This window comes from Lepidochelys olivacea, assembly GCF_965140295.1.
Source record: "Lepidochelys olivacea isolate rLepOli2 genome assembly, chromosome: 1".
Classification (NCBI taxonomy): domain Eukaryota; kingdom Metazoa; phylum Chordata; order Testudines; family Cheloniidae; genus Lepidochelys; species Lepidochelys olivacea.
Window position 1 is genome coordinate 55,859,902 of NC_140411.1, and position 263,678 is coordinate 56,123,579.

The following is a 263,678-nucleotide window of genomic DNA, read 5'->3' on the forward strand; positions in this document are numbered from 1 at the left end:
CCGGGACTCGGGGATCCCGGATGCCTCTCCGTGCCGGGCCAAGGGGCAGTCCCTCCGGACATGCCCCATCGCCCGGCAGAGGTAGCACCGGGCCTCCCCTGTGGAATAGTGCACCCGGTAATGGGCCCCCTGGTAGGGGATCAAAAATGATCTCTCAAGCGCCTCTCCGTCCTACGCTGTGGCGGCAGTTGCAGCTGCACTTGCCGGCGGAATGAGAGGACGTGACGGAGGGCGGGGTCCTTGCAGCCCAGTGAGAGGGGGCTCAGGACAGAGATGGGCTTCCCCAGGGTCGAAAGGGCAGGTAATAGGGTGGCATTGGGAAGGAAGGGAGGGACGGAAGTTAGGACCAGGCGGATGCCCAGGTCATCCAGCGGCTCCAGGGGGACGAACACGCCCCCCACCGCCAGGCCCTTCTCCACCGCCTCTTGGGCGGCGGCCTCCGATGCCAGGAAGAAGATCACCTTCCCGTACATTTTGGAGGCCGCCACAATGGCTGTGGGCCCCACCGCCCTCGCCAATGCCCGCACATACATCTCCACGTGGGGCGAGGCAGGCACCAGGAGGCAACGGACGCCATGCTTCCTGGTCATGGCTATAGCTGGTAGCGGAGGCGGTGGGCGGGAGAGATGATGTAGCAGCAGGCGGGGGGGCTGCCGCCACCTGGGCGTACGCCCTGGGGGCCAGGGGAGGGACACCTGCAGAGCTGGTGGAAGGAGCAGTGGGGAGGGATGCCGCAGCCGGCGGCAGAGCCGCGGCAGTGGGGGCAGCCCCTTCCATGGACGGCCTGGTCTTTTTGGTGGGGCCCTTCCCCTTATTCCTACCCTGGCCCTTCCCGCCGGCTGGGGGGGCTCCCCCAGAATCTGAGGGGGGGAGGGACATGGCAGCAGTGGAGGTCACCCAGTGTCCGCCGCTGCCGGTGCCCCAGAGGGGGCAGTGACAGGTGGTTTGGCAGCGGCGGTTGAGGTACAGGTTTGGGGGGGTGATGGAGTGGAAGGCGGGGGAGGGGTATCTAGGGCTGCTGGAGGGACCCCACCCGTCATGTCCCCCGCCATAATGAGCAGGGAGGGAGGGGAAAACACCAGAGAGAGGAGGGGAAAGGGGCAGCAGGTCAACCACTCCTCCCCGCTAGGCTGCAGGCAGGGGAGGAGGGCACCAAAAGGGATGGGCTGGACAGGGGGGGCTATCAAGGGCTTGTGGGGGACAGTCACCGACTCAGGGTAGGAATCCGGCTCCTCTAGCTGCACTAGGGGAAGGGGATCATAACAACGTTCGGGAAGTGCAGTGAGATGGGGCAAACTCAAACAGGGGAAGGGCACAAGCGCATGGGAGGGGGCCTGGGCACACTGAGTAAGGGGCCAATCAGGGCAGGGGTACCACGTGGGGAGGGGGGAGAACCAGGCTGGAGGCAGGACAGGGAACCAAGGGGCTAGCTTCAGAGACGGGGGGGGGCAAACAAACAAAGGCTGCAGAGGGAAAAGGGCGGGGCAGGCAGGCAAACACACTGAAGCCAGCGAGGTGCTGGGGTAAAGGGGAGAGCAAAAAGGCTGCAAGGGGCAAAATGGGGCAGGGAGCCAGGGACAAAGCTTGGGGCTTGCTGAAGGGGGTCAGTCCAGGATGGGGCACATGTGCCCACGTGCGCTTGTAAAGAGTCAGTATAGGCTGGCTGCTGCTTCAGGCCCAAAAGGTGGTGAAAGGGGGAGGCAGGCCAAGCAAGCAGCAGAGTCCCAGAGGCAGGAGCTCGAGGCAGATGGTAAGTGTCCATTGGGGGGTGGTGGAGGGGGCAGCGCCGACGGTGGTGGTGGGGGTTGGGGGGGACACACAGATGGATTTGGAGGCAGGCTCCACGCCACACCCCCCTGTCCCCCCCCCCACATACACACAGTCAAAACCCCCATCACAAGAGCACAGTTCAAAAGTTACTCAGCCTTCAGGCCCCCTCCACAGTGGTCTGCAGAGTCCTTGTGCGCTCCCCCAGCAGCAGATGGCCTCGTCCTCTCCTCCGTCGGGGTCCAGCAGCTCCCAGGCAGCAAAGGCAGCAGCAGCCCCAGGCAACAACCTGGTGGCCAGGTAGGCAGAGAGGACCCCTCACAGGTGGTGGTGGTGGTGGTGTCCACAGCAGTAGTAGCAACGGCTGAGGTAGGGGTCCCTCACTCCCCCCCTCTGGGGAGCGGGCCAGCAGCCCCCCTGCAAGGGCTGTAGTTGGAGCAGCAGCTAGCCAGCAACCAGGTAGCAGAGAAGGGAGGGGGGGTGGGTGGTGTCTGGCCCAGCCAAGGGAGCAGTTGGGGCGGCAGCAGCAGCAGCAAGAGCCCAAGGCCCAGGAGCAGCAGTTGCCCTCCTCCCTCCAGGCCAGTTGGGTTCAGCAGAGGAGCCGAAGGCCATTGGATGGGAGGAATGGGCAGATTTGAACTGGGTATGGGGTACTAGAAAATGGTTTCAGGGGAGAACCAGAGACTAGATATTGCCTGGTTCAGTTTGCACCTACCGAATTGTGTCATGGCCATCCTGCAAAAGTTCCCATTACAGATGCGTGCCTACAACCTGAGATTATGCAAGTTGATCATCATATAACTACTCAGTTTATTTTTCAGGAACAAGGTTTGTCAGTATTTCTAGCTAAGTGCACTTAAAATAAATGTATTTGCCAAGTGGTGTTGACTCCCTCTTTATTATGGGAAGTGTTTTTGTTTAAATGGGAAACCATAAAAATAGCGTCTCACTTCTCTGCAGTACAAGCAACTTTGGCAGCTGGGATGTGTCACAAGCTGAGGTGGGAATTTTTTGTAAGGGCCCCTTTTTAAACTATTGGCAGTACATCACTGTTTTAATTACCATGATTTCAAATGAAAGGAGATGAAGTGAAGAGAAAATTAAAAGAATAAAACAAGTGCATTAATTTTCCAGAGAATAATATATATTCAATAGTTGTGTTTGTGGAGGATTGTCAGAACCAGCCACACCTGCCATAGCAAATGCACTTAGGCAGTCAACTGGTATCAGACACCATCTGAAAGGCAATTTCCAAACCCAGACAAACTGTCTAGAATAAAAAGTTTTCAATAATTTGGCCGAGGACTCGCTTAGTTAAAGTTGGTGGATACAACTAATAGGAAGCTCTGCTTACAGAAAGGTAGTATGGTCTACCAAGTACAGCACTAGACTCAAACTCAGGAGACCTAAGTTCTATTCCCACCTCTGCCACACAGACCTGTGGGGTGACTGTGGCTAAATCACTTCACTGCTCTGTGCCTCAGTTTCCCACTCTACAAAATAACTGTGAGCTCATTTGTAAAGCACTTTGAGATTTACTGCTGAGTTAGGTATTATAGGACAAAGGGTCTCAACCTTTTTGTACAATTCTGCCTTTCTAGAAAACTCAGGTCTCTGTTTAATCTATCTAAGGTATTTATAGAGCCCCAAAATGCAGTAGTTCCTAGGTGCTACTGATATGGGCTGCTACTGATTAAGGCTGAATCAGCATGTGCCTGCAGACTCCTAGTTTACTCTGCATGCTCTGACCTGCAATGAAGGCAGGACTGGACTTTGGAAAGACTAGTCTATTGCCAGTCAGAGTATGCACAAGAGAGGGAGAGACAGGTAGCAGTAATACACTAGATACAGAGATCCATCATAAGAAGGGGAGGAGGGGAAACCTAGAGTACTGATTACAAAAGAGTGAAGGACGATTACTGGTATACATTACAAGGCTGGGAGCCACTGTTCTAAGATATCTGGGTATTGTTTGTTTTACACCTTTATTTTAATTAATCAAGACTTACATGATGTCAGTACTCAGTGTGGCATCTTCTTGTTGCCCTTTCAGAAACTCTTTCCAGATCCCACACTGATCATACAGTCACAATGTTGACTACAAAGAAGTTAAGTATCAGAGGGGTAGCCGTGTTAGTCTGTATCCACAAAAAACAACGAGGAGTCCGGTGGCACCTTAAGGACTAACAGTAAAATAAATCTGTTAGTCCTTAAGGTGCCACCGGCCTCCTCGTTACTAAGAAGTTGAGACTGTGGCGGCATTTTGTCACTAATATGAATAACATGGAAAGCAGTGAAATAATTCAATTCTCTTGTTGTCTCCCTGAGATTGCCTGTGCATCCCAAGAGATCTCCAGTGTGTCCCTTCAGAACACTTTGCTATTTTTGAATGCTGCTTCGCCAGAGGCAGCTGATCCACCATAAAGCCAGTCTAACAAAGTTGTAGAATCTCATAGCATTATAGAGCTTATTGTGGGGGGGGGGGATAGGTCTGAACTAAGATCAAATGACAGTTGAAAATTCTTTGACTTTTCCTCATTAGACATAGAAGGCAAGAGGGAACCCATGCTGTGCCTGTAATCCGATGCATTCTAAGGAAGGCTCAAGTTCTGTCAGGTCCCAGAAAAGAATCCCTCTAGACACTGTGGAATAATAATGCAGCAATGTTTGTCATCCTAAAGATGGTTCAGTTATTCCATGCAAAATTTATGGGCTTCTGCCCGATTCTTGGCAGTCATAATCCTGGAAAAGTCAACAGCTAAATCACTAAAATTCATGCACACAAAGAGAAAAACAATTTGTTTAACAGATGCTCAGCAATTCTCTGATTTCATTCCATTAACTCTTCCCCGTAACGGTGTGATAATAAGACGCCAACAGGATTGCCAAGCAATACAACAGAACTCTGACAACGGGATAAAGCCATTAATGATATCCTTCGGGTAATGGAGGTGACATTGTTTTCCCACAGAAAGGATTTCTGATCACAGGTTCCATTACTTAAGAGACAGTAAAATGGTATAAACAATAGCTTCATGCACTGCAGGCATTAGAAGGATCTTTGTGGCAGTGGGCATCGTTCCTTGGTTTTGTGGGAGAAGAGGGTATACAATGAAGTCTATCTGTAGGCATGCAGCATGACGCATCTGTTTCACTTTCATTTTATTTAAAACACATGAAGAACATACATGGACAGATTCTGCCTTCAATCCATCCTAGGAACTTGAAGCATGACATCCAATGGCAAAGGGTATGGCTCATATCATTAACCTGACATAAGCTTTACTCTTGAGAAATGCTGGAATTTCACTTCTCTTTAATGAGCTGTTACTTTCTCATTCACATTGGCAGGCACTCGGATTGCAGCCAACAAACTGATCTCTACAGTCAGCGCCTCCCCGAGTGGTGGTTTTTCTAAGCCTTGATCTAAAGGTTGTCCTTATGTGTAAACTGGTGATTTTTGAGTGTATCCTATAGACTAACTCTGGTTTGAATGTGGGTCTTTGAACATGTTGCTCAAGACTACAGTGCTAATACATCAGTTGACAGCACAGATTGTGTTCTGGGACAGCAGGCTGTGGGTTCAAGTTTGAAGACTGCAGTTTCCCAAACCTCTCTTAGCCAAGTACCTCAACTCATCTCTATGGGTGTAAGTGTAGCTCAGCCTCAAGGTCAGTGGAGTACAGTAGTTCCAAAACTTTTTGGACAGCTGTAGCAGACTAAAAAGTTGACAGCAGTAACCAGGACCTACTGCCTCTCCAGCACAGGTAATGGCAGAGCAAGCTTCCCAAACCTCTCTTACCCAAGTACCTCAACTCATCTCTATGGGTGTAAGTGTAGCTCAGCCTCAAGGCCCATTCCCTTTTTGGCTCACCTGCTGAGATGATCAAAGGTGCCCAATTATTTCTTTGTAATGTGGACATTTATCCACAAGGATCATGACTGAGATCACTAGCTCATTTTGTATAGGCCACTGAACAACTGGCAGATTGCAATGACTTTCATAAGTCAGATTGCTGAGCTGGTGTCATGGACGAGTAAGCCTCACTGTGCTATTACCATTCCTGAGGGTATCCACTGGCCCCCAGGTTCCTACATGAGCAGCCAGCAGCAATGGGCAGAAAGGACTTCCCTGAAATGTCCCTTCCAAAAGATATCCGGTGAAATCCTGGCCCCCACTGAAATCAATGGCAAAACTCTCACTGACTTCAGTGGGGCCAGGATTTCACCCAGCTCCTCCAGCAATGCTGCATCTGCCTAAACCACTACTGCAAAGTCAGCACTGGGTGTTAGTAGCTATTTTGCCTGCAGTCTTCAAACTTGAACCCACAGCCTGCTGTCCCAGAACACAATCTGTGCTGTCAACTGATGTATTAGCACTGTAGTCTTGAGCAACATGTTCAAAGACCACAGTGCTTTGCACTGCAACCACGTGTAAGCAGTGCATTGCTAATGGCAAAGATCAATTATTCACATGGCATAACATAGCGCAAAGTAGGATTTAAAACATTCAAAAACGATGAAGCTGCATGGTTCTGTTGTTTTAGGAATGTAAAAGTAGTGCTCGTTTGAAAAGCATAGTACCACTTAGCCCATCACTGTTCAAATCGCCCATCTGCATTGTGCCAGCTCTGGTGCTTCCCAGCAATGAAGGTCAGTGGATTTCTCAACCATGAGGGCCACATTCATCTTCGATTTACTGTAGTTCACAAAGGCAAGGGCCTGTTGATTGGATGCAGAGTCCACTGTGTCCTTTATAGAAAGCATTTGTATTGAAATAATCCAGCCCTGAAATTAGGCCCTTTTCCGTCACCGTGCAAGAGGATAGAGTATTTCTTTCAGTGGATAAAGTTCATTCTGACAGGAATAGCAATATTTGCAGTGCAGTTAGGAACAAAAAGAGCTTAGTAACCAGTTATTTAAGGGCTCAATCTTGCTTCCATTGAGTGAATTAAAGCAGGGGGGTTAGGGAGAATTTGAATTCCAAGGGTCTTTATTTAATGGTGAAAATGGCCTTCTTTCAAAAAATGTGTTAATTTGTCTAAACTCATTCCTCAGCCAAACCCCAATAATTTTCCAACACTTTCAGTTGTCATTATATTTTCTCTCTGATCTTTCCAACCCCTGCCTCTATGACTTGCTTAATGGTTGTAAGTTGTGCACAGCTATCCTACTGGCTAGAGGCAGAACAAAAACATGTTACTGAACATTTCTGCCTCAGTGATCTGAAACTATTAGCTAAAATTCCACCAGAATTCCCCTGGAGAGACTAATTGTGCCAGAGAACAGCCTCATAATGTACAGTAGCAGATACTGACAATACCCAGAGGCATAACATTTTATAGTCTGAGGTGCCATGACACCATTCTCCAGTACATTGAGAAAAAGAATTCCCTAGTGAGAGAGAGGGAGAATGAAGTGCTTCTTCTAGGCAATGGCACACGGAGCTGATTGTTTACTAGTCATCTGGCATAGCTCTAAAACATCAGTGCATGTTTTTTAAAAATGTCACTGCACATCTGTGTATCACAGAATTAGTTTTATACACACACTCAGATATTGTCCCATTCACTGGAAACCCTGCTGGTAAATTATAACTTACGGGGCATGAAATCAGACCGTTCATAGTAACTAGCACTGTATCAATGGCTTTGAATAGGCTACAAGGTAATTTGATGTAGCAACCACATCAGCAGTGACGGGAGTTGATTTTATAGCTATTATTAACCACTGGACTTATAGCAAGGTACTGCTGGAACCTTTCTCGTGCAATAAAGAGGCATAATAACCTGAGGGAAAAAGCTCGAACTGGTAAGTGAGAGTTCAGCTTAAAACTCTGCCTAAGCATGAGATGGTCTGAAATACTTTACAGTGGCACTAACAGCCAGAGAGGCAGTGAGCATGGTGGGAAATACCCTACTCCAGTTGAGATAATGCTCTATGAAAAGAAATAGAAAAGGGGAGTCCCTGGCATATCTGTAAGAAATGCAACCTTGCGATTCAACAAATAGGGCACGGGATGTCACAAGTTCTTTGCAAAAATACAGCTGATTTTTAGAAAGAGGAAAGCAAATATTCTAAACTGCACTGTTGTTGTAAAACTCCCGCTTGCACCATGGTTGGATATTAATCCCAGAGTCATAGAGGACAAACGATGTGTTGACAGCTATTTGAAAACAAATAAGCCTGTTAATGTCTGATGTTCAAAATTCTTTGGCTGGTCACTTATCTCCTGGCAATTGCAAAGATTTTACCCTTTCAACTATGCCGTCCTAATTATATCTTGCTTTTAAACTCCGATTTCCTTTTCATATCTCCTTACTTACTGAGGTTATTTTACATTGCTTACAAAGATCCTTTAAACCTCACTTCATTCCTGTGTGGTAAATATTATTATTATTTATTCTTTTGTATTGTGGTAGAACTTAGGAGCCCCAGTCGTGGACCGTGACCCCATTGTACAGACACAGAATAAAAAGACTGTTTATCGTTAGATACATTTTCCAGAAGACTAATCTGTGGTGCAGAGAATTTAAACGACCTACACAGTAAGTTAGGGACAGACCTAGGAATAGAATCTAGAACCCAGTTCTTATTCTCAGCCACTAGAATACAGTGTCATTCCCCCCAAACCCCCCATTATAGTAGCATGCCCACTTACTGCATCTCTAGTCCTGCTGTTAATTTCTGTTCTTTGTCTTTTTCATTTGCAAGCAAAAAAACCAAAAAACAAAAAAACACCCATCCCAAATCCGACTGCACTTTCTCTATCCCAGTGACACTTATTTAGAAATGAAGCCTTTCATCACACTGCACATTCTACTTTATCTTTTGTACAATTGCTCATTATTTTAATTAACGCATGTTTCACATTTTCCCTCTGGAATGAGCAAGATAAGGATATGTTATTGACTCACCAACTGGCCTGCACTGTAAAAAGTGTACTCTGTTACCAAACTCCACCTGCTTGTACTGATTATAAAATGAATACAAAATATTTTAAAGTGGTTTATAACAATACACTCTTAATCTACATTAATAAATGAAAATGTGATCCCCAAATTAATACCTGTTTGCAATATTATGTCATGTCTTTTGACTTTGACATCTTTTAATGTTCATTTTCAGATGACGTATTGTTTATAGAGAATATGGATGGATACATAGACCAAAAGAGATATTTTGAGATACTTTATAGATGTATGTATATTTAATATATTTTTCCTATAGAAACGATTAGTGGAAGATTAACCATGATACAGCACAATGTAGGATATGAGATATTTATAGCATTTCTCTTGTTGAATTAAGGCCTGATCCAACTTCAGTTTAGGTCACTGGGAGTTTTGCCATTTGCTCCAACAGGAACTGGATTAGGTGCTTAAGATCTTATCCAAAACCCACTGAAGTCCATGGGAATCTTAATGCACAACACAGAACTTATGTGAACAGCTTACTTTCCATTAACGAGCTACTGTATTTGCAATGGGCCCATCACATATGAGTGGTTCATCTGGGATCCCTGATTGAGATTTTGTAACCAGAGTAAAAGTCTGGGATTGAAGGGGTTGGAAGGATATTTAAATAGACTAGCCTACAATTCTGAGACTGTTGTGCCATACACTTCAGACAATTTTTTAAAGCAAGAGCCATCTTATGTTGCTAAGTGGATTTCTTTAATGATTGGTTGGACCAAAATTCTTCCCTGGTGTGACCCCATCTACCCAGGACAACAAGCTGTTTCACAACATTCTTAAGCATAATTAAACACTTGGGTGGCTACACAGTGTTACTAAAATGGTTTTGTTGGCCAGTGTGGATGGGTCAAATTGAGCTCTATCACCTGTAGATCAGATTTTTAAAGGTATTGAGGCGCCAAAGGATGTAGATAGGTGCCTAGTGAGATTTTCAAAAGTGCCTAAGCCCCAGATCCTCAAAGGTATTTAGGGATCTAACATCCATTGATTTCAATGGATCTGGGCCTAAAACACTCATGTAGATGGCACATCTTTTAACTCCTAATCAGCTGCATGTGCCCCACACTAGAATGATCATTTCCCTTATAATTACTTGCTTTAAAGTACGCAGTGTTGATGTAGCCGTGTCGGTCCCAGGATATTAGAGAGCCTTGAGATAACTATCCCATTTTACTAAAACAAGGATAGTTATCTACCTCACAGATATGTAAGGCTAAATTCATCAATGCTTCCAAAGGGCTTTGAGATCCTTGGATGGAATGTATGCTAGGAGCACTGATTGTTCTAATATAACATTAGTTCCAGAAGTGAAAAATCCAAGTTCTCATTTGTTAGTGAGTTTGCTCTGTGATTGAGTTAATATATTTTATTGGACCAACTTTGTTGGTGAGAAAGAGAAACTTTTGAGCTACACAGAACTCTCCTTCAGGTTCTGGAAAAGGTACTGAAAGTAGCACCTTTCCCAGAACCTGAAGAAGAGCTCTGTGCCTCTCACCCACAAAAGCTGGTCCAATAAATGATATTACCTCACCCATCTTGTTGCTATAAAGTGTTAGATTGGATGTGTAAACTTGATGTTGGGGGGTGTTCTTAACATAGCTATATCCCCAGTAGGTACCCTCCAGTGGCATGAAATGTCCTGAAAAGTTTTCTCTGAAAAGGGGTCTGATCCTGCAGTCTTTACACTTCTAAAACTCCCTATTGATTTTAAAGGGATACTCTTCCTCAGTAAGGAATGTGGGACTGGGACCCTGTATTTGGGGTTAATGTATTAACCATCCCACCAGATACTCAAATGGTTGAATCTTTAAACTAATTGTCTCAAACTCTTCCTTGTTCTCCCTGATCCATCATCATTTGAATAATATAATAATAATAATAAAAATGCATAATACCTACTAGAAATTATATCTTTTATATCCTCTCTGCTGAAAGCATAACATTAAAATGTCATAGGCTTTTTGCATTTATATCTAATTTCACCATTGTGACTCTTAGAGGTTAAGTATGTGCAGGAGAGTCAACGATTATGTTGACACATAGATTGTCTGTCTGTCATTCAATTTGGTATTTACAATGGAGCATTTTCAGCTCTAGAATGATATGTAAATTGTAGTGGCCAGTGACTTCTGTGCAGTACCTAGGGAAGAAAAAAAGAAATTGAGGATTAAGCGTTGTAAAGAACTCTTTACCCTTCTTTGATAGTCCAAGATTTTAAAAGGTTTTTCTATGGATTTACGTCTTCAGGGTTTTTTTTTAGGGAGCAATCTACATAATGTTTATTCATATTTTCATTTAACAAATACATACAAACAATGTAAAAGCTATGTTTTAGTCAATAGTAGGTCCCTGAATAATTAGCATGCCAGAATGGAGACTGGAGACTTACAGTAGATGACAATTATCGTGAAACCATAAAAATTACAGGTTTCAGAGTAGCAGCCATGACCAGTCCTTGCTTACAGACAGCCCCTCAACCTGAAGTAAATACTCTCCAGCGACCACATGCCACACAACAAAAACACTAACCCAGGAACCTATCCTTGCAACAAAACCCGATGCCAACTCTGTCCACATATTTATTCAAGTGACACCATCATAGGACCTAATCACATTAGCCACGCCATCAGGGGCTCGTTTACCTGCACATCTACCAATGTGATATATGCCATCATGTGCCAGCAATGCCCCTCTGCCATGTACATTGGCCAAACCAGACAGTCTCTATGCAAAAGAATAAATGGACACAAATCTGACATCAGGAATCATAACATTCAAAAACTGGTAGGAGAACACTTCAACCTCTCTGGTCACTCAGTAACAGACTTAAAGGTGGCAATTTTGCAACATAAAAGCTTCAAAAACAGACTCCAATGAGAAACTGCTGAGCTTGAATTAATATGCAAACTAGATACCATTAACTTGGGTTTGACTAGAGACTGGATCATTACACATATTGAATCTATTTCCCCATGTTAAGTATCCTCACACGTTCTTGTCAACTGTCTAAATGGGCCATCTTGATTATCACTACAAAAGTTTCTTTTTCTCCTGCTGATAATAGCTCATCTTAATTAATTAGCCTCTTACAGTGGTATGGCTACTTCCACCTTTTCATGTTCTCTCTATGTGTATATATATGTGTGTGTGTGTAATATATATGTAATCTTCTTACTATATGTTCCATTCTATGCATCCGATGAAGTGGGCTGTAGCCCACGAAAGCTTATGCTCAAATAAATTTGTTAGTCTCTAAGGTGCCACAAGTACTCCTGTTCTTTTCATAAAAATTACAGGTAGCTAATTGTGACAGTTTCCTTAGAAGGGCAGGATTTGTTCCAGACAGCATAGTGCTTTGTCCAGTCCATCTTTAAATGTCTAAGGGATGGAGCTTCCACTGCTTTCCTCAGGAGACAATTCTTAAAGTCTAACAAAGGCTTAAGTGTTCCTTTTCCTCATCCATGTAGCCCCCAAATCATGTTCTTTTTCTCTCTCATGTTTGTTAAGATTGTGCAAGTATAACAGGCTCACTTCATGAAGCAGCTCGTGACTGAACCCTGGATTGTGGTTTCCCAGGGAGAGAATCAACATCATGAATCAACATCTGAAGGCTGGAGGTTATTGAACTTGAATCTCCAAGGAAAACCTTCATGATTGAGCCTTCCCTAAACCATTAAGTCTCTGTCTTATCAGCCCAACAAACTCTATGATTCCTCCTTCTTACCTTTGATAAGGTTCAATGAGGGGCCAGGTGCTAGGATCTTCTGGATAGGAGATGGATAGCAAGGAAAATGTGGAGAGAAGGGATTCTCAGACAAGCACTGAGGGTGGGATTCACAAAAATATTTAGGTGCCTTACTCCCATTGATTTCAGTGGGAGTTAGGTATCTAAATACCTTTGTGAATCCCACCCTGAGTTCTTAGTCAAGAGGGTTAAAACTTTTTGTGAGAAATGGTCACTTATTTCACCATCTCTAGTTCTCAGTCTTCCCAGATGGATGAGCAATCAAGTCCCAGGTTTGTCAAACTTTTGCTGGTCTGGGCTGAGGGTCACCAAAACCACAATGAGCTAAGCTATTCATATTTAGCTCCTTTGTTGATTTTGGCACTCATAGAGTTCAAGGGCAGATGGGACCACCAGATCATCTAGTCTGACTCCTGTACATCACAAGCCACCAACGCCATCCAGCATCCACAGGCTAAACCCAACCACAGAAATTAGACCAAAGTATTACAGACTTTGGTTTATCTTGTTGGTGTCCTTCTGTTACGGAGGTGCTGTGAACCACAGACAGTGTTACGGTCTCAGGACTCAATGTGGCACATAATCAAAATGGACTTTCCTAAAACAGATGTTTCGTATGTAGATTCTTCTGTAATAAACTTTCAAAACATAAAAATAGGGGCTGATCTGTCAATCCTGACTCAAGTCAATGGAAATTTTGCTTGAGTAATGGCTGCAAGATTGAGCCTATAATAGCAACCAAAAAAAAAAGAAAAAAAGAAAAAAACTAAATAGGAAATTCACCAGGATAAATATTATAACCATTTACACAAATGCCTTTCAAGTATGTTTTCCATAAATATCTAATTTACATTTTAAACTGTTAAATTCAAAGCAACATTTGTTACGCTGAGTTCTCAGACTACGAACTCAGATGAGCTGGTTAGCAGGACCTCAGTTTGTAACAATGTGATAGGAATGCAGGCACCTCAACCCCACCTTCCCTTAGCATGAGGAAACCTTGTCTGTGCTTGCTGTGGGTCAGCTCTCCAACACCACCAGTCTCTGTCAACACAAGAAATGCCTTCCAGGCCTCTGCAAGCCCTGCTGTCTCTTTACAGGTTAATGGCAGATACACTCCAATCTCTCAGTCCTCTGAGCATCTCCCTAGATTGCCCAGCCCCTGGTCCACTGGACACTCACAGAATTCCCAGATCCTTTGTTCCTGAAGGAATAGCACACTACAGCTTACCGGTCACACCATAGGACACAGCTCTGGTTAATGCACGGCACTTAGATTTGCTTATAGAGAAAGCAAGTATCAGTTTATTTAACAAAGAACAGAAATTCAAATCATGGCAAGTAGAAATATTGGAATCAAAGGGTTGCATATAAAATACACTCATAACATGCATACTAAACTTATCTGCCAAGACACTGTCATGTCATATAGAGCAAAAGTTCACCCAAAATCCTTCCAGAGTATTACACCCAGGCTTGGCTGTGATCTTACATTCACAAGACAAGTCACGCTGTCTTCTTGCCTCTTCAGTGGAAAGATCCAGAGTTTGTCTGTGTCCCTACAGTTATAGTCCAAAAATCCATTGTCTTCTCTTGCAAACATGATGATCCTTGCTGCTTGTGCTTTCCTGTTCTAGAATCTCCTCTGGAGAATCACGCTGTCTGGAGTGGTTCGCAACCATGAGTGCCAACCTGTCAAGAAACAGGGAAGAGACTCCAAACTGATTGTGTGTTTTATAATTAGATGTCACCGACCCAGAAACAAATGTGAACTCCTGAAGCAGTGTAACAGTCTTACCATAGATTCACAGTCGCCTTGTGCATTCCAGTCTATCTTGCCACCCAGGAAAGCTGGATTTAGTGATAGTTGGTTGCTATACACCAAAGATCACAAAATATTCAGGTTGCTCCCAGCCCCAAGAGACTAGTCACTTACCTCATGTCAACTTGCATCTTGGATCTCTCATCAAAAACAGTTTATTACAGGACTGGCTATAAGCATTAACTAATGATGTATTAGCTAGGAAAAATAAATGAAAGAGTTATGATATGGTTAAAGCAGGCAAGAACATATACACAACTGAGTCAGTCTATGGTTTTAAAATATGGTAGAGTTGCAGTAATTTGTCAGCTCTGAATGTCTTTTTGAGGGCTACACCAGGGTTGTCTCTGGGGATTTCTGCTTCTGTTTCATAGCTCCAGCCCTGTGAGGGTGCAAACAACAAAAAAGAGGTGACAAATTTTCTTGTCAGCTATTTTTATTTCCTTCTTCTAGAATTCAAGCTGATGGGATGAGCCCTTTTGTACGTAGCCTCTTCATGGGTGGGAAAGGAAAATTAATAAAGTCTTTGTATTGTGATGTCCCACAATGGCCCATTTAGTTTTGTTAGCCTTCTTGACAGTTAGGCAACGATCCCTCCTGACTAGGTTCATAGTTTCAGAGCAAACATTTTTTACAGTCATAAAGCAAAAACTTACATTTTGCCTTATAGCTTGTGATAAAGATACTATAAGTGAGATTAATGCATGCAGCAATTTACAAGCATTTCATAAAGTCTAAAAATTAAATGCTCTAAGTCCAATACCATTGTAACCTTACTAACACACAGGTAAACCAGACTGGTTTCCAGCAATGAATTTGTCAATGCTTGGCTGAGTCCAAAAGCTTTGGCAAGAGCAGTCAGCTGGTCTTGATTTGCATTTTGCTCAGACTGTAAATAGGCATTCATGTAAAGGATGCATTACTCAATTTATATGGAAACAGACCGATAGATAAACATTTTCTGCCTGAAAGAAACTGGTTTTTCAACTTCTGGTGATGGGTCCCAATTCACAGACCATAAGAATATAATTTTCAGTATACATACGTAACTCCTTACATGTTATCCGTACATACATTTCACAATGATTATGATGATCCGTGTGACACAGGCTTCCGGTAGAGACCTTATATAACATGCTTTGCTGAACTAGTATGTAGATACCAGATGCAATGGATCCTTGTAACCCTATGTTGCCCTCTTCCTCTCAGCATCGAGGAGTCCCTTGGTTACAAACAACAAACAGCATTTATATTATAATACATAATGGATGTCAAAACCAAAACATATGAATACAGGCAAACCTAATTAAACTGGGATTGGTTTATTCATGTCTCAGCAGCTGAAAGTTATATGCTAACCAGTGACAGAGCAGGTGCAGCCTGCATCATTGACTAGATTATTTAAAACTGCTGTTTTATTCAACTCCAAATAAAACACAAATTGCAAGCTAATTCGGATGAACTCAGTCATACCGTAATTAGAGTCCAAGAGTATGGGGGTGTGCAAGGTTCCTTACATTTAGAAGAAGAGTACTTACATTTTCATAATCAAGTCTCTGGAACGTTGTAAATCACTCTGCTGTTTAAGAGGAAGCCCCACAACATTGTTTCGGTGGCGGAGTGATGTGCAGAGGCAGGCAATTTCGAGTGAGCGCTTTGTGGAGCAAAGGACCCAGGGAGCCACCACCACATAGGGAGATGTGACTATTTAGCTTTAATGTTAAAAAGGCTGCACTCAACCCCTCTATTAGGCAAATTCAGCCTTAGTGTGAATCGGTGGAACTCCGCTGAAGTCAATTGTGTTTCACAGGTACGCTAGGTCTGAATTTGGTGCTATGTTGTAGTGAGAATGTAATGCTCTGAAAACCCAAAAACAGAAATATGAAGGGCCCTAGCATTCTGTGCACAACTCTCATTAATACCAATGGAAGAGCATGTGAGGATCTAGGCCAGTATATGGAGCTAAGTCTCCACAATATAGCTGATGTGGTTCTTAATGGAAACTCGAGGTCAAACATGATATGGCTATTATGGGCTAATCTGGAAAGTACAGGGTACAATATACTTCTCAGCACATGGTACTGTAAAGTGGATAAACACTACTCATCCTAGAGTAAAACCCAATACAAATCTGTTTAGGAAGATCGGAATTAATCATTCAAAACTGACATAACTCTTCCCACAGCAACCACACCTCTGGAACTCTGTCCAATTTATTTGGCCAGCCCCACTGTACAATTTTCCGAGGTTATTAAGCCACAAAGTGGTAACTAGAACAAACATCATAACCGTGGCATACATAATTGTATATAAAAAAACAATTGGAAATATACAAACAGAAAAATATGTTTTGAAATGTAATATCAGTTAATTTTATGATTAATAAACGTGCAAGTTCATCAGTTGGGAAATGCTGAATTACATTCTACGATCATGCTGCTTTCCTTGAAATAAATGAGAGATTTTTGCTTGTCTTGTCTATTGGAGATTGGGAAAGGACTGTTTTTTACTAGGTTATTTGTTCGGTACCTAGCACAGATGAGGCCCAAATCTCAGATGGGGTCTCTAGGCACTATTGCAAAATGAATAATTATAGTTTAGAAAGCAACCATATATTTCTAAAGAGAGTATTAAAATTATGGGATCTCTTCTACACTCGGGGTAAAATCCTAGCCCATTGAAGTTAATGGCAAAACATCCAAGATGTGATCATTCCCTTCTATTCAGCATTGGTGAGGCCTCATCTGGAGTACTGTGTCCAGTTTTGGGCCCCACACTACAAGAAGGATGTGGAAAAATTTGGAAAGAGTCCAGCAGAGGGCAACAAAAATGATTAGGGGGCTGGACAACATGACTTATGAGGAGAGGCTGAGGGAACTGGGATTGTTTAGTCTGCAGAAGAGAAGAATGAGGGGGGATTTGATAGCTGCTTTCAACTATCTGAAAGGGGGTTCCAAAGAGGATGGATCTAGACCGTTCTCAGTGATATCAGATGACAGAACAAGGAGTAATGGTCTCAAGTTGCCGTGGGGGAGATTTAGGTTGGATATTAGGAAAAACTTTTTCACTAGGAGGGTGGTGAAGCACTGGAATGGGTTACCTAGGGAGGTGGTGGAATCTCCTTCCTTAGAGGTTTTAAAGGTCAGGCTTGACAAAGCCCTCGCTGGGATAATTTAAATTGCGGATTGGTCCTGCTTTGAGCAGGGGGTTGGACTAGATGATCTCCCGAGGTCCCTTCCAACCCTGATATTCTGTGATTCAATGGAGCTAGGATTTCCACCCTGATGTCTGCATAACTCACATTAGACCAACATGGTGTTAGGGGGACACTGCTGTTGGAGGCGCTTGGCTAAATTCTGCTCAGTTACACTAGTATACAGCTGAAGTAACTCGACTGATGTCAGTGGAGTCAAATCAAAGTAAATCTGGAATAAATGAGGAAAGAATTTGACTCTTTGTCTTTCAGATGACATGCAAAACCAAGATCCTTACCCCACTGGTGATCATTACAGATCCCGCAGCATTTTTCATATCTGCAAGGCATTAGCTCTGGTATCCTGGCCAAAATCCAGCTTGGGTAATCATTTGTAATAAATAAAATAATATTTCACATGTACACATCATGGGTATTATTCTCCCCATGTCATAGATAGGCCCAGAGAGGATAAGTGACAGGCCCACAGTCACAATGCAAGTCAGTGGCAAAGCCAGATATTAGAATCCAGGTGTTCAGACACTCAGTCTTTAGATTTATTCACATGACCATGACTTTCCAAAATGGCATACTGCCTAGCTGAGACTGGCAACTTCATTTTTGGTTGGATCAACTATCCTTCACTTCCTGACCTAAAATGTGTAGGGTGGCCATGTCTGTCAATTGTTGCTATGTTTCAGCCCAAAGACTGATGAAGTCACTTGTGAATAGTTTGTATATCAGTCTGCGAGGTTAATGATCCTTTTGAAGGAAAGGTGTTCTATAACTGTGACAGGTTCTTATGGGAGTTAAATTGTGTACACGTTAGGGGCAGAATGTACCCAAAAGGAGTATGAAGGATGTGATTATTTGCAAAAAATTTTTATGGAGATCTAAGAAATGAACCGATTCATCCGATGACACTATAATGCATTTCCAGTACTGATCAGAGAGAAATTTATTTACAGAGATTTTCAAATACAAACATAATAGCACATTTATATACTTTTTTTACAAAAATGAATATTGAAATGATAAACATGGTACAGCACAATACAACAACAATGAGCTAAACGTAACGATGACAAAATCTATATCTGGAAGACGTTTCCCATTAGTCTTACGTAACCAACAATATCCTACAGTGCCATGAGTGGAATTCTCCATGGACTGAAAGATGTCCATTTACTGCCCTTCATAATAGTACTATAGGCAAAGCCCCTATATATGCTGAGTAAAATGTCGCATTTTTGTAATAATGCTGAAAACACAGAAGCTAAATAAAAATTCTATAGGGCTGAATAAGCAGTGAATAAAAGTTTTGGGAAAAAGAGTAGAGAGAATATACAAAATACTGTTAAAGTGGCTTATTGGTCCATTTATTAGGTTTCACGTGTAGTTTAAAAAGTGGTATAACATTGAATTTTAAACCATCCAATGAATTAAAAAAAAGAAAAAATGCACCAGTAAGTTTGCATTTTATTTGTTCTGTGCCATGGTCTATACGTGTGTGTGTGTGTTGTGCTGAAGGGGAACTTTGGAAGATTATACCCTACCCAAAATATTATTTTCACTAGTCTTTCAATTCATTGGTACACCCATACCTTCACAATTTACCAAAGGGGAGCATTCCTAGCTCGTAAAATTGAATTCTTCCAGAACAGATCAGAAATATACTCTGTCAAGCAAGAACTGCCCATGCCTTCCAAGATTCGCAGTGTTTGGTCCAGCTTTCCAGACTCCCCACCCTCCCCGCAATTCAGTGTCACCTCATGTCCTTGACCAGGTGCATTCTCATTTCACACTGACTGTTCTGCAGTTAGGAGCTAAAGCACTTTTTTCAGAAGAAGTCTGCAAGTCACTTCGGCCTCTTGAAGCTCATTCATTCTCTAAACTGGACTCTCAGGCCGCCAGCCTCAGTAAGGGTACTGTTTCTGTTTCTTGCCAGAGAAGCAGGCCAACCAAGTGCAGATTAACATAGCGGCAGCTGCTCCTCCTCCGGTGCAGTAGTAAGCCCAGCCAATTTCACAAGTACCTAAGATGAACAAACAAACCAAGGAAACCATGTTTTATTCAAGAAGAAAGGTTTGCTTTCACCATAACTTTATAAGCTCTTTCCTTTTGGAGGCAAATGAAAACAGAAGTAACCAAATACAGCTTATGGTGCTGTGCATTTTATCTTCTGTATCAGCTTATTGGTTTCATTCTCCTTGTAAGCAACTTATATTTATACACCTCCATCCAAAGCCTTCCTATTATGGTAGAAGGCAGCCAGATATCGGTGCTATCTAATCTATCTAGGTGCTCATGAATTTGGTGTCTGAGCTTACAGGAACTTTCTTGCTCTTTTTTTTTTTGGTATTAAATGTAATGCTAATGCGAGGTACTGGAAGGCTGTAAATATCTCAGGGCAGTGACTGCGTCATCTTATGCATTTATGTAGTGCTTAACACACTTGTCTTGACTGGTGCTTCTCAGCACTACTGTAATGAGTGAAACACTGAACATGGCCACCTGAAAAAGGTACAAGTCATTAAATGATACAGATCCACAGAATCCTGTCTATAGTATGGCTAATTAGAAAATTGGCATAAGCACTTCAGGATCTCAGAGATATTTACAATATGGATTTATTACATAGTGTTTATATGGACAGAAAGTCTGTGTTGGAATGTACACTTGAGCCAAATAGGTTCTCTAGGGTCCTTTTACCAATCTAAACAGCATCAAATCCAACAGGGAATCTGGGCTATTGCCAAGGGAATATTAAATTCTGAAACTTTTTTTTCCTCCTGAGTAGTTGTGAATGGATGGTCCAGAGGTCCCAGATTCAATCCTGCCCGCCAGCGACCGGGGTCTGTTGGTGTTACAGTTGCACATGTGTAAAGGGATTGCCTGCATGCATTTCTTGCAGAATTGTAGCCTACATTTCCAAACCTCAATGAATAAAGATATTTAGACTTCACTGTACACTACTCCTCTTTCCTCAGACTGATGCCAATCTGCTGGAAGGGACAGAGCTGTGGAGTCTGCCTGTCAGAAATTTTCACACCTGAAGCAAAACTGGTGAATCTATGAAGATACAGAACCCCGCCCCTTTCTCTAGTGTAGTTATACAAGTCTGTCATAACAAAAAGCAGGGCTTCTGGGCCTTTCTTTAAAAAAATGCTTCTAAAATAACATTTATAAAACTGTGAAATTTACACTGCAAAAATGTCCTGTCTACTTCACCATTTCCCCAAAGAAGGAAACTCAACAAGTTTTGGACAGTTCCACTAAAATAGAGAGGACATTGCCTTAAACTGCATAAAACAAGCAGCTGCGAATGACTGGGCCTTTATTACCTTTTTGCATAATGAAAGAGCAGGAGTGTTTTAGGCTGCTGGTGAAGAGAGACTTTAAAAAGTGAAAAATATCATCCGAGCGGATTCCTCTGGGTTTCAGAGGAGTTCCAAATACAACTAAGAGGCTGGCTGCTCGTTACTGACCTGAGGTCCAGTGCTCCTTCTAGAGTTCTCAAAAAGAAAAGGAGGACTTGTGGCACCTTAGAGACTAACAAATTTATTTGAGCACAAGCTTTCGTGAGCTACAGCTCACTTCATCGGATGCATTCAGTGGAAAATACAGTGGGGAGATTTATATACACAGAGAACATGAAACACACCATAACCAGAGTGATCAGGTAAGGTGAGCTATCATCAGTGGCGGGGGACGGGACTTTTGTAGTGATAATCAAGTTGGGGCATATCCAGCAGTTGACAGGAACGTGTGAGGAACAGTTGGGGGGGGGGGGGCTAATAAACATGGGGAAATAGTTTTACTTTGTGTAATGACCCATCCACTCCCAGTCTTTATTCAAGCCTAAGTTAATTGTATCCTGTTTGCAAATTAATTCCAATTCAGCAGTCTCTCATTGGAGTCTGTTTTTGAAGTTTTTTTATTGAAGAATTGCCACTTTTAGGTCTGTAATCGAGAGACGAAAGAGACTGAAGTGTTCTCCGACTGGTTTTTGAATGTTATAATTCTTGACGTCTGATTTCTGTTCTGTCTACCTATATTTAATTCACCTAAATTGGGAACACTCAGAGGATTTAGTTTGCCTACAACCCTTTCAAGAAACGAAAGAAGCAAAACTATTTAAATTGTTCCCCTGCTGTCTATAATGGTTCGTCAGACAAGCCTCCGAGCTTACTTGGTTGGCAGATAGCTGTTTTCAATGCAGGGGAAAACTACACTTGACAGTTAAAGTAGAGGTTGCTGGCATTGAAAATAGGTTAGCAGTGGAGCGGACAGCCCCACTCCCTGCCAAGTCCAGCGAGAGAGAGAGAGAGAGAGAGAGAGGCTGTGGGGCTGGTTTCCACAGCGACCGCAAATCAGAAGGGTCGATGTTTTTTATTTTGTTTTGTTTTCTTTCTTTGTCAAGCCTGACCTTAAAAATTTCTCAGGAGGGAGATTCCACCACCTCCCTAGGTAACCCATTCTAGTGCTTCACCACCCTCCTAGTGAGAGAGTTTTTCCTAATATCCAACCTAAACCTCCCCCACTGTAACTTGAGACCATTACTCCTTGTTCTGTCATCTGGTACCACTGAGAACAGTCTAGATTCATCCTCTTTGGAACCCCCTTTCAGATAGTTGAAAGCAGCTATCAAATCCCCCCTTATTCTTCTCTTCTGCAGACTAAATAATCTCAGTTCCCGCAGTCTCTCCTCATAAGTCATGTGCTCCAGCTCCCTAATCATTTTTGTTGCCCTCCGCTGGACTCTCCAATTTTTCCACATCCCTCGATCTGATGGCAATGCTCCTGTTTATACAGTCCAAAATGCCGTTAGCCTTCTCGGCAACAAGGGCACACTGTTGAATCGTATCCAGCTTCTCGTCCACTATCACCCCAGGTCCTTTTCTGCAGAACTGCTGCTTAGCCATTCGGTCCCTAGTCTGTAGCAGTGCATGGGATTCTTCCGTCCTAAGTGCAGGACTCTGCGCTTGTCCTTGTTGAACCTCATCAGATTTCTTTTGGCCCAGTCCTCTAATTTGTCTAGGTCCTGCTGTATCCTATCCCTACCCTCCAGCATATCTACCACTCTTCCCAGAGTAGTGTCATCTGCAAACTTGCTGAGGGTGCAAGCCACGCCATCCTCCAGATCATTAATAAACAAAAACTGTCCCCAGGACCGACCCTTGGGGCACTCCGCTTGATACCGGCTGCCAGCTAGACATGGAACCATTGATCACTACCCATTGAGCCTGATGATCTAGCCAGGTTTCTATCCACATAACAGTCCATTCATCCAGCCCATAGTTCTTTAACTTGCTGGCAAGAATACTGTGGGAGACCGTATCAAAAGCTTTGCTAAAGTCAAGGAATAACACGTCCACTGCTTTCCCCAGACCTCTCCCCCTGTTCAGGGGATAGAGCCCAGGAGCCCACTCCCTTATGCCCTTGGGGATAGGAGGCACTGCAGGCACAGAGCCATCACATCTCTGTTGCAGGGGTTGGGAAGAGGGGTGGGGGCAGATTCCCAGTATTGTGTATAGGAATTTAAAGGAGACCACGCAGCCTGAGATCACCACCAGCTCAGAAATGGAATAGTCAATGGGAGAAGGTGCAGCCTCTATCTGGGAAAAACTGCCCTATTGGAGAAAAAGGAGACATCTGCTCTCCCACCTCAAGACACCTACCCATCCCACAGGTCATTTTTATTTGGGCCAGATTGAGGCAATCCTGGGTCCTAAGCACACCATGACACAGCGGCCCCTGTGGCTCAGTTTTCGTGGCACATTTTGAATGGGGTTGGCAGAGGACTCCCTTCCCTCCCATAGAGGCAAGAGCAGCAGCATGAGGCCCTCTTCCTCCCTCCAGGAGCAGCAGCAGGGGCCATCCTTCCCTCTGGAGCAGCAGGGGTGACAGCAAGTGTCCCCTGTGCCCTCTAGAAAGGCAGAGTTGGAAGCTGCTTACCCCCAGGCACTGGGGTATAGCGGAGGCGGGGAGGTGGGGTGGGGTGTCAAGCCACAGGCCTGCCATATGCGTTTTGGGCACACCTCATTCTCTGTTGGGTGGTGTTGGCAGCATTCCCACTGCAGCAGATATTGGAGTTCAGAACCTGTGAAGATGAATGGGAAGCTCTCACCTCTGAGAGCAATTATGTCAGGCTGTCTGCAGGACCACAGCACTGTTAAACTTGTTGCATGTTTTCGGGGTTTTCTTCACAATCCTGAGGCCTGGAAACTGTTTTCAAAAAAAGAAAGAGAGCTGCGACTCTGACACAATCAAATGACTTGAGGAGCTGGGCTCTATGAATGGGCCTATATAGCCTACGCCTTAGTCCAGCCCTGGGAGGGCAGCCAGACTTAGCGACTTGCTAGGTCCCACTTTTGTGGCTACTCCATAAGGATTAATACCACCTTTGGTGGTGGCCTCTGTGGCTCCTGTGCAGGACCAGAATCCTTCAAGTGTTGCCAAAGGGTGGGAAGCTTGGCTGAAGGAGGACCTTCAGGACCTTATGTCATTAGCCACCCAATCCTAGAAAAGGTCTGAGTCCCACTGTGGAGCAGGTGTGGAGATCCTTCAACTCCCCTACAGCATGGCAAGTCTGGCTGGTGCAGAGCCAAAAGTAAGAGTTTAGCCTGCCGGTGCTCTAATGTATAGGACATATTCCAGTATGTGTTCCTGACTATGGACAGCAATTTATAACACCGATATACCCCCTTTCTTCCTAAAGGATCCCACATTCCTTTCCAATCTACCTTCCCACCAGAATAAGCTTATTTGCCACGTCGGAGGGAGAATCTACTGCTTGATAATCATCCACAGCAACATCACAAAACAGTTAGTGAAGAAGAATCCTTTAACCAATGGAAAGCTCAGGTGGAATTCAGGCAAGCAGAATGCAGTCACTAAGGTCAGGCTATGTTCTCAGGCTATTGAGGAAGTGGGAAGCTTTTTTATATATATTATATTCTGCTGTAGTACTTTATGTTTTTAAGCTCTGGGATACATGCCCAGAGATGATGATTGGTGCAGATAGCTGGATTTTACAACAGAGAACTCTTATCTAATAAATATTTCTTGTACATGGAAAAATCCATTCTTTTTGCCTCTACACAAGCATAACAACAATTTCAGCTGGGATTTTCAAAAGAAGCTGGCAAACCAGGTGTCAAGTCATGCCAAGGGCCCCAGGCCTCACTGAACACTGACAAATGCATATCTGGAAACTAATTGGGCTCACCTGTGTGTTAGTACTGTTAAAATAGGTATTAGATTTATAGAGACATTTAGTGTGTGGACTGTATGAAATGCTTGTGAATTGCTATATGCAATAATCTCACTTACAATATTTGTACCCCATGCTGTAAGGTAATATTTAAGTGTTTGCTTTGTAACTATAGTAGTGTTTTCTATGAAACTGGAAACACCCCCGAGTCAGGAGAGAAGCATTACCAAGTGTGAAATACTAGTTTACCACAACGGGTGTCATCTCCTGCCCAACAAAAGAAGGCCCACAGAAGGCCAGTGGACAAAAGACTATTGATTGCTCTCCCCACACCCAGGAAGAGAGGATGTGTACAAACCCTCATCCCATTACTGTTTGAATGCTGGGCGAAAGGAATAAAAATCCCTGACCAGAAGGCTCTGTATCACTATGCTGCTTGGAATTTGGAGAGGGCAATATTTCTAAGCATAAGCAAGGGATCCCCAAGCTGTTTAGCTTGGATTAGCCCTAAAGGACATACAGAGCTTGCACATTACAGCAGCTTCTATTACTTTTTGAAACCTACAACTGTGACTCATTTGTGTGTTTATGTTTACCTGCTTTAACCCTGTAAATAACTCTTACTACTTTTTCCTAGTTAATAAATCTTTATTTTCTTTCTTACAGGGTTGGTTACAAGCGTTATCTTTGGTGAGGTATCTAAGGTACCATTGATCTGGGGTCAGTGACTGGTCCTTTGGGACTGGGAGTAACCTGAATATTGTGAGTTTTGGTGTAGGGGACCATCTGTCACAAAGCCAGGCTTGCCTGGAAGTGCCCAAGGGGACTGTCTGACTCCATCTCAAGGCTGTTATAGTACTTAAGAAGTCACACTTGACACCTGGTTGGTGGTATCTAATTATAGAACAACCAACCAATTTGGGGGGTTGTGCCCTGGTTTGTAACAGTCTGCCCTGAGGTTGGCACTCACATTCACGAGCCACTCCAGACATCTTCACAAAGCCTCAGGAAGATGGGTGGCTAAATCTCTGAAGCTGGTTTGAAAATCCCTGTATTCATAACACATCTTTCAGGGGGCTTCTGTCTGTCTTGGAAGGGTGATGGACTCCATCTAACAGTTCCTTTTGGTCACTAGCTACTCCCAGGATGTGTCTTCTAAAACAACAAAATAAGAATTCTACCACTGCCTTGAGATATGTCACTTTTTCTTGTGATGATCCCGAATACAGAAAGTTCTGGCTGAAATGCTACTTTAAAAGAACCAGGACCAAAAATTCACCTGCTGGGATCATTCAGAATGTCTCAATCATGCCCTTAGGGAAACAGGAAGGAATAAGGAGACTTGACTTCTGCATGGGGTGAACTCAACTTTTGTATCTTGGCAGAGGACAAGGGAGAGATGTATAGTGAGGAATGTGTTTATGGATGATGAGCCAGCTGCTAGATCAGTGTCACAGCGTTGCTTGAGAAATACAGGATGCACATTCAACCTTGGACTTGGCAAGCCAAGGTTTCCCCCCTCACTGTGCTCCATTTTCCCCAAGGAACACCGTCACCCCCTTTGATCATATAAGGAATGGCAGGCAGTCTGTTGCTCTTTCAAGCTTGCCAGAGGGAGCAAGGTCAAGAGGAACAAGTAAAGGGACAGGGAAGTACAGCAGGGTGGTTGAAAGAACACTGGGACACTGACCTTAGAGCAACAGTGACACAAAAGTCAACCTGCTCATTAGTTCCATTGAGTGCCAGAAGCAGTGGGAATCTCTTGCTAAAATAGCTTGATGTATACGTGGAGGCTGCAGAATGGGGCAGCATTCAGAGCTGTAACACTGAAGAGGAGCCTGCTGTTGGAAAGGGTGAAGTGTTCTCTGCAGTGTTCTAATTACAGTTCTCAAGCCAACAATAAAATGTTTCAAATTTACCTGCTGAAATTAACGATCATCTACCACAAATGGCCAAGTGTTACACTGAAACAATGGTACTCCCCTTGTAATCTTGTATTTCATGGTGGAGGGGATGCTCTAGTTTATGTTTTAGCTCCAGTGTTTTCATTTTGCTGCATGTACCAGCTATTTTAGTCCATTGCACCCTAAGGAAAGATTGTTGGTTGTTAATAATTGGGCAATTTAGCTGCAGTTTAACCTGTGAAATGACTTTTGCATTAAATTCTCTCATTTAGAAAGGTGGTAAAGTTTTGTAAAGGGCAGGATAGAGAATATTCAAATGATTAGGCTAGAGGCCAAATCAAATGGCAATACACAAGCAGAAATTATACACTTGAGAGCAAAAACATTTAGTTCTCCTGATTTATATTTGTATAGCAGTTATAACAGCAGCTAGCACAGCAGGGCCCTGATCCAGCAAAGCTCTTAAACAAATACTTCATTTTTATCGCAGTGACTTCAATGAGACTACTCACCTGCTGAAAGTTAAGCATGTGCTTAAGTGCTTTGCTGGATTGGGGCCTAAATTCATCCATCGGGTACAGTATTTTGCCTTGAGGGACTCTGACTTGCTAAGCATGATAAATATTGCTTTTTTATTTGATGCTCTGTTGTTGAAATCAAAGCTCTAAAAGGCACAGCAAAGTCCACGATTACATAACTAGGCAGTGCTCAAAATCCTGTGTGCGTGTGTGAGAGAGAGTGAATGTGTGAGAGTGGGGGAGAGAGAGAAAAAAATCCACGTGGGGATGGCATGGTTTAAGTTTCATGATAATGGAATTTCTCCAAGGATCTAAAAATACCTAAAATACTTTCCTATCTAAGTAAGTTGTCATGCATCATAGTTGCATGTTCTGGAATGATACTGTGCTCAGGGCCTACACTAGTTTTTATACACCAGTATTTACCTTCCAGTGCAGGACAGAGGAAGGGACTCTGGCTATTTTAGTCTGGCAGTAACAGGAGCTGGGGACTCATCGTTCTGCTGGTGTTGCATGCTCACTGGCCATTTGAAAGCTTTTGGTTTCGTTGGTGTTTTCTTGGCAAGGAAGTTGATAGGCAGCATAAATAATTGGAACTACGGGCCTTCTGATTGGTCAGTGGGGCAGCAGCATCCACCGACAGCCCAGGCAAGATTGGAGACAGCCAGCGAGACATTTTTTAAAATGGGGTTTAACGCTGCTGATATTTGGGTGGGGGGCGGCTAGAAATCAGTTTGGGGATTAACTCTCAAGTCACAGCCCTTAAATATATACTGCAGGTGAACAAAGTGGGGTGGGGGGCAGAGTGGGTGCATGGAACATTTCCCTCCATACCACCTGTCCCCAGTACAGGACGTAAAAACAATTACAGCCCAAGCTCCATTAGAAGCAAAGGCTGCTAGGACTAGGATCCTTGTAGGGAGCAGGGAGGGGTAAGAAGGAGTCAGGGTCACATCCAGTCAGTGAAGCTGGCTGGCTATAGAGGGAGCACACACTGTCCCCTCCTTAGGGGTGGACTTGGAGCTGCAGTAACCAGGATCTCTGAGTGACATGGTGTATAGTGCCTCCTGGTGGTTGCCCTGGGGCAGTCTTTCTCTCTGCACTGCTCCTTACTCAGAGCTATGCCTCAGCAGTATAATTTGGCCCACAATAGGAAAAGCAACCACAACACAAAGCTGTGGGTGTGTCCCAGCTGTCGTGAGAGTTACGGAGTGCATCACTTTAACAGCTTTCTGAAATAAATCTCCATGCTTTTTGCATGAGTGAATACATGGTCAGTCAAGTGAATGAATCCACAAGTGACGGAGTGAATGGCTGAGTCAATGGGGGTACAGACATCATTTGCTTAATTTCTGCTATGATTTCCATGGGCATGATATTGTTCCCATAATGCCATGGATTTCCCCAAAATTTAGCATGACAAATATGAAGCAGAGTTAATTTAGGCAGCTGGAGGAGTGGCTAATCCTTGATCTACCACAGGGCTCCACATGGGATCTGTTTACATAGATCCTGGGGCTTTAGTAGTATACTTTCAACTCATACCATCCTATAAAAAAATCACAAGTACTTAAAGCATTTCTGGAAATACATGTGATTTTTATCTAAAATATCCAATAAATGAAATGTATGAAAACTCCAGAATATAGGAGTGTCTGGGATATGAACCTATTACATTAATTGCAAGACCTAAAATAAGATTACTGTTGAAATCAATAAAACTTGCACTGGGCTAGAAGCCTGGAGAACCTGGCAAATGCTAATAACTTAGCTTTAAGTAGGATCCATTTTCTAAGACCAAGAAAAAAAGGGTTGAGAATTATTCCAACTGAGAAATACAGTGCTAAAAAGCATATGGCAAACATCACTGATTAATCCACACATCTAAAAACCCCTCCTACTTAGAAACCTTGTGCAGCAACTCTAGTAACCAGCTTTGCATGAGAGTCCAATACTAGGAGGGAATGTGAAATAATTTAATGAACCAGGGTATTTTTTTTTAAATCAGAGACTAAAAATGAAGAGAGAGATAAGTACAGGAATTGCAGGTCTGAATGCCACAAAGCTAATGGAAAAGATAATCAGCTAATAAAGAAGAGCTCAGCAGTTTGAGCATTGGCCTGCTAAACCCAGGGTTGTGAGTTCAATCCTTGAGGAGGCCATTTAGGGATCTGGGGCAAAAATTGGGGATTGGTCCTGCTTTGAGCAGGGGGTTGGACTAGATGATCTCCTGAGGTCCCTTCCAACCCTGATATTCTATGATTCTATGATAAGAGGATCTGATTATTTTGAAAGGAAACCAAGAAGAGTTCAAGAACTGAAGATTCTTTTTCTTTACACAGTGCGATTCTGACATGTAAAATAAGCTACAAAAGGCAGCAGTAGAAGTTACATCCTGAAATGCATACAGAAAGGAGTTAGGTACATGGAAGAAGTCAACGACAGAGAAGGTACAAACTACAGCTGAGTGAGTAATTTGGAACCAATGATGTATTTGGTGAAGTGTGCTCCTCTCTGTCCAGAGAACGTTGATGATTTTCTCAAAATTATCTGAACATTTTCCCCTTATTTTTAACAAGATGACACCCTATTTAATATTTGAAATTTGAGCTATGATGCTTTGTTGCTCAAAGAAAGCAATAGCAAATGGGAAGGGAGATGGTTCTTGAGACACACTCTCTGTTAGTGTGTGGTCTGGTGTGATGGGGTGTACCAGGCCCATTGAGGCCCTCCAGAAGGCCCTGCGGTCCTACCACACCCCAGGAAAAAAATCTCCATCTGTTTGTAGATAACTTGTGAACAGAAGTCAGATTTCTGACTGTTCATGACAAATAGTTTAAAAATCTTTTATAGTTAATAGTGTTCTAAAAAACATCCTGGTTTCTAAATCTCTTCTCCACAGTCTTATCCTTTGGATGTCGATGCTCAGCCAGGATGCTGAAATGCCACCTAGCTGTTTGACAAAGCTGTTCTATATTTGCAGTTTTCCCAAAGAGATGACTTTTGTGTTCTTTAGTAACTGTACTGTTTATAAAGGCAATTTATTATAATAATTATTTTAAGGCAATAGTGCCTATCAGTTAAATAGTTCTCTTGTGATCCTCTCTTCCAACCCTCTGGAAGCAGCAAAGGGAAATTATAATAAAGCTTTTAGACAAACATATCCCTTGACAGAAAGAAATTCTGAGATATTTAGAATGAAGTTTAGATGTATGCCTAGCACAGAACATGATGGAGAGGGGTGAGATATGACTATCAAATTCTGAAGTCTGTATTATACCTGTGTTGAAATATTGGCAGTGTGACCACATTCGTTTGGACTTGCAGCCTCCAGATAACTGCCCTGCTTAGGAAAGGTGTATGGCACATTGTGGAAAGGCCATCACAGAGAGCCATCAAGCTGCAATCTGGGGCTATCCACTTTGACTGACTCAACTACTGGCCCACCCCCATGGTACCAGACTCTTTCTAGACAGTGGCCTGCAAGTGAGCAAGCAACAATGACTGGCGGTGACAGTTTGAGCACGTGACCTGGAGATGGAGGCCCTATTTGGGAATAGGTTTCTGCTCTGTGCAGGGGGCAGACCATCACCACATGTAAGGAGGACTTTGGGGACAGAGAGGGAAGGAGAGACTCTGCCCAGCCTGAAACACTGATGACAGATAGACTCACAAGAGGGGTGAGACCAGACTGGGGAAGGGGGCACCTCAGGACTTATCTTGTTTTCAAAGATCTGTAACTCACGTTAAGAAATTCCTTTGCTAAGCCTGTGTTCCTTGCTTTCCTACATGTTGTCCTCAAAGGGTGTAGTGGGGTGGCTGCCCCAATCCTGCAGAAAAAGGGTTAAAAGCAGCCCTGGAGAGGGCTGCAGCAGGGGAAGGAATTAAGAACAGCTGGGGGAAGCTGACTGAGTTGCTGACTGCAGCTGTGGCCAGCTCAATCAGGGTCCAGCTGGCCCTATAAGAGGGCTGAGGGCCAGAAGCTAAGGTGTCTCACTCTAGTCCTGGAGTGGGAAGGGCTAGCTGCCTGAGAGTAAGGTACCTGAAACAGAGCAGTGCTGGGGAAGGGCAAAAGGGAGCTCCTGCCTGGTAAACCCCCAGGCTGCAGGTATTGTTGAAGGCCTATGAAAGGTACTGGGGCTGCAGAGGGGCAGCCTGGGAGTAGGCAGAGGCAGAGGCAGCTGGTCCTAACCCCTTGCCTATGATGAGTGGTCATTAGACTGACATCTGTCCCAATGAGTGGGGGCTAGTTGATGACTGGCAGTAGCCACTGAGGTGAGGCGGGTCTAGCGGGTTGGGGGCTCCCTGGGAAGGGAGACCCAGAGTGGGGGTCCTGCTGGGGCAGAACCCTGAGGGAAAGGGGGTCTGGGAGGGACACGGGGCCAGCAGCAGGCAAGACACCGGCCTGCAGAGGGTGCTCCAACACTTGAGGGAAAAAAGCAAATTCCCAGGATAACCAGCAGGAGGTGCTGCACTGGTGAGTCTTGTCCTGCTACAAAGGGGTTAAACTGGTAAGTCCAGAGAACCCACAACCTAGGTAGAACACAGGGGGAGAATCTGTCAGTGACTAGGGGCTCAGGAGGTCTGACTACAGTTTCAGGGTCTAGGAAAGCTTGATGGCAACATCCCACATCAGAAGGAAGAGGTTAGATAAGCTGTCTGAGCCCAGGAGTATGCCTTAAGAGTCCCAGATCTAGAAACAGTGACTAGCTTCTATCCCACACCCAACTTGCTTGGAAGCATGTGGTACCCAGTGACTGGGTCCAGTCACAACAAACTCTGCGGGGGTGGGGAAGGGGACTGGGTCATATTGTAACACTCTCCATTGAAAGCCCGTCAAGCCTTTGCAGCAGCATGCAACTTCCAGAATATGGCTCGCAAAAAGGAAATGCCTGTGTCTGAAGAGTTCAATCTGCCAAAGCAAAGTGAGCAAAAAGTAGAGGCTCTGAGATATCTCAGAGTACTAATAGAGAGAGAAGATGCTAAGAACATCTCCTCAAGATCTGTTTCTTTTAGTTAAATCTCTGAATGCTCAAAGCAATGGAGCACAGCTGGTTTGAGATCACTGTTGCCTTTATATGTAAAGGCTAAACCTCACACATTTAAAAACAAAAAGTTACACTAGAGTCCATGGTGTAGTAAAATACAAGCAAACCTCAATGAATGGGAGAAGAGTGTCTGCAGGATGCTCTAATATCTATGATCACAGACCAGAAAAAAGTTGAGCAGAGGAAGAAACCATGAAATTGAGCCAATTGTACAGTAATCTTCCAAGGAAAGTGGTGAGAGCCCCATGTCTGGAAAAAATGAAAACTACAGTGGACTAAGCCTTTGATAACATACTGACCTGTAGAAATATACTTTCTAGGTGTCACCCTATCATTTCAGGACTATCCCACTAAATGCCAGCTAAGGCTCAGTTTTGTAAGTCAAACTTAATATGTGATGTTTATTTTAAAGTCATTTAGAACTGATGTAAAAAACATTTTGGTGGCATCTCTGGATTTGTATAAATAATTATAGATATTTCCCTGGAGATTCAGTTCAGAAATGGTCTTGAAGGTGATTGTCAAACACAAAAGGCCATTAATAATGATAATACCTAGCACTTTTCATCAGTAGATCTCAAAGTGCTTTACAAAGGAGGGTCAGAATTACCACCACCATTTTACAGATGGGGAAACTGCACGGAGACAAGGTGATCCAGCAGGGAGGTGGTAGAATTGGGAACAGAACCCACATCTCTTAAGTCACCATTCAGTGTGCTATTCAAGGGGCCCAACTCTCCTTGAACAGCAAAAGAAGTTGGGCGTCTTACTCCTATTTTTGTCTCTGAAAGTCTCCTCTGACCCACACAGATTCCCCCGGCTTTTAAGTAAAGCGGCAGCATTTCAGAAACTTTTCATAATGGTGGCTCAGATTTTGCAAAATCTAAAAGCTGTCGCAAGTCTTTTGCACAGTCCTAATTCTGATGCAAATTCCTTTTGGTTCTTGACAAGCTCTCACCAACCTGTCAAACCTTTCTCTGCTGGGAACTTCACTTTTCAGCTGTTACTTCTGCGTGATGTGGTGGTGTGTTTTTGAAGTACTGCATCTAGCCCAGACCAAATTAAATGTGTTCTACAACTGTTTGGATGAGATCCATTTAGAGAAAATGACTTGCTAATTACTCTTGCTGTAAATATGATCCTGTATATCTGAATCAACTTAACTTCTTTCAACTAGCAGCTCAGAACCACAATGGAGCTCTGATCTTGATTGGGGCCTTTGGGCAGCTCCACAATATAAATAATGAATAAATAACAGCATATGCTGTAACAGGAGATGGGAATGACTTTGATCCTTCCCTATATATTTGTGGAAGAATAAGAATCCCTTGGTACTTATGCTCCTTGCTTATGACTGGCATATCATCTGTGCCAACTGCGTTAGCCTGCAACCAAATGCTAATTTAGATAATTTATTATTGTAGCTTTCTTTCTGACAGGCAAAAAAAAGCATTAGTGCATGAGTCTAGTATATTGCAGGGTCTTCTACCGATATGGATGTTTGATCCGTGATAGGACTACATGAATTCTACTTGGCCGTATATATTCAGCTAAAACACAACTCCATTTGTGTATGCCTTGATCTGTACCAATATTTTCTTTTGATTAAAAATGTAGATGTTGTACATTGTGTTACCAGTCAAACCCAACTGAATAAAATGCACAGTTCACTTTTAAATAAATTTCAAGGAAAGCATCAAACTATGGGGCATGCTAAATAGTGCCAAGTCAGGGTTTCTGGAAAAGTATACAAAAATCCACTTGTATGTAGATTAAAAGCATGAATAGTTTTCCTGCAGCCACATTAAATGCCACTTTGAAATGTACATATAAGTGGGGTTTTGTTGTCCCTTCACAATATGGCCTATCTTGGCTGTAGTTGGAGTGTCTAATTAGCCTGATGCCTTTGTCAATGTTCCTGCAGACATGGAGAAGCACTTCTCAAATGTACCTGTAACGCTGACAGACCCCAGGCATTGTCGGGCAGGATCGAACCGGGGACCTCTGGAGCTTAGTGCATGAGCCTCTACTGCATGAGCTAAAAGCCAACGCACTGTTAGCTAAGGCTATTGAGCAGACTCATTTGATCTCTCTTTCTGTGGTCTCGGTGTCACTAGATAGGCCAGAACACCACACCCAGGAGGCGTGTGGGTTACACACCCACTAAGGATCATACACTGTTACTATTTTCCCTATCTGTCTTCAAAGTACATCTATATCATTTTGTAATTGGGGCGTTGCGTTTCTTTTTTTAAGCCCACTACATTCAACTGTTAATTCCTGAAGATTTCTGGCTAGCCTTGTCTTATATGATGCAAAATTCAGCCACTTTTTTTAATCTCATTACTTGAAATCCCAGACTCACCAGCCCATTCTTCTCATACACCCATCCTAAAGATCCAGCACCAGGACAGTTGTCATCTTTCTCCAAACTGCCCCAGTCCTTCTTCCACCATGTAGTTCCCAGCTCCCTTTCCAGTTAACCCATTTGCTGTCCTGGCTTTGACTGAAACTGGGGCTCCCTAAGGTCACAACAGATCCTTCTTGGCCTTTGCTGCTTCCTGCAGCTCATCTCCTGGCCCATGCTTCTTGCAGCAGCTCCATGTCAATTCTGTCAGTCCTAGCAGGTTCTCTGGAGAGTCTAGAGTGCTCCAGTTGTTTTCTGCCACCATTGGGTGTTGACTCAATTCCTTGTTCGTTTCTCTATTTGGTTTCTCATATACTGTCCCTGTCACCACCTTTCTCTTCACCGTCCTCAAAGGTATACAGATAGCCTCCTCCCTGGCTAGTTAATTTGTTACAGACTAATGGGTCAGTGGCAGAAAATTTACTCAAAACCCATTCAAATGTAGCACAGAGAAGTTTACATTCCTAACATGTTACTGTAGTGGAGGCCAAAAATAGCTTATTCTTGGCCCCGTCAGACCAGCAGAACTGGCCTGTTAGCCATTTTGTAAGTGGTGGTTATGCCTAAGAAATCATCACTTGGTGTAACTAAGACAAGTTTGCCAAATACCATTTTGCCTCTAGCTTTCTCTTTTGGGGGAAGGTAACCCAGAAGATTGTGCTGGGGTAATGCTGGGTTCATCTAGAACTATCTGACTTCCTGAATCCCTGTCAGTCTAGTTCCAGTCCTAGAAATGAAGTTAACCACCTTAGCTGATGGCTACTAGTGAAGGATGAATGCCAGGTGTCTGTCCATTTTATTGGAGCTATCAGTAGTCTTTGCTATGATGTTGCTGATTTGTCTGTGTGATTTGTTGTGGGTGGATGATTTTGTTGCCCAGTTCCACGCTTTCCTTTCTGAAGGGTCTCCAAGTTCTCTTGGCTCATCTTATACAGAGTCCAGTGGGGTTCCATTCTGCCACCCCTTTGGACCATCCATCTGTCTTTCAGGTGCTCCTAGGGTGCCCATACTAGAGCAGCATGCTTGAAGACGATGCAGCATGCTCTCCTGCTCAGTGCCTGGCCAGCTTTCTGCCCTTGCAGACAGCTAGCACCTGTGAGAGTATGAGCCTGGAGCAGGAGTTATGCTCCAACGTGATTCTAGCTAGCTCCTGCACAAGGGTGAAGAGGTGACAGCAGGAACTGCATACACACCCACTGGGAGAGGCTGATAAGCCTCTGTCCCACCGCACTCACCGCTCCTCTTTCTGTGCATAGCGTTTAAATGCAATTTGTGTGCAATTCTGAAGGCAACTGGTCCCACTGATTCAAAAGGAAAAATCAAATGAATGCTGATTGATCCAATTAAGTATTCAAATGAAAGCAATGATTACTCAAATGCATCTTGAGACTTAGTGAGACGGATTCTGTGAAACGCTGGCTTTGGCCCTAAAGCTATCATGAGAACACCAGTCTCTAATGATTAACTAAAGCCTAGGCTTGGGTTACCGGTAATTGTAAAGCTTAAATGAAAAGAAATGAGCAACCTAGCTAATCTGCAGGTCCAGTACTCCACCTCTCCCCTGCCAATGTCCTGGGTAACTCCGCACCACCGCTGGCCAATTTAAATATAAAACCAAGCATTTAAATTCAGGCAAGGTATACTGACGAGAGACTTTTAGCAGATTTCTGGTCTCGTTATAATCTGTTAATTACTATGGTAACATAAGATTCTAACAGTCAGCACAACCAGGACCTTAGTCAAACTTAGGTATGCATAATAGGTGCCTAATAGCCTTGAAATCCAGAAAATATGGTCAGAGTATCAAGCATCACAATTATTATTATGTCCCCCGTTCATATTCCTTATGCATTCCTGGAAGAAAAAGCTGACAGTCGAATTTTCAGAAGGGTTCTTTTATTGAATGTATTGTTACAATAGCTTGACTTATTCGCATGCCAGGCTCATGAGTCATGATCAAGGGGACAAGAAAGGGCAGAGGGTGCTTCTAAACTCGCTGAATTCACAGCTCTCCCACCAAGGAATTATTTAAACATAAAATTATTCTAGGAACTTCTTGTAGCCACTGCCATCAAAAAGAACTCAAGTTACCACACAACAGTCTATATAGTCTTTTCCCAAGAAAGAGCATAGACATGTAGCTGTTTGCTGTACTTTGGCAAGAAGTACTTGGTGGTACTTAGAATGAAATAATTGAAATCAGAGGTGCACAAGACCTGTTAGGATTGTTCCCTGCAATCTACTTTCTAGTGTTCTGTCTCATCTTAACCTGCAATGGAGTTCCTCTACTTCCTTTGAGAGACCATTCCACAGTATGATTGATTTCGCTCTCAGGAACTTTGCCCTCATTGTTAACCTACGTATTCCTTTTTTTTAATTCCTCTCCGTCCTTAATGTTTGCATACAGCAAATATTCGTAGAATAATTGAAGGAATTTTTATATTTCATTGGAAGAAAATATGTACTAAGCATAGTAATAGCCAAGAATATTTGAATTAAGAAATTCATTTCAAGACAGGATAATGTTTTTAGAGGGTAGACTGAGGTATCCAGGCCAAAAATAGTCTCTTGGCCTGGATACCTCAGTCTACCCTCTGAAAACATTATCCTGTCTTGAAATGAATTTCTTAATTCAAATATTCTTGGCTATTACTATGTTTAGTGCATATTTTCTTCCATCTATGACATTAAGGGCAATCTGTTGCATCCCAAGGTCAAAACTTTGCAGAGGTTCCTAAGTAAGCTTTATGAGCCAAGGACAAACATCTCTCGGGTAGGGATGGTTTGGCTGTAGACCTGGTTAAAATATTTGTGCAAAATTAAGAAACATTCTAGTTTTGTCCTTACCCCCACGGGCAAGAAGAGATTGATAAGTATGCCAGAGTCCTTTAGAGAGGAACTATTGTCAGGGAATTACGAGCTCCACCAAGTGCAGGTCATGAAAGAATTTACAGAGTGACCCCGCTGATTTGCTTAAAGGAGTTGGAAGTGAAGAAGTTCCTGCACATTTATTTAGACATTTGAGTTCAATGTACTTGAGCAGCCAATGGCATCTCTCCACGATTGGCCCCTTTATACCTCTCAGATGTAAACCATGGATTCCCCCGTCCACACACACATGCAGCTAAAACTTCCACTGATGTTTTTGCTGCCATATGCCAAATTCACATCTAATCTGCTGTCTCCTGTCATCCCTCAGTCTCTTTTGATGTAACTGCTTCTAATTTCTCTTCAGAAATTCTGCTTTCAAAAAGAGGTTTTCCTTTTGATGATATCTGTGATTTTCCATGGGGAAAATATCAATAGTAAAGATTTAAGGAGTCCCATGCCCTAGCACACTACATTAAGCAATAGAATAATATACACAGTAGCAGCCGGCAAATATGCAAGGATTGCTCTCAGTAAGCATGTTCTCCAGGCCCCTCTCTACATTTAGAGACAATAAATGAGCTCGAATTTAAAGGAACTCCAATTCATTGACAATTACTTACCCAATTCAAACTGGTTGGAAAGGTTACCACAGGTCTGTCTAACTTCTTCACTGTCCCAACCCAAAGGATAGAGAGCACAGCCAGAGCCAATCAACAAGCCTATGGAGAGAAAGGAAAACAAGACTTAATACAATCCATGACCATTACCGTAACTAAGGCCTGCAGGTAAAATCAATACTTGGAATTACATGAAAGGGTCACATTAACTTCTTATCATGAGGCTACCTATGCTGGGACCACTGGCAAAGCATGTATCGCTTTCTCTACCACACCTTCTACTGTGGATATGTCTACACAGCAATGTAAGCCTAGGGTTAGTGGGACCTAAGTCAGCTAACCTGTGTCTGGGAACCTTGAGCGTCTACACTGCCTTTTAACCCTAGGTAAGGATTTTTGGACCCATGCTTGAACCTTGGGCTCTGAGGTCCACACTACAGTGCACAGACCTGAGTCAAAGTAACTGTCAGAGTGCCTAATGCCCTTCCTCCCCTGGTGTGGACACTCTAGTCCTATGAATGTGTTGCATTGTGGGAAAACTCTACTGCCCTAACTGTGACGGTGCTATTGATGGGACTCCAGTACCCATACAGAGCATGGGTACGTAAACTGCATCATTAGCTCCTTTGGTGGCTGTTTCAGTAGGCTGACTGCAGTTTGAGAAGGCTTTATGCTAGGGTGGGTAAACTTTTTGGCCTGAGGGCCACATCTGGGTATGGAAATTGTCTGGTGGGCCATGAATGTTTATGAAATTGGGAGTTGGGGTGCAGGAAGGGGTGAGGGCTCCGGCTGGGGGTGCGGGCTTTGGGGTGGGGCCAGAAATTAGGAGTTCAGAGTGTGGGAGGGGGATCAGGGCTGGGGCAGGGGGTTAGGGCGCTGGACGGGGTCAGGGGAGCAGGCTCCCGGTGGCACTTACCTCAAGCACCTCCCGGAAGCAGTGGCATGTCCTACCTCTGACTCCTATACGGAAGCATAGCCAGGCGGCTCTGCGCACTGCCCCATCAACGGGAGCTGCAGGGGCAGCATCTATGGGCCATGGTTGCCAGCCAATGGGAGATGTGGGGGCGATGCTTCGGGCAGGAGCAGCATGTGGAGCCCCCTGGCTGCCCTTGCATGTAGACGCCAGAGGCAGGCCCCTGCTGCTGCTTCCGGGAGCCGAGCAGAGACACAGCATGCATGGAGCGGGGCAAACCCCAGACCCTGCTCCCTGGCAGGAGCTCGAGGGCCAGATTAAAACATCTGAAGGGCCAGATGCTGCCCCTGCGCCGTAGTTTGCCCACCCCTGTTTTATACTAAACTACCATCTAATCTGAGAAGTGGGCACTCTGCCTCTAGGCTGAGTCACATGGGCAGGAAAATGCCCATGTGCACCTGTTCTGAGGCTCACCAGGACATCAGTCTCTAGGGCTGTCAAACTATTAAAGTGAAATTTTGCAATTCTTCATTTTTAAAATGGGACGTTCAATTAAGGTATTTGTGTTTGGTTGGGTTTTTTATTTATTTTTGTCTGTTTGTTTTGAACTTTGACATAAAATGTAGCTTTCAGAGGAAAATCACACTCTCTCTCTTTCTCTAGCACCCCTTGGGGATCCCTGCTCCCTGCCCCCTTTTCAGCCCTGGAGCCAGAGATAAGGCTCCCTTGGAGGCTGGGGAAGTTTTGGGGCCGGCTCCCATTCATGGCCCTCACAGGGCGTGGGTGCCCCTGCACGTGCAGCCCCAGGGAGGGCAGGGAGACCTGGGAGCAAGCGACAGAGTGGAGCAGGACCAAGTGGCTGCCCTGCAGGGCTGGGAAGCGGCAGAGCCTCCATCTCAGCTTGGCATGGGGAGAGATGACCTCCAACATCCTGGCAGCCGCCTCCTGCCTGTCAGCTTTGCTCCCTGTTGCAGGCAAACTCTGTGCAGCAGCGAGGAGGAGCTGGAGCTGCAGGAGGCTGTGGGGAAGTTTCAGGCTGGCTCTCGCTTGCTGCCCTGACTCTGCATTGCTGCCCGTGCGTCCCTGCACACACAGAACCCAGGGAGGGCCTGAGAGCAGAGCAGGGACTCAGCGGCTCCCTGCAGGGAGGGGGAGCAGCCAGGATGTCGGGGGTCTTCCCTCCCCCAACCATGCTGAGCCGGGAACTCTGCTGCTCCCCATCCCTGCAGGGCACCACTTAGTGCCTGCTCCACTCTTGGCCCCACACCGTGCTCCCTGGGTCTGCATGTTCAGGGGTGCCCAGGCAGCATGCACCAAAATCTGGCTGTGCTCTTCTGACCAGGAAGTAGCTCTCTTTGCAAAACGCTTCTTCTGATCTGTCTCCACTGAAAACCCTGCAGGCTCTCTGATAGTGCCCTTGCAGACTGGTGCTCAGCAGACAATGGGTTAACGCTGACCTGAGCTGCTGCCCTTAATAGACTGCACCACAGATTGTTGCATAGAGAAGACTAAGAAAGTTGCCCCAGGGAACTCTGGGATACATCCATAGAATTTACAGGACCCAAGTCAATCCAGGGCTGTGTGCAGGCAGGAAAGCAATAGGGCTCAGACCCTAGGTCCCATCTTAACATGGGCTCACACCCTCCAGCTCTTCATGGTCCTGGAACCCTAGGTTCAAGCCTCAGATTAACACAATTGGTGTGTGGATGCAAGGCGGATTAGGCTAGAGCCCAGGCTCTCGCCTGTGCTTACATTGCTCTGTAGACATACGCTGTCAGTCCAGTGGAAAAGAAACTCTGTAGCTAGCTTGGATTTAACTTTTCCTTTTTATGCTTCAAAACTGCTACATATTTTGTTTGGAAAATTCAGCATACGGTTAAACAGGTGCCACGTTAATCACAGCATTTAAAAGATGACTGCTTCTGATTAATTAATGCAACAATCAGTCATGCTCTATAATTGTTCCAACATGAAAAAGTAAACCAACCATCAAGCCTAACCATTCTAATCCTTCATTGCTTTTCTCGCTTTCACGTAGTCTAGGGCCAAAATAGACTGATTTAAAGTCTATGAATTCGTATCTCCGGAACCTAGAACATACGATTTTCCATGAACCATTTCGGCAAAAGCAAGTGAACTTTTGAACCTATGCTGGAAGCTTAACATTCACCTGTGCTGATTTGTCAGCCCCTCATGCCACCCAGAATGGATGTGTATTTTGTAATCGTCACAAGGCCATGATCATTGCAAAGATGTAACATTTTTATCAAACTTTCTTCTCCGCTGTTGCTGCCCCTGCTGCTGAAAGGGCAGCGTCTAACTCAGAGGTGGGCAGCCTGTGGGCCGCATCCAGCCCGGGGGACTGTCCTACCCGGCCCCTGAGTTCCTGGCCCGGGAGGCTAGCCCCCAGCCCCTCCCCTGCTGTTCCCCGTCCCCTGCAGCCTCAGCTCACTGTGCCGCCAACGCAATGCTCTGGGCTGCGAGCTCCTGGGGCAGCACAACTGCAGAGCCGGGCCTGACCCGGTGGTGCTCTGTGCTGCACGGTGAGGCTGCCTGTCCTGGTGCAGCCGTGCTGCCAGCCACCGGTACTCCAGGCAGTGCGGTAAGCGGGGAGGGGTTGGATAGAGGGCAGGGGAGGCCGGGGGTGTGGATAGGGGTCGGGGTGGTCAGAGGGTGGGGAATAGGGAGGTTGGATGGGGCAGGAGGTCCAGGGGGTGGTCAGGGGATGTGTGTGGGGTGTTGGTGGATGGGGCGGGGGTCCCAGGGTGGCCAGAAGTAGGGGTCGGATAGGGGGCGGGGGCCAGGTCATGCCTGGCTGTTTGGGGAGGCACAGCCTCCCCTAACCAGCCCTCTATGCAATTTCAGAAACACGATGCGGCCCTCAGGCCAAAAAGTTTGCCTGCCCCTGGTCTAGCTAGTGATGGTGAACTTTTGGTTGCAGCTTTACAAGGGGAGACTCTACAGGGCATTTAAAAATATACTGCATAGTTTTATTTTTTAACTTCATTTTGATAATGGCCTTGTAGAAGCTTGATAATTATTACGACTTACATAAACCCAGGGGCACATGGCACTTTGCAGATTTATAGGTCAACAAGATCATTACAGAGCTTGCAATCTAGAGGTGTAATCATGTCTTTTACCTAGCGCATGGAGCACTGGGCCAAGATTAAGAAGACCTGGGTTCTATTCCCAGCTCTGCCACTGGCTTGCTGGGTGACCGTGGGCAAGTCACTCGCCCTTCCGCTGCCTCAGTTTCCTCATCTGTGAAGTGAAGATACTGATACTGATCCCCTTTAGAAAGCACTTTGAGATCTACCGATGAAAAGTGCTATATAAGTGCTAGGTATTATTAATATATAGGCATTGGCTCCTGTTGGGGCAGTGCAGAGCTATACTAATTCACGGGAAGCTCTGGGAGGAACTCTCACTCAGGATCCCCTTGGAGTTATTTGTCTATCTAGGAGGTACTTGTTTCATCACATAACCCTAGCATCTGAGCTCCTCGGAATGTAGCCTTACAACACCCCTGGGAGATAAGGAAAGAGTGTTATCCTCATTTTACAGCTGGGGAACTGAGGTATGAAGTGACTTGCCCAAGAACGCACAGGAAGTTTGGGATAGAACCAGGATCTCCTGAATCCCAGTTTCATGCCTTAGCTCCAAGACCCTCTTTCCTCCCCTTAGGGCAAATGATCAGAAAAGCAGTCAGGTTTGCTAATCAGGTTACTTTGTCTCAGCTAACTCCTGAGACTACGTCACATCCATGAGCCCAGAGCTCCATTACTTCCTGTGAGGTGGGTACAGAGGGACACAGCTGCTGTAGCCTTCCTAGCTTGCCCTCTGTGAAGTGCCATGATACTTCCTGTGGCACACGAGGAGTGAAATCCTGGCCCCACTGAAGTCAGTGGAAATTTTACTTTGGACATCACCTGGGCCAGGATTTCACACTAGGAGGGAGCAGTACCTGTGCTGAAAAAAACACATAAGCTGCAGTTGTACCTGGCCACTGCTCAGGGCACAAAGTTTCTTGAGTCTTTCCATCCTCTTGCATAAACCTGGGGCAGCCAGGCACAAAGGCCCTAAATAAGGCACATCGTCATAAACAAAGGACGACAATAGATGATGGAGGTGGGGTAGAGGAGGCAATAGACAATAAAGGGGGAGGACAGTCCGCACTGTTGGAACATAAGCATTCAGATCACGTGTGACCCACGGTTATGGGCCAAATTCAGCTCTGGTGCATGCAGGCACAGTTTTACTGGTATCAATGGAGATGCATCTGTTTACAACAGGGCTGAATTTGGCCCTTTGTGTTTTTCTTTCTTTCACTGTCGTTCCAGATTTTTATTTGTAAGTTTTGTGCTGTTGTTTTTAAACAATTATATCAGGTGTGAGAGAGGGAGTGGTTAGCATGGGCAGGAGATTAACAAAGGAAGGGGAGGGGTGTTCTAAGGTAAGATCTGAAGGAAAAAAAGGTGGTTCTTTGGTACCTAGGAGAAGGGAGGCTGTTCTGGGGATATGGGACAGTCTGGAAAAAAAAAGTCACAGAATGATGAGCGGAAGAAGGAAACAAAGGACTAGAACATCAGTCATGTTCTGGTGCTGTTGAAGCAATGACTAAAACATCATCAGGGGTATGTGATGGGGGAGAGCTGGGCAGAACCTGGAATAAGGAGTTTGAACAGAAAGCGCTAGGGAGCAAGTGAAGGGCCTAGAAGAGGGGAAGACATAGTTGGGGGAACAAGAGAAGCAATTTTCTCTTCCTGACCATTTTTTTTTTTTTAAAAACTTCAACTTTAATAGTGGGAGCATAAAATTAACCTAGTTTTGTTTGCTTCCTCCAACATATAGTAGCGGATAAGCTCAGCATATCACATGAGCCTGCCCCCGCTGCCCCAGGCAGCCTGCTCTAGGGATATTGTTTGATATTTATCCAAGGCTGCAGAGCTAGCAGGAGCAGGTAGACTGACATAAACAATAGCCACTTTGAATTATGTTCTCAGTCAATTTTAAACATGTAGTGAGTAGAGGTTGTTCCCCAAGCAGTCACAGTCGTAATGTAGGCCCAAACAGGGCCTCTCAGACTAGGACTGAATATTTACAACATATATAAAAGTTTAGAGACAAAGGTCTTCCAATCATTTTGTAACATTTATGGCCTGATTGCCAAAGGTTCTGAGCAGCCATAGCTGTGAGTGAGGTCAATGAAAGCACCTCACCTCTCAAAAAACAGATAGCTACAAGAGACTGGGAAAGCACCAAGATACTAAAGAAAGCCCTAAGCAGCAAAATGGGTCCTGGGAATTTCTCCTCCTTCAAAACTCCTTCCATTCAAAGCCAGCTCAGCATCCTGGCATTCAAGTGAAAGGAATATTAACATAACAATGTTATTCCTGCCAAGAATGCATAACAAACTGTTAGACAGCCCTTGCCAGTTACTCTCATCAGGTGCTAAAAACGTACAGGCTGCCTGTTAAACTCATAAAGGGCTGTTTGTTTCCAGTTCAATTTAGGTTTTGTTTCGTTGACAGTGTTTTTTCCACAAATACTGCTCCAAACATTTCCCACCCACCCCCTTTTATAGGCCAACCTTTTCCGAACGTCCTGTTCTGAGTATTCTCTCCAACCGCACATTTGGATACTGTGACTCTGTGCCTTTGGGGAGCTAATGTTTTTTCCTCACCCAGATTTCCCCACATAACTTAACTGCAACACGGAGGGTGGGGGAATGGCTTTCTCTGGAGGGTCACCTAGATATCATTCTCTACTGGCCAGATGGGAATACTATATAAGCGGTGCTGCCAGCTTTCTGTATCAACAGCATTCACAAATATTTTATATTTGCAAAATTCTCACGGACCAGTGACCTAGAAAACGACACTCCTAGCTCAGCTACAGAAAGCTGACTATTGAAGTGTCCGCTCTGGAACATACTATCATTTTATATATTACATATTTTTATATATTACAATTGAGAGACAAAACAAAGTTAACCAGTATATATATATTAATAAATATATGCATATATATATATATATAAATTAATTTCTTAACTTTATTTTGTCTCTCAATTGTAGTAGCTTCCTAGAAGGAAGAATATTGCCTATTAATTTTGAGCTTATGCCGTTCCTAATGAAGTCGATGGCAAAAGACCCAGGATTGGGTCTTTTTGTCCTTGAGTTGACAAGGATTATGTTTTGCTGGATGCCTAATACAGCAAAAGCCCAAATGGGCTTCTTTTTGTCTGTTTTTTGTCTCTGCACAACATGTTGGACATCATGTGCATGGCTATAAGACAGGTATTGCAGAGCACCAGGCAGAACTCATTTATTGACTTTGGTGTGATGGCTTTTAATTCCTCTGACAGAGCAGTGGATTTAAATAAACCTTACATCTGTAGCCTAAGGGACATTCCAGGGCAAGCAAGCGGCATTTCTGAGCCTACACAAGTCCACAGCAACCTTTTAAAATATTCCCAGGCTATCTGTATTCTACTCCTGGGTCTGTCACAGACCCCTTTGTGACACTAATTTCTTCACTTCAGCCTCCTTACCTGTAAAATGAGGATAATAATTCTAGTTTATATTACAGGCATGTTGTGAATCTAAAATAATGATGTTTGTAAAATATTTTGGGATCCTCAGATAGATAGGGCTATACAAGTTCAAAGTTTTATTTGTTTATTATTATTATTATAAATGTGTCAAAACACCTCCCATATATTCATTAGAAAAAAGGGACATATTCTGTTCTCAGATACTGCATGTATCTCTCACTAAAGTATTTAACGTCCCCATTTGTATATCTGAGGGCCCAGTGTGGCTCATAGTATGCGGATATCTCTCTCCTCAGTTTTCCTGGTATAAGTTTTTTGAGTCAGCTACTGTCATTTACTATGTGTTTGTAAATTACCTACACAAAAGTACACTGACCTAGATGAGACCACTAGCAATATAAATGAATAATATAATTAATACCGCTTCTGTGTTTCAGCTTCCTTTTTGGTTCTTTCAACAAACTAGAAAATTCTGGGGCCTGGCAGAGTCAAAACATCACAAATCAAAAGAAGCATCTTGCCATGGCGAAGGACTACACAGTCAAAGGCATTGGGTCTGGTTCTGTTCTCAGTTACTTATGTAAATCTGGAGGAATTCTATTGAACTTAATGGGAAGAAAACACCATGAAGCCAGTGTGAGATCAGAAACAAAGCCCATCATGTACACGCAGTACTTGTAATCTGGTACTAATTGATAAAAAATCTAAGGTATGGCTGGCATGACCCTTGAAATGTTAAGCTGCTCCAAAGGACGTGCAGTAGGAGCAAGCAGTGCTCTTGCAAATGATTGCACCGTGTTAAATAGTTCACATTTTCCAATAACTAACCCGTTGCACTGATTTCTGATTCTTACTATTTTTGTCACCCAGGAACTAATAAGCCAAAATGAAAATGGCAAATAATTGTGTGAAGACCAGATCAACTCCCCATTCCAAAGAGACACAGCTCTCCCCCACTCCCAGTGAGCTGTTATATTTTCAGCAACAAGCAAACAATCAGTTTCTTTTGTGGAGTATAAGCAAGCCACTGTGGTTTCCCTTATCTATAAATCTGCACTGATTTCTGACTCCAGGCAGTGACAATGAGATCAGTCAGGAAGCTGCCACCTAACTTCATGGCTTCCCTAGTGAAAAACTGATGTAGCTAAATTGGCCCCTCTCAGCCAAGAACTGATTTTTTTATTCATCCAGAACAACCAATATTGCAGAGCTTTCCACATTTCCTGACAGACTCTGTAAAATCAAAATAGCTTTTCTGAGACATCAAGCTTACGATGAGACCCAGAAGCACAGACAGCAACTGCTTGAGTGCAGAGAGCGAGGAAGATATAACAGCCAGAGATGTATGTGCCAGCTTGGTGCACAGAGGTTCTTTGTGCACTCTTTTCAGTGAAGACTGAAACAACCCGAGCCCAAATGGACTGGTCAGTGCATGGAGCCACATGACAGTAAGATGAAGGGGGTTTAATTACAAACATACATACAGATGGTGTCTTCTTGACATTTTCAAAGTAGTCAAGAAGAGTTAGACTCAGAGCCCATTATTTTTAATGGGAGGTAGGTGTCTAAATCCTCTAGATTCCTTTGAAAATCTCTGTCTCTCCTTTTAATGTAACACTTCCAAGAAGATTACGGGTCTGATTCAAAGCCCACTGAAGTCAATGGAAAGACTCTCATTGAGTTCAATAGATTTTGGATCAGCCCTATGGCGCCTGTCCTGTAATCTGACTGGCACCAGTGAAGCCCCATTGACTTCAGTGGGACTCTGCATAGTTGTAAGCATTCACCTGGATCAGGAGCTGTATGAGCATCAAGCCTGTTTACTATAATCTCCAGTTATTTTCAACCCTGATATTTTAACATAAAAGTTTGCAGATAATTCAGCTAGTCACAAGGAATATTGGTTGTGCTGAAAGGCTTCAGCCTCCACTTAAGAGCTAAGTTAAATCAAACTGCCCTGAAAGCAATGAAAAACCCTAACCTAATTTGGAAAGTTCAGTGGCGAGCCAACACTGATTTAATTCCAGCATGCACATCCTGGTCTGCCCAATAGTTAGAGTATTTAGCCTGCAATGCTTTCCAACTCTCCACACCCAGCCATGCAGCTGCTTAACATGCTTAGAATGCCTGTGGCATTCTTTAGAAAAAAGCATCCAGTTGTAATTACCATCATCTTTCATCTTTTGTACCCATTACAATCATCAAAAGAAAATTTAAAAAAGGAACAGGAAGCGTGCAGATGTGTCCATAAAATGCAGATTGATAAAAGGAGAGTCACAGCTTTCAGATGTGATGGGATCAGTCAGTAGAGAGGTCTAGCTTGTCACTGCAAAACCCGTGGAGTAATGAGCATATCTAAATCCATTTTGGATGACATGCTGGGTCATGGAGGATGAGCTGGCAGTATAAGCAGCCCTCTGGAGTGATTTCACAACTGGAAGTGAAGGGCTTCTTACTCTGTGCACAGGCCGGGAATCTGTGAATCACTTCTTTCATTCTGATAGTCACCGCTAGCTTTAAACACAAGCAAAGCAAGCAGCCACCTAGGCCCTCCTCTTTTGGTGGCCACACTCACCATGTGAGCTCTGCAGTTCCCGGCTTGACACACTCTCTCATGCCAGAAGCAGGACTGTAGAGAGGCCTAGCCTGATTGCTTTCCTTCCTTCACCTGCAAATCAGAAGGCAGGGCCTCTTGATAGCATTTGTACTTGAGTTTGCTAGGATGGTTAACCAGCCTCTCCAGCTGCACATCAATGAGTCAATCAGGTCATCTGGTTCCTAGAATATAATCTATGCATTGTTTGGTGCAGAACCTAATACAGTTAAATTGGCCTTAAGGAACCAGAGAAGAGATTGGGGCCCCAGGGTCTTCTAGGCATCCCTTCTCCTGCCATAGGATGCGAGTACCTCAGTGGGAGTTCCTTGTTTGCTATGGTAGAAACTAGAATCCTGGGGTGAAATCCTGTCCCCACTGACATCAATAGGAATTTTTTCAATGACTTCTTAATTAAAGGTAGAATACAATTGTACTGGACTTTGGGGATACTTTAAGTGGTTGCTTAAGGCTAGGCTGTTTCATAGCAGTGCTCCTTAGCACAGGATTCAGTGTATTACCAAATTCTCAGACTGGAATGGAGAAGGGAAGGTGGGTCAGACAGATGAGCCCGGAATGTGAATCTTTCCCACTTAGGCCCTTCCTGGGGGAATGCACCTTGATGGGGTGGGAAGGCTTGTGTGTTCCAATGACCCTGTGAGCTATGTCATTTTTAGTTCTTTGTAGGGTCACCTAAGCTAGACAGGTCAAAGGGTAGGGACCAGACATAAAGCAACCCACTCGTCCTCCAGGTTGGGGTTAAGCGATAGGCCAACAACCTATCGCTATAAAAAAAATCTAATTCTAGAAACACATGATGCTCCCTGTTAAGCTTTAGAAAGCTCCTAATCCATTTCCATCACCACTCCAACAGTTACCCATTTTATTCAACCTAAACAAGCCTCACTACCCTGGTGTGATCTCCAAACCCAATAGCTCCTTGTGGTTTGCCCTTTCGTTGGTCTTTAAGCTGGCAAGTTCCTCATTTGCTTTTTCTTGTAAAACTACATAAAAAATACACAAGTAAAATTTGAGATGAATGGACTGGCAGACCCCTGGATCACAATCAAGGGTCCTACAATTGACATGGCAGTAAACCGAGTTATCAGGGTGATAGGTGGTAGAATGATGAGTGACAGTGAGTGAGCTTCATCCACCCCCATTATAGACACATTGCTACAAAACAGACAATAAGCATTACTATTGCTCATGTTGTAGGCATGACTAGCACTTGTCTTTAACTCCCACTTTGAACTTTAAAAGTGCTTTATGTTCGTATGGACTGGAGTTTGTGACTCAAAACCAATTAACTTACAAATAGTTGCTGCTTATGGCTGATACTGCTAAGCAGGGAAAAGGCAGACAGGAATTACACTAGCATCTTTACACAGAACTAAGTTTCATCACGAAATTATAAAGTGATGATTTGTGGCATTAAGCAACCAGACCGCCACTAAGAGGTAAAATATTAACATCTATTAAAATCGTGGAGAATTGTCTGGGTCTGGACAAGCCTGAAACAATACATAGAGTGGATTAATAAGCCGAGAGACATTAACTAGCTCTGACTATGTTATAAACTCAGATCCATCATCATACTCCTTGAAGCCCCCTCTTATTATGTTGCACACACGTGGCAGGATGTCGGTCCATTTGATTGTTGTCTTATTTAAGGCCTGTAAAGAAAAGCCAAATCTTTAACTACTTTATCCCATCTCTTTAAAAGGAGAAGCCTAAACACAGTACAGGATTCAATGGAGTATAATGGAAAAACTAATGGTGATCACTGGGGAAAGAAAGTGGTACTGATAGCAGAGAGAGTGCTTAACTTCAGACTTATCCTTTTACTCTGTCTTCTTGAAACAGGCTTTGCTTTCCAAACGGGATACACAGCCAATGGTGCTATACCACTTGTGGTCATTGAAGAGCATAACACCTTTCACAGCGGTGTTAGGGGATTTTATTCCTTTTGTGCATCCTACGTTGAATTGTTTCCTAAATTCCAATCAGTTACACACCACAAACCCACTGATAGCAATGGGACTGCACAGGTGTCACTAAGGGCATACTCTGAAGGCAACAGCAAACAGATTGCACAGATGTAACTGAGGGCCCAAAAAACCTTTATCAGTGACAGTGAAGCATGAGATGAAAGGAACCCACCTTGACTTTTAAGATCCCAGGTTGAACTTGCAGGGTAAAGAGAAAAAAACATCTTGACTTGAGCAAATTTGATGTGCAAGTCACTGAGAGAAAATAAAAACTGAACTGCATGATACCATTTTTATAGTAATTTTTTCAGAGAATAACCCCCCTTTAAATATGTCCTTGTCTTTTTTCTATCTCCTGCTTTTTTTCCCTTAAGTCATAGTTTGGGACATTATCAAAAAGAAATCCTTTAAGTTTTTTTGTTTTTTTTTCTGGGCAATTCTAACAAACATTGCTCCATTGACAAATATTCAGGTCATCTACTGTACCTGAAAGAAACTCATTCCTTTCAAGACCATTTTAATTATGATTGTTCCCTTGCACATATTTTGTCTGTAAGCCATTCTGAAACTTCAAGGATGACAAAGTTTTCACATTCCCATCTGTCACTTTGAGCTACAGTACTTTCCAAAACAAGGTTCAAATGCAACACAGAGTTTGACTCTCGGTTTCATGCAGTTTGAAAAATCTCCTTGACATAATGTTTCCAAAGCATTTATCCATTATAAAAGGAAGCTTACAGCATGAAAGTGAGATTGAGCTAAAGGATGTGGATTGTTGTGTCATTGGCTTAGAGATGTGCTCTTGCAACTAAACTGGATTTAAAGTGAAATCCTATATGACAGAGTAGCCAAATTCTGCTCAGGCAAATTCTTTACTCAGGCAAAACTCCCATTGACTTCAGTGGGAGGAGTGCCTGAATAATGATTTTAGAGTAGGGCTCAACTACATACAATAAATTTAAAATACTTCAGACAAATGCTATTTTAATCAAAGTGGATTTGAGGATAACTGCTGATCACTTGATGTTATAAATCGTATGCACTGTCCCTGAATTCAAGGGATGCATAAAAATAAGGACAGATCACCAAACTATGTTATTCTTCCATTGCTGTTCTTGGCATAACTAGTCATGCAGGCTCATTCGAAACAGTTCTCCTATAAATATGGATCTGCAGGCACTCATAGAATTCTCCTTTTATGGTGTTACAGTTAGAACTCCTATTCTCCCTCCTCTTGTATGTAGTTCCCCAGGGACTCCTCTTCAGGCAGAAGTTCTAACATCCAGTTTTGCCTGTGATCTCCCACACAGAAATTCAACCACTTCTCCTTAACTGTGAATCGGGAGGTTTTTTTCCACCAGATAAGAAAAGGGTAAGGTTTGCAAGTGTGATCTCTGGTATCTGCCTTGTTGGACAACAGATAAAACTGTGCCTCAGGATAGAAAGTTTTCAAACTTTTTGATCAAGAGCTCTAACTTTTCTAATTATTTGGAGGGGGGGGAACTGGAGGGAGGATCAGAGCAGCCCCCAACAGTGCACTTGTGATCTCCATTCTTGTGTACATTCACAAACCATTACAAGGACAATTTAGCAGCCCCCTCCCATTTCCCCAGAGAGTCTGCAGACCCCCATTAAGGGACTATGGGTTAAAATCTGTGTTTGAGAACCTCAGAGAAGATTGCACTGACACATAGTTCAGTGGTTTCTATTGCAGACTCCGACAGGTCTGGCCACTAAAGGGCCAAGTGTGCTGTGCTACTCCAACAAGGGGCGGTGAGGACACGAGACACCCCAGCACCACCCTTGTGTTCCCCTGAGCACAGCAACTGTTCCCTCCTAGCAAAACACCCTACATAGGGAGGGGATGTTAACGGGTAGAGTTATGGCACAGGAGCCAGACACACACACTGGGGAATATGCAGCACTCCCTCAAGAGATGTCGCAATCGTCACAAATTCCAGAGTTCCTCCCAGCCCTCCTCATAAGGTGGGGCAGCTCCACGCCACTCAGTGCCTGCCTGGTGCCACTGAAACCCTTGAAATAAAAACAACATGCCTGGTCAGGATTTTTCTTCCAAACAGTCAAGCAGAATGTTGGAAGGATCCTCAACTTAAACACGCAGATAGTGCGGGGGGGGGGGGGCAAAATTTAAAAAGCTGTTAGTTTCTGCAGGGATCTTGCCTCCAACATTCTGCTCTCTCTTTTGGCCCATTAGTCCCCAGGTTTTCAAAGAGAGCACAAACTGCCCATGTTTTCACTCAAAGCCCAGATCCCCAGGTTCCAAACAAATACATGCAGGCCTCCAGCTTTGTTAGCTTTCCTCCTTTTGTTTCATCAGTGTCCTGCCTGCAAAGGACACTTTCCCTCTTGTTCTGAGCCATTTTCACATTGTGAGCCCAAGTTTCCTTTTGCAGCAGATGCGAGAAAATCTCAGAGAATGATTACTGATGGAAGAGTAGCTCCCTCTTCCCTCCCTCCCCCTTTTCAGAAAGTATATGAAAGAAGGCCACTGGCAGCAAAAATAAAGAGGTGCAGACAGGAAAGGCATTATAAATGCCTCTTAGATGCAAGCATCCCGCACAGCAAAAAGCTGCGATCCTCGCCAGCAGCTTTAGCTGTAGCCTGAGTGTATCAAAAGAGAATCAAATGTAGTTTTCAAAATCCTAACCATAACTTTTGAACTGCCTGTGGGAAACAAATGCACAGTCTGTGACATAGGATGTGGAAGAATCTTCACTTCACTTTGATTTTCACTTGATCAAAGGTGGCATGTTCATTACTGCAGAGGAGCTCCAGGCTCCTGGAGGGAATTCCCTCATAAGGCTATCTTGTTACCTATGGGATAGCAGCCCCCTTTGCTCTAATTGTTCCTGACAGCTTCTAAAATAATATTAAATACTTCAGATATTGTGACGGGGGAGGGGAATTAAAGCCCAGTTATGCTAATACATGGAATAGGAGTTAGTAAACGGCTGGACTGCTACTTAATAAAAGTAAAACTCACGGGGTAGAGGCAGCTGCTGATGCAGAAAGGTGATTAAAAAAGCCAGCATAATTTTCAAAACGCTGTGCATTAGGGGCCTGACTTTCAGAGGTTCTGAGAACCTGCACCTCCCATAGCCTCCACCCAGGTGTCCCGCACCTTTGAAAATCAGGCCCTATAACTACAAATCAGCAGTAAACAGATTCCAGGTACTACAAAGCATCACCTTAAGCACCAGAATAGAACCCTAGTAGGAGACGTTATGCGATCTTTAAATAAAATGACATCATCGTATATTATCCATTACATGACAGAATTATTTGTTATACAGCACAATAGGTGCCTGTGGGTTTTATAGAAATCTCCCAAGACAGATCTCTGCCCATGTGATTTGCTTTGTTTTGTTGTACATACACCCTGTTAGTTACCAATTTGGGAATGTGAGGTGGGGGTTAGGTCGGGCACAAGCACAGGAACCAGGTGGAGCTGGAGTGCAAGTCAGCAAAGCTACGTCAAAGCAGGTTCTGAGGAGGGACTTGGAGAGTGAGGTTGCTCGGTGCCTGGGTCCAGGGAGGCTTTACCAGGCCTAGGGGCAGCATGAAAAAAGGCCTTACTGGGAGAAGGAGACAAATGAAATCGCAGGGTGAGAGCAGTGGGTAGGACATAGGGGGCGAGAGATGGGAGTGAACTGATCTGTGTTGTATGTGGGGCTTTGGGTTTCTCTTTGGAAAAACCAACAGACTATTTACTCAGAAAAATTACTCAATAAACCATGCGGCCTTAGAAGAAAATACAGTATTAACGCTGAGCTTTCCCTCACCAGTTCCATTATATTGCTGTCCCTTCTTCCAACGCCCAGATTTTTAAACAAAATAAACTTTATTTTGTGCTTTATCTTTTATAGTAAGGAGATACTGCCATTATGCCCAAATGCTGCAGCTGCCCCAGCATCTCCCAGGAATCTTACCCATTCTCACACAGGAGGATGTGACTGTTGGGGGATGAGAGCAGATCAAATCAGCTTCAGTCAGAGTCCTGTGTGCCACTTTGGATCTGTATATCAAATCTGAGGAGGGCGTCATTGCTGAGGAAACAAGATCGCATTGCCTTCTCAAAGCAGCCTCTGCCGTGGCCCTAGGGATCCATGCCAAACTGTCTCTCTGGCTAGTTCCCAGCAAAGGTTTCCTCTGCTACAAAATGAACATGCAATTGTGTCCGACTGGCAGGGTTTGCTTTAAAAAGGGCTAGGATGGGAACAACAAGGTGAGTTGCAGATTGGAACCAAAATTCATGAAGAATGCTCAGATGGAATCTGGAATTTGACTGGGGAGTTCATTTTGTACAGCGAGCCATGCTCACCACTTGTACAATCTTAGCCTTGTGAAAAAATACAGCAAGTTTTCACATGGCATCAGACTTCTTTATGTGACAACCCATCTGTGTGCTTTCCCCAACATTCTGTGGCTCAAACCCAGATTGCTGACAGTTCAAACAGGCTTAGAGCTGCATAAGGCATGTGGCATAGTGTATTTACATTAATGGAGGGGTTTTAATTCACGAGGATAATTATGAACACTGATATAACAGAAGTTTCACAGCTAACTTCATGGAGCCAAACTATAAGATATTTTCCCTTATATAAAAAACATAATCCTTAAAAAAACCATGTTCTACTTTTTAAAGTAAAAAAGGCAGATTTATTATTATTATTTATTTGAATTGCAATGGCAAATAGAGGCCACAATTGAGGTTGGGGTGCCCATGTGCTTATACATAGTATGACACAGACTCTCCTCCAAAGATGCTCCAATTTAAGGCCCTGATCCTGAAAAGAGGACCATGAGGGCAGACCCCTACATCTGTATGGAGCCTGATTGAAGTCAATAAGGGGCCTAAGTAGAAAAGGCAGACTAAAGGAAGGATTATTATCCCCATTTTAGAGACAGGCTCATGTTTGAGTATCCACACCGCCTTGTAAACCTGGGTTTACAATTCCTGGATCCAGGTCCGAAAGCTGTGCTAATGTGTCCATCCTGCACTACATAGACCAGAGGTGGCCAACCTGAGCCTGAGAAGGAGCCAGAATTTACCAATGTACATTGCCAAAGAGCCACAGTAATATGTCAGCAGCCCCCCATCAGCTCCCCGCCCCTCCGCTCCCATCGCCTCCCACTCACTGGCAGCCCTGCCAATCAGTGCCTCCCCTTCCCTCCCGATCAGCTGTTTCGTGGCATGCAGGAGGCTCGGGGCGGGGGAGGAGCAAGGTCATGGCAGGCTCAGGGGAGGGGGCGGGAAGGGGTGGAGTGGGGACAGGGCCTGTGGCAGAGCCAGGGGCTGAGCAGGGAGCCCCCCTGGCACATTGGAAAGTTGGCGCCTGTAGCTCCAGCCCCGGAGCCGGTGCCTCTACAAGGAGCCGCATGTTAACTTCTGAAGAGCCGCATGTGGCTCCGGAGCCAAAGGTTGGCCACCCCTGACATAGACCTTCTAATTTGGGTCTGTGGCTTCAGCTGTATCCACACTGCAAAATGACAGGGCTTGGACCTGAGTCTAGTGGGACTTGGGCTCTCCACCATCCCCCTAGCTGGGTCCTAGGACCCAGGTCTTGGGTGCTTACAGACCTGAGTCAGAGCCCAGGATTAGTGAGCAGTGTAGACATACTCTTAGTGACTTCTCCAGTGACACAAAGGAAAAGTCTGTTACAGAGCCATAAATTTAACACAGATCTCCTGAATCCCAGTCCAGTTCCTTAACTACTAGAGAGCATCCTGATTCTTCAAGTTTTCAGACACTGATTAAGACTGTCCCTTGGAATTACCTTGCCATACCACATATTTAACCTAAAGATGTTCCAAGGTATTTCACAGTGACAACTGCATGAGACTATCCAAAATGATTTATGAGCAACAATAGTCTGAGATGCCTGCTACAGCAGGTCCCTGCCAATCTGACCCGGGGGGAAATTCCTTCTTGGCCCCAAATATGGTGATTAGTTAGACTCTGAGCATGTGGGCAAGACCCACCAGGCAGATACCTGGCAAAGAATTCTCTGTAGTAACTAAGAGCCCTCCCCATCCAGTGTCCCGCCTCTGGCTGTTGAAGATTTTTGCTCCTAGAAGTCGCCGACGGGCCACATGCCATTGTAGGCAGTCCCAGTCATCACTTAGGTTCCTTTATCTGTCATACACCAAAGCTACACTAAGGTGATCAGACGGAAGAGTAGGGGGTGGGTATAAGGCACATTACACATCTGAAGTTACACAGCAGAACTTTTCCTTATTTACGTCCTTCACTTTGATGTGACGGTCAGCTCATTTTCATGATGGTGGAACTGGAACTCTGGTCCAAATTATATAACCAATGGGGAACATTACCCAGAACCTGCTCTGTCTGACTGGCATTGGTTTATTTTGTGTCAGGATGGAGCTATCCAGAAACTAAAGACAGGTACAAACAGACAATGGTGCATGTCTGTCTATAGTCCAGGAATATGTCTAAGACTCGGGAGGAAGTTATAATGGGCTAGATCCTCACCTGTTGTAAATTGCCGTGTAACTCCATGGAAGTCAATGAAGTTGTGCCAATTTACAGTGTTTGAGGTTCTAGCCCACCTTTCCTATTCCCACTATTTCAGATTACGTTCCACTGCAGGCCCTGCAATGTCTTCAGCACATGCTTAACTTCACTCACAGAGAGTTATCTCATTGACTTCCAAAAAAGCACATAGCAGCAGTGGCAGTGATGCGGCCCCTGAAGCTGAACGTTGGGATATTTTGTAGACCTATTAGTGCAACCTCCAACATCTACGCTGGTGACTAATCTAGCTGGTTGACAGTATGCTCCTGTGTGGGGCTCCAACAGCTCATTGTTATTCTCGCTTCCTACGAGCCTCTCAGAAATGATGCTTTATGAACAATGAATAAACCCTTCACTATACAAATCATTGTCTTAATTAGTTAATATTTGTAGATTATTTGAACAAGCAAGTGTTAAAAAGTAGTAGTAGTAGCTAGTCCTTCAAAAAGGACATGCAGAGAAGACAGATTGATTCCTGAAAATAATAAGCCGTAAAATGAAACTAAGCGGAGGGAGGGATGGCTCAGTGGTTTGAGCTTTGGCCTGCTAAACCCAGGGTTGTGAGTTCAATCCCTGAGGGGGCCATTTAGAGATCTGGGGCAAAAATTGGGGATTGGTCCTGCCTTGAGCAGGGGGTTGGACTAGATGACCTCCTGAGGTCCCTTCCAACCCTGATAGTCTATGATTCTAAGATCAGCTTAGAGGCCCCTAGTAATGGAGTTCTAAGTGTTGGTAAGTGCCTTGGGCCCAGATCTACAAAGGTACGTAGGTGCCAAACTCCCATTGAGTTCAGTAGCAATTAGGAGCCTAAATACCTTTTGATGATCTGGGCCTTGAAACCTCCAGAGGAAAAACTAGGCTTTTATCTCCTCTTATTTAGTAAACATTATCTGTAGTGTTATAAAACCTCTCCACTCAAAAAACCCCACAGATTTCTCTGCTATGTACCAGCTGCTCACTGGCTGCTTGTGCTGTTGATCTCTGCTCGAATATGAATCCCGTCATTTTTATACTTAAAATCTGAAATGGGTGCTTTTGTGCATGGCACTGTGTTTACTGTGATGCAAATGCATACCATCTGCAAATGGTCTCATGTCAGTGACATTTGAGAAAATCATGCATTGTGCAGCTAGCCCAGGCCCAGCAGTGGAACAAGGCTTTCAGTGAGCAGGCTGTGCTGACTCTCCTTGATTTACTTCCAGAAGTTCAGACACAAAGCCTCCATTTATCTTCATCAGTGCATTTGGCTCCCACTTCCTAGGCTTTTCACAATTCTGGCTGAGTAGAAATGCTTCTGAGATTTTTCTCCTCAGTCTTTTCTGATCCTCTCAATGTGTGCCAAATATTTACCTGCCACTTGATCCTAGAGTACTGCAAATATAAATTGATTCTACCCCAGTTGCAACAATTATTATTAATGCACCTCAAAATATGAACTAAGCACACTGAATTCATCCTGTGCGTGTGTACAGCAGCTAGCACAATGGGGCCCCACCGTGAGTGGGGCCTCTAAACTGTACTGTAATAGGAATGTTTAATGATAACAATAATGAAAAGATGAATTGCACTGGAAATACTGAGGGTACAATGCCACCTATACCTTGTTTCAAAGCTATTATATGCATTTCTATGGAAGTAGCAATCTAGAAAATCCATCAACAGAACCACTAACCCAGGAACCTATCCTTGCAACAAAGCCCGTTGCCAACTGTGCCCACATATCTATTCAGGGGACACCATCATAGGGCCTAATCACATCAGCCACACTATCAGAGGCTCGTTCACCTGCACATCTACCAATGTGATATATGCCATCATGTGCCAGCAATGCCCCTCTGCCATGTACATTGGCCAAACTGGACAGTCTCTACGTAAAAGAATCAATGGACACAAATCAGACGTCAAGAATTATAACATTCATAAACCAGTCGGAGAACACTTCAGTCTCCCTGGTCACTCAATTACAAACCTAAAAGTGGCAATTCTTCAACAAAAATACTTCAAAAACAGACTCCAACGAGAGCCTGCTGAATTGGAATTAATTTGCAAACTGGATACAATTAACTTAGGTTGAATAGAGACTGGGAGTGGATGGGTCATTACACAAAGTAAAACTATTTCCCTGTGTTTATTCCCCCCCCCACTGTTCCTCAGACGTTCTTGTCAACTGCTGGAAATGGCCCACCTTGATTATCACTACAAAAGGTTTCCCCCATGCCCCGCTCTCCTGCTGCAATAGCTCACCTTACGTGATTGCTCTCCTTACAGTGTGTATGGTAACACCCATTGTTTCATGTTCTCTATGTATATAAATCTCCCCACTGTATTTTCCACTGAATGCATCCAATGAAGTGAGCTGGAGCTCACGAAAGCTTATGCTCAAATAAATTGGTTAGTCTCTAAGGTGCCAGAAGTACTCCTTTTCTTTTTGCGAATATAGACGAACACGGCTGCTACTCTGAAACCTGTCATTATGCAAGGCACTGAATTTAGCCGTATGGAGTGGAAATCTATCAACTTCATGAAAAAACTCGTACAGACACAGACAGACATCATCTTCCTTTCCAAATGCAAACAGATGGACATCATACCAAAAGGACTGAAGGTAAAAAATCCATTACAATCTACATACCACACAGACTATGCTGACAGCTTGTGCCACATGATCTCAAAGAAACTGCGGAACCACCTGATCAACATCCTATACAGCAAACAGGGAAAGATTAAGAATGAGCTCTCAAAACTGGATACTCTCATAAAAAAACAACCTTCCACACAAACTTCCTCGTGGCTGGACTTTACAAAAACTAGACAAGCCATTTACAACACATACTTTGCTTCTCTACAAAAGAAAAAGGACACTAAACTATCTAAACTACTACATGCCACAAGGGGCCACAACAGTGGTTCCCTTAACCCACTCAGCAATATTGTTAAAATATCCAACTATACTCTTAGCCCAGCAGAAGAATCTGTCCTATCTCGGCGCCTCTCCTTCTGCCCCTCCACCCCTACGAACATGATACAGTTCTGTGGTGACCCAGAATCCTATTTTTGGACTCAAGGAATATTTCCAACATACTGACCCACAGAGACCTTCCTACCAACACTACAAAAAGAAGGATTCTGGGTGGACTCCTCCTGAAGGTCGAAACAACAGACTGGACTTCTGCATAGAGTGCTTCCGCCGACGTGCACGGGCTGAAATTGTGGAAAAGCAGCATCACTTGCCCCATAACCTCAGCTGTGCAGAATACAATGCCATCCACAGCCTCAGAAACAACTCTGACATCATAATCAAAAAGGCTGACAAAGGAGGTGCTGTCATCATCATGAATAGATCGGAATATGAACAAGAGGCTGCTAGGCAGCTCTCCAACACCACTTTCTACAAGCCATTACCCTCTGATCCCACTGAGGGCTACCAAAAGAAACTACACCATTTGCTCAAAAAACTCCCTGAAAAAGCACAAGAACAAATCCGCACAGACACACGCCTGGAACCCCGACCTGGGGTATTCTATCTACTACCCAAGATCCATAAACCTGGAAATCCTGGATGCCCCATCATCTCAGGCATTGGCACCCTGACAGCAGGATTGTCTGGCTATGTAGATTCCCTCCTCAGGCCCTACGCTACCAGCACTCCCAGCTATCTTCGAGACACCACTGACTTCCTGAGGAAACTACAATCCATCGGTGATCTTCCTGAAAACACCATCCTAGCCACTATGGAGGTAGAAGCCCTCTACACCAACATTCCACACAAAGATGGACTACAAGCCGTCAGGAACAGTATCCCCGATAATGTCATGGCAAACCTGGTGGCTGAACTTTGTGACTTTGTCCTCACCCATAACTATTTCACATTTGGGGACAATGTATACCTTCAAATCAGCGGCACTGCTATGGGTACCCGTATGGCCCCACAGTATGCCAACATTTTTATGGCTGACTTAGAACAACGCTACCTCAGCTCTCGTCCCCTAATGCCCCTACTCTACTTGAGCTACATTGATGACATCTTTGTCATCTGGACCCATGGAAAAGAAGCCCTTGAGGAATTCTACCATGAGTTCAACAATTTCCATCCCACCATCAACCTCAGCCTGGACCAGTCCATACAAGAGATCCACTTCCTGGACACTATGGTGCTAATAAGCGATGGTCACATAAACACCACCCTATACCGGAAACCTACTGACCGCTATTCCTATCTACATGCCTCCAGCTTTCACCCAGACCACACCACACGATCCATCATCTACAGCCAAGCTCTATGATACAACCGCATTTGCTCCAACCCCTCAGACAGAGACAAACACCTACAAGATCTCTATCAAGCATTCTTACAACTACAATACCCACCTGCTGAAGTGAAGAAACAGATAGACAGAGCCAGAAGAGTACCCAGAAGTCACCTACTACAGGACAGGCCCAACAAAGAAAATAACAGAACGCCACTAGCCATCACCTTCAGCCCCCAACTAAAACCTCTCCAACGTATCATCAAGGATCTACAACCTATCCTGAAGGACGACCCATTACTCTCACAGATCTTGGGAGACAGGCCAGTCCTTGCTTACAGACAGCCCCCCAACCTGAAGCAAATACTCACCAGCAACCACACACCACACAACAGAACCACTAACCCAGGAACCTATCCTTGCAACAAAGCCCGTTGCCAACTGTGTCCACATATCTATTCAGGGGACACCATCATAGGGCCTAATCACATCAGCCACACTATCAGAGGCTTGTTCACCTGCACATCTACCAATGTGATATATGCCATCATGTGCCAGCAATGCCCCTCTGCCATGTACATTGGTCAAAGTGAACAGTCTCTACATAAAAGAATCAATGGACACAAATCAGATGTCAAGAATTATAATATTCAAAAACCAGTCGGAGAACACTTTGATCTCCCTGGTCACTCGATTACAGACCTAAAAGTGGTAATTCTTCAACAAAAAAACTTCAAAAACAGACTCCAACGAGAGCCTGCTGAATTGGAATTAATTTGCAATCTTGATACAATTAACTTAGGCTTGAATAGAGACTGGGAGTGGATGGGTCATTACACAAAGTAAAACTATTTCCCCCGTGTTTATTTCCCCCCCGACACACACTGTTCCTCAGACGTTCTTGTCAATTGCCTGAAATGGCCCACCTTGATTATCACTACAAAAGGTTCCCGTTCCTCCCCCCGCTCTCCTGCTGGTACTAGCTCACCTTACGTGATCACTCTCCTTACAGTGTGTATGGTAACGCTCATTGTTTCATGTTTTCTATGTATATAAATCTCCCCACTGTATTTTCCACTGAATGCATCCGATGAAGTGAGCTGTAGCTCACGAAAGCGTATGCTCAAATAAATTTGTTAGTCTCTAAGGTGCCACAAGTACTCCTTTTCTTTTTATCAATAGGAGAAAATACCAGAAAACATATGACATATTTCTAGTCTTCCTAAAATCTGGAAATTAGTGTACAATGTGTGCAAGTGATGAGCCTGATCTTGCAGCCCTTACTCATGAGAGCAGATGTGATGAGGTCTATCAGGCCTTCTCTGCCCCCTGCTGGAGTCATCAGCACATTGAATCTCCTTTGTTCAAGCCAGGCTACCTACAAGACTAAGTCCTCCAGGAGCCTATGGAGTTGCTGCAACTGTGACAGTAGTCGTCAAAATGGGTGAAATCCTGTCCCCAGTGACTTCAATGGAGCTAGGACTTCACCCAATGACTTCAGTGGGGCGTCTTGCGTACATAAGGAGCCAGATCCAATCCTATTCAAATCAAAGTGCCCGCCTCACACACTGGGAGACACTGACCTAGTTTGACTTCCTGCATGACACAGACTGTAGAATGAGTCCAATAATTCCTCCCGACTGCGTGTTCTGATAGGTCTTTTCCACCTGCGCCTTATGTGACTCAGAGAGTTGTCCTATGGACTGCACACTGGGCACCTTTGTTGTAGCACAAATTATGCACAGAAGCATCAGGAGAGCAAGTCAGGAGCATAGAGCTCATCCTGATGAAGGCTTTTCTGGAACATACATGTTCATTTTAAAGTGATCCCAGCTCAGCTTTTAGGTCCAGCATTCATTGTTTTCGTTACATTTTATCATCACTGAATCCTTAGCAGACCAGTAATTTGATTCAGGGGGAAATGGCTTTGTATCCCCCAAGAAGAAAAACTAAAGGTTTTATTTTTGAAAGTTGAGGCATCAATGGTGGAGAGTGAAGCTCTGGGATCCCCACTTAAAAGCAAAATGACATAGGATGGAAGGGTTCTAGCAAAGCTGATTAATAAAGCAATTTAGATAAACTCCATTTATGCTTCTATTTGTATAAGTATCTTGGTAACGGCTTACTTTGCAACTTGAACAAGTCTGGAATCTTAAGCGGGGCAGCAGAAATCTTGCTGAAAACTGTAAAATCTGTGGCAGAAGAAAGTGTGGTAATGAGGGTTTCCTTTCTTCTTCCAACCAAAAGCAATCTTCTAATATTCCTGGCATAACCACTTTCATTAAACATAATTTATTTGATCCTTACACAGGCCCCATGGGATTACTTCTTTCAGTTAGTCAATTAAAAACTCTTACATACTTTATAGCCCTTATTATGTGCACCAGAGACACTGTAATAAATAATGCAAACCCCCTTTTATACCCATTCTACCTTTAGAAAGAAAGAGGGGGTGGAGTTTTAACATGTTCATATTTCCAAGTGGGCTGAAAACCATTCAGCTTTAGTTTCCTTCCTTGAAATGATTTTTATTCTCAGACTGGTCTCCTGTGGCTTGATTCATTGCTAGGCAAAAATCGAGTTCAAATAAGCATGGACCATGACAGACAAACCTGTCACTTCCTTATGACATCCTGTCAGCTTCAGAAAAGAGGGAAGGCCTGGAAGCAGGACTAACAGGTTGAATGCAAATAGACAGACAGGCAGTGGCCTACTTTTAAGGGGTAATGAAGCAGAAATGGCCTAGCCCCAAACAGCATTTTTCACCCTCCCTCCTCTGGGTTCCTGTTTCTGAGTTTTCAGACAGTGCTGTTGCACTAGCCAAGGTGATCTGGAAAAAAGCAACGTTGCTTTAACTCAAAAGGCGCAGGGAATGCCTTGGAGAAAACACAGAATAAAGAATAACATATTGCTTCACAGTGAACTATTTAAATACAGTATTTTCTTTTGAGCAGTATGCTACACCAGGGATAACATTTCACAAAAGATAAGGCCCAGCTGCAAGGGGGGTGAGGGTGTTCTTGCAGCCAATCCCCAGGGCTTGGGAATCAAGAGGCCTGGGATTTACTCCTGGGTCTGCCTGTACTCTGTCTTTCTGTGTAACCATATGTGAGTCATTTAGTCTCTCTGGGCCTTTACTTCCCCATCTGAGGAATAGGGATAATATTTCTGAAAGTCATGGGGGTGTATCAGGCTTAATACAGGTCTGAAAGATGCTTTGAGATCTTTTGGTGCAAGGTGCTAATTAAGCAAAATATGAATTGTTGCTTCACCGGACTAGGGCACAACAACAGAACAGAACAATTCACTGGAGACTGGGCTTTTATTGCAGGTTGAACCCAAATTCCCATTGACTTGACAAAATATCTAGGACTCCATTTCCTTCCATCCAGTTTTAAAAGCAAAATATATATATGAGAGAGTGAGCAACCCATTAAAGTACAAAACATGCTGTAATCCAACACAGGAGTGCACCACTTTGGCCTGGACTTCATCCATGAGGAGCAAGCACTGTTTTTTCACCAATTCAGAGGCAGAAAAGGACATTCTGGAGCTCTAACACAACCTGAGTATATAGGATGAGAGACCCGAGTTCAGTATGACTCTCAGACTACACATCTGCCTGACAACTGGTGCCTGAATGTCCTCAGATAAGTGAGTGGTGATAGATTCTGCTAGGTCTTTGAAATACTTCTCCTTGCCTAGCAGGGCTCTCTCCATTTTGCTCAGGTTAAGACTCAGCCAGCTGTTAATCATCCAGGTGTTTATCCTTAGCATATAGTTGTCAGTTGGCCTTGTTGCGTTCTACTAAAACCACCAGGGGATAAATATATATGTTGAACAGGAGAGGAGAAAGGACCGAGCCCTGTCAGGCTGACTCATCAGATGAGGATCAAGGAGAGGAGAAACAAACCTCTGAGTTCTGTTTGAGTGGACACTGTACCATTGAGTCCTGCAAGGTTCTACAGACAGGCCAGTGATCATTCATGTGTGACATGCTGCAAATAGATCAAATAGGAAAATCAAATATGACTTGCCACTGTCCATAGCTATGGAAAGATCATCTGCCATTGTAACTAAAACTGCATCTGTGCCACAACTGTGTCTGAAGCATGGCAGAGATGAGGGTAAAAGTTAGCTACGACTGAAAATGCTTTGCACTAGCTTCATATCAGATACTGGCCCCTGCCAGCAGGATATTGGACTTGACCAACCAATGAGCTGGTCCAATGTGACAATCCAACATTCTTTTAAAAAAACAATAAACACGGACAAAAATAGGGAAATATGTTTTTTGTTTTCTGTAACCACTTCTGTTACAGTAATCTTAAACTCTATCTGTAACAGTAGCAGGTAACAAATTTCTAGGTAGAAGTGTGATGGTATGTATCCTTTAAGGATCTGATAACCCAACTCAGAGCATACCCTCCAAGTCTATGTGCACATTTGTGTTTTTTATTGAAGGAAAAACCCATCTGAAACCACAAGTACCATGGGAGGTGCTTTTTGCAACTCTCAGGCAACAGCAACCAAAAAAAGCCAATAAAACCAATCAAAATACAAATGGAAAAACATTTATTTGTAACCAGTCCACTCCACCACCAGGGGAATCTTGTATCCCAGCACTTTACAGTACGCTGTCCCCTGCAATAGATTGTTCCTATCTGTACTAAACATTATGCTTTGTACAGTCTAATTTTAAAAGTTTCCAAGCAAACAGGTTTTACCACCTCTGGGATCATTCACCCTGGGCCCAGTTCAGGAAAACAGTTAAGCACTTGCTTAAATCCATCCCTATACAGGGATGCACTTAAGCACATGCTTAACTTTAAGAAGGTGCATAAGTGGTTTCCTCAAAAGGGTTTCTTTTCTGAATCAAGGCCCCAGCCAAGAGGTGTTTCATTATACTTAGCCTAAACTTTTCTTAATATCTTCCAATTCCTAATCTCATTGTGCAAAGCTAAAACAAAGGGCTAGGTTATAAATACCTTACTCAAATTGACGAGCAGTTTGTCTAATTTAATCTGTCCCAAAGCCACAACATTTTGAATAGGTCTATATGCAGAACAAGAATAATCCTTGGAGCGTCTCACTGAGTCCCTTCAATTTTTCAAAATCATTTTGAAAGTGTGGACACCTAAACTGGACTGAGTCCCAGTCCTCCAGAGTCAGTCTCACTAATGTTGCAGATAGAGATAATATCACGTCCCTATTCCTACGTGATATCTCTATGTTCGACCCCTGTTAGCCCTTTATTCCTGAACTGGCTGCATTTTAACCAGTCATATGGACCAGCATCTAAATGAAACGGCTCTGGCTGTGAGTCAAAACAGAGATGTGACGCTATCTGGATTCTTATATCAAGCCCATCATCCCGGTGTCAGAGCATCAAGCAATGATGCATTAAGTGATATGACTAACATCAGCACAGAGTAATCTGACCTGATTATACAGCTGATTTACAGCTTTATCTTCGGAGGTACTTCCTGAGAGGTCAGGTCCCACTGGCCTCAAGCACCTGTTCACCCTTGGCTTCAGGAGACACTCAGCACCTTGCAAGAGCTCTATTTGCAACACATGTGCTGGCAGCTAGGAATGCCCACTTTCTCTGGCCATGCCCCAGCACATCCCCTGAATCAGTGTAGGGAAACAACTCTGGGTCACCTAGGCATTCTCCTGTGCCAGGGGAACGAACAGGTAGCTGGTTAAGCCAACTTTTAAGACTGCTTTATACCACCAGAGCAGCAGAAAACTGCCTTAATGGCACATGAGCCCAGTTTTGGACATGCCAAGTTTAAGCTGATGGAGAAACAACCATGATGTGATGACAGAATGGTGGTCAGAGATTTGGATTAGATGGTGGGAAACAGGTTTAGAGGTGGGGAAACAGATTCTGAATCATCAACACAGAGATGGTAGGCTCCCAGCTCCTTAGTCATCACCTCTCTTGAGTGGAAACCCATGTCTCTCTCCCTCCTGACCAGGGTTTTCCAGGCTACATGGTTTCCTGGCTACACTGCAATATTCCCAGCAAGCCAGACTGCCTAAACGGCCCAGTGCCAGTGCTTTGCTTTCTTTCTGAAGGCTATGAACAGCTGTAATTGCCAGCAGTTGTACGTTACCACACAGCCCTTTATAAGTAAGCACATTTATTCTTAAGGTGAAAGTGCTACAGAAAACATACTAAAAACAATGAAAGAATCTACATGTGTGCTAAAGAAGCATACCAGAGAGCTCTTGCCCCCCGCAACTTCAACATGGGCTCTATTAGAAGTCAGTCCTTCAAACCCCACAAAGGGGTTTTTCTGTGGTTACAAGTTCACAGCAGCCTTAGCTCAGAACCAGAGCAACCATGAATAGTTCAGTCTTTCCTTTATGCACCTTGCACCTTTAATCCTGGCCTCAAGTAACAGCTGACCAGCAGTTGCAGGCCCACTCCTCAGGGTGTAGCTTTAAAAGGCTGGGTTTTTGAATATCCAGGGGCAGGGAATTAACATTCATCTCTCTCTAGATAATTCCCAGGAAATCCACTTTACATGTATTGTCCCAAAAGACCATTCTTGTCTGCCACATTGTTCAATATAGTCCTTTGATTATCCAGGCCCACGATACGACACAACCTTTGCATTTAATACAATGGACTCCAAAGATAATTAAACTTAATTCAATAAGGTTTTTCAAGGTTACTGAAGGAAATTGCCATATCTGTCACAGGGACAATGATGAAAAGTGGTAGGGGAAAGGATAAACCCTCCAAAAGCAATGCTGAAGGCCTGGCCAAAGAGGCAGGAAACCAGGAGAGGATGAAAAGGAGGGAAAGAATTCAAGAAGAATGGTGTGACTGGCTGTGTTAAAGGCAGCCAAAAGGTCAAGGAGGAAAAGGGTGGGATAGAGACCAAAGTTGCATAACCAAGGAAGAATAAACTGTTTTGTATTATGAGGAGGCTCTCCAGTCAAAAGGCAATTGGTGTTGAAAGATATTTCTTAAGAGATAATTCTTTCTCAGTTCTCTCATGTACAGGGTAGCTATTGTACTTCTCACATACATTTATTATAATTGCCTGCTTCACTGCCTAATACAAATCATTACATCTGTCATCAGAAAAGAAGTTCATGATTTTGATAAAAAACTTGCATGCAATTCAACAGTCCAAAATGCCTTTGCTTTAATTTATTCATTCATTTAGATTTCAGTGACACAATGACATTGTCCACAATAATATTACATGAATATTGGTATACATATTGCTTGCTCAGGAAGGAAAGGCAGGGGGAAAGGGGGGGAGTTGTTGCATTATATATTAAAAATGTATACACTTGGACTGAGGTTGAGATGGAAATAGGAGACAGACTTGTTGAAAGTTTCTGGGTAAGGATAAAAGGGGTAAAAACAAGGGTGATGTCATGGTAGGGGTCTACTACAGACCAACTAATCAGGAAGAAGAGAAGGACGAGGCTTTTGTTAAACAACTAACAAAATCGTCCAAAGCACAGGACTTGGTAGTGATGGAGGACTTCAACTACCCAGACATCCACTGGGAAAATAACACAGCAGGGCATAGATTACCCAACAAGTTCTTGGAAGGTATTGGAGACAATTTTTTTAATTTCAGAATGTGGAGAAAGTTACTAGGGGAAAGGCTGTCCTAGATCTGATTTTGACAAATAGGGAGGAACTGGTTGAGAATTTGAACGTGGAAGACAGCTTAGATTAAAGTGATCATGAAATGGTGGAGTTCATGATTCAAACAAATGATAAGAGGGAAAATGGCACAATAAAGACAATGGATTTCAAGAAGGCAGACTTTCGCAAACTTTGGGAATTGGTAGGTAAGATCCTAGGGGAAGCACATCTAAGGGGAAAATAGTTCAAGAGTTGGCAGTTTTTCAGAGAGGTTTTATTGAGGGCACAAAAACAAACTAGTCCACTAAGGAGTAAAGATAGGAAGTGTGGCAAGAGACCACCCTGGCTTAACCAGGAGATCTTCAATGATCTGAAACTCAAAAAAGAGTCTTACAAAAAGTGGAAACTAGGTCAAATTACAAAGACTAAAGAGGATCTTAGGGATAATGGTAGCATGACAAATGGGAATGAGGATATGGAGGTAGACATTACCATATTTGAGGTAGAAGCGAAACTCAAACAGCTTAATGGGACTAAATCGGGGGGCCCAGATAATCTTCATCCAAGAATATTAAAGGAATTGGCACATGAAATTGCAAACCCATTAGCAAGAATTTTTAATGAATCTGTAAACTCAGGGGTTGTACCGTATGATTGGAGAATTGCTAACATAGTTCCTATTTTTAAGAAAGGGAAAAAAAGTGATCCGGGTAATTATAGGCCTGTTAGTTTGACATCTGTAGTATGCAAGGTCTTGGAAAAAATTTTGAAGGAGAACGTAGTTAAGGACATTGAAGTCAATGGTAAATGGGACAAAATACAACATGGTTTTACAAAAGGTAGATCATGCCAAACCAACCTGATCTCCTTTTTTGAGAAAGTAACAGATTTTTTAGACAAAAGAAATGCAGTGGATCTAATTTACCTAGATTTTAGTAAGGCATTTGATACCGTGCCACATGGGGAATTATTAGTTAAATTGGATAAGATGGGGATCAATAGGAAAATTGAAAGGTGGATAAGGAATTGGTTAAAGGGGACACTACAACGGGTCCTACTGAAAGGTGAACTGTCAGGCTGGAGGGAGGTTACCAGTGGAGTTCCTGAAGGATCGGTTTTGGGACCAATCTTATTTAATTTTTTTATTACTGACCTTGGCACAAAAAGTGGGAGTGTGCTAATAAAGTTTGCGGATGATACAAAGCTGGGAGGTATTGCCAATTTAGAGAAGGATAGGGATACTCTACAGAAGGATCTGGATGACCTTATAAACTGGAGTAATAGTAATGGGATGAAATTTAATAGTGAGAAGGGTAAGGTCATGTATTTAGGGATTAATAACAAGAATTTTAGTTATAAGCTAGGGACGCATCAATTAGAAGTAACGGAGGAGGAAAAGGACCTTGGAGTATTGGTTGATCATAGGATGACTATGTGCCGCCAATGTGATATGGCTGTGAGAAAAGCTAATGCGGCCTTGGGATGCATCAGGAGAGTTATTTCCAGTAGGGATAAGGAGGTTTTAGTACCGTTATACAAGGCAGTGGTGAGACCTCACCTGGAATACTGTGTGCAGTTCTGGTCTCCCATGTTTAAGAAGGATGAATTCAAACTGGAACAGGTACAGAGAAGGGCTACTAGGATGATCTGAGGAATGGAAAACTTGTCTTATGAAAGGAGACTCAGGGAGCTTGGCTTGTTTAGCCTAACTAAAAGAAGGTTGAGGGGAGATATGATTGCTCTCTATAAATATATCAGACGGATAAATACCGGAGAGGGAGAGGAATTATTTAAGCTCAGTACCAATGTGGACACAAAAACAAATGGATATAAACTGGCCACTAGGAAATTTAGACTAGAAATTAGACGAAGGTTTTTAACCATTAGAGGAGTGAAGTTTTGGAATAGCCTTCGAAGGGAAGCAGTGGGGGCAAAAGATCTATCTGGCTTTAAGATTAAACTCGATAAGTTTATGGAGGAGATGGTATGATGGGATAACATGGTTCTGGTAATTAAATATTCATGGTAAATAGGCCCAATGGCCTGTGATGGGCTACTAGATGGGGTGAGATCTGAGTTACCCAGGAAAGAATTTTCTGTAGTATCTGGCTGGTGAATCTTGCCCATATGCTCAGAGTTTAGCTGATCGCTATATTTGGGGTCGGGAAGGAATTTTCCTCCAGGGCAAATTGGAAGAGGCCCTGGAGGTTTTTCACCTTCCTCTGTAGCATGGGGCACGGGTCACTTGCTGGAGGATTCTCTGCTCCTTGAAGTCTTTAAACTATGATTTGAGGACTTCAATAGCATAGATACAGGTGTGAGGGGTTTTTTTTGTAGGAGTGGTGGATGAAATTCTGTGGCCTGAGTTGTGCAGCAGGTCAGACTAGATGATCATAATGGTCCCTTCTGACCTAAATATCTATGAATTATGAATCTATAAGGATGAATAACACAAGTATGTAGGGAAAATATTAGAAAGGCCAAGGCACAAAATGAGATTAAACTAGCTAGAGACATAAAGGGTAACAAGAAAACATTCTACAAATACATTAGAAGCAAGAGGAAGACGAAGGACAGGGTGAAGAGGGGGAAACAATAGAAAATGTTGAAATGGCAGAAGTGCTAAATTACTTTTTTGTTTTAGTTTTCACCAAAAAGGTTGGTGGCGATTGGACATCTAACATAGTGAATGCCACTGAAAATGAGGTAGGATCGGAGGCTAAAATAAGGAAAAAACAAGTAAAAATTACTTAGACAAGTTAGATGTCTTCAACTCAGGGCTTGATGAGATATATTCTAGAATACTCAAGGAGCTCACTGAGGAGATATCTGAGCCATTAGCGATTATCTTTGAAAAGTCATGGAAGACGAGAGAGATTCCAGAGGGTTGGAAAAGGGCAAATATAATGCCCATCTATAAAAAGGGAAGTAAGGACAACCTGGGGAATTACAGACTAGACAGCTTAACTTCAGTGCCCAGAAAGATAATGGAGCAAATAATTAAGCAATCAATTTTCAAACACCTAGAAGATAATAAGGTAAGTAACAGTCAGCATGGATTTGTCAAGAACAAATTGTGTCAAACTAACCTAATAAGTTTCTTTGACAGGGTAACAAGTCTTGTGGATGGGGGAAGCAGTATATGTGGTATACGTTGACTTTAGTAAGGCTTTTCATACTGTCTCACATGACCTTCTCATAAACAAACTAGGGAAATACAACCTAGATGGAGCTACTATAAGGTGGGCGCACAATTGGTTGGAAAACCATTCCCAGAGAGTAGTTATCAGTGGTTCACAGTCAAGCTGGAAGGGCATATCAAGTAGGATCCCACAGTGATCAGTTCTGGGTCTGGTTCTGTTCAATATCTTCATCAGTAATTTAGATAATGGCATAGAGAGTACACTTATAAAGTCTGTGGACAAACCAAGCTAGGAGGGGTTGCAAGTGCTTTGGAGGATAGGATTAAAATTCAAAATGATCTGGACAAATGGGAGAAATGGTCTGAAATAAATAGGATGAAATTCAGTAAGGACAAATGCAAAGCCCTCCACTTAACAAGGAACAATCAGTTGCACAAATGGGAAATGACTGCCTAGGAAGGAGTACTACAGAAAGTAAATCACAAGCTAAATATAAGTCAACAGTGTAACACTGTTTCAAAAAAAGCAAACATCATTCTGGGATGTATCAGCAGGAGTGTTGTAAGCAAGATACGAGAAGTAATTCTTCTGCTCTACTCCACACTGATTAGATTTCAACTGGAGTATTGTGTCCAGTTCTGGACACCACATTTCAGGAAAAATGTGGACAAATTGGAGAAAGTCCACACGAGAGCAACAAAAATGATTAAAGGTCTAGAAAACATGACCTATGAGGGAAGATTGAAAAAATTAGGTTTGTTTTAGTCTGGAGAAGAGAAGACTGAGGGGGGGACATGATAACAGTTTTCAAGTACATAAAAGGTTGTTACAAGGAGGGGAGAAAAATTCCTCCCTTAACCTCTGATGATAGGACAAGAAGCAATGGGCTTAATTTGCAGCAAGGAAGGTTTAGGTTGGACATTAGGAAAAACTTCCTAACTGTCCGAGTGGTTAAGCACTGGAATAAATTGCCTCAGGAGGTTGTGGAATCTCCACCTTTGGAAATTTTTAAGAGCAGGTTAGACAAACACCTGTCAGGTATGGTCTAGATAATACTTAGTCCTGCCATGAGTGCAGGGGTCTGGACTAGATGACCTCTCAAGGTCCCTTCAAATGCTACAGTTCTATGAGGCTGGCTTAGGTAACCAGAAGAGCTCAGGAAGCAGAAAATTCAATTCCCATTGCCATGATGAGTGATGTATACTACTGAAGAGAGCTTAACTCTCTTCATGCAGCTGGTCTTCATACAATAGTCCTTTTGAACACAAGCACTGCACTCACAAAGAACATCTTCACAACACAGAACTCGTTACTCTGATCAAGAGTTAAGAATCCCTCCAAATCCCGTTTTTGTGGAGGCTCTTCCAACTATCAGTATTATCTGAAAACGGGCTGCTGGCAATCATGAAATGGATTCATTGCATCTTAGTGCCTAAAAAAAGTGTCATAAAAAAGGTCCTCTGCTAAGTTATGCCAATGGGAACATGTCTAATGGTTTATGAACTAGAAGGAGACAGGCCTTTTAAGGACTCTCCCATCACTACTGTGCCCTTTAGCTGACACAAATACAGTGACTTTTGGACATTTTCCAAAGCCAGAACTACTTAGGAACAACAACAATACTCTTTACAAGTTTTTCATATCAGAAAGTAAATGCACAATATAAATTTGCCACCATAAAGATGAATTTTATCCCTCCTCCCCAGTACTATCAAGGAGCACCATGAGGAACTGTCTCTCTATGGCGTGTATTTGAGTCTCAGTGCTTCCCAGTGCTCTGTTTGGAATGATGTACCTATGCAGTGTGTACAAATAGCACAATGTAACCCATAGGTTTTAAATTCTTTGCAACAGGGAGTCTTTTACCCTGTCTGTATCCTGCTAACACAATGTGACTCCAAATCTGGTTTAGGCCTAAGGCACTAGTGAATACAAATAATAAACGATAATAATCATTGTAGCTTATAAAGGTTGTCAGGTTGGATTTTTATCTGTGTGGGCCAGTCACTGCATCTGACTGTCTCTTTTTGTGTTTCTCTAGATTCCAGTATAGAACCATAGTGTTAACATGCCTCCCAGAGTAATAATGTTATTATTATAAAGTAATGGTAAAGATATAGTTCCCTCTCTGTGCTCCAGTAAGTACGGACTGGGAATGGTAGGTGGGCTTTGTGTTTTGTTCTATAATCACCCTGAAATTGATTTGTGCCCTTAGTTTCTCTCTTTCTTGATTAGCAAATGTTGTACAAGACAGGTCTTTTTCAGCCTTTTGAGCACAGGGAGCCCTTCATTTTGCTTGGGTGCCATAAACATTGAAAGAAAATCCTATCCCTAACTTCATCATCCAAAAAGATGGTGGCTGTTTGGTGGTGGGGAGGAGAACCTTTGTGAAAATCCAAGTCTGTTAGCAGATCATTTGGATACAGAAGAAAGAGCTGAACTGATAAATTGTTCACCATGAATAGTTCACACAGTTCTAATGTAGAGGGATCTGTCTGTCTGTCCTGGGTTTTTCTAAAGAGTCCATCATTGCATTATCAAGGTGCTGAGATAGCCCATTAGAAAGATTTTAACACATACTGATCAAACAGAAAACAAGAACAGTTTCTATGTCCCTGCGGTTCTAACTGTGGGGCTATCTGCTCTGCTTTCACAGACACTCATCAGCTTTTAAAGGTGAGACAGAACTAGATGAACCCTTTCCCATGATGACATCTGATGAGATTTCCAGAAACAGTCTGAACCAGTCTTTGCCTTTCACAGGATCAGATACAACATTTGCCTCTGAAAGCCTGGAAGAAAAAATGGAACAGTTACCCCTCTGAGTAACAGAGTTGCAGGAAGTAGACTGGATTTTTGATCATTGTAAGAAAAAATTATCACAGGGTTCTTGTCAAATTCCGGGGTGCAAACCAGACCAATGAGAGATTGTCTTCCCACCAGTCTTGTGCCTCACAATTCTTTGCGGTTGTAGCTCCCAACCAGGGCCGCTCACAAACAGCCTAACAGCATGCAGGTCACACCCTGAGTGTCTGTGTATAGCTGCAGCCCTGCCCCAGCAGCTCTAACCCCAGCAGTCTGTCAGCAACACTCCAGTCACTCTGGCTTCCATCATCCTTGGTTACCACTTGCAGGGTGACCCAAACACACTCCCACTCCTGGATTTTCCGCAAAATGTGTGTTCTGCACTGTCCAGCCCTCTCCTGGGCCGGTCTGATATTAGAGGTTCATTGCCCTTGTAAAGGGTCAATATACTCTTGGGGTGTTTTTGCCCCTCACTTCTATAGTCCAGTCACCTCTGAAATAGATTTTTCTGAGGTTTATCCCTAGATAAAGTTCATTCCAAGTGCAAGGATGGAGACATGGAGTCTTGTGGTGAAAGAGGTTCCATGCTGCTGTTTGCTAAAATGCAGACCGATTTGCTCCTGCCCCCCTTCGTTGCCAAAGAATGGCCATTTGACAGGTGATTGCCAATCAACTTTGATGATACCTGGCCAGAGGTGTCAGTTTGTCCTTTGTCTTTGAGAAACAGCTTACCCGCTCCCCAGACTTGTCTCGTAAACACACCGTAGTCATAATTTCAGCTTATGTTCATAACTCTTAATATGCATTTCGAACAGACAGGACACGAGAATATTAATGATCAGTGTGTTAATAGTTTTAAAATGATCCCTCACAAGGCTTATTTTCCACAAGATTATTACATTCATGTATAGGGTGTTAATACAGGGATGCTTTTGGTCACAGTTCTCTCTCCCTCCCCCCATTTATTTATTTTAACCAGGTCAGCATCTTCTGGATCTCAGAGCAGGGGGACCTTGTTTGACGTTTTTTATTTGATACAGATGGAAGAGGCTGCAGGCAAACAATAATACATTAATATACAGGATATATTATCTCAGTCTTTGCTGTAAACGTTATTCCGGAAAAAAATTCAAAACCATTTAACAATTATTTTTACTGGGGTCCCTTCCCCGGCCCTCAGGAAAAAAGAATTAACGCTACTGCTTTCCATGCCATCCAGTTCATAGGCAGGGAGATTAGTGTGATCCTCTTATGAATGTGGGAGCACTGAAGCACCTTTCCTAAAGGGCACAGGTCTGCCGGCAGTCATGGCTATGGAAAAGAAACTGGGTAACTTAACCATACAGTTCTCTGCCTTGTTAACTAGTGTGGAGCTGTTTGAGTGACAGAGCTAAATTAGGTCATGAAAGCTACATAAAACCAGGCAAAGGCTGGACAGGGAAAATGCTGTTAATGAGATGCAGTAAATTTTGGAAAGATTTTATTGGAAGGTAAAAGGCGTTTTTACTTCACTAACTGTCTAACCTCTGAAAAATGCTACTTATTAATTTGAGATCTTGATATACTTTAATCAAGATGTCCAACATGCTGAGAAGTGGAAGAGGAAGAACTTTCCTTGTTTTAAACCAGCACAGCAAAGCTTGTTAGTCCTTCTGCAGAAGTTCATTAGTTGAATGAGTTGTTCTAAACAGTCCTCATCTTCATTCTTTTTCTTCCCTCCCCCACTTTTTTCAACACAGAATCACGTCTTTGTTATTACTGAGTACGTCAATGAACTATAACTCTGCCAAGCAGCCTAGAGAACTGGTGCAGAGGAGCTCTCATGTGGACTGCATTCCAATTCTGAAGACACTTCCCCCTCCTCCACCCCACCCACAGAGTGCCAAATCTTGCAATCCTTTATTATGCCAGAAATCCTACTAAAGACAGTGGGATGCTGAAAGATTGTGGGATCAGGCCCCGATGCTGTAAAATAGGTCTCATATTTGAATATGATTGATAGCGCTACAGCATTAAAAAAAGGGTTAGAAATTTGGAGTCATTGCGATGGTATCGTTCGAAGATTGAAAGCATTACCAGAAGAGAGAGCGTGAGTAACTGGTGTTCCTTTGCATGTAGGGCACCTCTGTATCATACACAGATAATGCCATTCGATACTTTGGCTCCACAGCTGTGGGAAGAAGCATGAATTCCCTTATTTATGTGACACTGAAGAGTCTTATTAATGTGGTTTATTTTTTCCCCTCTGAACATTTAAAGGTCATTAATTAATTGAACCAGATGCTAATTTCCTTTTATAGAATTTTAAAATGCTGTGAGGGGTACTTAAAATTCAACAAAATTAAATTACAAACTCATTTATGTAGCCTAATTTACACATGCAATTTCAGATACAAACCAATGGTATCAAAATCCAGATTATTACAGGGGAAAGAGAAAGGATGGGCCTTATTCCCAGTGGTTAGGTTGCTCATTTGGGGATCAGGAGATGTGGGTTCCATTTCCTATTCTGACACAGACTTCATGTGAGACTTGGGTGAGTCATTTAGTTTCTTTGCCTCAGTCTCCCATCTGTAAAATGGGAATAATAGAATTTACCTCCTGGGGATGTTGTGAAGAGAAGTACATTAATAGAGTAGAAGTAGAGAGGTTATTTTATCTCTGTATTTGACACTGGTCTGCCTGGTTCTGGTGCCCACAATTCAAGAAGGATGTTGGTAAATTGGAGAAGGTTCAGAGAAGAGCCATGAGAATGATTAAAAGATTATAAAACATGCCTTTGAGTGACAGACTCAAGGAGCTCAGTCTATTTAGCTTAACAAAGAGATGGTTAAAGGGGGACTTGATTACAGTCTATAAGGATCTATGTGGGGAACAATTATTTAATAATGGGCTCTTCAGTGTAGCAAAGGAAGGCATAACTCAATCCAATGACTGGAAGTTGAAGCTAGACAAATTCAGACTGAAAATAAGGTCGAGATTTGAAAGATGAGAATAATTAACTATTGGAACAATTTGCCAAGGGTTGTGGTGGATTCTCCATGATTGACAATTTTTAAATCAAGATGGTATGTTTTTCTAAAAGATATGCTCTAGGAATTATTTTGGGGAAGTTCTATGGCCTGTGTTATACAGGAGATCAGACTTGATGATCACAATGGTTTCTTCTGGCCTTAGAATCTATGAATGCTTGTGAAGCACTCAGATATACAGCTGCCCACCAGTGTGGTAAGTACCTGAGATACAGAGATACATTTAAGATGGAATACTTCCATTGGTTTCAATAACCTAGAACTTGTCTATAAGAATGGAGAATCTTTAAAGATTGGACTCTCTCCCCACAAAAACTGAAAAAGGGAGACATGTTTGGATGTTTAAAGGCAAGGATATGATCCAAAGTCCACTGAAATCAGTGCAAGTCTTTCTGTTGATTTCAGTGAACTCTGAATGAAGCCCTAAGTGATCACCTATAGAAGTAAGAGGACTTGTGGTCTCACTTTCCCCGGCTCTGGAAACTGATTGCTGATGTTTTTTCTCAGACAGCATGTAAATCTCTTCTTTTATCAAAGCATCTCCTCTTTGTAATGCAAGTGGCAGATGGGGTAAGTGGAAATTGCATATTAAAAACAGCAGAAGCTAATATCAGTTTGAATTTGTCAAGACACTGATTATTATCCAATGCTTTGAATGACAGACATCTGCAAATCTTTTGTTAATGCAGGAGTTTTTGAAGCGCCAAATAACAGCTGTGAATTTTCTTGAGTTATCTAAATCAAATATCTCATTTAGCCACAGAAACCTCACAATATTGTCTTAGCTAAGTAAAAATTAAACAGCTTTGGCTTTTCAGTGCTCACTGATTCCTTGGCATTAACATCAAAATCCCACAATGGCAAAACCCACTGTGGGGATTACAGCATGTAAACAGTCCAGTTAATCCGGAGCTCTGTGGGAGATTAACATGAATGAGCAAAAAGGTGCAAAATATGATTTAATTAGATCATGATATTCCACAATCACCAGCACATAGATTCAGCTTTATTACGGGGATGTGATGTGCTTATTTTGATAGGAAGTTGATTTGCCCATGAAATATCAAATTCCATCAATAATAACTACATTATTATTATTGTAAAGGTCTGACTGGGGTTATGGCCCATCTGGTTGATAGTCAATAAAATAGATCTTAGGGGGAATGGGTTTCAGAGCCATCTTCACCGTAACAGAAATACTCCACTTGAGAACACATTTCCTGTCTTTCCAAAATTGGCAGGTTTTGTGGAACACTGTAGTTCTAAAATGCATTTTATTTTAGATTTTTCTACATTTGTTTCAGTAAACAGTCTCAGAAAGGACAGATAGAGCCTGACCAAGCCTCATTGAAGTCAGTGGAAAGGCATCTACTAACTTCAATAGGATTTGGAGCAGGCCCTTAATGAGCTGGACAAAACATATCGGTAGTACAGCCAACCTCAAGTTGAATCATAAATCATGAGTGAGGCCGTCATGATTCATGAGATTAGCTTGCAAAATGATGAGTTTATCACATAATAAATGCAGGGGGAGTAGGGGTATCTGTTCTCTGGATTTTGAGCCTTTAAGATCCAGGTTTTCAAGGTTTTCTCCACAACTGTAAGGGATGGAACCCTTACGTGATAATCTCAACTTTATTATCTGACTTCAGGAGCTAGAACTTTAACAGAAACACCAAGTTTCCTGAGAAAATTGTGGGAATTGACAACACTGTAATATGGAGCTAACTATGCCCTCATTTATACTGGTAGAAATCAGGAAAAACTCCCCAGAAGCAAATGATGTTTGGGCACAAGCAGTGTGAGATCAGAATCAGGCCCATAACAGCTATGAATGAAATTCTCCCATCCATTCCGGGGCCATAGAAGGCCCTGTCACAGGGCAGCTCACCTGGAGTGCCCTCCAGTGGCAGGCTGCAGCAGAACAGGCATGCCGGCCTCATTCCCTCTGTCAGAGTCTCCAGTAACTCCAAGACAGCTCTCTTGCCTAACAGTTCCCCTCCTTGATGCTGGTTTATTACCCAAAACATAGTGCAAATAGTCCTAACAAAACACCCCCCCCCTCAAACACAGACCATTTATCACCCCCTGTGTATGTAGTTCCTAAACTGAGACATCCTCTTCTCCACTGATACAGCACGTCACACTCCAACATTTGCTTCCACACCTAGGCTCCTCGTCAGTCCTTTTCTGTCAGAACAGCCACCCAGACCTTCCAGCTGGAGTACAGCCCCGCTCTTCCCAGCAGGAAACCTGCCCCACGCTGCCAGCCTCTCTGCAGGGAGATCACCCTCACCAAGGGAGCAGCCCTCATTCCCCAGCCCTCTCAATGTTCCCCTGAGCCCAGCTCTCACTGTTTCCCTACTTTCAGCCCTCTCTGGCCTTTGGCTCTGGCTCTTCAGCTTGAAGTCAGCAGGCAGTTCCCTCTGCTGCTCTCCATCCTCCAGCACCGGCTGTCCGGCTCGAGGAGTCAGCCAGGAACCCCCTCTTCCTGCTCTCCTGCCTTCAGCCTTCCCTCGCAACCATCTTCAGGGACCTCCTCCATCCTCCTGGTCTCTGGCAGCTCTCACCTGCCAATCTGACACTCTCACTCCCAGGGAACCCTCACCTGTTCTTTCCTGACTGGCCCAGGCAGCTGTGACTCACCTGGTCTCTCTTCCTTCTAGGGCCCAGAAGCCCTCTTTTAAGCCCAACTGAGGTCAACTACAAGTCACAGTCCGCTGGTCTCTTCCCTCTTACAGGGCCAGTGCCACCCAGTGACAGGCCCTCAATGCAGTGGAAGTTGGGCAGTTCCACTGTGCAAGGAATGATGACCATAGTGGTCACACAGAACTTCTTACCCACCCTGAGTGCCAGAGCAAGGCTCCAGACCAGCTCCATAGGGGCTGACACAGAGGGTTCATTTAAGGTAGGGCTGGTGCACTGGATTCAACAGTTACATGGATGCAGTAGTTACAACTCCATAACTGCCACTGTAGGAGATGAACAGAGGCTGAAATTGCCACTCCAGCACAGGGGCTGAAACAGCAATTATGAAACCAGATTGGCAGAGCTGTCCTATCTCCTGCACATAGATGTAGGATGGATTCTATCTCTCAGCCCTGGATTGTTTCCTATACCTGTTTCTGTTACCTGTTAATTTGTTTGAGGGTGCAGAGGTGGTGCATGTGACATTCACCCTATTAGAATAGCAGCCAGAGAATATATTTGCACAAATCTTCATTCATGTTTAATTCCTGATGAAGGAAAAAACAAACATTTTGGGGTGTCCACTTTATGTTAATATCTGGGCTTGCCAAAGCAGAGGAATACCTATGGAAAATCTAGTCTGCTATTTAGTAATGTGTAACCATCATTATCTTTTCATTTTCACAGGCCCCTGATGTTCTTGGTTCTTGTCTGTTGTGGAAGAGTCTGTGGAAGGTTCAGTGTCAAAAACACCATGAGAAGAGGACTTATTAGTGCATTTGTGGCCTGACTGAAGCAGGAGGTACAGGAAATCTCACATGAAAGCCTGCCCCCTCTGTCCCAGAATTGCCATCCCAATTCTGAAAATTGAAGTGGTTCAGATAAACATGTGAATATTTTAGGGCTTTATCTCCATTCGTCATAGATGTCTAGCCCCCATTATTCCTAATTGCGCACAACTCTAGGAGGTGTATAGACCCATAGGTCTGTTACACTAAAACCACTTTACTCTGTGGTGCAAAATGGTCTTAATGTAAACAAGAATCAGGTTCAGAGTTTCCTCAGAGAACAACATTACGAATTCCTTTATAAAGTCCTTATAGAATGTCTTTAGTTTATCCAAGAACAATCAAAACCTTTGTCAATAGGATTCTCTTTGTGTAAGGTCAGTTGGCATCTTGAGCAGTTTCATATTGTGAAAGTAATTAATGTCGTTTGGAGAGCACATTTTTTGTAACATTATCTTAACTGTGCATGCACGGTACCAATGTATATTATTTTCCTGCATGGCTTTTGTTTCCTACCATATTTCCAGGATGAAAAAACACAAAGAAGCAGATTCTTAAAATAATTTTAAGACCCAATAAGTCATACAATGAAAGAATGCCCTGCAAGAAAAGCCCCAGAGTGCTTCACTCATTCCCTCAGGCTGTCTGCTCATGTCATATAAAACACATGCTTATTCTAATAAAATGTATTAAGATTTGATGGCATAGTATCTTGAAATAATTAGGAAACAACCCAGAAATTTCATTACAGGATGACTCTGCTAGGTGAATTATAGCTTTTGTTCAGTATTTTATTTCATATTCCAAGAAATTTGATCCACAAAAATCATAATTATTTTCATTTCCATCAGAACATTAACCTTGCTCCATCCGTGGGTGAATGACTGAACAGGCTCGAAGTTCATTTACATCAGTGAACAGAGAATGAGCCAGCTGGTCTGGAAAACACAGAGATAGCCTCTGTTTCTGATTAAACTGAAAAAGTCCAGTCAGATATTTTTGGTACAGTACACCCTGATCAGGTGTCTGAAAAACAGCAGTGCAAACATTAGTATTTCAGACAAAGGAAGGTATTAATGTGTCATTTTCTCACTTGGCAGACGAGACACTAAACAAATCATAGGTTTCAGAGTAGCAGCCGTGTTAGTCTGTATTCGCAAAAAGAAAAGGAGTACTTGTGGCACCTTAGAGACTAACAAATTTATCTGAGCGTAAGCTTTTGTGAGCTTCATGCATCCGATGAAGTGAGCTGTAGCTCACGAAAGCCTATGCTCAAATAAATTTGTTAGTCTCTAAGGTGCCACAAGTATTCCTTTTTTAAACAAATCATATGACTATTCAGTGCTGAAGGAGACATTACATTTTCTATTTCAGCTCTTTGCTCAGCCTTTAATAGGCAGATAAACCATGAAAGAATTGCCATTTTTAATCTCTGGAATGTAGTCTCTTCTAATGCTCTTCTTCTCACAGATTTTCTCATAACAAATCAAGGATTTCCAATGTTTCAATCAACACTGGGCAGCTGAAATGATAACTAGGAAAGAAAATGACAACAAAAGGCTAAAATCATTGGTCATTCTCCATATGCTCCTTTGAAAACTGAGTTATCCAGGGGCAGCCATTGTTTTTCATAATTCTAATTTCTGCATAGATAGGAATGGTATATTGAGATGTACGTTTGTTTTATCAACTTTCTTTTTTAGTGTACTAATTTCATCTAGTTTCTTTTGAGGACGTTGTTATTCAAACAATGGCCTGAATGTACAAAGGGAGATAGTAGCCTAGAAGATCACAGCAATGCACAAAGTCTGAGTTAGGCACCTAAGCTCCTATACAATGAATGGGGAGAGAATGAACATTAAGGGAACAGAGGACTTGATGTTCAATAAATCTTTCTTTGCAGCCACTTTAAATTTCGGATTATGATACCCTGGAGGTAAGTTATGTAGAAGAAAATCTTAAGAACATGATTGAATTTGTAGTACATACAGTAAACTACAGTTTGTGCTTGTGTAGCGGATGTGATAGGAATCTATAAAGTTAATCATCATCATCATTAAACGTAACTGGAATGAGTGTAACGTGTGGAAAATGGCTGTAATAAACAGGGCCAGGGCTTCCTCTCTGTTGCCTTTGGGATGTCAGACACCCTCCGGAGCAGGAACTGTAACTGCGACAGAGCCTTGTGTGGGCCGTACAAGGCGAGCGGGGGCTGGTCTCTTGCTTGTTACCCTGCCCATACTTGTCCTCAACACTGGGTCCAGTTCTGTAATTCCTACTCATGAAATGCAGCACCTCCGTGTGCAATCCCATTGGAGTCCAGGGGAACATTCAAACAGGTAAGGGCTGCTCGGTGTGAGTGAGGATTTCAGAACGTAGCCCTCGCTGAGCGGAAAGATAGCAGTCTGAACACAGGCACTAACTGTGGGCCAGGTTCAAGTAATAAAGTACTACTCTACGTCAGGCTGACAGAATCTGGCCTCTATCTTTTTTTAAACACATCAGTTCTGAAGAAGGCTGACCTAGTGATCCAAATGCTAATAAGTGATAGTCACATAAACACCACCTTATACCGGAAACCTACTGACCGCTATTCCTACCTACATGCCTCCAGCTTTCACCCAGACCACACCACACGATCCATCGTCTACAGCCAAGCTCTGCGATACAACCGCATTTGCTCCAACCCCTCAGACAGAGACAAATACCTACAAGATCTCTGTCAAGCCATTCTTACAACTACAATACCCACCTGCTGAAGTGAAGAAACAGATTGACAGAGCCAGAAGAGTACCCAGATGTCACCTACTACAGGACAGGCCCAACAAAGATAATAACAGAACACCACTAGCCATCACCTTCAGCCCCCAACTAAAACCTCTCCAACGCATCATTAAGGATCTACAACCTATCCTGAAGGATGACCTATCACTCTCACAGATCTTGGGAGACAGGCCAGTCCTTACCTACAGACAGCCCCCCACCCTGAAGCAAATACTCACCAGCAACCACACACCACACAACAGAACCCCTAACCCCGGAACCTATCCTTGCAACAAAGCCCGTTGCCAACTGTGTCCACATATCTATTCAGGGGACACCATCATAGGGCCTAATCACATCAGCCACACTATCAGAGGCTTGTTCACCTGCACATCTACCAATGTGATATATGCCATCATGTGCCAGCAATGCCCCTCTGCCATTACATTGGTCAAACCGGACAGTCTCTACATAAAGGAATCAATGGACACAAATCAGATGTCAAGAATTATAACATTCAAAAACCAATTGGAGAACACTTCGATCTCTCTGGTCACTCGATTACAGACCTAAAAGTGGCAATTCTTCAATAAAAAATCTTTAAAAACAGACTCCAACGAGAGCCTGCTGAATTGGAATTAATTTGCAAACTGGATACGATTAACTTAGGCTTGAATAGAGACTGAGAGTGGATGTGTCATTACACAAAGTAAAACTACTTCCCCGTGTTTATTCCCCCCCATTGCTCCTCAGACATTCCTGTTAACTGCAGGAAATGGCCCACCTTGATTATCACTACAAAAAGTTTTCTTCCTCCCCTCCCCCCGCTCTCCTGCTTGTAATAGCTCATCTTAAGTGATCACTCTCCTTACAGTGTGTATGGTAACACCCATTGTTTCATGTTCTGTGTGTATATAAATCTCCTCACTGTATTTTCCACTGAATGCATCCAATGAAGTGAGCTGTAGCTCACGAAAGCTTATGCTCAAATAAATTGGTTAGTCTCTAAGGTGCCACTAGTACTCCTTTCCTTTTTGCAAATGTCATTAGGAAGTCTATTTTCTATTTCCACTGGCCTTTTGCGCCACTTGTATCCCAGACACTGATGAAGCATTGCCCCTAAAAAACAAACACACACACACTCTTTATTAAAAGTCTCAACGTCTTTAAAAGTTAGATCCTTCTCTTATATGCACCATATGGTGTTCAGTGGATGCTGCCTTGAAGTGAACAAAATGTAAGGCTGTACTACAAACTCTGCATTCAGCAGGAAGATGCAGGCCTTTCAAATGGACCAGGTACATGTGACATTGGTTAAGTGGATAATATCACATTGATGGTAACCACAAATCAGCGTTTTCTTAATATTTTAGTGGAAGTAATTCCTTAGTGAGACTGTTATAATACAATTAAAATATATTGTAGATTCAGAAGGATATCTTGCCTTTCTAAGGGACTAGTTATAGTAGCAGCCACATTAATAGTTCCTCTTGAAATCGGATTTATAAAGAATTAAAAAATTCAGCAGTAAGACCATAGCACAATGGAGGCTTGCATAATGGATCAAGATATAGCTAGATTTCATGCTCATACCATTCACGCATAAATTATGAGTTTGAATTTCTGAGATACCAAGTAAGTAGAGCACACTACCTAGTCAATTGTTCGAAGCCAGAAAGCCTGCATAGTGCATTTCGGCATTTTTTCAGTGTATTAATTTTCAGATTACAATACAATGAATTCATGCAGTATATTGCCTTCCTTAGACACACCATCAGAGAGCATTTTAGAAAAAGTCTCTCATACGCTAAATGGGAAAGGAGGGGTGTAAGAGCAAGTGACTCAAAGACATGGGTGGAGGAAAGAAGAACTCCAAACAGATGTGGCAAGTCACATGAAAAAAGAAAGTAATCTCAAATACTAAGATAATGGGGCTGTATTAAGTTAGATAGAACATATGGGCTAAAGATATAACATGACCCAGTCACCATCCAATAATAAGCAGTATTAAACAAAATCAGGGATTGGGACACAGAGACCTCAGCTTGCTTAGTACCATGGCAAACATATAATTAAAAATAATTTTAACCTTTTATTAAAGATAAAGAAAAGAAGGCAAAACAATGAAAACATTTGAAATGTAAAGTACTAAGTAAGGCTTTCATGTTAACAGCATCCCTTGTTCCCTTTCCCTTTTGCTGGAGAAGGTTTTTAGATGGAAAAAACTTCTTGTTTGACAGTCTCTTAGATGGTATCAATGATGGTTATATCTGTCCTTTTGGGGGAAAGAGTAGATAATTGAGATAGGCTAGAGCTGCTGCTGTTACTGTTGTTAAAATCTGATCCCATTTCATTCCAGATGCTGTTTGGAGTTCAGCTGGAGCCAGCCAGCTGAGGTGGATATGTCATCTGAGTTCCTCTCTCTGGCGCGGTCTGGTCAGGACATCTCTCAGAATCAGGATAACGAAAGCTTGGGGACACAGGAGTTGGTGAAGCTTGATTCAGTTTTTCTCCTGAAAGTCTCCTTTACTAGGACAAACAGAGGGAACGGTGGGTGAAATAGACCATCCCCTCATTATTTTGTCCACCAGGTGGGCCTACTTTACAACATACCAATTTTGGCTCACTAATTTCTGGTTCCACACTTTTCTTGTTTATCAAGCATGAATTCTAACACAGTCCTTGAGCTACATCAGTAGGCATTTTTACTTGGACTAATTCAGTCTGTCTCCCTTTCATACCTTTCCCCAACAATACCTGGCTTTATCGGTTACTGTGACATCTTATGAACTTTCACGTACTTCTTACAGTGGAGCCCACAGTTAGGGTAAATTTGTAAGCCCAATTATCACAACAGGCCATAGATAGATAAAGTGGGCTCACTAAAATGTTTCTTCCACTTGGAAAGATTCTATCACCTGCATGTACTTAAAATGGGGAAAACTGGTTCTATTACTGATATCTCTCAAAGGAGAAGCAACTCTTAAATGTGATCACCTTAGGTGGATAGGTAGAACTTTGAAAAATGGAGCTTAAGACTAGAGGAGCAGAGTTAGTGATGTTACTTCAGTAATAACAAAAGTACATATTGTTTTTTGACCTAGGAAGACAATCATTATATCTTAGGTGATTATGACAAAGTTGTTGCCAGAACAAGATGTGGGACTGTCATAAATATAAAGGGAAGGGTAAACCCCTTTAAAATCCCTCCTGGCCAGAGGAAAAATCCTCTCACCTGTAAAGGGTTTAGAAGCTAAAGGTAACCTCGCTGGCACCTGACCAAAATGACCAATGAGGAGACAAGATACTTTCAAAAGCTGGGAGGAGGGAGAAAAACAAAGGGTCTGTGTCTGTCGGTATGCTGCTTTTGCTGGGGATAGAACAGGAATGGAGTCTTAGAACTTTTAGTAAGTAATCTAGCTAGGTATGTGTTAGATTATGATTTCTTTAAATGGCTGAGAAAAGAACTGTGCTGAATAGAATGACTATTTCTGTCTGTGTCTTTTTTGTAACTTAAGGTTTTGTCTAGAGGGATTCTCTATGTTTTGAATCTAATTACCCTGTAAGGTATCTACCATCCTGATTTTACAGAGGTGATTCCTTTACTTCTATTTACTTCTATTTCTATTAAAAGTCTTCTTGTAAGAAAACTGAATACTTTTTCATTGTTCTCAGATCCAAGGGTTTGGGTCTGTGGTCACCTATGCAAATTGGTGAGGATTTTTACCAAACCTTTCCCAGGAAGTGGGGTGCAAGGGTTGGGAGGATTTTGGGGGGAAAGACGTGTCCAAACTACGTTTCCCAGTAAACCCAGTTAGAGTTTGGTGGTGGCAGTGGATATTCCAAGGACAAAGGATAAAATTAATTTGTACCTTGGGGAAGTTTTAACCTAAGCTGGTAAAAGTAAGCTTAGGAGGTTTTCATGCAGGTCCCCACATCTGTACCCTAGAGTTCAGAGTGGGGGAGGAACCTTGACATAGTGGCAGAGTGGTGGGATTAACCTAAAATCATTTTGAGATCAATTTGAGATTTTTTGAACTAGAAATACAGATTTTAAAAAGGAAATTTTTTTTCCTTTGGAGCTGCTGGAAAGCAGCTTGTTTTTTCTCTGCTTTGGGGCCAGAGCAGAGACAAAAGGGGATTATCAATTGTGAATTATCAATCAATTGTGAATTGCAGGTTTTCTTTGCCTGGAGGCAGGGTACTTAACCTCCTGCAGGAAAATTCACACTCTTGGTAAACCAGAAGTTTTTTTTCCCCTAAAAGTAAATGGCGGGGGGGTGTTCTACCCATTTGCCTGGAGACAAAAGTGGCAGGGGCTTTTCTTTAGGATTTTGATTTTTTTTTACAAGGAGCACATGTTTGAAAGGAATGTTTTTTTTCCCTTTGGTCTGCTGGTAAGCAGGTTTCCAAGTAGTTGGAGGTTTTTTGCTTTGATTTGGGGCCAGAGCAGAGACAAAGGGAATTGTCTTTTTCTGTAGGCTGACAATCACTATCAGAGAATAGGTATTCTATTCCAGCACAGCAAAATTTTACAGCCAAGTTTTGTTTGTTTATTTCTAAACCTGGGGTGTAAAGTTAGTTAAAAACAGAGAGGTTAGGATGACAAAATCCATGGTTCGACAAAAGCTGGAATTAGCCAGATTTCAGGCTGAGGAAAAACAAAGGGAACATGAAAGACAGATAGAATTCATGCGGCTGAAGAAGGAGGAGAAGGAAAAAGAGAGGAAGCATGTGGAGGAGGAGAGGGAAAAAGAGAGGAAGCATGCACTGGATATGGAGAAGGTAAAGGCTCAGCAGAATATACCAACAAACCCTAGCAATCCTTCTCCAGGTACCACTCCCCATCCCAGAAAGTTCCCCACTTACAAGGCAGGCGATGATACTGAGGCCTTCTTAGAAAACTTCGAAAGGGCCTGCCTTGGGTACAACATCTCTACTGACCAATACATGGTAGAGCTTAGGCCACAGCTCAGTGGACCCTTAGCTGAGGTGGCAGCTGAAATGCCTAAAGAACACATGAACAAGTATGAACTGTTTAAATCCAAGGTGAGAGTAAGAATGGGGATAACACCCGAGCAATCTCGTCGGACGTTCAGAGCCCTAAGGTGGAAACCAGACGTGTCATTTACCCGACATGCCTACCACATTGTGAAACATTGGGATGCCTGGATATCAGGAGCAAGTGTTGAATCTCCAGTAAATTTGCCCTTCCTAATGCAAATGGAACAATTCTTAGAGGGGCTTCCTGAGGAAATAGAAAGATACATCCTAGATGGGAAGCCCAAAACTGTAATCGAGGCAGGAGAGATTGGAGCCAGATGGGTGGAGGTGGCAGAGAAGAAGAAAACTGGTCGCAGTTGGAGCGGAGACCAGAAGGGACAACCCCAGACCACATCCTATTACCGTGGGCCACCCAAGGCCCCACCTACCTCCCAAAGAACCCTCCACACCCCGTTCTCCAGCAACCCACCTCGCCCCAGTGACCCGTCAGCTGGACGATGTTTTAAATGTAACGAGCTGGGGCATGTAAAGGCCAACTGCCCCAAGAAACCCAACAGATTACAGTTCATTGCACCGGAATCACACCAGAGGTCTGCAGGCCCAGATACCTCCCAGATACCCTTGGAGCGGAGGGAAACTGTGAGTGTGGGCAGGAAGAAGGTTACCGCATGGAGGGACACCGGAGCACAAGTGTCAGCTATCCATGCTTCCTTAGTGGACTCCAATTTAATCAACCCAGAGATCCAAGTGACAATTCAACCCTTCAAGTCCAACTCTTTCAATTTGCCTACACCCAAGTTGCCTGTCCAGTACCAGGGCTGGTCAGGAATGTGGACTTTTGCAGTCTATGATGATTATCCCATCCCCATGCTGTTGGGGAAGACTTGGCCAATCATGTGAAGCGGGCCAAGAGGGTGGGAATGGTCACCCGCAGCCAGGCTAAACAAGCCGTGACGCCTAGCTCTGTTCCAGAAACTTTTATCAGGACCTGGTCAGAGGTGATGGACCCGGACCCCAGGCCAATGTCTGCAACAGCAGTAGTGGATCCAGTCCCAGAGACCCAGATGGAACCAATCCCAGAACTGGAACCAGCCGAACAACCAACACCAGACCTATTGCCAGCACTGAATCCAGTACTTGCAACTTCAACACCAGAAGGACCCACTGAACCTGAACCGGCAGCAGCCCATAACCCTACACAAGAGGCTCAGCCGGAGCCTGAACCCCAACATAGTGTCCCAGCGGAGAGCGGTTCACAGTCAACGGAAACAGCCCCATCCCCTACATCGCTTCCAGAGGGACCAAGCATAGGTCCACAATCCAATGAGGAACTGATGTCTCCAGCATCAAGGGAACAGTTCCAGACCAAACAGGAAGCAGATGAAAGCCTCCAGAGAGCTTGGACGGCGGCACGAAGCAACCCACCGCCTCTCAGCTCTTCTAATCGATCCAGGTTTGTTGTAGAAAGAGGAATTTTATACAAGGAAACTCTTTCTGGTGGACACCAGGAAGACTGGCATCCTCAGAGACAGTTGGTAGTTCCAACTAAATACCGGGCCAAGCTCTTGAGCTTAGCCCACGATCACCCTAGTGGCCATGCTGGGGTGAACAGGACCAAAGACCGTTTCAGGGGGGTCATTCCACTGGGAGGGAATGGGCAAGGATGTTTCTACCTATGTCCGGTCTTGTGAGGTGTGCCAAAGAGTGGGAAAACCCCAAGACCAGGTCAAAGCCCCTCTCCAGCTACTCCCCATCATTGAAGTTCCATTTCAGCGAGTAACTGTGGATATTCTGGGTCCTTTTCCAAAAAAGACACCCAGAGGAAAGCAGTACATACTGACTTTCATGGATTTTGCCACCTGATGGCCGGAAGCAGTAGCTCTAAGCAACACCAGGGCTAAACGTGTGTGCCAGGCACTAGCAGACATTTTTGCCAGGGTAGGTTGGCCCTCCATCATCCTCACAGATGCAGGGACTAATTTCCTGGCAGAAACTATGGAAAACCTTTGGGAAAATCATGGGGTAAATCACTTGGTTGCCACTCCTTACCACCATCAGACAAATGGCCTAGTGGAGAAGTTTAATGGAACTTTGGGGGCCATGAAACGTAAATTCGTAAATGAGCACTCCAATGATTGGGACCTAGTGTTGCAGCAGTTGCTCTTTGCCTACAGAGCTGTACCACACCCCAGTTTAGGGTTTTCACCATTTGAACTTATATATGGCCGTGAGGTTAAGGGGCCATTACAGTTGGTGAAGCAGCAATGGGAGGGATTTACACCTTCTCCAGAAACTAACATTCTGGACTTTGTAACCAACCTACAAAACACCCTCCGAATCTTTTTAGCCCTTGCTAAAGAAAACTTACAGGATGCTCAAAAAGAGCAAAAAACCTGGTATGATAAACATGCCAGAGAGCGTTCCTTCAAAGTAGGGGACCAGGTCATAGTCTTAAAGGCGCTCCAGGCCCATAAAATGGAAGCATCGTGGGAAGGGCCATTCACAGTCCAGGAGCGCCTAGGAGCTGTTAATTATCTCATAGCATTCCCCACCTCCAACCGAAAGCCTAAGGTGTACCGTATTAATTCTCTAAAGCCCTTTTATTCCAGAGAATTAAAGCTTTGTCTGTTTACAGCCCAGGGAGGAGACGACACTGAGTGGCCTGAAGGTGTCTACTATGAAGGGAAAAGTGCTGGTGGTGTGGAAGAGGTGAACCTCTCCATGACCGTTGGGCATATGCAGCGACAGCAGATCCAGGAGCTGTGCACTAGCTACGCGCCAACGTTCTCAGCCACCCCAGGACTGACTGAATGGGCATACCACTCCATTGACACAGGTAATGGTCGCCCAATTAGAGTCCAACCTTACCAGGTGTTTCCTCAAGCTAAAACTGCTATAGAACGGGAGATCCAGGATATGTTACAGATGGTTGTAATCCGCCCCTCTGGAAGAGCATGGGCATCTCCAGTGGTTCTAGTTCCCAAACCAGATGGGGAAACTCGTTTTTGCATGGACTACCGTAAGCTAAATGCTGTAACTCACCCAGACAACTATCCAATGCCACGCACAGATGAACAATTAGAGAAACTGGGATGGGCCCAGTTCATCTCTACCTTGGACTTAACCAAGGGGTACTGGCAGGTACCGCTAGATGAATCTGCCAAGGAAAGGTCAGCCTTCACCACACATCTCGGGCTGTATGAATTTAATGTACTCCCTTTCGGGCTGCGAAATGCACCTTCCAAAGACTTGTAGATGGTCTCCTAGAGGGTTTAGGAGAATATGCAGTCACCTACCTTGACGATGTGGCCATATTTTTGGATTCCTGGGCAGAACACCTGGAACATCTACAAAAAGTCCTTGAGCGCATAAGGGAGGCAGGACTAGCTGTTTAAGGCTAAGAAGTGTCAAATACGCCTAAACAGATTGACTTACCTTGGACACCAGGTGGTTCAACGAACTATCAGCCCCCTACAGGCCAAAGTAGATGCTATCCAAAAGTGGCCTGTCCCAAAGTCAAAGAAACAGGTTCAATCCTTCTTAGGCTTGGCCAGTTATTACAGACGATTTGTACCGCAATACAGCCAAATCGCCGCCCCACTGACAGACCTAACCAAAAAGAAACAGCCAAATGCTGTTCAGTGGACCAAAAAGTGTCAGAAGGCCTTTAACAAGCTTAAAGCGACACTCATGTCTGACCCCGTACTAAGGGCCCCAGACTTTGACAAACCATTCCTAGTAACCACAGATGCATCTGAGTGTGGTCTGGGAGCAGTTTTAATGCAGAAAGGACCTGATCAAGAATTCCACCCTGTAGTGTTTCTCAGCAAAAAACTGTCTGAGAGGGAAAGCAACTGGTCAGTCAGTGAAAAAGAATGTTACGCCATTGTCTACGCTCTGGAAAAGCTACTCCCATATGTTTGGGGACGGCGTTTCCACCTGCAAACCGACCATGCTGCACTGAAGTGGCTTCACACCATCAAAGAAAATAACAAAAAAACTTCTTCGGTGGAGTTTAGCTCTCCAACATTTTGATTTCGACATCCAACACATCTCAGGAGTTTCTAACAAAGTGGCTGATGCACTCTCCCGTGAAAGTTTCCCAGAATCAACTGGTTAAAATCGTCCTTGAGATGTGGAAAATATTATTAGTCTTTATGTACTTGGTAGTATATTTAGAGATGCATGTGTCTTATTAACTCTGTTTTTCCTAGAGCTCCAGGAAGAAATCCCAGCCAGTGTTTCACCCTAGCTGAGATTCGGGGGGCATGTCATAAATATACAGGGAAGGGTAAACCCCTTTAAAATCCCTCCTGGCCAGAGGAAAAATCCTCTCACCTGTAAAGGGTTAAGAAGCTAAAGGTAACCTCGCTGGCACCTGACCAAAATGACCAATGAGGAGACAAGATACTTTCAAAAGCTGGGAGGAGGGAGAAAAACAAAGGGTCTGTGTCTGTCGGTATGTTGCTTTTGCCGGGTACAGAACAGGAATGGAGTCTTAGAACTTTTAGTAAGTAATCTAGCTAGGTATGTGTTAGATTATGATTTCTTTAAATGGCTGAGAAAAGAACTGTGCTGAATAGAATGACTATTTCTGTCTGTGTCTTTTTTGTAACTTAAGGTTTTGTCTAGAGGGATTCTCTATGTTTTGAATCTAATTACCCTGTAAGGTATCTACCATCCTGATTTTACAGAGGTGATTCCTTTACTTCTATTTACTTCTATTTCTATTAAAAGTCTTCTTGTAAGAAAACTGAATACTTTTTCATTGTTCTCAGATCCAAGGGTTTGGGTCTGTGGTCACCTATGCAAATTGGTGAGGATTTTTACCAAATCTTTCCCAGGAAGTGGGGTGCAAGGATTGGGAGGATTTTGGGGGGAAAGACGTGTCCAAACTACGTTTCCCAGTAAACCCAGTTAGAGTTTGGTGGTGGCAGTGGATATTCCAAGGACAAAGGATAAAATTAATTTGTACCTTGGGGAAGTTTTAACCTAAGCTGGTAAAAGTAAGCTTAGGAGGTTTTCATGCAGGTCCCCACATCTGTACCCTAGAGTTCAGAGTGGGGGAGAAACCTTGACAGGGACTCTAAACTAGCCTCTACAGACTGATTTGAATAAAGGCTTCCTAATGAGGACATCACTGAGTTTTTCCTTCCAAGCCAAAGAGAAGTAGGCAAATTGGAAACTCTTGGGGGTCAGGGACTGTCTGTGCTTGTAGAGTGCTCAGCACAACATGGTCCTAGCCTGTGACTGAGGCTCAGAGGTGCTGCATGATGAATGAAGGGGTCAATCATCTGAAATATTCTTCACTACTAAAAAGGGGAATGTAAAATTATTTTTTCTTTGTCAAATTATCTATATAAAAGGCAGCAGGACACATTTATGCATTTAGTAATCTATAGTCAAATGCACAGGGAAAAACAGTTGCAGAGAGTTTTATAGAGGAGTTTTGAATATCCTTGAATAAATGAAATCTTAATACATGAAAATTCAACTCTCAGAAATGCACATCTGCTCAAACTGTCATGCAAAAGCTTAAGCCTTGAACCTCTGTTATGTCAAAGGTTCCACTTATATTTAGAGCTACAAAGTCACAGGCTGATTGTGAATGTTCTAAATGAGTCCTTAAAAAGCTTTTTTCTCCTTTGGAATCTTTTTTATGCAGACTTCAAAGCAATAACATCAGAGATATTAACAGCCCCAAAGGTTTTATTTTAAAGACAGAATAGAAAAGAGGAAATATTTTAATATTAAAAAAAATTCTTCTATATAAAATCCCAGTCTGGAGGAGGAAAAAATCTCTGATAAACCTTTCAGAATATGTGAGCCAGCCTTTGCTACAAATCCAGTACTTCATCTATCAGAAGAGGATCTGAAGGTCTTACCACTGATGGAATATAGATTGTGACAGCATCAATACTGAAAGGTACATCTTGGAAAATGTGGCAGCCAATATGCAAATACAAATTGATTGCATTCCTTCAAGTCTGTAATAGCTGTTGCCTAACAAAGTGAAGCTGTTCAGACCTGGTTATACATTCTTGAGAGCACTAGGATGCAGTAGGGCAGGCAGAGGAGGGTCCTTCTGGTAGGCCTACCCTGTATCACATCTTCACCCACCACTCTAACCTGGCTCTGAGTTGTTTATATGACAGATTTGCGTATACGCTGTCTCAGGTGTTGCCAGCCTCCACTGAGAACTATAGAACCTTGTTGCATGCTGACCTCCAACAGGAAATATTTCTCAAGGATTAAGAATTTGGGACGTACCCACCAGCTCATGAAACAACAGCAAAGAATAAGAAAAGAACTGGGGAACTCCCCTTGCATCTCACTTGTGCATAATGGGTCAGCGGATGGGTGAGTTTTCTTGAAGTTTGTGCAGCAGAAGATAACATTCAAGGGTCAAATCCTGAATTTTAACTAAGTCCTTGTCTACACAGTGATTTGGTGAGTGGCAAGCCAGGGTGTGACTCTACAGTGCACTAGCCTGCCATGCACTAACTGGCCATGTGGACCCTGATACTACCTATTAAAAATTATGTAGTGCTAAGTTCCGATAAGCTCTGTGTTTTAACTTAGTCAACATTCCCTTCAATGTCAGGGTTTGGCCCAAATATTGAACTCTGACAAGTTCACTGAAAGGAAGATGGAAGTAGCAGTGGCATTCAAAAAATATCTTAGGAATAGTGAATTCATGAGAAACAACCCAACCAGCATTACTTAGCTTTTCAACTGGCTAGAAGAAATTATAAGGATGGTAAAAACTACTCTGATTTGCAGTCCAAATCCTGTTTTATTGTTCCTATTTGTTACATATACATTTCTAAAGATTTATATCTTCCCTCTTTGAGTAGTATTGACTGTCCAGGATCCTTCTCCACGTCAGGCTCCTTTTTTCCATGTCAGGAATTCAGGCTCAAAATATGAAAAAAATTTCCTACTGTATCATGGCTTAATCTAACCTCTCACTCCATCTAAGTCCAGATGTACAGGAAAGACTTCCAGAGAGATCGCCTTACTTCCAGGTTGGAATATGATCCCTTTCAAACTATGTTCCTTTCCTTTTCCCCACCTTTCAAAAGTGCCAGAGAATGTCACAAAATACTCTGTAAATCACTTGTGGCAAATAAATCTGTAGAAACGCTCAGAGTGAGTGGTTACCAGACCACTTGCTATAATTTACTTGGGAGAGGGAAAGCAGGACCTATCAATGTCCAATGAATGTACATTCCATATGCTTGTAGCAGATGTCAAAGAATGCTAGTATTTGTGGCAAAAGTGGGTGAAATTCTTTGTCACAGATTCTCAAAAGAGAGAAAAGATCTGGTTCAAACCATATGACAGGAAACCCGTAGACTTCACTGGATTCCTGAACTTTGTTCTGAACACAAACACAAGACCTACTCAGAAAAGTAGGTCTTGAAAAATAAACTTCTACAGAACAGCTTTGAACCTGAATTCTTTAAATACAACAGATGGCTCTATATAATTAGCATTTCATTTACAGATAGCCAAAGATAAGAAAAGCAAGAATCATCTTAATGAGTAAATGTGGAACCTGTAGTTCCACAATGTTAGTGAGTCTTAAGACTATGCACTGCCCTTGCTCCATATGCAAAAATTCACACTGACATCACTGGGACTAGTGCACGTGGAGAGAAAGTGATATATGGCTCTTCATACTTCAAAACAGATATAAACTTTGGCCCTGCCGTTATTTTTCCACCGAGAAATTTGAAAGGAATGGCAAGATCATCATTAGAGAGAAGATTTTACATGTCTTCAAATAACGTATGTAACCTTCTCACAGCTGTTTAAACACTCTATTTACTTTACTCAGCCTTGCTGAATTTCTGCTGTGAAACACACATGTTCCTTTCTATTGTAGCCAGCCAAAGGTCCCATTTTTAGATGAGTGAAACCATCATGCTAATATGCCATGATTGATCCTTTTTGAATGATCAGGATACAAGAAATAATGAATTACAGATAATTGTCTTTCTCCCACATTTGAAAAGTAACCACTAACCCCTCCTGAGGTCAGAATTAGGCTTATCAAAAATGAAAAGGAGCCAAACTTACAAGATCAACTTACAAGATATGTGTTAGTGAAAAGGGTATAACATAGAAGTTCCCGTTTATTATTGAACACCCAAAGTGTGACTGGGGCTTTCCAGAAACAAATAAAGACATGGGGCAAAACTCTTCAGCTGGTATAAATTGGCATCAATCCACTGATTGTAAATGGAGCTACAGCGTAGATTCATTGATTTCAATTGGTTTATTTTGATTTACACCAGCTGAGATGATTCCATGGTCCAGAAGAATTTACTGTTTACTTTATTGAACAATTGAGGGCTATCAACAAACAAAAGGCAAGGAAGAGGAGAAGGAAGAGAACTGTTACAATAATCAGATCTCACACTCACTATATCCACTTTGATGGCCTGTTATTTATGACTAAGTGAGTTCGCTCCCTGTAGGCAGCATGGGAGAAGTGACTGTTTAGGAGCTCTTGGAACAAGAAGGAGGACAATGAATGGCCTGATGTACAAGTTTTGGGGTGGGGGTGGGGGGTAACCATGAATGGGGGAGCTCTATAGAAGGAAGAAGAGGATATGAAAGGGGTAGCATGGCTAGCATCACTCGCACAGCTCAGAGGTGGGGGGAAGCATGGAAGGAGATGTAATGGTGGTCAAAAAAATGGGATGTAATGTTCAAGGTTACGTTCGCAAAAATGTCTCTTTCCTGGGTGAAATTTAATTGAAATTTTGAATTTTGGGGTTGTTTGGTTTTTTTGACAAATCCTGTATCTAGCCAGAAAAAACAGGCTGAAATCGTGGAAATTTTTGGTGAAAATTTCAAACGTTTTTTTAAAATTGAAATTTATATTAAAAAAAAAACGACTTGCAATTGTGAATTCTAAATTTTTTTCACTAGCTCTGGAGAGACTGTCATCTGTAAAGGTCAGGCTTGAGCAATGTAGGGCCTTAAAAGCATGAACAAGAAGTATGGACCCAATATACAGAAGATTACTAAAGTCTGAAAGATGTAGCTGCAGTTTTAGCTCAGAAATTGTATTGCCAATTTTGTGTGGGAATTCAGTGTTCTAGTTAGAGAAAATAAAGATAACCATCGTATTGGCAGAGCAATAGGGCTATGTTTAAAACACAGCAAAGTTGTTCTCTTTTTCTTTTTTGTTAAGCCCCAGTACATTATGAAGGAAATGCTTTGTTAAAGCAGGAGGACCAATTAAATGAAAGAAATTTCCTGGGCCACAAAAATGTTGATATCAAGTTCTAAAACTGTAGGGTTAAAAAGAAGGAGGCACCAAAGACTGAGTTTTATCTCAGTGTTTTTATTCCTGATTTTATTTCGAGGCATAGATCAAGAAGATTATCTTTTGGATCCTAATTATTTTATTTTATACAAGGACTTAGGATACAACAATGACGCATCTTTTCCGTGGCCAAGGAACAAGGAAAAATGGCAGCCAATCAGCCATTACTAAGCTTAACAGGGGAAATTAGCTGAGTATTGTGATATTTTTTCCCTCCATCTGTCGCTTTTAAAATGAATTCAGCTATTTTGAATGAGAACTTTTTGAAGGAGGAATGTGCACTCGTGAGGGTGTTCCACAAATCTTTCATATAAGTGCTTGGAAAAGATATGAGATAATAAGGAGGTACTGTCAATTGAATGAACATTAGCAAAGAATAGACAATATATCTCAGAACTTTTCAAGACAGAGTACAGTAGAACCTCAGAGTTACGAACACCAGAGTTATGAACTGACAGGTCAACCACACACCTCATTTGGAACCAGAAGTATGCAGTTAGGCAGCAGAGACCAAAAAAAAAAAAAAAAAAGCAAAGACAGTATTGTAACAGTACTGTGTTAAACATAAACTACTAAAAAATGAAGGGAAAGTTTAAAAAGAGATTTGACAAGGTAAGAAAACTGTTTCTGTGCTTGTTTCATTTAGATTAAGATGGTTAAAAGCAGCATTTTTCTTTTACATAGTAAAGTTTCAAAGCTGTATTAAGTCAATGTTTAGTTGTAAACTTTTGAAAGAACAACCATAACGTTTTGTTCAGAGTTACGAACAACCTCCATTCCTGAGGTGTTCGTAATGCTGAGGTTCTACTGTAATACATCTCCTGAAGTAGAAAACATAGCCATAGTCAATTACATTATGTCCTCACTGTGATATAGGGAAGCTGGATCATGCCTTTAAGACACACTCCTGAACAAAATATATAGCACTAACCCAGACTTCCCTATGAGGGGCTCCCTGAGCAGCATGCTCTGGTCTACTCCGCGCTGGGGCTGGAGTGTAGGTGAGTGAACCTGGCCTCATGCCCTCCCCCCCTCATTTGTGTCGCTGTGAGCCCCCAAATGCACACAGAAGGAGAAAAGGCAGTCAGGCCTGGCCCTCACTCAGTCTATGCAAAGGCAAGAAGGCTTCTCGTGCCATTCGCTGCCCCTTGCTCTGTCCACACGCCTGAATGAGGGACTGCCACAATCTGTCTCCAATGAGATCAATACCATCTATCCTTCTTTCTCATTCTCTCTTTCCTTTGCCTCTACCTTCCCCTAACCACTCACAGTTGGATGGAGATAGCAAAAAGGAGCCAATACACAGCTGGACTTTGAGAGGCAACAACAAAGTACCTGGGGTGAAATCCTGGCTCCATCAAAGTCAGTGGCAAAACTCCCATGGTCTTTGGTGGGTCCAGGATTTCACCCCCACAGCAAACCTGTATAAATATTTGGATATGAATGGAACAGTGAAATTAAAATGCTTCTTCTGACGTTCTCCCTTTGTAACCTCCAAGAAGCTTACCTTGCGGGTTCCTGGGTCTCTGTGTGCTAGTAACACTCGGATGGTTTGACTTGCAGCTAATGAAATGCCCCAGATTTACTAACCACATGTCATCCAATGCTCTAAAGTTCAACCAACTTTTTTTTGACATTTTACAGCCAATTGACAAACTACACTGGACACTGCATTTAAACAAACTGAATTGAAAGTGCTCTGTTTTGGAAACATGGCACAGATCTGGCTGCAATACAGGAAAACAGATGCTTGCTTGCTGCTGATTTTCCTTTTGGCTTTCTCTCCGGAAGGGCAAGTTAAAATCTTTTAGGAGGATCAATGAAACTAAAATAATTGTTTGAGGAAGGAAGTGATTCTGTGCATTATTTTGTTTGGGTAATAAGAGTGGGACACTCTCCAATGACAGCAAGACATTTATTAGCCATGGAAACACGTCAGACTCTGCAACTCTTCCAGATGTGCTACATAAATCAGTATCCTTTGCAAGCCAAATGTGTTGTTTTTAAGGTTTCAAAGGTACTGAGGTGGTGGCCAGATTTCATAGGGCCTGACTGTGAGAATTTACACACTCGAGTAATCCTGCTGAAGTCAATGGGACTACTTGGGTGAGTAAGTGTTCACTGGTATAAGTAAAGGTTTTCCAATCTGGCCCACAAAGCCTATGCTAAGGTCAGAAATAAACCAACCTCAACATGTCAAGAAAAATAAAGAGGATGAATAAACGTGTGATGAACAACCATACAATGGCATCATTAATGATCTACATACTACTGTACTCTAGGCTAAATTAATTCCTTCCTAAATCTCGTTGGAGTGTACATGAACAGCTCATTCTGGGGAGTACTAGGAAGTCTGTTTACTTGTACCGTGACTCTTTCTGCTGATGGTTGTTCAAATAAGAACCTGGAACATATATTCCAAAGTCACAGCACATGTTGGCATGCGGCAGTTGTGACTTCCATCTTTTGTACTCTGGCCTTCCATTGTGTATCCCCATTCTCTTGGACAATTACGTGAAATACAGCGGGATGTAAATAACACCTGACGAACTTCTCATCTGTGAAGTCAGCTACTTAAACCATATAATGATAATAATTAATAACACCAGCATTTGTGACTATACTTAGTTCTAGATCAGAGGTGGGCAAACTACAGCCTGCGGGCCACGTCCGGCCCATGGGACTGTCCTGCTTGGCCCCTGAGATCCCCCGCAGGCATGCTTGCACTCGCCCACCTCCCAGGCTTTCCAATTAAGCCTATCCTGACGCTCTGAGTGGCATGGTAAGAGGGCGGGGGTAGGGAGGGTTGGATAAGGGGCAGGAGGTCCCGGGGGGGCAGACGGGGTTGTTGGATGGGGCGGAGGTTCGGGGGTGGTGATGGTCAGGAGACAGGGAGCGGGGGGGTTGGATAAGGGGTGGGGTCCTGGGGAGGCAGTTAGGGACGGGGGTCCTGGAAAGGGTGGTGAGGGGACAAGGAGCGTATGGGTTGGATGGGTCGGGCGGGCCTGTCAGGGGGCAGGGGTGTGGATAGGGGTCAGGGCAGTCAGGGGACAGGGAGCAGGGGAGGCTGGATGGGGGCAGGGTCCCGGGGGGCGGTTGGGGCGGAGGGCCCCGGAAAGGGGCTGTCATAAATATAAAGGGAAGGGTAAACCCCTTTGAAATCCTTCCTGGCCAGGGGAAAGCTCCTCTCACCTGTAAAGGGTTAAGAAGCTAAAGGTAACCTCGCTGGCACCTGACCAAAATGACCAATGAGGAGACAAGATACTTTCAAAAGCTGGGAGGAGGGAGAGAAACAAAGGGTCTGTGTGTCTGTCTATATGCTGGTCTTTACCGGGGATAGACCAGGAATGGAGTCTTAGAACTTTTAGTAAGTAATCTAGCTAGGTATGTGTTAGATTATGATTTCTTTAAATGGCTGAGAAAAGAATTGTGCTGAATAGAATAACTATTTCTGTCTGTGTATCTTTTTTGTAACTTAAGGTTTTGCCTAGAGGGGTTCTCTATGTTTTTGAATCTAATTACCCTGCAAGATATCTACCATCCTGATTTTACAGGGGGGATTTCTTTATTTCTATTTACTTCTATTTTTATTAAAAGTCTTCTTGTAAGAAAACTGAATGCTTTTTCATTGTTCTCAGATCCAAGGATTTGGGTCTGTGGTCACCTATGCAAATTGGTGAGGCTTTTTATCCAACATTTCCCAGGAAAGGGGGGGTGCAAGAGTTGGGAGGATTGTTCATTGTTCTTAAGATCCAAGGGTCTGGGTCTGTAGTCACCTAGGCAAATTGGTGAGGCTTTTTACCAAACCTTGTCCAGGAAGTGGGGTGCAAGGTTTTGGGAAGTATTTTGGGGGGAAGGACGCGTCCAAACAGTTCTTCCCCAGTAACCAGTATTAGTTTGGTGGTGGTAGCGGCCAGTCCAAGGACAACGGGTGGAATATTTTGTACCTTGGGGAAGTTTTGACCTAGGCTGGTAAAGATAAGCTTAGGAGATTTTTCACGCAGGTCCCCACATCTGTACCCTAGAGTTCAGAGTGGGGGAGGAACCTTGACAGGGGCGGTCAGGAGACAAGGAGCAGGGGGCAGGGGTTGGATGGGTTGGGGATTCTGAGGGGGGCAGTCAAGGGGCGGGAATTGGGATAGGCCCTCCATACCATTTCGCAACCCCGATGTGGCCCTCGGGCCAAAATGTTTGCCCACCCCTGTTCTACATCCTGGTACACATTCAGTGAAGCCGTGGAGACAGGGGGAGTGAAAATAACTCTCGGTTACTCTGTTACACCTGGCTGCTCATTGGCCCCAAAGGCTGGTCCAGTACCTGAGGATCATTGGAGTATAGGGATCATAGAATCACAGAATATCAGGGCTGGAAGGGACCTCAGGAGGTCATCTAGTCCAACCCCCTGCTCAAAGCTGGACCAATCCCCAACTAAATCAACTAAATCTAAAACGGGGGTATTCCGAGGACCCCTTTGTCCTCAGGCCAGGAGGAGGGGCTACCACACAGCACCCACAGTCCTTCCCCCTTTGTTCCTTTTAAATAAGAGGATTCTTCAGGGGATCAGTTAAATCTTTCCAGGTGCTTTGTGCTGCCAGAGAAGATCTAAAGCCTACAAGCCTGAGCTCCTGTCCTAAGGCTAATAAATGAATCTACCATGCTAAAATGAGTTAGTTGTTTCAGGTTAGCTTCAGCAAAGTATATAGTGGGGACCCAGCCCAGCAACTCTCCAGTGTTGAGTGCATGCCATTCCTCACAGGAGGTGTTCCTTCTAGGTTCAGGCCTTGCAACGCCACTGAGTGAATTTAAGAAGAGACAATTAAACAGACCAAAATCTTCTACCCTGATATTTAATACAAAGCCCCCTCTTCACTTTAGTGACACTACGGGTCCATCTGCGTAGCAGCTGGGAGGTGCAATTCCGAGACCAAGTAGACGTACACACGCTAGCTCTAAAAATAGCACAGGTGGCAGCTCAGACTAGCTGCCCGAGTACAATCCCACCTGACTGCCTAGGTACATCCACAGGTGGCTAGCCCAAGCCGAAACCTATGCTGCTGAAGCCACACTTCTATTTTTAGGCACTAACTAGAGCAGAGCCAGCACATTTCCATCCACCCGAGCTGGGAATTACACCTCCTCGTTGTTTTATAAATGCGCTTCAAGTCAAACCTCTATTCCTAGTCCTTCCAGTTGCAACCAGGAACACGTCAAAGCACACTCTGATACCTTCACTGCCCTGTAACAGTGTCCACATGGTATGATAGTTCCGGGCACACTGGTGCACTGTAGAGTCACACCCTGGCTTGCTGCACAGTATCATCCTGTGTAGACAATCCCTTAGCTAGTCAGTGGCTTCCTCACTACAAGGGTCTTTATTAAGGGGTTTTGTCTTCTACATGGTTCTCAGCTTTTTTGGAGTCCTCTATAAGTCATTTCTTTATATCACACAAAGACTTTGGCTTCCATGAAGAGTCATATACAGAAGGTCTTGTAGTTACAACAATAGAGTGGTTAGCATCACCTGGAGTTTCATGTAAGAGGCAGATTTCTCTCTCATGTAACGCCTCTGCCCAGCAGAACTCAGCTGAGAGATAGCATACAGTTTTCAGCATTCCTGTGCTTCATTCAATTTTCCATCTGGGCTGACTGAGGCACCAAGAGGTGTCAATGACTTGTTAAAAGGGACCAGACACATACTAAATCAGTGGCCCTGACAAGGTTAGGAATCAGCTCGCACAGACTCCCCCAATAGTTTGCTATGAGTAGTAAGCCACATGACCTAGTTAATGAGGTTTAGGAATGGAATCCATGGAAAGAGTAACGTCACAGTCAGATGCAGATGAGGAAAATTGTCCAGTACATCTAAAAATGTAGTTTTACATTTTTTTTAAATGTAAAATTTTAAAAACCGAGGTAATCTTTAGATGATAATTTGCTACTAATACAGAAAGGACTACATTAGCACTTGCTCTCTAATTGATATACCATTCTTTTAGCATTCAGTTTCAGCACAAGCTGGAGAGTTGTTAAACATCTAAAGATCACCTTTTGGAAATGAAGAAGTCTGAGTAGGTGTATTATTAAATTATCTCCATCCATCAAATGACTCACTGTTTGAAGGACCCACAGCTAATATTTTGGTTCAAATGTTGCTTAATCTAATTGTAGCTATAATTTTAACCCTCCAAAAAGATCTGCAAAAAGGGAACGAATGTTATTTGTCTTTATACTGAATGAGACATTTTTACATCCCTTCTGTTCCTTGCCTGTCTCTCTTGGATGTGTCATCAGGATTAAGCAGTACAGCACAGACAGCAGGCTTTATGACATCCTAAAACATAGCTTTTAGTATCTCCAGTTATTACTGGAAAACTATTTATCTTTAGCTGGAAGCTGATTTAGCAATTTGTGAAAATGCACAAAGTAGAGAGAAAAAAGAATTTTCAATAAAGAGAATGAAATGGCCTATGTAACTATAGGTCAACATTTTCTAAAGTGACTAGTCATTTTGGTGCAACAGTTTTTGGGGCATAACTTAAGACCTATACGAGGTTGGCTTGCCCTTAAGGGCCGAAGCTAGCCAACCCTGATTACAGTATGAGCTACATCTGGGAGACATCAGGATGACTGCTCTATGAAAAGCAGCAGGAGGATGAAATGAAGGGATGAAGTGTAGAGAGACTGCAGGTAGTTGGAAGGACTCCTGCAGGGAAGACCCTGAGACTAAGGGAGCCCAGGGAACAGAAGTCTCCTGTGGAGAAATCTGGATGGCATTTGGGCCTAGAAATTTGGGGCCTACAGGCCTTCGCCAGAAGGCTCCGCTCCACCTAGGAAGAGCTGGGAAGATGGGCTGTGAGACCAGACTGGGATGGAAGAAGCACTCTGGCTTGGGAGAGAAATCACTAGTGCTAAGTACAGACTGTTGTCTGGTGATGGACTTTGTTAAGCATTGTTTCTGTTGTAAGATGAGCCCTATGCAGGGTGTGTGGTTAGTCACATGAAAGGCTGTGTGGTTAGTCACATGAAAGGCTGTGTGCAGTTCTTAAGAGCTAAATGAATCAGGGTGTCTGCAAAGTGATACCTGGCCATGAACATTATAAACAGCCACCCCTCTACACGACCTCTTAAAGGTGCCCGATTATTGGAAAGTGTTGAGTATCCACCGTCTGAAAATCAGAACCTAAAATCACTGGCCCCTTTTGAAAATGTGTAAGCCATTGTTCAAGACTTCCAGATTTTGGGAATAAAACTGCAGTTGCTATTTTTACAACATAGTGAACAAAATGATATGGAAGAAAAGGATTGACATATTGTTGTGTGAAAGGCAATTTCAGGTTTGTCACGCACCACACTTCCCTTTTTTTGATGATGAGGAGAGTCCCTCGCTGAAAACAGCAGTGCTTTTGGTTTTGTTTTCATCTTTATGAGTGCAAATTATGGTTAAAGTAGGCTTATAAACCATAAAACACAGTTTGGAAAGACTCTATGCATCACGGAGCCTTGGGCCAAATTACTCCTTTAAGTTACAGCATGGTGCTGGAATCACAAGCAGGCTCAGTGTGTGTGTGATCCTCACCCCTGGTCTAGCCCCTTTACATCAGGTAAAAGGGATGGGCAAAGGGGCTGTAGAAGCTGTATACCCAACTGGGGGAGGTTTTCCTCCCCTGTTCCCCCCGGCTCAAGCACTGTGGAGGATAGCTGTAAGATTGCCTTTGCAGTCCACAGGACATACCCAGGATGCTGCCATAATTTAGGCCCCCAGGGCCATCTAAGTTATGTCCGAGGCCTCTCCATCTGCAACAGCAGCATAGCATTGGGGATGGTGCAAAGGTAGCTTAAAATCACCTTGGCCTGCTCCCACTGTCTGCGAGTTCTCTTAGAGGTACCACAAGGAATCCCACCCAATGACTCCAAGCGCTTGACAAGTGCGGCCACACAGTTCCACTGTCTGACAGCGTACAGCAGTCCTGCAGCCCGCAGGTTGCCCACCACTGACGTACGGAGTGTACTTCCTCCCTTTGTGGGGTGAGCTCTCATCTCCCTACTCCTCTGGGCCAGCAGCATTGCTACTGCTGTGTAGTCTTTACTCTCCCAGTGAAAGGACTGTGACTGTCCCCAGCTCCTGAGCAGGTATGCCTATCTCACACCCCACAAACAAGACCAGGCTCAACTGAATTCTTCTTTCACTTACACCAGTGTAAATCTGAAGTAGTTTATTGCTATACATGGTGTTAATCCAGATTTACACAGAGTGGAACTTAGCCTACTGTGTACAAATAGTGGGTGGAAAGAATGTAGCACCACAGACAGCAACAGCTCAAAAGTAATAAAGCAAACACATTATGAAAACAGTTATAATTTCTTTCCTCCCGAGAGCGAGGCTGTCAAATATTGTATTACCTTTCTTCTAGCAAACCCAGTGGTATTTATTGTATGTTATGAAGTGTGTACATTATCTGCATGAGTTATTAGTGGCAAACAGCATTACAAAATGAGAAAGCAGATGAAAGTATTTTTACTGGTGTTGAGTTATGAAATGAAAGCTTCTATCAAATGAGCAAAACACAGTTGAAAAGTGCAGAAATCAAGGAAATTAAATACAAAGTGAAATATATTATTAAACAACTTGGCTACTGTATTTACAGGGAAGAAGGACTTTGCGTTTCCCTCTCTTGTTTTTAGCAGACACTTTTATACATTCAGCAAAGAGAGAAGGAGTGTGAGCATGTTATTCAATGTGGTGGCTAGCATGAATTTAATGTTCTTATTCACACATGTTTTTTGACCCTGGGTTGGTTTTTAGCTCTGGGACAAAATTGTTCTCAACTCACTTTGGCCTTGGAGAAATTGATCTTTTCTAAAGTTTGCATGAGTAGAAAGGGCCCTTGCTGGAGAATTCAGAATGACTAAAGTGAATCAGAATAATAAGCTCTCCGAAGGTACCTGCAAATGAGATGCCAAACACTAAGGGAGTTCCTTGTTAATATATTTAAGTGAAAACTTTTACAAAAGTAAACATCATTGTATTCTATTGCATTTTATTCTGTTCTGATTCTCTCCCAGTCTCCATCACTATTGCTTCTTTGTCACTTTCCTGACATTTTTTCTAGCTAGCCAAAAAAGAGGACTCCTATGTGCTGTTTTCCCAGCAGTCGCTTCTCCTATGGCCACAGAGCATCCGTTAAACATTCCTCAGAACATACAGATCTTGCTGAACCACAAAGCACAGACTGAGTACCTCCAGTTCAGAGAAATTCATGTGGTGGATGGGTCTCCAAGGCTGTTGGGAATGTAGATTGGTTTGGAATGATCTGGTGATGTCACTTGAAGGAGTGGACGCACTTTGTGGATGTTGCTGTGTACTGACTGGCAGGTGAAGTGATGTCAGAGGAAAGGAAAAGATGGAAGAGAAATGGAGAGAAATACTGTGCAGAGACAAGTTTTGGCATCTAAAATTAGGAACAGAGAGGTTAAGGGGACCTCCTGGGTCACTGCGTCCAGTCCCTTGCTATTGCAGGCAATAATATAATCCCATTCATATACTTATCAAGATCCATCTTAAAGTCAGTTTGGTAGCCCCACTACTCCTATTGTAAGGCTGTTCCAGACCCTCACTCCTCTAATAGTTAGATACCTTCTACGTTAGATCCCCAGATCTTAAAATGAGGGATTTTGGTATGACTTGATCTTGCTTTAAAATATGCTGTGTCCAGTTCGGTACCATTTTCATTATTTTGGAGTTTATTTTATCACTGTGGGAACAGCTGTTCTTGTAGTATTTACACTGAAATATTGCAGGAACAGTTTATACCTGTAATGTATTTCCAATCACAGCTATCTAGCAGGAAACCCTCAGAGGGGAGAGAGCAGATGGTGAGGCAGACAGGGAAACTGTTTCTTTTTTTAAAAAAAGAACAAGTTTAAAGAAACAAGCAGAGAAGGCAAGGGAAAGGCAGCTGCAGAAATATGAAGAAAGAGAAAAATAAACAGAGAAAACAGGAAGAAAGGAAGTGAAAGGATAGTATTAGAATATGAAATAACATGTAAGAAAATCTTCCCTGATCATCTACCTGATCTGCACACAAATTAAAATATTCTACATGAACAACATGGGCCCCCCAAGCACACCCCAGTTTATTTCCTTTCACATGCATTTGTTACCCAATCCTTTTCATTTGATGTCACTTCACTATTCTGACCATTCAGATGAAATCCCTAGCTTCACTACTGTCCATCTAAAATGGCAGTCTGGGCAAGATCACTGCACCTTGCTAATATTTTCCCTTTCTGAGGGGATTGATTTCTCCTACTCCACTGAGTCCTCCCACCCGACTTTCCTTTTCACATAGGTTTCATGCACATAAGTTCCTATTGCACTGGGGCTGCCAGGAAGTGATGTAAAGGCCTCCCTTTGTTCCCCAGAGCTGAGTATTTTGCCCCCACAATATCCATGATACTTTCTTACCCCAGAATCTGTCACAATTGCTCTCAGGCCAAAGAGCAGGACTGCGAGTCAAACACAAACTACCTCTAAAATATGATTTAGTATGAACAAATGGTAACCTGTCTTGTACATCTTTCTGGTTCACTCTTATTTGTACAAAGACTACCAAAGCCCATGTCTTTCTGTTTTTATAGTTACTTTTCAAATGCTGCCAGGACTGCCTAAGGGCCACATGGAGCCCCTACTACTTCAACCAAAGTCACGTTGCAACTGTTAATGGTGTTAGTACACCAAGGATCACTTGCAGCAGTTAATCTCTTGGAAACTGGCATGCTGCTGTAATGATTTGTCTTATTTTCTTATTTTCACAAAGGGTTTGATGTGTGCCTGTCTGCAACAGCATCAAATTGGACAACAAGACAAGATTTAAAGTCCCCATGCTGGTGCCAACCTGTGCCAAAGCTATTTTTGAACTCTGAAATTCCTGCTATCAGCTTAAACACTACAGAATATGGAAGTAAAAAATCAGACACATCCCAATCCCCCACCTCATTTATTTTACATTAAGCAATACATTCCTTGAGTTGCTATTGAAATTCTCTCGCTGAGCATCATGACTAATTAATCCCTCTGAAAATTGGCAGTGACGTTCAGTCGAACTTCAGATATGGAGCTTGTCAACTCCTTTGATAGCCCTCCATGCACGTGGCAAAGGCTCAACATCATGATCAAAGCTCCCATCATTTACCCAAATGAAAACCCTATTAGTGCTAGAGTGGAAATAGGTTCAAGGATCTAAGTAAGAATATGAAAATCACTCAGATCTAATTGATTCTCTTAGCTGCAACTCAATCCCTTGTTCTTCACAGATGGGCTGCCATTTTAAATTATCAAGATGCCTGTCCCCCTAGGTCACCTCCCCCTTGACAATTGCCTTGTTGGCACTGAATGAGGAATGTAAAATGAGGATTGTATCTCGCAGACTATGCATAGACTTTCATTTAAGAAGCTGAAAAGGACAATCTCAGCTTGCCATTGTGTAGCAAAAGTGAATGTCTTGAGGAGTCCCAGTGAAAGCAGCATTTTGAGGCCGAGAACATTAAAGGATTTAAATGTGACCATACGTGACATGCAGCAGCCGCAGCCCCCTTGGAGAATGCAAGAAGGTTACTCTCTGAAAATGCTAATCAAAAGAAAAATGAAAAGGAGTACTTGTGGCACCTTAGAGACTAACCAATTTATTTGAGCATGAGCTTTCGTGAGCTACAGCTCACTTCATCGGATGCATACTGTGGAAACTGCAGAAGACATTATATACACAGAGACCATGAAACAATACCTCCTCCCACCCCACTCTCCTGCTGGTAGTGGGGTGGGAGGAGGTATTGTTTCATGGTCTCTGTGTATATAATGTCTTCTGCAGTTTCCACAGTATGCATCCGATGAAGTGAGCTGTAGCTCACGAAAGCTCATGCTCAAATAAATTGGTTAGTCTCTAAGGTGCCACAAGTACTCCTTTTCTTTTTGCGAATACAGACTAACACGGCTGTTACTCTGAAACCTGTCAAAAGAAAAATGATTCACTTTGGTACCAGCAGCTCCTTAAAATAACTGAGTGTGTTCTCATTTGCATTGCAAGTCTGTTTGTGTAAAGCCATGAAGAACATGGATTTAGCATAATTATGAAGTCATGTCACCATCTAGCTCAGAAGAACATATCCCTAAGGCCATCATAGCAGGCAACAACAAAGATCAACATGTTGAACTGCAGGGAATTTTTTTAAACCACCAAGTGCCTTCACTGATAGAGTCCTAGAATTTAAGGCCAGAAGGGACCCCCAGATCATCTAGTCTGACCTCCTGTATAGCACAGGCCACCAGCAGCACCCTGCACTAAACCCAGCAATGGAAATGAGACCAAAGTATTACAGTCCACAGGAGACTAGACTATTATGTGCCACAGGCAGAGAGTAGGAGGGTCTGAGGTGCACCAGGACCTGAGGCCCTGGTAGTGGGAAGGAAATGATTAAGTGAGATATACCCACATAATCCTGGCAAGTGACCCGCACCCACACACTGTAAAGGAAGGCAAAAAACCCCAAGGTCACTGGCACTCTGACCTGGGGGAAAATTCCTCCCCAACCCCACATATGGCAATCAGGAGTGGGTCTCAACCAATGGCCCAATCAGCACACAGCTGTGGCCCATGTGACATCCTCAAGGACATACAGGTAGTATATATTTTGTGTGGATGTGGCCCACATAACACCTAGAAAGCTGCATATGTGGCCCACAATGGTAAATAGGTTCAGAACCACTGAGTTAGACCTTGAACATGTTAGCAAGAACCGGCCAGCCAAGAAGCTGAGAGAGTAAATGCTCTGTGCCTCCTCAGAGCCATGGCCCACCCTATTCAGTGTCCCATCTCCAATGCTTCAGTCCTATTATTTATTCTCAAAAGGCACACTTCCCTTTGCCCCAGTGCAAGAAGTCAGTGGGGCTCTTTCAGAAATCAGTATCTATGTCTTAGCATTACATTAAGGTACCATATTCTTGTAGGGCCTGATCCAAAGTCTATTTAAGTCAATAAGCATGACAGGAAAGAGAAAATACACTGTATCAATTAAATATGGTGGCAGCATTTGAGATCCAGAATTTTGGAAAATGAGAACAGGAAAAACAGCAACATATTAGCCAAGGTTCAGATTCTCAAAGGTATTTAGGCTCCTACCTTCCACTGATTTCAAATTGAGCGCAAATATCTTTGAAGACCTTGGCCCAAGTTACAAAATTCTGTGGAACTGTATTTTGCCTTTTGGCAGTTCATCGGGATGTTTCCACCCCTATGCCAAACTTGTCATTGTTAGGGATATCAACATCAACTGTGGCAGAAGAAAGAAGAATACTAATCACAAGTCTTAGCTCTAAAAAGATTTGGAATGTACTTTAATATATTGCTATTTCAGTAGAAGGGACGACTCCAAGTCTTTAATTTGTTAGTTTATAGAGAAAAAGAACTAGAGAAGAAGACGAATTACTTGTCATTTTAAATAATTAGAACAAACATTAACTAATTAGCCCTCCAACACTACAGGAAGGTAGGTATTCCTATCCACACTTTACGAAGGGGAAACTGAGGCACATAGAAGTGAATTATTTTATCCAAGCCCATAGAGTAAATCTGTGGCCTGGCGGGATTAGATCTTAAAGTATCCTGGATATTGGCCCTGTCCCCAACCCATTATCTCACACTGCTTTTCAGAGGAAGAGAGTGGATCAAGAGAACATGCCTATTAGGCACAAAATGGTTCATATTTTGATTTCATTTAAAATAGCTCTTTTAAGTGCATAATTTGTTCGTGCATGTTAATCTAATTTGCCATAGGCTGGCAGTTCAAAGGTGGAGCATCTTCCTCTTTTCTTAAAGTAATTAGGGAACATCAGGGCCAGCTCCAGGCACCAGCTTTCCAAGCAGGCGCTTGGGGCGGCATTCAGAATGGGGCGGCAGCTGTGTCCCGCAGCGGCAATTCAGCGGCAGCTCCGCTGCTCTTCCCACCATGGCGGCTTTTGCGGTGGTGGCAATTCTGTGGCGACTGCTTAGGGCGGCGAAATTGGTAGAGCCGCCCCTGGGGAACACGCTCTTTGCCGTTAAATGATGCACCCCCTCCCTGCACCCTGAGGCTGAAAACCAGAATAAAGACTGAGTGTAGGAAAAAGAAACATGGCCATAGTAGTTATTCAAGCTAATTAGCCCTGCATGAGATGTTAGGTTTACACGACGAATGAATTCTTCTATCAGATAGTTTTATTCAATTTATCTCCAGGAATACCCTCCTGTAATAGAGGCATATATTAGTCAAGAAAGAACAATGAGTCAGTAGTTTTCAGAGATGGCGGCTGCCAACTACCGTGAATCAGGCACCACAATTGATTAACTAATTTAAACACTAAAGATAGATTTGGTTGCTATGGCAATAAAAGAAAGGTCAAACCCCTGATCACCTTGAGGCTCACGATCCTCTGGAGATTTCATCAGCTGAAGTCCAGAAATATATTAAAAGATGCCCAGATTGCCTTGTAATGGCTTAACTATTATATCAGCTGGAAGAAATACCTACTATGTATCACCCTAGCCTCCAGAGTGCAGCTAGTTCTGACTATATACTATTTTTACAGGGTGTCATAAATAGAAAGGGAAGGGTAACCACCTTTCTGCATACAGTGCTATAAAATCCCTCCTGGCCAGAGGCAAAACCCTTTCACCTGTAAAGGGTTACGAAGCTAAGGTAACCTCGCTGGCACCTGACCCAAAATGACCAATGAGGGGAAAAGATACTTTCAAATCTGGAGGCGGGGGGGGGGGGGGGGAACAAAGGGTTCTGTCTGTCTGTGTGATGCTTTTGCCGGGAACAGATCAGAAATGCAAGCCTTCCAACTCAGCAGAAAGTCTTGCTTCTTATGCTGATCAATGCAAGCAGTCCCAGACCACCAGAGAGGCGGGGCAAACCAGAACAAAACAGGTAGAGGGAGGAGAGAGAAACAACCCTGGTCGCAGTTGGAGCAGATACCACAAGGGACAACCTCAGACCACACCTTACTACTGGGGGCAGCCCAAGGCCCCAACTACACCCCAAGGAACACTCCAGACACCTTATCGTCCCGCCACACCGTTCTCCAGCAACCTACCTCGCCCCAGTAACCTGTCAGCTGGGCGACGTTTTAAATGTAACGAACCAGGGCATGTAAAGGCCAACTGCCCCAAGAACCCCAACAGACTACAGATCATTGCACCGGAATCACCCCAGATGCCTCCCAGATACCCTCATAGTGGAGGGAAACTGTGAGTGTGGGCGGGAAGAAGGTCACAGCGTGGAGGGACACCGGAGCACAAGTGTCGGCTATCCATGCTTCCTTAGTGGACCCCAATTTAATCTACCCAGAGATCCAAGTGACAATTCAACCCATCAAGTCCAACTCTTTCAATTTGCCTACAGCCAAGTTGCCTGTCCAGTACAAGGGCTGGTCAGGAACATGGACTTTTGCAGTCTATGATGATTATCCCATCCCCATGCTGTTGGGGGAAGACTTGGCCAATCATATGAAGCTAGCCAAGATGGTGGGAATGGTCACCCGCAGCCAGGCTAAGCAAGCTGTCACACCTAGCTCTGTTTCGGAAACTTCTACCAGGACCCAGTCAAAGGTGATGGAACCGGACCCCATGCCAACATCTGCAACAGCAGTAGTGGATCCAGTCACAGAGACCCAGAACCGGAACCAGAGGAACAACCAGCACCAGAACCATTGCCAGCATTGAATCCAGTACTTGCAACCCCAACATCAGAGGGCCCCACCGAACCAGCACTGGCAGCAGCCGATAACCCTACACAAGAGGCTCAGCATGAACCCTAACATAGTACACCAGTGGAGAGCGGTTTACAGTCAATGGAAACAGCCCCGTCACCTGCATCACTTCCAGAGGGACCAAGCCCAGGTCCACAATCCAATGAGGAACTGATTCTCTAGCATCAAGGGAACAGTTCCAGACCGAACAGGAAGCAGATGAAAGCCTCCAGAGAGCTTGGACGGTGGCACGGAGCAACCCACCGCCTCTCAGCTCTTCCAATTGATCCAAGTTTGTTGTAAAAAGAGGACTTTTATACACGGAAACTCTTTCTGGTGGACACCAGAAAGACTGGCATCCTCAGAGACAGTTGGTAGTTCCAACTAAGTACCGGGTAAAGCTATTAAGCTTAGCCCACGATCATCCTAGTGGCCATGCTGGGGTGAACAGAACCAAAGACCATTTGGGAAAGTTGTTCCACTGGGAGGGAATGGGCAAGGATGTTTCTACCTATGTCCGGTCTTGTGAGGTGTGCCAAAGAGTGGGAAAACCCCAAGACCAGGTCAAAGCCCCTCTCCAGCCACTCCCCATCATTGAAGTTCCATTTCAGTGAGTAGCTGTGGATATTCTGGGTCCTTTTCCAAAAAAGACACCCAGAGGAAAGCAGTACATACTGACTTTCATGGATTTTGCCACCTGATGGCCGGAAGCAGTAGCTCTAAGCAACACCAGGGCTAAAAATGTGTGCCAGGCACTAACAGACATTTTTGCCAGGGTAGGTTGGCCCTCCGACATCCTCACAGATGCAGGGACTAATTTCCTGGCAGGAACTATGGAAAGCCTTTGGGAAGCTCATGGGGTAAATCACTTGGTTGCCACTTCTTACCACCATGAAACAAATGGCATGGTGGAGAAGTTTAATGGAACTTTGGGGGCCATGAAACGTAAATTCATAAATGAGCACTCCAATGATTGGGGCCTAGTGTTGCAGCAGTTGCTCTTTGCCTACAGAGCTGTACCACATCCCAGTTTAGGGTTTTCACCATTTGAACTTGTATATGGCCGCAAGGTTAAGGAGCCATTACAGTTGGTGAAGCAGCGATGGGAGGGGTTTACACCTTCTCCAGGAACTTACATTCTGGACTTTATAACCAACCTACAAAACACCCTCCGAACCTCTTTAGCCCTTGCTAAAGAAAACCTACAGGATGTTCAAAAAGAGCAAAAAGCCTGGTATGATAAATATGCCAGAGAGCGTTCCTTCAAATTCGGGGACCAGGTCATGGTCTTAAAGGTGCTCCAGGCCCATAAAATGGAAGCGTCGTGGGAAGGACCATTCATGGTCCAAGAGCGCCTGGGAGCTGTTAATTATCTCATAGCATTCCCCACCTCCAACCGAAAGCCTAAGGTGTACCATATTGATTCTCTAAAGCCCTTTTATTCCAGAGAATTAAAGGTTTGTCAGTTTACAGCCCAGGGAGGTGACGACGCTGAGTGGCCTGAAGGTGTCTACTATGAAGGGAAAAGTGCTGGTGGTGTGGAAGAGGTGAACCTCTCCATGACCCTTGGGCGTATGCAGCGACAGCAGATCAAGGAGCTGTGCACTAGCTACACGCCGACGTTCTCAGCCACCCCAGGACTGACTGAATGGGCATACCACTCCATTGACACAGGTAATGCTCACCCAATTAGAGCCCAACCTTACCGGGTGTCTCCTCAAGCTAAAACTGCTATATAACGGGAGATCCAGGATATGCTACAGGTGGGTGTAATCTGCCCCTCTGGCAGTGCATGGCCATCTCCAGTGGTTCTAGTTCCCAAACCAGACGGGAAAATACGTTTTTGCGTGCACTACCATAAGCTAAAAGCTGTAACTCGCCCAGACAACTATCCAATGCCACGCACAGATGAACTATTGGAGAAATGGGGACGGGCCCAGTTCATCTCTACCTTGGACTTAACCAAGGGGTACTGGCAGGTACTGCTAGATAAATCCGCCAAGGAAAGATAAGCCTTCACCACACATCTTGGGCTGTATGAATTTAATGTGCTCCCTTTCAGGCTGCGGAATGCACCCGCCACCTTTCAAAAACTTGTAGATGGTCTCCTAGTGGGATTGGGAGAATATGCAGTCACCTACCTTGACGATGAGGCCATATTTTTGGATTCCTGGGCAGAACACCTGGAACATCTACAAAAAGTCTTTGAGCGCACAAGGGAGGCAGGACTAACTGTTAAAGCTAAAAAGTGTCAAATAGGCCTAAACAGATTGACTTACCTTGGACACCAGGTGGGTCAAGGAACTATCAACCCCGTACAGGCCAAAGTGGATGCTATCCAAAAGTGGCCTGTCCCGAGTCAAAGAAATAGGTCCAATCCTTCTTAGGCTTGGCTGGATATTACAGGCGATTTGTACCGCACTACGGCCAAATCGCCGCCCCATTGACAGACCTAACCAAAAAGAAACAGCCAAATGCAGTTCAGTGGACCAAAAAGTGTCAGACGGCCTTTAACCAGCTTAAAGCAACACTCATGTCTGACCCTGCGCTAAGGGCCCCAGACTTTGACAAACCGATCCTAGTAACCACAGATGCGTCCGAGCGTGGTGTGGGAGCAGTCTTAATGCAGCAAGGACCGAATCAAGAATTCCATACTTTCGTGTTTCTCAGCAAGAAGCTGTCTGAGAGGGAAAGCCACTGGTCAATCAGTGAAAAGGAATGTTACACCATTGTCTATGCTCTGGAAAAGCTACGCCCATACATTTAGGGACGCTGTTTCCACCTGCAAATCGACCATGCTGCGCTACAGTGGCTTCATACCGCCAAGGGAAATAACAAAACACTTATTCGGTGGAGTTTAGCTCTCCAAAATTTTGATTTCAACATACAACAAGTTTCAGGAACTTCTAACAAAGTGACTAATGCACTCTCCCATGAAAGTTTCCTAAAATCAACTGGTTAAAATTGTCCTTGAGATGTGGAAAATATTGTTAGTCTTTATACAGTTAGTAGTATATTTAGAGGTGCATATGTCTTATTAACTCTGTTTTCTCCCAGAGCTCCAGGAAGAAATCACAGCCAGTGTTTCACCCTATCTGTGATTTGGGGGGTGAGACATAAATATTAAGGGAAGGGTAACCCCACCTTTCTGCATACAATGCTATAAAATCCCTCCTGGCCAGAACCCTTTCATTTGTAAATGGTTAAGAAGCTAAGGTAACCTCACTGGCACCTGACCCAAAATGACCAATGAGGAGACAAGATACTTTCACATCTGGAGGGAAGGAGGAAGAAAGGGTTCTGTCTGTCTGTGTGATGCTTTTGCCGGGAACAGATCAGAAATGCAAGCCTTCCAACTCCTGTTAAGTTAGTAAGTAATCTAGCTAGAAATTGCGTTAGATTTTCTTTTGTTTAATGGCTGGTAAAATAAGCTGTGCTGAAGGGAATATATATTCCTGTTTTTGTGTCTTTTTGTAACTTAAGGTTTTGCCTAGAGGGATTCCCTATGTTTTGAATCTGATTACCCTGTCAGGTATTTACCATCCTAATTTTACAAAGGTGATTCTTTTACCTTTTCTTTAATTAAAATTCTTCTTTTAAGAACCTTATTGATTTTTCACTGCTCTTAAGATCCAAGGGTTTGGGTCTGTGTTCACCTGTACCAATTGGTGAGAATTATTATCAAGCCTTCCCCAGGAAAGGGGGTGTAGGGCTTGGGGGGATATTTTGGGAGAAGACGTCTCCAAGTCGTCTCTTTCCCTGTTCTTTGTTTAAAACGTTTGGTGGTGGCAGCATACTGGTCAAGGACAAGGCAAAGTTTGTACTTTGGGGAAGTTTCTAACCTCAGCTGGTCGGAATAAGCTTAGGGGGTCTTTCATGCAGGTCCCCACATCTGTGCCCTAGAGTTCAGAGTGGGGAAGGAACCTTAACACAGGGTATGTCTACACAGCCAAAAAAACCAAAACCCCATGGCAGCAAGACTTAGGCTCGCATGGCAAGGCTAAGAATATCATTTGGGTAAACATTTGGGTCCAGGCTCTGAGATAACGGTGAAGGGGGACACTAACATCAGTGAGGACATTTCATATCCCAAACCCTTTTTTTGAGCTCCATTGTTGTCCTACAACCCCAACATATCAATCACTTTATTTCCAGCTTCAGATGAGTGGGTATCTATCACACAGGTTTTTTTGCTTGCTGCCATCTTCATTCATTTTATGTATTTCTGAAAGGAATTTGATGCGTGCATTTTACTCCATCAAAAGCCACTTCAGAATCTGGCAGAAAAACAGGGCCAGATCCTTCTCTGGTGTAAATCAGAGTCGCTCCACTGAGCCATGATGATTTCCACCAGCTGAGGATGTGGCCCATAATGTTTGAGCTACTGAGCCATTTTACTCCCAATTTCTGCTCAGTTTCAATTGACTTCAATGGAAAATCAGTGAAGTTATTCCAGTTTTACACAACCAACACTGGAAGCAAAATAAGATCCAGATGATTTCTTTACCCATTACCAGGTTGGAACTCAGCTGATGCATTTTATTAACATATTTTTGTGAAGAGTAAGGGCAAATATTACAGCTGTTTGAAAGCAGCAAATGTTTTTGGAAAAAATTTCACCAGAAATGGCTTCAATTTCAGTCCAGTTCTCTTCATCAGCCAGTAAATTTGACTTTGTGAAACAGTGGTTTTCACACTGGAACATCTGAAATGTGAAAATTTCTTGTGTTTCTATGCAAAAACTGATCTTTTTCAAAACAATAAAGGGTTGGTGTGAAAACAGGGTTGTGGTTGTGTAAAAGTGGATACGTTTTAGTCAAAACTGATATTGCTCCCAAACAAAAAGCATCAGATATTCTGCACAGACCTAACAAAGAGCTAGATCAAAACCAGCCTTACTTTCTGAAAAATATTGAAGAACGGCTTTCTTCAGTTTTTAATTAAGATTTTATCTTAATTACATTAGTAATCATATTGTATGAAGACTAAGGAAGCCTGCACATATGTTCTGGGACAAAACCATTGCCACGTATGTTACGACCATAACTGTGGAGTAACAAAAAGTGAAATAATAAATTATGGATCACTTTCATCTAAATGTAGTTTACCCATCTGGGGTTTGTTTGGCTATTTGTGGATTCAGTCTTAAAATATTATATTAAAATTGTATTTAAATGTTGCTTGTCCACTGTGGCAAAAATCACAACATGGTTAAAGATCTTGATTAAGTTTTATAGAGAAAAATCGAATGAGGGGAAATGGTTCAGATCCTTGGCTACAGATGAATTGAACTCAGAAGAAGCTGGGATGGGTGGGAGAAGCTTAAAGCTCACCTTTGCATTGCTATGATCCTGCTTACACCTCTGTGCAAGGCTGGTCCCTCTGCACCATGTTAGAGCAGCTTGAGTAATGCTCTCGCTTGCACCAGGCTGCAATAGCCCCAGAATCCTGAAAAATGCAGCTGTGGGTCACTAGGGTGCAGGGGAGGCCCAACCACACCCTGTTCTTCCAGCCAGACCGCCTTTCCTCTGCTACTCCATCAACAAGAGGGGTGGTGGCATAGGAGCACATACACTGGTTCTGTACCACTGAAGGGTCACCGCAGCACTAGGGTGAGCTTCCTTGGGCCACTTACACTGGATTTAGGGTCTGATCACTCCAGTGGTGTGGTGCAAAGCAGCCACATTGCCCCAGCGAATGTAGCCCTATAGCTCTACAATCAATTCATAGCGCCATATCCACTAGTGGAGTCATTTTTCATTGCCAGAGAAAAAGTCCCCAATGTGCTTACTCAGTTTTTTTAAGTACAACAGATCTAAGACAGAGCTACAGAACAGCAACTTCATTTTAATAATAAGCATCTTTATTGTAAAAAATCTTTGTCTGCTCTATTTCTTTTCCTACCCTAATCAAAGCATTGGGCGTAAATATATTTGTTTATATGAGGTTAGGTAATTCCCAACTTGAGGTGGTGGCAGGGGGACATTTTGGAACAGAAAGCTGAGTTTCAACTTGCAGAGTTTCTTCTGAATTGTTGTAATGAGGTTAGGGGGAGTTTTCCTCCCTCTAAGGAACAGGCAGCGAATTTGGCCCCAAGCCTACAGATCTCAGGACATCCACAGAGGCGCATCACTGCCAGTGGCACTCATTGCTGCCCAGCTCCTGTAGGTCTTCTGTGCAGTTCTTGCCTGCCAATATCTGTAAACCCCCTGCAGGGAGACCTAATGTCTCTGAAGGGGTCAGTCCTTCCAACCCACACAGCTAGGCCCCTGGAGCACAGTGAAGAATAGTCAACACTATCCCACTCCCTTCTTCTCCAGACCATATCCACTTGATCTAGATCTCCCCCATGTTGCAGAGTAGAGGGGATGAGTTGGCCCACAGTAATTGAGGGTGAGATTTTCAAAGAAACCCAAGACAGTTAGGTGCAAAACTCCCATTGAAAGTCACTGAGAGTGGGGCCTTTAACTCCCTCGGGCCTTCTTGAAGATCCCAGCCTAAACTCCCCATAGAACTCAAGACACCCAGCAAAAGACGATCCTACAGTTCTCTTTGAACCTACTTCAGTAGTTTAGTTTTTCCTTCTCACCAGTAGTGATATGAAATAGTAAATGGTAGATTCATCAGCAAGGACAGCGAAGCATCCAACTTCTCATAACACCAGCAATTCAAGCAGCTACCTCATCATTTCCCTTCTCTGAATACGGGAGGATTCACTGCATAACTCCAGTGTAATACTTCAGCAGCTTCAGTTCTCTCTCTTCCTAAGGTCTAGGACAAGATGCAGCAACTTGGCCACCCCACATCATCCACTGCACCTGTATCCCTATAGGACTCAATACTTTGTTTTAAGCCCCAGTCTTCTCTCATCAGAGCCGTCTTAATGACTTTGGAGTTCTCACTACTACATTAGGATGTGGTAATAGTAATCATAGAAATGGGGTGGAAGGGACCTCGACAAGTCATCAAGTCCATCCCCTTGAGCTGACGCAGAATCAAGTAAACCTAGACCATCTCTGGCTGGTGTTTGTCCAACTTGTTCTTTAAAACCTCCAGTGACAGGGATTCCACAACCTCCCTTGGGAAGCCTATTCCAGAGCTTAACTACCCTATAGTTAGAAAGTTTTTCCTAATATCTAACCAAAATATTCCTTGTTGCAGATTAAGCCAGTTACTTCTTGTCCTACCTTCAGTGGACATGGAGAACAATGGAGAACAACAGGCTTCTTTGTAACAACACTTAGCAACTGTTATGAGGTCCCCTCTCAGTCGTCTTTTCTCAAGATTAAACATGCCCAGTATTTTTAACCTTTCTTTATAGCTCAAGTTTTCTAAACCTTTTCTCATTTTTGTCGCTCTCCTCTGGACTTTCCAATTTGTCCACATCTTTCCTGAAGTGTGAAGCCCAGAACTGGACAGTTCTCCAGCTGAGGCCTCACCAGTGCCGGGTAGAGTGGGACAATTACCTTCTGTGTCTCACATACAACATTCCTGTCCCTACTGACTTTCAAATGGTGAGTAGTTCTACTAGAATCACTATGTTTCCTGGTGTAAATGAGCTGTGAACTGGCCCTCTTATCTCTGCCTCCTCTTAATATTTTGCATTCCCCTTGTCTGTCTTTTCCCATCCCACACTCTTCTTTCTCTCTTTCCCTGTTGTTCTTCCTCTGCTCATCTCCCTACTACCCAACAGTTGATCTATCCTTATGATGGCATGGCCCAGCATGCTGAAAATATCACCACCATCACAGATCAGGGCTGGAGAATGCATTCTGCTTATGGAGATAATGTGAGTCTGTTCCTCTCTCCTACACCCCCACTGGATATGTACCACTTCCTTAAGGTTTCCAGTGAAAGAATGTTAAAAAGAAAACCTTATTGAACTAGACAGACATTTAGCAGCTTTTCTGTTCTGGGCTGCTGGCAGCGTTGGAACATGGAGCTGGTGGAATGCAGATTGTCAGTATGGACTCATTGATTGGGAGTGGACAGTCTAAATGTTGGATGTTTTATCGACTTGTATAAAAGCACAATAGCATGAAGCAATTGCTGTCACAAAGCCTGTGCTTGCTGATGTTTTATGTACACTCAATGCTTTTTTATGACTCTGCTATTGTGCACTCTTCATCTTGTGGGCTGTGGAAATGCTATAAAAAGTTTAAATAATATAGTTTTTAAAGGTAAAGGATGTGATTGTGAACCTCTTTTATAGCCTTAGAGGCTTTCTTTTCTTTTTCTAAACACATTTGGTCAATATAACTATTCAGCTGTAAATTCTTCTTCAGTTTTTTAGAGAGACTTCAGTTGTCATTCAATTCTTTTCACTTGGTTTCAGAAACCCTCGGGCCTTGACTCAGACCAAACTCACATTCACTTGTATGAGAGATTTACCTGAGTAGTAAGGCCAAAGTAAAAAAAGGGCCCCCACTATACAAATTGTTCCTGCGCCCCTGGTCCCAGCCCCAACCTTTCAGAACCACAACAGATCAGGGGCCATCATTATGGAAGACCCAAAGCCTCTACACCAGATTTGCCCCTCAGAGCACCATTGCCCCCTAGGAGTCCCAACAGGGGCTGAGAGGGCCTTTGGGAAAGAAACTACGGCCTGGGACTCTCTTCCTGACTAGTTTTTGCAGAGCCAAAGTGGGATGATGCACATTCCTATCCACTCCTCCCCACTCAGTCAGTCTTAATTCCCTGTTCTAACCCCGGACTGTAGGGAGAGCCCTCCACAGGGCTATGTGGATCGGGTCATGAAAGCAACTGAAGCCATCCCTTGCATATAAGTGGGAGATCTACATGTGAAGGGTCCCTTCCTTGAGCATGTTTTGGAGGGTGAAGGATCATCTGGGCCTGAAGACTTGGCCCTTAAATCCTTTGTCCAAGGTCCAGTCTTAAAGAGATGAAGGCTTTTTCTTAACAGTTCCCACTGATTGTTTTTTCTCCATTGCTTTCCTTTCCTTTATATAAAGGTTAAAAACAGCATTTATTAATGTTCCAGCCTGAGCTTTTTTCACTTGGCCAACACTGAGTTTTGAAAGGGTCGGTCCCAGGAGAGAAGCCTCAATTGGTTCTTCACAAAGTGTTTAGAAATAGCTTCTATTTTGACAGAGAAAATACTAGCCCCACAAACCAGCTTTTGTTTGATGCATTCCCTCACTCCCACTAGCAGAACTGGCTCATGCATTAGTACCCTTTTCTGGATCACTCTCTGACATGATTCAGTAACCCTAAACAAGGGAAATGTGTTATAATCCATTACTAACCGACTCTCCCATCGCTGCCAAATTGTTATTATCTACGACTAGCCCCTAGCAGCTCAAGTTCACCCTGTTTCATAAACTAACCCCCATTCCGAATCCTGGAACATTTTGACATTTTTGCTTAAGCATTCCATCCAGTGGATATATATATATTTTTTTTTGAGGTGACAAAATAACCTATAGTAAGACAAGTTTCAGAGTAACAGCCGTGTTAGTCTGTATTCGCAAAAAGAAAAGGAGTACTTGTGGCACCTTAGAGACTAACCAATTTATTTGAGCATGAGCTTTCGCGAGCTACAGCTCACTTCATCGGATGCATACCGTGGAAACTGCAGCAGACTTTATATACACACAGAGAATATGAAACAATACCTCCTCCCACCCCACTGTCCTGCTGGTAATAGCTTATCTAAAGTGATCATCAGGTTGGGCCATTTCCAGCACAAATCCAGGTTTTCTCACCCTCCACCCCCCCCACACAAATTCACTCTCCTGCTGGTGATAGCCCATCCAAAGTGACAACTCTTTACACAATGTGCATGATAATCAAGTTGGGCCATTTCCTGCACAAATCCAGGTTCTCTCACCCCCTCACCCCCCTCCCAAAAACCACACACACAAACTCACTATCCTGCTGGTAATAGCTCATCCAAAGTGACCATTCTCCCTACAATGTGCATGATAATCAAGGTGGGCCATTTCCAGCACAAATCCAGGTTTTCTCACACACACCCCACCCCCATACACACACAGACTCACTCTCCTGCTGGTAATAGCTCATCCAAACTGACCACTCTCCAAGTTTAAATCCAAGTTAAACCAGAACATCTGGGTGGGGGGGTAGGAAAAAACAAGAGGAAATAGGCTACCTTGCATAATGACTTAGCCACTCCCAGGCTCTATTTAAGCCTAAATTAATAGTATCCAATTTGCAAATGAATTCCAATTCAGCAGTTTCTCACTGGAGCCTGGATTTGAAGTTTTTTTGTTTTAAGATAGCGACCTTCATGTCTGTGATTGCGTGACCAGAGAGATTGAAGTGTTCTCCGACTGGTTTATGAATGTTATAATTCTTGACATCTTATTTGTGTCCATTTATTCTTTTACGTAGAGACTGTCCAGTTTGACCAATGTACATGGCAGAGGGGCATTGCTGGCGCATGATGGCATATATCACATTGGTAGATGTGCAGGTGAACGAGCCTCTGATAGTGTGGCTGATGTTATTAGGCCCTGTGATGGTGTCCCCTGAATAGATATGTGGGCACAATTGGCAACGGGCTTTGTTGCAAGGATAAGTTCCTGGGTTAGTGGTTCTGTTGTGTGGTATGTGGAACACACAATGTGGTATGTGGTATGTAGACCCAAAGCCTCTACACCAGATTTGCCCCTCAGAGCACCATTGCCCCCTAGGAGTCCCAACAGGGGTTGAGAGGGCCTTTGGGAAAGAAACTACGGCCTGGGACTCTCTTCCTGACTAGTTTTTGCTCAATCCATCGGTGATCTTCCTGATAACACCATCCTGGCCACTATGGATGTAGAAGCCCTCTACACCAACATTCCACACAAAGATGGACTACAAGCCGTCAGGAACACTATCCCCGATAATGTCACAGCTAACCTGGTGGCTGAACTTTGTGACTTTGTCCTTACCCATAACTATTTCACATTTGGGGACAATGTATACCTTCAGATCAGCGGCACTGCTATGGGTACCCGCATGGCCCCACAGTATGCCAACATTTTTATGGCTGATTTAGAACAACGCTTCCTCAGCTCTCGTCCCCTAAAGCCCCTACTCTACTTGCGCTATATTGATGACATCTTCATCATCTGGACCCATGGAAAAGAAGCCCTTGAGGAATTCCACCATGATTTCAACAATTTCCATCCCACCACCAACCTCAGCCTGGTCCAGTCCACACAAGAGATCCACTTCCTGGACACTACAGTGCTAATAAACAATGGTCACATAAACACCACCCTATACCGGAAACCTACTGACCGCTATTCCTACCTGCATGCCTCCAGCTTTCACCCTGACCACACCACACGATCCATCGTCTACAGCCAAGCTCTGCGATACAACCACATTTGCTCCAACCCCTCAGACAGAGACAAACACCTACAAGATCTCTGTCAAGCTTTCTTACAACTACAATACCCACCTGCAGAAGTAAAGAAACAGATTGATAGAGCCAGAAGAGTTCCCAGAAGTTACCTACTACAGGACAGGCCTAACAAAGAAAATAACAGAACGCCACTAGCCGTCACCTTCAGCCCCAAACTAAAACCCCTCCAATGCATTATTAAGGATCTACAACCTATCCTAAAGGATGACCCAACACTCTCACAAATCTTGGGAGACAGGCCAGTCCTTGCCTACAGACAGCCCCGCAACCTGAAGCAAATACTCACCAACAACCACATACCACACAACAGAACCACTAACCCAGGAACTTATCCTTGCAACAAAGCCCGTTGCCAATTGTGCCCACATATCTATTCAGGGGACACCATCACAGGGCCTAATAACATCAGCCACACTATCAGAGGCTTGTTCACCTGCACATCCACCAATGTGATATATGCCATCATGTGCCAGCAATGCCCCTCTGCCATGTACATTGGTCAAACTGGACAGTCTCTACGTAAAAGAATAAATGGACACAAATAAGATGTCAAGAATTATAACATTCATAAACCAGTCGGAGAACACTTCAATCTCTCTGGTCACGCAATCACAGACATGAAGGTCGCTATCTTAAAACAAAAAAACTTCAAATCCAGACTCCAGCGAGAAACTGCTGAATTGGAATTCATTTGCAAATTGGATACTATTAATTTAGGCTTAAATAGAGACTGGGAGTGGCTAAGTCATTATGTAAGGTAGCCTATTTCCTCTTGTTTTTTCCTACCCCCCCCCCACCCAGATGTTCTGGTTTAACTTGGATTTAAACTTGGAGAGTGGTCAGTTTGGATGAGCTATTACCAGCAGGAGAGTGAGTTTGTGTGTGTATGGGGGTGGGGTGTGTGTGAGAAAACCTGGATTTGTGCTGGAAATGGCCCACCTTGATTATCATGCACATTGTAGGGAGAATGGTCACTTTGGATGAGCTATTACCAGCAGGATAGTGAGTTTGTGTGTGTGGTTTTTGGGAGGGGGGTGAGGGGGTGAGAGAACCTGGATTTGTGCAGGAAATGGCCCAACTTGATTATCATGCACATTGTGTAAAGAGTTGTCACTTTGGATGGGCTATCACCAGCAGGAGAGTGAATTTGTGTGGGGGGGTGGAGGGTGAGAAAACCTGGATTTGTGCTGGAAGTGGCCCAACCTGATGATCACTTTAGATAAGCTATTACCAGCAGGACAGTGGGGTGGGAGGAGGTATTGTTTCATATTCTCTGTGTGTATATAAAGTCTGCTGCAGTTTCCACGGTATGCATCCGATGAAATGAGCTGTAGCTCACGAAAGCTCATGCTCAAATAAATTGGTTAGTCTCTAAGGTGCCACAAGTACTCCTTTTCTTTTTATAGTAAGACAAAAGTCCTTTCATGCTGTTTGGACAAAGGCCAGTTTTTACAACAGGATCCCACAAGCCAAAGAGTTGACTGATGCTTGCTATATAAATATCGTGGTATTTAACCTGGAGTAACGATTCCCAACTGTGCTAAGGAGACCACCCCTTTGCCCTCCCTGACTTACAGACTAATCATTTAAAGACAGAGCACTTAATGCCTTCTCCCTGCACCCTGGCTCAGAATGAAGGAGAACTATATTTCTGAAAGAAAAACAACCCCACACCCACTACATTGTGTTCCCCTGTTTTTATTCTGTTTGGGGAGGACACACCATACCAGCTAATCAGTTAGCAAAGTCCACGCTGGATATAACGGTGAGGATGAGGATCATGGATGATGATAAAGAGGAGATGGGGAGGAGGCAGCAGCAGCAGTGGTGGTGGAGGAGGAATTCTAAGAGTCTGGGAAGTCCTAAACAAGAGGCTTGATTTGCTTTCAGGAATCTAGTGGGTCTGAGTCTCATTTACACCAAGGATTTTTATTCCATTCAGGCTGCATTAAGGGGCCTTAAAGTGAGCAGAAAGGGTCCCCTGAAAATGCCACCTGTGCAGAGCTGTCCCCCCAGGTGAAGCAGAGATAGCATAAGGGTGTAATGGCCCTGCTTCTATCCTCCAGCATAGGGAATGGGTCCGGGGCATAACTGAAGTGCACTACATGATGGCTCTTCTGTTTCACAGAGCTCCTAGGGGGGCATGGGAAGCTGAGCATAAATTAGAGCAGCCTTGAGGCTGCCTAACTTACACGAGGAGCCAGCAGGCCCCTGCACAGCCACAGAATTTGCAAGGTGGCTTAAACGTACCTTTACTTCCCTCCTACTGCACCCCTGCCCCAAGCACAGGAACAGAGTAGATGAGATGCTCAGTATGCTTAGCTCACCAAGTGCCAGCAGCGAGTTGATAGTATTTTTCATGGAAAGGGGAAGTTAAAAGAGAAGAAAGAAAAGTTCCCAACATTTATTTACAAGAATTAGCACAGAATTTTGTTCCATTCTGCAAGTCAACTTTTCAGGCATTCCCTGGACTGTGGCGATGCTTGTGTGCACCATGGGGGGATACATCATTAACCAGCAATATTCCATGTGGGGGACCAACAAAATTACCTCCGAGCTGCCCTTCACAACATGTCCATGAAGTATCCCCTCAAATAGCAGAGACTGGAGAGGCTTCCAGATTGTGAAAGGGAGAAGTCTGGATCCTTGGACTTCTGAAGAAGGGCAATCCCAGGTCTGCAGAGGCACAATCCTTCTCCAAGGATGTCTCCTGGCACAAACAGGCTGCACAGGCCCCCTTCCTCATAATTATATGGCTCCTCCGCTGGCTGGAGGCCCTGCTCGATAGCAGCTCTGGGAGGGACCCAGGAAGAATTAATACAGCTGCATGTTGCCTTAACTCCTACTAAGCTATCTGCATGGTCCACTTCTTCCTTCCTTTGCCTTAGACCTTCAACACCCTTGGAGTCTCTTCCATACAGACCACTGGGCAGGGGCATTTGAAGTGTCCTGAGCTGGTGCTGGGAGACAGAAATGGAGCCCACTGAGATCTGTCCATCATAGCAAAGTTCTGGCCCATTATAGTTATTTACAAGAGGAGATAAAAATTTAAATTCTTACTGTATTTTGTTTAGTTTAAAGTCACTGATATTTAGCAGTGAGAAATGATTTAGCTAAAGATACAAAATTTCTCTTAACACAGCATTAAAGTAAAAACAAAAATCTTAAAAGTGTTTCATGCCACATCCATGCCTGAACTTACCATCCGTCAGTTTAATGTACACCATACCTCATCCATTTCACATTAGAGGAGTGGGCAGAGACGCTGGCTCAGAGTGCCCTGATCAGAAGCAGCCAGGAAAACATCTGGCACGCAATGCTACAGAACATTCCAAACTAACCCTCAGAGTCATGGGCCCCCCTTAATATTTCAACACTCCAAAAAATGAGAAGCAGCCAAAAGTATATTTGGTCCAGACACAAATATATGGAAATTTGTAGAAGGAGCTTCATGCCATTATGGAAAATTGTGGACTAATCAATGCACAGTGACCAAAAAAGCAGAATAAGCTGAAAATGAAAAGTGGGTATTGACTGAGGACTCTGAGGTGGCTAAAATATTTAACAACTATTTTCTTTCTGTACCTGTGCTTGACCATCACTTGATCTGGAACAAGGCTTCTGCTGAATACTTCAATTTAACTTTCCTGTTAATGTTTATAATGAGTTATTTAAGCATAAGATAGCTAAAACTCCTGCTTTCTATAATGGGCATAATGACTGATCAAAGCAACAAGTAGTGTCAGTTATCTTCCTGGCTGCATAATGAGGTATTCTTTTCAGTTTAATGATGTTCATTTAGAAGAGGACAATTAAACAAGCATTCCACAGTCATTCCACTTTTATGAGCTAGAGATTCCTCACTTGTGAGCAGCTATAGGCTTATTTCTGGGACTGCTGTTATATAAAACCTATTGGAAAAAAAACACATCATAGGATCAAATAACTGACTTAATTATGAAAGTGGATTCTCTAAGCCCTTTGGATTTTGCTGAGATAAAACAACTACCTCCTTTTTAATTGATTTAATGTTTTCTTTTAAAAAATGGACTTTTCTCTTTTAGCATACTGCAATGATTTTCTCTCCTTTTCTTATTGTTTTCACACATTGGCTGCTATGTATATTTCATAAGCCCCATGATTTTGGCTCATCAATTTCAATAGGAAGGACAACATGTCCCTTAGCTGGCAGAAGGCATTCTAGCTGTGAAGTAGCCATCACCTGGCCTCCCCACTTGGAGGACAGGTTTGTCACCCATGTGGAAGACAGGGTGCTCAGTGAGGGAAGCAGGAATCTCAGTGCCCTATTCACAGCAGCAGCAGACCAGCACTATCATATCGCTGAGGGAAACTCTTATTGCAGCAGGAGTAAAAATCAGAGAGGTTTCCAGGAGGAACCTAGATTTTGCCAAAAAACAACCTTCCACCATCGGGAGTTAATGTGAAGCTGCTACTAAGGCACTAAGTGGTTACTAGTTATCACAGTGATGTGGGCACTGGAAAATCATAGAGACAGATAACTGCAAAAGTGTTTGACTGCTTCAGGTAGTTAGCTGAATGTTCCTTTCCTCATTAGGCTGCTGGTGTAGTGTGACCACCGCCTATCACCAATACTGTCTCATTGTTTCCTTGTACTCCACCATCAGTTTGTCTGTCTCATCTGTTGTCTTTTGTCTTATACTTCGATGATAAACTTCTTGGGTCAAGGACTGTCTGTTCTGTGTTTGTACAGTGCCTAGCACGGTGGGGTCATAGTCCATGACTAGAGCTCAGTGTGACTGCAATATCGGTAATAAAATAATAACCATACTAAGAGTTTGATACAGCACCACTGAAGTCAATAGTGAATTTCCTTTTGATTTCAATGGTGCAGAATTGGGTCTAAAATGCCAATCAGACTCCATTCTTTCAGCTAGCTTTTCATTGCTACCTCCTGATTGGGTCTCCGCACTGCCACTCTCAGGCCTGGCTATTAGGGACTCTCCGCTGGACTCTCTTTTTAACCATCTAACATAAGAACTCAGCCATAGCATCGCACCGGACAAAGCAGAATAAATGCTCACCCTGGCTCACCTCTCTTTTTTCATTAATTCTACTCCTTTCCCTCTCTTCTCCCTGCTTTCTCCCTTTGGGGTAAACCAGATTATTTTTTAGAAGTGGGGGCCTGAGATCAGGCATTGAAATCCATATTTAGGCACCAAAATTAAAGAGCCCTGATTTGCAGCGGTGCTGTGGAGCTGAGGATGCTCTGCAGCTCTGATATATAGCGCAATAGCTTTATATAAAATATAAAAGCTCAATAGCTTTTATTTGGGTGTCTAAATACAGATTTGGATTCCAAAGTGTAGGTACGAGATACGAAAAATTTGGCATCAGCCTGCAAGCTCTGCAGACATATGCTTCCCACTGACAACCAGGATAGATCCAATAGCAGAGGCGTTGCCATTTCAGCTCCTTGGGATAAGGACCTTGTTTTCCTTTGTATGTCAAGCCTGATGCACCTTTATGCTATTAGAAAATAAGTAAAGAATAACAGTAACATATGAAGATCATATGGTTCAAATGGCAAGTGCAATATGTGTTTCTGTGCAAAGGAGAGATGCTTTTAGCTGTCCAATGACTGGGTATGGAATTGTTTTTCACACACTGGGTTTATAATCTTGAAAACAAGTTAATCTCACAGAGAAAAGAAGAGGCTATTGGAATGCAGTTCATCCCAAAGCTGTTAATAGTGATAAATGTATGTGCCATCCACCTTGGGAATACAATGAATTCCCCAAAACTGAGTAATGTGCTCAGCCAAATTAGATCCAAATACCAAAAATGAGATAATTTATTTCCTGTCTTTATTTAATTGTTGGTAAATAGCACATTTTAATTATGGCTGGTCCCATCTTCCATGGCTTGTGCTGAGGTTTCTGTTACACAGCCTCCCATTGATACACAAAAGAAAGTTGAACAATCACAGAAATAATAGGCTAAAAACAGTCTAGAAACTAACACGGAATTTGGAAACAGGTGGCCTAGATCCTTAACCAAGTTCATTAGCAAATTCCAGCGTTAAAACTCAATTAAAATGTATTTACATAGGGTTTGATTGTGACCGGACCACACACTCAAGCATGGAGGTCAGAGCAACAACCTCCCACTTATGCCTCTCCCTGGGTTTACCTGGAGCTTGGTCTAGGGCCTAGGGCTACATATCCTCAAACTCCCTCCTCAGATCAGGTGGGTGGAGAGGGGCTGGGACTGGAGCCTTGAATCCACCCCCACTAGTGGCCAGCAGAATAGGGTAAGTATTTACTGCTGGTTCAACAACACTGCAAACTACTGTCCCCTAGGAGCAAAGGGGGAAAGTCACAGTCCCTTGCTCCTGAGGTGCCATAGCTGCCTGCCATCTCATACTATGGCCTCTGTCCTTGGGGCAAATCTCGCCTTTATTTAATTATTTAGATTTGTACTATCTGGCAATAAAGGAGCTGCCAACCGCAGCTCTGGGCACACTTGATCATCTCTGAAAAATACTCAAATAAATGAATGGCTGTAACCTTATCCAACAAGCCCTCACTAGATTTCCACAGTCGCTGTTCCCAGCCCTTCTCACTGCCCACCTTGTTATTCAGGGAGGGAGAAATGACTGGCCTTGCAGTCTAAGCTGAAGGGTTAACAAACTCTGTCTATTGCAGGCCAATATTTATTCAGTAGGAAGAAAATGATTCCTTCCAAATCCTCCTTAAGCTTCAACAACTATAAAATAAACGTACAGAGGACAACTTTGTAGCAAAAGACAAAAGACAACACCACAATCTCAAGGTTGTAAAGCAAGTTCAGTTATAGAAACACAAAACACACATTATTTGAGAGCAATAAAGCAGACTTTGGCATACACATGACATTTTCCTGTACTAGGAGAATAAACAGCAATACTTATAGAACCATCCAGCTGATGGCAAGTATTTCTTAGAGTGGGTTCTCTATCAGGCCAGCTCATTCTTCTCTCAAAGGCATGGCTTGTCTGCTTCAGTGTTCAGCAAGGCAACACACATATAATCATTGAAAGCCTGTCTTAGAAGTATTAGTGCTAAAGCTGTCTCAATGTACCTGGAAACCTTAGCATCCTACACCAATTATTAATATGTGAATGCTTAAAACAAGACCATGCAATGTTGTTGAGGAAACTTTTGTGATTTATGTTACAAATGAAGCATCGACTTGCTAAGACAGCTAAAGCTCGACATGGGCTGGGTTGCAGAGTTTATTATTAATTATTATTATTATTTATTTGTTTTATCATAGTGCCTAGGATCCCCAGTCATGGACCAGGACCCCGTTGTGCTAGGCACCGTATGAACATAGAACAAAAAAGACAGTCCGTGCCCCAGAGAGCTTACAATCTTGGGCCATGTCCACAGGACCATTTATGTCGGCAAAATGTATGTCGCTCAGGGGTGTGAAAAAACACACCCCAGAGCGACATACGTTTTGCCAACGTAAGTGTTAGTGTGCACAGCACGATGTCGGCAGGAAAGCCTCTCCTGCCAACGTAACTACCGCCACTCGTTCGAGGTGGTTTTATGATGTCAACAGGAGAGCTCTCTCCTACCGTCGGCACAGAGCAGCTGCATGAGAGATTTTACAGCAGCGCAGCTGCATTGCCACCGCTGTGCCACTGTAAGGTCTCTAATGTAGATCTACTACGTATAAAGCAAGAAAAATAGGCGGCTAGAGACTGACAGGCAGAGGAGTACAAGCAAACAATAAGACACTTATTCTGAGATGGGTTGGCTGCTGGTTTGGGTGGTGACACAGAAAAGTTTCAGTTTATACTCCTCCAGTTAAATCAAGAATGCCACAAAGACAATCTTCATCCACCTCCTGAATCTGTTTCCTTCCCAGGACACCATACTACTAGCCATGGTGCAGTAATGCACATTGTGTGGTCCTTGGACAAACATCCTGGGAATCAATGCTTTATGCCTTTCAGGTTGGAAACAATCCATGTGGGATTATCTTGGTTTGTTGTCCAAGTTTGGAATGGCTGTGCAATGCAATTTTGCCATTTGCAATGCAATATTGTGGAGCATCACACTCCACTGAATCACTTGGGACGCCCGCAGTCATAACCTCCGAAAGCCTGATGCAGCCGTGATTAGCTTCCAGATTAGCAAGTTCACACCACTTTGCCTTGGAATCTACTCTGTTTCCACTGGTTCTTATTAATAAACACTTCCCTTTCCACCTCCTAGGGGGTCACTGCAATGCACTATTTAAGCCCTAATTACATGAGCAGGCAATGACAGGCCTGGAACGTCTTTTAAAAGCGATTTCACTGACCCGCTGTACCACAGTTCAGGATGCTTGAGGGTCTTTTTCCTACAAAGATTAATGAGGGAGGAAATGAGAGTTATCACATTAGAAACATTCATAGCAAGTTAATCCAGCAAAACTACAATGCCAATAACAAGAATATGGAGAAAATCTTGGTTCCACTGAATGAAGTAAATAGAAGTTTTGCCATTGACTTTGATGGGCCCAGGATTTTGCCATACATTCCGGGGGCCTGGAGGAGGCAGAAAAGTCTAGAAAGTAGAACTGGCTGGAAAAATTCCAACTAAACATTTTTTCCATAGGAACGTGCTGCTTCATCAACGCCAAAACATTTCATGGAGAGACAAGATGGTTAAGATAATATCTTTTATTGGGCCAACTTCCGGTGGTGATACAAGCTTTCAGCCTTACACAGAGCTCTTCTTCAGGTCTGGGAAACTCACTCAGGGCAGGCCTACACTAGAGGCAATACATCAGTACAGCTGCATCTCACCCAGCTGTAGTGTGTCTGGTGAAGACACTCTGCTGACGGAAGATGTTTAGCATAAATAGTTACATATTTCAAGGGACCATTCAAGGTGAACATTTGTACCAGCTCAAAGCAACACCAGACCCTGCAGAACAACAGATGCAAAACCTGAAGACATATCTTCACTGCTACAGTGATGAATACGCCCCCCCTCCCCACCGCACACACACCACACTTTTCAAGATCCATGGGTCTGATACATGCCTGTCACAACATGTGATGTAACTCATCCAGTGCACTAAACGTCCCAGTAGCGACTATGTGAATGTAACAGAAAATCACTACACCCTCAAATGAACTCATACAGGAAAATGATAAAAGACAAAGCGATCGCTCTGTATCTGACCTCGCAGTCCTCATTCTCAAAGGTAACTTGCACAACACCTTCAAAAGATGAGCCTGGGCGCTTAAATTCACAACTTTTCTAGATACTAAAAATCATGGGACTGAATAGAGACACAGGATGTATGGCTTATTACAACCATCTATAACCCACTCACCATCCCCTTGCAGCTGCTTTCATACACCCACATTCCTTTCCTCCCTATGACTAGAGGGGTGTTATTGGATCACTTCACCTTGAAAAGTCCCTTGAAATACATTAACTACTTATTCAAAACAATCTGTTCCATCTTGTATTTAGCTGTGACACTCTGAATAAGTTTCCCAGCCCTGAAGAAGAGCTCTGTGTAGCCTGAAAGCTTGTGTTTCTCACCAACAGAAATTGGCCCAATAAAAGATATTATCTCACCCACCTTGTCTCTCTAATATCCTGGGACTGACATGGCTACAACAACACTCCACACAACATTTCATGGAGACATTTCAATTCTGATGAAGTTCCAATGGAACACTGCCTGGCTGCCTCCCAGCTCACCTGCTGAGCTCTGTGGCAGCCAGATATGCAGATTGCCTGGGAGTCAGGGATCCCAGCACTTCCAGGGACAGGAAAAAAATAAAAAAGGAAAGAAAAGAAAAGAGATGGGGAGAAAGGTAATTATTTTTTTCCTTTTTATATTATTAAAGATGGACCCAAACTAAGAATTCTCCTTTGGAAAGACCCACACTTTGGGGAAGTAAAGGCTCGGCTTTAAACGTCACGATTCAGGCCCATCTCTGGTTATAATATTCTCATAGCTCTTCATTCATTGGCTATTTTTTTTGGAAAAGAGAAAGTGATTTATTAGGTACATATTTTTTTCATGCTTACCAAGTTTGGGTACCACCTCTTATCTGGCCATAAGATCATTCTTTCAGTGAAATGCTCCTAGGAATAACAGATGGTTCCTATTTTCTAGGAGCCTCGACCAAAGCCCAGCTGTTTTAAGTTTGGCTAGGTGCTTTTAAAGCAATAAAATGTCCCCTTTCTGTTCTTCCTCCAACCACATACTAATTCTCTCATTTCCTGTCAGGCAGCTGAGTTCAAATATTTATTGCACTTGTTGGGTTGGAGTTGGAGCAGTCAGATTGCTACAACAGAGCCTGACTTTCCCCTCACAGAAAAGCAGTATACTTGCAAAATACTACTGTACCACAGCTAGAGTATGCTTAACATCCTAATATACCAGCCACAAGATCTGACTGGTTATACTGTACCGAGCACTGTCTATGTCCAGAGTTTGAGCCCCCTCTTATAACACATGGTACACTCCACCTCCTCTTGACATTAGCTACATGGAGTATAAGAAAGAAACCCTGGAAGTTGGGTTATGTCATCACAGCACAAATCATGGGCCAAATTCTGGTGTTCTTTGGGTTTGGCAAGAAAACAGGTGCTTAATAAAGGCTAGATTGTGGCTAGCGCCTATGGGGATCTTCAGGGGGAAGGCACAAGAAATTCCACTTCTTGGATCTTCCCCAGATAGTGATCTGCCACATCTGCAGCCCCTGACTGTCTGTGTAGAGGGACTGTTTTGTGGGAGAGCTTCTGGGGGAGCTAGGCATACCCATGGTAGTACAGAGAAGTGGGGCCATGGGCCGTGCTGGGTCAGGATGAGTATGCACAAAACCCCCTGGGCCATATTGGCTGGCCCTGTCCTAAAACTCTAGTATTATAGTATTGGCTATATTCTGGCCATTCCCATCCCATATTAGAAGCAATATGCCCAGAATGAGTATGTATGGGCCCTGCGTCCACATCGTCACACATAAAGCTTGCAGCTTGGTCCCACCCTAGAGCAGCCATCGGCAGCAACACTGGAAGCACTTGCAAAGCAGCCTCTCTGCAAGCATTGGCGCACCCAGAACTGAAACAGGAAACTTGCCCTGTCCTTCCTTTTCTGGGCACAACCTTTTGAAAGTTTCACCTACTGAGTTTAATTCCACAGTCGTGTGAGATGGCCACAAGTGCTTTGCAAGAGTATTTACTATAGCATACGCCTTCTTAAGTGCTACTAATAAATAATGGATAGCTCTCTCTGGCTACCTGCATTATTTTAAAATAAGTGGCTAAGCATATGAGCATACCAAACTACCATGTTATTTATTATACCCTCATTGACTCACTGCTTAAATGAACTAGAAGCAGGAAATTAGAGTAATTGGCTGATATTTCCAAGCATAGCATCATTGCAGATGCTTGGCTGGAGCTATGGACTGAGGTAACTAAGTCAGATATATTGTGGGAAATACCTAATGAGCCCTCAGAACTCGTAAGGGCAGCCTCTTATAATTGCCATACTCTGGGTCTCAAATACATTTGGGCCAATTGTACAGTGCATTCGGACCGTATCTCATTGCCAGCAAAGGAAACACTGCCACAGGGTGCGTATTGTATATGGCCCTTAGTTTCTAATACATCTTCTTTCAGCCCTTAGCTGTCTCATCGACTTCATAAATCCACTTGGAGGGAATAAAGAAGGCGGTGGAGAGATTGCTGGATATGGTTCCCTGTTCCTTGCTGCTTTATGTGCATTACATAAGGCCTCCCAAATAAAAACAAAGCTATTTCAACAATATAGGCACAATCTTCCCTGTGCTAGTATAGCCACGAGGTGTTTTGTCTGTGCCTCCCCTGTTTGGGGGCTAGCAGGTCAGCCCCTGACGTATGATAGGGCAGCCCTCAGAGCTAGCCTAACTTGCATCCCTGCTTCCATGGCTCCTTTGTGCCACGTCACCCATCCCAACCCCAACCACCTCCTGCTCCCTTCCTCCTTTAACCTACCCCTACCCCAGATTGTCACAAGCATCTGTGGAGGCAGTTCAAAGCTGCCAGAACCAGCTTTGTGCATGGCATACAGGCTCCCTGGGTTGGGGGTATTCCCCAGTGAGTCTTAGGCCTACCCTACAGCCCCTTTGCAGCAACCTAGCTAGCACAAGCAGGCTGTCGGGCACAATGTTTCAAGGAAGACCATAGTTATTCATTTTGTGTCCTTTTGTAGCTACTCTTGCACCACAATGTTGGATTCAGAACCCAAGTTCCTAACACTTTGGGGTATTTGGATCCCCTTTTTGGGGTGGGGGGCTATAGGCCCGTCTCTAAATAGAACAAACATGTTTGGGGAAAATTTGGTGGGAAAGTATATCCACTATAAAACTGGGCTTCAAATATGAAACATACAGTCTCCAAGTGCTTCACATGACTCAAGCCAGACCAGCATTGTGAACTGGAAACACACTGGCCCACAGTAACTGGTAGAGATACTTGTATACACTTTCAAAAAGCCTTTGACACAGTCGCTCACAAGAAACTGCTATGGAGACTAAGTAGCTAAGGGGTGAACGGTAAAATTCTGTTATGCATTAGGAAGAGGCTGAGGCTGAAACCACAGAGTGGGCAGATGGTGTATTTTTAGTATGACAAAAGGCTAATACTGGGGGTGCCCCATAGTTTTGTGTTAAAATTGGTGTTGTTTAATAGATTTATTAATGATTTTGAAAAGAGGGTGAGCAGCAAGGTGGTAACATTTTCAAATGACTAAATTATTTAAGATGAACTTTAAAGCAGCAGCCAGAATTTGGAAGGTTAAACATATATATAAGGGCCACAAACTCTCAGGCTTCATCATGGTATAAATCTAGTACTAACTACTAGGGGCTAGGAAGAGCTTTCCCCTCTGGCTAGGTCATTACATCATTCTTCATTACAGGGATTCTAGCGCCTCTTCTCTGAAGCCTCTGGCATTGGCCACCATTGGTGACAGGACACTGGACTAGACTGACGGGTCCTATCCACCATGGTAATTCATGTGCTTTGATGTAACCATTTAAATGCCACACTGGGTCAGTAAAAGAAGAAATGTGTTAGGACCCAGTGCTTCAGAGATTTAAAATGTTAAAAATAGGTGGGGCCTGAAGATAGAGAGTAGATAATGGAGTAATGGGGTCGGGAGAGGGAGAACAAAATCAAAAGAGGTAAATATTATTTTCTCACATCCACTCTTTACTGTACCGTGTCCCAGCTTTTATCCTGAAAGGAGAGAGGGTGGTGAGGAAGAATACCACAGGTGGTAAAATCCTCCAGTGTGCACCCCCCTGAACTGAGAGGCAATCCAGTGGTCAGGGTGCCAGCCTGGGATGTGGGAGACACAGGTTCAGTTCCTTGCTTGGCCTTAGACTTCCTGTATGACCTTGGGCAACTTTTTAGCCTCTCTTAGCCTCAGATCCCGGTCTCTAAAATGGGGACAACCATAGTTCCCTACCTCACAGGGTTGTTATGAAGATCAATACATTAAAGACTGTGAAGTGCTCAGATACTATGGTGATGGGGTCATGGATCGTACATAAAATCTCCTGTTATGGGCTTGAAGCAGAAATTATTCAGTGAGTTTCATTGGCCTGTGTTATGCAGGTCAGACTAGATGATCATAATGGTCCCTTGTGGCCTTAAAATCTATGACCCCCACCATAAATATCCTGTACGCCCCAGCACTATGATGGCAGGCGGCAACAGACATTTGCACAAAGTGCTGCACTTTGAAAATCTGGTCAGCTTTGTTCCTTTTATAGGCCTAACTCACTATTTCTTTGTTTGCCAACTGGTCGGGAAATAGAGGTGTGGAAAGAGAGAATCAGGAGTCTGTTGTCCACGGCACTCATTACAACCAGTATCTTCTCTGTTATAATGTTTATGTATTGTAAATAAAATAACACATGACATGCTGCGACATTTGTATGTCTTATTCTCTAAAATTCATAATGTGCTTGAGAACCCATGAAAATAATTTTTACAAATAAAATAGACCTTTCCTATGAGAAATTTACATGCAGCTTCCAAAGCTGCAAAATCTTTAGGGGATAGTGATGATTAACCTATTGCTGAAAAGTAGTAAACTAATAACAATGTAGATAATGGTTTCCCTCTCAGTGCCTTGGACACCTATAGGTATTTATTTGGCAGGTAATGGAGAAATATGTGGTGCAGCCTATAAATTATGATTAATACTCTAGAATATTAAACCACAGGTACTACAAAGTTGTCGAGAGACACAGTACAAAAAATTGCCAGTCTCTTTAATATACAGTCCGCAGGTGGGTTACGTGAAACCCTCACACTAAAATCACAGGGTTTTGCCATCTAAAATGTATAAGCCTATACAAAATCTAACTACCGGCTATAAATTGAAGTACCATAAAAATAAAATTGAACAATCACCTTTCGTGGGAAGTGTAGATTGAGCCATATATCAGTTTGAACGTCACACCACAGAAGTAAATTGCCACCAAATACGCCTAAAAGTGCTTTCAGTCAATGCCCTATTTAAACTTTGGGCTGGGATATAGGTAGAGGTCAGGATAAATAACTTTCATTCAGTGGTTATGGAGGTAAGGGGAGACAGAGAAAATACAGGTGCCTTCATCCGATGAAGTGAGCTGTAGCTCACGAAAGCTTATGCTCAAATAAATTTGTTAGTCTCTAAGGTGCCACAAGTACTCCTTTTCTTTTTGAGAATACAGACTAACATGGCTGCTACTCTATTACCTAACATTGTGAGACCAGCTTCGTTCAAAAGCTGAAATGACTAGAAGAGTTCAAAATGAAAAAAGACACAAAGGTGACAAATGATAAGACCCAATTCTCCCATCAAATATGTGTGCATGGCTCCATGGATTTCAGTGGGTTGCATGAAGAGAAGGGATGCTGTTCATGCTGATAATGGTTTCTTTTCTTTCTTTTGCTCCTCCCTTTGAAATCTTTTCTTTGGCAAAGCCAGGATTGGGCAAACTAATTCTTTTTGGGAACAATGATATAACTTTTTTTAAGTGGTTCCCCATTGTTGGCCGGATCCCCACTATTTCATGTGAAGATACAGCAGTGAACTACTTTGGTGAGAGTAAGACCTATTCACCAGTTAACATACACTTGTTCTTACCAATTTTGAATAATATCAACCATGTAACTAATGGGGCAGCGATTCCAGGAAAAAATAACTTCTACTGTTATATTTAGGTTTCTTCCCTTGAAAAGTACTTTGACTAACGGTATTTTGCTATTGGATTTGAATGCCAATCTTGTAGGTTAATAACTCTGAGTCTGGTCCTGAAAAACCTTCCTCCAGTGAGTAATCCTCACTCTTTCACTGAAATCCCATGGGACTATTTGCATGAGGAAAGATTACTCAGAGCAATAAGGATAAGACCTTTTATGTCACCTTGGCAACTTCCCTGTCACGTTGTTAAATTGCATTCCCACACATACAATTGATTAAAATTAATCCTCTAATTAGGAAAGTATCTGATTCACAATGGATTTTAAATTCTAAGGCATCCCATGCAAAATAAGCAAGGGATGTCTCTGCAGTGAACCACACTGACATTACAGCAGCCTGTGCCCACATGCATGAACATGTTTCCAATTCAGAACACTTACGTATTAAATTCATTTATTACACCTCACTTGGATGAAGTTAATCAAGAAAAATCAGTGGCCGGCTGAGTACATTTTGCCATTTCAATCATCATACTTTGCACTTCTGTATCACCTTTTATCCATAGACCAATATTAACTATGCCTCACCCCCGAGAGGTAGGTAGATGCTATTACACACACTTAATAAATGAGGCAACTGAGACACAAGCAGAGTTTACCCCCACTAGAAAGTTCGGTCATATTGGAACACAGTCTTGAAGAGTCATGTTAACTAGCATGGTGTCAAACAGGACTCTGCAGTCATTGAAGACAGGGACTTCCCTGTTTCACATCAAGTCAGGTCATGGTTGAACCCCAGTGGAGCCATAGGTTTAACCACGACCAGCTGGCACGATGTTAAACACACCTTGTCTCTGGCTACACTGACTGGAGTTGTTGTGTTTAACATCATGTTAGTACAGACGACATCTAGAGCTGGTGTTCTAACATGATCTAATATACTAATGACAACAAATCCAGAGAGGTTAGGGGCACGACCCCGATTGGTGCTGAGCACCCTAAGAGTCGAGGGCACTCAGAATCTTTGAGCAGGCATTAAGGAACCTTGTAAGAATGGGTCCTACAGGCCAGATTTTCAAAGTATTTAGGCACCGAAAGATGAAGATAGGCTCCAAAGCATCTTTAGAGCTTTTGAGAATCCCACTAGGTGCTAATTCCCATTGCAAATCTGGTCCTAAGTGACTGCCCTATGGTTACAATGCAAGTCAGTGACAGAGCCAGAGATCCCAAAAGTTCCAAGTCCCAGCCCCCTGCATTAAACATTATACACATTCCCTATTCATTTTCAGGTTTTCCTGTAAAAAGGAGGACACCCAATTGCTCCCTGCCCCTCACCATGCAAATATGCTGGCTGCCCTTAAAAAACAGACCTGCTCTTACTAGAATTAGAAGGGCAATCTAGCCTAATCATTCTATAATTCTATGATAACAATACATTGGAGCACTCTCTCACCTTCCATCGGAGAATCTCAAATTTACAGTCATGGACGATTTTATCCTCACAACGCTCCTGGGAGGTAGGGAAGTATTTATTATTCTCTCCATTTTACAGATTCCACAGAGAAGTCTTGGCTAAAATTTTCAAACAGAAGTGCCTGAACCTGGGTCCCTAGGTCATTATTTAGGCCCTGGCAGAAGTGGTTTGGCTTATGATTGTCATTCCTCTCCTACTGGTCCTGGGTTTAGGGGATTTTTTAAAAAAGTTTTTAGTATAATCCCATTAAGGCTATTAATAGGTTAAATTGCAGCAAATTCTGTAATCTTCCACATAATTAATAATTTAATAAAGGTCATCTGAGGAGTTCTCTCTTTTTTTGTTTATGGAGGACACAGCAGCAAGTCACAGACCTGTGTGAATTCATTCTAGCAATCCCATCTATGGGAGCCGCCGTTGAAAAAAAGTTTTTACAAGTTCATGTAAGTTCCAGAAGTGTCATAAGTATTTAAGATTGTGTTTAAAGGCCTCAAAGTCACCTCTGAACTGTTTCTCCCAGGTAGGAATGTAAGACCTTGATCACAGCCTGGTGATAGAATGAATGCTTTTTTCCACTTAAAAATCCATAACACCATTAAAAATGAATACATTGTATTAAATAAATGTATGAAGCTCAGATTAAAATTGTTTGTATTTCCTGACCTCTGTCAATTATTAATATTGCCCATAATAGACATATTCACATCGACAGAAAAAAATCAACAGTCAGCAAACAATATAAGCTTTCTCTTAGAAGAGGAGAGTTATTTGTACAAATTTCCCACCCAACAGGAAGAAAACCCAAATCTCTGCAGCCTGCTCCTATGCCATTGACCACATGGAGTGTGCAGAATGGATTGTTGCTCCAAGTATGGTCACAGATCCCTAGCAAGGATATTATCCACTGGTTCAAAGGCGTATCTGTTTGCATGCACAAAGTCAATAAGGGAGGAGAAACATATTGCTAAGAGGAGCAGGGGGCAGGGAGGGGAAAAGGAGTCAGAAGCTGAGCAATTAACACTGCTTTCATGCTCCACTGTAATTAACACAGATCAAAAGGGGATTTGGACTTGTTGATTTCACTAGGAGACCGCAGAGTAGGCCACCCTGGCTAGCAGTTCCACAGCAGGGAACAAACTTTTACTGCAGATGCTCAGCCCAAGCTCCAGGCCTTAACTTTGACATTAAAGGGCTCCGGAAATTTGAAATGAAAGAACAGACTTTTAACATTTTGTGGACCAGTGTCATAAATATAAAGGGAAGGTAAACCCCTTTGAAATCCCTCCTGGCCAGGGGAAAGCTCCTCTCACCTGTAAAGGGTTAAGAAGCTAAAGGTAACCTCGCTGGCACCTGACCAAAATGACCAATGAGGAGACAAGATACTTTCAAAAGCTGGGAGGAGGGAGAGAAACAAAGGGTCTGTGTGTCTGTCTATAGTCTGTCTATATGCTGGTCTTTGTCGGGGATAGACCAGGAATGGAGTCTTAGAACTTTTAGTAAGTAATCTAGCTAGGTATGTGTTAGATTATGATTTCTTTAAATGGCTGAGAAAAGAATTGTGCTGAACAGAATAACTATTTCTGTCTGTGTATCTTTTTTGTAACTTAAGGTTTTGCCTAGAGGGGTTCTCTATGTTTTTGAATCTAATTACCCTGCAAGATATCTACCATCCTGATTTTACAGGGGGGATTTCTTCATTTCTATTTACTTCTATTTTTATTAAAAGTCTTCTTGTAAGAAACTGAATGCATTTTCATTGTTCTTAGATCCAAGGGTTTGGGTCTGTGGTCACCTATGCAAATTGGTGAGGCTTTTTATCCAACATTTCCCAGGAAAGGAGGGGTGCAAGTGTTGGGAGGATTGGTCATTGTTCTTAAGATCCAAGGGTCTGGGTCTGTAGTCACCTAGGCAAATTGGTGAGGCTTTTTACCAAACCTTGTCCAGGAAGTGGGGTGCAAGGTTTTGGGAAGCATTTTGGGGGGAAGGACGCGTCCAAACAGCTCTTCCCCAGTAACCAGTATTAGTTTGGTGGTGGTAGCGGCCAGTCCAAGGACAACGGGTGGAATATTTTGTACCTTGGGGAAGTTTTGACCTAAGCTGGTAAAGATAAGCTTAGGAGGTTTTTCATGCAGGTCCCCACATCTGTACCCTAGAGTTCAGAGTGGGGGAGGAATCTTGACAACCAGCAACACATTGACTGACACTTTGGAAACAATTTTGCTTAATAAAACTAACTACCAGGATTTATGTTAATAAAACTTGTATTTATTATTCAAGGACATAAGTAAGGAGAAAACAATACTAAGTGATGATCCTCCAGACAAGGACATTAAAAGACCAAAACACACATACATACTGACAAGAAAAACTTGTTATATTGCTTTTGATCATGTGTTTAAAACCTACCTTGACCTATTTGCATATTATATACCTACATGGAATAGTATGAACTTGCTTCAAATATCCATAAATTTAGATCCAAGAATGATGAGTTTTATGTTTGGTGCCACCAGGCAACTGTGTTTTTACGTTCCATTCAACCGCCAGTGCTAAACTGACTCATATCTGGTGCTAGCCAATTAAAAACGTGCACACAGGAAATGAACTGAAAAAAAAATCACAATGCATTGCATGGGACATAAAATGTCTGTGGGAAGAATTGATAACTCAAAACAGGAACTGTCACATCTAGCACTCGTATTTCTTCATACGAGGGAATAATAATGAACTGGTTCTTATCTGCTACATCCTATATTGGTTTAGTTCCCAGAATTTGAATCTGAAAAGTGGTGCCTGGATTTTAAATCATTTGAGAAAACTTGGAAGGGTAAATTCACAGGTGATATAAAGGGTGGTATAAATGTCAAGACAGCAAATCAGTATATGTTATAGGTGGAAAAATGAAGTTATATCAGGAAAATTTACCAACTGATGTACTGTAAGATGAAGTGGAGACTGCTCTATCCTGTATTTTGTGCTATTCTATTGGTCATTTTTTGCTGGTATCACCCCAGCTTTGTGCCTTATCAACCAATGTAGGGTGAAATTCTAGCCCTACTGAAGTATAGTTTGCTTTTGGTCAGATCTCCCCCACCCACAAAGAAATTCAGGCAAATATGAGCATCCAGGAGCTAATGCTACTGTAGCTATCAACCAGATGCAGTTATTTTAGCTCTCTGGGTCTCCAGTCAAATACAACCATTACAAATCTCTGACAAATCCTGGTGAAGATTTTGGACATGACAAATCTCTAACTTCACTAGGCAAATGCAGTATACGGTAAGTGGTTTGTTTGTCACAGTTATACTCTCAAGAGACTGGGGATATCTGTAACATTACAGTGCTCCTGAGTACGAAAGCCCCCAAACTGGAGTTATATAGCTCTTATGCACCTGTGCATTCTTTGGGCTCAATCTAAAACCCACTGAAGTCAATGGGAGTCATTCCACTGACTACAGCGGGCTTTGGGTCAGGCCATCAGCCACTGTTTTCCACATTAAATTGCAGCCCCCCTCCACCCAGAGCAGCCTTGGTGCTTCTTGTCTTGGGAAGAAGCTACATCAGATGACGAAACACAGCAAAAAGTGTTCTGGGGTCAAAAGCTATGCTCATTTCCACCCCTAAGTGTGAAGACTTAAGCATCATAGTGGTATTTCTAATGTTCAAAAGGAAAATCTATGGTGGACATAACACCCTCAGCAATGTACCTGAATGAGTGTCATGAGGTAAAAATGTTTGCCAAAAGAAATCTCCAAAATTTTGTGCAATCTTTTATTATGATTACTTATTTGTATTATAGTAGTGCCTAGATGCCTCAGTGAGGATTGGGACTTCACTGTGCTAGGTGGTGTCCAAACTCACACAGTCAGATATTCCCTGTCCCAAACCACTTACAATCTCAGGTCCTGAAACTGCACTGAGACCAGTGAGAGTCAATTCCTGCACCTGCAGTGGGCTCCACTGAAGTCAAAGGCACAGCACGTGGGTGTAAGAGTTTGCTTGTGTAGTTCTCAGTGCAGGCTCAGGGGTCCTAGATAGCCAAGACAGACGAAGATGGGAGGAAATGGATGCAACAGATATTTGGGGAGGGGGCTACTCATGGGGAGGGTACTAAGGGGCAAAAGGAGTAGGAAAGAAGGGATAGCAGTAAGAGTGCAAAGGAAGTGGAAGAAAGAAGGGAAGAAGCAGGAAGAAAGGGGATAATATGGAGGAATGGGAATAAAAAGAGTGTGGGGCTCAGGGGGGCTATATAAAAAGAGTATGGCTGCTAATTACACCTGACCTTTGCTTAGCAGTTTAAGGAGGAGCAAGGCTTGAGCTGTGTAGGCTGTAATATGGCAAACTCAAAGTGGCAGTGTGGAGCTGAGAGCAGCAATAAGCTCCACAAAGGAAGAGTGTGAGCATCTGTCAGCGTTCATCTCAGTCTGATTTCACGCTCGAGCGCAAGGTGGGAAGCGAAAGCCACCTCCTCATTTTCTACCCAACCAGGTCAGGATGATTACCAGGGTACTTTCCACAGAGTACTCATTTATTCCTTCGGCTTGTCACCCCTTGATGAACAAGGGCCACAGGTAGTCAATTGCCTATTCAACAGAGCTCTGGGTCGGACTCTGACAGATTCTTAAGTAAGTGGCAAAGTCAGAAAGTTGGGGAAAAGTTGTGGGAGAAAAAACATGAGAGATCTCACAGACAATGCAGAGTGGAGGCAGCCATGTAATTATAACCCTCATTTTATTTTCACTCGACAGCACAAAAAAGGAAGGTGAGGAGAGGCTTTTTAATGAAACATGACATTCCCTTATTACAGTCTGATTTAGACTTCAGCATGCTCGTTGCTTTGTATACATTCTGATGCTCCCATGCTGTGAGTAGCCAAATAGTAGATGTTCAATAAATTAAAATAAATTGAAATGGTAATTTCCTGAACAATGCAAGACAGTTTTCTGAGCAAACAGTCCCATTATCAAAAATGACAGAGCACCCAGTCTGTAAATATAAGGAGGAGAGATACAGTCTCATTTATACGCTTAAGTTCTGTTATGCCTCTTTGTTTCCTGAACAGACATATCTATTGTTGGCAAGACATGGAAAATCGCATTACCCAACTATGTGTGCGGTTGCCCTTTATGGAAGTGGCCATAATTCAGCCTCAAATGCCCACCCTACTACATGAGCCATCACAGGCCCAAAGACTACAGGTCCCAATATGCATTGTATCTGCTTGATCTGAGCAGCTTCCACTCACATCAAAACAGAACATTGTATTCTGCAATCTGTAGTCCTATTGCGCAGTCAACAGGGTCCTTTCTGTGACTGCAAGATCTGGGGCAGGGCTTGGGGAGACCTTCTGTGTGATGAAACAAGGCTGTGTTTGGTTACTCTGAAAGCAAAAGAGCCACAGAGATGCAGTGGGTTTGTCTGGGTCCAGAACTTCAATAAAGAATCTCCTTTGTATTCATCATAATTGACTCTTACCTATCATAATTATAATGATATCTTACCTATTAGGAGGAGCGCTACTGGCTGAACATTTGCAATGAGTATGATGCAAATTGTTATGTAGCTGAGGCACAACCCACCAGGCTCCTTGCAAATAAGTAATGCATCCTTCAGCTGGGGGGAAAATGTGGGCATTTCTCTGCCCTATAAGCCTGACCCAGTCACATCTCGCAGTAACATGATTCCAAACTCCACTTTAGTTCAGAACTGCCCGCAAGACTCTAATGTCAAAGTAAACATTCGAAATTTCTGTCCTGCTTTTGTCACGTGGTTATTAAAAACGGCACATCATGAGGTAAGCGAGTGTGAGGGGGTGATACTAGCAGCATGAAATGTGAAGGGGGCAGTTCTTGGGAAACAGAAGCAGCCGGAGCCTAAGAATGAGCAAACTGCTTCTGAGGCATTTCTCTCACATTCTTCTGTGAAGCCCACTTTGGTCTACAGCACACCGTGGGAGGCGGCTTTGTTGTTGCTAAGTACTATGGAAAACGCACAGGTACCATGTAATCCAATATTATATGCATTTGGGCCTCATCCAAAGCCCACTGAAGTCAATGGAAAGACTGCCGTTGACTTCAAAAGGCTTTGGATCAGGCCCTTATAGACACATTCAGAAGCACAGAACCTTACAGAAGATTATAAACTAATTAACAGCAGCACTAGAGGAACACAGTTTGGAAGGCAACATTAAGCTTCCAAAATTACTTACTTCAAAATCTGCTTTTTGTTCAGATTTGCAAATCAGCTTCTGCCTAAAGAGACCCCTGAACACTCTTTCATCTTTATAATCCCTTCAAACAATCATACATTTCTAAGGGTGCTATTCTGGTCCCCCATGGAGAGATTTTTAGGATATCTCCTGAGACTGCAATGTAGCAAATGAACCACTCTGAAAAGAATCTCAAAGGTCATGAGTCTAAATGTGGCCGTTTTAAAGCATTTATTAGTCACTGGGACTGTAAAGGGCCTAGTGGCTGGGATATTTGGTAACATAACTAAGGCCTCATTAAAATTACTGAGTATCTCTCATTTTTAAGCATACCTGCTACTCTGTAGTTTCATCAAGCCAGAATTTTTCCTAAGTTCCCCTTTTGATGGTGTTTTGAAGGAGGAAGGGAATGGTGATATAAAACAATTGGTGTTCTAAAGTCTTGACATAAATAAACAAGGTTCTTCACCCTCTTTATATAGCATACATATATACACCACACCAACTCCCTTCGTAGGCATTAAGCAAGCCTATGGTTTATAATCAGGTTACCAAGAAAGCTGTCATTTGTGAGAATGGTGTAATTTTTCAGCACTGCTAGAACTGGTTGTTGGAAGGTTCCAGACCGCAGCAGATCCAAGTCATACTTCCTCGAGGCCTACTCAGTTTTTATTCAGTCTCTAATCCAGAAAAACTCCCACTGAAGTCAAAGGGAGTTCTGCCTGAGTAAAACCTGAATCAGCGTTTCAGGATTGTGCCCAATAAGACCTAAAAACTGAAACAGACGCTTTGGAACCTATGACCTGCAATGCTCCATGGTCAAACAATGGGGATTCCATCGTCTTAGCAAACAATGGGAATCTTGCATCCACCTTTCAAATCTGAGCTCATCTACATGGTGGTAGCATCGTAGCAGCTAATGCCTGCTCAGTTTTGGTTGGTCTCTTTCCTGTGTACTGTAAAAACTAAAATGCTCATATTTTGGGGAGAAGATCAGAAGAGGAGGGACTTGCATGCATATAAGGTTAAAAAGACCAAAAAGTTTGGAATTAAAATAAGTCATCTAATAGGTAGGGGCTGACTTTTATATAACACTAATTGGGACCCAAGGTTCACCTCCAACATGAGAATCACCTATGTGAAATTAGAGTGGTGACCTCAATTCTCAGTCTTTCTGCTGGAGAGTATGAAAAACTAATCAAAGCTCCTTGAGTGTTCAAGCTGAGGAAGAAAAGGTGATGGAGGCTGCCCCAATTTTCTTAGCTCTTTTTCTAATAGTAGCAATTAAACCTACCTACTTCCACACACACCAATCTACAATGTCCCTACACACACACACACACACACACACACACACACACCCCAACCTCAACCCACACACACCCCCAACAGCAATATGAGCACCAGGAGACAGAATAAAGGTAAATGCATGGAAAAGGTAAATGATTGTCTGGCCTGGGCTGGAAGTGAGATCAATTTAGCTTTCACCCTGACCTAGCAGTAATAGCCTGGCCAGCACAGAAGATGAGAAGTTGGCACAGAGCTGCCAGAAATCAATTCTTTCATAGCTCCTGGCTTGTGTGCTTTCAAGGTCTTTATTTTTTAAAGCCACCAGTCCTTTTAAAAGTACAGTTTTCATCAGATCTGTATAACAAGGAGCACGGTATGAGAGGCAAAAGCTAATCTACCCAGGAATCATCTAGCTAGCTCATCAAAGCTCCTTTGCTAGCATGTGCCAGTGGCTCTCGAGCTATGAAAAAGTCCATTGATCCACCTGGATTAGACCACGATGCCTCCTGTCGATTCTGAAAACAAACCCTTTTACTGCAAGTGCTCTGAAAACAAGGAAAATAAAGAATTCAATATTTTGAAGTCTGGCAGCTTTTCTACAAGTGTCCTACTAAGAAAATGTTTTAATTGAGGTGTGCTTTTGTATTTGTTCCCCTCCACTGTCAGGCACACTGAAATTCACACCTGTGCAGAGTACTGAAGTCTACACATCACACCCAAAGATGCGGAGTAGGTCTTACTGATTTATAGGCTGTGTGCTTCGACCTTGGCATGAGGTGAATTGAGCCCACTGAAGCACTAGGATTGTCTGTGTGTGCAAGAGTGCCTTATGTTGTGCATAGGCTTTGTTCTGGCCCTTTGCACAGGGGTGAATTTCACACACAGAGTATGTGACAATGGACAATTGGATCAATGGACTAATTGGATCAATTAGTCAATTGGATCAATGGACTAATTCCTAGCTAGGAAGCCACTGGCACATGCTAGTGAAAGGAGCTTTGATTTGAATTTCACCTCCAGTGAGTACCCGGAGATACAAATCCAACCACTGAATGATTTGGATGTCTAAACACCAACAAGGAACCAAGACTCCCTTTCTCCTGGAGAATCTCTGTTCTTTACTAATACTGACATCATTGCCATATGATGGAGTGGCCTCACAGTTAACAAAATCCATTGCACAGTTCAGTCCACAAAGAATTTTGGCTGGGATTTCAGTAACCATTAGCTTTTCATGGGATTGGGTCCCTAGCTCTGTTAGATTCTTTTGAAACCCCCAATTATTTGATTATATTCTTGTACTGACAAGTTTCACTGGCTATAACGATGCCTGTCCCACTAAGAAAAACTCACAAAAGAATTCTACAAGGATCTGAACTGTGGTTTCACCCAGATGTGACATATCTCCAACAAACTCAAGTGTTACTAGAAAACATCACTATACTGAAGTATTAAATCCCTTTTCAAGACTCAGGTTCTTTGTTCTACCGAGCAACAAAGCAGTTGCTAAGAACAGGACTACATACTTTACAGTTAATGAACAGATGTATTTTGGGGTCAAATTAGCCTTTAGTCACCTTTATTGATATACCAAATACCAAGTATTTACTTACTTACTATACACAAGGACTGGAAAATACTGTGTCCCTTTTTGTTCCCCCCCACCTTCTGCAAATGTTGCAACTAAAACAGCAAATATGTAAACACCAGCCTTGATTTTGTAATAATTTAAAAATATTGTTTTATATCATCACTCTCCTCTCTATTTATCTCTGTCAGCAAGCAAAGCAGCCTCAGAGCTATCAATGCAGAATGATTAATTAGTTCACTGATTATCTGTGTGTTAACATCAGGCTCACCACGGCTTCCTTGTTGCTGTGCTACACATAGAAGGGGAAAAAATGAGTTACCCAGAGATTATTAAGGGCCAAATTCAATAATGAATGAGCTGCACATCTGATGGCCACGGCAGGCTCTTTCCCTGAGCCTCCTTTGCTCATAAATTGAAGCACTTCCATGTGATTCAGCAGTTTAAGCCCCCTTCTATCCACATCTGTGGCCAGGTATTTTAATTTAGCATGTTCCAGGACTCCACCACAACATGTTTTTCAGCACCTGACATGGCAGCTGGGTTGGAAGAATGCTACAGAACTGTATGTGGGGGAGAGGGGATGCGGTACCAGTTCACCCCTATTCCCTGATGAACGCTCTGCCCTGTAGCTCCTTCCACTCCCATGGCTCCATGGTGAATGCAAAGGGAATCTTACCACTGAGCACACTCTTTCTTGGCTTGGTTAAAGAGTGGGATGTCAGCCAGCTAAGAAATGTTTAAACGAGCTGTGACCCAAGACTGTTTTTTTAAAAGAAACAGACCACTGCAGGTTCAAAGCTTTCCCCAGGACACACACCTTCGCTGCTTTCACTCAATCCGGTATCCCTGCTGTATGATATAATCATAGATTAGAAACAAAACAAGTTACACAATGCAGAGGCTCCTGTGGAATTAATTATATGTGTTGCTTTATCCACTGTATGTATATTTAAATTAAATTCATACCATTTTCTTTTTGCTACATGCCCCCCAAAGACCAAATTCTATGGAGGTTTAATTATGTTTTCATGCTGTTTAATCCTTTGGTGCATCTTCCTTGTTCTGTTCCTGTAAGTCACACTTAACATATGTTATCAACAAAGCAAAGGCCCTAGAGCAACAACACAACACAAAGAACCTCAACAGCGATTCCGTACATCCAAGAAATGATTACAAAACATTTCCAGTCCAGCAAAGCTTTCATACCACTGAAATGAGGTAATTTATTTACAAGCCACCCCACATTCTGCAGCTCATGCCTCAGATACCAGACAGCAGACAACTTATCAATTCAGCTACATGCTTTGTGTGTATGCTGGACCACGCAGTGACTCGATTTCACAAGCACAAGGTTACGCATCCTTTGATTTTGATATCTATCACACTAGAAACCATCGCTTCTGATTTGTAGCTGTTTCTTACTTTCTTGTTTAAAAAAAATACAGCACACCCAGACTGAGCTTCCATAACCCCCCTATTTGTGACAACGTCTCGTAAATGCAGCCCGTTCTTCAGGAGGATAGCAAGTGCGGGTTGGGTGTTAATTAACAGATTGAAGAAGCTGTAAAGCAAGGAGTGAGAGCTGGAGGGACCAGAGACCTCTCCAAGGCTAACACGTTGACTCATTGCGTGCCCTTGGCAAAGTCACTTGACCTCCTTATGGCTCTGCTAACCAAACTATGAAATGGGCTAAAAGAAGGACCTCACTGTAAAGAAAACGCTGCAGCTAATTTTATTCACACGGGCTTTCCAGGGCAATTTAATCTCCTCAATACAATAGACAACATAACACAGCTCATATGAAAAGTACCTAGACCCAATATGTGGCACGACTGTTCAGCTGTCTACTCCATCATGCAGAGGTCTTAAAATTAATGTGCTATTCGGCTATCTCCTTTTTGGTATTGTATTTGGTAGCAAAAGAATATATGGATAACAAGAATATACAGAGTTATACCAGTCAATATTAAACATAATAAACATGAGATTTGGAAGGGATAGAAACCCTCAAGCACTGAGGCCTACACCTCAAACCTCTAGGTGTTGTGGGTTCAGAGGAAGCTTTCTCTTAACTGACTCTTGCAGGGTGGTTTCTTAGCTGCTGTTGGAAACAGGATACTGAATTAGATGAAACATTGGTCTTCTCCAGTATAGCAATTCCCATGTCCGTGTATTATTTTTTAAGTAATCTATGCTATTAATATTAGGACCTGTTTTAAGTTTTATACAGCACACGTCACTGGGATATCAAAGTGCTGTAGCTAGAGGAGACTGAGTCATTTTGAAGTCTCAATATGCAGTACAAAGTGAACTATCTTCCTAGAAAGTGAATTTCAGAAATTGGACATTGAGGTTAAAGGGACTAGCTCTCCAGCTACCAGTGATTTTGCAAGAATAATACTGGGTAATTTTTGGGTTGGGCGGGGGGAGGAATGAGAATTATGACTCTTCAAAATGATAGTTAATTGCTAAAAATGTGACATTGCTTAAGGTATGACTTGCTGACTTGGAGAAAAATGTAACAACGTATGAAGTAGATACATCAAAAATATCAAACCTCAGCTGAATAAATCTCAGGGTGTGGCAGAGGAAGCATAGCTTATAACATTTATATATATATATATATATATAAATATATGGATTTCTACTCTTCCTAGCGTTGAGGGTTGGGGGGCATTTTGGAGGGGGGGTCCCCCCATAAATTGGTCCTCATAAAAATTGTGAACAATTTTTAAAACCTATCAGTAATGTTTTCTTACAGGACGGTCAGGATTTAAAGGATAACAATGTGCACACATAAAACATCCCCAGAGATGGGCAGGAAGGTTCGACAGTTGCATTTTATTTAGTAAATTGTTCTCCGTCTGGCTGACTGCTTCACACTGTAGGTGCATGACATTGCCCATGCCAGAGGTCTCTCATCCAGGCTACTGATCTTCAGCCATTCCAAAAGTAGCGACATTCAAAAATGTTCACGATCATCCAGGCTCACCTCCTGATTTAAGGACTGCTCGTTATGCCCTTAAAGAAAATGGTGCAGTCCGCAAGCAGCTTTCACTCTGCTGGGGTGAGGCAGCTGTCTCAGGAGAAAGTGTGTTGGAGTCCAGTTGAAGAGAAAGAGGAGGTGGGGATTTTCCTTTGCAGGTTAACCTTACAGATAATCACTAGCTGGGGAAATTCCACCCGCCCAACTGACCGTTTCAACAGGCTGAATCAGCTCAATTTCTCTGTGGAAGGTTAAGGTTCAACCTACTCATCAGTGATCAGCAGAAATCAATATTTTCCAGTGGAAGCTGACATTCACTACCAAAAGAGCACGATATGACAAACTGTCATCTTTTCAGCTCCTCAGTGGCTTTTGTGATTACTGTAACGTAGGAACAGGGGGTACAAAGAAAAACCAGCTGCCAAAAAGACCACTTCTTAAAAAGGGGGCAGACTGGGTCTGGGGTTGGGTGAGAGAATGACACTCATTATCCTTCCGCCCCACTCCTCACAAGGAATCTGTGTAAAAGGTAATAATCCTCGGGAAGAGACAACACAGCAAGGGATGGGCAAGGGCGAGTAATTCATGCCCTTTGAGCGATACACACCATCATTTATTGGAAGAGCTGTTTTATATTTTAAAATACTGATTACTCCCTACTGGTTTCATTCCTATTCATTGGCAAATCCTGGTTTGATTTCCTGTATTCCTAGTAGAACACCTTTATAGTCTACGGTATTCCTTCTTCTCCATTTACCTCTCCAGGGCAAAGTACACTCCTGGGAGGACCATTTGTGACAGCTACCTTAAGTTTCTCTGAAGTTAGAGTGCAGGTGATTTTCTGGAGACACAACACAGCATCCAAATATAAACACAAACACAGAGAAATCCACCTGATGTAATTACTAAAAACTGATGGAACAAGAATAGCCATTTGGTTCATCAAAGCTCACTGAACTTTTCTATTTAATGCTCTATTTCCCCAAAGAAGGTAGCTTATGATTTATTGAATGACCTCAGTGCTGCTCTACCTCAGTGGTTCTCAAACTGTGGGTTGGGACCCCAAAATATGTCATGACCCCCTTAGAATGGGGTTGCCAGGGCTGACTTAGACTTGTTGAGGCCTGGGGCTGAAACCTGAGCCCCACTACACAGGGTCAAAGCCAAATCCAAAGCCTGAGGGCTGCAGCCCTGGGTGGCGGGACTCAGGTTACAGGCCCCCTGCCTGGGGCTGAAGCCCTTGAGCTTCAGCTTTGGCCCCCCTACCCAGAGCGGTGGAGCTCGGGCTTTGGCCCCCCCACCCAGGGCAGTGGGGCTTGGGCAGGCTCAGGCTCCAGTCCTCCCTCCTGGGGTCGTGAAGTAATTGTTGTTGTCAGAAGGGGGTCGCAGTGCAATGAAGTTTGAGAACCCCTCCTCCACGTCAGTGGCTTTGCGCAGACAGCCAACTGAATACATGGTTTACTCTGATTGTATTGTAAGGGGAGTGACTTAGGTTTGCCAGTAAAGGACCCCCTGAGCAAAGCCTTTCTACCCATTCCGTACGTGCCCCTTTCTTTGCTGCCAGTCTGTGCCATGTAGCCTCTTTCTTTTTCCACCTTCCATCCTGACATTGTACTCCTTGCCAAGAGAGGAGGATATGCACTTTCACTGGAATCAACATCAGTATCCATACAAACCTGGCAGTCACTTAGCAGTGCGTGATTTCACAGCAATGCAGTAGGCACAATTCTTGCTCTAGCCTCTCATTACCTTTTGGAAGCTAGTATATTACCTTCACTGTGTGGCTGGAAGAAGGAGAAAGAGTCCTGAGGTAACTCCTGGACTTTAGGCTTTGATTGTGCTGGTCTACTACCTACGCCTGAATGGTGTGCAGGGAAGAACAGAAAAAAAATGATCCATAATCTCCCATCTAAATTGACTTTGCAATAACTTTTACACACCCTCTCCTTTGTCAAATCTGAAACAGTTACTTGGCCTACAACTGCCTCTTCTTACCATATAAGGGTTTGTATTCAGCATCCTCAAGCTTTTCTTTCCTGGAGACTAGTCTTTCCTAACACACCAGTTAAATCATTTTGTATAAGAATTGGCTTGTTGCCCTATTCGGTTCACTTCAAGCAGTTGATATTTTGTAGCAATTAGTTTCACAATTTATGCATTATGTTAAGTATCACCAGAATATCTAAAAACAGGGGTTTTCAATACCCCACATCCAACAACTTGCAACTATCAACTAACTAACAACTATCTTCTTCAGATACACCCCAGAATTCTTTCCTCCTATTCTAAAGAGACACAGGATTCCGCAGCACTTCACATGAGATGCAATGGAAATTGGTGGAGTGCTTTATGGAGTTCTTCTGGCACATTAAGAAAACTAGGAGTACTTGTGGTACCTTAGAGACTAACAAATTTATTTGAGCATAAGCTTTTGTGAGCTGAGCTTATGCGCAAATAAATTGGTTAGTCTCTAAGGTGCCACAAGTACTCCTTTTCTTTTTGCGAATACAGACTAACACGGCTGCCACTCTGAAACCTGTCATTAAGAAGACTAGTTGCAAGTGCCAAAGAAACCTAGAGACAGGAAATGAGAGAAGGTTCCATACCCTGACAAAGAGAGTTTGGAAATCATAATGCACTTGTTGAGAACTATGCCCCTATACCTAGTATCTCACTGCTCCAGGCAGAGAAGTTAGCAATTTCCCAGCTTTTCATTTACTGTTTGAAAATTGATTTTTCAATAGTTCAAGCCTTTTAGTAAGTCAGGACACTGCTATTCTGGGGGCCTTTTCCAAGCTGTTCTTGCTAGTTCCATTCATTTCACATTTTTAGTCTGCTGTTTTCTTTACATTTCTACATTAAATTCCATTTGCTGTGCATTGACCCAGTTACACAGTACACCTGCCATTCCTTTGATTTCCTTTTCCTCTCTTGCACTTGCAGGTGAGAGCCAATGTAAGAAATCTGCAGCTGTTTTCTTTGTGTGGGTCATTTAGCCAGATTAGAAACACTGAAGGAAGCACTAACTCCTCCTCAGGCTTCAAGCAATACTTCCTCCACATTTGACACAAGTACTCTATTTTTAAGCAATCCACTGCCATGTGTTGTGCTGACTGCATGATCCCTTCATCCTGAATAGAAACATGGCAAGTGGGACTTAAAAAGTTTTCTGCAACTCCCTTATATTATGTCACATCAAGTTCCATCATTATCTTGCTTTCTATTCTGTGTGTGTGTGCATTATTATGGATGGAAAGGAAAGGAGAACAAAGCTAGCAGAATGGAAAGGAAGTTTCTAACTGAACTGTAGTTTTACTGACTGCAACAACCGAACAGTTTCCAGTAAGAACATTGACATATGCTCGTTGCATGCACACTTGATACTCAGTATTTCCATACATTTGCTAAAGTAATCCCAAAAGGAAATGTAAATAGACGTATCAATTATCTGACCCAAAATTTTCAAACGTGGGTGCCAAAAGCAGTATTACCCATCCCAAGCATTCAAAAACTCTGTGTCAGCCCCCCACGCCGCCTCCCACCCAAATTAATTGGATTGGCTGAAAAATAACAAGACTTTTGACAAGAGTAAGTGTTGTGATTTTTTTATTGGCCTTCTGTGGTTGGAGCCATTAGAGGTCATGTCTTCCTGCTTTTGTCCACCATCACAAAGTCTAGAAACTTCTCATGAAACTTCTCATGAGGCTCGCAATAAAATTATGGAGTTGGTAACACTGTGTAAACTAGGCAACTAAGGGCCAAATTTTCAAAGGTATTTAAGTGTCTAAAGATGCAAAGAGGTGCCCCGTAGGATTTTCAAAAGCACCCAGGTGCCTAAGTGTTACGCTTTGAGGCACCCCAGAGCAGCAATCCCAGAGACCCATGCAGTCTTTCCACTATACCGTTTCCTTGGGGATGGTACACACCAGATTTATAGTGTACTGTACCAATACTCATCAGAAAACATTCAAACTCTCTTGATACAAAAGGTGTTCCATTATCTGAAACAAAGCTTTCTAGTAGGCCAAACATCACAAATGAAGTCGCTAATAAGGGTCTTTGAGGGGCCTTGTGAAATTATGAATGCAAAGCAGTAATGTGACTAATAGTCCATAACAGTCAACAATGTGCACACAGTGCAATCGAGGGGCCAGTAATATCCACTGCAATTCTTTGCCAAGTCTATGACTACTGGTTTCAAAGGGGCCAGAGAACCAATCAGTCCATGCTTTGGGTGGGCTGAGCATGCCTTCCCACGTTATTCAAAGTCTGAGTGCAGCCTTGGCCACCAAGCATAACTATGCAGAAATTCCATCATCTACATAACTCCCACATGCCTTTCCTGAGCCACATCCAGGACTTCTTGTCACAATGCTGCTGGAATGATCCCTTGGGCACATCTGCATAAGATATGCCAAGTAGAACATGTCTTCACTGTGAGCTCAGAACCAATTTTGCAGAATGTAGACAAAGTTCTCTAAAAGACCACGTCCATCCAACTTGCTTGTACAATATGTTATCAGCTTGCACAGTTCAGCATCTTGAAGAGTGACGTCAGCGATCTGCCCTAAGTCAACTGGCTTATCTTTCAGCAAAAAAGCATACAGTATACTCTGCCTTTTCTGCAGACAAGGGTGCTAACTCAGCAGAATTACTAAAAAGAGCATCAGCAAGTAAATTACTTCTTTCTTTGAGATATATCCAATTAAAGTCACACTGCTGTGACTGAATAATCCACCACTGCAACCTCACGCTCAGCAGGTCAATGGCCTTATAAAAGAAGCCCAGAATAGGCAAATGACCAGTTTCTAATGTAAAATGTCTTCCCACTAAGTAGACTTTGAAGAGTACAATAGCAAAAGCCATCACCAAGAACTCTAGATCAACTAGGGAATACTTTGCTTCCATTGGGGTGAGAGGATGGAACGCAAATATAAATGGCTATCCCTCCTAGAGTAGAACTGCATCCAGACCCCGATTGCACCAGTTTGACCCAGACATAGTTTGAATCATTATGGGCTTCCTTGGATCTAAATAAGCAACAGATTGGATCGGACAGACGGCTTGACACAGGGTTTCAAAAGCCTGCTTTGCCTCTTTAGTTCAAACCAGCTGTCCTTGGCCCTGGGTTAAATCCCACAGCAGCTTGGCAAGGGTACTAAAATGGGGCAGAACATGGCCACCTATGTACTGAGGTAGGCCAAGGAATTAATGTAAACTGCTATGATCAGTGGTTAATCGTAGAGTACAAACAGCTTGTAGCTGTTCAAGTGGCAGGTTCACACCACTGGCCAACAAAGAACGCCCTAGAAACTCTATAGCATCTTTTACAAAACTGCACTTTGCCACATGCAGCTTTATGCCAGATTTTTAGAGGCTACTTAACACCTTGTCTAGGATAGCATTATGCTCAGGAAGGGTCTTAGAAAAGATGAGAAAGTCATCTGAAATAGCAACATGCACCCTGGATATTCTCAAGGAGCTGAGAAACCACACTCTGAAATACCTCAGGAGTAGAGACTAAACCAAAAGGGGGTTGTTGATAACCATACCTCGCAAATGGGGTGCCGAAAGTCAGTAACATCTGTGAACTTCCAGCCACAGGTATTTGTCAATAACCGAATTGGTAATCCAACACACAGAAAATCTGGGGTCCACTTACCCGGCATGTCATCTTTTTGAAGGTTGGCCATTGAAACTGCTCATTGGTCACATATTTATTATGTGCCTTAAAGTCTACACATAGTTGAATGTTGCCACTCTTCTTGAATACAATCACCATGGGTGAGCTACAATCCATAGGCCCTTCCCCCTCCCGAATGATACCATTATCTTTCATGTGCTGCAGTTCTGAACACATCATGGTGTCTCTGACCCATACATTGGGTATCCCCTTCTATTCTAGCTACTACCACCACACCTGAAGTATCCTGTGCAAGTTTATGCATAATACCAAGCTGTAGGCACAAATCATAAGAAAATAATGGAGCAGCATTTGCAGTATTAAACTAACAGTATTAACAGTATTAACAGTATTAAACTTGGTAGTCAAGTAACAGTATTAAACTTGGTAGTCAAGGCTATGCCTTTGTAGAGAACAGAGTATACAGCTTCACCCCATTTGCCAAGCATACAAATTCCAAGCTTTTATAACCACTGCAGTTAGGCCAATGTCCAGATTGTGAACTAACCTAGAAGGGAGAATGTTCACTTCAGCACCCATAGCCACTAAGGGAGTACCATTAATTTCCATATATGAGATACCAGCTCCAGCATCTTGTCACATGAGATCTTACCAAAGGAGATACTAGTGTCCCTGGTAAAGGTGGTCTCATGCAGCCCATAGTCACTATATGCACTTCAGTATGCACGCTTTGTGAACTAGTGTACTGCATCACACTCACTTGAAATGTCTTCCTTCTCACAAGCCAGCACTAGCCAGGCAGGCAGGGAGGTTGGCCAAGGGGCCTGTACTACCGCAGCAGAAACAGTGAGGAACTGGAAACTTTCACTGACCAGGCCGGGGAGTGGGAGTTGGTAGTGTCATGTGACTCTGGGAGAGGGAAGCAGGAGGAGCAGCTGACAGGTTAAGCATAGACACAAATTTGCAGCAGTCTGAGACATAGAAGCCTTTTCTGCCCGAGCCCTCTCATGTGCCTCATTCTTAGCAACCACAGCATCAAAAGTTAGCATTCTAGCACCTTCAGCTAGTAACCATTTGCCCAGGAGGTCATTGGCTATGCCTGTCACAAAAACATCCCTGAGCATGATTATCGTAACCGCCCCAAATTCACAGTCCTCAATCAACCACTGCAAATGCCACACAAACTCATGTATGGTTTCATTGGGCTCCTGGCGAGCTTCAAACGACTTTTTCCTCTTTAATAGAACAGACTCTCCAATGCCAAAAATACTCGTTGAGGTGCTGCATGGCCACATCAAAGGAGGAGTTGGGCTTGGGGAGTCCATCATAAATATCAAAGCCATGACAACCTAAGCTGCTCTGCAGCAAGCGTAACTAGCATGGGAGAGTTACATGATCTGCACAAAGTTCTGGAAATTCTGAATAAAGTATCATCAGTCAACAGGATGTGCAGGCAGCTTGGGTTGCAGAACAGAAGTACTCGTTGCCAAAACATTGCGCTCTAATGCACCACAGAACAGCAATCCTAAAAACACACACACAAAATTAAGCAAAACATGCAGGTGGGTTGTCAATCAAAACATGCACTAACCAGGAACCACTTAGAACAGCAGCAGTCTGAACAAAACATCATGAAGTCCAAACAGCAGATACGTAGCAGCAGGCCCTATGTAGCTGCACAGACCTCACACAATGCAAATGCAGCACACACGCTCGCACAGAGGAATAGGAACTGGAACACTGAGTTCAGGGAGCAGAAAACAAACAGGAGTTAGGAACAGGGAGCAGGAAGGTAACACACACTCACCAGTCATCACACTAAGGAACTTGTGAAAATCCTGCTAGGCACAAAGAGAAGGTTAAGGAGCGATTTGATGATAGCCTGTAAGTACCTACACAGAGAACAAATATTGGCTAATGGGCTCTTCAGTCTAGCAAGGCATAACAAGATCCAATGTCTGGAAACTGAAGTTAAATGACTTCAGACTAGAAATAGGGCAGAACTTTTTAACACCAACGGTTATCTAGCCATTTGAACAGTTTACCAATGGCCATGGTGGATTTTCCATTACTGACCATTTCAAAGTGAAGCTTCAATGTTTTTCTAGGAGATATGCTCTGGTTCAAATGGATTGTTTCGGGGAAGTCCTATGGCCTGTGTTACACAAGGGATCAGACTAGATCAGTGGTTCTCAACTAGGGGTCTGAGAACCCCTGGGGGTATGCAGAGATCTTCCCAGGGATACATCAACTCATCTAGATATTTGCCTAGTTTTATAACAGGTTACATAAAAAGCACTAGCTAAGTCAGTACAAACTAAAATTTCATATAGACAATGACTGGTTTATACTGCTTTATATACACTGAAACTTAAGTACAATATTTATATTCTAATTATATGGTAAAAAGGAGAAAGTCAGCAATTTTTCCCTAATAGTGTGACTGTGACACTTTTGTATTTTTATGTCTGATTTTGTAGGCAAGTGGTTTTTAAGTGAGATGTAACTTGGGGACGCAAAAGACAAATCAGACTCCTGAAAGGGGCACAATAGTCTGGAAAGGTTGAGTCACTTGACTGGATGATCACAATGGCCCTTTCTGGCCTCGGAATCTATAGGTCCATCTACGCTGCCCATGGCAGCAAGGGTCCCAGTCTGAGTTGAGAAACTGGGGCTAGTGGGGCTCATACTACAGCACTACAAATAGCTGTGTAGACGCTGCAGACAGGGCTCTGAAGCTCTGGGCGTGGGTGGGTTTCAGAGCTCGAGCTCCAGCCCTAGCCCAACTGCAGAGTGCTGTCTACACAGTTGTTTTTACAGCCCTAGCGCGAGGTCTGCTAGCCCAAGTATCTTGACCCAGGCTGGAAGGCTCTCTCTCTGTGGGCAATGTAGACATACCCTATGAATCTATAATGTACGATCCATGGGGGAGGGGCAGTTAACATCTTGGGTTTAAGAAGCAGAGAACCCCTGAGTTGTATTGTGCTGCTCCCTTTGAAAGCTTTAAAAAAATATATTAAAGAAAATGATGTCACCTCTAATCAGAGTTGTGGGTTTATGGGTTGGGTTTTTTTTAGCCGTCTTGTCCTATTAATAGAGCCTGGGTAGCTTTCCTAAATATCTTTGCATACAATGCCATGTCCAGTGCTTTCACCTCTTGGCATCTTAAGTCAGCATTGCTGACAGGAAACATTAATGTGAAATGAAATGCATCAGGCAAATTAGCACTTAGCTTTGGGAGCAAGAAGGTCATTTGCAAATGTTTCCAAATGGTCTATGGCTATGTCAACTTCTATCTCTGTCTTCTTCGGTGACAACCCATAATAAATAGGGGGTGGGGGGGAGGAGAGGGGATGCATCCCTGCAGGATCCAGGCATGGGAAGAGTTTCATGCATCCGACGAAATGGGCATTCACCCACGAAAGCTTATGCTCCAATACATCTGTTAGTCTACAAGGTGCCACAGAACTCTTTGCCCCCGTGTGGAAAAGAAAGTGAGTTTCTCCAGAGCATTATCCCCCCTAGTCCCTGAATCCTACAGAGGAGAAGGGTCAAGCTAGGAATGGGTCCAAGAGGGAATGGTTACACTGTGTGCATTGTCGCACTGCCTGAGATCATTTGTGCCGACTCCTGCTTGTTGACAAGGAGCCAAGGCATCAGGAGGCCCTAGAGCCAGTTTGGAAGAACAGAGCACACACGCAGATGGAGTGTGGATTTTGGGAGACCCATATGCTCTCGGGAGGCAAATCCTCTGCTTCTTTCAAGGAGGGCACCTCTCCCTGTCAGATCCCCAGCTCTTCCCTGCCAGAAGAATTCAGGAGAAAACTGAGGCTTGTTTTCCTTTCCCTGCAATCCTGCCATGGATTTTCTGATGGGAAGGACTGATCTGGGCCTCTCAGTTCATCCCCTACTCTCAGGCTTCTGTATTACTACCTCACATGCATGTCAACTTTTTGCAACTTCCCAAATATGTATTTCTAATTTATCTAGCATGAATAATGGATACTTAAAATACTGTCCCAAAGTTTGCCCTACCACAATAAATTCCACATAATTGCTTGCATGTATTTTTGGGGGAGGAAGGGGAAGAGAAGAAGAAGAAGAAGATCCCATTATTAAAAATAAATTTTAAAAAACTATAATGCCCACAGCTACTTCATCAGCAACCATCCACTAACAAGGGAGTGTAAAAGGGGATGAGGGAGAAACAAACGCAGGCCAATATTTTGCGCTCATATCTACAGTACAAATCTGTACTGAATATTCTGCACCCTGTACTAGCGTGCAGCTCCCACTGATGTTCCTTACGTCCACAAGAGCTGATGCTGCAAACCTTTACTCTCATGAGTAGTCCTTATGTAACCCACACACCTCCTGGGTGTGGTGTTCTGTCCCATCACGTTGCACTGAGACCACTTAGAGCAGAGGTGAGCAAACTTTTTAGCCCGAGGGCCACATCTAGGTATGGAAATTGTATGGTGGCCATGAATGCTCACAAAACTGGAGGTTGGGGTGCAGGAGGGGGTGAGGGCTCCAGCTGGGGGTGTGGGCTCTGGGGTGGGGCCAGAAATTAGGAGTTCAGGGTGCAGGAGGTGGCTCCGGGCTGGGGCAGCAGGTTGGGGTGTGGGGAGAGTGAGGGCTCCAGCTGGGGGTGCGGGCTCTGGGGTGGGGCTGGGGATGAGGGGTTGGGGGTGCAGGAGGGTGCTCTGGGCTAGGTCTGAGGGGTTCAGAGGGTGGGAGGGGGATCAGGGCTGGGGGTTGGGCCACGGGAGGGGATCAAGGGTGCAGGCTCCAGGCAGCACTTACCTCAAGCAGCTCTCGGAAGCAGCAGCATGTCCACCCTCTGCCTCCTATGCGGAGGCACAGCCAGGAGGCTCTGCATGCTGCCCCCTCCCCAAGTGCCTCCCCTGCAGCTCCCATTGGCTGTGATTTCCAGCCAATGGGCACTGCGGGGGTGGCACTTGGGGTGGGGGCAATGTACAGAGCCTCCTGGCTGTGCCTCCGCATTGGAGGCAGTGGGTGGACATGCCTCTGTTTCCGGGAGCTATGGCACACATGGAGCGGGGCAAGCCCCGGACCCCGCTCCCCAGCAGGAGCTCAAGGGCCAGATTAAAATGTCTGAAGGGCCGGATGTGGCCCCCAGGCCATAGTCTGCCCACCCGATTTAAAAAAAAAGATTAATGAGTTTGCTCTACAGCCTTAGCTAACAGCCCGTTGGCTTTTAGCTCATGTAGTAAAGGCTCATGCACTAAGCTCCAGAGGTCCCAGGTTCGATCCCGCCCGCCAGTGACCGCCAATAAGTCGGCGTTACACTTACTCCCAGGATATATCCCAGTGGGATTTATTTGCATATGAACTACTCATGTGCATAAGGATATGTGGGACTAGGCCCAGAGGATTCTATCACTCAAGGCCCAGAGGATTCTATACTGTGGCAAAACACTTAAGCATGTGCTCAGGCACGTGCAGGATCACATCCCTATTATGGAGGGATTTCATTTTCAAGTTCCCAAGAAGTTACTATAAGCAGGGAGTAAAAAAAAGGGGGGGGTTGAAAAATACCCTGGCAGTGTCCTTTTATTGTGTTCCATTGTTCTACACAATTTAGCTCCTTTCCTGGTTTCTTCTTTTGTCACCTGACATCTAACTCTAACAGGGGAACCAGAATTCCACCTTATGCTAAACTCACAAGAATGAATATTCAAACAGGATAGAGACCAAACAAAAATCCCAGCAAGACCATTGAGCAAACATGATTTTTTTTTTTTTTTTGGTAGCACAACATTAATCCTCGTCTCCCCTTTCTAGCCCCAAATCATGTCGGCCTGTGACTGGCTTTCCATGCTGCAGATAGCCTGCTCAGAAGAGCTGCCACCAGATAATATCAGGCAATAAGTGAGGGGAATGCTGTGGCACATTGATATAGTAGCAAGCAAGAAGACAAATAAATGGGATTCCTCCTGGGACAAACTAATGTAGATAAAAGGTTTCTTTCTTGTGTCTGTGTTATTGGCAGTTTGGACACACGCAGTGCTGTCTGTTGTGTAGTAAAGATTTTCTTGATGTTGTTAGTAATAAAAATACTCTTTGTCTCATTGCTGTTGACAAGTCCAGCACTTCTTTCATTTCGCCCTCCCCTAGATTTGTACAGATACAGTAGGTGCTGCCTAATATGGCTCCACTCCACAGGAAGCCATCATGTTTCCAAAGACAGAAACAATACAACACTCCAAGGTGAGAACAGATTGATTCCAGTTTCACTTCATACACTGAATACTTGAACTGCTTGTAGCTGGTATCAGCATGAGAGCTGTTTTTGTCAAGGCTTCTCCTTTCCAGGGGCAGGGATACATGCAGATTTAATTTAAGAAGCTTTGCAGACAACTCCCATTGATGTCAATGCCAGGGCTGGGGGTGGAACCAGGATAGCGCACAGGCCATAATTAGAGCTGGATTTCGCAGCTCACAACCCGGGATCGCTGCCCCTGACTCGTTTCAGACACTGCAAAACAAGCAGGTTACAGGAAAACAGGAAGTGGCTCGGCAAGAAAGGCAGGAGTGTCATCAGCAAGATAAAGAGGTTACAACACAGCACAACAGGGTAAAGAAGGTTTAGTTATGTATTTATTATTAATTTCATATATATAGATATAGATATCTCCAAGATCCAGCCCTGCAAGTTAGTCTTAGTGTTTGTACAGTGTTTAGCACAATGAGTTCCCAATCTCAGCTCAGGACTCTGGGTGCTACTGTAATACAATTAATCATTAATCATAATAGTGAGATGAGCAGAGTTAATGCAGTCTAATTCAGCACTCAGAATGGCATGGTTGGATCCCTGCACATGCCGAGTCCCACTAGAAATGACTTCAGTGGGAATTAATGCAGGTACAACAGTCCACCCACCTGGATTAGATTGCCGTTTCAGAGTCTTTGTTTGGGGGTGCGGAGAGGGGAGTTCTTCTCTTATTTAAGATATTCTGGACTCGTTTTCCAAGCAGCAGCAGTTGACAGATTAAATACATAAATTACATTGACTGGAATAAAACGTGACTCCAGCTTTGAAGGATTATGACAATTTAAGGCAGATGGCAAAATCGGAATAGGCTCCTCTTTCAGCACCCGGCCAGAACAGATGCAATACCTAAGGAGGCTATGTCTACACGAGCACTTTTGTCAGGAAAACTTTTGTCAATCAGGGGTGTGAAAAAACACCCCCGACCGACATAAGTTTCACCAACTAAAGCATCGGTATGGACAGCACTATGTTGGCGAGAGATGCTCTCCTGCTGACACAGCTACCACCGATAGTTGGGAGTTGTTGAATTATGCCAGCAGGAGAGCTCCCTCCCACCGGCATAGAGCTTCTATACAAGAGACCTTACCGCAGCGCAACAGCTGTGCCACTGGAAGGTCTGTAGTGTAGACATAGCCCGAGGGGGTCATACGGCAACGCATATGTCAATTCCCTTTGCTCCCCCGGAAAACCCAGAATTGCTAAGTCATCCATGGCACTACACATTTCTTTGCTGGAAACATAACAAGTGACAACTGTCAAGGTAAATCAGTAATGCTGCATAAACACACGCTGACAGTAGAAAGGGAATGGCAAAAGAGCCAGTGTAGCTGACATTCCTAACAACATGAGGCCTTTAAAAGGAGCATCTTCAAACTCTTTCCAGTCCAGGATTGTTGTTTGGGAGGGATAAAGCACAGAGGCAATAACTCCCACTGAAACACCTGCCTGCTTCTCGCTGCAGATAGGGAAGATATTAAGTTAATTAAAAATTGTTACAAGGGCAGAATTCATGAAGCCTCTCGTTGTACTGTTAGGAATAATACACTTACCTGGCTGGCTCTCATCAGAGCAATTATTTGCAAGTTACTCAATGTTAACTCATGTAATGCTAAGACATTAGAGCAAAGGAATGGTAACTCAGATTGTTTCTTAACTGTCCAAAGTTGTATGCAGGAAGAAAAAAGTACAGAAATAATGTGTCAGCAAGTATTAAAATAGATCTTGAGGCATGATCTGTCTTGAGGGGGGAAGAGGAGGAATTAATTGGCTGTTACTGGACCCTACAGCATTTTCATTTTTCTAAATAATTACAGTATATTCTTTATAGCATGGGTGGATATGTTTATGGAAGTGTTTCTGGGCATTCATTCAATGGCTCATTCAGATTTAATGCACAAAGCAAATGGGATGTGAAGTATTAACTGTGTGTAGATAGCTGTGTTTGCTTTTGTTCTGCTTGTGATAGGCAGAATTTTAAAACTAAATCTGCACGGGGGAAAGTCTTACTCAAGAAAGATAAATCACACACTGGGCTTCTGTGGCAATGCCAGGAATTCGGGCCGCTGAAATGGATTTGCAAGGTGTATGCTAAAAACGTAGATTAAAATGGAAAGGTACTCCCCACAAAATTGTCCATTTAAATTCGGAATCCTCAGACCTTGAGCTCCAAGGCAGCCAAAGCAAGTTGGCATGAAAGTAGATTATTCACAAAGTGCCGCAGCTACCAACCTGCCAGAGACTATGTGGCACTGCTGCTTTTAAACCCCTGGAAGTAAAGATCAAAGACTGCATCAATAGAGCAAGACATTCAATGGAAGGGTAAATAACTTCTGCTGTGCAAATAAGATTTTCCAGAACTTAATCTCATAATTCATCCTTTTTGACATGAGTGCACTAGAGTCAGAAAAAGTGTGAGAAAAGCAGGTCACCTGAATCAATCACAGAACCATTTAGAGAACTTGGCTGATCACTTCACAGCATGGCCTCACTCTAATGTACACAAATACCTACTTTTTCGTGACACTGTATTTCAGTGTTTCAGTTTTCAAAGGTGCTGATCACCTGCAGGTTTGTTTAACTTCACCTGGAATAGTGAGTTTTCAGCACCTTTGAAAACCGGACTCTACACTCACGAATGGGCATTTGAAATATGAATATTACTGTTTAGTGAGACAGAGGGGCCTCCCTCCAGACTGGATAATGAGGGACCAGACCCTGCCCCCTGGTGGGTGGAGCCAAATCACCCCATCCCCTCGCTGGAAATACCAGGGTGGGACAGAAAGTATCAGAGGAGAGCCCTGGAGCTCAGTTGGTGCTGGACCACCGGAGGGAGCAGATGTCTCTTCCCAGGAGCTGCTACCCCTGCAGGACCCCAGACCAACAGCCGAGCCAACCACCGCCCTACTGATCAAAGAGATAGAGGACGCTGAGGAGTGGCTGAAGTAGCCGTTGTCTGATTGAGAGGCAGCAAGACAGAGCCCCCACTCAATGGAGCAACACAAACGAAGTGGGGTAGAAAGTAGCTCAGGGCAACCAGACTTCGGTTCTGTTGTGCTGCCGGGAAACGAGGCAGAGTGATTTCCCCACTGACGCGTGGCAGGACCACCCACCACAGATAGGGCCCTGGGCTGGAACTTGGTGGAGTAGGATGGGCCCGGGTCCCTCTACCCCTCTGCTGCCAACCCCACACCTGGGGTGGCGGCCTACTCACCTGAGATCAGAAGGCCTTCTATAGACTGATATCACTGCCTGCTCTAGCCAGGATGCTTGCTCTGCCCCGTCCAGAGTGCTAGAGCCTAGGCTGTTACTTACTGTCAGCCCTAGTCTGGAAACTCAGGGTTAACAAAAAGAAAAGGAGTACTAGTGGCACCTTAGAGACTAACCAATTTCTCTGAGCATGAGCTTTCATGAGCTACAGCTCACTTCATCGATGAAGTGAGCTGTAGCTCACTAAAGCTTAAGCTCAGATAAATTGGTTAGTCTCTAAGGTGCCACTAGTCCTCCTTTTCTTTTTGCGAATATAGACTAACACAGCTGCTACTCTGAAACTTGTCAGGGTTAACAATTACTTATTTATCTGCCCCCCCACCCCGGGGGTCAGAGCCCAGACTGTCAACTGTTTTTTATTTTATTGTGATCTGATTGTTGTATGTCCTTCCTCAGCTACCAAATGGCACAAGTGTGAGACGATTGTTTTATGTAGTCTTGGGGAAAAAATGATGCTTTGTTTTCAAGCAACAGTTCTGTACAGTGTGCCTCTAGGATTCCTCCTGCTCATTCCTGTTAAGCATGATCAATTTTTAACCTATGGTACCTGGGTTCACTCTCCACTCAGAGCTGCAGCGCATTTCAAGCTGTTCACTTTGAATGAAAAGCCTCCCAAACAGAAAACTCAATTTAGCCCTACTTGTGACATTAAGATAAGGAATCCCTCAAGGGGCACCAGTTCTTATCAGATACATTATGTGCTTTGCAGGCTAAGTAGGAAATGAAGTAGAGTTCCATGTACATGTGTTCTGAACATGTGTTCCCTGCTGGATAGGACCTTCCATTGGCACGGCAAATAAAGCGTTTATACGGTAGCTAAATGGAGCCCTGTTCACTTGCAGAATATCACATCTCTCACAAGAGCATATAATTAATTATATTCCTTTTATCATAAATACATAACATTACTACATTGTAGGAGGTGGCTATCAGTCCAGTTCTTATCTTCTGGTATAATGAGTTCTCTATGATACACTGATTTTTTTTTCATGCCAAATGACTACACTAGGAAAAAGAACAGGAGTACTTGTGGCACCTTACAGACTAACCAATTTATTTGAGCATGAGCTTTCGTGAGCTACAGCTCACTTCAGCTGTAGCTCACGAAAGCTCATGCTCAAATAAATTGGTTAGTCTCTAAGGTGCCACAAGTACTCCTTTTCTTTTTGCGAATACAGACTAACACGGCTGTTACTCTGAAACCTACGCTAGGAAAGTTTTACTGAATGTGCAGTAGAGTCTACCAACATGATGATGTTGTTATTACTTGTGTTGCATTAGTGCCCTAGGGACCCAAATCATAAATCAAAGCCCCATTGTGCAATGTGCTGTATAAACACATGGCATGTATTATATACAGATATACTCCACAAATATTTAAGGAGAGAAGAGACGGTCACCCAGTCCATTCCACTGCCTCTTGGCTGCTGACCCTTCTTTTTCACCCAAGCATAGCCCACGAAGTGAATGTCTATACTTGCAATAAATTGTTCAGTACTGCTAGGTCCTTGCACTATGCATAGCTGTACTATTCTAAATTACTATAACCACCTGGGAGAAGAAACCTCTCCTGCTTTCTGATCTGAACCCGTCTTCCCTGGACGTCTGAACCTGGACGTGCACAAGTCCATGGGGTCGGACGAGTTGCATCCGAGAGTGCTGAAGGAATTGGCGGCTGTGATTGCAGAGCCATTGGCCATTATCTTTGAAAACTCGTGGTGAACCGGGGAAGTCCCGGATGACTGGAAAAAGGCTAATGTAGTGCCAATCTTTAAAAAAGGGAAGAAGGAGGATCCTGGGAACTACAGGCCAGTCAGCCTCACCTCAGTCCCTGGAAAAATCATGGAGCAGGTCCTCAAAGAATCAATCCTGAAGCACTTGCATGAGAGGAAAGTGATCAGGAACAGCCAGCATGGATTCACCAAGGGAAGGTCATGCCTGACTAATCTAATCGCCTTTTATGATGGGATTACTGGTTCTGTGGATGAAGGGAAAGCAGTGGATGTATTGTTTCTTGACTTTAGCAAAGCTTTTGACACGGTCTCCCACAGTATTCTTGTCAGCAAGTTAAGGAAGTATGGGCTGGATGAATGCACTATAAGGTGGGTAGAAAGCTGGCTAGATTGTCGGGCTCAACGGGTAGTGATCAATGGCTCCATATCTAGTTGGCAGCCGGTATCAAGTGGAGTGCCCCAAGGGTCGGTCCTGGGGCCGGTTTTGTTCAATATCTTCATAAATGATCTGGAGGATGGTGTGGATTGCACTCTCAGCAAATTTGCGGATGATACTAAACTGGGAGGAGTGGTAGATACGCTGGAGGGGAGGGATAGGATACAGAAGGACCTAGACAAATTGGAGGATTGGGCCAAAAGAAATCTGATGAGGTTCAATAAGGATAAGTGCAGGGTCCTGCACTTAGGATGGAAGAATCCAATGCACAGCTACAGACTAGGGACCGAATGGCTAGGCAGCAGTTCTGCGGAAAAGGACCTAGGGGTGACAGTGGACGAGAAGCTGGATATGAGTCAGCAGTGTGCCCTTGTTGCCAAGAAGGCCAATGGCATTTTGGGATGTATAAGTAGGCGCATAGCGAGCAGATCGAGGGACGTGATCGTTCCCCTCTATTCGACATTGGTGAGGCCTCATCTGGAGTACTGTGACCAGTTTTGGGCCCCACACTTCAAGAAGGATGTGAATAAATTGGAGAGAGTCCAGCGAAGGGCAACAAAAATGATTAGGGGACTGGAACACATGAGTTATGAGGAGAGGCTGAGGGAGCTGGGATTGTTTAGCCTGCAGAAGAGAAGAATGAGGGGGGATTTGATAGCTGCTTTCAACTACCTGAAAGGGGGTTCCAAAGAGGATGGCTCTAGACTGTTCTCAATGGTAGCAGATGACAGAACGAGGAGTAATGGTCTCAAGTTGCAGTGGGGGAGGTTTAGATTGGATATTAGGAAAAACTTTTTCACTAAGAGGGTGGTGAAACACTGGAATGTGTTACCTAGGGAGGTGGTAGAATCTCCTTCCTTAGAGGTTTTTAAGGTCAGGCTTGACAAAGCCCTGGCTGGGATGATTTAACTGGGAATTGGTCCTGCTTCGAGCAGGGGGTTGGACTAGATGACCTTCTGGGGTCCCTTCCAACCCTGATATTCTATGATTCTATGATTCCCCTTAACTTAAAGTTAGTACCACACAGTCTGCTTCTTTTCCTGAAGCCGGACTAAGTCTTTGCATAGGTCCTTGTTTGACCCTTCAGGCATGCCCATACTGTGATTAGATTCCCCTCAGGGACTACCTGGGACACCTACCTGGGACACTCAAGAAAATTAATTTGAATTAACTGAAATTGTGAATTTAAACTGGATTAAACCCATGTGTGGACACTCTATTTGGAATAAAAATGGCTGTATCTTAATTCACTTTGGAAGTGAATTAAACTAAACCTTAAGGCTACTTTTATTCTGAATGAATTCTATTGAATAGAATAGATTTATATCCCCTCTGCAGAATTAAATAGGATGGTTCAAAGCACCTATTGAAAGGACCTCGCCTTTTATTAAATTCTACAGATTTTAGAGTAATGTCTATAGAACTCTCTTATCTTGCTGTGGAATACTGTTGGTTTCATCCCTATGAAATTCTATAAGACTTCCAGAAAGAAGCACAGGCAAATTGTGTGTGGAAGCCAGCTGAATTTTTTTTAACTGAATCCTGTCCTGTAGTGTGGTGACTGTTTAAGATGGTGGCAAGGGCCAATGTTCTTGTTTGCTCTTGGACTATATAATTTGCATTTGCTTGGCCTTGTGATATCTCAGGCTCAAATCGAAGGGGATTTGTCACGCAGAGATAGGGAGATGTCTGCAGTGGATCACAACAGCTCTCAACAGAAGGCATCATCACAGTAATGGGATACACAGAACAGGTTCCAAGGATAACCAAGGAGTGGGAGAAGTCTATGAAAAGTAATAAAGCGCTGGACTGAATTAAAAGCCACACACGGAAAATGAAACTACTAGTGATGGTCAAATGTGTCAATAGAGCTATACCAGTTTACACCAGCTGAAGATTTGGCCCATAATTTTTGTGCTGGGGGTAGGAGCCTGAAATGTTGTCTCAGAAAATTCCACAGAGCAAAGGTTTTGTTTCTTTTCCTTTTCTACCTTACAGTTATCTGTTATGATTATATTCTCAAGATATCACTACGTAGCATTTCGTTGTTAAATCAGATTTTAAGACTAAAACATGTCTCGCAGCAGTATCCTGAAAGACTTCTCCATTGGGAAAGTTAAACCACATGCAGTCTTACTTCTACATGGGTGTGATGGGATGTATAAACCCCACACTAGCGAACAAGGGGATAAGGAGCAGCCCTGGATCCAGGCGGTCCCACCCAGCCACACCTGCAAAGCCTACACAAGCTGGAGGCCAGGCTGAAATTGGGAAACAGAGCAGCTTAGAAGGGGACAGGCAGTGGAAGGAAGCAGACCTCTGGTCTCGGGAAGCACTGCCAAGGACTCTTGGGGCCTGAGAACTGGGAAAACAGACCTGAAAGGACCTACAAAGGAGAGAATGGTGACTGATTGGGAAGGTCAGAAACTTTATTTGCGATTCTGTAATTTACTCCAGGGGAAAAAGGGAAATATGAGTGGGAAGTGGTCTGAGGGGCAGTTGTGTAGCACCCCAAGGTGTAGAACAAAGTTGCCCAGAATTGAGCCCGGGATCACAGCCTGGTGGGCCCAGGCTCCCTACCCACACATAAAAGATGGGACATGAACAGAAGCCTTCACCTTGGTAGAGTCCTGCGGAAGACCTGGACTGTTCAAGGACCAAGACCCCAAAGTCGCCGTACTAAGGTGAAAGCCGTAATGCCCTTGGGGGAGCTGAAGGACAGCACAATAGCTGAAAAGGGGCAACAACCTGCAACACTTCTGCCTGACCACTAAGTGGCACTGGTAATGAGTATTCCCCTTTTAGATGGGGAATTTCCCAACAGGACAAGTATACAGCCTCTTTACATTACAATGGGCGGGGACAGATGTTTCATGAAACAAGTTTGTTAAATAGCATCACAGAAAAATAAATTCTCAGACCTCTTGCTGGTGTGTAAGATGTTGTCTATAATGTGTTGCCACTGTAAAAAACAACAATAAATGTTAAACAAAAAGCAAAGAAAGCTTTTTTTAAAAACCTACTGTGACAGGGTAGTTGGCCCCTTAAGGGCAGTAGTGCCAACTGGTCAGTCCTCCTCATCACCTGGCAAGGCTCCCCTCTCACCCAGCGAGCAAGGCATGAGCTGGGAGAAGGGGCCAGCATAAACGCTGCCTCCTCCTTCTTAGTGGGGCAGATTCCTGCAGATACGGAAAGGAGTAAGGAGGCTCCTGCAGGGCCCTGAGTTAGCAGGAAGCAGAGATCAGAAGTCTGTGAAACCCTCTAAGCCTATGGACTAAGTGGGGGCAGCCCAGTGAGATAAAATTCCACACAGCTCCAGGAGGAGAGCTGAGGATCCAGCCATGAGGAGAGACTTAAAGACCCTGAGGGGACTGGGAACAGAGCTTAGAAGGCAGGTGTCAGAGAAACTCTGAAAGCCAGAAATACCTTTTGTTTATTTGGGACTTCCTATTATGGCTGTTTCGTAAGGGGTTTTGTAATAAATAAGATCTAAGAAGAATATTATTGAAAGAAATGTCAAGAGTGCCTGATATGGAATTACTGGCTTTGTGAGGAGGGAAACTGAGTCAGGGAATACTTACAACTGTATACTTACTCAACAGAGGGTGCTAAAGGGCAGGCATGCCCTCCGACACCTACCAGTCTGGCCTTCGCAAGGATATTATTGATTGATTGTTTATATTAGAGTAGTGTCTATCCAGGATCAGTGCCCCATTGTGGTAGGCACTGTATAAACATAAAATGACAAGATGGTCCCTGCCCCAAAGACCTCACAAACTAAGTAAGGCCAGTGACTCATCATTGCTAACCACCTCCAACAGTAAATAGTGTGGAATTGGAGAAGAATTTGAGCAAGGAGTCACCAAATGAAATTAACAGGCGGCAGGTTTAAAACAAAGAAAAGGAAATATTTTTTCACACAATGCACAGTCAACCTGTGGACCTCTTTGCCAGAGGATGTTGTGAAGACCAAGACTATAACAGGGTTCAAAAAAGAACTAAATAAGCTCATGAAGGATAGGTCCATCAATGGCTATTAGCCAGGATGTGCAGGGATGGTGTCCCTAGCTTCTGTTTGCCAAAAGCTGGGAATGGACAACAGGGGATGGATTACTTGATGATTACCTGTTCTGTTCATTCCCCCTGGGGCACCTGGCACTGGCCACTGTCAGAAGACAGGATACTAGGCTAGATGAACATTTGGTCTGACCCAGTATGGCCATTCCTAGGTTCTTATGTCTTCACTAAGCTTTTAAGGATCTCATCAGATCCTGCCTTCATTATGTACCCAAAACTGCCATTTAATTCAGTGGGCATGTGCAAGGGATGCCATAAAGCACCCTTAATAGTTAAAAGGGTTCATCTTTGGTGATAGAGATTAGCTGTTCTTCCTTCCATTAAAGAGTAGGGGCATCCAATGCTGATGCAGCCCGATGGGGAAAATTGCTTTTAATGGACATCCTGAATGCTCAAAACCTCAAATAAGGCATTCAGCACTTTGCAGGAATATTTCATTTGCATTTTTAAAACACAGCCAGTTGAGGTTTTGACCTAAACATGGCAAAAAGGTTTTGAGAGTAAAAATAATTCCTTGCGAAGCCCGGAGAAGAAAAGGCTAGTCCTTGGTCATCGATTTGCTCGACCACAGAACCATGGAAACGTAGGGGACCAGCTCTGACATCCAACAGAGAATGATACCGTTGAAGTTTATACCCTAAGAGGAAAACTGGGGAGATCACTCACACTGGCCTTGATTTGCCATTGCCTCACTCCTGTGTAGTTGTTTGCATCTGTGCCGAGTGGGTGTACAGTGCTACCATCGGTATTTAGGAGCACTCTCTATCCCGCTTGCACCAGTATAAATGACTAAGCAAGGCAGTGGGGAGTCAGGCTTGTTTTCTCCCCACCTCACATAGATCTGTGGAAGACACTGCGAAGAATAAGATAGTTAAAAGTCTGATTAAATTTACCACCGCTACAAAATTTTCTATTAAAAGGTTACCTTTAATGAAATGCTTCAGCCTGCAGACTTTTGCTTCCTAGCCATTGCATTATTTTTGTAATAAACTTTTACAATATCCATTGTTATATGAGACTTAAACAGGCTCGGCTCCTGACTGAGACTCATAGTGATGGTGATTGAGGGGAGACGGGAAAATCAAGTTTCTGCCTTCCTGCATATTGAAAAAAAAAAATTGGTTAAAAAAATATGTCTGAGTAGAGGTACAGTATTTGGAATGTCAAAGGTTCAAGGTTAAAACAGAGTGAGCGTGAGCCGGGAGCCATGAATTCCTGAATTCTGATCCTACTTTCATTACTGACTTGCTATGTGGCCTTATACAAACCACTTAGAGCCAAAGAACCACAGGTTCCCTTGGCTCCAACAGGGGAGGTGTGTGCTCACCCTCCCCTCTGAAAACTAGGCCCTGTTTCTCTAAAATGAAAACTAGGCCCTGAGTCTGATAGAGGTGTCCTGGTGATTATCTAATTAATGTTTAAGTGCTTGGAAAATGTAAACTGCTATGGATTAGGGCAAAATGGCTGTGTGCGGCTTCAAGGTAGCACATGGGGATTATAATTCTTCAGTAATGAGTATTACTATGCCAAATGGACAGAACACAGTCCAAGAGGGAACTAGTGAGATAAGCAAATGAGAATCAGTATTCTGATTAGTTCTATAGGCTAATGAGCAATTTGGCCTCAATTCTATTCCCTTTCACATGTTTTTGGTAATCCATTTTCTTCAGGGTGTTTTAGAAAACATAGTATAGTTGCATATCCAAGAAGACCAAATAAGATTTTTTAAGACCTCTATGCATTGTAGCCATTTAACATGCACCGTCAAAAGCCGGTGAAATGAGAATGCCGTTCCTATAGATGAGTCATGGCACTTAGAGCATTTGTTTGCAGAGAAGGAGAATTTATGTCCTGTTTGCTTCTTCCTGTACCCTTGGAACACCAACAATCAGCTTTAGTATGGCCAGGGAATATATATCAGCTAATGCTGCACTTCACTGTGGGATATAAACACAGAGAATGATGGCCGCTACTTACTATGTACGATTCCGAGCTAGCCAGGAACTGAACTGTGTGTATACTCTTAAAGTTATAAATCCCTCAACCTGTACACATGAGGAAGTGGAGCAGAGCCACTGTATCTCCCGATATATTTTGGGGAGGGGGTCAGGGGAGAGGGAAGAGAGGAGCCAAGGTTTCATTAAAATGGAGAACAGGCTCATTTCTTTCCCAGTTATACTGTCTCCATCCTTACTAAAGCCTGTTTGAAAAGTAAGACCCTGCTCCCTCTGAAATAGAGCCTTAAGGATTCTCATTGCACTCTTCTCTCTGCTCACACAGCATTGTATTATCACATTGCTCCACTGGAGACTTCTATGAATGTAAACAAAGACTACCCCCAACCAGCTCCCTCAGAAAAAGCCTTGGTAAACAGATAGGCATGCCTGGCAAGTCAACAAACTCAGGGTCTGACAGATCAAGTGTGTAGGGGTGGATACCAGAGTCGAGGGTGTTGTGTATTCCATATAGAAGACACAAAACGTATACCAGAAAACAAACACACGTGTCCCTGGGTGAGAGCGGCCAGTGGGCCTGCCTCTGTAACAGCCATACTGAATTGCCAGCTCTGCCCTGCAGCAGTCAGGAGACTCTTGCATTGAAAGGTGCAGAACAACTGCCCTTGGATGGATGTGTAGAGGTTCCATTAAAAATCAATCCGAGGCTAGAATTTGGCCCTATAAATGTTGCTGTTGCAAATCAGAATTTTTGGTATGTTGCAGATGCTAAGCTGTTAGTGACTCTTTGTTCAATGTATGGAAAGAGGAAAACTCAGCTGTTCCTTTAATATGCTAGAGGAATCCAGGCCCTAGGATGCTGCAGTATTCCATGGACCCTAGTTATAACATACAGATTCATGACAGCTTGTCCTACACATTTCATCATCAATATTTAATCTGGGCATCAATTTTGTCTTGATATTTGCTGTTCTACAAAATGTCATAATTATTTAAAATGTAAACATATTATCATAAAAGTTAATATAATGCAAATTGTTACTCAAATTGTCACATAAAGGACACGTAATGTAGCTAAAACACACAATCTTTTGGAGCCTTCTCATTGTAACATTCATGGGTGATGGAACGTTACCTTGAGCAAATCTCTCAAGACAAAATGCTGGAGATCAAATGTCCCATAATGAAGTATACAATATAAAATGCTGTGCTCCCTGTAATCACAGTTTAATATTCTTCAGTCATTTTAATAGCAGTAACATAACACTATATTCTCACTGTTTGGCAAAATTTTCAAAGATTCTTCTGCTTCAAAGAGGAGTTACTATGAATTTGGAGCCAGTGCTCTTAATGAAACTGAGGAAAAGAGAGTGAGAGATGGATGCATCTGTTTTAAACTGGCGCTGGAGAGCGAGGGCAAAGAGGGAGCAGTTTCTAGTACTGAGTGAAGTTTGCAAAAGTTTGTTTGGTTATTTCCCTTTGCCAGTAAAGAAGACTATTGTGTTTGCACACCTTTGTTTTAATATGGTTTGCATTTCTCACTCTTGGTAGATCCAGACTTTTGTTCTGACTGGGGGTTGAACAATGAGTTTAGGGATCGAGGAATGTATTTGTTGGTTGAAAGTTGACTGTTGCTCTTATTGCCAACTTTATTGGTGCCCGAAGCAAATGAGAGGAACAGAACATTACATTAATCCACTCTTTGCTGAGTTTGTGAAATGAGGCAAGCATAGTTCCTGTAGGCACTCAGATAGCATGGCTATGAGCACGGGAAAAGAACCCTTAATATTAAATACTAACACTTTCGGTGAAAGAGGTCAACCTAGAATTCATGTCTTTTCAGTCCAATGTACCTCATTCTTCCCTACGGGATATTTTATGGGGAAGGTCTCTCTCAGAAGTACCATGATCTATTACTACACTGCAAAAAGAAAAGGAGGACTTGTGGCACCTTAGAGACTAACCAATTTATTTGAGCATAAGCTTTCGTGAGTCACAGCTCACTTCATCGGATGCTTATGCTCAAATAAATTGGTTAGTCTCTAAGGTGCCACAAGTACTCCTTTTCTTTTTGCGAATACAGACTAACACGGCTGTTACTCTGAAACCTGTTACTACACTGCAAGCATTCCATGCCATAGTTTCCAAAACAACAGCGCACGCGCGTGCACGTGTGTGTGTGTCAGTCAGTCAGTCAAACAGGAATTTAGCTGCAATCTTAACCATCAAGAAAGTAGCAGCTGCTCCATAACCTGTCCAGGGCCTGCTCCTGCAAACCATATGGACTCAAAAACCTCCTATTGCAAAGGGTGAAGGATCAGACCTACAGGCTGTTGATATATCAAACACGCTACAGTGTGTATGTATACAGTTATTTTTAAAATCCCGAATCCTCCATTCCTTCCATACTCTGTCTTATTTTGCTTTCTCCCTGTCCTAGAAACACTTGTCCAAAAGGCATGAGATCATAAAAACTACAAGCAATTGTCTTAAATGACTATCAGCATACTCTATGAAGGCGGAATATAAAACTTAGATGCAACCTCTTTAATCAGCAGCAAAAGCCAACAAATATTGTTTAAAAAGTGAAATTATATTTATAAAATAAGAATCAGTTTTATGAATAAAAATAATATATGGAATTTTAAAGTTTGAAGAAAAAAAACAACCCACACACCTCATCTCTGGCAATGTCCACAATGTGTTAGGCATTTCCAGACAGAAACGAAGGTATAGTTTTCAGTACAGTGGGAAGGACACATTATATAAAAAGGTGATTCATGTATGGGCTAAGAATCATGTTGATTAATGTGAAAGCAAATCCACAAGCCCACTGTAAAGGCTTTAAGGAAAACAAAATAACCAAAACAAAGGAAGCTAACTATAGGTAGATCTTCCCTAATCTAGCAGGCTGCAGGCTATATCTCTGTGCACCTTGTAATTACATGATTTACTGAGGAGTTTCTTCTTGTTTAAGTTGACAGAAAGATAAACTAGTTCATTGAAACTCCACAGCCACCTCACACTTAGACGGTGTACCAGAAGTTCATGCACAGGAGCTCAGTGAGAGGAAATGGAGGTTGCTTATGTCGTTACAATTGAATCTGCTACTGGAATCACATTTTAAAATTGGAAGTGTATTTAAAATGGGAGTTAACTCAACCAAAACAATTATCAAATCCCTGGAGAATATGGACACAGAACAATGGTGGCAAACTTCCAGCATGCAATTGCAAGCATTCAAAATAATCCTCGAGAAATAAACTGCTACAAAGCAGCAGAAAGTACATATAAGCAAGACAGCACTCAGGGCCCAACCCTGCAGTTCTTGAAGATGCAAAGTTCCTACTGATTTTCTATGAAAGTTAGAAACACATATGTTCAGAGTTGGGCTTTAAGATGTGCACCCCGTGATGTGTATTCCAGTTACTCAGCAAATGAGACCAAAAGATAGATATTGTCCATACAAGATAATGCTAAACAATTTCAGAATTTGGAAAAGATTGATGTATCAGCCATCCTTGAGCCAGATTCTACAGTGCAATACAGTTGCATTATTTCACATCACCACCACAAGCCAGCCCAAAAGCAATTTTACCCCCCCTGAAGGGGAGGGAGACTACCCAATCAAAGAGACGACCTCCCAAACTGTAGAGCCGGCTTTAGGGCTCTTCCCATTCCCCTCTTCCTGATGCCAGCATCGTGGGGGAAGAATTTGTTGCTGGGATGTTCCCATGCTATGCTGATCTTCAGCTCTGGTTTTAATCCCATGTGGCCATTTGCATCTGTCATAATTTAGAGCAAACTCAGGGCTACCCTAGGACCACTCTCCTGGTGTGGAGTTAGACAGAGAATCACATTCAGGAGAGTTCAAAGGTTCATTTCTCGACCTCTTTTGTACACACACCCCAGCTGTATTCTGTGCATATCAGATGCACTCTCATTTAAGACACAGTCAGTCCCAAAAAGAGATTGATCAAGCTAAGATAAGAGCCAATGAGGTGAATACAAATACATCTATGCACAACAGACAGCCTCTGTCTCATACACCAGTCTTCAGTATGAGAAGTCACACAGCTAACTATCTTCCACCTCAAACTGAAGATAGATTATACAATGAGTCAGATGACTGAATGAACATTTATGGTTATACTTGCTAAGATATGGGAAATCAAATCATGATACCCCACAGCATAAACTAATCACAAAGGAATCCCACCCTCCTATGTCACCAAAGGCAGCAAAACTGTTTAGTGCATTATAGTACTGGTGAGGAGCAGGTTCTATTTTCTCTGAAGAATCAGACATCGGTTACTGCCAAATGCAGGATACTGGAACTGATACAACAATAGCGTGATCTGGTATGGCAAATCCTACAGTTTTTATATTGTCTCAGGCTATACTAACCAGCTAGTTTGCTTCACACAAGAACTACAAATGTGACTTTTGTCTTCCTTATTTTATGAATCAGGTGATTAGACAGAGGCCTTTGGACATTGTAATTATACTGATATAAATATAAGATAACAAAAGTCTTTGACTAGAAAACAAAAACAAAGCTATGCTTCAATGAGGACCAAAGAGGGTTTCCATGAACCCTGCTTCCTTGGGATTCAGGTATTAGGCAGGTATGCATGCACACACACACTCGTGGTTTAATCTAGTAGTAAACAGTAAACTGGGGCAACAAATCCCACTCCATCCACAGAAAACCCTGAATTCAGCAGAAACAGCATGGCCCTCCTATAGTAGAGGGAAGTGGATATGGGGGGCCAATATACAGGCTTTTCAGGGACATTCCAGTGTGGACGTTTTGGGCCTGGACAGACTCAGGCATGGTTGGGATTGGTGGATCAACCAGCCAAGCCAGCCAATGGAGTCAAAGGCAAAGCAGCTAAAGAGCAGTTTCTCTTATTGGTTAGCAGCTAATAAATAATAAATAATAAAATAATAATAATAATAATAATGTAATATTGTAATGCCAAGGGATGAACTAAGATCAGGGCCTCATGGTGCTAGGAGTTGTGCAAACACAGAATAGAAGACAATCCCTGCCCCAAAGATCTTACAGTGAAAATAGACAAGACAGACACCAGATAGGGCAAAAGAATATAAAACACAAGCAGAGTGAACAATGGACAAAGAAATTTTTTTGCCTCTCTGACTTCAAGGCCTCTTCCAAATACCCCTGGTCTTAGTGTGGGGATTTGCCCCACCATAGACTTTCTTTTCCCTTCTCAAGCAAATTAAACTGACAACAACTATTATCAACTCAGTGAATGAACTTTTCCTTTCCACGTTTAAAAAAATGGCATATGCTTGCTACAGTGCAAGTTTCTAGAATAATTTTGCCTGTAGCTTGTGAAATGACTGTACTTTCATTAGACAAGACAAATTATCCAAAGCCTTGGGAAAAATTAATTTTGTAGGGATGTGGAAGGCTGCAGTGTTATTGGCAGGGTACAATATATGCTTGGCAGATATCCCCTGCCTGGGGCAGGAAATGACCCAGCGATTATCTTGTCTGTGATTCAGAAGTAATTGTATACATCACACACACACCCCGAACACCTAGTGATGGTAGATTTTATTATTAAACAATTCTCATTCGAAAACTGCAAGGGACTGAGAACCCGGTATTAACTTATGAGAGTAGTATGAATTAATTAATTGCGAAGAACACACATACAACACTCTATTTGAAGAGTGGGACTATGACAGTAATTGCTGAACTCAATATTTCTAAAAAGCCCCTTTGTTCTTATTGGCATCAAAGCGTATTGTTGAATTGTGCTGTTCTGTCAGCAACATGAATATTAGGAGTGAAGATCTATGCATGTAGGAGATCAAAAGCAGTGATGAAGGATTCTGTAATTATTAATAATTGCTACCCAAGTGACCATTTTCCATAAAGATTTCTTATAATGAAGTGTTCATTAAAGACTACTGGTTGAACTGGATATTTTCACAGCAAGAACATGAATTCATAGAAGACTTCACACAGTCTTATCATAGCTGGAAAATACCATTAATAGATAGTGGCTATATAAAATCTGCATATTGTGATCATTATTTACAAGTTTTAATGTAGTGTGTAAAGTTAATCGTTCTCTTTAAAATAGTTTAATTCCCAGGATCAAGAGTTGGCTAAACTAGTTTCAAGTACAGTAATGTATGTCTTGGTTTCTCTAACACTGTCACCGATTTCTTTACACAAGTAAAATACAAGGATCACATGGCCATGGGCTAACTTGGTCAGAAGAAAAGGGAAGTGGCAATAATCCCTGTAATTGACAATGTAATCTCCAGGCCTAACTTTCCACTGATTTACACCAGTGTACTTGAGAATGGCTCCAGTGAAGTCAATGGAGCTACAACAGTGTAAAACCAGTGAGAGCAGAATCAAAACCTACTTACATTTATGTGCACCTATTTTATAAACAACTAATAGCCGACGTATATCTCACCCCAATATTAAAGTCATTGTTAAGTTTGACTCAGATTTCCCTGGAAGCTGCAGGACAGAATTTAGCCCAATAGACAAAATAAAAACCTTGACACCAGAGTCTCACTGAAATCAATCTTTTAAGGGTAAAAACATTCTCTTAGCTGTCTGTAAAGTGCCCGTTAGGATGCTATACAAATTAATAAATAGCCAAGTAGTAATAAGAATAATGCTTTCATAGAAAGCCAGCACATGTGGTTTGATCCTGCTCTAATGAAGTCAGTGAGAGTTTTGCCATAGTCTTCAATGGGAGCTGGCTCAAGCCCACAGTGTGTTTTATACAATGCTCATGTCACTGACCATTTTCTGTAAACATACGGTTCTAGTTTTTATTTTAAAATACAAAAATAATCACCAGTTATGCAGTTTTCATACATTTTAAAAAGTAAAATAACTACATTATATCCCTTTAATCCATCCCATTTATTTTTTAAAAAGTAGAATGTTTAGTGTACTAAAGTACATCAGTGCACTCCTCACGTGGTGATGCTTACTAACTAAGCGCTGGTCTGCACTACAAAGTTAGGTCAGCTTATCTATCTGGCTCAAGACTAGGAAAAAATTCATTCCCTATGCAATGTAATTAACCCAACCGAAGCCCCGGTGTCAACACTGCTAGGTCGATGGAAGAATTCTTCCACCAACCTAGCTAGTGCCTCTCGGAGACATGGATTTACTATAGTAAATGGAAGAACCCCTTCTGTCGCTGTAGTAAGTGTCTACACAACAGCACTAAAGCAGCACTAAAGCTGTGCAGCTCTCGCATTGCTAGCATAGATATACCCTAAGAATCACTATCCTTTTATATTAAATCCAGGTACCCTCCACAATACAGCCGCCTGTATTATACCAAATGGCTAAATTCCCTTTGATTTCTCTTTTCTTCATGGTTCTTTCTCCCATCCTGCCCACAAGACACACAGATACCACAGGATATATCCATTCCAGGATAAATACTAATTGATCAGATGGTGGTAGCATGAGTTATGCCCAGAGATACACAAGGTAATAATTGGAGACTTCAGATGGGAGGCCCAGTAGCTTCATTTCACTCAACAGGATTGCTGTGTGTCATCATCAAAAATAAGCCCAATTTTCCTCTCCCTTTCATCCTTTCAAACCAGGAATGATGCCACTGAAGTCAGCTCAGTTTCCTACTGTACATAAGAACGGCCATGTTGGGTCAGACCAAAAGTCCATTTAGCCCAGTATCCTGTCTTCTGACAGGAGCCGATGCCATGTGCTTCAGAGGGAATGAACAGAGCAGGTAATCTTCAAGTGATCCATCCCCTGTTGCCATAAGCTGGCATACTTGAGAAGAGTCAGCCAGCATTTCCAGGCCATATCATGAGGTAACTGGGAAAACAAATCATGACACCACTTTATTTATGTTTCATTTAATTATGCACTGCATGGCCTACCTTCAGCACCCCTCCTCCGTGAATGTCTGTATGTTATACTTTCTAGCTCTAGCTTATCCATTTTTCAATATGGATTTTGATATCTGGTGTACTGTAACTTGCTGTATCCCATAATTCCCAGTAACTTGCTTTTTGTTGTTCATTTTTGTTTTGTTTTGGGGCGGGGGGGTGAGGGGAGAGGAGTGGAATCCCAAATCCAATAGGAGAAAAGTACAGAGCAAAATTCAATAGGATGAGATATTAGATGAAGACACAGAGGTCTACTCTCCTGTTGACCCATGAGAGATTTACACTTGTGGTTCCCATTAATAGCAGCTATGCATTTAATTTATCCCATGTTCTGAAAGAAAAATAAACTTCAGAGGGGAGAGAGTATTAAAGGGGAAAATATTTTATGCACAAAGCTTGTGGCTGCCAGTTTGTAATGAATGCAGTAGGCATAATAGTAAAAATAATGAAAGAAACCTACTTGTCTGAGTAAGGGGGTTTTCAGTATGATCTGGGGAAAGAAACCATCTATTGAACAATTAAATCTCACTTCAGGAGGAGATGACAAAAACATTACTCAAAATTCAGGCAAAGAAAAGCCTGAATTAACACTTGGAATAAAATCAAAAGAGGGAGTGAAAAAACATTAAGAATGTTTTCAGCTATGAAAGCAGCAACCACCCATCTGAGGAAAAAGGATGGGGAAACTCAAGCGGACCCTGACACTTGAAAAATATAGTTAAACATGCTGTTGTTTTGAAACTGGGGACAAAAGGCACATAGGTATTCCCATCCTTCAAAGGAGGAGAGCAAACACATTCAAAAGTGACTGGAATAAATTAGGTTTATGGGCTGATAAGGGACTCAGACCATTCAATAAATGTGTTTATGTATTGAGATTGGGGACCAGAAATAATCATAGAGGCTAAAGCTTACAAAACAGCATTAAAGGGGTACTCTCAAGTGCAGAATTCTGGTGATTTTTAAAAACCTGCTGGCTCAGAAAAATGGAAAAAGACAGGCACAGCACAGGGATGGCCTTACATGGTGCAGACGGGCATACATCATATATATGATGCCATACAATCTGTTGTTCCCAGAAGAGGAGGTATACAACCTTCTGTTTCCAGGAGGGTATCAGTCACAGTGGCATTTTTTGTTCATCAGGCATTTTAAAATACATGTGTGTGTGTGTGTGTTTTAAAAATATATATATAACATGATCACTAACACAGTAGGTACAGTTATGTGCAATTTTGTATTGCATTTCCACCTTGGGAGATCATGGGTATAGTGCAGTTACTAAGTAGTCATGGGTGAGTGTTAAAGTTCTGCAATGGATTAGGAATGGACTAAGAAACAGAAAACACAGCAAAAGGATCCAAATATAGCCAAAGAAAATTGCACAACAGCATTGAAAAAACATGGCACTCAGATACTACAGTTCTGACTCTGATTTAAAAAAAACTAGTGCTAAACAATACCAATAAATCACATGCTAAATGGATTAAAAACTGGCTAACTGACAAAGTAGTTGTCAATGGCAAATCATCATCCAGTGGGTGTGCTTCTACTGGGTTTATGCAGAAATCGGACTAGGCCCAAAGCTACTCAATGTTTTCATCATCTGGAAATTAAATATAAAGTCAATGATGATAAAATTTGAAGACGGCACAAAAACGAGCAGAGTGGTAAATAATGATGACGGTGGGGCAGTCATATAGAGAGCTCTGGATTGCTTGGTAGCCTGGGCCCTTTTTTCACAAAATGTGTCTTAATGCAGCCACACAAAAAGTTTTATACATCTAGCAACAAAGAATGGAGGACAGCATCCTGGAAAGCAATGACTCTGCAAAGGACTTAGGGGTCATAGTGGACAAACAACAGAACATGAGCTCCCACTGAGATGTTGTGGCAAAAAAGGCTAATATGATCCATGGATGTAGAAACAGGAGTAGTGAGTGGGAGTAGGGAGATGACCTTCTATATACAACTGACTGTATTGCACAATCTAGCACCTGGTTAAAGAATTCAACTTTGAATTGTTGTTTGGGGTCTCTTATGGTATTATCCCATGCCTCGTAATCAAAATGTCTTCTTCTTCGGTGACTCTTGTATTCTTGAATGGGTGGGAAATAGCTTCAGTGCGAAGTTCCTCTGCCAACTTCTGTGCATTCTTCAGAATACTTTGAAATCCCTCATCTGACAGGTAAGACTGTAGGTATGACTTCGCTTTGTCCAATTGTTCCATTGCTCCAGATATATCAAGATTAACACCTTGGAGTCTCTTGCTTACAACATTTATTTCAAACAGTAGGTCATGCCACAACACTAAGCCACACAGAAATTTGAAGTTATGTATTTTTCTGGTGATTCCATTTCCCTCTGCCACTGTTCTCCCACAAACAGTTCCTGTCATAGCATTATCCTCCATAATGCAACTATGGCATCATCTATCTTCCCAGTTTGGTGTTTAATAGGCTTTATCACCTCCACTCAACTTTCCCATCGTGTGGCACTCAGTGGTTTCAGTGTCAGAGATGATGTTCCCAGATGTTGCTTCAAAATTTGCCATTGATGAGTTGATGCAGAGAAAAAATGCATAGACGCTTTGAATTACATTAAAAAAATTCGGCAAAGAGTCCTGTGGCACCTTATAAACTAACAGATGTATTGGAGCATAAGCTTTCGTGGGTGAATACCCACTTCGTCGGATGCATGTCATAGATGTAGCAGCCTCACTAGAAGCTGACTCTGCATCACTGACCACCAAGTTCAATGAATAAGAACTGCATGGGGCAAAAAAAGCTTGAGGGTTTAACTCTCAGATCCATGTCTGCACTCCTCCGTTCTTTCCTCTCATGTTGGTACCATTATCGTAGTCCTGACCTCTCATGTCAGCTATCGCAATTCCCATATCTTCCAGCTTTTTAAGAAGCACATTTGTCCTACCTGTAGTATCATCAATATCAATAAATTCTAGAAAAAGCTCTCTGACAGTCACCATTGTAGGGACATTTTCACTAGGTTCTGTTGTTGTTACAAAATGCACCATTAAAGTCATTTGTTCCGTATGGCTGATTTCATGTGTGCAGTCCAGAATAATAGAATAATATCCTGCTGACTTCAGCTCTGCCACAATCATCTGTTCGACTTTTGTTGCCAGTAACTGTATGATCTCATTTTGAATTATTTTTCCAAGGTAGTGGTGCGTGTACATTTCTTGGGTGGTGACTCTTCTTAGATGCTCCTGGAGTACATCATCAAACGCAGCCATCAGCTCTACAATTTTAAGGATATTTCCATTGTTTGGCACATACAGCTGATCTGAAGTGCCACGCAGTGCTAGGTTTTGGGTAGCAAGCATTCTCAAAATGGCAATGAGCCTTTTCAGAACATTTTGCCAGTAAAGAGACTCTGATGCAATCTTCTCTTGATGCTGATCGTCTATGGTGGCCTTTAACCTTAGTCTCATCTCAAGCTCTTTCCACCTATGGAATGCTCTCTGGTGATTTGCTGCCTTCTCATGGCATGCCAGATTTCTAGCCAGATTCTTTCAGTGCTTTGTTCCCATAGAACCCAGTGTGGCTGAAACATTAGACTGGAAGAGTTTGCAACAAAAACAGTATGCAGCATTCTGGGTTTTTGAGTACATAAGCCATGGCTTCTCCACTTTGTCACCATTGAGGATTTCACACCAGTAATGTGTTGGATGGAAACTTCTATTTTCATTGTCTTTGGGGAACACAAAGTTTTTCACTTGCTGTGGCCCATGCAGTCCAAGGAAGTCCCTCAGGCTACTGCTCAAGTGGGTCCACAGTCCTGGATCATCTAGACTTAAGGAACTAAACTCAGCAGCATCTGTTTCTTGCGCCTCCACCACACTCTTCTCTGATCTACACTTTTCATCAGGAATGTGCATGGTTACATCCATTTGAGATGGAGATATGGATGCTGCAGTAGCTGCCAGGTCCCCTGCACTCTGACTAACTGGAAGATCAGGCATCTCCTCACCACTCACATCCTCACTGGGGCTGGAAGGCTCACCGTGAACATTTGTGTCTATGTATCTCAGGAGATCTCCTTCCTGCTTAGATAGAAAAGCTTCCTTTGCTTTCTTTCTTTTTCTGAATGCTGCCCCAGAGAGGCATTTTCTTCTTTCACTCATGACTGCTGTTCTGTGCCAGCTATAGTGGCTCTCAACACTCAATTGAAGGGGACAAATAAGCAGGCTGGTAGCAGGGCCTGAGTGAGGGAAGATATCAGCATCTTAAGAGCCTAACTGGCTCCTACTACTTCAGTTGACTGCCTGTTCTCCTCAAGTGGGTTCAGGGAAGCAGCAGGTAACAGGAAGCTCCCTGAGAAGCTGGTGTTAATCAGTCCAGGTTCCTGGGGGTGCTAGAGAGATACATAAGAGGCTCCTCCTCCTCTCTCTCCCTGCAGCTCCTGCTGCTTTCTGTTATTCCCTCTCACCTTTTCTCCTGCCTGCCTGTTTTGTCTCTTGTGCCCTCCTTCCTCCAGCACAGTACTTCACCATCTCTGTGCATCTAGAGCAGAGAGAATACATATGAAACAGCAGCAGACACAATTTTCTACACTCTGGATCCTAGTGGCGCCCCTCCCCCCCCCAAGTCTGGCACCTGAGGCGGCCACCTTAGTTCACCTCCTGGTAAGGCCAGCCCTGCAGACAGAAACAAAATATTTGAACTTTTAGGTCATGGAAGAAAGGAATAAGGAAATGATTTACCTTCTCTCAGGAGAGATGCAATTTAATTTAGTAGTGAGGCCTCAAAACTGATAAAGGGAAGTTTTGTTTTTTTAACCCAACACACAGTTAATTTGTGGAACTCACTGACACAAGATGTCATTCAGGCCATGAACTTAATTCTGTTCAGAAAACAGGATTAGACATTTGTATAGATAATGAGAATATCAATGGTTACAGCAGACAGGATAAAAATGTATAAGGGGTATATATGCTTCAGGGCATAGTCAACCAGTAACTAATGGGGAGTGAGGAAGAAACTTCCTCTAAGGGCGTAATTGTTCTATATGGGGTGTCTTACACCTTCTTCTGAAGCACCTAGTACGGACTACTGTTAGTGGCAGGATCCAAGGTAAAGAGACCACTGGTCAGAGCCAGTATGGCAATGCCTATGCTCCTATACAAAATGGCTTCTAAATACCACAGCACAACATAAAATGCTACTAAATAACATGTCCCATGTCTTGTAAGCTTGGGTCATATCCGCAGTCTACCTTAAGTACTTACTTAGATGGCTCCCCATCACCACAGTATGTGAGCACCTCACAGTCTTTAAAGTAGTTATTGTTAGCACTAGTATCCCTATTTTACTGATGGGGAACTGACTTGATCAAGGGTAAATAGGAAGTCTGTGATAGACCAGGAAGCTGAACTCAGGTCTTTCAAATTGTTGGCTAGTACCTTAACCACTGCACCATGCTGCCTCTGAACAGGAGCAAACCAGTGTAACTCCATCGAAGTCAATGGAGCTACACCATTTAGCTGAGGCTGTGGCCCATTATAGAAAACTATTTTATACAAAGAGGACATAAATCAATCATAGGTATTCTGGCACAAAATGAGGCAGTAGGAAGACCACATTTGAAGTACTGTTAAATTTTTATTCCACAGGAAACATACCACTGAGTTGAAAGTCTCTAGCTGAGGGCAAGCAAAATGTGTCCAGGGTTATTTTTGGTTCCTTGGGATTTTTTCGGGGGGCGGGGGGCGAGGTGTAAATTATGGTGAAAAGACTGCTCAGATGCTGCCTCTATAAATAACAGCTCATTAAAGTCTCACTTTGCTAATCCACACACATTTTTTTAAAAAAAATCACACCCAAAACCCTAGTGGCTTCATTTCACTTCTTGGGACAGATGTAATTAGTTTAGGAGTAACGACTCATTTTTAGGACTTCATTACTTTTAGAAAACCTATGGTGGACGGTATGTTTATTGACAGGCTAGAAGATGTTATCATAAATAATTAAAACTCAACTACACTTATCCAAGTACATTAACAGAGTACATTTGGTGACGAGCTAGACTTGACCGTTTTTATTTTTCACATTTAGGGGTGAAATGCACCCTATGCAGTGGGCCAGCATGAGGGCAATGCACCACTTGAAACAGAGACCTAAGTGGTGCACAGGCTTTGTGCGGGATCTCTGCACAGGGTGGATTTTCACCCTTAATTGGTAAACTTGGATGATTAACTAAGTCTCCCATGTCATCAGTGTGAATTAGGGATTTTACACTGAGTCTCCCTCCTCTAAATTCAGGAAACAAGGAGGAGTCCAATGAAGATACAGTTGTCACAATTCAGGGCAACTACATCTGAATTCCTCCTCCATGGTCCATCAAGGGCACCCAGTCTAGGCTCCCAGCTCCTTTGCTGTCACCTCTCTTGGGCAGAGACATAGTCTCCTCTCCCAGCTGACCTGGGTTTTTCCAGGCTCCACAGTTCCTTTCTTACATTATGTTATTCCCAGCAAGCCAGACTGCCTAACCAGGCCAGCATCTGCACTTTGCTTACTTTTTGAAGGCTATGAACAACGTAATGGCCTCCTGTTATAAATTACCACAAAGCTCTTTCTAAGCAAGCACATTTATTCTTAAGGTGAAACCATTAGAAAGAAAACATTAAAAACAGAAGAACCTATATGCATGCTACAAGCTTTTGAGAGGTCACCCACCCATCAGTCTTATGTGGCTTCAAGAGGCCAAACTCCTTCCAGTGCTTCCCAGGAAGGATTCAGGTCACCCTAAGAAAGAAGATCCTCTCTGTTTGATGGATCAGAAAGCAATTTGAACTCAGACTATTTAGCTAAAAGTCCTTTCTTTGTCTGTTGGTCTCTGAAGAATCCAGTTTGAGCCAGCCTCTCCAGATGGCAATATCTCTCTGGATGTGTTACAAACGGAGTGAATTTGCCTAATCACGCCCTTCGCCCGCCCTCCCTCCCTCCCTTCCCCCCCCCCCCCGCCCCCAACACACACACACTCACACACACACCCAGTTCTTAGTTCCTGGTGACCTTCACTCATGGAATTTCATACAATCCCTGGCCCACAATCATACGTAAACATAATATAGGAAGATCTCCAAAAGATATTGCAAGAAATTTCCATGTCTGTCACAAAAGTGTAAACCAATTACTGTAAACCGTAAACCAATTACTAATTCAGGACCTGAAGCTGAGTAAGCATGCAGCCTACAGTATATAGTATAGTTATTCACACAGATTATCTTTATATAAAGATTATCCGAAGAGTGAAACACAGTTGGATACTCCATCATTATCATTGAAACACTGAGACTCTTCAACGTTGAGAAGACACAAATTTTACCTTCAAAAGTTTGTCCTAGGGAATAAACTCAGTGCATCAAAGCATAACTCATGATGGAGGATTATGCGGGGATGTCTTTAAAATCAATTCCACTGCCCCTTATCATTCCTGAAAACACCAGCAATACTTGGGGGCGCTGGAACAATGTATATAGCGGGGGTGCTGAGAGCCATTGAACCAAACGGTAAACCCTGTCTATGATGGAAACCTCTGCAAGCCAGGGGATGCAGCAGCAATCCGAGCACCCCTAGTTCCAAAACTTAAGTTGCTCCCGGTCAGGATGCAAGGTGGTGCAGAATAGGAGCTAGAAAAGCCTGCTAAATATTTTAAACCAGATACTATAGGTGAGCTACCACAACGTGAGAAGTTGTGTGGATGTCGAAAATGACACTAACTCTCATCTTAAGAGGTTTTTTAATAATAATTTAGCACCGAGGTTCAAATTTAGGTTTTAGATGTAAAACTTTTGATTTAGTTTCCAAATTTCTGCCCCCAACTTCCCTACATATCATGATCTATTTTTCTATCGTTTTCATGCTCATTTAGATTACAAGTTTCACTTTGCACTCCAGTGGCAGTATATAAATGGCAATAGAATTAATACTCCCTTAAGATGGATATGGACATTTGCTGTTCTCAGGTGCTGTTGTTTCAATCACTGTGTCATGAGACGCAACCATATTTATAAGATAAAGGCTACATATGCAACCAAAAAGAGTAGAGACTTAACTGATTTTTAAACAAAGGGTCAAATTCTGGAGAAATCTTGGGAAAGAATGTAATTTCCATGGTTTCAGAGATATTTCCCCAATTTTCATTATCCTTGCCAGTCATGCCACTATGTTCTTAAAAAGATAATGGATATCTGAAAAGTTTAGTTTCCAAAGAATTGGGGGTGGAAGGGGGGAAATCGGGGTATTTTCAATCTAGCTGCTAACAAATTTGGCTATGAATATAATGTACTGTAAACTGGATGTACTAATAAGAAGGTGAATTAAAATGTGATTCTTACCATGTCTAATAAACAGGAATGCATTTGCAGATGTCTGTTCTGACTTTGATAATTAAAAAAAAGTCACCCATACATTAAAAAATGCTACTGTATCAGAATGACTTTGTACACACACACACACACACACACACGTGGGGGGGTTCTCTTTGTTCTACATCTGTCACAAATTTGAGATGACAAGGCTGGGCTAAAATAGTGCAAACTGAACTATAATTTTGGTGCTGTGGTTTTGATATTTATGTACTTGTTAAAACCTTGGCACCATTGTAATAGATCAGAAGCCAGAAAATATACTGCAGGCTAAAAAGAGGAGTCAATAAATGAATACAAATACAGTATGCTTCAAAAGAAAAATGTCTCACTAGAAGCCGATTGGCTACTTGTAAACCGGGCTCCCATTTTCACCACTGGACAGTCACGAGCTAATCCTAAATGAAATATGTTGGATGAACTCAGTTCAGTACTAATGGACAGGTGAGTGCCTTACAAAACCCTGTGCAATTTGGTAAGATTTCTGGAGTCTCTGACTGTTTCTGCACGGAGGTTTGGGACTAACAGTCTTATAATAGGTCAAAGTCATTGGCAGCACATTCCAGAGGAGGCATCTCTGCAGTTTCTTCTCTTGTAAAATATAGGTCTGTGTCTATTTTAAGATGGTTTCTGCATCATTACAGGGTACACTAGTCTTAAGGAAGGTTGCTCTTTGCTTTACAGCTGAAAACAGAAGGCTCCTATAATCTGGAAATGCACGTGTGAAGTTAAAATGCTACATGCCTACTTCCATACTGTCAGACAAAGTAAGAAGTGGTGAAGATACAAAAATGACATGATGGCTCATTTTAGTACCGTATGTAATTAGGATATTACTAGCATCAAAGGGCATTTAAGCATAATAACGACACTTTTTAACTGATGATGGTCTGACGAGTTCTTTCATTACTACTATATGGGTTTACATGGAAAAAGTGCAAATTTTCTCAATCTGGTCTCAAGCCTTTACTAACAACCAGTTTTTAGGTAAAACCAGCATGAAGTAGCATGGCATTAGGCATCACAGCTGAAGCCAGCCTGCATCATGATTACATGCAAAATTAAATTGGGAAAACTGTATTAGAAAGAGCCCTCATTTTGAAATTTCAAATCCATTTTCTTTCCTCCTCTTTCCTCCAGACAGCAGAGTTTAATTGTCAGCTATAGGATATCCATGGTGGCGTTGACAGCCAACCCAGAGTACAAGCTTGATACCATCACAGAAAGAACCAAAGCAGTTGTTCTAGTTGTACTCACTAAACATACAGTACGTAAAGTCTGGCTTTCGGAAACCCCATCTGCAGGATGGCTGTTCATTTAAATACATAAAAAAGGATTAGTGAAATCCTCTGCATTATCTATTGCATAACGACAATGTTCCACAGTCTTGAGCAGTGACTCAGAAAGGTGGATTCAGACATAAATATTATAAGGCAAGAGTCTGAAGACTGCTGTTGAAAACATATATACATTATAATCTGTGTGATGGGTTGTACACCCTGTACTAGCAAGAAAAGGCTTAATGAGACAGAGAGCTCAATTTAGGCACCTGCACCCGATAATTGATGAATCCCAGCTGGGGATTAGTATAAAGAGAGAAAGTTTGTAGCAGGAATGGAGCTATTTGCATATAGGCAATTTCTCGATAGACTGAATTCATGCGATTTTAAATGAAGGAAATAATGTACTTAAACAACACAGTTCTAACAGTGTTTTGTTGGAATGCACCTAGTTTAATAGCACATGGTCGAATTAAAGACAACTGTTTTTTTTAAAATGGAAGACAACCCTGATGTGTACAAGAAACGTGGTTAGTGAGAACTTAAGTTTAGACTTCCAGGATATGATGTAATCAGACATAACAGAGAAACAACAAGAGGAGGAAGGATGTGTATATTTACAAAGGAAGGTCTTACACTGACATAGATGTAGAGAACTAAAGTTTTGAGTATATTATTGACATTCCTCTGCAGAATAACAGCACCTTTATATAACATTCTATAACATTTACAACCATATAAAAGCCTAGACAAATCTAGAATTGGAAAATTTAGTTAAGGATGTCAAAAGCCCATGTATTATTTGTGAAGATCTTAATAGCCATAATGAATTATGGGAAAGCAGGAAAACTGATTATAATGGCAAATGCCACGGTTCATTGCCAACCTGGTATTGCTCAATACTGGTGCACCTGCTAGGTTTAATTTGGTGTATAGAACCTTATCATATTTAGATCTGGGAATTGCAACAAGCAATATAGCAAATAAATGCAGCTCAGAAATCTACAAAGATGATGTAAGGGAAGTAATCACTTTCCTATGCTAGGTTTCAGAGTAGCTGCCATGTTAGTCTGTATCCGCAAAAAGAAAAGGAGTACTTGTGGCACAGAGAGACTCACAATTTTTTTAGCTGTAGCTCACGAAAGCTCATGCTCAAATAAACTTGTTAGTCTCTAAGGTGCCACAAGTCCTCCTTTTCTTTTTCCCTATGCTAATTACATACCAAGGCAATGTTGAAAACACTGACAAAATTCCTACCTGGAGCCTTTGAAAAGCAAACTGGGGACTCTTTAAGAGGAAACGTGCTGAGTATCTAAGTACCAGTTGTGTAAGTGATCATCTAGAGGAATTTCATGATAATATAATAAAGGGAGTTGCAGCAGCAGCCAATGTAGCTATATGTAAGACATTGAATTGCCATGAACTGAGAATTCCAGTTCCCTGGTGTAAAGAAGATTGCAAAGCAGCAAATAAGGAAAGAAGTAAGGCATACAAGCAAGCAAAAAGCACAATGAATAGCAAGGACTTAATGAACTATAAAAAGATGTAAAGCAGTGGAACAAGGAATGACTAATATGAGAGTTGGATAAAGTATTGTGGGAAAATGAACAAAGATTCCCAGGTTTCAGAGACATACGAACAAGTTAAAAGAATGAAAGGGATACGGAGTAAAAACAAATTTATACCTGGTTTTACAGTAAATGATAAAGTTGAAAGTTCTAACTTAGGAAAAACGAACATTTTAGCAAAAGAGTTCCAAAAAGTTAGTAGTGACACAAATCAAGGTAAAGAGTTTTGTGCACAAAAAAGACAATGTTTGCTGAAGAAAACTGAGCTCTTACATGGCTGGGTAGAATACAAAGATGGAGTTCTGAATGAAAATTTTAGCATACAGGAACTCAAAAAAAGTATAGACAAAAGTAAAAATATAGCCCCAGGTAAAGCCTGCATATGTAATGCAATGTTAAGCACCAACTGGAAGGGAGTTTGAGTTTTACTGAAATTATATAAAATGTATGAGGAAAGGAATACCACCAGCAGAATGGAAGCAAGCAATATTTATACCAAAAGGAAAACCTGGTTAATTACACACAAGACCTGATGCGTATAGACTTACTGCCCTCACAATATATATAGGCGAAATTATGGAAAGAATGATAAATGAGAGATTAGTAGCATACCTGGAAAAAACGAAATTATAAACTGTGTATAAAGTGGTTTCAGGAAAGGAAGATGCACAGTGATCATATTCTAAGACTAGAAACAGAAATACAAAAAAAATAGCGTTTGATAGCTGTCTTTTTGGACACTGAAAAAAAGAGAATGACATGCTCTGGAAGGAAGGTTTGCTTTATAAACTAGCCACAACTGGAATAAGAAGAAGACAATTCTGGTCGATAAGAGACTTTTCAAGTAATAGAACCATATAAGTCAGGGTGGGAGCAGTATTGTCAAATATTTATAAACTTACTAATGGTACTCCACAGGGGAGCATTATCAGCTCACCACTGTTAAACGTTCTGATTAATGATCTCCCAGAGAGTGTATGGGCAGGAATACATATTACTCTATTTGCAGACGATGGTGCTTTAAAGGCCAAACACAGAAGACTTACGATAGCTGCAGAGAGAACCAATGAGATGCTCAGGGGGATTTCAGAATGGGGAGCTATTTGGGGATTGAAGTTCTCACTTGGTAAAACAAAGGGAATGATCTTCACACAAAGGAAGATTGGGACACATATCCCTATAGACAAAATAAAGGTAGTTGAGCGTTTTACATTCTTAAGAGTTGTGTTCAATAACAAACTAACTTTGAAGGGTCATATAGATAATATCAAGACTCAGTGTAAAGATGGGATGAATCTGCTTAAAAGTATTGCTGGGAACAAATGGGGTGCAGATAAGAACACACTGCTGACGCTGCATAGGACATTAATAAGACCAGTTATAGATTATGGATGTCAAGCCTCTAATGCAGCTTCTAAATCAACACTAAAAAAATTAGAGTTGATCCACACCCAAACTCTGTGAATCACATGGGGTGTGAGTATTATGACTCCGTCGTGTGTGCTGCAGGTAGCAACTGGAGAAATGTCTATAAATGTAAGGATGAAACTGTTAGATTTAAACTTTTGGGCTACAGTTAATCGAAATAGTAAATGTAAGAGCACTATATGAATATACGAGGACGGTTGGGAATTAAGTACACAAGAAGTAACTGGGTGCCACAAACTCATATAGGCTAACAGGGTCAAAAGGTTGGTAAATGACTTGGGGGAAAGGAAGGCTGGAAGAAATTAAAATCTTTAGTCATGGGAAATCAAACTATTGCTGGAGCGTTGTCTCTCCTGGTATGGATTTGGAATTATACAATAAAACAAAGGGAAGACCAGGACTGTCAAATATGACAACTAAGATTTATGAGTTTATACATGGCAAATATATAAATGTATATACTGATGGCTCTTGAGAGATGACAACACAGGTAGAGTGGGAAGGCCTTTTGTATCCTTGAATTTGGAATAAAGAGATGCATGAAACTATCCAATTTTGTGGCCAATATGACAGCCAAATTCATGAGCATACTGTTGGCACTGACCTGGATAAGGGATGTACGCCCAGCTATGACTGTTACCCTATCTGACTCTTTATCGGGTATAAGGGTGATCAGGAAGGGAGCCTCAGAAAGCAGGAATGACTTAGTCATTGAAATATTGTTCTTAACTACGGAAATAATAAAATAGGATATAATATATGTTAATACTGTGGATTCCAGAGCATGTTGGGATACTGCAATAAAATGGCAGATAAAGCAGGAGAAAATGCCTTAAACAATGAGAAGGTTGATAAAAAGATCCAGGACTTCAGATGTTTGATTCAGAGAGAAGTTAAGAAGGAATGGCGAGAACTATGGTCCACAAAGAAAAAAGGATGAAGGCTCTATGAAATGTGTCCTAAACTTAAGGGTAATGGTATACTTAATAGCTCTGATAGAAGAAGTGAAGTGACAATATTTTGAATGCTAACAGATCACTGTGACCTGAATGGTAATTTATATTTACTAAACAAGCATAAAGATGGATTGCGCGACACATGCAAAGTCCAAGAAACAGTTGAGCTTCTGCTGTGGCAATGCAAGGAGAATTACACAGGAAAAAAATTCTTTATGAGGAACTGAGATGCCTCAAGGTGAAACAATATAGTCTGAAAAGACTGGTGAGTGTACTGGGAAAGTGAGGTGGCATCAGGGTCGGCCTTACACCGAATAGCGCCCCAGGCAAGGAGCGTCTTCGGCGCCCTCCCTTCATTTTTTAATCTTCTGAATAACTTATTTTTTTATTGAATTTGTAGCCCATTTCATGACTTGCTTGCACAATTTGCATGCATGATTTATCCCTGTCATATAAGATGATAAACTTGCATGCTAAGATCTGTAAATCTATATTTATTCACACCATACATAAACAAATAGAAAAATTCATTTTCTCTAAGCTTACAGAAACTTTTTAATTTAAAGAATAACTGAAACGTACTCACATCAAGAAATTGAACTGTGCACCAACATTAGGTGGACCAGTACTAAATAGTGTTACATCAGGTGACCGCCTGAGGATGTTAACCCACGTCCTTTAGTTCAAAAGATCGCTTTTCTTGCCTTTGCCCTCATGAACAGAAGCACAGCATCAGAGAGATCCAAACACTGGCCAGTGGCATTTTCAAGCAATAAAATAGCAAGTGATGTCCATCTTTCATTGGCCATTGTCAACTGAAGATATGTTTTAATGAGCCTGAGCTTTGAAAAGCTGCGCTCATCTTGGTGACTGTGACTCACAACATGAGCAAAAGCCTCAAAGCTATTCACACATTAGGAAAAGTGTCCTTCAGCTCTGCATCATGAATGAACTGGAGAACTTGGAGAGTGCTTCCCATGTGGCAAAATGTGATGGACGTTGTCCAGTTTGACATAGAGGTCATTATCAATGACATCCGAACATTCCCCATGTGTCAGAGTCTGCAGAAGGTCCGTACAATTGTTCAAGAGTACTTTCCTGTCCACTGGCAGCTTACTAAGGTCATAATGATACTGTACTACATACTAAAGAATTCCTCACAAATGTCAAGTCATGGTTATACTGAGATCATGTAACTCCTTACTCTATACCTCTGCTCACGGCTACTCAGACTATTCTATCTTCCATTAAGACCCAAAGCGCTTGAAGAATACCATGGACATACAGCAAATAGTCTGATGAATGCAAACCTAATGGAACCTAGGCGGCACATAATTTGAAATATGTTTCTCAAATCTACTTATTCTAGGCTGTTTCTCTGCACACACAAGCTGCAGCACAGTGTTTCTGTGTGCATGTCTTGTCAGTTTAACACATCTTAGTCTTTGAAAGCGGTTCATGTTACAGCATGACCAGTCCCCCATCCAGCCTCAGTGGGAAATAAATGACCCATGCTTATTGTCCATCTGCAACAAGCTAAAAGCAAGCCTCCTGCAGCTGATTTTTCATTTGTGCATAAGGCTTCTGCAGCCAGCATCTGTCAGTAGTCTCTTACTCAATGACAGTCTGCCCATTTCCAGTTCAGTGCCAGATTCTTTCTTCCTAAAAGGGAAAATCATCATCAGGACTCAGGAGGAGGCCTTCTGCCTCCCAACCAGACTGGGTTTCTCTGCAATCCCAGATGTTAAGGCTTACACTTGTTATTCCTTTGGCCAGGCACAGGGTTTTAACCCTCTTTCCACCCAATATGGTATGGAGTCTGTTCAGCTCATCCCAAGGTCAAAACCACAAAGGGCCACCCTTGCACTGAGGAATACCTTATTCTGTGAAGAGTCCCATTGCAGAGTTACGGACTGTACAACATGAGGTGGAGAAAAGATCCCATAAAGGCAATTAAAACCTTTACTAGAATGGTAATTACAACAGTGATGGCACAGAGTAATAATAATGATACAGGACTAGATCAAGCCACTTATACACAGCTCAGGGTCAGGGCCTGTGCAGAGCCACACTGACCCAGGAGAATACTCAATAGCCTGATAGCCCAGGGGAGTGTGTCCATTATCACACTGCTTTAGAGAGTCCCCATGCACATCAGTCCTGCTCCAGGGATTGGGGTGTGGAGTACACATGGCCCAAAACCATCTGGAGCCTGATCCAAAGACCATTGAAATCCATGGAAAGACTTGTACTAGCTTCATAGATTTTAAGGCCAGGTGGGACCATTGTGATCATCTAGTCTGACACCCTGTATAACACACACCACAGAACTTCCCCAAAATAATTCATAGAGCAGATCTTTTAGAAAAACAGCCAATCTTGACTTTAAAATGGTTAGTGATGAAGAATCCACCACAGTCCTTGGGAGTAATTTACGATTGGAACAATTTACCAAGGTTAAAAATGTAAGCCTGATTTCCAATCTGAATTTGTCTACCTTGAACTTCAGCCATTGGATTGTATTTTACCTTTTTCAGCTGTATTGAAGAACCCATTCTTAAATATTTGTTGCCCATGTAGGTACTTCTGGATTTAAATATTTATTTAGCTTATTGCTATAAAGCATGTCTTCTAATCATTTCATCATTCTTGTGGCTCTTCTCTGAACCCCCTCCAATTTATCAACATTCTTCTTGAATTATGGGCACCAAAACTGGACACAGTATTCTAGCTGTGGTCGTACCAGTGCCAAATACAGAAGTATGATAATCTCTCTACTCCCACTTGAGATTCCTCTCTTTATGCATCCCAGGATTGCATTAGCTTTTTTGGCCACAGCATCACACTGGAACTCATTCAGATGATTATCAACCATGACCCCCAAATCTTTTTCAGAGTCACTGCTTCCCAAAATAGTGTCCCCCATCCTGCAGGTATGGCCTTAATTCTTTGTTCCCAGATGTATACATTTACATTTAGCTATAGTAAAACACATATTGTTTGCTTGCACCCAGTTTACCAAGTGATTTAGATAACTCTGAATCACTGACCTAGCCTCTTCATTTTTACCACTCCTCCAATTTTTGTGTCATCTGCAAACTTTTTCAGTGTTGATTTTATGTTTTCTTCCAAGTCATTGGTAACTCAGGGCCAAGAACCAATCGCTGCTGGACCCCACTAGATGATGATTCCCTGTGTCACAGGGTCCACTCACCACTAGGGCACCTCCTCCTGGTCATCCTAGGGATTAGCTACATCCAGGGCCCCCCTTCTGCTGCTCACTGCACACCCTACTGCCACTTTCTCTCTGACTCCGGGTGCTCCTTCTTCGTGGCTTGGCCCTCCAGCCAGGTCACAGTATGTGTTTCCCCCTTCTGGTGTATCAAATTCTCTTCTTACAAACAGGCTCAGGCAGTGTTCCCATTCACTGTCCAGCCTGTGCCACCTCCCTTGTGGCTGGTAGAGAAACCCAGGCCTGCACTCTACTCCAGGTTCCAGCTTAGGGACTCTCGATCAGCACCCTCCTTAACATTGCTGCCTTTTCCATGAGCCTTTTCTTACCTTCTGGGGGCTTTCTCTGAGTTTGCCAGCCTCATAGCTTCCTTCTCCCAGGGAGTAACTATAGGCTATCTGCCTGTATAGCCCCAAACACAAGTCCCTTCTGACAGGGAGTGACTGCAGATTACTTCCCAGCAGCCCCCTCTGCTATCAGCTTCCTGCCTTTATAAATCCAGACAAAGCTTGTTCCTCCTCAACTTGACTCCATCATTCAGTCAGGGGATTACTTAAGCCACCTGATTCCCTCCAACTGTGGCCTGTCTAGTTAATTGGCCCCCTTCTTAGCCTACCTTCACCCTTTTAGGGCAAGTATGGAATACTCCACCACATCCTGTTTACAGTTACATTTTGAGACCTATCAGTTAGCCAGTTTTAATCCATGCAAATGTGTGCCATGTTAATTTTATATTGTTCTAGCTTTTTAATCAAAAAGTTGTGTGGTACCAAGTCAAATGACTTACAGAAGTCTAAATATATTACCTCAACACTATTACCTTTATTAACCAAAACCTTGTAATCTCAGACTAATTAGATCCTGTAATTTAAAAAAATATCAATTTTCCATGAACCTATATTGATTTGCATTAATTTCATTACCCTCCTTTAGTTCTTTATTAATTGAGTCCCATATCAGCTGCTCCATATCTTGCCTGTGATTGATGTCGGGCTGACAGGCCCGTAATTGCCCAGGTCATCCCATTTACCCTTTTTTAAAATTGGCACATTAGCTTTCTTCCAGTCTTCTGGAACTTCCCCGGCGCCCCAAGATTTATTGATAATCAACATTAATGATCTAGCAAGCTTCTCAGTCAGCTCTTTTAAAGCTTTTGGATGAAAGTTATCTGGCCCTTCTGATCTAAAAATGTCTAACTTCAGTAGCTTCTTTTAATATCCTCCAGCCAAAACTAGTGGAATGGAAAGAGTCTTATTACCATATGAAGAACCTGCATCATCTATTTTTCCCCAAGTACAGAACAGAAATATTTATTGAACTTTTCTGCATTACTATTGATAATTCTATCATTTTCATCTAGTAATAGTAATGTAGCAATACCAATGTCAGGATTGTTTTTGTTCCTAATATATTTTAAAAATTCCTTACTGTCCTTAACTCTGCTAGCTATAGATTTCTCCTTGGGTCCCTTGGCTTCCCTTTTCATTCTTATACAATTCCTAACTTCTGATTTATATTCATTAGTACCAACTTCCCCTTTCTTCCATTTGTTTCCATATATATTTTATATACATATTACAGTTGCCTTCACCTCCGCTCTAAAGCAGGTTGTTTTTTTAGCCATCAGGTCTTCTTCCTCAATTTTGCAATTGTGGCTTTTGGGGCACCTAGTAAGTTGTTCTTAAATGATTGCCAACTATTATTCACATTTTTCTGATTAAATTCTTCCTCCCAGCTGATCTGGCTTATATTTGTTTTCAGCTTTGTGAAATTGACCCTATTAAAGCACCAAGTATGTATGTTACTGGTCTGGACTTTAGTCTGCTTACACAGTATAAATGTGATCAAGTCATGATCATTTGTACTTAAGTTACCATTAATTTTTAGTTCTATGATCAGTTCCCTTTATCTGTTAGGACAAAATCTAATAAAGAATTCCCCCATGTTAGCTACAACACTTTTTAAGTTAGGAAATTGTCATCTATAATGTTTAGAAATTCCAAGGAAGTTTTAGTCCTGGCAGCACGAGACCTCCAGCATACGTCATTCAAACTGATGTCCCCCAGGATCACACAGCCTTTTTTCCTACACAACATAGACAGGTTTATAAGGAGGAGGTAATTCTGTTCCCTAGTGTGGTTTGGTGGTCAGACACCAACTAATACCCAAATATGTGCTCTATCTGTTAGGACATTGATAAATAAGCTTTCAAGATCATTTTCTTCTGACTGATCAGTGACTTGGAAACAAGTAATGCCATTTTTGACATAGAGTGCCACTCACTCTCCCCTTTTGCCACTCGATCCTTCCTAAATAGGTTATAACCCTTGATTTTAACATTCCAATTGTGTGAATCATCCCACAAGGTTTCATTAATACCAACTAGGTCAAGTTTATGCTCCGAAATGAGCAATTCCAATTCCTCCTGTTTGTTAGTCAGGCTACTAGCATTACTGTATAGGCAATTTAATAATGTCTTCTCCATGTCTTTTAGTTCCTTGGTTAATTTTGTTGTCAACATCTCAATTTTGTGCTGAGTGCTCGTATCTTCCCTCTTTTTACCTTGCCCTTTTGCTATTAGCTTAACCCCCTCCTGTCTACTCTAGCCAGCCTGTCCCCAAGAAGATTGGTCCCCGCTCTATTGAGCTGGGGGCCATTCTACCTATATAACCCTTTCTCCCCAGAGAAGTGGACCAATGTTCCACAAAATCAAAACCTGCTTGGACATTTTTCTTTTTCAGTATGCTTCCGAGTTCCCTGAAGTCATCTACTGTCTGTGAGATGTTCCACAACGCAGTGCCATTAGTGATTATATGAAGCATAAGCAATGGATCTTTGCCCATAGACCTCAGCAGCCTGTGCAATCTTAGAGTGAAGTCTCATGTCTTGGCTCTCGAAAGGCAGCACACTGTCCTGTTGTCTGTCTGTCCCTTGTAGAATATTCTTTCAATTCTTCTGAGAACTGAGTCTCCAGCAAAGATTATGCGTCTTCCTTGGATGTCTGAAGAACTCTTTGTGGGCAAGCCTGATTGTCTTACAGATTGGGCCAAGCTGCCATCCACATGTGTCCTATACATCTCTCCATTTCCGTGAACCTGCTGGATCTTCACAGTTATCTTCCATAGTTTCCACATTGAGGTCCTGGTATCGATTTGAAACATCTAGCTGTGTGGAATTCCTCCTGCTTCTCTTCTCTCTGGTGGCCACAGTTTGCCTATCCTCACCTGTCTCCAACCATGCAGAATGCTGCCATGACTTCTTGCCTCTGGTGCCAGGCCTCCTCTCTGACTTCCTCTCTCACCGATTCCTTTGCAGCCAGCTCCATTCTTCCTTGATCTTCAGTTGACTTTGGATTACACCCACAGTGTGCTGTGCATGCCCATGGAAGTAGGGGTAGGGAAAATGCAGGGACTGCAATTGTGGGGGCTGCACAAGGGAAGTAGGCTCCATACGCCTTCCACCACTACTGTGCTGTTGGTCAGAACCAGACAGAATCTGCTTAAGCAGGAATATTTTTTGATTGAAAGGTTATAAAAACAAATGTAATATATTAAAAAGACGTCTCTGTAAGTACTGGATTCCAAGGAAAGCTGCCTGATCTGTCCATCTTTGTACATATTTAAAAATAAGGTGACTTTTATACTTATACATATGACATGCATACTCAGTTGGTTGATCAAGACAATGGGAATCAAAAATTCCTGAGTTCCTAACACAATTCTGCCACTTACTCCCTCTTTGCCTCAACCTCCCAATCTGTGAAATTATGATAACACTTATCTATACAGGATGATTGTGAGGATAAGAACATAAGAATGGCCATACTGGATCAGACCAGCCCAGTATCCTGTCTACCGACAGTGGCCAATCCCAGGTGCCCCAGAGGGAGTGACTCTAACAGGTAATGATCAGTGATCTCTCTCCTGCCATCCATCTCCACCCTCTCACAAAGAGAGGCTAGGGACACCATTCCTTACCCATCCTGGTTAATGGACTTAGCCTCCATGAATTTATCCAGTTCTCTTTTCAACCCTGGTATAGTCCTAGCCTTCACAACCTCCTCAGGCAAGGAGTTCCACAAGTTGACTGTGCGCTGTGTGAAGAAGAACTTCCTTTTATTTGTTTTAAACCTGCTGCCCATTAATTTCATTTGGTGGCCCCTAGTTCTTACATTATGGGAATAAGTAAATAATTTTTCCTTATTCACTTTCTCCACACCACTCATGATTTAAAATACCTCTATCATCTCCCGCCCCCCCGTCTCCTCTTTGCCAAGCTGAAAAGTCCTAGCCTCTTTAATCTCTCCTCATATGGGACCCGTTCCAAAGCCCTAATCATTTTAGTTGCCCTTTTGTGAACCTTTTCTAATGCCAGTATATCCTTTTTGACATGAGGGGACCACATCTGTACGCAGTATTCAAGATGTGGGCATACCATGGATTTATATAAGGGCAATAAGATATTCTCCGTCTTATTCTCTATCCCTTTTTTAATGATTCCTAACATCCTGTTTGCTTTTTTGGCTGCCGCTGCACACTGTGTGAACTATCCACGATGACACCAAGATCTTTCTCCTGATTAGTTGTAGCTAAATTAGCCCCCATCATAATGTATAATTGGGGTTATTTTTTCCAATGTGCATTACTTTACATTTCATTAAATTTCATTTGCCATTTTGTTGCCCGATCACTTAGTTTTGTGAGATCTTTCTGAAGTCCTTCACAGTCTGCTTTGGTCAGGATCAATGTCGTCCAAAGCTTTTAAGAGATTGAGTCCTATGTAAGTGCTAAGAGTTGTCTTATTACAGATAAAAAAAAGCAGTGATTTGTTAGAGCCCGTTCCAAAGCCCTAATCATTTTAGTTGCCCTTTTGTGAACCTTTTCTAATGCCAGTATATCCTTTTTGACATGAGGGGACCACATCTGTACGCAGTATTCAAGATGTGGGCATACCATGGATTTATATAAGGGCAATAAGATATTCTCCGTCTTATTCTCTATCCCTTTTTTAATGATTCCTAACATCCTGTTTGCTTTTTTGGCTGCCGCTGCACACTGTGTGAACTATCCACGATGACACCAAGATCTTTCTCCTGATTAGTTGTAGCTAAATTAGCCCCCATCATAATGTATAATTGGGGTTATTTTTTCCAATGTGCATTACTTTACATTTCATTAAATTTCATTTGCCATTTTGTTGCCCGATCACTTAGTTTTGTGAGATCTTTCTGAAGTCCTTCACAGTCTGCTTTGGTCAGGATCAATGTCGTCCAAAGCTTTTAAGAGATTGAGTCCTATGTAAGTGCTAAGAGTTGTCTTATTACAGATAAAAAAAAGCAGTGATTTGTTAGAGCCCAAATAAATATTTATCAGGTAGGAAATATGTATTAAAATATTAATTCCAGAGAGGCCTTAGAACTCCCTTTCATTGTTTCAGTATTTTGGGTCAGTAAAGAAGATTGTTCTCTCTCTCTCTCTCTCTCTCTCTGGGAACAACAACTTTAATGATAAAGCATTTTACTTCCCAGTGGGAAACTGAGTTTCATGAGGCAGATTAGGACTGAAAAAATTCACATTGGAGACGACTAAAAAAAACAGACAGGTCCTTCACTGTTTCAAGGTAAATTCTGTGTTTGTTGTTGCCTTAATGACTTCAGCTAATTTAATGGTTAGTTTAACCAGCTGTTAAATTAATCAGAATGTTTTTTGTTTAAATGAAAATCTAACCTCATCTTTGGAAATCTTCATTGGCTCAAAGTAGTACCACTGATTTCAGTGAGGTTACTCAAAAGGTGTATGTAGGTGTGGCAGAATCTAGCCCATTCAGTATAAATGGGAATATGGAGTGTCTAGTCTTTGCAAGTCAGTGGGACTTAAGCTCCTAAATCACTTCAGCCCAGATCCTCAAACATATTTAGGTGTCTAAACCCCACTGAAATCAGTGGGAGTCAAGTGTATAAAAATATCATTTAGGATCTGGGGTTTAGGCACTGCTGAAAATGTTGCCTTTTATGGATTGTGACTTAAATCCCAGTATGAGATCAGTAATCCTCAGTGGGCTAAAAACTATATAGATCAAAGTCAAGTCTGCTAAATATTAGAAAGCAAACAAATCTGAGCAAGGGGAGAAAAAGCTGTATACGGTGGGCCAAGTTCACACGAGAGTAAGTGGATGAATTCCATCTAGGTCAATGGAGTTGTGCCTGCATACCCTTTAGAGATTTAAGAGTGGCATACTACAAGGGGCCAGACTCTGATCTCAGTTTCCCCAATGTGAGCCTGGAGTATTTCCTTTGAAATCAATGGAGTTAAACAGGTGTAAGAACAGAATTTGCACTGAGAGGAATACGGACTCCAGCGACTGAATTCAGTCCTCAGAGCAACAAAGAGGCATTAAATAAAGCAATGTTGTAAAAAATATCTCTATTGTGTAAAAAAATCCTTTTTTACTGAAAGCTGAAAGCATACTTGAATTTTAAATTGTAATAGGGTCAGTAAGCATTTTGGTCTGACAGCAGTTGAAAAGGCTGGAGAAGGTTTCCATGATAAAAATGCATGCAATAGCACAGCCTGAAATGATTGGGTATGAAGCTGGAAGAGGAATGTTAAAAGTAGGTGGTACCTCTATCATTTATTTCACCTGCTCTTTTTCATAATGCCATGGACCGCCTGCCACATAAGCAAGAAGTGAGCTACATCACCTGATGCCTATTATCACAACAATTCCATTGAACTGAAGAGACAAAAAGTCTATTTTATGTCATTGTCAGATGTCAACCAAGCTCATTATACAAATGCAGAAGGAGCTCCACGCAATAGAGCAACCTGAAGAGACTTATTTTCTGTGACTGCTGCCTACAGACAGCTATAAAGTCATAATTAAATCAGAGGATGGAAGAGGCATTGAACAATTGCTATTGAAAGTTCACGAGTATAATGTAACTGTCTTACAGCATAAATAAAAGAGTACCAGCATCTACTGTAATATGTTTTCATGCAAATGCTTTAAATAAAAAGTAAGTCTAGAAACTTAAAATAATCAATAATGCTTTATAAAAGACAAAATATGTACAGCAAACTTACAAAAGGGAAAATATGAATAACTTTAAAAAATGAAGAAACATTTTAACTAGCCATTTGCACATACAAATCCTCTATTTGTATGCACTTTCTGATAACTGCATGTACAAATTGGGTTTGTAAACACACGTATATTTGTGAAAACAGCCGTGAAGCATCAATTTGTGTCATTTGGTAGCACACTACATATCTAATTCTAATTAAAGCCACTTTGTACTCCCCCTATTCTGAGACATGCCAGGGATCAGTTCAGATCTCAGCACAAGCTATAGCTGCTCTAACTTGTGTCTGGCTACCAATGGCCACAAAAAGATGCTCAAGCAGCCAGGAGTATCTGCAATGCTGGAGCAGTGCTCGTACCAGATCTTTCCTCCCCTGGAAAATGCCAGGGGTAGTGTAGAGCTCTCACACAGATTCAGTATCACCCGGACATTCCCTGTACACTGGAGAAAGTCCATGATGACAAGATATGCCAGCTTTATAACCTCCTTGCACTGATGGAGTGATACGGCCATTGTGCAAGAGATAAACAGGTTATTTTCCAGGGGTTGTTGGTCCTTTTTAAATGAAGCAGGTCCAGATCTCTTGTGCCAGAACAGGTGCTCCCCATTTGGCCAATTAAGGATGGGGCTGCATATGGGCCTATTACAGATCAGGGCAACTCAAGGAGGGAGGGGACACCTGAAGGAAGCTGTAGGAGGTCCCTGGGGGAAGGCAGAAAAGTAGCAGAGGTATGTGCTGGCCAACCTTCCTGAGCTAGGGATGGAGAGGACTATAGGCTTACCTGCTGATACCTCCATATCGGAGAGCGGGAACAAGAGGCTGAGGGCCAGGGGAAGAGTGGAAGGCCTACCTGTTGGCCTCTCTAAGCTTAGAGGACAATGGGACATGTGGCCAGCGACAGATGCTCTCCTGGTGAAGATTAATTCCCAACAGAGAGGCTGAGGAGGGGTTTCCCACCAGCAAGAGTGAGGTTTCACTCTGGCTGGAAGGGCTGGGGTGGCTGTCCTGGCAGAATAGCAGAAGAGGACCAAAGACAAGCCCAGATGTGGTGGAAGATGCTAGAGTGTGGTATGTGCTACGCTGATGGGCTAAATGTTGTGGCATTCTAAGGACTAAATGCACTGGGGGTGATATGGCTTCGGAGCTTTGTTACAGATTATTTGCACTTTGCCTATCTTGGAGTCCTTAGGGCTCAAGAGGAGAAGTGCAACAATAACCCCAGTGTTAGGGCATGGGAGTGCTCAGGAGACTGCAAGGGGAGGGATTCGGGGACAGGAACCAGGTAATTCACAGTTCTGTATTTTGATGAGCACACAGAAACTCAGCTAACTGAAACAGAGGCTATCACTCGTTTCTTGAACCTTTACTGCTACCATAAAAGGAAAAAAACCTCAAATTCTTGGAAGTCTGGAGTTCACAATGAAGAAAGAAAGAAGGTTCCAGGATGGGGCGGAGGGGGGCTGTTAAGCTTTGGGGGCTTTCTTGTAGCTGGAATGCCAAACTGAAAATCATCCACTATTCATGCACAATTACAACTTTTTAAAACACGTCATTCCGTCTTGACATTGTATATTATGGATTGCCGCAAAGCACTATATGTTAAATGGCCTGTAATCCATGGAGCTATTAGTTTCTGGGATCAAAGATACATTTTTTAAAAGTGTGGTTGAATATGAGTTTACACCACACATACTAACGGTTAGGCTCCTTTGAAATGGGCAAATAATCCACATTCCATTAATCTTTTGAATGTGTATTTACCCAGCAGATTAATGCACAGTGGCTTTGAAGGTTATTACAGTCCATGAGATCGATGAGCTAAAATCTTCTTTCCAATCTGCATGTTAGATCTAGTCTATGCTCCTCATAAATTGTTCTCAGCATGTGGGGAGAGTAGAATCCCCTTGAAGAGATCCAGATATCCAGAGATTAGTCTGACATTGATCGCGGGCAAGATAATGGAGCGGCTGATATGGGACTTGATTAACAAAGAACTAAAAAAGGGTAATGTAATTAATGCAAATCAACATGGTTTTATGGAAAACAGATCCTGTCAAACTAATCTGATGTCATTTTTTTGATGAAATTACAAGTTTAGTTGATAAAGATAATAGTATTGATGTAATATACTTGGACTTCTGTAAGGCATTTGACTTGTTACCACATGGCATTTTAATTTAAAAATGAGAACAATGTAAAATTAACATGGCACACATTAAATGGATTAAAAACTGGCTAACTGATAGGTCTCAAAAAGTAAGTGTAAGTGGGGAATTGTCATCGAACAGGTCTGTTCCCAGTCGGCGCCCACAGGAATTGGTGCTTGGCCCTACACTATCTAACACCTTTACCAATGACCTGGAAGAAAACATAAAATCAACACTGATAAAGTTTACAGCTGACACAAAAATTGGAGGAGTGCAAAAAATGAAGAGACTAGGTCACTGATTCAGACTGACTGAGATCACTTGGTAAATGGGTTGTAAACAAGCAATATTCATTTTAATATGGCTAAATGTAAATGTATACATCTGGGAACAAAGAATGTAGGCCACACTTACAGGATGGGAACTCTATCTAAGGGCTTGTCTTCACTGGCACTTTACAGGGCTGCAACTTTCTCGCTCAGGGGTGTCCCAGCGCTGGTAGCTATGCCCCTCCTGGAGGTGGGTTCTTTCCTGGAGGTGGGTGAGAGTCTCTCCCAGCGTTCTGCCACGACTACACAAGCAACATTAAAGCACTCCCACGGCAGCGCTTTAACGTTGACAGTATAGACAAGCCCTAAGAAGCAGTGACTCTGAAAAAAATGTGGGGGGTCATGATGGATAATCAGCTGAACAGGACCTTCCAGCATGATGCTGTGGCCAAAAGAGCTAATGTGATCCTGGGACGCGTAAACAGGGGAATCTCGAGTAAGAGTAGAGAGGTTATTTGACCTCTGTATTTGACACTGATGTGACGGCTGCTAGAACAGAGTGTCTGGGTCTGGTGTCAACAATTCAAGAAGAGAGAGTTCAGAGAAGAGCTACAAGAATGAATAAAGGATCAGAAAGCATACCTTATACTACTAGACTCAAGGAGTGCAATCTATTTAGCTTAACAAAGAAAAGGTTAAGGGCTAAGTTGATTACCATCTATAAGTATCTACATGGGGAAACAGAGATTTAAGAATGGGCTTTTCAATCTAGCAGAAGAAAGTTTAACATGATCCAATAGCTAGAAGTTGAAGGTAGACAAATTCAGGCTTTGTCTACCCTCCCAGCTAATGCTGGTAGAACTACGTGATGTTGCTCAAGGGTGTGGAAAATCCAGGAGGGTTTCTCCTGCCACCATAACTATTGTCTCTTGGGAAGATGGAGTACCTACACCAATGGGAGCCGCTCTCACATCAGCATAGTAGCATCTTCACTAAGCACTACAATGGTCCTGTAAATTCTGCTCTAGGAATTAATCTGGGGAAGTTCTATGGCCTGTACTATACAGGAAGTCAGACTAGATGATAACACTGGTCCCTTCTGGCCGTAGAATCTGACTCCATCATACAGAACAAAGAGGAGGATTTGCCTCTATCAGGTGTATAATTTATACTCTTACCACACTCTCTCTTTTACACACTGAAATACCGTTTTTTATATATATTATTTGTTTATATTCCTAATGCAGTAGCATCCAAAGATCCTGTCCAGGACCACTGTGCTAGGTTTGTTACAAACACACATGAAAAGCAGAATCCCCACCCCAAAGGACATACACTCTAAGGGTTCGATTATGCATTTTATGCATATCCCTGAATAATTGCCGCAGTCAGTCACAACGCATCCCAGGACAGCAGAGCCACTCTGGGTAGACGGGTGAATAACAGCCAGTCTGAAGAGCAGGTTTTTCCCTCCTGTGTACAGAAGAGGAGCAGAGACGTGATTCAATCTACCCGCCATCTCCTTGTTCCCCATAATCCAGCAAGCTCTATTACAGTCACAGAATGGGGATATTGGGAAATCTTTAATCCCCCATGCTACTCCCCAGTGCTACCACATTAGCGCTAGTCATATTCTAGCTCTAAGAAGACAAGTGGCATTGTAGAGGGATACACTCAGACAAATACAACTGATGCACGTACATGTATTGACTCATAGAAAGGACGTTCAGGTGGTTAGAGCACTAACCTAGGAGTTGGAGACCTCAGTTTAAACCTGTTCTGCCACAGGTTTCCTTGCGTGGCTGTGACCATTTAGTCTCTCTGTGTCTTAGTTTCCCCAGCTGCAATAGCACTTCAATATCCTCACAAGGGTGTTGTGAAGATAAAGACACAAAAGACTGTGAGGTGCTCAGATACTACAGTAACGGCGGCTATATGAATACCAAAACAGATAGTTGGTACTTAATCGGTCTGTAATCTACCAGTTTCTTCCTTTTTTACCTTGCTGTCATTGGCTCAAAAGTGTCATCTGATTACATCAAATCCTGAAAGTGGAGGTTACAGAAACAATTTGTGTGTCTTAAAAGTGAAATTGTATTTGAGATCTCAAAGCAAACACCTGTTCCACCTAGTCATGGCAGTGGGGCTGGAACATTTTTAATAGTGGGGGTGCTGAAAGCCAACCCTCTTACCCCTGTCCACCGCTCCCTCCCCAGAGCTGAGGCCAAGAGCAAAGCTCGGGGCGCGGAGCAGCAGCCGGGACCCCAGGTGCATGGGGCTGGCAGCCGGGACCCGGGCACGCAGGGCCAGGAGCCCGGAGTGATGCAGCACCCCCTGCACTTCTAGTTCCCGTGCCTATGGTTCATGGGACAGAAGAGCTTTCAGATGTCCTTTTTCAATTCTGTATCCTCTGTATAAAATTAAAAATAATCTCTAAACTCTGTTTGCAGTATTGTTGTAGCCATGTTGGTCCCAGGATATTAGAGAGACAAGGTGAGTGAAATATATTATTTTATTGGACCAATTTTTGTTGGTGAAAGAGACAAGCTTTCAGGCTTAACACAGTTCTTCTTCAGGTCTGGGAAAGGTACTTGGAGTTCCACAGCTAAATACAAGGTGGAACAGCTTGTTTAGCATAAGGAGTTAGCACATGTTGCAAAAGACAATTCAAGGTGAAGAGGGCAATTAACACCTCTGCAGTCATAGGACAAAGGAGGGTTAATGGGTTTCAGATTGTTGTAATGAGCCATAAATCCAGTGTCTTTACTGAGTCCATGATTTTTAGTATCTACTAAAAACAAGAATTTAAGCTCCCACCCTCATCTTTTGAAGGTGTTGTGCAGGTTTCCTTTGAGTACAAGGACTAACAGGTCCACAATGGAGCGATCATTTTGTGAAAAGCATTCACCCACGGGTGATGTGGTGTTTTTGTCTTTTATCACCCGCCTTGTCTATGTAATCTCTGTGATATTTAAAACAGTCCACACCGTCTGGATTTCAATAAAACCAAACACTAGCACAGGGATCGGCAACGTTTGACACACAGCCTGCCAGGGTAAGCCCCCTGGTGGGCTGGGCCGGTTTGTTTACCTGCCGCGTCTGCAGGTTTGGCTGATCACAGCTCCCACTGGCCGCGGTTTGTCACTCCAGGCCAATGGGGGCTGCGGGAAGCGGTGGCCAGAATATCCATCATCCCGCACCGCTTCCCGCATGGGGGCCATTGGCCTGGAGTGACAAACCGTGGCCAGTGGGAGCCGCGATCGGCCGAACCTGTGGACATGGTAGGTAAACAAACCAGCCCAGCCCGCCAGGGGGCTTACTCTGATGGGCCACATGCCAAACATTGCCAATCTCTGCACTAGCACTATGCCTAAGACTATGTCTACACTACTAAGTTCAGTCAACACAAGCTACATTGGCATAGAGCCTCCGACTTCTGTATAACACTCAGACGCATGCCTGCTGGAATGCTTGTGTCAGCACTTTGTATATTCACCACAAGTAGTGGTATCGATATAAAATGCTTGCATAGCCTCTTCTCCACACGCACTGAGAAGATTCAAGACTTTTTGCTTACTCCAAGCAGCAGTGTGTCTCATAGCTGTCTGTGCACATGGAGCTGGCATGGCTAACAAAGGTGAGCTCACTAAAGTGGGCAATCAGGAAAAGGCATTTGAAAAACACACATGGGGCTTTAAAGGGGAGGGGGATGCAGGCTTCCAGTCTCTGTGGCCCCTGGGAAATTGATTCAAAACTGTGACCGGAGCAACCACTGTCGTGGGGACAGGAGCATTGTGGGACAGCTGCTGGAGGAATGTTAGGATTGACACAGGTAATTGTAGTGTCTACACTCACACCGCACTAACCCAAGGAAGTTCCACCATGGCTCTGTGTCACTCAGGGAGGTGGCATCATTGTAACGGGTTGCTTATGTTGGTGGGACACAAATTTTGGTGTAGACACATGCACAACTAGTTGCAAGTTGACATAGGTCTACCTACCTTTGTAGTGTAGGCCTAATGAAAAAGAATGTGTGATAGTAATGACTGCTTTAATAAAAATTCTTCTGTGAAGAATGCAAGAGGCACAATTTGGAAGTGTGTAAATCAGGGATTAATTCAAATGAGAAGATTTGCAGACAGAGTAAAATCCTGGTCTCAATAGAGCCAATGGTTTCAATGAACCAGGATTTAGCTCATATTGGACCAAATTCAGAGGTGATGTAAACAGTGGCAAAAGATAAACATCTGTCAAAGAAGCCTCAACCAGTGTAATCTTCACATCAAGAAGCTAGAAAAAGGTACAAGTTAAAGTGAAGCTGGAGAAGAGGGGCTAATATAACCCAATCCTTGCACTCTCCTATCAATTGCTTTACCTGGTTGCTCTGTAGAAATCTTGATTTTAAAATTCCAGAAACAAGCACAGAATTCCATGTTTCAGACTGATTTGGAGGAAGTAGTTGCCAAGCCAAGAAAAAAAAAAATCTGAGCGAAGTTTCTAAATTCTTTGCAGCACTTTGATATCCACAAATGATCTACTATCCTTGCAGATTGGGAATGGAGGACTTTGCATTCAGGTGCCCTCATTTAGAATTGCTTAATTACTAGGAGGTGTCCTCCATTTTGAAAAGGTCCACAAGGACACTCAGATCCAAAAAATAAACTAAAATAAAAATAATCACAAAGTATACTACCACCTGAAAACTACAGCTGGCTTTCTGTTAGCTCTCCATTGAATCACACAAAGAATGTGTAATTTACACGTCCACCAGGGACAATTATGATCTATTTACAGACATACACTATCGGGTCTTCCCTTGGAGACCAGGAGGAGTGATTTAACAATGCTGCATTTTATTCCTGCTTTAGGGTTTCATTTTATAAGAACAAATAAAAGCACAATTTCTTAAAAAACTCATCCCACTTTATCTGACTGCACAGTAGATTTGCCATGAATTGTGTTCAAACAGCCTCTCAATCACTCTGAATTTACAATCTTTTGAAATGTGTAAAGATTACCATTGGCTTTTTTAATTTATTTTTTACAGAAACTTATTCAGGTATCTTATCTTTATTACAAAGAGAGACTGAAAAGTCTAAAATCACAACCAAGTGTAAATTTTGACTATCCTTGTGAAGGCAATTGAAGTGAAAGCATTTGCACGCTAAGCTTCATTGACTAAGAATATCCTGAGTTTGTATATTTGAAGGAGGCTGCTTATCTGAACTGTTTCAAGAGATTATTTTACATCTTTAAAATATAGAGTATAAAATATTAACATTTTAAAGTGAGAAGGTTTCCAAGCAACTTATTAAGTGAATGGAGTATTGCACCCATTTGGGCCAGATTCTAAAATGGTGTAAATCCGCTACTCTGATTAACACCAGCCGGGAGTTTGATCCACAGAGCAGTTAGTTTGACAGACCCCTCTTTCAAAGCCAAATTACATTCTGTATTTCAGTGGGCTATTTCTAAATGGGTTGGTTATATGTTCACCTTTATCAGCATGATAACAAGGCTACACAGCTTTGAGTTCTGATTCATTTCACCTTGACACCTATAGAAATGTCAAGTATTAACCTGAATTTCGATTCCAAAATATTAATCACCATCTGTATATGGATGTGTGTATGTGCACATGCATCAAACACACAGCCTGTCACAGTCCGTAACCTAACTGTTCTTTTTGTCTTTCTAGCTGAAAAACAATAAGGACCGAGATCATCTTGGAACAATACACAGCCTCTACTAAACTTGTACTAGAATTATAAGGTATATGCAGCATAATTTCTGCATTTTCAAATATCCCCTTATATTATTGGTTCTTACAGGGCTGTCACCAAGCACAAGTGTAAAACATTTTATATACCTTATAGAAAGGATTAGCTGTCTATGATAAAGCTGCCTGTGATGAGGTGAATAGATCCTTCAAGGGAATGGATACTAAAGGGTTAAAAAGGGGAGCAATCATCTCCCCAGCTGTAGCCTAGAGGCAGGCTAAGGACAGCAAGGATAAAAGGCTGCAGCCCAGCTAGACCAGGGTGGCTGCTGGAAGACAGAAAGCCACAGTGAGGAAGTGCCATAAGGTAAGAATAGAGGAAGTTGCCTGGAGAAACCACTTGTCCACCAGAAGGGACTGGAGAAGATTACTAGGCAGGAGGTACTTATAAGCCCCTGAGATAGGCAACAGCCCAGGGAAACAGCAGATTTAAACAAACTCCCTCATTTCTCCACCCAGGGTCCCTGAGCAGGGAACCAAAGGAGAAGGTGGGCCTGGGTCCCTCTAGCACCTCCTGTAGGGATGAGGTAGAGGCTGCGAAGAACCCTGTCCCTGGCTGGGAACAATAACAGGAATACTGGACATTGCCTTTGTGTTCCTGCTTTAACTTACTTTATTTCTGCCCTGTTAAAGAAAAAAGGGAAGAAACCTGTAAAGGAGGCAGCACCAGAAAATGGTTTAGGAGAGGCCCGGAGCCAAAGGCCCAAACTCCTGGCACTATTGAATGAAGGTCCTCTAAAGGGGCAGGCAGAACTTTGGTTGGGGCCAGACTCCTTTCAGTCCTGAAAGAGGAGAGACCCAAGTAACCTAGCCACAGGACTGAAGTTACGGATGAAGTCTGATGGATATAGGTTCCATCCCTGAACCAACTCAGGGAAACCGAGGCAGGGAAAACTGCAGTTCTGCAGCAGACTGCCAGAGGGTGCTACGGGGCTTCGGCCCTCCAGTTACACTGCCTAATTGAACGCAAGTACGAGATGATCCCTTGCGGTCCCTTTTTAATAAAGCATCCAAAATTATACTAGCTGTGAAATACATAAAGATCAAGACTCATGTTCCAGGACATAAACCAATCGTTAACGACACAAGCTAAGAAGAACCTTCCTCCATCGCTGTATTATTGCAAAACTGTCTGCTGTGCAGGATCTACACCTTACTCTGAAGCATCTGGTATTGACAATGCCAGAGAAGAGTATTACCTTAGGCACCAGCTTGTTTCTTTGTGAGTGGATGCTCCATCCCCGCTTTGCCCCTACTCTGCCCCTTCCCCCAAAGCCCCACCCTCGCTCTGCCTCTTCCCGTCCCCACTCTGCCCCCTCCCTGAGGCCCTGCCCCCGCCCTGCCTCATCCCATCCCCACTCCCACTCCCTCCCCCCAGCACTTCCCACCCACCATCAAGCAGCTGATCGGCTTGACCCACCCAGCAACTGGTCCACGAGTGGCTGCGGGGTGCTGAGCACCCATTATTTTTTTCCTGTGGAGTCGGCACCGGTGGGAATTACTATGACCCAATATGACACTTTCTGTGTCCCTACTTTCTGTTTAGCAGGAGAAGTATAGTGCCTGTTAGCTGTGTCTGAATTCATACTGATGTCACGCTTAGTCAATCTGTAAACAGAGTATTTCTAGCTCATCTATTTCAATCTGCAGCCAAAAGCCTGCCCATCAAAACCCTGATTCAGAAAGCTGAAGTGGCTGAAAAAAAGCATTTGGGCCAGAACTTCAGCTAGTGTAAATCAACACAGCTCCACAGATTTCAGTCTTTGCCGATTTTCAGTAGCTGAGCATCTGGGGTACCTTGTTTCAAAGTGGCCTAGTTTCTGTGGCAATCATAGTAAGATTCTTCCTTTCTTCTTTGGAACACCTCAAGCTGCTCCTTTCTCATGAACTGCAGCTATTGCATGCAGAGTAAATGTAATCATCCCAAACCACACACAAAACGGTCTCCCACACGCAGAGCTGAGTGGCCCTTTCCTGCAGTAAACCCCAGGAGGCTTACCTCATGGATTTACATCAGTGGTGGGCAACCTGCAGTCAGGATAATCCGCTGGCGGGCCCGCAAGACAGTGTTTACATTGACCATCCACAGGCACGGCCGCCTGCAGCTCCCAATTTACCCACTGAAAATGAGGACCCTTTATATTGTCTCCAGTAAGTTATCCCCAAATCACTAATCGCTTTGGCTAATGTAAAACCAGGAGCCTAACCTTAAGCATACATTTTTGAAAACTTGGACCTATGTCTTGCTAAAGAAGCTCATATCCAGTTGCCATCCAGCAAAACCGCAGGTTACAGTTTCAGAAAAGTCTGACCCACAATAACAAAGAAATATGTTGGCTCAGTATATTCTATTCCACTTGAAAGAAAAAATGCCATTATCCCTAAGGAAATAAAATTTGCAGACTCCATATAGTACTTTACTCTGCAAGTATGACAAAGTGTTCAGTGTTCAAACAAGTGTTCAAAATCAATTATATCAACCTTTAGGCCGTTTATTTATCTACGCCCCTTGAAATAAGGGACAAGATGCTCAGTTACTGAAAAAAGCAGAAGCTTCTTTATATTTTATTTTACCATCACAAGCAAAAAACTCTTTGGAAGCTGAAACAACTTCCTATTCATTCGTTTCTACACAGTGATGCAATCATAGCTGAATCTGCTTTCCAAACCTGCTCAGCAAAATTATTATTGTGCAAGTGCTTTGTAAAAAGCACAATTGCCTGAAATTACACTAGAGTCAAATATTGATTAAAAAAAAAAGTGCCACACACGGAATGAAAACTAACTGCTGTGAAACTTAATGAAACCCACTGAGTACCAAGGACACAGGCAGCCAAACCGAATTTAAAAAGGTGTCAGGAAGGGGGGCTCTATAATCAAACTAGCCACTAGGGTAGATGAGATAAGCAGAGTAACTTTTCTCTGCCGTGAGATCAAAACAGAATGTAATTATTATGCATGAGATGAAAAGTTAAAATATCCTCCAGACTTCCTGTGTTCATAGATCAGATCCCAGGGCTTAGTGCACAATATAGAATTTGCCTTGCCTAGTTTAAGGTTTGTCACAGCTCTTTCAGGTCACTGAATGCACCACAGAAGCGCTCCTTCCTGACATAATTTTTATTTCATTCTGTTATGGAAAAGACGAACAAACCGGAGTTCTTGACAGTTCAGCACAAGTTAGCTGCAGCCCCACACTCAAATGTGCTGACGTGGTGAGTGAATTCAGACTGCGTTACTGCCAGCGAAGCATAAAAAATAAAATAAGATAATCAGAAACTAATGGCCACCATTCAAGGGAGGGCTCATTGCTCACAAAATGAGTGATTTCCAAAGCAGCGCTCCATTATAAAACATTAATAAATAATTATACTGTATGTTCAGTAGATAGGATCTTTCATCTCATAGGAGACTGAAACATATTAAAAAGTAAGGGCCCAGGCCTGCGAACACTTACACCGGTGTAGAACTTTATTCAAGGGAGCAGTCCCATTGAACACCAATGGCACAAAGGGGCAGAAAAGCTGTACAGTCCTTTGGGTAGTGTTATTTGCTGGTGTAACTTCTTAGAGCATCCCCAAGGCTGCTCTGATTTACTCTAGGGGTTGAGCTGGCCTGTAGCAGTGCTGGAAATCAGGGGAGCACAAAGGTGACATACATCCTATTTTGCCTCACCCTTCATAGCTTGGCCATATCTGAGAATTGGGCCGCAAGGCCTGATTCTAGTTTATACTAGTGTTACTCCACTGGGGTTTCCACCAGTGTGAGCTCATAGCCCAGTAACTCAGATTCTGCTGGCAGTGACACTGGTGTAAATCTGGAGTAACTCATCTGAAGTCAAGCTGAAAGCATGTGTTTCTGAATGGCTCTGTAAAACTCTACAGATAGGATTAGTTCATTTCTCACACCAATCTTCAGTGCAGCCAGCTCTCATGAGATTTAGTGTTTGCCTTACAGTCCCTGCCCTGAAGTCAGGGGTTTGCATGAAAATCTCAGCCTTTTCGTGCAACCTCTAAGTTTCCAGCCCTCGGAGTTATAGCGAAAAACATGAATCCTACAGGCTCAAAATCCAGAAGGCAAATATAAAGAACCCCAATTTACCATTTTTTAAGCCAATCCTGTAATCTTGAGGGGCCAATTTAATGGTTTTGAATGCTTGGGATTGGCAATACAGACCTTTACACGAGTATTGCTTTATTTCAAGTGATGTGTGAGATAATGAGTCCCCAGGAATGGGGAGCAAAGCTAATGACTGCCATGAGAGCTAAGATCTGAGCAGATGTAGGACTAAAACTGCACACTACAAATGATTTAAAAGACTTGAAAACTTATAATTATTATTGTACTACAACAGTATCAGGAGTCCACCTTGCACTGAACATAGTGGCTGGAAGTGCCTGGTTACTTATATTTATAATACATTAAACTATATAAACCTGCCCCAACATGATAGATTTAAAAAAAAAAAAATCTAAACCACACAAATCAAAATCATAAAACTAACATAACATTTGCAAGCTATCTTGCATATCCCTTTCCACCACCTTTTACCTGTTTTGTCTTTTAACTGCAACATTTCTGGGGCAGTGACTGTCTCTTACTCTATGTGCAGTGCCTTGCACAATGGGGCCCTGATCTCAGTTGGAGCACCTAGGTTGTACTGTGAGATAAATTAATAATATAAAAATAAATAACTGTGGACTGAAGTGCAAATTTGCATAGGCAGATGTATAAACCTCCAAACATCACTTCATGACTTTTAAAGCTTGTAAAAGTATTACAGTGTTTGGGGGGTGCCTATTAAACATAGGGTTTAACCTCCTTTATGTCCTGAGTAAACCAAAGTACCGTCAAATTCACTCACACATACTCACGAAGGTCCCCTAGCAGAATGCATTGCTACCCAAAGTATCTGCAACCCTTTTAATCTGAATGCTTTTAAAAAACACTTTGGATAATAGGAGTTCCACTATATTGTGGCCAAACTGAGTTGCCCATGGTGTTCTAAATATCAAGTTCATTCTCGTTTAAAAAACCTTAGTCCCAAATTGGCTTTCAGTAGCTCCAGCCACAGACAAAAGCCCAAACTTGTGAAGAAGTCAGAAAGCACACTTTCTTTGGAAACCTCAGGGCTATTTCTTGTACTCTACTGCATAAGCAGGTTTCATACCCTTTCACTGAGAGCTTTATTTTGGAAGCAGCTTTTATCATTCCAGACTGATCATTCATGGCTTTATCTCAAATCCTTTATCCTTAGAGCAAGGGAGAAACTCCATATCCCTTTGCATTGATTAGAAAACCATTCTTCTGGAATTAACAATGCCACTTTATAGTACAAAGGCATCTTTATTCAGGGACAATACCAGACAACTGAACTGTCAGATTGCAAAGAAAAGGTCAAATCTTTACATTACCACAGCAACGATACAGAATGTTTATTGGGGCAGTGCATTTCTTTTGCATTCTCTCTTGAGGATTTTGGTTCATGTAACAAGAAATAAGAGTGTCTTATAATAATTTTTTTTAAGTTTATATATTATATATTTATGAGATTTCCATGAAATTCCTACAAACTAGTAGTAAGTTCAGTTAAAGATTTTCTCTTTCAGCCCAGCAGTAAATTTTACTTACAAATCAATATTCAAAATAGTCAGTTATAATAAAAAAAACACTTTCAGGCATCTACTGCTCGATCCTGCAAGGCGCCCAGCACTCTGGCCTTGAACCAGCAAAGCACTTAAGCACATGCTAAGTACATGAATGGTCCCACTGAAGTTAAAGTTAAGCACATGAGCATGCAGGATCAGGGTCTAAGGGTCTATCCTGAAAAATTCTGTGCACCATCTCGAAGAAGCTGAGCACCCTTGAGTCTCATTACCTTCAGTAGGAATTGACAATGTTGAGGAACTGCCAGGTTTGAACCATAAGGCCTCTTCCTTCTTCCACTGAAGTTGAAGAATTTTGTCATTGACTTCAACAGGAGCCCACCCTGAGTGATGTATCAAAGGAAAGCACAGTTGGGGGGGTGGGCGGGAGAGAGCCTAGTTCTGCTCTGTTACACCAGTGCAAGTTAGTGGCAACTCCTCTGAAGTAAAAGGAGTTACATCAGTATAAGCAATGTAAATGAGATCAGACTCAAGTCCATGGCATCATGGGAAGCCCATGGCATAATCTGACAATGTCAGGTTTGTTGATTGTGTGCAACTTTTCATGCCTAAGCTAAAGAAACAAAACCATGTGAAGTGACTGGTAGGGGACTGTCATAGACCATTATGGCAACATTGTCACTCTGGTCTGCGAGGTCACATGACTGCAAAGTTAGCCCTTCCTTCCTGTGTGACTTCTAGTTTCTAAATGAGGTCAAACCCCTTCCTTATTTGCCAAGCCATATGAAAACAACTGCACTGCTAGTCTGCAAGCCATGTGTCTGACCTCACCTTCATGATTAAGGAGGTAGAAGAGGTTTTCATGAGACCTGTGAAAACCAAAGCCCCCAGCTCAGATGGTAAAAGGAGGTATATACAGAGAAGTAATAGGAGGACATTAAGTAAAGGAAAATGTAGGCTAAATATCAGAAAAAAAAAATTTCTAATGGAATTCCTATTAGACTGTCTCCCAAAGGAAGTGAGAAAAGTCCCATTAAGAAGTCATTTAAAACTGGATTGGACAAAGCCCTGGAAAATGTGCTGTCGGGAACAATCCTGCACTGTCTGTAGGACTTGGGCACATGATCTCATTGCTAATTGGAAAATACTGCAACATTTCAGTGACTAAGTGAAGTTTCCAATAACATTCAAACACCTAAATGTGTTCAGGAAGCAAAACGAGCTGAGTCTTTCCACACAGAAACAAAATTACTAACTCTGGGCCAAATTTCTTCTCTCATTTACTCCAACACAAATGCAGAGTAATTCCACTGATTTAACTGGAATTGCTCCAGAATTACACCACAGCACAGGAGCATAGAATTTTCCCAACTCCTTCCAATTAATTTTAATTTAAACGGTTGAGATTTTAAAAGCTTGAACATGGAATATTTTCTATAATCTTTATTTCAGAATAAATTTTCTTACCATGTAATTCTCTATCATTGCTCTTGGGGCTTGATCCAGCAGAATATTTTGGTAGCTTTCTGAACAACGTAAGCTCCAATCAAGCTTTGAATGCTGGGTCTGCAGTAGGCCAACCCTTCCAGGACCCTGTCTAGCTTCTATACTATGGGCTTGCACAGCCCACCAAAGTTCTTACAACCCCAGGCCAGCAAAGCATTAACTCATGAGTGAGTGGGGCTATTCAGGTGAGTAACTGTGCACCATTGTGAGTTAGGGGTTCAAACTCTGGTCCTAAGCGCTTTGCTGGATGGGGTTCTAGGGCTGGAATGTAACCTCCAAAAAGAACGGTACTATAATAGCTATAAATGTGATTATGTCCCAGATTGACAAAATTTACAGAGACCCCTCTTGATAGAATCACTGGGCCAAATTCTCTTGGCATAACTCAAACTTGGGCCTGACTTCAATGGAGCAATGCTGATCTATGCCAGCTGAGTATCCAGCCCCCAGTCTCCATTAATGTGAATCAGTGTCTCGCTAAAAGGTTTTCATAAGTATGACAAATGAGCCCTTTCATTTGACTTCGTTTTACAAGACAGCAAGGCCTAGTGATGGGCTGAGCATGAGATTCATTGTGTGCTAAGAACTCCTGATTCTTGGTCTGATGCCCTTTTGGCTTTGAACAAGTCACTTGGCATATCAGTGACTCAGCTTCTCCGTCTGTAAAATGGAAATAATACATCCTTATGAACCTCAGTTCTCCTGAAGATTAATTAGTTAATGTTTGTAAAACCCTTTGAAATGTAAAGCCCCATGCAAGTTCTAAGTATTGTTACTCTCCAGTATGAAAAAGGAGCTAAAAAATGAGAAAAACAAGCATTTCTATATATAAATAAAACAGCACTCAGAGTTTTCTTTAGATTAAAAAGTCTGGTCTTAATGCAAAATTCTGCTTAAACTCCAAGCAGCTGCAACAATAATCAAAACATCACACAGTACTTTTATATTCAACATCAACAGCAAAGAAAGGAGAAGGAAAGCAACTCTTCCCAATATTTTAGCAGCATCATTCTTTTTTGGAGGGTTTTTTGTTTCGTTTTTTGTGCGTGTCAGCATTTCCATTATATGCATGCTTTCCAGAGGCTTATAATCTGACTTTTAAAAATTTGCTCCAGGCTGAAATTTGGCATGCATGGAATTTTTCTCCTTACTTAGCTGAAGCTTACTGTAGTAGTAGAAATTGCTGCAAAAATAGCACACTTCACTGTAAACAAATGAATACATACCCATTAAGAAAAAGAAAAGGAGTACTTGTGGCACGTTACAGACTAAAATTTATTTGAGCATAAGCTTTCGTGAGCTACAGCTCACTTTATCGGATGCATTCAGTGGCCACTGAATGCATCCGATGAAGTGAGCTGTAGCTCACGAAAGCTTATGCTCAAATAAATTTGTTAGTCTCTAAAGTGCCACAAGTACTCCTTTTCTTTTTGCGAATACAGACTAACACGGCTGTTACTCTGATACCCATTAACATCTCTTTCAGTTACATTCATCTTTGGAACCATTCTCAATTTAGGTCAGTATTCCAACCAAACAGCCTCAACACTTTGGGACAGCTGGTGTAAACTGTCATAATTCCACTGGCTTCAACGGAGTGAGGACAATTTACAGCAGCTGAGGATCTGCTCCTTTCTCTTTCAGCTGACTAAAGCAGGAAGACACAAGGTTTAGGCCAACAAAATGGATCAGATTTAGAGGGGAGTGTGAGTCTAAGTGACAACTGGAGAGTCTACATTTATATTTTTTTCTGACCCATATAAGTGTATGTTAACTTAGACTCCCTCACAGGCATATTCAGTGGGCCAGGCTCAGAGGTAATATTAAGAGGGGAGAATTACACTTGGCTAAGGGTGTGTGTGTGTGTGTAAGAGAGGTGAAATTGATGTAATCTACACACTAAGGGAGCCCACAAGTTGTAAATTACATCATCTTAGACTTGCTTCTGGATTTGTCCAACTGTCCTTAAATTGTCACTTTTGCAAGCATACAACAGGGGGTCTTATTACCTAATGTTCTACCATATGGGCTGCAAAATCTGCTCAGGATGGCATTGCCTTTTGTGTCTTTCCTTTTATCATGTCTTTCCACAACAACCACCTTACTTATGGCCTGACTGATCCTGCATTGCCTGTAAAGGCAAAACTCTCATTGCAGTCAATGGGTTTTGTTCTGTACTGTGCTCCGTTATTGTAGGCAGCTGCACCTGTGTAAAGTTGGCGTAAAATGGGCATTAAACATTACCACTAGTGACCAAAGTGGCTGGCTCTGCAAGCCGAGACGTAATAGCCAGGAGTTCTGAAGCAAAGCTAAAAAGGGGTGTGGTCTGCACAAATATACACTGCACTCTGTCTCTGGATGGCTGCCTATGTAAAACAGGTGGGGCAGCTGGAGTGAACTGGAGCAGCTGTGAGGCCACTCTGAATTGAAGCATAAAGCTACTGTACAGACATTCTACTTGGTAACATCAACCAATGCCACACTTCTCGTTTGCCTCAATGTTGATATCTTCTGGCACAGGCGCCAACTTTCTCATTCCCCTGGGGGTGCTCAAACTCTGCTCCGCCCCAGGTCCTGCCACCACCCTACCTCTTCCCACCCCTGCCCTGCCTCTTCCTGCCCTGCTCTACTCCCTTCCACTCCCTCGAGCGTGCCCCACCCTCGCTCCGCCTCCTCCCCCTCAGCGCCTCCTGCCCACCGCTGAACTGCCTATCTGTGGCAGTTGGGAGGTGCTGGGAGGGAGGGGAAAGAGCTGATCCGCAAGGCCACCAGTGGGTGCTGGGCACCCACGCAGTCAGCACCTATGTCTTCTGGGGAGGCACAAGTTCCTTTCCATGCTTTCGTCTTTGTACGGTTGGGTTAAGGGGGTGTAAAAGATGTAGTTTGTCTTTGTGTAACAAGGATGATCACCCAAACCCATGAGAAAGTCACTGAGGTCTCCTATCTGACAGAAAATGGGAGAGAGGAAAAAGTGGCAAAACACCTTCTGTGATTATTGTCTGTAGGGTTCTCAACTAGAGCAGGCCATAATATGGAAATCCCTTCCTGTCAAAAATTGTCACAGTTTTTTGGAAGGGGTGGGGAGAATTGCAGATTGTGCCAAAAAGTCAAAAATGCAAAAATGTATTGCACAAAGGGATTTCCAGAAAAATTCCACTTAGAGACAAGTGAAATGGATTTTTTTGGCTTGCCATCTTCTTATCTGGAAGCCTCTTGTCAATTTCACTGTTTCCCAGCAGGCAGAGACTGAAGTGGACAAGAGCCTTCCAGCTAGGCAGCCTGAGAGCCACTATTTCAATTTTGCTGATGGAAAACTTTAATTTTTTTGTTTTTTAATTAAAATGTTCCCATGGAAAATTTTGATTTTGAAAAAAGAGTGTTTTCAATCAGACAATCATTACGGTGGAAAATTCCCAAACAGCTCTATCCTCCACATCCAGCCAATGCTTGTCAAGAGCAGGCAAGGATCTGTGCAGGCTAATACATGACTATTGCCCCAGCACAAGGTATGAGGAACTTTACAGTGGCTTTTCCAGAGGGTTATTTTTCTTCTGAAGATGTTTTCAGAATTTACCTTAGAAACTGCTTCAGCCTGTTTTCCATATAGCCAAATGTTCCAAATTCCCCAAGCTACAATAAAAGGGCCATCAGTTCATGGGTTACAGTAGCTGCTGGTGTAGACACAAAGGAATGAAGAGAGAGAAATAGGGGCAAGAGCAGGTCTGCAAGGCCTGCTCATTTGGCTCCTCCCATTGCCAAAAGGAATTCCTGTCGGAACTTATGGAATTCTGGTGTAAAAACTACTGGATAATCAAGACAGTGCAACCTAGTCAGTTACATCAGATTTACCTACAGAAAATCAACTCACTTTTCAGATGCATAACAAACTGGGAGGTTCTACTGACCACTTCTGAATTTTGATTTTATGAAATTACTATGTCATGGAAAGCCTATATGTATGTGGATCCCCCATGAGTTAGCAGGCTCGTGTCATGTCTCTTCCAGGCCCAAGACAATGGTGAATGATCACTATTCAGTGATCAGTTATTCAAAGTAAAACACCTTGGGATAATAGGTTTGCTCTGCCTGGAAGAAGACACTTTCTCCTCTTTTCTGAAGGAATGGGCGGGTTGAAAGTAATGGAAAATTACCAAAAGGCAGAACAAAAGAAGTAGGTGATCCCACCAGGAGTCTATAAAGGGACTCACAAGGGGGAATGAGAGGAGACAGAGCCATCTTGCACTACAAACATTAAGATGCAGGTAGCTGCTGCAGGGGCAAAGTAGGCAACGGGGTGGAGGACTCTGCCCACCTGCCAGAATACAGATGATTTCTCAAGGGAAGGATGAGCTAATGAGGGACATTGTGTGCAGAAGGTTTTATTGTTTGGTGTGATCTGTATTCTCCTGTGCTTTACATGATGAAATATAAAGAGCATAAAGTTTGATAAATTGAACAAAGTAAGAGTGAGTGACTGAGAGAGAGAGACCTTCACAAATACGTGTGCCCCTGAGGGAGTTCAAATGGTAAACCAGAAGCATCATACCTTGGGGGTGGAGTTCTGGGGGAGGGTGTGTTTGAGTACTGGGAATCTGAAGGGTCAGCCAGCAGGGGTAGGTGGTTGGACAGCAGAGGGGGAATGCCAGATAGAAGGTCCGGGCCCTGTGAGCATGCGTAAGGTTGGGGCCGTGGCTGGACTCCGTTCAGGCTCCAGGAGCTTGAAACACCTTTGGCAATTCAGAGTTCAAAGGCTTGGAGTCCCTTTGGCATTCCTAGTGGACAGCCAAAAAGGGTCGCTCGCCAGGACCTGTGACAACATGCATCAATTAAGACAATGGATTTAATTTAGAGATGTGTCAAAGATGGTGGGTAATCATTTCACTCACTCCTGAATATGGCTCAACATAGAGTCAAAGAGAGTTTTGCTTAAGTAAGAGCCGATTTCAGTCCTTCTCTTTTGTGTGCCAACCCTTTTTATGAAGTCACCTTGCTAGCATAATGGTCTTTAAATTTACAGTATGTGAAATACTTGTATCTTTTGCTACACTGCTTGTAATAAAACTGGGTAACCTTTCAGTTCATTTTGCTTTTAATTTGATTGCTCTTCATTCAAAGAGTGAAATTATTCATCACATTAGTATGTCATATCTACCAAATTGCAAAGAAAAGAAAAGAGGATCGATAATTAGAGTACAGTTTGCTGTAGACTTGTTAAACTTTACTTTTTGCCAATCATGCTCTTTACTTTTTGCCAATCAAGTCATACCTTTCAATACAGTCTATTATAGGTACATGATATGTTTCTCAATCTTCCAAACATTCACAGTAAACCAGCTAGATACATTGCACTTACTGTTCTCAATGAAGACTGTATGCATCTACATAACTGTGCCCTCAAGAGGTTATAAACAGTATAACTTTCACATTGGTTATCAGTACTCAGAAGCAATACAGCAAAAGTGCTTGTAAAGTATCAGCTACAGCAGAGGTTCTCCAAGCTGGTCCGCCGCTTGTTCAGGGAAAGTCCCTGGCGGGCCAGACCGGTTTACCTGCCGCGTCTGCAGGTTCAGCCAATCGCAGCTCCCAGTGGCCGCGGTTCACCGTTCCAGGCCAATGGGGGCTGTGGGAAGCGGCGCGGGCCAAGGGACATGCTGGCCGCCCTTCCTGCAGCTCCCATTGGCCTGGAGCGGCGAACCGCGGCCAGTGAGAGCCGCGATCGGCCAAACCTGCGGACGCAGCAGGTAAACAAACCGGTCCGGCCCGCCAGGGGCTTTCCCTGAACAAGTGGTGGACCAGCTTTGAGAACCACTGAGCTACAGCAGTAGCAGCTCTCAAACTATGGTCTATGGGCCACTGATGGTCAACAGAGAACTGGCTGGCCAAATGGTGCTGGCTCCTTTTCCTTGTTTCTGGCAGCTAATTGCATAAGAAGAAACTAAATATACATTAAACACTTTCCTAATGTTACTTTTCCATGTAAGTAATTGTTGTAATTGCTGCAGTGATATCGTAAATAGGATGGAAAGTGGTTCATGTGATTGAGAATGGGAGGGAAGAGTCCACAAGGCAATCTCTGTGTTAAGACTGAAAAAGTTAAAGAACCCCAGAGCATAGTATCCTAGTATTGTTTTAAAATATATACAGACCCCACTCTCAGGATCCTCTGAAACCGTAAATGAGCCTCTTTAATGCCTAACAAACCAATTTCTAAACAGCTGTTCCTAGTCTGTGGCGTTTGCAGTTTCATACAAGTTCTACCATTCATTTTTTAGGAGAGGACTTGGTTTACAATAAGCACCCATGAGTAACTGACTCTTGGTTTCCACATACAGCAACAACTCTGTGAAACCCCACCTGTAAAACCTTAGCACCATTTCACTAGGGAAGGCTTAGCTGGTTTTACGCAGGGGTTACTCCACTGACCTCCCTGGAGTTACTCCTGATTTGCACTCAGGTGAGAGGAGAATCAGGCCCTGTGTCTACGAGTGCCCACCCACATCATCTCAATAGCAGAGAAAAAGCCTCTAATACCAGAGCAGGACAATCAGATCAATTTGTCAATATTGGCCCCCTCCCAACCTCTGTATCCGAACTGTATAGTGTTCTCACCTGCCCTTATGTCTCCCACTACAAGACATTTGGCCAGTTAGTTTATTCACCCAAGTTAGTGCATTTTAAAACACTTAGTGCCCATAACTGTCGTACCTATCAAAACCCATGAGCTAGAAAATCCATTGTTTTTATGTTTGTGTTTAACGTCAGTTAAAATTCTTTTACATTCAAACACTCCCCCTGAGTTGTTGACAGTAGACACAACAAGTGTGCTGATGCAGGAGAATCAGAAGGTGAAAGCGTCTATAAACAGAAAGTGAAACTGACTGATCTAGAATTACTGCCAAACTGAGTGAACAGCAAAAAATAATCAAACAGCATTAAACTGTTAACATAATTTTCCTTTCAATAATCTAGGTTTTGATTAGTAATATATATGTAGAGTAATAGTAAAGTTTTGGGGGAGGAAATTGGGATAAATCTTCAGCTGGTGTAAATCAGCATAGCTCCATTGTCCTTAAGACTATGAAGCTATGCAGCTTTACACCAGCTAAGGATCTGACCCATGTTCTTTACCTTGACAGCGTCCCTTTAACTTGTCCAAGTTACTGACCCACCACACCCTCCCCCACCCCTAATGTCTTAAGTTGTTTTATGTACCTTCAGAAGTTATGGTTTCTCAATTAGTTCATTTCTTGCGCATTTTACAGCATTGCTGAGCGATATTAGGGATAACCCTAAAACCCAGTAGAGGAGGAAATTACACATGCTGTGTAAATAATTTCTGAACCGTAAGTAAAGCTCTCTGTGATTTTCGTTTCGTATCACAAGTTCACTGATCTTTTGGATTGCACCTACTGAAAATAAACTCTGAACACTTATGTCCACCCCTCCATGGAAAACTGTATTGCAGTCTATGCTGGAAAATTCCATTGGCTTGCACTGTAACCTTAAGGATGCCTCTTCCCTCATCACATTTGATTCCAAGTCTCCATCAGCAGTCAGAGAGGGGTGGCATACTTACAGCACAAGACAAAGCCACAAAGATTTGTGAGTTTTCCACTCCTCCTGTTCCCCTTCCCTCAATATTGACAGTGGAGGTTGTCATATTTCACTAGCATGGTTGTAATCAGACGCAGGAGCAGCCCGGCCGGCAAGCCTGCAGAAAGGGGGAGTGCTGCCACAAAAAATGGATCAACTAAAATTAAAATCATCTGATCAGAGACAAATTGAAAACAGAAAACAGTGGCTAAAAAGCAAGCAGGAGTGAAGCCTTTGTGGTGGGTGGAAGTGAAAATAACCAATCTGAGTGGGATCACACATATTAATTATTTAATCAAATATCTCTCCATCTTTCTGCCTGCGGGTGGGGGAGAGGGTGGAATTTCATGACAAAGTGGGCTTTTAGAACCGTACGTTACCGTCACAATTCTCTCTCAAGGCGTTGCTATTTTCTTCCAGATTGTGAGCCATATTAAATACAGAAATGCCTGTAGGTCAACCAGCAGACAGAAGGCTGAAGTAACAGTGTCAGTTTATTTCTGAGTATAGAAATTACTTCAAAGCTTTGGGTCAGATTCTCAGCTGAGGTAAATGAGCTCCTTAATGAAGCTATAACTTACACTAGCTGAGGCCAAGGCCCAGATAGTCTTCCTTTCCTTTCCCCTGATTTTCAACTTTAAACTGTGTAGTGCAGTCTTGTTTGCAGTGATGCACTTAAAAATTTATTTCCACTTCGTTATTGTGTGAGCCCTGTTTGGAGGGGAGGGAATTACAAGTCCCAATGAAGCATACAACTATGCTTTCTGAATTTGCACTCCTAGAAATGGCTATCACAGGACATGTGAAACATTGCAGCTGTGACGGTTTCTGCACTGAATGCCACTGAAATACACAACCTCACTATAAATAGTACAGCCTAAAATCTCATTCATCTGAATGGTTATTCAATAGGAAAGTGTTGCTGAAACATATGCAATGCTCCAGCACCACTTACAACAATACAGTGATGATTTACTCTGAAAAATGACTCTATAAGCATAGCATTGTGGGGTTCCAAGTTTAATATCTCAGGAACTTTGAAGTCAAATTTGATCTCAATCTATAAGAAAAAAAATTTCCCCTTAACTGTCAGCACTGCAAACTCCACCTAGAACCTGAGAGTCAAGCTGTATTCTTTCTGGCTTTGGATCACTCTATTCTGAAATAAAGATTCTCCAGTTGGAATCTGGGGTTTGACCCTGCAGTTGGATCCAAGTGGGTACACCCATGTCCTGATGCAGTGCCCTACTGAAGTCAACAGTACTGTGAAAACAGAAGGCAAAAGACAATCCCTTCCCCAGGGGGCTTACAATTTAATTGTACTCTCACAACCTAATAATAGTTTTAAGTGATTTAATGCAGCATACTTTCTGAAAGGTTAAATGCCAGCCTGGCAGGAACTTCAGTACATGAGAATGAACAAGGTTGACTGCAACCTGCAGAGGTGCTATCGTAAGAATGGAGAAAATAATGCAGTCACTGTACAAGCACAGTACAGGAATCAGAAGCTTGTGACTTACCTCCCAGGAACTGGATGCCCCCTGCTACCCGGCCCACAGTTCTGGAGATGAGCTCGGACACACAGCAGCCCATGAGTGCAGTCAGCGCCACCAAAAGGAGGAGGCCACAGCCCAGCCCTGTCACCACGGTGCAGATCCTCCACTCAGCACTTGGGATGGCCTGGAAGGATGCGTAGCGACCACACTGCTCTACCATCACTGTAGTCTGGCGGCTCTCATCCCGCACTGGATAGGAACACCTCCGGAAAGTGCCAAAGGACACTGACTTCTCCAGCTGAGACCCCAACAGCCAGTAGGGCATAAAGAATCCTATGCAGGAGGCAGCAGCGCAGAGGAAGGAGAGAAGTGCCCATATCATCCCAGGGCAAGTAAGGCTGGATGCCATTTTTTTTACTCACAACCAATAACGGTAGCAATAAGGAGAGAGGGACTGCGTGTGTGTGTGTATGCGTTAGTTTGGGGAGATTTATGAGTAACCCAGAATCTTTCAGTCCCGGTCAATCCTCAGCCTAGTAAAAACTTGAATCCTAAAGGCCATGACGCTCTCTTCTGTCATGAAGATGAAGGTCCCTGGTTAAATCATAACAAGGAGGAAAATAAAAATTCAATAATATTAAACTAATAAAATAAATAATAATCAGTTTCACTCTCTGTAGTGCTTTTCTTCCAAGAATCTCAAAGCAATGAGACACTGTTCACATAAATCACACTTCTACCTCAAAATGTTTTCCCTATTAATATTACAAATAGTATCTAGAATTGCCACAATGGACAGATTAAAGAATAAATATTCCATTTTGTTTACTATGTTCATTTTCCAGCACTGTATAGCCAGTTTCAATGTCCCTCTCCCCCCCCCCCACCCCATGTAGTAAGTTAGTCAATCATTTTCCTCTGTTGTTTGTGTTGGTCTTTCACACAGCAGCAACAGGGGAAAGGAAAACATGTATTTAATCCTTACCAATTGGTTCCCTGATCCTGCAAAGACTTACACATGCTTAAGTTTATGCATTCAGTGGGACAACTCACATTAAAGTTAAGTATCTGAATAAGCCTTTGCAGGATTGAGGCCCTTGGGAAGTTACATAAGTAGTATTGAAACACCTAATTAACAGATGAGTAAAATGAGACATCAAGAGGTTAAAATTTTGTCAAAAATGGCCAGGGATTTTTGGTGCATCAGTGCTCAGGTGCCCGAAAGGAGACACCTTGTGCCTGATTTACAGAGATGCTAAGCATCCACAATTCCAACTATAGTCAATGACAGCTGCAGGCATATTAGTACCAAATAATCCCAAATTGAGTACCCAAAATCTGTGCTGCTTAAAAGAAGCAGCCACATTTAAAATTTTCCCTGCAAGTGACTTGCTAAAGGTCACTCAGCAAGACCTGAGGAACACAGCCTGGCTCCCAGCCTCCTTCTCTGACAATTACATATTTCTAATGTAGCACTGTAGCATCCTCCCACTTCCGATTACAGTACAGAACTAATCACTACTCTCCAAAAGTTAGAGGAATATTTTTTTAAATCCACAATGGATCATTAAGTCTGAATCCAATAGCATTTGTATGGTTATGATCATTTCTCACAGTTGCTGCCAAATGAATTCTGACAGCTATTTACTTTTTTTTTTTGGCTACATGCCAAGTCAGTGAATTCACTTCATGTACAGGCAATAAAATTAATACTGCATTTTTACCAGCAGGGAATGTAGGAAACAGTCTTAAAATGAAATGAACCATGCAGACCACATTAAAGTTTGTTTACTTTTTTAATTTATTTAAGAAAAATAATCCTCTGCCATGAAGCTTATTTTCTGGCAGAAGAGTATGTCTGTATGTATTTGTACCCATCATCTGAATGTATTCACATCACCTCTGACCTACAAAAGACCAAAAACGTAGGAGGAAAACCTAGAAAGTGGTGCACAAGGTATCCTGTCTCCTCTGTGTCTCTTTAGGTGGTAGGCTCTTTGGACCAGAGGTTGTCCTTTCTTTGTGGCTCATGCAGTCCACATCACACTAGCTCGATGATGATAATTAACAATATACAGGTAGATCACAGTGCTTAATTCCCCCCTCCCCGATTATTAGGAAAGATCACGTGCTTTAAAATAAAGGACAATATGGAGACTTTGGTGGTAAGGTGCCAGATGCTACTCCCTGTGAAGTGAACAGCAAAGCTCCCATTGACTTCAACGGGAGCAGGATCTCGCCCTAGGAAGGTCTGCTTTCATTCATAGCCTGACTCGCTAGTTTAAAAAAACAAACCTATGTTGCACTGTACTTTTTGCGTGCGGAACAATGTACCCAACATGTCAGTGTCAACTTGAAATCTGACCCCGTCCAGCCTGCAAGAAGCTACAAAGTCTCCGAAGCCCTTTCTGCTCCGGGGGGATTGGCAGAACCGCTCTCCCATTCCCACGCACGCTGCCCCGCGAAACTTGCCAGCACGAGTTCCTGTAGCGGAGCCCCCGCATTGAGAAGACCCCCGTTACCTGGTTCACGTGGCAGCTCGGAGGGACCGCGCAGCGCGGCGAAGCCCGGGCGAGCTGGAGGCAGGGAGGGATGAGCCAGGTCCGGTCTGCCTGCCGGGGGAAGTTGCCCTTGTCAGGTGAGAAGGTGCCGGGCACAAGGCAGCCGCCCGACGGCCAACTCCCAGTCCGGCGGAGGCGCTCAGCCAGGCGCGCCGCTCCCAGCTGCAGCGGGGCAGGCAGCCGCGGCGATGCTCCGCGGGGCTGGAAAGGCACCGGCCAGCCAGCAGCGCTCAGCAGCGGGGCGGGGGGCAGCCCGCGGGCCGGGAGAGGCGGGTCCTGACCCGCTGTGCCAAGGGCTCGCTCGGATCCTCCGGCTCCCAGACGCGCGGGGAACTCCCCCTCCGGCAGCGGCGCAGGGCGGACGGGGCTGGCGGAGCCAGGCGGGGGCGGTGCGGGGCAGGGAGGCTCGCGTGGCCCCTGCTCCGGCCCCCCGCGCCCGGGCGCTGCCGGCAGGGGGCTGTGTGGGCGCAGGGAGGCGGCCGGCTGGCGCTGCCACGCAATGGGCTTCAAGGCGGGCAGGGCGCGCGGCTGCTTTCCCCTCCCACCGCCTCCTGCTCACCGGGCGGGACCCCGCCGCAGGCTCAGCAATTGCGGGCCTGGCCGGGACATTCTTGGAGCCTGAGAGGCTTGGGGGGGGGGGGGAGGCGGCACAGGCAAAGGGGGTGTCAAACTCCCCCTTGAAGCATCAGCCCCGCCCAGGCTCCGCCCTCCCAAAGACCCTTCAAGGGGGAGGGGGGGACGATGAGCGGGGAGAAGGGGATGGATACGTGAGCTGAGGAATAGCAGAGAAAGTTACATTGCAGTGGGGCCTGCTGCTGCCTGGGTGCCTTGGATTGTGTCTCTTCCGGGGGGAGGCTTGTTCCCAACAGGGAGGCGGACAGGGAGAGCTGGAGGCGCACAAGCCAGCCGCAGAGAGGAGGAAAGGATCGGAGAGGGGTAAAGGCTGCAGTCCTTAAATGGAAGAAGATGGGCTGAGGACAGCTGTATGGTGGTGGGGAGAGGGGGTGCAGCCGAGGCTCCAGCATTTTGATCAGGGCAGTTTGGGAGCTGCTTTGCAGGGAGGAGAAATGTGGCAAGGGCGTGAGGAGCCACCGGAGGAGGCAGGGTGGGAGTTTAGCTAATGGTGCTGCAGCAGCCTCACAGGGCTGGGATAGGTTATGCCAAGGGCTGGGGTAGCAACATTTTCCTAAAGTGTCTCCAGGGGGAAGGGGTTTTTGCAAACTTTTTTTCTTTTTTTTTAATTAACTGAGAATAAAAAAAATCCTGCTTTGTTTTGTTTTTTCCTAGCTTGAGTAAGTTTTTTTCAGACAGAAGAAACTTCGATGCCAGGATTAAATCACATCTGCAGCAGAAATGCAAAATTTCCCTCCTAGCGTTTCTTTTTCAATCCTGGAACACGGCTTGGGATCTAAGTACTAGTCATGAATATTATTGATGTTAAATGAAAGAAATGCCATGTTCAGAATTAGATCATAGACCTGCTTTGCTGGCAATTTTTTTTTTAATTTTTTTTGTAAGACTTTTTACAAACAGCAAAGTTTTAAAATCAGAGTAGTGGCAAGCTTGTTTATTTCTCAAGAGAGATAAAAGCAAGCTTTAATGTGTATGGAAATAATGGCCTTTCATCATACAATTCAAAAGTGCATTTTGTAAGGGACATTGTATCAAGGAGAAATAGGAGGAGTCTGGTTTAGTGGGTAAGAACAAGATACTGGAAATCAGGGCTATTCTTTTTTTAATGTGTTATTTGTATTACAGTAGTACCATCGGGGGAGGAATAGTTCAGTGGTTTGAGCATGGGCTTGCTACACCCAGGGTTGTGAGTTGAATCCTTGAGGGGACTATTTAGGGATCTGGATTGGTCCTGCTTTGAGCAGGGGGTTGGACTAGATGATCTCAGTGTGGTCCTTTCCAACCCTGATATTCTATGATTAAGAGACATTGATCAAGAGCAGGATTCTTTTGTTCTAGGCATGGTACAGACTGTCTCTGACCCAAAGAGTGTTCAGTCTGATATACAGGAGGTCAGACTAGATGATATACAGGCCCCTTTTGGCCTTAAACTGTGAACCTCGATTTCAGAAGAACACAGACACATGCTTAAGTTTAAGCATCTGCTTAAGTGCTTTGCTAACTAGTCAAGAGAGGCCAAGGAAATGTTGTTACTCTCATTTTACAGAGAGTGAACTGATGCACAAAGAGATCAGATGACTTTTCCAGGATGTCTGTGGCAGAGCCAGGAGTTGAATCCAGAAATGCAGAATCCCAGCCCAGTGTCTTATGGGCAAGACCATCCTGCTTTTTGGTTCTAGCCCTGGCTCTGCCGCTGACTTTCTTTGTGACACTGCACCAATCAGTTCAAATGCATTCGTTCAATGAGTTGATAGAGCAATTCCTGACAAGCACAGAAAATCTCCACAAAAACTGGGAGGAGGGATAGTTCAGTGGTTTGAGTGCTGGCCCGTTAAACCCCGGGGTTGTGAGTTCAATCCTTGACAGGGCCATTTAGGGATCTGGGGCAAAAATAAGGGACAGTACTTGGTCTTGGTGTGAAGATGGGGGGGCCCCGCAAGTCTCTCTTTTTGTCAGCCCCCCCTGCCAGGGCAGTCCTCCTCGGTGCCCACCTTTCATATGTTACAGTCACAAGTAAAGGTTTAACAACCAAGCCCAAAGACTCGGGTTCAGTCCAGGCGCTTGGCTCGGAGGGGTCAGGCGGCTGTGGGACTGGACTCAATGACCTTTCAAGGTCCCTTCCAGTTCTATGAGATAGGTGTATCTCCATATTACTGACATCAGTCCAGTTAGCACTTTGCACATGTAGGTTTTTGATCTATCTGTTCTTCGCTTTTCCTATCCAGGAAATGATGATGATGGTCAACTCCCATAGGGGAGATGTGAGGTTTAACATTTGCAAAGTGCTTTGAGATTATTGTTTGAAAGCTTCTGTAAATGCAAATTATTATTATTATAGGGCATTATTGTTAAATTCCCATTATTTATGGCCTGACCCTGCACTCCTTGCTCAGTCAAAATTCCCACTGACCTCAAGGTTTGGGTCTAAGAGTAATGCAGTGATAAATGTGTCTAAATTATGTCTATGATGGAATTAGACATGCATAAAATTGTTAGAATGTCAATAGAAAACCTTTAAACTCCCATATATAGGGCGATTTTTAGTTAAAACTGGTGGAGATAAAAGAGCTTTCAGGGGACAAGTACGCAAACATTTATTTATTAGTGCAGCCCATTTGTAGTCTCTCCCCTTCACTGTGGAAACCATAAGATTTCCATTGTTCCTAGATGGATTTAAAAATTCTCTTTTAAAACAGGAGTGTCTGGATTAGAAATTGAGTGGTTTCTCTGAAATTGTCTCCTTTACACCAAGGTCCCTAAATCTTTGCTTAGTATGCTACTCATGTCTCAACAGCATGTAGTCTCCTTCATTATATGTTCTATCTGAAGGGAGCATTTATATCCAAGTACACATGAGGTAGCTGCTGCAATACAACCTTCCATTCATGAAGACTCCACAATCACCAGGATTTTGCATCCATACTGAAGCATATCATCTTGCCTACTGTCTCTGAATTTCCTTAAGCTAGGCGTGCACCAAGCATTTTCACTTGCAGGAAATGAGCTATATTTCACCATCCATTTTTTGTTAGAGAAGAGTGAGTCTTGGTTTGACCTGAATTAAATTTAAACAAATCACTTTTGATAAGTTAATATGCAAACTTTTGCTCCATTTTCATGTTTCAACACATGCTACTGTAATGGCAACATTTGCTGCTCTTTCCACAATTTTTAGAATGACTGCCACTCTTGTCTACACGGGGGAAATTCATCAAAATATTCAAATCCATTTCAAAAGTATTTGGAAGCACAGGGTACACAAGTCTCCAGCAGCAGGCGCCATTCTTATAACGTGCTTAGTAAGACCTGCTCAAAGCAGATTTAACTAAACTAGTTATAACAACAGTTCTTATCTCCAAAGCCTTGTCTACACTGAAGCTGCAGCTGGTTTTAAAATCAGTTCTGCTTGTTTGGAATTTTGAGAAAATATCCCCTGAGCTGAGAAGGCCAGTAAAAGAACACCAGTAAGGCAAAGAATAGGTAAATCACAACATGAAAGCCCCATTGCTGGAGTTGTTAAAGGCAGGATTGGACAAAACACTCAAAAGTATACTATAAGAAACAATTCTTTACTGGTAGGGGAAGGGACAAGATGAGAATAGTTCTCACCATATCTGATTTTCATGATACATAACAGTAGGGCTGAGACATATTAAAGACTATTTTGTGCTGATCAGCACAGCAGAACCAACAGAGAAAATCATGTAATTGTAGCTTTCTTTATAGTAAATGAACCCAAGCCAGGACAAACATCACAGACTCAATGACAGATTAGTTGTCTAGTCAAAACATACAACAAAAGATATTACACCGTCAGATTAGGTGCCACAGAGGGAGTATATGTTCAAGAATTTAGAGCAAAATGAAGTCTCCAATAAACCTGTATCTGACTGTTCGCTCTTTTTAACTACAACAGGAAATAAAGGAGTGTCTTTCCTTCGCAGACCTTCATCTGGTTTTCTCTTGAGCATGTGTTAGAGCATGATCTGGTGTGGTTCTGAGCCCCTTGAGGACATGCTCAGCACTTCACAGAACTGGATCTTTAGGCCAGGCCTGTACTTGAATTAAAACTAGGTTCAACAGAACTGTATAGACGGAGCCATTGATTTGATGTTATATACTCAAGGCATGATAAAGATAATACAATATTATTCAAATAAAACCACACCTTAATTGTAAAATGATAGCTAAATACATAGATATACAAGAAATCGGATTATAGTTAAGAAAAAAAGAATGTTGATAGTTATTTTAGTAGTTCATCAAATATGTTTATCCTAAACTATATTGGTTGGTTCATATAAATTACTGTTAATATATTCAACCAATTATATAGCAATAGGACAAAATCAGACCCTTGAATTCAAACCCCTACAAATTTCAGAGCCAGGGCAAGGTAGAAAGCCAAATTTGAATTGCTAGATCCAAGTACATCCAGATAGTTTTGCTGCCAGGTCAGAACTGAAAATGGAAGGTGTGTATTTTCTAGTTTGAATGTGGCCAGAATCTCATGACAGCAAGATTTCCATTGTTGACAACTGCATTTAAAAATTCTCTTTTAAAACAGGAATGGTTGGATTAGAAATGAAGTGTTTTTTTCTGTAAAAACTGTTCTATTGTTTCTCTGCTTATAGCGAACCCAGGACAGTTAGTTCATTCATTCAAAGTTTCAGGTTCATCAGAGTAACATACATATACATCATCAATACTACATTGATGCCAGTGTAAAAAAATTCCACTTAATGATATAACAAAGTTCAGTTTTTGCAATGATTTTTTTATATGCTTTGTGAGAGCCCACGTCTGGAAAAATACGGTAGTTTAATGAATGAAACATCACATACCTTATGAAGTAATGCATCTTTCGTTTAAAATTTAGAATTTTCAATCAGAGGTTGGCTCCTAAGTGGGAGACTTGTTTTAGAATCATAGACTGATGTGTCTTGTTCCCCAGCTTATCAAAGCACAGGAAAGAGGCTGTGTTTTGCTCAGGAGCCTGTGGTGATGGCTTGCATTACTGAACAGTGACATCTACTGGACAGTCACTAATGCTATTAACTCAGATCCGATGCTGGAGAATTGTGGTAATGGATGGTGTATCTATCAAGAGAAGTGACATCTATGTAAAGGGGAAAACAGGGCCTTTTTGCAGGCATAGAGGTGCCTTGTAGCCCCTGCTGCTCAGACCCTAGATTTTACAGCAATGGAGAAATGCAGCCAAGTCCTTGAATGAGCAGCAGCCAGCTCAGTCTTAGACTCAGAAGTTAATATTCTAATTGCCTTAATATTTTGGATGGGCCTGTGGTACAGGGTTTAAAAAAAACAACACATAAAATATAACCAATTATTGACAATCCTGATCCCATTCTCATGTTTAGGGCTTTTCTAAGATTTTTGAAGGCCGGTCAACGAGCTGCTAGTGTGGGATATACCCCAGACTTGATTGACTTATTATGCATAAAAGGGGTGTGTACGTGTGTGAAAGATGGGATAAATGGAATCTTTAGGTTTCCTCGCCCGCAGCCTCTTGCTGCAGTGAAGCCAAGCTGCATGTTCCCTGGAGTCGTAGTAATATTTGCACTGGGTCATCTTGGTTCACATTTTCAAGGCCATCTTCAAGGAAAACGGCTAGAGAGTGCCATTTTAAAAAAGGAAAGATGAAAATCCTCTTGATGGGGACAAAGGATGTTTCTGTTAAAAAGGGGAAGCTTCTTGCCTTCACTATTTCCCCTGAGATCTGCATGGATCTCAGGAAATCTATGAAATTGAAACCCCTGAAATCTTCCATGGCCCCACTCTTAGTGGAAAAAAAATCCAGGTAACTGATTTGAAACTCAAGTCATTCCCATTTCTTGATGTGGAAACTAAGTTACTGCCTTATACGGGTAGTTTCACATAGGGGAGCACAAAACTCTTAGTTTGTAATGCCCTTTGAAAAGTTTTTAGATGAAGAGCACTTTATCAATGTCTCAGTAATAATAATTATAAAGGATTATTACATAAACACAGTGGTAAGTTCTTGTTATAGGGTTTATTCATGGAGTCACTGAATATCTGCAATGATATTTGGGGTTGGCCAACATTGTCCTTGAAAATTTTAATCATTCTCCAAATGGCATTTTGATACATTCGTTCCCATTTGTACTTAAAGTTCTGTGCTCTTTAAAAGGACATTTGATTGTGTATCATTGAAATAGTTTTCACTACACACTATGCTGCAGCAAAATCACGTATACATGTATTGTGCTTCTCCTGTATATTTGCATTTTTCAGTATTTTTCTTTCCCAATGTAAAAGCTAACTAATGAGGTCATTAATGTTATCATTTATAAGGGAGAAGATAGTAACTCAGTTAATATGCTTGTAGGTACTTAGTTTAAATTACCTCTTAACCTTTAGAAGGTTTCAGAGTATATTATCACTTCAATCATTAATTGCTTTTTGCCATTTAATTTGGAGTTTATTATTTTCAAGGAAAATTACCCATTGAACCTGAGGGCTTTCTTTTAAAAATATCCACTTATGACCTTTAAAATAAGTTAGATATCAGCTAAACCATTTTTGATTGCTTGTTTGAAGAGAGAAAAATCCATTGGCATCTTTATATTCAGAAACCATATCATGAATAATGTATGCATCCCATGTGCATTTCAAATCTGGAGTTTACATAGGGGAATGGGGGTAAGAAGCTGAGCCCCTCTGCTCCCTCTCTTCTCTCTAGCTTGGGTAAGCAGTGTTCTCCGAATCCTTTCACTTCTCTTTGGTTGATGCTGTGAGAGCTCCTGATTCTGCGTCAATCCCCTTTAACTATTGCTTAAAATGTAACTTACACAAGAACATCAAGCCATGAACACTTCTTTGTAATTTTGGTGGGTGAAAAATAAGAGATTGCGGCCTCCGTTCTGTAAAGTGCTGAGCACTCTGGCTCTGATCCAGCAAAGCACTAAAGCACAAATTTAAACTTTAAGCATGTGAGTAATCCAGTTGAGGTCACATGCTTTACTGGATTGGGACCATACAGCTCAGCATTTTGCAGGACTGAGCTCTGGGGACCTACTTCATTGAAGTCAACAACCATTAACTTCAAGGGATTAGACTCAAGCTCTATATTCTTATACTGTTCTGCAGGTACTCATATATATTGCTGTGAATTGGGTTAAACCTTGTTGGAGTTGTTGGGTGTGATCGCCCACCTCTCATTAAGATAGCTGGCTGGAAGGCAATGAAAGGGAAAGCATTTAAGATAGCTAGCTGGAAAGGCATGTTTGGATCAGCGAGCAAAGGAACTGTCTCCCTGCTGTTGGATTCTTCCTGTTTTCAGGGAAACCAAATGTTATATATAATCTTTGTAAATAAACAAAACTGCATCATAGAAATACCTGACTCTTTCATCCATTTCTCCTCCGGAGTGGAACAACCCACTCAGGTCAAAAGGAGAGGTAACATTATTATTCTCATTATCACTAATAAGACCTGAGGCTAAATCCCATCATACAGAAGAAGAATGTATGCAAATGTTGTTATTCAGCAGCACGAGTGACTTGGCACAGAGTGAGATGTCTCCCGATATGTGGATTTGAATGGGAGGAAGAAAATGGGAAGACTTGGAGGCACAGGTTTAAAAAAAGAGATGGTGAAGAAGAAGATGAAGAAAATGGGAAAGCAGCTGTGAACTAGGCAGCGCCACTGATTTTTGAATGAAAAACTGGAAAGGTGTTTTGAAGTCAGGTTCGCAAGTTAAATTAGCCATTAGGCAGTTCTAACCTGTGTAACTTGCAAGTGTATGATATTATTACCTAAACTGATATGCATTTGGGTGATGGTGTCATGTACCTACTGGCACTGCTTGGGTAATATTTTACCTAGTTATGAATACTTTTCCTTATGTCATTGCAGAAACACAATATCCAGCTTTATTTTTTATGATCAATGCAAGGAAACACCAGCTCCATAACTGGATTTGAATTCTAATATTTCCTGCCTGCAGCTTCCCACAGCAATGAAGCAGGGCAGTGAAGGAAGGGGACAGATGCTCTTTGCTCTATCCTTTACCCACCATATTTTCTAATACAGGTAGGGAAAGTACAGGCTCTTTACCCCAACCCCTAGGGCTGCTGGTATTTGAAGCAGCTGCTACCTCGGTTGTTGTGGCTGGTTTTGCTCCTTGATGATGTTGACTACACCTACCTTATTAGAGGACACAGCTTCTTCATGTAAAGGGACATACATAGGACAGGGACAGGCAGGGCACCCTAAATATCTAAAATTAACATTGAAATAGTAAGAAATCAAACTAGCAATTTGTTCACCTTGACCTTCACTTTTTCCAAGATACATATTATGTATGCACAACTGAACTTCAAAAATGTCATTGTTTAAGCAAAGCTGACAGTGATATGTGTTGTATAAACAGAACTATGATATTTTGGGACAATTCAAACTGAACTGAACAATATGGAGCTTGCTATTTTGCAATATATAGGAAAGTTTCCGATCCATCTTTTGGAGCTAGAAATTCTCTTGTTATTAATATTGTATCTGTAGATGCTGTAAGAGTTTCTTTCATCACTGCCAGAGAACATACAGTTGTTCTCAAATCAGCTGATGTTGCATTATACCCCAGTGTAAGCAACCAGCTAAATTACTACAGATCCTTGTACAGAACTGTCATCTAGCAGATCTCACCTCAATGAAATGTGCAGCACTAAGGCAGACTCTCACCAAACACAGAATCACAAACTAAAGATGGAAACTGGGAGGCGCCAAGTGCAGTCTAAATACAGAGAGGAGCCACTGTGCAGCCCAGTGGGACAGAGGAAAGATGGAGACAAAGAGACACTTTCTCTCCCGTATCCCAGATGAGAGACAGGACAAGAAACATATTTCCTCAAATTATCAGGAATCATAAAAGATATCCAAAAAGACCAATAGAAAAACAGTGCCTGAGAGAAATGAGGGAGATGGCATTGCACCCATACATAGCACCCTGCCATCAGATAAGGAATGGACAGTAATGACCAATGGACACAGGGAATCAAGCCCTATAACTAGGTAGTCCCATCCTGGGTGGGTTGTATCCACCCTGACAGATGTCTGAGGGGTCTGAGTTTTCCTTGGTCTTTGGCAATATGTGTATGACTTGTTACGCCAACATGATCTCATTGAATGAAAGTAACCTGAGTTGCATTCATAGCTTTTAGTGTATTTGACATAGGACCATCTATATGAACAGTGATTTTGAAAGTTTTCCCATTGTAGGATACCGACATGCTGCTTTACACTAATGGGAGCTGTTGGTTAGTGAATGTCTTTAAAGTGTGTTAAAAGTGCTGTTAACTTATGCCCTTAAAAGGAATTTTTCCATTCTGATTTCAAATTCAAGCTCAAGTGGTTGATCAGACCCCACACCAGATCTCAGTATGTTATAAAATATATTTGATTTACTTTTGATCTCTTATTATCTGACATATGTAATCTTGTACAGATCAGACGAGGTAAAGAAACTGCACAGCAATTTAAATATTATTGTTGTTTTTGTTGCTACTAGGAACCCTAGGTGAGATCAGGACCCCATTACGCTAGGCACTGTGCAAACATAGATTAGAATTTTAAGTCTAAGATATATCCATTAGGGTATGTCATATTATTAGTGTCCTGAATCTACTCTTTCTGCAAAAATTCTTAAATGTTACACAATAATGATAAATAGTAATAATAATCTGTTATGTAGCGTTTTTAGCCATATACCCAGTGAGCTTTACAAAGAAGGCTGAGCATTATAATCTCCATTTACTGATGGAGAAACTGAGGTACAAGGAGGTAAAGTGTCGTGCCCAAGGTCATACAGGCTGTCAGTGGAAGAGCCAGGAACAGAATCTAGTTATCTTGACTCCAACTTCTGGACCCTGTCCACTAAACCAAAATGCATCCTCCTTTTTAAGCTAACAGAGTGAATTCCCATTCACTTTGATGGGGCCAGGATTTCAGCAATATACTGTAGTCTGCATTATACCATTGGTAGTTAACTCAACTATCACTGTTTGCTAGGAATCTAATGAAAAATATACTTTAGACAGAATCCTGTTCACTTTGCTGGCACTGTACGACCCTGTTGTCAATAGGCATTTTGCTAGAATGAGGCAAACAGGATCTGGCCCTTCATGGGTTTGGTATGAGCTGGATTATGTACTGTCTTGTTATCTGTTATGTTTTCAGTCAGCCATAACATACACGTGTTTTCCAGCTCCTGGGCCAGGTGGCTGACTCAGCGTTATATATTTGATCTTTCATGTTGCTGATTCCGAGGCATGACCATAAATCTTCAGGTGTAGTTAAGCTCATGTTCTCTCAAGTCCCAGAGAACATGGCATTCTTTGTAAACTGGATTGTGCAAAATGATGCTTTGTCACATGATTAATGGCAAGAGCAAGATCTTGTGTCCTGTTCCCAAAACTGCAACAGATTCCCAGTGTGACCTTTAGCAAATCATTTAACCTCTGTGCCTCACTTGGCCGATTTGTAAAATGGAGACAATACTTACCAGAACTTGAAAAATTGACCTGTTAGCCCATGGACTATGACAACTAGTGCAGATGAAGAATTTCTATGCCACCAGGCCTCAAAACTGTTTTATTTCTTTAAACTTCAGGGCATTGGGGGGTTAACTATGGGCCAGATTTTCCTGACTGCTCATGAAACAAAGTGGCCTTAAAGTGCTGGAGACAGCTGGCAGAAAATTCCCCTGGTGCAGGTGAACTCTCTGCTGGCAGAAGGCTAGTGAGGAAAGGAAGGGGCATATTAGGTTCATTTTGGGGGAAGGTTGTGGTGAGGAGGCATGATCCTCCTCTGCCATAAGGTCGACTACGCAGCCTGCTGCCCTAACTTCCCCAGGGGCTGGGTAGCTGAGGAGCAGGAAGCCATAACCAGATCCCTGTGGATACCCTTCTTCACTACATCTGAAAGCATCAGGGCCTGTATGAATTGTATGCAACTGTAGCACTGTCAACCAACTTTCTAACTAATAAACTTTAAAGAAAAAAGTGACTTATTCTGTGCCTTTTGCTTTTGTTGTTCAACCTTTTCCCTCCCTGGCTTCACTCCCTCTGTTTTCTGTGAGAGATCATGTAGTATCTTCCCTGCATTGTTCAGAGAATGCTATTCCCTCGTTTCCTTCTCTCTCCCTCCATCCCTTTGTATCTTTTTCTCTTTCTTTCCCTACATTGTGTTCTTTTTCTCTACTTCCTCTCCTTTATCCTCTCTCTCTACATCTCTCTCTCTCTCTCGTATTCCTCCTTTTAAAATTGATCCCCTCAAGCTCTTCTCCTTTCTCACCCACTGAAGAGATTCCCTTCTCCTCACCATCATGCACCCGCCCACATGCACCTCCATCAGGCTCCTGTTCCCCACCACTTAAGACAGTCTCTGGGCTGTTCTGCTCTCTGGCTTGCCCAGAGGAGTGAGGAGTCATTGGCTCCAGGCACTCTGTTCCTGGTCCAGTGCAAATTTCTACTTGCCTGGGCACCCAGGCTTTTGAAGCATCTGATAGATATCTACCTCTCAGGAATGTTGAAGTACCTGACAAGCACAGATTGAGCCTCACAAGCTGCCAGTATTGCAAAATACTATTATCTTATTTGCTGGGTCTGGTCATTTGACAGAGCGTAATTCATAAATCACATGCCCATTTTCTGCATGTCAGATCAGATACCTATTTGTAGTATACGGAGCTAGGATTGCCTATGTTGTCTTTCAGAAATACAGGACATGCATGACGGAGGGGCGGCAGGACCAAATTGGAGTGGTGGCGTGACCCCATGCACCAGGTTGCAATACCACTCAGATTTGGCCTAGCTGCCCCTCTGTCAGCACTCTAAATCGGTATGGGATGCCTGGATTTCAAAGCCTCTGGTTGAAACAAGAGATAAAAGATGTTCAGTACTGATTAAGTACAGGAGAGGCGATTATTTATTTTAAAAACTGACATCCATTATAATATGGGACTGTTGGCAACCCTATGCGGAGTGCTTGTGTGATTTGTATACCCCTTCATCTGCTCAGTGCTGATTTAAGAGTTATTTTTCTGTCTGCTTCTGCCAAAATAAGGAAGTGGGATGAGGAAATCAATAGAAAATTCTACTTACTAGGCACCACTTTGCTGCCATCTATAGCTTTGCTAAAGGAATTCGGTGCTCAGACAAATTGCACAATGTTAACTAACTCTCTTCCATTCGTACCAGGTGATTGATTTGTGAAGTCAAGCCTGCCGCTGACATCTTCAGACCATGAGCTCCCAATTGCTGTTCCCCGCAATCCACATCCAAACTAGCTGAGTGGGGAAAACAAACACACATAAATTTTATTCAAAAGCTGGCTCTCACTTTAGTCAGAGTAGCAGCCATGATAGTCTGTATTCGCAAAAAGAAAAAGGAGTACTTGTGGCACCTTAGAGACTAACCGATTTATTTGAGCATAAGCTTTCGTGAGCTTCAGCTCACTTCACCGGATGCATGAAGCTCACGAAAGCTTATGCTCAAATAAATTGGTTAGTCTCTAAGGTGCCACAAGTACTCCTTTTCTTCTCACTTTTGTGACTTTCATGCCATTGGACAGCCGCTGAGGTTTAGAGGAGGACTTTGCTGTAAAAATTCACTTTTCAGTGTTTAAAACTTAGCTGTAAATATGGTTTCTGACTTGAAATATCTTCCATTTCAAAAAGAGCAAAGCATTTTTAAATTGCCTTGAAGATGCCTAAAAGAAGGATATAAAACAAGCCAAGGTGCCTTATACAAATGGCCCGTTCAGTTGTAGGAGATTGGAATATGCTATCTTGACAATCCCTGCTCTATTCTCCAGTGGAAGACAAAAACAAAAAAAACCTTCCAAGTTTCCTGCCAGTGTATAATATTTAATTGCCTTTTGTCTGATGGATAAAACTACTTAACAAATCCACCCATGCGGGGCATCTGAAAGCAAAAGCGGATGCCTCAAAAGACAATGAGTGATGGAACCTATTGAGAACATCACTGTGGTTAGATGTTCATACGTCAACCTGCATAAATCAGATTTGGCAAGGACTTAGACTTATCTCACAGTTGTGGTTCAGATGTTCATTCCTTCTGACTTAAGTGTCTTGATTCTGTCAACTCATCCATCAATTTAACGATACTTTTAAACTTTGTTCATCTTGGCTGCTATCACCATCCACTTTAATTTTGGGGTGTTGGTTGTGGTTGCTGCAAGGTTTTTTTTAAATAACAAGATCTTTTTGCTCACAGACCTACTACATCTGTGTCTGTACATGGTTTAAATGCCTTCGTTCTGAAGTTGAAACAAAATGTTGGCTAGGAAGTGGGAACTGTGAAATTAGTGGCACCCAGAGGTTTGTGAAGTGGAGTTTGGATGCCAGGGGTGTCTGGATGTTAGGGGAACACAGAGCAGTCGAGGGTACAGTAGGAGAGGAAGGGGGAAGAGCCAGAGTTGAGGGGGGATGCAAAGGTCCTAGAATGTCTGCAGACCAACTGGCAGGCTTGACTTTGGGAAGTGAGAAGTTGTAGAACCAGCTCAGAGAGAGAAGATTGCAGTACAGGATATACTGAAGCCATTTGAAGAAGCAATCAAAAAGTAAAGAGGAAATTTGAAAATGTTCAATGCACTTGCTTGATCGTACTAATTTTAAATGGCTGCTACTGAGTCATAGAATCATAGAATATCAGGGTTGGAAGGGACCCCTGAAGGTCATCTAGTCCAACCCCCTGCTCGAAGCAGGACCAATTCCCAGTTAAATCATCCCAGCCAGGGCTTTGTCAAGCCTGACCTTAAAAACCTCTAAGGAAGGAGATTCTACCACCTCCCTAGGTAACGCATTCCAGTGTTTCACCACCCTCTTAGTGAAAAAGTTTTTCCTAATATCCAATCTAAACCTCCCCCACTGCAACTTGAGACCATTACTCCTCGTTCTGTCATCTGCTACCATTGAGAACAGTCTAGAGCCATCCTCTTTGGAACCCCCTTTCAGGTAGTTGAAAGCAGCTATCAAATCCCCCCTCATTCTTCTCTTCTGCAGGCTAAACAATCCCAGCTCCCTCAGCCTCTCCTCATAAGTCATGTGTTCTAGACCCCTAATCATTTTTGTTGCCCTTCGCTGGACTCTCTCCAATTTATCCACATCCTTCTTGTAGTGTGGGGCCCAAAACTGGACACAGTACTCCAGATGAGGCCTCACCAATGTCGAATAGAGGGGAACGATCACGTCCCTCGATCTGCTCGCTATGCCCCTACTTATACATCCCAAAATGCCATTGGCCTTCTTGGCAACAAGGGCACACTGCTGACTCATATCCAGCTTCTCGTCCACTGTCACCCCTAGGTCCTTTTCCGCAGAACTGCTGCCTAGCCATTCGGTCCCTAGTCTGTAGCTGTGCATTGGATTCTTCCATCCTAAGTGCAGGACCCTGCACTTATCCTTATTGAACCTCATCAGATTTCTTTTGGCCCAATCCTCCAATTTGTCTAGGTCCTTCTGTATCCTATCCCTCCCCTCCAGCGTATCTACCACTCCTCCCAGTTTAGTATCATCCGCAAATTTGCTGAGAGTGCAATCCACACCATCCTCCAGATCATTTATGAAGATATTGAACAAAACCGGCCCCAGGACCGACCCTTGGGGCACTCAAATTGATACCGGCTGCCAACTAGACATGGAGCCATTGATCACTACCCGTTGAGCCCGACAATCTAGCCAGCTTTCTACCCACCTTATAGTGCATTCATCCAGCCCATACATCCTTAACTTGCTGACAAGAATACTGTGGGAGACCGTGTCAAAAGCTTTGCTAAAGTCAAGAAACAATACATCCACTGCTTTCCCTTCATCCACAGAACCAGTAATCTCATCATAAAAGGCAATTAGATTAGTCAGGCATGACCTTCCCTTGGTGAATCCATGCTGACTGTTCCTGATCACTTTCCTCTCATGCAAGTGCTTCAGGATTGATTCTTTGAGGACCTGCTCCATGATTTTTCCAGGGACTGAGGTGAGGCTGACTGGCCTGTAGTTCCCTGGATCCTCCTTCTTCCCTTTTTTAAAGATTGGCACTACATTAGCCTTTTTCCAGTCATCCGGGACTTCCCCCGTTCGCCACGAGTTTTCAAAGATAATGGCCAATGGCTCTGCAATCACAGCCGCCAATTCCTTCAGCACTCTCGGATGCAACTCGTCCGGCCCCATGGACTTGTGCACGTCCAGCTTTTCTAAATAGTCCCTAACCACCTCTATCTCCACAGAGGGCTGGCCATCTCTTCCCCATTTTGTGATGCCCAGCGCAGCAGTCTGGGAGTTGACCTTGTTAGTGAAGACAGAGGCAAAAAAAGCATTGAGTACATTAGCTTTTTCCACATCCTCTGTCACTAGGTTGCCTCCCTCATTCAGTAAGGGGCCCACACTTTCCTTGGCTTTCTTCTTGTTGCCAACATACCTGAAGAAACCCTTCTTGTTACTCTTGACATCTCTTGCTAGCTGCAGCTCCAGGTGCGATTTGGCCCTCCTGATATCATTCCTACATGCCCGAGCAATATTTTTATACTCTTCCCTGGTCATATGTCCAACCTTCCACTTCTTGTAAGCTTCTTTTTTATGTTTAAGATCCGCTAGGATTTCACCATTAAGCCAAGCTGGTTGCCTGCCATATTTACTATTCTTTCGACTCATTGGGATGGTTTGTCCCTGTAGCCTCAACAGGGATTCCTTGAAATACAGCCAGCTCTCCTGGACTCCTTTCCCCTTCAAGTCCTCATGGACAAGATGGGCTCTGAGCTTGCAGTTTTCCATGACACAAGTAGCTCACACACAAAAAAATTGCAGTGAACTAAAAATGTTTTAGAGGTTCAATAGCTTCTCTCAGCCTTAAAGCCAAGATCCACTTGATTTACTTGCAGTTCCACTTCAAGAATAACATTCAAAACAATAGCTTAAAAATGCCCCAAGACCACTAAGGAGATGCACTTCTGTTTGAGCCTTCACTATTTGATCCATATACTATCATTCAAATGAAAATAAACTTTCAATAAGATACACACCTTGTGAGGCTTTGATGCCTTCAGAGCTCATGCCTTCCATAGCATGGGGAGGCTTTGCCTTCCCGTGCAACCATGTGTCAGTATGGAGGCATGTAATACAACAAAGGGGGAAAATACAAAGAAAACACCAACCCTCATGACGTTTGGTCACAGCCTGCAGAAAATTAGACAACTAAGTGTCATCATGAAACCATGAATGAATGAGGCTCCATCCAATGCCCATTAAAGTCAGTGGAAAGATTCCCACTGAATTCAATAGACATTGGATTAGTAGGAAATCAGTTTTTAAAAAAGTTTTCAACTTGTCAGCAAAAAAAAGGTCAAACACAACTTTGCTGGATTCTAGCAGTCCAGTATTATCCATTGTCGCAGGTCCAACTTTCTAGGTTTGTTTGAATGCACTTCACCTCTAAATTTAAAAACAAACCAAGCCCCCCACCACCCACCCACCCAGATCGAGGGATATATTTCCTGTCCCCAATGCTTGAGATGAGATTTATATACGGAATCCTCTACACACGAATGTGAGACAATACCTTTAGCTCTTTATAGGGAAGATTCATTTACTTTATATAACTATATGGTAAGACAACAAGAGTGTTCTGTACACATCTGTTGTGTATATTATGGACCTCACCCCCCCCCCACAACTTATGTACTTAGGGGTGTGCACAAGGGGAGCAAGCAGGGGCACAGAACTCCTCTGGGGCTGGGACGGGGAGAGCAAGCTCCTCCAGCCCCAGGGCCATGGGGGGAGGAAGGGAGAGCCAGCTTCACCAGCCACAGCGGGTGGAGAGGAGCTCCTCTGGCCACAGGGAGGGGAGGGGAGAGCCAGCTCCTTTAGCTGCGGGGGCCACAGAAAGTGTCCCTCCAAGAGCAGCCAAATTTTTTATTCCTGCGCACGCCCCGTAATGCAATCCCTTAGTTCAAGGAAGCACAAAATCTGCTCTCTCTATGCTCAGCTGGGGGCAGAAATCTTTCATGGGGACAGAGGCAGAGCAATAGCCCCATCACCTGCTGCAGTGAGCTGGCCCAGCATGCCTGGGAAAACAGGCTGCATTAGCCCAAAGGCGGTGCATCTTGCTCATTCCCCCTATATACTGGGATTGTGAGATGAGGGTGGGCTGAGTGCAGGGATTGAACCTCCTGGGGCACAATCCCTCTCCAGCACCCTTTGGGTGCTGCACACACATACACAAAAGTCCTGCTCCAATGCAATGCTTTTCATAAATGGAACAACTGATCCCTGTATATAGGAATAAGACAGACTTTGCAGGACATGCATGCTTTATTCTGTGTAAAACACCCACACCATGTTGACTGTATTTGCATAGGATAGAAACTGGGCACAATGGCTCCTTCCATTTCAGTATACAGAAAGAAGCCACATAGGGCACAACTAGTGTAGCAGTCTTGGAAGAAGCAAACAGCAATTCTACATCACATGTTCTTCCTCCAGGGAAGCCCATAGAAGCCCCTTGGCCAGAACTCCATCTGGCCAGGGCTTGATATGGGGCAAGGCTGGAGACGTGGAGCATTTGTGCTCTGCGGTATACTCCCCTCCTGAGGAAGCAGATATCCAAGCATCTATCTATGTTTATTCTAGTACAGCCAGAAGCAGCATTACCTTAGGTCTGGTCTATGCTACAGACCTAGAGCAGTGTCCTCTACACACGAAAAGCCACACCCCTGAGTGACATAGTTATATTGACATAACCCCACATGTAGACAGCGCTATGTCAATGGGAGAGCGTCTCCTGTTCACATGCTACTGCCTCTGGGGAAGTGGATTAACTATGCCTACAGGAGAGCATACAAGTGTCTTCACTTAAGCTCTACAGAAGTAGCTGTATGTAGACCTGCCCTTAGACTCCACATCTGCTATCCTTTCAGAAAAGGCTTTGTACAGGCATAGGATAGTTGGCCAACGGGAGCACATATGCAAAGGCTATGTTACCATGGATGAAGAGGTAACAGCTCTCTGGAGATCTACGGGCTCAGGACAAACACCACTGGGCTGTTCTGTGGTGACATAGGAGTGCAACCCTCTTACCCCTCGTGGAATAAGGCTTCAACTCATGGAGTTTCAGGCAGACCCCTTACATGGGTTGTTCCTACATTGCATGAATTTTTCCTAGTGTGAAGTATGTCTGTACCTTTCATTCATATTAACATATACAACTACCATTCAATTTATATTACTTTTATTGTACAATCTTCCTCATTTATGCACCATGCATCAAATAAAAGTGAATAACTGTCCTCAGGGAAAAGAACTCTCTTGCTTATCATTAGACTTAAATCTTTGTTCATACAACTTATGATATTTGCTGAATTTATAAGTTCATATTAAACATAATGTTTATGTTTAATAACTCAAACATTTATGTTTAATAATTCATCATAACAGTTATGCCCCACCCCAGTTTCCTGGGGAATACAATAGGACTGAAGAATTATGGACAAGTTCTTCAAGAATGTGGTATGTGTATATAGTTTCAATATATACAAAGCTCAAGGGGGAATTACTAAAGCATTAAACTGGTAGTGCTGCAGTGTAGTTCTAAGCTGTGTGTGGCATGAAGCACAGACACTGAAAACAACATTGCTAATTATAGGTGTGATTTTGAAAGCTTTTCTCAAGTTGCATAATACTGGCTCACACTATTGATCTCCGTGAGGTCAACAGGCTTGATTCTCCACCCATGTTGTAGTGGGGGCGGGACTCATCCCTGCGGCACAAGTCACCCCTGTGGCACCTTCTGCTGGTCATCCAGGGAATTAGTGTTTCCAGCCTCCTGAGCACCCTCTGCAGGCTGGTGTCCCACTTGTCACTGGGCCCGAGTCCCTCCTGGATCCTGGTGCCCCTTTCAGGCCAGGGTACTGCCCCCTGGCAGTACCCCCACAGATCTGGGTCTCCCCTCCCCGGGGAACCCCCACCCTCTATCCATACCTTGCCTCAGTCTATGGCCAGTGCCAGTCCCCATTCCCTGGGGCAGACTGCAGTGTAAGTGCAACTCATCACTAGCAAGCAGGGTTTGGACCTGCTGCCTCTGCCTACCCTTGGGCTGCCCTCTGCAACCCCAGTACCTTGTACATGGAGGCCGTGTGACTCCACATGATCATCAGTCCTTCTCTCCCACGGGAACATAGCTATTTCCATGTCTTCCTCCAGGGGACTGCAATCACTGGGTGTGAGTGGTGATCCATACAAGTTAACACTGTTTCAGACGGAATGAATTTACATTGGGTTGCTTGTGGGAACCTCCACAGAGGAGCTTTACTGGCATCAGAGGGAGAGGAGGAGCAGGCAACAGAGTCTGCACTACATCAGACTAGAAATAGGGCACAAATGTTTAACAGCGAGGGTAATTAACCATTGGAACAACTTACCAAGGCTTGTGGGGGTTCTCCATGTATGGCAATTTTAAAATCAAGAATGGATGGGTTTTTTTAAAAAAAGCTCTGCTCTAGTTCAAACAGTAATTAATTCAGGGAAGTCCTATAGCCTGTCCTATACCAGAGGTCAGACTAGATGATCACAGTGGTCCCTTCTGGACTTATTATCTATGAGTCTATGAATTCCATCAGGCTTCCATTATTTTGTACTCCTCTCCACTGCTGGAGGCAGAGGGAAGCATTGGTCAAAGTCAATAAGCATTTGAAGGTTGTACTAAACACTAAGGAGGGAGAAGAATTGTTTGTAGGAGGTTGTGTACATAAAAGTAATGTAACTGACTAAGAAAAGGAAAGATATTTTGGCTGCATATTAGGAAACATCTCCTGTTAGTGAGTGCTAATCAATTATAGGCTAAAATTCCACGTGAAAGAGTTTCAGAGTAGCAGCTGTGTTAGTCTGTATCCGCAAAAAGAAAAAGAGGACTTGTGGCACAAGTAACAAATTTATTTGAGCATAAGCTTTCGTGAGCTACAGCTCACTTCATCGGATGCATTCAGTGGAAAATACAGTGGGGAGATTTATATACACAGAGAACATGAAAAAAATGGGTGTTACCATACGCACTGTAATGAGAGTGATCAGGTAAGGTGAGCTATTACCAGCAGGGGAGAGAGAGGAAAAAACAAAACAAAAAACCTTTTGTAGTGATAATCAAGGTGGGCCATTTCCAGCAGTTGACAAGAAAGTCTGAGGAATGGCAGGGGGGGGGGAAGAAGGGGGAGGAATAAACATGGGGAAATAGTTTTACTTTGTGTAATGACCCATCCACTCCCAGTCTTTATTCAAGCCTAAGTTAATTGTATACATTTTGCAAATTAATTCCAATTCAGCAATCTCTTGTTGGAGTCTGTTTTTGAAGTATTTTTGTTGAAGAATTGCCACTTTTAGGTCTCTAATCGAGTGACCAAAGAGATTGAAGTGTTCTCCAACTGGTTTTTGAATGTTATAATTCTTAACGTCTGATTTGTGTCCATTGATTCTTTTACGTAGAGACTGTCCAGTTTGGCCAATGTACATAGCAGAGGGGCATTGCTGGCACATGATGGCATATATCACACTGGTGGATGTGCAGGTGAACGAGCCTCTGATAGTGTGGCTGATGTGATTAGGCCCTATGATGGTGTCCCCTGAATAGATATGTGGGCACAGTTGGCAACGGGCTTTGTTGCAAGGATAGGTTCCTGGGTTAGTGGTTCTGTTGTGTGGTGTGTGGTTGCTGGTGAGTATTTGCTTATTGATTATCACTAAAAAAGGTTCCCCCACCCCCGCTCTCCTGCTGGTAATAGCTCACCTTACCTGATCACTCTCGTTACAGTGTGTATGGTAACACCCATTGTTTCATGTTCTCTGTGTATATAAATCTTCACTGTATTTTCCATTGAATGCATCCGATGAAGTGAGCTGTAGCTCACAAAAGCTTATGCTCAAATAAATTTGTTAGTCTCTAAAGTGAAAGAGTGGAGGTCACATCTTTAGAGAGATATAATCTGCATTATTTTCCCCTGTGACAGCATGGAGAGGGGCATTCCCTTGGCCTTGCTCACTTTCTGCTTTGCTGCAGAACAACAGAGCTTCAGACATTTGGAAAGGGCTTCCTTAGAGTTGGAGGGGTAGGGAATGATGTTTCCTGTGCTCATTCTGACAAAAATTGGCCCCCTCTAGGAGAGCTTGTGCAATTCCCCCTCATCCCCGCATGAAGTTACTTAGGTTATCATCTGGCCTGAAGTATTTTGTCTCTTATTTTTCATATCAAGTTAGTGTAAAGAACATGGGAATTATCTGTATTATTTTTATGAATATTATGTGTACCTCTTTTTTTATTGTGACTATGCTGTTTGGTACATGGATTCAAAGAGTTAATTCTTGCTGAAGCTCACCTCATCTTGGGCGGGGGGGAGGGGGGCTTTAGTAACCTCACTCATCCCTATTTAACAGACAATGCAGACAGAGGTCTGTCTCTCACATGTGGTGCATAAACTGTTTTGAGTAGGGTTAGAAGAGCTAGGCCAGGCAAAGGAATTTTGAGGGGCATCAAAAGGGGATCCTGGAGGAACAGGGGGATGCAGAGAAGCGGACTGGAACCTCAGTCCCCAAAGCAGGGAGAAGCTGGGACTGCCTAAAGCTTTGAGAGAAGTGCTAAGCTTTAGGTAAGACATATGCATGTAGGTCTTTTGTTGTTTTAACCTCTTTTCTGAAATGCCACTGCAAGGGGTCTCATCCTCACTGTAGTCGAGAAGAGGCTAATGTGCTCAGCCAGCACCAACCAGGCACAACTATAAGACTTGTTCTGCCTGCAGAGAAGAAGCTTAAAAAGGGAAATCCTGCCACAGGAAGGGGCGATGCCTATGGAGAAGACTGCTGGCTACAAGAACAGATCAACAAAGAGGAAGACAGCTGCAACTGTATATACCAGGGATGGGGTGACCCAAAGGAGGGGCTGGAGGAAGACCCTAACCCTGATTAAATATGCTATGCCTGCACATAAGCCAAACTCCAAAGAAGTGACCCAAAAGACTGCCTATGGGCTTGTCTTCACATACGGCGGCACAGCTACACTGCTGTAGTGCTTTAGTGAAGACACCCCTTCTCCCGTCGGCGTAGTTAATCCAGCTCACCAAGAAGTGTTAGTTCTTCTGCCAACATAGCGCTCTCTACACGGGGCAGTTAGGTCGGCATAACTACATCGCTCAGGGGTGTGGATTTTTCTTATACCAATGTAGACCTGGCCTTAGAGATTGAGCACCTTTGTCTGCCTGTCTTATTCTGATTACCCTTCTCTCAGGTGAAGGAAAGGGAAAAGGACCTTTCTGTGTGCATTGTTTTGAGAATACTTTGTGTGCCACTGACAGGGGGAGGATTCTGTAAGTAAACCAAATCATGGTCAGGTAGGAGCTTGGGGGTGGGAGCACCCACCCATCACAGCTACAATCCTTTAGATAAATAAATAATACTTTGTTTGGAAGAAGCTGTTCTGAGTCACTGCATTTACCAAATGGTCACAACCAATGGAAGTCACTTGCAGGTTCTAAACCAGGGGTGGGCAAACTTTTTGGCCTGAGGGCCACATCAGGGTAAGGAAATTGTATGGCGAGCCATGAATGCTCACAAAATTGGGAAGTGAGGTGCGGGAGGGGGTGAGGGTTCTGGCTGGGGATGTGGGCTTTGGAGTGGGGCCAGAAATGAGGAGTTCAGGATGCAGGAGGGGGCTCTGGGCTGGGACAGGGGGTTGGGATGTGGGAGGGGGTGAGGGCTCTGGCTGGAGGTGTGGGCTCTGGGGTGAGGCCAGGGATGAGGGGTTCAGGATGCAGGAGGGGGCTCTGGGCTGGGGCAAGGGGTTGGGGTGGGGGGGGGTGAGGGCTCCAGCTGGGGGTGCAGACTCTGGGGTGCAGCTGGGGATGAGGGGTTTGAGGTACAGGAGGGTGCTCTGGGCTGGGATGGAGGGATTCAGAGGTTGGGAGGAGGATCAGGGCTGGGGCAGAGGCTTGAGGTACGGGAGGAGGTCAGGGGTGAGGGCTCCGAGTGGCACTTACCTCAACCAGCTCCTGGAAGCAGCAGCATGTCTCCCCCAGCCCCAGCTCCTACGTGGAGGCACGGCACCGGCCAGGCAGCTCTGTGTGCTGTCCCGTCCACACGTGCCACCCCTAAAGCTCCCATTGGCCATGGTTCCCAGACAATGGGAGGTGCAGAGCTGGCGCTGGGGCCAGAGAGCAGAGCCCCTTGGCTGCCCCTACACATAGGAGCCGGAAGTGGGACATGCCGTTGCTTCCAGGAGTCACGCAGAGCGATGCAAGCCCCAAATTCCACTCCCCGGCTGGAGCACCGGAGGTGCTGTCTGAGGAGATATCTGAGCCATTAGCGATTATCTTTGAAAAGTCATGGAAGTCTGAAGAGATTCCAGAAGATTGGAAAAGGGCAAATATAGTGCCAATCTATAAAAAGGGAAATAAAGACAATCTGGGGAATTACAGACTAGTCAACTTAATTTCTGAACCTGGAAAGATAATGGAGCAAATAATTAAGCAATCAATTTGCAAACATCTAGAAGATAATAAGGTGATAAGTGACAGTCAGCATGGATTTGTCAAAAACAAATCATGTTAAACCAACCTGATAGCTTTCTTTGATGGGGTAACAAGCTTTGTGGATAGAGGGAAGTGGTAGATATGGTACATCTTGACTTTAGTAAAGCTTTTGATACTATCTTGCATGACCTTCTCATAAACAAACTAGAGAAATGCAACCTAGATGGAGCTACTATAAGGTGGGTGCAAAACTGATTGGAAAACCACTCCCAGAGAGTAAAAAGAAAAGGAGTACTTGTGGCACCTTAGAGACTAACAAATTTATTTGAACATAAGCTTTGGTGAGCTACAGCTCACTTCAGTAGTTATCAGTGGTTCACAGTCATGCGGGAAGGACATAATGAGTGGGGTCCCACAGGGATCAGTTCTCAGTCCGGTTCTGTTCAATATCTTCCTCAATGATTTAGATAATGGCATAGAGAGTATACTTATAAAGTTTGCGGACAATACCAAGCTGGAAGGGGTTGTAAGTGCTTTGGAAGATAGGATTAAAATTCAAAATGATATGGACAAACTGTAAATGTAAAAGATAAAACAGGATCACAAGAGAATTTTTCACCTCTTTGCTGTTTGAACTGTCACAGGGCCAGAGACTCAGAACTCTCTTTTCTTTTTGTTAGTTAATAAACCTTTAGATATTTTATTACAGGATTGGCTACAGGTGTATGACCTAGGGTACCAACTGATCTGGGATAAGTGATTGGTCACTTGGGACTGGAAACAACCTGAATATTTTATGATTTTTGATGTAAGTAACCATTTATCACTAAGTCCAGCTTGCCTGTGTGACAAGATAGACTGGAGAGATATCTGTGACTGTGTGGTGAGACTGATATAGTAATCCTGGAGTACACACTTCTTACCGGTTGGTAAAATCTAATTATACAACACACCGCCCATTTGGGGTGTCTGCCCTGTTTTTGATTGCCTACCTCAGGGCAGACTCTCACATTTGTGAGCCACTGGAGACAGCATGACAGCACCTCTTTCTGATTAATGATCCATGACTGGCCCAATGACAATTTAATGATATATCAACAGGGCAACAATCATTAGGCAAGGGAGACCGCAGTCCAGTAGTTAGAGTACCCACTGGGAGATGGGATACCCAGGGTTCAATCCCCCTGCTCCACTCTTATTATTTTTCACAGTGAAACAGCTTCAACAGCTTGAGGGAGCACCATCCTATAGCTCAGTGCTTAGAGTACTTTCCTGAATGGTAAAGCCCAGTTCAAGTCCTTTCTTTGCCAGAGAGGGGGGATTGAATCTAGTTCTCACATATTCCAGCTGAATGCTCTAACTAAAGTGGCACCATCACTCTACCTCGGGCCACCAGATTTTGACCTGATCCACTAAGTGTGTTCAGAGGCCACCTACAGGATCAGGCCCCCCATGCAAGATAAGCACCCAAATGCTTCTCTGCCCTGATTTGGGTTGCTGCGGGGCTGGGGCAGGAGACAGGTGTCCATACATCTAGGAGGCAGCACTGTACATTGTTGGATCATATTAAAGAAGTTCTGTATTAAAGTCACAAATGAGTTTGATTCCCCATGGTCTTTGGTACTGTTTCTCTCCCTCTATGTGTGAAACTTGCAAGCTGCTAATTGTCGTAGTACATTCCAAGACAGAGTCTGTTCTCAAAGCAATACTTTGTAACAACAACTACTCACACAGAGAGAGACTCAAAGAAATACTCTGTAACAACAGAAACAGCACCCAGAGAATCCCCACCCTTTTGTTGTATTCATCTCGCTTTGTTAACAATTGTGATTAAAATAGAGATAGAGGATGTATGTGGATGGATGCTTGGTGTGGATAATAACTGAATGATCAGGGAGGTGCCAGCCTAAGAATGCAGTGTCCATCGGCTGAAGAAGGCGTCAAGTGGAAATAACCAGAGGACCCCCGGAGGGCAGACTGGAATCCTCCCAACAGCCTCAAGAATGGGAGAACCAAAGAACAAGATAACATCTGGCAGCACGGAGCCGTCAGGAATGTGCCATCTGCTGATTGATTCACCAACAGCATGATGAAGCAATTCCCATAGACTGGCATAGGAAGAAATTCCTATAAAAATGGAGTCTAGAAAGTGAGAATTTTGGGGTCTGATTCTGCAAACCAACTTCCAGGAGCATCAGATGAGCATCTGACAAGGCCCTGTTCCCTCCTCATGTCCAGGCCACCTGGCCAGTGGCTTGGCATGAGCAACTCTAAGGCTGGTAACTATGATAACAACCTTGCAGAACCTCTGTGTGTGTGTGTGTGTGTGTGTGTATGAATGAATGTGTAAATAAATATGAGATTGAATGGAATGTTATAGCTATAACTAACTGCTTACTATGATTCTTTCTGTATTCACAATAAATGTGGTTTTGCCTTTTCCCCTTTAATAAGATTCTTCTGGTTTTTATTTTATTGGTATAACAACATGCCCAGAGTAAGAAAAACATGTACCCTGAAAACTCTGGTGCCAAGTGAATTTAGGCGCCTATAGGGATCAGCAGTAATTTTATGGCTCACAGTGAAGCCAAAACTGGGATTTAGGTGTCTAAACCCGAGACTTAGGCACCTACCTCTCTTGAGGTAGGCATCTGGGTAAAATCCTATTGGGGCCTAGCTGCTTTGTCAGGCACTGAAATATGTTTGCAAAGGCGGCCCAAGGCCCCTCTCTGCAGCATCACAGAGGCTCGCTACGTCCCACCAGCACCCTCAGGCTCCCAAACGCCACCCGCCAGGCAAAGGCCTTCATGCGCCATCGCCGAATGCAGCGTCCCACTACGCTCAGCCTCCCTAGGCCAGTGGTTATCAACCGGTCAATCGTGATTGACTGGTTGATCCTAGAGGATCTCCTAGTCGATTGCAATCTCTGGTGGCACAGCGTGGCTGCTGCTAAGACAGGCTCCCTGGCTGCCCCGGCCCCACATCACTCCCTGAAGCAGCCAATGCGGCCCCACGGACGGAGGGCAGGGGTCTCGCGCTGCCCCTCTCTGCAAGCACCACCCCTACAGCTCTCATTGGCCAGGAACGGGGAGCAGTGGCCAATGGGAGCTACGGGGTCGGTGCTGACAGAGAAGGGCATGTGCAGAGCCACGAGCTGCCCCCC

General features: G+C 43.1%; 1 protein-coding gene across 1 annotated transcript; it reads right to left on the reverse strand.

Annotated features, from left to right (window-relative positions):
- Positions 1-18,444: 18,444 nt before the first annotated feature.
- Positions 18,445-236,944, reverse strand: LHFPL6 (LHFPL tetraspan subfamily member 6). The gene is made up of 4 exons (XM_084616866.1): positions 236,288-236,944; positions 233,790-234,359; positions 38,089-38,187; positions 18,445-19,539 (listed from the first exon to the last, which is right to left on the reverse strand). The coding sequence occupies exons 2-4, from the start codon at positions 234,172-234,174 to the stop codon at positions 19,421-19,423; spliced, it is 603 nt and encodes a 200-aa protein (XP_084472992.1). The 5' UTR covers positions 234,175-234,359; positions 236,288-236,944; the 3' UTR covers positions 18,445-19,420.
- Between the last annotated feature and the right edge of the window lie 26,734 nt (positions 236,945-263,678).

What these genes read in the sequence shown, in the direction of transcription:
- LHFPL6 (XM_084616866.1), bottom strand. Translation starts at nt 234,174, where the DNA reads ATGGCATCCAGCCTTACTTGCCCTGGGATGATATGGGCACTTCTCTCC. An exon ending in GGGCATCCAGTTCCTGGGAG is followed by an intron (nt 38,188 to 233,789) that starts GTAAGTCACAAG and finishes TTCTCTCCATAG; the next exon opens with GCTTGTTGATTGGCTCTGGC. An exon ending in TTCCAACCAGTTTGAATTGG is followed by an intron (nt 19,540 to 38,088) that starts GTAAGTAATTGT and finishes TGTTCATCTTAG; the next exon opens with GTACTTGTGAAATTGGCTGG.